The 288,358-nt window shown below is 37.4% G+C and overlaps 1 protein-coding gene and 2 pseudogenes across 4 annotated transcripts; 1 reads left to right on the top strand and 2 right to left on the bottom strand.

The window, feature by feature from the left end:
• Positions 1-65,654: 65,654 nt before the first annotated feature.
• Prdm5 (PR/SET domain 5) lies at positions 65,655-278,566 on the bottom strand. 4 transcript variants are annotated; one of them, XM_074041652.1, is made up of 17 exons: positions 278,220-278,566; positions 260,581-260,664; positions 212,441-212,563; positions 191,683-191,854; positions 189,007-189,181; positions 187,811-187,903; positions 187,414-187,535; positions 183,265-183,344; positions 177,427-177,511; positions 176,405-176,562; positions 156,873-156,966; positions 152,792-152,952; positions 143,290-143,383; positions 119,887-119,972; positions 105,406-105,516; positions 88,279-88,383; positions 65,655-68,970 (listed from the first exon to the last, which is right to left on the bottom strand). In XM_074041652.1, exons 1-17 carry the CDS (start codon positions 278,310-278,312, stop codon positions 68,806-68,808), a joined length of 2,001 nt encoding a protein of 666 aa, XP_073897753.1. In that variant the 5' UTR covers positions 278,313-278,566; the 3' UTR covers positions 65,655-68,805. The 4 variants fall into 4 exon arrangements, with proteins under 4 accessions (XP_073897753.1, XP_073897754.1, XP_073897755.1 ...); XM_074041653.1 differs by lacking the exon at positions 105,406-105,516 and having other exon boundaries at positions 278,220-278,565; XM_074041654.1 differs by lacking the exons at positions 105,406-105,516; positions 187,811-187,903 and having other exon boundaries at positions 278,220-278,565.
• Positions 133,753-133,837, bottom strand: LOC141411105 (U4 spliceosomal RNA; annotated as a pseudogene).
• On the top strand, positions 181,632-181,732 carry LOC141411208 (U6 spliceosomal RNA; annotated as a pseudogene).
• Positions 278,567-288,358: the final 9,792 nt, after the last annotated feature.

Here is a 288,358-nt window from a genome sequence, read left to right as displayed (position 1 = left end):
ACATACATTAACTCTCTCCATATATGACCACTCTATAAGATAAGAAATTATTTCTTCATTACACTGATGGAGAAACAGAGAAATAAAGCCATGTGGTCACAGGACTCAGCAATAGCAGAGCCAAGATGCATATTCAGGCACGGTGTGCTCTTAACCACCATATGAGGCTTCTCTTCCATTCACATCAATTTACCTAAATATCAATAGCTTCAGAGATTCTATTATTAAGATAACTATGATTGACAGTATAAAAGGCAGAGAGAGACAGAGAAAGAAACTCACTCATTGAGAAACTAATGGGAATAACACTTAACTCTGTGTTGCAGGCCTAAATGCTAGTTTACATGAGCCCAAATTTAGAATCATAGAATAAAGCTATATCTTCTAAAAATCAGATTATTCTGAGAGCTAACACAATCACGGTCTTTTACAAAGCATGCTATACATATGTACAATGTCTTGATCAAAGCCAATATCTAGTAAATGTGGGTGGAATGCCATATACAACAACAAAGTTGAGATTTTCTTCATTATACTTTGTAAGAAAGTAGTTCATATTTAATATTTAATTGAGGAAATAAAGTAAAAAAGGAATAAAATATTTAAATACATATTCAAAGGAACAATGAAAGTTATTTTACACTACATTTCCTAAAAACAAAATTGCTAATCCCCAGCACATCTTCAAAAAGTTAAACACATACAGACAAATTTGCATTGAAAGGGATAAACTCGTATGTTCTCCCTCATATGCAGACTTTAGATCTAGGGCAAATGCAGCAATGTGGTTGGACTTGGATCACATGACAAGGGGAGAGCACATATGAGAGATATAGGAATAGGTAGAAATCCTAAAACATGAAAGCGTTTGATGTTCCCCACTCCAGAGGAACTACTATAGAAACCTTAAAAGACAGTTTATCACTAGCAGGGGATCAGGAACCAGTGTAAAGATCTGTTAGAGATGAATCAACATGGGTTGTAACACATGGGTACATGAAACAATAGTAGGAATCTTTCTGTATAGCTATCCTTAACTCAACTAACAAAAACGCTTTGTCTTTCTTATTATGCTTATGTCTTTTCTTCAACAAAATCAGTCACAAGGGGAGAAAGGGACCTGCCTGAAACTGAGGAGGGGAGGGGGGGAATGGTCGGGAAGGGGAGCAGTGTGGAGAAATGACCCAAACAATGTATGCACATGTGAATAAATGAACTAAAATTTTTTTAAAATTAATTAATTAATTAAAAGAAAGGGATAAACTTGCAGTTTATTTTTCTAGACTAATTTCCTGTAGATTTTCCCATATGTCTTCTACTTATGCCATACCAAACAAGTTACTTTTTCTGAACTCCATATCCTGAAGTTCTTTGGAATGCCTTTGTACACCTTGGAATATCCTTCCCATTTTAAATTCCTGTTCATGCTTGAAGACAGTTTCTATGTCACCTTCTCAGACAAAACTTCCCAGTTTCTCTATCACATTAAGCTTGTATTATCATGCCATGTAATAATTATTGCTTTAAACACTTGGCTCTTACAGGACAGGCTATTCTTTGATTTACAAACCATGCCAATTGTTTATTTTCTAATTTCTTTATGTTGACCATACTATCTTTGGTTTATCTCTTCCTACATTAGAATTGTCTATTTAGTATTTTATTTTTTTTTTTTAATTTTTTTTTATTTTATTTTTTTTCATTTTTCTTTTATTATTCATATGTGCATACAAGGCTTGGTTCATTTCTCCCCCCTGCCCCCACCCCCTCCCTTACCACCCACTCCACCCCCTCCCTCTCCCCGCCCCCCAATACCCAGCAGAAACTATTTTGCCCTTATTTCTAATTTTGTTGTAGAGAGAGAATAAGCAATAATAGGAAGGAACAAGGGTTTTTGCTGGTTGAGATAAGGATAGCTATACAGGGCATTGACTCACATTGATTTCCTGTGCATGGGTGTTACCTTCTAGGTTAATTCTTTTTGATCTAATCTTTTCTCTGGTACCTGTTCCCCTTTTCCTATTGGCCTCAGTTGCTTTAAGGTATCTGCTTTAGTTTCTCTGCGTTAAGGGCAACAAATGCTAGCTAGTTTTTTAGGTGTCTTCTCTATCCTCACCCCTTCCTTGTGTGCTCTCGCTTTTATCATGTGCTCAAAGTCCAATCCCCTTGTTGTGTTTGCCCTTGATCTAATGTCCACATATGAAGGAGAACATACGACTTTTGGTCTATTGGGCCAGGCTAACCTCTCTCAGAATGATGTTCTCCAATTCCATCCATTTACCAGCGAATGATAACATTTTGTTCTTCTTCATGGCTGCATAAAATTCCATTGTGTATAGATACCACAGTTTCTTAATCCATTCGTCAGTGCTGGGGCATCTTGGCTGTTTCCATAACTTGGCTATTGTGAATAGTGCCGCAATAAACATGGATGTGCGGGTGCGTCTGGAGTAACAGTCTTTTGGGTATATCCCCAAGGGTGGTATTGCTGGATCATATGGTAGATCAATGTCTAGCTTTTTAAGTAGCCTCCAAATTTTTTTCCAGAGTGGTTGTACTAGTCTACATTCCCACCAACAGTGTAAGAGGGTTCCTTTTTCCCGGCATCCTCGCCAACACCTGTTGTTGGTGGTGTTGCTGATGATGGCTATTCTAACAGGGGTGAGGTGGAATCTTAGTGTGGTTTTAATTTGCATTTCCTTTATTGCTAGAGATGGTGAGCATTTTTTCATGTGTTTTCTGGCCATTTGAATTTCTTCTTTTGAGAAAGTTCTGTTTAGTTCACGTGCCCATTTCTTTATTGGTTCATTAGTTTTGGGAGAATTTAGTTTTTTAAGTTCCCTGTATATTCTGGTTATCAGTCCTTTGTCTGATGTATAGTTGGCAAATATTTTCTCCCACTCTGTGGGTGTTCTCTTCAGTTTAGAGACCATTTCTTTTGATGAACAGAGGCTTTTTAGTTTTATGAGGTGCCATTTATCTATGCTATCTCTTAGTTGCTGTGCTGCTGGGGTTTCATTGAGAAAGTTCTTACCTATACCTACTAACTCCAGAGTATTTCCTACTCTTTCTTGTATCAACTTAAGAGTTTGGGGTCTGATATTAAGATCCTTGATCCATTTTGAGTTAATCTTGGTATAGGGTGATATACATGGATCTAGTTTCAGTTTTTTGCACACTGCTAACCAGTTTTCCCAGCAGTTTTTGTTGAAGAGGCTGCTATTTCTCCATCGTATATTTTTAGCTCCTTTGTCAAAGACAAGTTGTTTGTAGTTGTGTGGCTTCATATCTGGGTCCTCTATTCTGTTCCACTGGTCTTCATGTCTGTTTTTGTGCCAGTACCATGCTGTTTTTATCGTTATTGCTTTGTAATAGAGTTTGAAGTCAGATATTGTGATACCTCCTGCATTGTTCTTTTGACTGAGTATTGCCTTGGCTATTCGTGGCCTCTTGTGTTTCCATATAAATTTAACAGTAGATTTTTCAATCTCTTTAATGAATGTCATTGGAATTTTGATGGGAATTGCATTAAACATGAAGATTACTATTGGGAGTATCGACATTTTTACTATGTTGATCCTACCAATCCATGAGCATGGGAGATCTCTCCACTTTCTATAGTCTTCCTCAATCTCTTTCTTCAGAAGTGTATAGTTTTCCTTGTAGAGGTCTTTCACATCTTTTGTTAGGTTTACACCTAGGTATTTGATTTTTTTTTTGAGGCTATTGTAAATGAAATTGTTTTCATACATTCTTTTTCTGTTTGCTCATTGTTAGTGTATAGAAATGCTAATGATTTTTCTATGTTGATTTTATATCCTGCTACCTTGCTATAGCTATTGATGATGTCTAGAAGCTTCTGAGTAGAGTTTTTTGGGTCTTTAAGGTATAGGATCATGTCGTCTGCAAATAGGGATATTTTGAAAGTTTCTTTACCTATGTGTATTCCTTTTATTCCTTCTTCTTGCCTAATTGCCTTGGCTAGGAATTCCAGTACTCTGTTGAATAGGAGTGGAGATAGTGGGCATCCTTGTCTGGTTCCTGATTTTAGAGGGAATGGTTTTAGTTTTTCTCCGTTAAGTATAATGCTGGCTGTAGTTTTGTCATATATAGCTTTTATAATGTTGAGGAACTTTCCTTCTATTCCTAGTTTTCTTAGAGCTTTTATCATGAAATGATGTTGGATCTCATCAAAGGCTTTTTCTGCATCTATTGAGATGACCAAGTGGTTTTTGTCGTTGCTTCTGTTAATGTGGTTTATTACGTTTATTGATTTTCATATGTTGAACCACCCCTGCATCCCTGGGATGAAGCCTATTTGGTCGTGGTGAATAATCTTTTTGATGTGTTGCTGAATTCGGTTTGCCATTATTTTGTTGAGGATTTTTGCATCAATGTTCATTAAAGAGATTAGCCTATAGTTGTCCTTTTTGGAGGTATCTTCTTTGCCTGGTTTTGGGATAAGTGTAATACTGGCTTCATAAAATGTGTTTGGCAATTTTCCTTCCCTTTCTATTTCGTGGAACAGTTTAAGGAGGGTTGGTATCAGTTCTTCTTTAAAGGTCTGATAGAATTCAGCAGAGAATCCATCAGGTCCTGGACTTTTCTTTTTGGGGAGACTCTTGATTGCTGCTTCAATTTCATTTTGTGTTATAGGTCTATTCAGGTGATTAATTTCCTCTTGGTTCAGTTTTGGATGATCATATGTATCTAGAAATCTGTCCATTTCTTTTAGATTTTCAAATTTATTTGAATATAGGTTCTCAAAGTAGTCTCTGATGATTTCCTGGACTTCCATGGTGTTTGATGTTATCTCCCCTTTTGCATTCTTAATTCTACTAATTTGGGTTTTCTCTCTCCTCATTTTAGTCAGGTTTGCCAGGGGTCTATCGATCTTGTTTATTTTTCAAAGAACCAACTTTTTGTTTCATTAATTCTTTGTATGATTTTTTTGGTTTCTATTTCATTGATTTCAGCTCTTATTTTTATTATTTCTCTCCTTTTATTTGTTTTGGGATTTGCTTGTTCTTGTTTTTCTAGGAGTTTGAGATGTATCATTAGGTCATTGATTTGGGATCTTTCAATCTTTTTAATATATGCACTCATGGCTATAAACTTTCCTCTCAAGACTGCCTTAGCTGTGTCCCATAGGTTCCGGTAGGTTGTGTTTTCATTTTCATTGACTTCCAGGAACTTTTTAATTTCCTCTTTTATTGCATCGATGATCCATTCTTCATTAAGTAATGAGTTATTTAGTTTCCAGCTGTTTGCATGTTTTTTGTCTTTACTTTTGTTGTTGAGTTCTACTTTTACTGCATTGTGGTCAGATAGTATGCACGGTATTATTTCTATTTTCTTATATTTGCTGAGGCTTGCTTTGTGCCCTAGGATATGATCTATTTTGGAGAAGGTTCCATGGGCTGCTGAGAAGAATGTATATTGTGTAGAGGTTGGATGAAATGTTCTGTAGTCATCTACTAGGTCCATTTGATCTATTGCATATTTTAGATCTTGGATTTCTTTATGGAGTTTTTGTTTGGATGACCTATCTATTGATGATAATGGAGTGTTAAAGTCTCCCACAACCACTGTGTTGGCGTTTATATATGCTTTTAGGTCTTTCAGGGTATGTTTGATGAAATTGGGTGCGTTGACATTGGGTGCGTACAGATTGATGATTATTATTTCCGTTTGGTCTATTTCCCCTTTTATTAGTATGGAATGTCCTTCTTTATCTCATTTGATCAATGTAGGTTTGAAGTCTACTTTGTCAGAGATAAGTATTGCTACTCCTGCCTGTTTTGGGGGGCCATTGACTTGGTAAATCTTCTTCCAGCCTTTCATCCTAAGCATATGCTTATTTCTGTCGGTGAGATGAGTCTCCTGTAAGCAACAAATTGTTGGATCTTCTTTTTTAATCCATTTTGTCAAACGGTGTCTTTTGATGGGTGAATTAAGTCCATTAACATCAAGCGTTAGTACTGATAGGTATGTGGTGATTCCTGCCATTTAGTTGTCTTAGTTGTTTGAAGGTTTGATTGTGTGTGCCTAACTTGATGTTACTCTCTACTGTCTTGCTTTTTCTTATCCTGTGGTTTGGTGCTGCCTGCCTTTTCATGGTTAAGTTGGGTGTCACTTTCTGTGTGCAGGATCCCTTGCAGAATCTTTTGTAATGGTGGCTAGGTGGTCACATATTGTTTTAGTTTCTGCTTATCATGGAAGACTTTTATTGCTCCATCTATTTTGAATGATAGCTTTGCTGGGTAGAGTATCCTAGGGTTGAAGTTATTTTCATTCAGTGCCCGGAAGATCTCGCCTCACACTCTTCTTGCTTTTAATGTTTCTGTTGAGAAGTCTGCTGTGATTTTGATGGGTTTACCTTTGTATGTTACTTGTTTTTTCTCTCTTACAGCCTTCAATATTCTTTCCCTAGTTTCTGAACTTGTTGTTTTAATGATGATATGTCGTGGAGTAGTTCTATTTTGATCTGGTCTGTTTGGTGTCCTGGAGGCCTCTTGCATCTGTATGGGAATATCTTTCTCTAGATTTGGGAAATTTTCCGTTATTATTTTGTTGAATATATTACGCATTCCCTTCGCTTGCACCTCTTCTCCTTCTTCGATGCCCATGATTCTCAAGTTTGGTCTTTTGATGGAGTCAGTGAGTTCTTGCATTTTCTTTTCACAGGTCTTGAGTTGTTTAATTAATAGTTCTTCGGTTTTTCCTTTAATTACCATTTCATCTTCAAGTTCTGAGATTCTGTCTTCTGTTTGTTCTATTCTGCTGGATTGGCCTTCCGTTTTGTTTTGCAGTTCTGTTTCGTTCTTTTTTCTGAGGTTTTCCATATCCTGGCAGTTTTCTTCTTTAATGTTGTCTATTTTTGTCCTGAGTTCATTTATCCTTTTATTCATTGTGTTCTCTCTTTCACTTTGGTGTTTATACAGTGCTTCTATGGTTTCCTTTATTTCTTCTTTTGCTTTTTCAAATTCTCTATTTTTATTGTCTTGGAATTTCTTGAGTGTCTCCTGTACATTTTGGTTGACCCTATCCAGTATCATCTCTATAAAATTCTCATTGAGTACTTGTAGTATGTCTTCTTTTAAATTATTCTTGTGGGCTTCATTGGGTCCTTTGGCATAGTTTATCTTCATTTTGTTGGAGTCTGGATCTGAGTTTCTGTTCTCTTCATTCCCCTCTGGTTCCTGTACTAATTTTTTGCTGTGGGGAAACTGGTTTCCCTGTTTTTTCTGTCTTCCCGTCATTGTCCTTGGTGTTGTTACTGTCCCTGTACTGTGTGCAATTAAGTATTTTCTGGCTTGTAATAATAACAATGGTAATATTTAGAATGGAAGGGTGAGCTGAGATGGAAAGCAAGAAGTTAAAGAAAAGGGGAAAACAAATATACAGACAAGAGGGAGAAAGCAGAACAAGGTATCAGACAAGAGAGTTTCAAAGGTATAAACAGGGAGTGTTAGTGTACTAATCGACAGTAAGCTGAACAGACATTAGAGAGACAGAGAGAGGATTGAAAATCAAAGATTAAAAAAATAAAAAATAAGTAAATGAAAGAAATATCTATATATAAAAATGAATTAAAATAAAATGGAAAATAGAAAATTAAAAAAAAAAAACAAAAAACTTCCAAGTTTATATGCAATGCAATTTCAGTCTTAATAATTTGGGTGTACGTCTCAATCTCCAGTCCTGGAGTTGGTGCCTCAGATGTTGTTCTGTAGTTGTCTCATCAAAGGGGATGCATAAAGTAGAACAAAACTACACGCTCACACACACACACACACACACACACACACACACACAAAAAGCCCCACCAAGTGTCCCAAGTTCAAATGCAATACAGTTTCAGTAAGTTTTTCGGCTTGCAGTTGTAATTCTGTTGTTCTCTCATCAAAGGTAGGGAGAAAAAGAAAAAAAAGCATCTGGAGACAGTTCTGAGAGTGGTATCTGCAACTGTGGCTTGCCTGCCTGCTGCTCTCAGCCTGTAGCTGGCAGCATTATTTATGCAGATCTCTGGGGTGAGCTAGCACTCACCTGGTCCCACAGGCTTTTTTGCTCAGAGTTCTCCTGTGCGGGAGCCTCTGCTACAGGCTTTCCCCTTTCCAAGCACTGGGAAAGGTGACACTGCCCCCACGTTGTCAGGCCTGTGTGTTTATTTACAATTCATGTGGGAGGTGGGTCTTCCCCCCTCTCCTCTGAAGTTTTCCTCCCACTGCCACTTTCACAAGCTTTCCTGCTCCTGCTTACTGGGCGGTGCTGCTGCTCCTGCCAGCCGCCTTGTTTATTTACAGTTCACATGGGAAGTGGGTTTTCCCTGCTCTCCTGTGGAGTTTTCCTCCCTCCTCCACTCTCACAAGCTCCCCCACTCCTGGTTGCTGGGTGCAGGCCCCGCTCCTGCCAGAGGCTCTCCGGCCCACCTGGCTTGTTTATTTACAGTCCCGGGAAGGATTCCCTTCCCCCAATCTTCAGTGCTCAGGGCGTCCCACCCTCTTTCCAGTGTTTCTTAACTGTTCTTATTGCTTATTACTCAGTTTCTCTTTTTTTTCCCAGGTGGAGGTCAGTCTGTCCAGGGGGCTATGCTGCTCTGGCCCAGGCTTGTCTGTGGGGGTACCACGGTACTGCGAAGCTCACCTGGTCCGCATCTTCCCAAGCCGTATGGGCGCCAGCCACTGGCGGCCCAGGAGGCCCTCCTCGTTTCTCCATTTAACATGAAGTGGAGATTCTCTGCACCAGCTCTAGCTGCCATCTTGGAATCCTCCAATTCTATTTAGTATTTTAAATTATTCTAAGTTTATCTTTAAGTGTTTTGAGAATATTTCAACATATGTTTTAGAAAACCTGCCTACATTGCATATATTTAGTGCTTTTTATTTACTTTCACTAATTATGTTAGCCTCTAGTCTTTTCTTACTGCAGATTTTATTTCTGATATTCCTACATTTAGTTCCCTAGAAATATTTCTCTGTCTCGTCCATCAGCCTTATCTTACTCATTCATTTAAGACTATGAAAAAAAAAAAGTAATGAGCAAATGATCCCTGCCTTTATAAACTTATGGTTTCATTCTTCAGTTTCTTTCATAGTACCCCATTCCATATCTCCTGTTATCCTATTAAGACTATTAAGCAGTTTCTCAACATTTTTCTTCTAGTTTTCATATTGAAAATTTTTCAGAAATATGACATTGTTCTGAATGTTCACAAAGAGACATTATTTACTTTATGCAGAAAATGTTCATAGCTCTTTTCAGCTGCTATGACTCTGCTGCCCTGAGTCAGAACCTGTGCTTTTCCTACTGCATGTCAGACACTATAAAGAGGCAAGAATCAGCAAGATGTGATGGTGAACATCTATAACCCAAGCTGTTTAAGAGACAGAGGTAGGAGAATTATAGTTTGAGACCCTCCCGGGCAAAGTTAGCAAGACCGTATCTCAAAACAAATTAAAAGCAAATGAGTCAAGTGGTAAAACACTTGTCTAACAAGCTTGAGGCCCAGAGTTCAATCCCCAGTACTGCCAAAAAAAAGGGAGCAGTATCTGGTAACATAAAATATCCACCCAGTCCATACACCTACAAAGACACTTCCTACAATCAACTACATAAAATAGCTGCTGCCAGATCCTTCTCTGCCTTATTACTTATCTCTCTCTTTGACTAGCAAGTGTCATTGATTATAGGAAAAAAGACAGAAATGTGGAACAGTGGGGTAGGATGAAGGAAGCCACACTAGCCACCTCAAGAAAGCAGTATGTAAACCTTAAACAGTATTTTTGACATTTCTGGATTGTATAATCTTTGTATTTCTGAGATGGAAGACCATCATTGAGAAAATGACAGGGCTTCCAGAATCTTTAAGTTAGCTTCTTTGTCTTCTGGAAGTATGTGTTCCATATAAAAACATTATCCTTGTGCCTATTCTTCCATTAAATTTGTTTTTAACAAACATTTTCAGATTCTGTCCATTGGTTAACTATTACTTTTAATGTTAATCATGAGTGATCATCTCACCATTTTCTGTATCTTAAGTTATTATAGTGGAAAATTAGAAGAGAGAACATTACAGCCTACAGGAGATATACTATTCAATAAATGGTATTGTAAATCTGGGAGCTCTACTTGGGTAATTCTGATTGGTTCTAACCAAAATAATAACTGCCAACACATTAGATGCACATAAAATTCAAGGACTAACCCTTAAAATAGCTTTTAATTACACCTAACAGCCAGGAAATCCCAGCACAGAATTTCCAACAGAGGTGTCTGCCCTGGGAAAAAAGCTCCCTGGCCATTTTTTTCTTTTCTTTCTCTCAATAAGCACAGGTAGAGCATCAATCAGAATCGAATTCTGTGACATCCTGGGCCCCTAACCTGTGGAAAACCTCCCTATACCTTGCCACACTGAACCCAGTCCAGTAAGTACCTACTTCAAGAAAAGCAGCACACCATTTCTCCCGACTGGCTATTTTCAAAGCTGCCTGTGTAAACCTGCAGACCAAAAAAGTGAACAACACACACCATGCATGACTCTCCTACCTACCCTCCAGGAACATAATCCAGCACAGCCCCTGGACAGATTGAAACCCCACTTCCCAACAAATCTGAAAAGCAAAAACAGGGAATTGTAACCTAACACCAACAGCAGAGGTGGGGATGAAAAAGTGCTCACTATTCCTGGCCATAAAGGAAATGGAAATCAAAACCACACTAAGATTCCACCTCACTCCTGTTAGAATAGCTACATCAAGAACACCAGCAAAAACAAATGTTGGCCAGGATGCAGAGGAAAAGGGAACCCTCATATACTGCTGGTGGGAATGTAAGCTAGTACAACCACTATTGAAACAATATGGAGGCTTCTTAAAAAACTAACATAGATCTTCCGTATGATCCAGCAGTATCAGTTCTAGGGATATACCTGAAGGAATGCAACTCAGGTTACTACAAAGGCACCTGTACACCCATGTTTATTGCAGTACTATTCACAATAGCCAAGCTATGGAAACAGCCAAAATGCCCCACTACGATGAATGGATTAAGAAAATGTGATATTTATACACAATGGAATTATACACAAAGAAGAATGAAATTTTGTCATTCGCAAGTAAATGGTTGGAACTGGAGAACATCATCTTAAGTGAAGTTAGTCAGGCTCAGAAGGCCAAGTCACATGTGCAGATTATAGACCTAAAACAAATCTAGTAATATTATTGGACATGGGTCACACACTAAAGGGGGACCACACACAGGAGATATAGGGAAAGGGAAGGAAACTAAAAATGTGAATGTGGTTGATATGCTCACTGTATGGGAGTGAATATAGTAATCTTAAACTGACAGAGGCCACTATGGGAAGGCGAGTAGGAAGTAGTGAAGAGGTCTGGTAAGATGAGCCAATATGGGTTGCAATACAGATATACATGGAAACAATACAAGGAATCTCTCTGTGCAGCTATCTTTATCTCAGACTAGCAAAAATGCTATGCTTTTCTTATTATCTTTTATGTTTTTTTCTTCTACAAAATTGGAGAACAAGAAGGCAGTACAGGTTCCACCTGGAAGTTGGGGGGGGGGAGGTAGCCCACATAATGTATACACATGTAAATAAATGTAAAAACAATACAATAAAATTAAAATAAATAAATAAAATACAAAAAAATAGTTTTTGTATAGCAAAAAAAAAAAACAGTAAATAACATGAAAAACATCCTAGTGAATAGAAGAAAATATTTTAAAATAGTATATCTGATAACATCCAAAATATATAAAGACCTCAGATGACCCAAGAGTAAAAAATGGGCAGTTTAACAATGGGCAAAGAACCTAAAGAAAACTTTTTCTGAAGAAGACATACAAATGGCCAACAGATATATGAAAAGCTGCTCAGATTCACTACCAATAGGAAAATGTAAATCAAATTGCAATGAAATATCACCTCACACCTATTATGTTGGCTCTAATTGAAAACTAAAAATTTAAGTCAAGGGAAATAAAAGCATTATTTCAAAGTAATATCTGCACAGTTTTTTCATTGAAGCATTGTTGAAAATAGTTAAGTACATGAAAATGTCACAAGGAAACTCCCTGTGTAGCTATTTTAAACAAACAAAAATGTCTTATTTGTTTGTTTGTTTGTTTGTTTTGGTGGTACTAGGGCTTGATCCCAGGGCATCATGCTTTCTTGACTTACTAACAGGTGCTCTACCACTTGAGCTACCCCACTAGCTCAAAGAAAAATGGGGTCATTTTTCTTTTACAAAATTGGAGAACAAGAGGGTGGAACAGGCCCTGCATGGGGGGGGGGGTGATACTAGTAGGAGAAGGGAAGGGGGAGGGAAAGGGTGTGAGAGGGTGAATAGAGTATGTAAATGGAAAAATGATGCCTGTTGAAACTATTCCAGAAAAGGGGGGAGGGGAGAATGGTGGAAGGGGTGAATTCAAATATGATACATTTGATACATTTTAAGAACTTTTATAAATGCCACAATGTATCCCCACCCAGCACAATAACACAAAAATAAAAGAATATCTTATCAAGAAAATAGTTAAGATATGTAAGCTATCTAAGTGCCCATTGAACGGTTAATAGAGTATGGTATGTATAATGAAAAGAAGGAAATCCTGCCTTTTGCAACCGTACTGATTAACCTAGACAACATAACCTAAGTGAAATCAGCCAGACACAGAAAGACAAAAACTGCATGATCTCATATATATGTATATAAATATATATAATCTAAAAAAGTGAATCTTGTAGAAACAGAATAGAAGGATGATTACCAGGAGATAAAGATATATGAAATTGGAGACATTGGTCAAACGGTATATGATGGCTATAGTTAGTATCAATGCTTGAAATTTACTAAGTAATTTTAAAGTATTTGTACCACCAAAATCAGATAATTACATGCAATGATTTATATGTAATGAGACTGATTGTGGCAATCATTTCCCAATGAATATATTTATCAAGACCAAATTGAATTTATTACTGGCAGGTGAGGTTGGCTTAATCAATGTAATACATTGCATTAACAGGATGAAAGATATACCTGTTTTTTCAACTGACAGAGAAAAAGCACTTGAAAATAATCTGAATTCTTTTCTTGATGAAAGCTGTTAATAGTCTAGGTACAGAAGGAAAGGTATGAAAGGCCATTTAAGAAAAACCCACAGCTAACATTATAATCAAAGGGAAAAACAAAGCTTTTCCACTAAGGGTCTGATTGGAAGGCAAAGATGCCCTCTTGACACTTCTATACAACTTTATACTGGAGGTAATAGCAAGAGCATATAGATAAGGAAAAGAAATAAAACACATTCAAAAATAAAATAAGGTAAAATTATAAAACATTCATGAAAAATTGAAGAAAACACAAATAAATGGAAAGATATCCCATGATCACTGGAAGATTTAGTATTGTCTAAATGCACATACTTCCCAAAGCAATATACAGATTCAATACACTATCAAATTCCCAATGGCATTTTTCATAGACATTGAGATAACAATCTTAAATTTTGTATGGAACAATTAAAGACCCCAAATAGACAAAATAATTCCAAGGAAAACAAAATAAACTGGAGACATCACACTTTCTGATTTAAAATTATATCACAAACCTACAGTGATCAAAACAATATGGTTCTGACATAAAAACAGACCCATAGACCAGGATAACAGAATATGATGGCCAGAAAGAAATCCAAACATATACAGTCGCCTAATGTTTGAAAAGGACACCTAGTATACTCAAAAAGGAAAAGACAATTTCTTCAATAAACAGTGATTGGAAATGAACTTTCACATGCAAAAGAATAAAACTGGATCCTCATCTTACACTATGTACAAAAATCAATGCACAATGGATAAAAGTTTTAATTGTAAGATCAGAGACCATACAAGTCTTAGAACAGAACATCAGGAGAAAGCTTGTGGGCACTGGCATTGGCCATGGGTTTTTGAATAATATACTATAAACTCAAACCGCAATAGCAAAAATAAGTTACTGGGATTACTCCAAACTCAAAAGCTTGAACACAACAAAGGAAATAGTCAACAAAATTAAATGACAGCCTACAAATTTGGGGAAAATTTTTTCAAATGACATGTGATAAGAGGTGATAGTCAAATTTATAAAGAATTGTACAACTCAATAGTGGAAAAACAACCTGATTAAAAATGTTCAGTCAGGTATTGTGATACCTCCAGCATTGCTGTTTTTGCTCAGTATTGCCTTGGCTTTTCGCAGTCTTTTGTATTTCCAAATGAATTTTAGGTTCATTTTCCAAACTCTGTGATTAATGTCATTAGAATTTTCATGAAGATTACATTGAACATGTAGAGCAGTTTTGGTAATATAGTCCTTTTCTCAATCTTGATTCTGTCAGTCCATGAGCACAGGAGATCTTTCCATCTTCTTTAGTCTTCTTTGATTTCTTTCTCTGATGGTTTATAGCTTTCCTTGTAGAGGTCTTTCACATTCTTTGTTAAGTTTATTCTTAGATTATTATTTTTGGGGGGCTATTATAAGTGGAATTCTTTTCTTATATTTTTTCTCAGTCTGTTCATTGTTGATGTATAGAAAGGCTACTGATGTTTGTAAATTTATTTTTTATCCTGCTACTTTGCTGAAGGTGTTTATGATGTCTAGGAATTTTTTATGGAGTTTTGGATCTTTTAGGTATAAGATCATGTCATCTGCAAATGGGGATAATTTACTACTTCCTTTCCAATATGTATTCCTTTTATTTCTTCTTCCTGTCTTATTGCTTTGGCTAGTAATTCCAAGACTATGTTGAGTAAATTAGTTAGTTTCAGGAGGACAAAGGCCCCATGTTTTCTCTCATATGGAAAATGGACTCAACACAAATGCAAGCATTATTATGAAAAACAGGTCACAGTTATGGGAGATCACATATGAAAGGGGGAGGGTAAAAGAAGTAAGTTAAGAAGGTGAATATGGTGGATGTACTCTCTATACAAGAATGAATATAGAATTTTTAAACTGGTTGAAACTAACATAAGAAAAGGACTAAGGTAGAAAAAAGAAAAATAGAGGTGATGAAGGAATTCGGGCTATAAAATATATATAAACATGGAAGTGCCACAAGGAATCTTAAATAAGCAAAAATGTCATTTTTTTACATATAAAATCAGACAACTGGAGGATATATATATATATATATATATATACACACACACACACATATAACATAGTATCCTATTATATGCCTTAAATATACACAATGAAATTTACTTAAAACAAAAGTAAAAGCAAAAAAGCTTAAATGTATCAAATTTTATCAATTATATGTCAATAAAGCTGAAAAATCAAATCACAACTTGGCTTAAATTATGAAACTAGAATTTTGCTGTCTATGACTTAGAAACATATAGAGTAGAGAAATGCAGGTGTCAAGAACTATGAAAGAATCATCAATACATTTTACCTTACTTGAAAGCTAACTGATTAGCCTGACACATACATGAATATAGATATGTGAGTCCTCAGTCAGAGACAAAGGAAAATTCATTAAAATTTTCTATTAGACAACAACAGAAATGGCCAGTGTTATCACTTTCTTCAGTGCTTCCATGAGTCTCATTTCCCAAAAAGCAGCCAACAAAGCTCAAGTGACTCCTGTAGGTACCCCAACCTTACTAAACCCTAATATTTATAGTGTACTAGCATTGAAATCAAGCCTATTTAGTCTTGTACCTTGAGAGAAAATACATATATCATTTATCAAAGATAGCAGGTTTGTCTGCACTTTGCTCTGACAGAAAATACTATTAACTTCAAAAACTGTGCACTATACAAGCATCCTTGAAGAGATAATCCAGAATAAAGGCTGTCATTGACTGAGTTTACAAGATGTACACACATATGAGAGCAAAATCATACACAGTACAAGGATGCTTTATTTTTAGAGGAACTTCCATACTGATTTCCATAGTGGCTGCACTAATTTAAATAAGCATCAACACTGTATAAGGGTTCCTTTTTTCCCCATCTTCACCAACATTTGTTGTGTTTTCTTGATGATTGCCATTCTGTGGGATGAGAGTGGAGTCTCAGTGTAGTTTGGATTTGCATTTTCTTGAAGGCTAAAGATGCTGGATGTCTTTTCATGTATTTATTGCCCATACACACTTCTTTTGAGAACTGTGTTCAGATCATTTGCCTGGTTACTGATTATATGATTTGTTCTCCCTATGTCTTACATTTTGAGTCTTTTATATGTTCTGGAGATTTATCCTTTGCTAAATGAAAAGCTGGCCAAGATTTCCCCTCATTTTGTAGGTTGTATCTTCACTCTGATAATTGTTTCCTTTGCTGTACAGAAGTTTTTAATTTGATGCAATCTCATTGGTCAATTCTTGATCTTATTTCCTGGGCAACTGGAGTCCTGTTTAGAAAGTTATTGCCTATGCCTATCTTCACTCTACTTTAGATATGTCTTCCCTCCCCATCAGCACTTCTTAAAATATATTCTTTATTCTCCTTTACAGAATTTATCGCCAACATATCACATAATATTTGATAACTTACCTATCTTCCATAATTAAAGCACAAGTTTATGCAAGCAGATACTTTCTCTACTTTTCTTTCTGAGTAGAATATCCTCCACACCTAAAACATCCCTGTCACTGGAAACTCAATAAATACAGTTTGCATGAGTGAACAAGGATGGATTGCTCTAGTGTCATCATTTAGATGTTGAATAAATGATTTCCTGTTTCTCCTACAATCATATTCCAAATGTTATTATTAATGTATATATTCCTAAATTGTTGTTTACTGATTGAAGAACTCATAGTTTATATTTACTATATATATATTCACTTGAGAATTTTCATTAATTAAATGTTTAATGAAGGAGCACATCATTTTAAAAATCAAATAGTGTTAAAAGGCAAATTGGTTCTTAATTCTGTAATAAAATAATGGGTTTGTTTGATTCTTTTTTGTTCTTGAATCTATTTTTCATTGTAAAAAAAAAAAAAAGAAAGAAAGAATTGCCAAAAGGGATTTATAGTCTCCAAATTGCAAAAAACCAGTATGTGCTGCCTCGAAGCAGGAGGACTCAAGCTGTTTTAATACTCATTATCTACACCCAGCTGCACTGCTTGCAGCTCCTCCTGAGGCTGACCTAGCTCTCTCAAGGTATTGCTCTGCTGCTGAAAGAGGACATGCCTCTTAGATTAGGCTGTAACGCAGTGGAAATAATCACCAACAGATGGTGATAATCTGTTACCAGTCTAATGGAGATCCCTGAAGATATGGCGGGAAATGAAGTTTTCACTGAAGGACGCTTGCTACTACATTCAAAGTGAATAAACAGAATATCTGGTACAGCTGGACGGGAAGCTGCTTCTGATTAGAGAGAAAGAATACATGGCCAGGTTAAGTTCCAGTGGCAGAAATCACTCTGCAACAATTTCTGTATCTAATCTTGACTTTTAGCCCTGTTGATTATTCAACCACTTGCCCACTACAACCTGAGAATTGGCTATACCTACTGACAGCTGTTGAGTCAAAGCACATAACACATATGGACATATAGCACCACGGGTCACAGAATTTGTGCTCTTTGGTTTTGGTTTTTAGACAAAAAGCAAGGGTCAAGACTACTCAAGATTTGTTTCTTTTCTCATCTTTATGAGAAAACTTGTATGTTATTAAAATACAGAATAGTTTTAAAGATAATTTTTCTTTGGGTGGTTTCTTCAAACTTAGCTTTTACCTGTTATGGACAATAATTAATGTCACTGTTCTAAACATCATGACCTAAGAAAGCTCTCTATAAACTTATAATTCAAAGAATGGTCCACAGACCAGTGTATCAGCATCATCTGTTAACTCATTAAAAGCACAGAAGCTCAATCGCTGGTCATGGTAGTTCATGGTAGTTCATGGTAATCCCAGCGCTCAAAGGCAGAGGCAAGAGAATTATAAACTCAAGGCCAGCCTGGGCTTCATACCAAGACTCTGTCTTTAAAAAAGCCCAAGTATTGGGAATGTAACTCAGTAGTACAGCACTTGCCTAGCTTGTATGAGCCTCTGGGTTCAAACCCTAGCACCACAAAAAAAGAAAAATCAAGCAAACAAATAATAACAACAAAAATAACCCACAGAATTTCAGTCCCAACAAAGACTAGCTGAATAGGAATCTGCATTTTATGAAGTCCCCATTTCATACAGAGGTACATTAATATTTGAGAAGCATGTCTCTAACTCTATAATATCTTTACATGGGCATTTCAATTACAAAGAGAATTATAAGACATAAGGTTGTAATAAAGAAATGATAAATTTAAAAGGCCAGGAAGATATGATGTTATTCCCCAAAACCAATCCTTGGGAAATTCTCCTGGTTTGTTTATCAGAATGACATCAATTTATTTATCAATATATGCATATCAATCCATATATTCTATGTTCAGACTGTCTGATAAACTCCAACATACACAAACAGCTACTTTTATGGTCAACTTCAGTGTGCTTAAAGTTGTGCATTTGTCATTCTTCCCCTACCCTCAACTTTTCTCCACTTGTCTTGGTGAATAACTTTACCACTAACAGCACCTGAACAAGAAAACAAGTTTTATCATGGGCTCTTTCTTCTCTCTAGCTTCTCTTGATTCTTACTATACTCTGTATTTTACTGTTGCTGCTTTAGTTCAGGCTCCCATATTTCTTACCTGACCTATTCCTATAAAATTTAACTGGCTAACATACATTAGCTTACCTCCCTCTGGTGAACTTTCTAAAACATAAATCTAATTCTGTTATTTGATTAAGCCATTAAAAACAAAACCTTAAGACTGCTTAGTACTTATAGGATGCAAGCCCCTAAATATTGACCTCAAACTACCTTTCCAAATTCATTTTTGGCCTATGGCTCTTGAATTCTTGACTTAACCTATGGAACTTCCTGCCCATCCCATGAATATGAGAAGCCCTTTTGCAGCTGAGTATTTGGAAATGCTTACCGATCTACTTAAATGACTTTCCTCATATTTTCTACATGACAAACTCCTATTTATACTTCAAGACTCAAATCCCTTCATGAAAATAAGGAACAAAATGGATGAACTTTCCCTATCACATATTTTGGTAGATTAGTTGAAATATACTATATACCCTCATTCTTTGCAATATGACATTTCAGATACTCTCATCAAGAAGCAGTGTCTATCCTTACCCCTTGAGCCTGGGCTGGATTTGTGACTTTCTTTGTAAACTAGAATACAGAAGAATTGCTATAAATGGCCCAAACAATGTATGTACATATGAATAAATGAATAAAAAAAAGAAGAATTGCAGTTTTGAATTGGTGTTATTTATATTAGGAGAAAAAGAAAAAAACTAGCAATTTTAGGAAAAACTATAAAGATTCAGAAGATAATATAGGAAAAAATCTTCCCAACCTAGAACTGGTTTTTTACACAAGACACAGAAAGCACTAGCCATAAGGAAAACTATTGATAAAATTATAACATTAAAAGTTAACATTTCAAGTTGTTAAAAGTATATTATAAAGCGAAGGAAAAGATTAGCCACAGAGAGCAAGAGGATATTTGCAATACACATAGCTTGCAAAGAATATTATTTGAAATAAATAAATTATCCTTACAAAGTAGTAAGAAAAAGACAAACAACACAATACAAAATCAAGGATAAAACTGGGTACACACTTGATAAAGATGAATTGACGTAGTGACCAGTAGACATATTAAAATGCTCTTCACGGACAGATGCATAGATACATGACATATACCAAAGTTAAGACAAAACCATATACACATAAAAAGAGGAAAGTGAAGGTATCTATATTTAACAGATAGGATTTTGCTGAACAACATGTTAGCAGCCCCCTTGCCTATCCCCCTTTTGAAAACTGTGAAAGCTGTTAAGGAATAACCACACCATACCTGCATGTCCTTAATGGAGAAATTACCCCAGCTTTTCAGCTTTTCTCTGATACTCATTAGTAGTTGACAATGAATTCGTGAATGGCCTCTCCTTGTAATGATTAGGAGTTAGAGGATAAAAGGAGACGAATTTTGACACTGAACTGGAAACTTTGCTAAGTCAGTCCTGTTATTAAAAAAAGTTATAGCAGCATCTGAAAGTCTCCTGTCAGTTTACTCTTAGTGGGACAGAGTCACTGCAATCTTAAAAGTAAGTCGTGGAAACTTTGACAGATTTATCTCCAACTACTCTGCTGCTTCCTGACCGACTCTTAAAGACCGGTGAGTCATACACTGACCCAACACTAACACTCAGAGGTTGTGTGTGTGCCAGGGGTCTGCACATAGGGCCAGATATCAGAAAGGTCAAATCTAAGCTAACCAGTTTCCACCTTCAGCCAACCGTAGTATTTACCCACAGATAGCCCATGGATAATTAGGTAATTAAACTCCAGGGTCACTGACACCAGTAGAGGTACAGTGCTAACCTCCCATACAGAAAACATTACGTAAGCTTCAGTATTTAAAAATAGCCTAAGCCAGAAAACAAACAATGACATAAAACACACTCCCATCCCTAACCAAAGTTTTAATACTATAAAAATAATCTGCTTTGCACTTTCAGTTTTCTATAATGAAAGCACTGGAATTCTAGACCAAAGTCTCGCCCACAAATCGATACTGATACGTCAATTACAAAACATGCAGAGATGGAAGGATGGGTCATTAATTGGTTCTTATTAAAGACACCAGTAGTAGTTTCAGACTGAATATTTTTGTATCTCCCCAAATTCATATGTTGGAGCCCACTAATGTTGTGATATTTGAAGATAGGGTCTGTGAAAGATAATCAAGTTTAAATGAGATGGTGAGGAAGGAGGCCATATGATATAGTAAGCATCCTTATAAAGAGAGGAGAGACCCAACCTTACTTTCTTGCTCCACTGTGTAAGGACACAGGAAGAGGCCCTCTCCAGAATGTGACCCTAGCTGGCACCCTGATCTCAGCCTCCAGAACAATGAGAAAAAAATTTCTGTTGTTTAAAGCCCCCAGTGGCAGTCCAAGCTGACTAAGACCAAGGTAGAAATATGTAATATTTCGTAAGCACTTGTGTATGTAAGCACTTGTGTATGCTTACAATTAATTTAATACATTTTTTCCCAAAAAATGGAAAGCCATTTTACTATTATAAGTGAGCCACCAAAAATATTTCAGCATATTATTTCTTGAGAATACATTTTCCTTTCCTCTGCAAGTAGGAAGCATTCTATTTAATGAAGAAGATGACTGTGTTCATAATTTTCTATCAACATATGGATTCTTCAGTATTGGTGATCTCTTGGTACTTATATTTTTGACAATGAAACTACATTGGTAAATATTTCTTCAGTGGTGAGGAAATACCTTTGGTAAGAGTGAATTTGTATAAAATATTACAAAAGTATAATATTTTCTAGTGGCTTAGGGATGATGGTAAATTATGTATCTACAAAAATCTTGAGATGATACTTTTTTCAAATAAATAACTTGGATTTTGTTATTCTTACCCTATGCCCAATGTAGTTTTTAAAGACACAAAGTTATGAACAAGGCAATATTAAGAGAGATTTGGTAATCTTTATTCATGTAAGGAAGCACATAATGTTGCATACATCAGTAATAATTAAACCCTGGGAATGACAATGACAGCCTTAACATTTGCTTTACAAGTGTGTTCCTTATTATACCATATCATTTAATACAGATATATTCATATCTTATGTGTATATCATTACCATATATTTTCTTCTGATGCTGAGAGAAGCCATTTTCTGCAAAAAATGCTATTGTTTTTGATATGCTAGTGGACGCTATCAGTAGACAAGTTTTGCAAAGCTGTTTGGAGATGTTTAAAAGTGGCCTACAGGATCAGGAGTAAATCTACAGATTCTTCCTTCTCTTTCCCAATGTTCAGGAGGAAATGTGGAAAAATTTCTTTTCAACCAAGGATGATATTAGGAGCAACAAATTTTAGTATATATGCATGTCAAAAGGAAAGAGAAAAATTTCACATTGACACTCTTCTATCTCTAAGAATTCTTGATTTTTAAAAATTTCAATAGTGATGTTAATAAGAAACATAACCTAAGAAAATGTGACTTTTGTCTGTGTGAAACATAGACATAGAGAAAGAGAAATAAATAAGTTGCATGTTCCCAATATGTTCAGAACAACTTCCAAAAATCTAGTTGACATAATTGTTCCTGGATGCAAATAATGACCATAAAATATTAGTTGCAAAGTATGCAGTACACATAGAATTTTTATAGCATTCAATATTTAATACCATGAATATTCGGTATTACAATATTTCAACAACAAATTGAATGAGACATTGCATTTTACAAACTTTCAACTATATGCTATTTCATTTCTCTAGTGGTTTTTAATTATTTACTTGTATGGGTGGAGAAAGAGTTGACTGAGAAAAATTTACCTTAGTGTGACTCCCTGGTTTATTTTCCATGTATTACTATATGTAAAAAAAAAAAAAACCTCCCAATTTAGTGGAGTAAAATGTCAACTTTATTGGGCTCCTAGATTCTTTAGGCACAGTTTGGATAGGACACCTGGGGCTGGCTTGCTTCTGCTTCACAAAATCTTGTGCTCATCCAGGAAGACTTGAAAGCTACGAGTGACTTTATGGCTAGAATCATGTGGAATTGTCTTTGCCTCCGTGTCGTGTGGTTGATGCTGCCTGTCAGCTGAGACTCCAGGTGGGCTGTCAGCTAAAACACTTACACATGACTTCTTCATGTGGTCTCCTTAACTGTCTAGTTTGGGCTTCCTCACACCATGGCAATAGAACTCTGAGAATGAAAGTCCAAAGAGAACCAGGCCAAAGCTGTGTCTTTTTTTTATATATATAGACTAGCATCAAAAGTAATATTGTGTTCAAAACATATTGCTCATTTATTTCATTTAATCCTTCTAAGAATATGCAGGGAAGTCAGATGTTGGCTGAGGATGAAGTTATTTGAATGCTTATTTGGGCTTGACATTCAATATGGCTTCCTCACTTAGCTGACAATTGGTACTAGCAGTCATCTCAGAGCTCAGGTGGGCTGTTAGCTGGTGCACCCAAGGGTGACCTTTTAAACATGGTAGTCATACATACATGAGAATACCTCAAAAAACTTGTGAAAACCGCATAATCTTTTCCAATTGTAGTAGGCTGAAATTTGGCCACGTACTAATCCCCATAATCTTAGAATACATTGACTTAATATGGCAAAATAAAATTTAAGGATATGATTAAATAAGGATCTTGACGTGGGTAGACTACTTTGGGTTATCCAGATGGGTGCTAAATGTAATGGCAAAGTTTCTTTTAAATTTTATTATTATTATGTTATTTAGGATTCATTAATAATAGTACGAGGGGATTTCAAGTGAAAATTCCATATATTCATACAGTGTATTTTGAGTAAGTTCACCCCTCTGTCATATTTCCTTAGCACTCCTCCTTCCTCCCTTCTTTTAAAAACGGTATGTGTTGGGTTTTTATGCTGTCTCCATTCATATAATAACATACCTTGCTCCTCTTCACACATACTGGTACCCTCTCCATTTCCCTCCCCCAGATGAACCCCCTACATAGTATCGCTTTTGCACTTAAGTCCCATTATTATTGTTATTTTTATCATTTTAAACCTAGATTACACATATGAGCAAAATAGGCTCTTAGAAGTAGGAGGCAAGAGGTGGAAGACAGAATAAGATAGGTTGAAGGTGGCAGAAATTGGAGTGATACACTTTAAACACTAAGAAAGGGACCATGAGTCAAGAAATATAGGTGACTAAATTCTGCAAAAGGCAGACACTTATACACCTCCAGAATTTCTAGAGAGAATACTAACCTGAGCCCAGGGAAGTTTCTGGGCTTTTGACCTCCTGACCTATAAGATAGTGAATGGTCCTGTTTTAAGCTACCAAGTTTGTGGTGATTTTTTCCAGCAGTACTGGGAAAGTAATACATCAATCTAGTATCAGAAATCATACAATGTCATTTTTCCTGACTCTATTAGTTATTAATGAATCAGAAGACTACAGTTTCAAGGGGAATAAATATAGATACTACCTGTTGGTGGGAGGAATACCCCAAAATTCGTAACTGTATTTACATTGAATTATTAAAAATAATAACAAGAACACAGACCTTAGACTGTCGACCTCATTGCCACCATACCACTGTTATTATAAATATTAATAATAAAACTATTAATTACATCATGAATAGCATGGACCTTCATCTATCAATATAATTATTGAATTAAGTCTCAGCACTATTTTTCTTTTTTTCAAATTTTTTATTAGGATATATTCATTGTAAGGGTGAGGTTCACTGTGACAATTCCAAAAAGGCTTATATTGTTAGATGGCTGCCACTGTCCTGCCCCCTCAACTTAAAACTATTGCAAGAGGTTTCTTTGTTCTATTTCATATAAGTATATGAAGTCCAGCAACTATATTCCTCACTTAATCATCTTCATTCATCCTATCCCCACTGTACCTTTTTTACAATTCTATCTTTAATTATTAATATCTAAGCCAATGTTCAAGGGGGGTTCTCAATGTATCCCACTGTGAATGTGCTTTACTTTGGTCCATTCAACCCCTTCCATTACTCTCCCTTACCCCTTAACCTCCCATCCCGATTTTATAGCGTTCAATACATATCCTTACATCCTCTACCTTCACATATGTTATGTTTTATGATATTGTTGATTTCTATCGTTCTCTTTTCTTTTCCCTCCTTCCCCATGTTTGTATACAATGATGCTTGTTTTTGTGTATGTTTATCTTTTCATCTATCTTCCACATGTGATAGAAAACATGACCTTGTCTTTCTGAGTTTGCCTTACATCACTTAATATGATGTCCTCCAATTGCATCCATTTACCATCAAACTATATGGGGACATTATTTCTTATAGATGAATAAAACTCCATTGTTTATATATACCACATTTTTTTTGAGTCATTCATCAGTTGTATGTCATCTGGGTTGTTTCCATAGCTTGGCTATTGTGAATAGTACTACAATGAACATCAGTGTACAGGTGTCTCTATTGTATCCTGACTTATGTTTCTTTGGGTAGATGTCCAGGAGCAGTATCACTGGATCATATGGCAATTTTATCTTTACCTTTTTGAGGAATCTCCATATTGCTTTCCATAATGGTTGTATTAATTTGCATTCCCACCAACAGGGTATAAATCATAAAGTCTTGGCAACATAGCAGGATACAAAATTAACATACAAACATAAGTAGCCTTTCTCTATATTAATAATGAACAGATTTAGAAAGAAATCAGGGAAACAATCCCATTTACAATAGCCTGAAAATAGTGTAATAAATTTAATGAAGAGAAACAAAGACCTTTTCAATGAATTTGAAAAAGGTATCAGAAGATGAAAAGATCTCTCACACCTGTGAATTGGTAGAATCAATATTGTAAAATTGGCCATACTACCACAAGCAATCTATATGTTCAATTCAATCCCTATCAAAATCCCAATGACATTCTTCACAGAGATAGAAAAAAAAAAATCACAAAAGACCTCGAGTAGCCAAAGCAATTCTGAGCAAAACCTCCAAAGCTGGAGCTATCACAATTCTCAGCTTCAAACTATACTATAGAGCCACAAAAATAAAAATAGCATGATATTGACACAAAACAGACATGAAGACCAATGGATTAGAATATAAGACGCAGACATAATTCCACACAGCTACAGATAACTGATCTTCAACAAAGGAACCCAAAACACATGAAGGAGAAAAGACAACCTCTTCAACAAATGTTGCTGAGAAAACTGCATATCCACATGCAGAAGATTGAAACTAGATCCCTGTCTTTCACCTTCTACCAAAATCAACTCAAAGTGGATCAAAGATGTTAATATAAGGCCTAAAACTCTGAAACAACCACAGGAAGTAGTAGGAAATATACACTGAAACATATAGGCATAAGGAACAACTTCCTAAATAGAACTCAAAAGGCTCAGTGTCTAAGAGAAAGAATGAACAAATGGGACTGCATCAAACTAAACAGCTTCTGCACAGCAAAAGAAACAGTCACTAGATTTAAGAGACTGTCCACAGAATGGAAGAAAATCTTTGCCAGCTGTTCATCCAATAAGGAACTAATATCCAGAATCTACAAGGAATTTTAAAAACCCAACCCCCAAAGACTCAACATCCCAATGAAGAAATGGGCATACGAATTAAACAGGGAATTCTCAAAGGAAGAGAAGAGATGCAAACCAAAACTATACTAAGATTTCATCTCACCCCAGTTAGAATGGCCATTTTCAAGGGCAAAAACAGTAACAAATGCTGGTGAGGGTATGGCAAAACAAGAACTCTTAAGCACCATTTTTCTGTTTCTCTGGGAAACAGAATACCTGGGAGTCTGCATAATCTTTCTAGAAAATAAAACTTTCTCCAATCTCAGTTTTCTCAACTATTTCTCAATAGTTACAGTAATTAGTAACTAAAAGTTTTGATGGACAAAATGAAGGGAATGTCACAAAAAGGAATATTCCTGAAAGGGAGTATTCCTAGGAGAGGGCTAGTACGCAGTTGATCAGATGTACATATCCACAGGAGAAATTAGAACTGCCAGTGATGCATAGAAATGAAAGTACCAGGTGTCATTTTCCTGTTTCCATATATAAACATGGTTATGTGTTGTGCTGATATTCACAGTGATAATATGGCAAAGGATGGACTGTTGATTCTAAAATTTTAGATCTGGAATTCCCAAACAGAGCCCTTTTAGAGGACTGCTCCTCCCATCAGCACAAGGAAGCATAAATGTGAGCCTAAATGAGACACACTAGCACCCTGCATTCTTGTCTCCCCTCAGCTTTGTCCTTTCAGTTTCTGGTCCTTCTGAGATCCGTTTTCCTTTACTCTTATATTTTACTTCAAGTTTCTACTCTTATGGTTATACTCAAGGCCACAACTCCAAACCACTTCAATTAAATTTTTTTCAATCTAATTTCACATTGGTTGGCCACAACTTATTTCATAGTTACTTACATAGATTCTCATATGATGACCATTTGCCTCATCATTTTTTCCTATGGTAAATCAACTGCCTTATGTCTTTACTTGTATCCTTATTCAGAATAGAGTCAATGGTCACTTGACACAATCATTGCAAGTACTCATAACTCTTGTTTCTCTCTCCTTCCAGAATACTGGCTTGCCAATGCTTCAGCACTGAAAGTTGTCAACATTCTGTCATTAGGTGGGAATATCTAGAGAAAGGGCACAGACAATCAGACCTTTTTCATTCCAAATCCATGATCACAAACTTCAAATTCATTCTTAGCACTATGTAGCATTCTGCTATGTTTCCTACCCTTGAAAGTGACTAATGAAAACCTTTTCTTCTCTCATTTCTAAGAGAAATTCTTACTTCTGGTCCCAGAATATGACATAGAATATAGAATAGATCAGACCCTCATCTACCTGTCACTCAAACTGCAATCTATGTGGGTATGGATGCGTGTTCACTTGTTCTCTTTTTTAATTTATTTTTATTATTGTTGTACTAGGGGTACATTGTGACATTTACAAAAGTTCATACAATATATCATAATTGATTTAATCCCCTCCATCATTCTCCCAAAATATATGATGGGAAAACTGGATATCTGGAGTAGAAAATTGAAAGTAGATCCATGTCTTTCAACCTGCATAAGTACCAACTCAAAGTGGATTAAAGCCCTTAATATAAGGCCTGAAGCTTTGAAGCTAGTGCAGGAAAGAGCAGGGTATACACTAGAATTAATAGGCATAGGCAAGGACTTCCTACATAGAACTCAAAAGGCTCAGCAAAAAAGAGAAATGATTGACAAACAGGACTACATGACATTAAAAAGCTTCTGCACACAAAAGACCCAGTCACCAAATTGAAGAGGCTGCCCACAGAATGGGAGAATATCTTTGCCATCTATACATCTGACAAGGGATTCATAACCAGTATAGGTGTAAGGAACTGCTGAACAGAGACTGCACCACACGTAGAAAAGAAAGATTTATTGGGGGCCAGACTGCCTTGCTGACTATTGGGTTCAGAGTGCAGCAGCTTGGCTGGAATAAGTAGGGGGCTTTGTAGGAGGGGAGACACCACAGGGGAGGGAGGGTGTTCCTCCCAGAGAACAGCTGGGCCACTGGCCTCCATTTGTCTGTGATCACTAGATAGAATGGGTCGATATGCATAGCTAGTTGAGAAGCAGGAAGTTCCTGTGGCTTTGCAAGCAGGGAAACAATCAGGGGAGTTTTCCAAGCAGTCATAAATCTGAATATGGGGGTGTGGTTTTGGTGTTAGCCTCGGGACTCCCCGCCCGCCCCAAGAATGCCAGGGACCTAACAATAGGGAGCTCAAAAAACTCAATTCCCCAAAAATCAATGACTCAATGTAGAAATGGGCAAATGAACTGAACAGAGCATTTTCGAAGGAAGAAGTTCAAATGACCAAAAAACACATGAAGAAATGTTCAACATCCCTGGCCATACAGGCAATGCAAATCAAAACCACATTAACATTCCACCTCATTCCTGTTAGAATGGCTACCGTCAAGAACACAATCAACAAGTGTTGTGGGAGGTGGTGGGGGAAGGAGCCCTCATTCACTGTTGGTGGGAATGCAAATTAGTACAAACAAGGATGTGGAGGTCAGGGGCAAGGAACCCTCATTCGTCTTCTTTATTCCTTCTATCAGAGACCAGGTCCTTTCTTCATTATAAAACTCTCCATAATATGTGTTCTAGAACCTGTCTTCCACACTTCTGTCTACAACACCTTTTGATCGACCTATATATCCCTTCCACCATCAGTCTCTTTATTAGTCTATACCCATCAATATGCAGACATTCTCTAATACTTGAGTGTAATACGGTGATTAGAGCTTGGGCTCTGGAGTCAGACTGCCTGGATTCAGATTTTGCATTCACCATCTGCTGGTGAATATATCTATACTTGTTCTTGTGTGGATTAAGAACTATTTATGTGAAGTTCGTGGTAGGAAAGATGTGGTTATTAGTTGTTACTAATGAATTTCTATTTCTAAAAAATTTGTCTCACTTGACCCCACAAATCATCCCAGCAACAGTCCTTTTTTTTTCTGCCCCTTTTCACTGCTAAACTTCCTCAAACAACCATCACCAAACATGGTTCTCCCATGCTCACTGGCCATACACCCATAAACCTACTCCAATTGCATTTCTATTCCCCACTACTTCGTGTAAATTTCTCATTTAGGGTCAAAAAAATTCTGTACTCTTTATGCTTAATTTAGCATGACAATGTTGGAACGAACCTTTGTTCACAGTGTACCTGACTTGGTTTGCAGGGCAGTGTACTCATTTGGTTTTCTTCCTACTACTCTAGCTGCTGTATCTTGGGATTTTTAAAACCTCCCCCTCTACCTAACTTCCTACTCTTACAAAATGAAATTCCTCTTCTGTATATTTTACGTTTTTGCAAGGATATCATTTCTAAACACCATTTATATGCCAATGACTTCCAAACTTATTTCTCTAGCCAAAATATTTCTTCTAAATGTTAGATCTACATATTCAACTATTTAGCAATTTAAATGCACATAGAAGTTATCATGTCCCCAATCTATTCTGTATCTATTCTCGTTCTGTTCTTTATCATGTTAATAAACCAATCACACAGCTGCCCAAACCAAAATGTCTCTCTTTCTCTCTCTCTGTTTCTCTCTCTCTCATATAAGAATTAGAGCCCTAGGTTAGTATTTGTGTGCATGTGGCTCATTGATGGGTTTCTCAAGAAAAGTGGAATGAAAGAAGCATGATTAGGCAGGACTATGACCACAGATGAAATCTCAGATGGAGTTTACTTCCAGTTTGATCCCATGGGAGCTCTGGAGTATAATGTGTTCTCCATATTTGCTCCTTCCTTTAATGAAGAAAGCTGGCCTTACTAACCCCTGTGTCAGCTGGTCACTGGTTTCTGGCTTCCCCACAGAAAGCAGGGGGCATTCACACTTCCCAGGAAAAGCACCTCCATTTGGCAGAAGATGACTCTTTGGCAAAGGAGTCAACTGTGAGCTTTTACCTGCCCCTTGAACGCAGCTGGCCCAATAAAGGGAAATCGGGCCAGATTGCAAACATGTGCCCCATAGCCCACCTTGCACAGCTCAGATCCATTTGCTCTTATCCCTTCTTCAGGACTCAGTTTCATCGCAAATTCAGACTACAGTTCCCACTGCAATTGGTGTGGAAGTTGTAGCTGTTTCTTGACATTTCCTTTCTCACCACCACACTCATTCTAGTTTCCTCTCCTTCCTAACTAGCACCTCTGCTTTTCTGGATGGTTCATCCAGTGGGGTAAACCACTGTGTGAGTCTGAGGTCACCATGTCCTCATTAAGCCATGATTGCTTTGCCTGTTCATTTTCAGTTAAAACTGAAAATGCATAATAAAAGTGAAAGACCCTCTGTGGAATATCTGAGTGCCAAACACACTCCTCTCTACCTTTATTATGTTGCAGCAGTCCTGCCCTTCAGCAATGATTAGGTAAAATTCCCTTGCTGAACTGTTTTAACTATTGACCCATGAAGATGGGATCTAAGCTTAAGAGACTATTACTATCATGTACCCTTGGTGTAGGCATCTCTCTTCTGGAAAGCTGAGTTTTTAGTTGCAAACATAAGAAGCACTAATTTTCCAAGTTGGTCACTGACAGCAGTTGTAAGTGAGTTCACTCCTACTGTCACTTCCTGGTTTCTGTGCTCCTGTGTTGTACCTGTTGGAGACAGAAAATCATGTAATGGTCAGTTTACGGACAATACTGCATCCTAAAGGAAAGCACCTAATTTCTGCATTGTGTCATCTCAGTGGCACCTTCAAGAGCTTGTCCTATTGTTCTTTTAGGTGGACAGCTACTGTCTAGTGTAGTAGGACCATGTTTGTGTTCGTACCACTTCATCTTCCTTGACTGAAGACTGTCACATAAGATTTCGTACTGGTAGCTCACTCTGTAAATCTTCATTGTTAGTTCTGGCTGAGGTATTATTGGTACAAAAGCAAACCCATATTTGGAATATACATCAATCCAAATTAGGATGAATAATCACCCCTTCCAAAATGGAAAGGTGCCTATGTACCCAGTTTGTCACCAAGGAGCTAATCACCCTGAGCAGTAATACTATTGCAGGGGTTCAGAGTTGTTTTCTGCAGCTGGCAGGTTTTGTAATCAGAGCAGCAGTAGCTAGATTGGTTGTGATGAAAACAGCCAGATCAGCCATGATAAAAGGGAGCCTAAACTGTTGGGTTCATGCATAAACTCTGTCCCTTTTACCCTTAATACTCTGTTTATAAGTTCACTGTGTAAGCACTAAGGTGTCTGAAGACATAGGTTGAGTGGCATATGCTGACAGAATAATCCATGGCTTGTTCATAGATCTTCTGCAGTGGGCATGAATATGCAAAAGAAATACCATCACATTTTGTGCCCTATTCCCTACAGACCTATAGAACTATAGGTCTACATGTCTCACCTGGAGACCTCTTTAGAGCCCATAGTCCAATATTGCCTATTCCAATATTTCCTTTTCCAGGCCATTGACAAACCAGTAAACTACCCTGAAGTCTATATGAGTTGGTATGTATGTCTATACCTACTCACTATCTACAAAAAAAAAAAAAGGAGTTTATTAGTCACACTGTCCAAAGTGCTGTGTTTGGGAGGTCTCCCTAGTCTTTCTTTGGCTAAGGCTGCAGAAGAGTAGCAAGGTATTTTTTACTTACCTCTATATATCAAGCTCACCATCTGTCAATCAAAATTGGATTTTTCCCTCTTTTAGCTAGTCATAGAGACAGTTTTGAGGTTCTAAGAATGAGTAAAGCAGAGGTCTTGGTGCAGCAATGGTGGGTGAAATGAATGTCCACCTCACCTCTCACACAGCTTATTTGTACCTCTTGCACCGGTTCCAGCCCAAGTCAGGCTCTCCCACTTTCACTATAAAATTAGTTGCTATAAGGCTCACCAGACCTGTGGAATGTCTTCAGCTCCTTGAACATAATGAATGCTGACAATACACATATCATTTAGTTATACATATGGAATAATGACTAATCTCTAAAAAGTAGTACATTGATTTTTTTGTTTATTCATTACTTTTATTGTTGTGCTTGGTGGGAGTACATTGTGGTGCTTGCAAAAGTTCTTACAATATATCAAATATATCATACTTGAATTCACCCCCTACATCATTCTCCTTTATCTTCTCCTTCCCCTATTCCTAGAACAGTTTCAATAGATATCATTTTTCCATTTACATACACATGTACACAGTATTTGCGCCATATTCATCCTTCCACACCCTTTCCCCACCACCCCACCTCCCACTGGTAACAAACCCACAGGCCCTCCTGTTCTCTGATTTTGTAAAAGAAAGAGCAAAAAATGACATTTTTGCTTGTTTAAGATACCTATACAAGGAGTACATTGAATTTTTGAAATTATTTCATTGATATTTCAATTATTGATTCCACAATAACATAGATAACATAAAGCTGGTGATATGTTAACATTATCAATATTAAATATTATGATATAAATAAACTATTGGCTAAAATATTAAATTCTGTCAGAAATGGAAATGCTGGCCCCGAAAGGAATGTAAGCTGTCTAGAGTTGTTTATACATTTTTATTTTCTTCAGGATTTGCAGATTACTGAGCATTTTTTTTTTTTATTTTAAGTCTTGGGAGTAGGTATTTTGATGTATGAATGGGTTCTTTCACCTTGCTTTGCTGCAAAACTAAATTCAGGGAAAAATCTGTGAATTATCACAATTATCCAATGAACTTCATTCCCATACACAGCTCAGTTAAATAATCTAAGTGACATCAACTACGTCAGATAACTGATTTGCTAATGATTACTGATGATGATTATGCTACTAACTAGCTACTGTAAAGATCTTAATGACCTTTTGAAAAACTATAGAATCCTGGAATTTCATTGCTAACAATAATTAATGGAATTTACTAATATATTTCTGCAAAGAAATGGAAGTTCAGAGATAGCAAATGAGTTGAGCAAGACTCTAAGCACAAGTAGCACCATGATTAATAAGGCTACAGACAAAAAAAAAGATTGAAAATGTAGCAGATATTAAATATAGAAACAAAGAAGGATAAGGAATTATTTTCCAAGTATATTAGGCTGTCCAATGAATGTAGAATCATTACTATTACCACACTTACTTTATACTGTACAAACCCAACGATGGTTATCACTATTTTTAAAATACCCCCTTTTATAAAGGAGTAAATGTGTTTTTCAAAATTTGGAACTCAGTCTCCTTGTAAAAAACAGAATAGGAAAAATTCAACCCAAATTCCTTAGCCAGGCACATGGAATGAAAACAGCAAAAGTTTTCACAGTCATTTTCTTCTTTTTTTTTTCTTTTATTCATATGTGCCTACAATGTTTGGGTTATTTCTCCCCCCTTCTCTCTGTCCCCTCCCTTATCTATCCTGCCCCCTCCTTCTTCCCCACTATCACAGTCATTTTCCATCCACTCATTGTTAGAACCCAATATCATTTTGGATCACATAGCATTATCTAGGTTGTTAGGTGGTTCAGTTTCCTTATACCTACCAGTTTGATAGCCAAACTGATTTGTTTTGTTTTACCTTCTAAAACTATATGAGATAGCTAAACATGGCCATTCAGGTTTTCCTTTTTATGCTGTTGGATTTTCAACAGATATCATTGGAGAAATCTATCTATAGAAAGCCAGGTAAAATTTCATTTTCCAAGAGCCAATCAATGTGTATGGAATTTGGTTTGGGATGAGAAACCATGCCACATCACCTTCAACAGTAGGACAGTAGATCTGCTTTTTACTCATCAGCAGTCTGTTCTCATTTAATGGAACTCTGCTCCAAGCTACTATGGAATGACAGTATGCTGCCCATTTTCTCACTTAGGCATCATTAATTGCATCACTCTACCAATTTGCATTACAGCAAGTACTTTCTCCGCTGGAATTTTATGCCTGAAGGTTTATATTAGTTTCTAAACTAATATATGTATATGTATCAGAAAATAAACTGCAAATGAGAAGAAAATAACAGAAAACAGCATATTCCCAATTTTAACAATTAGAAAATGAAATAAAATGTCTATTATATTAAATTAGAATGTTTCCTTTTGCAAGATTTCTAACATGTTAGACACTTTCCGTTGTTGTTACCCTGATAACTAAACTCGCTAATCCACATAGAGGGCACTGACACATTGCATATTATCAAATTTATTCTTCAAAGAAATTCCTTACAGGTCTGTGGGCATTGCACCTGCTTAGCAAATGTGAGGCTCCAAGTTCAAACCACATTGCCACTAAATAAATAAAATGTGTTTATTAATAAAATGAAAAAGAAATTTCTTAGGGAAGTTTGAAATTCCTTTGTGACCTCTCTCATTCATGAAGCTGAGTAGCAAAACCCAGACATAATCAACTTGCTTACTGTGTAGTCTAACTGTAAGATCTAGGCTGTGTGGCATGCTGTATCTGGATATAAGTTTAAAACTACTTAAAATAGATCTTTACTAGTAAGTGGGAGGTTAGGTAACTAGAACAGTGCTTATGTCTTAATTATTCTTTTGGATTGAAGCCCTTAAAGAAATAGTTATCAACTGACAGTTTACAAACTACATCTAATCTGTGGATGTGTTTCACTTAGGCCAAGAAGTGTTGCAAAATCTGTAAATTGGTGGGGAGTATTTTAAAATAAGAATATATATCAAATCTGAATTTCTGACTTCCCTTGAAAAAACACAAGATCTAGCTTTTAATACAGGAAATTACTTCAGAGAACTTCAACTTTTTATATGTACATTCATGAAAGAATGGGAAAAGATGTCAGATACTTAGTATTTTAGACTTTTGAGGTTGCAAGATGCCTGATTTTAATGTTCTGCATTATTTTTTCCTAAATGTACAGATCCAGCATGCATTGATCAGAAACTTGGACATGTTACAAGTTTTATACATACCTTACGAACTAGGATGGCCATATTCCAAACGATTAGTAACACTTGCTTCATATTAAAAAATATCTTATTCATCTAATAGTTGGAATATTTAAAGGTAATTCTAGAAAATAAAGTACTGTGACTTCACTTTTCTAAATAGTTCCATCAGGTGGCCATCTGTTCCATCAGAAATCAATATATTCTGTCTAATTTGCCTCTGTTATTCCCAGGGTCAGTTTCCTTCACCTTCAGTTAGTCTTAGTAGAGTGATATGCAATAGAGTCAAGTGTTATAGCTATTACCTCCATCCCCTGAGAAAGTCTGTTTCCTAAGGAGTAATGTAGGGCACATAATAGACCCCCAACATTCTCCAATTAAGATAAGTTGTATAAAGTCTGTTATATTTGAGATTCAGAATACCAGATTCCAATCTCCCTACAAAACAATGTATTGAATCTTAGAAGACATGTGTCATAACATCATTTTTATGACAATAATAAAATATTTCATATGCTTAGTAGAACTTGAAATGAAATGATGCATTTAAAAACAATCCCTCTCAACAACTCACCCCCACCAACACACACTACGTGTCACTATATCATATATGGACATGAAACAAAGGCACATAAAACCATGTATATGCTGGTTATATAAAAGTCAGACCTAGAAAGCTCAGAAAAGTTAGCAAGATAAAAAGGAGTGTAGGACAGGAGAAATATCTGAGTCAACAGAAAGGAAGATATGAAATTGGGATAATTACTTATATACTAATGAATATAAGCTAAATGATAAATATTTTAGTATTTACAATTTTATTATAATAAAATTCTACTTTATTCTCTATCCTTCCTACATGAGCCTTTGGGACATCATACAAAGCATGTTGAATTTTAGTTTATTTAGTTTATTTGTAACAATATTGGAAATTTAATTTCTCAAAACACAGCAAATTTGAAGAAGTGTGCACAAATCTACAGCTATCTTAAGTTATCATCAGTTACAAGATGATTGACTTTGGAAGAGACAGAATTATTTTATATTAAAATATAGTACAATTCTGATAATTTTTAGCATTTGATGTTTTGAAAAGTAAGGAAAAATAAACCTCAAAACAGTTACAAGTTTTTATTCAATTACCTAAAAAAATACTCATCCCAGAACATTCACTTGTATAAATTCCTCAAAATGGTGGACATGACACTATGCTGCATTTCACTTTGTTTCTCTTTGTTGTATGTTTTAGTATTCTAGCTGTTACTTGATTACCATTTTATGTTTTGCAAATTTTAAAGAACTATTTGTAATCTGTATTTCAAATATTCTCTTAAAGTCTAGAGAGTTATGTTTTAAAGAGTAATTATTCACCAAGCAATTGGTATTTTAACATTCATGTTTCTCTGTGGTAAATTCTTAAAGATGTATTTCTCTGACTCTCATTGTCGTTGTTGATAAATAGTTTGAATTTTTAGTTGAGTTATCCTACCTCACAGAAGTAGAGCTATCTTAAACAAAAATGTCAATTTTTTTTCTTTTTTACCAAATTGAAAAACAAGGGGGTTAGAACAGGTCCTGTCGGGGGTTTTGTAGTAGTGGGAGGAGAGAGGATGTGAGGAAAAAAGGATGTAGGAAGGTGAATATGGTGCAAATACTGTGTATACATGTATGTGAATGGGAAAAATGAGACCTGTTGCAACTTCTCCAGGAATGGGGGAGGAGGGATAAAGGAGATTGATGGAGGAGGTGAACTCAACTATGATATATTTGATATATTGTAAGAACATTTGTAAATGCCACAATGCACCCCCAGCACAACAATAAAAATTTTAAGAAACAAAAAATAAATGTTTTTGGAACCTAAAAAAACAAAATTTAAAAAAGAAATTATTTCCTTTTAAGAAATGTATTATCAATAATAACAATATCATTAAGTCAAGAAAGTAGTAAATTAGTGGCAAAGATGATCCTTTAAAAACTAAAATCATTTGTGATTTTTAAAAAGTCTTTCATACAGATCAGAACAAGTATGATGGTACCCATGATGACCTGTAGTTATGGAGAGAACAACGAACACTAGAAAAAGATTCTACAGAGACAAAATAAAAGGGAAAGTACACACTGTCTTTCTTAAATTGGGAGTAGAAGCCTATTTGCTGAATTCTTATCTTAAACTCATAATCCTAAGGCTTTTTAATAATACAAGTATAATAATAAATATAACTAATTGGATCTGAACATGTTAGACCATAATCACATTAAAGAATTAGTACAATTTTGAAGGAAAATGTGAGAGAATTGTTGAAAATAAATATGTGGAGGCAATTTAAAGGGAATATGTAAGTTTTATTAAGCCACATACTTATTTTACAAGGTGTAAATTATTCACCTTAACTTGTATTGAATTACTTCTGCATATTTTTGCTTGACATATTTTGTTAAATCAATGTGAGAGTCTCAAAATACATGGTCTCATTTCTGTGTCTGTTTTTATATTGACATATGTACTGATTATCTGACACTATAGACTGAACGTTTGTGTCCCTCTCAGAATTCATATGTTGAAAGCAAATACAAGCGATGTATTTGGAAGTGGGTGTTTCAGAGGTAAGTAGGTAACAGGGGTGTAACTTTCATGAATGAAAATAGTGGCCTTATAAAAGAGACCGCAGGACTGGGGATATGGCTCAGGAGTGGAATGCTTGCCCAGCTTGTGCAGGGCCCTGGGTTTCATCCCCAGTACCACAAAATAAAAAATAAATTTAAAAAGAGACCACAGAGAGGGCTCTTGCTCCTTCCCTCAGGTGAGACCACAGCAAGAAGATACCTGTTTATAAACCAAGAAGAGGGTCTTCACCAGACATTGCACTGGCCAGCACCTTGATTTTGGGATTTCCAAAACTGTGACAAATAAATTCCTTTTTTTTTTAAACTCACCAGGCTATAGTATTTTTGTTATAACATTTCAAATGAACTAAGAAATATGTGAAATAATTAGTAATAAAGACTAAGATATCTTTCAATGCTATTAGTTGCTGGGATCAATTGTAGAATTAGTGGCAAATTTCAGTTGTAATTATCATTTTCTCATTAACTATTGGTAGTCAATCATAAGATTCTGAGAAAACTCTTAATTCTGCTGCCACAGTCTCAAAATGATAATTAAGATGTTTATAGTTATTGATCAGTGTAATATTAATACCAAGAAGATACATTGAAGGTGGAGAGCAGATGAAATACTTGGCCCAGCATGGTAGTGCAAACCTGTAATCACAGCACTTGGGAGGCAGAGGCAAGAAGAGGCAGGAGGATCAGAGGTAGAGGCAGGAAAAGCATCACAAGTCCAAGGCCAGCTGGGCTACATAGTGAGACTCTACTCAAAAAGCATCTACGTATCCATCTATCCATCTATCTATCTCTCTATATGTGGGGGGGCAGGGTGTGTGTAAAAGATTACCCCACCAATTGTAACAGACTTACTTTCCATTACCTGTACAGTCTCTGCCTGCTTATCTGATCCCCATTTTCTTGAATACGAGGTCTTTGGGCTGGGGGTGTAGTGCAGTGGTAAAGCACTTGCCTAGCGTGTACAGGGTTCTGGGTTTGGACTCTCAGCACCACTCTCTCTTCAACAAGATTAGACATAAGGGCAAAATAGTTTCTGCCGGGTATTGGGGGGGGGGTGGTAAGGGAGGGGGTGGGGGCAGGGGGGAGAAATGACCCAAGCATTGTATGCACATATGAATCATAAAACAATAAAAATTAAAAGAAAGAAAGAAAAGAATGATCTGGTCGTGGTGGCACACACCAGTAATCAACAAGGCAAAGAGGATGAGGCAGGAGGATCACAAGCTCAAGGCCAGCCTGGGCTACACTTGCTGGGTGCTGCTGGCTAATGCCTGTAATCCTAGCTACTCAGGAGGCAGAGATCAGGAGGATTGTGGTTCACCAAACCCTATCTGGAAAAACTCTTCACAAAAAAGGTCTGGTGGAGTGACTCAAGGTAAAGGCCCTGAGTTCAAGCCCCAGTACCACAAAAAAAAATAGAAAGAAAAGAATGAGGTCCTTATTCCACATAACTGCTCCTTTTGTCCCCTTTATCTGGAATAGTGCCTTTGCTACAGTGGCTACTATCTGTTTAATGCTTAATCGGTTTAATGTTGGAGGCCTTATCTTTTATTTTCACAATTCTACCAGAGAGGTGTTATTTCCATTTTATAGATGAGAGGCTGCTTGTTTAATTAACTGACATCACTGAGCTTTCATTTTCTAGACTGAGAGCAAAATCATAATTTATTTACCCGATAAGTCATTTATATATTATATATGTGTGGCTCCACACATAATGTTATAATATTGCAACTCCAAGTCCCTGCCTATTCATACCATCTTATGAGGTCCTCCACAGATACGTCTTTCATGAACTATGTGCAAATATTCACAAAAAACATACTTTCTAGAATTGAAACTTTCTAGCAATTTTTCTATAGCACTCATAGGCCATTTACTGTATTCTGTCTTATAATATGATGCTTTGTTTTCAACTTTTTCCTTATATTAAAGGACAATGATGTGCCTATATCAATCTGCCATGGGCTGTTTGGGGAAAATGGACCACCCTACATGGGTTCAATGGGAAGCACTTTGGTAAGAAGAATTAGAGATTTGCTAAACTCAGGTACTGAAGGGCTGGAGAAGTGAAAGTTAGGTTGATCACTCTCAGCAAATTCAAAACATCAAGAGACCATGGAAAAGCCACCACCACTGACTTTAACTGTAGCATCAAAGTAGTCAATCCTCAGGAACACAGTGAAATGTCACATACTTACCTCAGCCACATGCCAAAGTCCATCTACTTGAAAATAGCAGCCACTTGGAAAATTATTGTCCACTCTTCTCATCAGCTCTTCAACCTCAAGTTTGTGCCTGTTATTATCAAAAACTCATGCAACCTGCTTTCTATGGAGTTTGGGAAATTAGTTCATACCCTACAGATTGTATACTCCCTTCATTATAAGGAGGGTTTAGAAAGATGAGGAATAAGTATCAAGACACAGTAACTGACCTACTTGCCATTTGAATTCTTAAATAACAAATAAGTTGTCTCAAAGTTTTGAAGGTTAAAAGTCTGAAATAAAGGTATTGGCAAGGGAATTGTGAGCAAGAAACTACTCCATGCTTTTCATCTTGCTTCTTGGGGTTTGCTGACCATCTTTTGCATTTGTCATCTTGTAGAAGCATCATCCTAATCTCTACTTTCATGTTTACACAGTATTCTCCGTGTGTGTGTGTGTGTGTGTGTGTGTATTCTAAATTCCTCCTTTTCACAAGGACACCAGTTGTATTGGATTAGAGCCTACCCTAATGATCTCATTTTAACTCGATTGCCTCTTATGTCCACATTTTTAAAGTACTGAGGGTTAGAGCTTCATCATACGGATTTTTCAGGGACACAATGTTGTATTAAAAATTACTCTAAAATTTTATTCTCATGGTTTCTGTGGGTAAAACATTTAAGAGCAATAGTTTTGGCTTGAGAGCTCTCATGAATTTGCAATGGGCATCAGTCAGGGCTGCAGTCATCTAAAGGCTTGACTGGAGCTGGAGAGTTGCCTTTCAGGTGACTCAGTCACATGGCTGTGTCACATCTCAGTTAATCTCTACCTAGAACCCTCCACAATTCAGTTTCAGTATCTTGACAATATTGTGGCTAACTTTCCCTCAGAGCTGAGTACCTAAGAGACCAAGATGGATGCTGCAATGCCCTTTATCAGTACCTCTTCTTGATTTTGAGTTGGCCTGGATGCTGTAGCTTCTTAACTTGTCTCTAGAGTTCTCACAAAGGTATTCTAGTCCACATATTGTTATTTTCACATTTCTGCGGAAATATGAGGGCCCAAAACCCCCAGTCCACCATCTTTCTGCCAGTGTCATTTTTGTTACCTTTAACTACAAAGTGTTCTTTGTAAGGCTTTACTAAATTGAATGTAACTTGTGGAGGCTCCTTGCCCTAAGAACGCTCATATATGATTATGTAAGGAAAATATAACCAGGAATCAGAATATCGCTGTCAAGTAAAACATTTAAAGTTTTTTATTGAAGAAAATATGAGCTCTGGTGGTGGTAGTCAGTCTTTATAGATGGTTTCGACTTGTAGTTAGTACTGTTGAATATTCCATTTGATGGGTTTTAGGAATAAGGCAAGAGACCAGAGCTAATATTTATGTTTTACATTATAAAGAAAATTACATTAATATTACTACCTGTGGGAGTTTGTGACCATGCTTAAGGAAGTGACAAGTACAAGCAGTGCAAGTTCTCCCCTTGATGGCATAAATACAGATAGTGTTCAACACTCACATTAAACCGTAATCCTTAGGATTACGTAATCCTAGGATATTTTTTCATGACTTTGGGCCATGGAGAAGTTTATATTTTAGTTTAAATGGCATATTATTGATTAAGTTCCTATTGTAAAGAAGTTTTATTACTTAACAGCTCCTCTACTGGAAAGTGAAAAATTAAATGTTTAACTTTTCAACTTATTTTCTTAATCACTCAAGGCAATACTTAAGTCCATAGTCTCTTGAGTCACATTGTGTCACTTGGGATAATGAGACATAATAGTCACATGGGCAATATAAAACCACAGTTAATCACTACTTGTAGTGAATATCATTAAAATATAAATACGGAGTGTTGGACACTCATCAACTATGTTTCTTTGCCCTGAGAGGATTCATGAAAAAAGTAGAGAAGTGAAAGCAGGATTAAATGAGGAATGAACTCAGAAAAGGAAATGAGAAAGAAGAAAGGGCAGGAAGCAGTGAAGCTAAGGAAGGAGGAAAAATAATGAAATAAATGAGATAAAAAGGAAAGAAAGAAGATGGAGCAAAATGATGTAGGAGTATCATGAAAATTCAGTTATAGCATCATCCATAAAAATTTCAGGATGTACAGAGCACTGGTCCATAATCTGCTGTGTTACAAAGAGCATAGGTCAGCAGATAGAATAATAGATAGTACCAGATTATTAATCATTATTCTAGATGTTTGCTTCTGAACATAGGCTTAATACCAGGTACTGAAACCTGCATGGATTTGCTTCTACAGAATTAAGAAGAAGAGAAAATATTCCCTATTTTGGTGCAGCTATATGAGTTTTAGGTGAAATAGGAGTCAGTACATTTGACAATAAACATTTTAAATATATATGTAGAAGTATTGTACAATGAGTAGGGTTTATCATTTATTTCTTTAGATATTTTACATTCATAATTAGGCAAAGTAAATCAAATGTCATGATATTCAGAATAAAATGATGGAATATGTTTTCATGTCACATAACATATATAGGGTATTATACTTCAGTTAATCAAAATCATGTTCCAAATAAGCCCACACTGACACGTTTGAATCATGTCTGTCACATTAATGCATTTTTAGAAAGCATGTTCATTAAGCTGTATCTAAACATATTTTTTCCACATGGGGATTTAAAACAAAATGCAAAGGATAATAATTGTGCAAACAAAGCCAAAATTTTGAAGTCTGTGTTGGGAAGACGCATGAAAAGTTTATATTCACCCAGCAAAGAGCCAAAATGGCTCTGCATTTGCAAGGAAAAGAAGAGACTGTGCTGATGAAATAAACCACATTACTTAGCGCTGTTTAGTTTATCCTGTAAATGTGGGCAGATAATGTGGGCTAGAAACATTATTTCATCCATGGGGCATATGGTAATTACATCCACATTAAAGCACTTCTGCTAATCACATGCACGCACACATCTTTGCTGCTGATGGGGTACATCTGACACCAAGGGGTCCTCACAGCTTTGGGCTCATCAGCACATTTCTCTCCATGCCTCTCCTACCTAGGGGGCTGCTGCAGCTCTTCTCAAATGACTTCTCCTCTCCCTGGCTCATTGCACAAAAGATTACAACGTAAACACGGCGCTGGAACAGAAGTTTACAGTTTCGGGAGAGGAAGTGAGTCTGGTAGATTTATCAACTATTGATTTCCATGAGCTTAGTCTGAAGTGGGCAGTCTGAGTATTGACCTGGCGTGGCCCGTGACATAAAATTCTTATAGATATAGAATTCTTGCCTGAAACTCAAACAAGAGGCATTGTGCCCCATGAGCTATCCCAAGTACCTTCTATGTGCTACTCTGTACATTGTTTTGAATGTGTTTTTTCCTTAAAACTTCACAAGAGTCCTATAAGAAATAAATAATTATCTGTACTTACAGATGAGAAAACAGGTTCAGAAGGAATAAGTTACTTGCTTAATATCAATATTCAAACCCTGGAAAATCTAAAACTTATGCTTCCTCCACTGAACTGAGTCACATTCAGAGGCCATAGAATTGAAAAAAATAATTATGCCCCAGATCATTCAATCCCCACCCTAATACGTAATTCAAGTCACAATGGTATTTTTAAAAATATCACAAAGCTACCATGTAGCTGAAATAAAAAATACCTCGCTGTAGATCTCTGTTTCTAAAGTCCTGGATAAATTCATCAAATGTGGGCTCTTTAAACTCTTATTTCCAATTTTTGGTCCTTTGTTGACTGATGCCCTGAGAGAAGACATGGCAGCCTGATGGGAAGTCTGGCATTGATTCTCCCATGTTGCTGCCTTAGAGGAAGATATCTTAATATGCTGTTTATAAGACAAATAATCCTGCGCCTCATATGCGCTCACCAGTGTTTTAGGCTTTTCCTGACTAAAGAGTCAAATGAAGCCCCACTTGCTGGCTTATTTTGCTGTTTGCCCAGATCCCTATGGGGCTTAAGAGATTAAGTCCTTGTGATATCCAGATTGTTGGTATTTAATGCTCCATTACTCAGCCTTCTGCAGGGGCCCAGAGTCAATTGCCAGAACAGTTCCCAGGGAGCGAGATACAAGTCCAGTCTTGATGCTCTCCAGCGCCAGTGTGTCAGGGTGACCCCTAAGTAGGAATCACATACTTTGCAGGAAAAGTGATGCAGAAAAGGCCAATCGTTAGACATGTCTTGGTGTTTTGTTTGGCCTTTAAAGGATTAAAGGCCAGATATTGTCACAGGCAATGCGCCATGTGTCCCTTTTCAACCCAAACAGTGGTAATGAATATTCTAGTGATTTTGGGAGACAAGTCACTTATGTTTCTGTGTGTGTTAAGAACAGGGGCAGTGACTCCTTGCTTTCCAGAGCATCATTTCACGGTTAGCAGCCTGAGAAGTGAAATCACATCTCTCTTCGGAGTAAAATACAGGTTGATGACTACCCAGCATAATAAAAACAAGTTCTCCCTCAGAGCTGAGACAGGCAGACTTACTGCATATTATAAAACATTTGGTTTCGTTAGGCTTGGGGTTCCTCTTTGATAATATATGTGCTGGTATTTGACCTGGCCTCCTTCACATTGTCCCATAGGATGTAAGGCTGAGGCATTAGAGCAAAAGTGGTGAGACTCTGGATATTGCTAGTGCAATAGTAACAAACTGTCTTTTGTCCCTGATGCAGGAGTTTTGGTCCTCTGCCAGCATCCATGAAACTGGCAGGCTAATTAGTACTTTGCAAATACAGCAAAATCTAAGGCTGTTCAAAAAAATATTTTTTTAAAATTCAGGGCTTCATGCTTCCTAGGCAGGTACTCTACCACTTAAGCCATTCTATCAGCCCCTGTTCAGATTTGTGTGTGTGTGCACAAGTGCATGCACATGACTGGGGAGTGTGCTCAGGGCCTCACACGCCTGTTCTCTAACACTTGAGCCAGACCTCCAGAGCTTTTGTTTTACCTTGTTTTCAAGACAGCGGTTCGCCAACGTTGCCTGGGCTGGCCTCAAGCCAGCATCCTCCTGTTACTGCCTCTCTGGTATCTGGGATTACAGCTGTGTTCCACCATTCTTGGCCCTTTAAAGTTATTGACATAATTTTCATTCCTTGACATTTTATAAGGGCTTGTATGTTATATGTTTAAATGTGTATGCATTTATCTATCTGTTGAGTTATCTGTATGAATATACAACATATCAATATTATTATGTATAAATGTATGTGCAGAAATCTTGTTTTTTAATTTGTAATATGACAATTTGATTTTCATGACTTAACAAAGTGCTTACTTTTGCATTAGCTATTTATAAAAACATAGTTGAAACTATACTCATTTTCTGTGGAAATGTGTTTATCTTTATAGGTACTCATATTACCAGTTATCACAACAGCATAACTAACCACTAAACTTCAAAGAGAAGGAAACAATTAACCTTCTTGTCAAAATTACACACCACACAGATGTCCTTTTAAATTTTTATTAGTCAATTCTTTACAATTTTAAGTCTGAGGCTTTTTTTCCCTTGCCTTAAAAATGATACAGTGTAAGGGTGGGAGTGGTACTACTAATAAATATAATCCCCATTGGTTTCAGAAAATTTGAAACCTTAACAAGGTTTTGTAGAATTAAATCATGGCCCATGTAGTAAGTACAGTGAGAGACAAAGTTTATTCCAATATTTTACCCAGCATCCAAATCCCCTCTACAAAATCACGGAATAGTCATCTCACAAATCCTCCAGTCATCTCTCCGAAAGAAAAACCAGATTCTGGAAGCATCTGTTCAAATAGTTGACAGACCAAATTCTTATGAATTCTTCATCATTTTGAAGGAATATTTGTCTCTCTAAATTTTGTACCTGAATTCTACTTCTGATGGAATCACATGTCTAATATATCCAATATCAGAGCTGATATTAATGGGTATAGTACTGATCACTTCATTGATGTGAGGACACAATGAGTTTTAGCACATAGAACGTACCCACAAAATAGAGGCTACAGCTGTCACCACTTCATGTCATCCTTGCAGGAGATAGCATTGCCATTTCCTAGTGATGACATTTGGGTGACAGTTGGATCTGGTATGCACCACTCTGCAGTCTTCCTCACTTCATTCCTCACCTACATGTGTCCAAGGTCACATTAACAGTCCTGGTTTCAATACTGAAACCAGGTTGCAGTTTGGGATTTGGTTTGGTTTTGAACACAAAATTTCTGCATGGACAATGAGCTCTTTCCTCTAGTCTTATAAGGATTAATAAGTTATTAAGACCTTCCACTTGTGAATGCCTTTGTTCACTATTACTCTTCCTTAGTTCCCTATACTGCATCCTAGGTTTCCAAGCTGAAAAAAAGGAAAAGCTTCATAGTTACTGATGTTAGCAATAACATTACTGAAAAACAGTACATCTCTAGAGTGCACCTCACTGGATACTGAGACTCACATTAATTCTTCATATTTGACTATGCTTTAAAATTTTATTTCAAATATGAAAAACCATATTTGAATGTGCCTTTGATCTTTGATATCATTTCGTGTAACATCAATCAACATTCATTCACAAAATATACACATATCATACCAGATCAATGTTATATATTCTAAAATTTATAAACCTGTAAATCTTAAAGGACTTGAATTTGCAGCATTAAAGTTTTAATTCATTAACTAACTACAGTTAATGATAATAGATGTAAATTCTGATTTCAAATAGTATTGATAATCTTAAATTGCTGTGACAATTATCTCAGATCTGATTAGATCCTTGCTGTTATCCTGTACTGAGGTTGACAGAACAATGACAGTAGGAATAGGGGCCAGCATTACGATTTTCCATGCTGACTCTTTTGCTTGTCTTGTTGATATGACTGTTAATCTATGATTTTTCTTACAGACACTTTTAAGGCTTGTGTTCATTTTATAAGATACAGGAATCATAACTAGAAAATAATCCATCTGTCAGCTTAACCATAATGCCTAGCAGTATAATCCAGGGAAATGAGGATGCTGCAGTCAATTCCTCCCTGTTGTGGAACTGTCACTTGTCATACTTAATGTGACATGTGACCTTTTGACATATGGACTGAATAAGGAAAATAGTGCCAATCACCTGAAAATTTATGAGGCTTGTTCTTTTTTGTTTTTTTTTTCTCATCATTTTTACGTTGTTTGTGCCACCCCCACCCTTTCCAGGCAGAACTTGTTCTGCCCTCTTGTCCTCTGATTTTGTTGAAGAGAAAGCATAGGATATCTCCTATGCTAAGAAAGACATCTCCTTTTTGCTAATTTGAGATAAAGATACCTATACAGAAAGATTCTAGTGTTTCTTCCATGCACTTGTGTATTGCAACCCACATTGGTTCATCTCTACCAGACCTCTTCACTACTTCCTGGTCCCCTTCCCATAGTGGCCTCTGCCAGTTTAAGATTACTTTACTTGCTTCTCTACAGTGAGCACATCAACCACATTCAAGTTTTAGGTTTCCTTTGCTTTCCCCATCCCTTCCATGCATGTTCTCCCCTTAGTGGGTGACCCATGTCCAATAATATTACTGCATTTGTTTTAGGTCTATAATCTGCATATGAGAGAGAACATGCAATTTTTGGCCTTCTGAGCCTGGCTAACTTTGCTTAAGATGATGTTTTCTAGTTCTATCCATTTACTTGAGAATGACAAAATTTCATTCTTTGTGGCTGAGTAAAATTCCATAGTATATAAATACCACATTTTCTTGATCCCTTTGTTAGTAGTGGGGCATCTTTGCTGTTTCCAAAGCTATTCCACATATTCTATTGTGAATAGCACTGCAATAAACATGGATGTGCAGGCGCTTTTGTAATAACTTGAGTCTCATTCCTTCGGGTATATCCCCAGGAGTGGTATTACTGGATCGTACGGCAGATCTATGTTTAGTTTTTTAAGGAGCCTCAGTATTGTTTTCCAAAGTGATTGTACTAGCTTACATTCCTACCAGCAGTGTATGAGGGTTCCTTTTTCTCCTGCATCCTCACCAACATATGTTGTTGGTGGTGTTCTTGATGCTAGCTATTCTAAGAGGGGTGAGATGGAATCTAGGTGTGGTTTTGATTTACATTTCCTTTATGGCCAGGGATGGTGAACGTTTTTCCATGTGTTTTTTGCCATTTGGATTTCTACCTTTGAAAAAGTTCTGTTTAGTTCAGTTGCCCACTTCTTTATTGGTTCTTTGATTTTTGGGGACTTTAGTTTTCTTGAGTTCCCTGTATATTTTGGCTATCAGTCCTTGTCTGATGTATAGCTAGCAAATATTTTCTCCCACTCTGTGGGTTGTCTCTTCAACTTAGAGACCATTTCTTTTTAATTTCATGTAGTCCCATTTGTCCACTCTTTCTCTTAGTTGCTGGGCTACTGCAGTTTTTATGGCTCAGAATAACTTGTGAATAGATATTATAATATTTTCTTCTTGCAATCTCAATCAATCATGTTTGTAAGTTTGTGTTCTAAAGATCTGTGATGCACCGTACTACATAAGGTATCTACTTTAATCAGGCATGGAACCTGGAAGTGTATTAAGCTATTTGTAGGCTCTTGCCCTTAACAAGAAGAGAAACGTTTGGCCCATGGTTATATAACCCATTGAGAAAGAGAACCAGCAAAGGGTAAGCATACAGCACTGCATTTTACCAAGACAAAAAACAAGTTTAGATGTTTCAAGCTAACAAAAATACCTCCCAGGGATCTGAATTATAGAGACCATCACTATTTACAAAATGCACCACAGATAACTTAGCATCTTGTACCTGGGAAACACTAGTTTCAGCAGATGACACAACCCTGCATAGTGAGAAGCCAGAAGATGGATGATTTCTGGTATCATGGTGTTGGATTTGTCCCCAAACTCTAACTTTATGAGGTACCCCTCTGAGCAGCAATTTATAACATGCATTAATTTAGTAGTGGCTGCACAAAAAAGAACAAAATTTCCCAGGGTGCTGAAGTTCCAGATTGTTTCTCAAACAGATACATCAATTATTGTCACAATATTTTTGGCAGCCGTGAACCATGATTAATTGGAGAGTTCTACATTTCTGTATATCTTATGTCACACACTTCTTTGCTTCCCATCTGTTTTATTCACAGTGTTGACCAACAAGTTCCACTTCTCATATCCTGTCAAAGCCATGGTAAATATCTCACTATGGGCTGGAACAGAACTATGAAGACAGTGGAAATAGTGACACATAGGCCAGTGTCAAAAATAAAGAAAAAGATTTGGTAAAGAGGCAAGCTTTGAAGCATGCAAAAAGGAGACTTAAGTCTTTCTCTTTGATAATTTGTAAACTGCAAAGAACTTCTGCTAGCGCTAACCAATTTACATAAAGATGTTCAGCCTCAAACCCTCAGGAATCAGACACATGCACAGTTTCACCTCCAATAGAAATTGACAACTGATTGGCCAAACAATGTAAACCAACTGCTAGAAATGCAAAATTGATACCTAGAGAATAATGGGAATTTGATCTTTCATGTGAAGTCTCTTAGGAGAATGGAACCTCTTCATTTTTAATTTTCCCCCTTTTTAAAACAAGAGAACAATCCCACATTATCGAACAGATGAGGTATGGAGAATTGCTGTCCATCTCAGGCTTTTTGAGGTTTCTGGCCACTTAATACTCTTAATGAACCTCCATCAAATATTTCCACAACTAAAATCCTTTCTAAGCCACCTAAATCCTTTTTGGAAAAGGGGAGGTTTATAAGTAATATATAAGGATGTTATGCTTTGCAGGCCTATCTCAATGCTTATTGTTGTCCAAATGTGGATCCAGAGCACTGGGGCCCTGAGCCCCGGGTATGTGGGTGTATGAGCTGATGCTGCAGCTAGATTTGGGGTTTTGCTAGATATTTGTGGGATTTTCAGAGTTGGGGATGTGGGGCATAAGATATAACAAATGTACTCCTTAAGGGTAAAACTTACTTCTCAGAATTGTGCATTTTATTTAATCAGATTTGGCATTTGTACTGTCACAAAAGGAATAAGGAAATTAGTCTTCAAAGTTTTTTAGGATTGGGAATAAGATGATCAAAATATATATAGTTAATGCAAGTTGATACAGTAGATTATTCAAGAGGGAATTTATTTGAACCATACTGTGGGCTTTTTTTTTAATGATTTTGACCGACTTTCTGCAGACTAGCAATTGCAAATGATTGTGGACTTATAACAGGAAAATACCAAAGACAAGCTCTAGATTACATGTGAGTAAATTAACTTCACTAAAAACCAGGAAATCAAATTTCATAATGCCCTACTTCTTAGTCTTAAGACATTTTATATTATTTTAAAATGTGTTGTCTTTAAGTGGAAGAAAGAAATGGTGTCTCTCTCCAGAGTAAAGTGCAGGTTTCCCTGCAGGGAATGATTTACCTGGACTTGTGGCTCAATAACAGCCATCAGCTTATACTTTATACAAAAGATAGGACTAGAGCACTTGAATATTAACTTGAATTTCCCAGAGAAAATAAATAAATGGTAAGTTGATATAAAGGATCTCACCCTTTCCTACTTTAGTCATATCCATTCCTATGGAAGTCAACTATGTTATGCCCAAAACATCAAAAATGATGGAAATACCACTGAAAAATGTAAAGGTCTTTGAGTTATTACATTTTGGGCAATCTCTGACAGTGACCTTTTCTATTGCTAATTCAGGTTAACTATATGACTAATAGAGTTACTTACATTTGTAAATAGCCATTTACACTTATGTCTGAACAGATACATAGTTTATACTTGAAGAATTAATGTGGACCAGAGTAAAATGGACTAATTTAACTTCCATTTCAGCTATCTCTTTGGTACACAGAAGTAAGAGGAAGAGAAGTATAAGCCCTAATGAGAATGATATGGTTTTTTCCAATTAAATATCACCCCTAGCTGGGAAGTAATTCAAACACCACACAACACAGTCCTACTGCGACAAGCAAAACTTCCAGGTCTGACAGAACATTCTGGATTTCTTGGCTTCTTAAAAGTATAGATTATCCACAAACTTCCAATTGTATTTATAAATATCTTTCAGATTAGTACATGCTAATTAAGTGACTATTATCCAAAAACTGTAAAACTCATCAAATGGAGTATCATAGAAGTTTATAATGTGTGTATAGTCAAACTGATGGTTTAGCTGGAACTATTGGAAAGATATGTGTTGAAGGTGGCTCTCTGAGAATGGGATTACAGATAGTTGTAATTGCTCAACTCATAAGCAAGATGGCTTTGGTAGGACTCAGTGCATTACATATTTTCTGAAATCTTGACTTTTGTGGGGGGGGTCATACTGGGGTTGCACTCTCGACTTCATGCTTGCCAGTCAGGTTCTCTACCATTTGAGCCATTCCACCAGCCTTACTAGTAGAAACTAGTGATTGCCTAAACAGCTTTTTCTCTTTGCTAATTAAATATTAAGTAAAAGATTTGACTTTAGTAATTATTAATGAGAAACAGTTAAGGACTCCTTTACATTTTATTTTCATTGTTTTAATATTTACTTTTTACTTTCTGAGACAGAGTCTTGCTCAATTTTGTCCCAAATGTGCAATTCTCCTGCCTCAGCTTCCTGGGTAGCTGGAGTTACCACTGTGCCCCACTTTAAACTATGCATAGTAAATTCTCCCTACTCAAATTTTCACAAGTTATAAAATCTACTGTCACATCACAGATGGAAAAAAATATTAAAACTAATTTAGGCCAACTTCTTTGGTTGGATTTTGAGTTATTTTAAAAGATACTCTTAAACCCCTCAGTCTCTGTTTGAACTATAGTGGTAAAATTCATATTGAGACTATCATAATTTTTCCAGTGCTAAGAGCCTAGGAATATGGTTAGAATTACTTAAAAACCTGTTAGGACATTTCTGTATAAGGCTTGTATATGGATACACACACACACACGTGCACAGCCAATGACATACTGCCAGACTGTAGGAAAATTATGCATTCACCTTTGTAAATTTTAAATAGAATAAAGTCTTACACATTCAGCTGAGAGTAGACATTTTGTAAATGAATAAGATATATTTGCTTATTTTATATATGTGTTTCTTCTCAACAATTTCAAAAAGACTCTATTGGTTTTCTCTTGGTGTGTAACATACTACCTAAAAAACAGAATGTTGAAAATGGTAATTATTTATTATTTCTCATGATTTTGTGGTTAGTCTGAGTTGGTTCTTCTGTTGGACTTGTAGAGGTTCAACCATGTGACTACAATCAGCTAAGTTGATTGGGTGTTGAACTCAGCAGAGATAGCTGGGTATCTCCACAGGAAGGCCAGACTCTTAGTTTATGATGGTAGGAGGGTTCTAAGAAGGCAAGCCCAAATGTGCAAGTGCTTATCAACTGTCTATTGATGATCCATGGATGAAAGCAAATCACATGGCCAAGACTAAAATCCTTCTGGGTGTGACATTCATATTTATTAAGGACATAGTTCTTAATCAAACACAAATCTAGATGCCGCCGTGAAGGCATCTTATAGATATGATTGATATCTATAATCCGTTGGCTTTAAGTAAAGTAGAGTACCTGTGATAACATCTGACTCTCATCCAGTTGGTTAAAACCTTAAAGTAAAATAGATCACCCAAAGAAGAAATTCTGCCTCATGACTGTGATATCAATTCCTTCATGAGTTTCTAGCCTTACAAGGCCCAGAATCACATAAGCCAATTGCTAAAATTGAGTTGCTCTGTATATATTATATTACCATGTTTTTTAAACCCTAATTGATACAGTAAGGAACTACACAAGGGAGTGAATACTGACAGACATGATACGTTGGGGTCATTCTTGTAACACTCTACCAAAATTTGTTTGGGTATCTTGTATTATTTTTTGTCTTCCAGGAAAGATTTTCAGATGGGATTAGATAGACAGTAGATGTTCTAGGGAAATTGCCTGTGAAAGATGAAAGATGGAGGTGAGGGAGCCAGAGAAGTAGGGGGAGAACCTTAAAACTTTGATCCAACTCTGACACATGTTGAAGTAAAAAGGAGGACTGAAAAGGAGGAATCTCAGACTGCAGGACAGTTCTAAGAAAGGATTCCTGGCCAGTGGGTAGGCTTTGAGTTAAAGTAGCCCATTAGGGCATCCCAAGGCTCACTGGATGGACCGCTATTAGGGTGCTTGCAGTTGGTATTAGAATCATTGCCTCTTAAGAAATCAGTGAAGAATTTAGAGGGGCCACAGATGAAGCTATAATTTGATTATGCTGTTGACAGTGGAAGCTCTGCGTATATATATTCGTGTTTGCTATAGTCCCCAGCAGTCCACCCTTTCATACTAAAAATATATTTACACTTGGTTAAGAACTCTGAAATCATATCGTCCAGGGCGTCAGGCTTAGAGTTAACCATGTCATGATCTGTATGGGGTCTGGGTGTGACTGACACTTCTCAGATATAGTTCCTCTTTATCCAGAGATCTTAATTTTAAAAAGTTATTTCTGCTCTTACTAACACAATATAAAATGGTAACATAGAGATAGACAACCATAATAAATACTTCCCTTCAAAAAGTAGAGGAATGGGGTTCTAGGGAGAATGGAGTGGAAGTATCTCCTACTGTATACAGCTATCCAACCTGCCAGAGTTGAGCAACTATTTTAGGAATTCAAAAAGTAGCTAATAGTGGGTACAGTGGGACAAAAGATTAGAATTCAAGTTTAAATAAATCAATGGTATGTATTCTGCTTTTCTTAATTCAGATATTTTCTGGCAATCTGGAAGTGGGCAATAGAGGGGACTAGTTTATTCACTAGTTTGAGTGCATAAAATAGGAAAAGGAATATAGAATACTCAGAAAGAGTATGGAGTCTTACTTTTTCTCCTCTATTCTCAAACATTCTAACTCTTAAGTAATCCTATGGTGCTAAACGCACAGGTAGAAAACAGGAGCCAAGGTGGAGGGAGCTGGAACTTCCTCCCTATTCAGCAGTGCTGCTATAGCAAAAGCATGGACCCAAGCCTCACTGCCTTTTTTTTCTGCCCTCTCACTACATGACCCTAAATGCATAAGAAGTTGTAGAAGTGCACAGCAGAGCAAGACACCAAAGCCCCAGATTTCTAGCTGGAATATCAAAGTGCAAAATTCATGTGTAATATAAAGTACTGGAAGATTGTGAAGAAAAAAGATCTCAGAACAGCAATTGCATAAAGTCACTTAAGAACTCCATGGCCCACCCTAAATTGTGCATACATATGTGTTATACAGCACTGTCCTCATCCATGATTGGCCACTGGGTGGCACATGTGTAGTGAAGATTCAAATATACTGCAAAGGATTCGAAAATTGAATTGGCACTGGAACTACAGCATGCAGAAGACTGGAACTTGTAACCTCAATCAGACCTATTCAGCTGTCTGCTGAAACAAAAATATCAATGTTCTCCACAGTATTTAAGTAAAACCCAGAATCTTATAACATAATATTCAAAATGACCAGGGTACAGTCCAAATCTTGTTATGAAACAAACAAGAACCAGGAAAATCTCATCTAACATGGGAAAGGCAAATGAGCTGACAACAATGTCAACAAGATGCAGACATTGGAATTATCTTACAGAAGCAATCATGAATAATCTTTAAATGAACAGAAAAATAGAAATTCTCTGCAAAGAAACAGAATATATAGAACTCAAAATACAAGACCAAAAAAGAGGAAACTGGATGAGCTCAGTAGTAGAAGGTTGATGAGAAAAAAATCAGTGAACTTGAAAACAGGTCTATAGAAATTACTCAATTTGAATATCAGAGAGAAAAAACGATTTTCAAAAATATTCATAGAGCTTCAGGGACCTATAGGAAAATCACAAGGGAAATAATTTTGGTGTCACTGTACTCTGATAAGGAAAGAAAAAGGAGTGCAGTGATGAAAAGTATTTGCATACACAATGACTAAAACCCCCCAAATTTGGCAAAAGAAACAAATTTACACATTAAAGAGTCATAGCAAACCTTTAATCTAAAGAAATTCACAGCCAGGCACATAGTAACCAAATTAATGATAACTAAAGAACTACAGAAAATATAGAAATCAGCTATCAAGAAATAACACATTATGAGGACCAGGGAAAATGATACAAATGAATACAGATTTCCTTATCAGAAACCAGGGAGGCTAGAACCAACATTTTTAAGGTGAGGAAAGAAATGTCGACCTGGATTTTCAAATCTATTGAAAACATTGTGCAGATTGAAAATATTGTGCAGGTATGACAAAGACATTTTATAAAACGAGAAAATTTGTTGCCAGCACACCTGCTTTAAAACATTTGCTAATAGAAGTTGTTTAGACTGGAGGGAAATGCCACAGAAAGGAAAGTTGGAGCCTCAGGAATGAAGGAGGAGAGCAGAAATGGTAACTACCTGAGAAAATGTAATAGACTTTTCTTCTCCACTTGAGCTCTTTAAAACATGTCTGATAGTTGAAAGCAAAAAATATAGCATTATCTGATGGGGTTTCCAACATATGCATATAGTATATGAAACAGCTAAAAAATGGAATAGTAAAGAAATGGGTCAGGTCTTTATATTCCACTTGGAAAGGAAAAACACTGATTTTATGTGGATGGTGAAAAGATAAGAATGTGTATGGTGATATCTAGGGAAACCAGCACTTATTATTCAAAGAGATATATTAAAATACACAGTAGATTAAAAATTATTAATAAAAATGTTTTAAAAGCCTAAAAGAAGGCAAGAAAAGAAAAAAACAAGATTAAGTACACGATGCAAATGGTCTAAATATAACAAGAGACAAAAAAGTCATAATTAACTTAAAACTATGAAGCAATGATAGGCTTCCTACATGAAACTGATTACAAATATAATGAAGATTAATAGTAAGGTAAGGGAAAAAGATTTTCTATTTATATACAAAATCTTTATATATGTATATAAAACTAACTAAAAGAAAGCTATAGTGACTAATTTAATATCAGCCAAAGTAGATTTCAAAAAATAAAAAATTACTGGGGATAAAAATCAAAATTATATATAGTAAAAATGCCAATTTACTGCAAACCATAACATTCCTAAATAAATGTGCTCCCCAAAACAGAACTTCAAAATACATAAAGCAAAACTGACAGAACTGAAAGACAATCTACAATAATATTTGGAAGTTTGACAATCCTCTCTCTGTAATAGAACCAGTATATGGAAAATTAGCCAGGCTATGAGGAATTTATACAGCACTCTACTCAGCAACACTATTCATAGCCTTTTCAAGTGTACATGAAACACTTTTCAAGTTAGACCATACCTTGGATTATAAAAAAATTACAAATTGTAAAAAATTGAACTCATAAAGTATTTCCTTTGGCCATACTGAATTAAACAAGAAATCAACAACAGAAAGAAAACAAGAAAATTATTAATTACTTGGAAATTAAATAGTATACTTCTAAATAATTCATTAACCCAAGAGTAAGTCTCCAAGGAAATAAATATTTTGAATTCAATAAAAACATAACATAGTAACATTTGTGGAATGCATCTATAGAATTATTCAAAGGGAAATAACATTAAAAGCTTATGTAGAAGAAAGTCTTAAGATCAGCAACTTAACCACGTGTTATAACAAAATTAAAAAAAGAATAAAATTTGCCTAATGAAAGTAGAAAGGAAATAATATAGATAAGAGCAGAACTCAATGAAGTAGAATAAAGAAAATCAACAAAGCAAAAGGCTGGTTCTTTGAAATGATAAAATTGATAATCCTCTAGCAAGATTGACAAAGAAAAAGAAGAGATACACCAGTGTCAGGATGAAGGAGAAGATACAATTACTTATCCATCCATCATCAAGACATTAAAATGATAATAAAAGAATACTCTCGACAACTGTGCACATTAACCTGACAACTTACACAAAACTGTCCAGTTGACCAATGACTGGAAAACCACCAACTACTGAAACTCACCCGAGATTAAACATGACCTAAATAGTTCTACAGGGAAAGACAACTGTACCTATTTGCAGACAACAAATAAGGAAGGATGAGAGGCACATAGCAGGCCCATAGAAATTTGGAAATCTGGTTAAGACATGTGTTGTCAGAGCTCAAATTAAGTCCAAAGAACTTTCTTTGAACACAGCCAATTCTGTTTGACAGGAGTGGTTCCTGCTTCATTGTCCTCTTCCTTGGTTCCCTTCTCACAGAGGTCTTTATTCTTTTTTATAAGAAATAGTCTCTTTGAGTGTCAGGTGTGGTGGCACATAGCAGAAATCCTATGCTACTCAGGAGACAGAGATCAGGAGAATTGCAGTTCAAGGGAATAAAGCTAGTGAGATCCTATCTCACCTGTGGAAGGTGTAGGTAGGAGGATCCTGGTCTGAGGCTGTCATGGGCAAAAACAGAAGACCCTACCTTCAAAACAGCAAAAGCAAAAAAGGGCTGGGGGCATGTCTCAAGTGTTAGAGCACCTGCCTAGCAAGCAAGAAGCCCTGAGTTCAAACCCTAGTACTGCACAAAACCAAAAACGCCTAATTGAAGCTTTAAATAGTTGAATAGTTTCTTCAGTCTTCTTTCTGCTCATGGAATGTTGGAGCCCAGATATTTTCTCATTTTGTACTGACTCAATCCCTGTTACACTATACTGATGCTCTTTGGGCATTTTATGAACTTAACTAGGGGCTTACTCCATGTTCCAAATGCTACTTCCATAATTCTTTTAAAAACAGATGTCTTTCTACTTAGCATGGAATGTCATTGACATTCCATTTTTGTCTAATTGGACTGCAGGTCTACCAGGCACCTCATACAATCTTCCTGAGGACTTAATAAATGCTTTCATAGACAACATTCCTCATTTGATTTTGCCTGATTCTTTCCTACTTTGAAAGTCTATTCACTAGAGATTGGAAATTTAAAGCCTTTTTATTTTCCTTAATCTAACAAGACTTTTGTCATCTTTATTCTAAATTTTGCTACCTGAGCTTTCCTTCCTGAGTTAATCTCCTCTTTCCTCTACTTTACCCTACACAGCTGAAAGAAGTCAATTATAGCTTCATCCTTTGTGGAGAGCAGAGTAAGAGAAGCCTATGAGAACATAAGCACAATTGTACTCAATGTTCTGTAGGCTGAGATTTGGCACAGCCCGAGCCACAGAAGAGAGCAAGAAGGTGAGATGCAGCTCAGCTTCTTTTCCTAAGTTGTTTAGAAGCAGGAGCACAGGTTTCTCCTGTTACAATGTCATGCCCCTCCCCAAGAACTGCTGCTCTACCTACTTGTTTACCACTGGGTATAAAAGACTCCCTGAAGGGCATGAGGCTTTTGGATGTGGGAGGCTTTTTGATGATGGAAGGCTTTTAGGTGAAGGGAGGCTTTTGGATGGGGGAGTTTTTTTTTTTAATGGGGGGGTTTTTGGTTGAAGGGAAATTGCTGGAGGGAGATTGCTGAAGGGAAAAGAAATGCTGAAGGGGAATTGCTAAAGAGGGGCCGCTGTTGTTTGTCTGCAAGTCTGAGGGCCAGAACTTTAAGAAAGCTAAAGAGAGAACATGGGACAGTACAAGTCTGCACTGAGAACTTTATACATGGGCTTTAGAAAAGCTAAGCTAAAGAAAAGCTAAAGAGAACAGGGGACAGTGCAAGTCTGAGGGCAAAGATGTTAAGAGAGACTATGCTAAAGAAAAGCTAAGAGAACACAGGGGACAGAGTGAGTCTAAGAGACTTTAAAGAATAGAAAAGCAAGCAAGGTTTAAAGCAAACAAGGTTAGAAGCAAGGTTTTAAAGAATTGTAAAACAGTAAGGCCTTAAAGAAAAGATAGAGAAAAGCAGCAGAATAAAGAGAAGAGATTAATAGAGATAAGAAGCAATGAGGCTGTTGTGCATCTCCACACGAGCACCCAACACATCTGGCCCCAACTTTCTGTCTGTCTATCATGTGTCCTTTCTGCATCTCCCGTTGACACCAGTTAGGCCCTGTTAGTTCCATTAGTAAGAGGAGCAAGAGAAAGCTCGCTCCAATCCTTCTCTGTGGAAAGCTCCTTAGCTAAACCTATAAGTTCAGAAGGTACATATTTTCTTTCATTGTACTGCAGGGTCAGTTATGCAAGTTGTTTCATGATGTTTGGCAACTGATACTTGTTGGATGGTTCCAAAGTCAATGGCATATATTGCAGGTTCTGTTAAAGTAGAACCCTTTTCTATGTACTACTCTATTACTTTGTAGCAACTCACCCCATAAATTCCATTAGTTGGGGGTTTCAAACAATAACTAATGAGTTACTTTTTTATGATTCTGTAGGTTGAGTGGGAGGTTGTTTAACTGTTCTTCCTCATTCATGTAACAGGAGCCTTGATTCATTGGAAGTCACTAATGTAACAATCTACAACCAGAATGTTGTATGGAGAAAGACCAGTTAATGTCAGACATTTCTGGTCTAGAAAATTCTCTCTCAAAATATATCACAGCAATTATTAAAAACAACAGAAACTTTAGGTGCATAGAAAATTAACATTTATCATTTTCATACAAGCAGGTTCTTTCATATCAGAGGTTTTAAAGCATCCAATATTTCTCTTCAGAGAAGATGAGATATTTTAATTGTTAAAACAACTCCTGTAAGATAATCAGATCCTTGCTGGCAAGGAAGAAAGACATATTCTGGCCAGTTGCATGAACCTATCTAATTGACAAGGAAAACAAATCCATCACTCCTAGAGCATCTAATGACAGCAAGACCAAAAAGAACATGAAAACCCAGGCTTTTCTACAGATACTAATGTTTCCTATTATTCAGAGCCCATAGAGGCCATCTAATCCAAATTTGAAGCTGTGGAAAAGACACTCATGTCTTTAAGATTCATGTTCTTTATCACCTTCTGATGAAGAGGTGTTCAGGTCCCATTAATCAAACACAGTGGGGCATTTCTCATTAATGCATTGCTTTTGTGCACATGGCAACAGTACTCGTGTGTACCATACTGTGCACTTAAATAAATTATTAATGACATTTATATATAATGCTTATTTTTAAAGGTGAAGAAAATTGAAATAATCAAAAGCATTTTTTTTTACTACTGCATTTCAGGATCCATATTTGCAATAATTTATAAACCCTACTAGTCTCAAATTATGAAATGTACTTAGTTTTAGGATATTTCACTACTGTCCTTTTCCTTAAGACAATCATTATTCCTGAACTAAAGAATCATTATAAGAATAAAAAGTATTTCTTTAAATACTTTTTAAATTTTCAAAGATATGAACTTGTTTTCTTATATTATTTTACATTATTTCCATTCAAAGTTCCACGAAAGGAATGAATTACAAATTTCTGTAATTGTGCCTTTTCATACAATGCATCTAAAATGAAAATATGAATTTGTGTTCATGTGTACACATTCATTTTAATTCACCCACAAACTAAATGATTGACATATTAAATGATAAATAGCCAGTTTTGTTACTTATAGCAGGATTTCATTTTGGTAGGTGCTATTGCACTTAAAATATGAACAACAGAGATTTTTTTCCCTTCTTTTGGACATTTGGACACTATTCTTTTTTTTTTTGAATGAGGAAGTATGTAGTTGAATAATTTTGATTGTAAAATCAAAATTATTGACTAAATTAACTTTTTGTTGTTGTTTTCGTATTCTAGGGATAAAACTCAGGGTCTACTGCATGCCAGGCATGTGCTCTATCACTAAGCTACATCTCCAGAGACAGATTAAGTTTTAAAATAAGAGCAAAATGTAAATTTGAGTACAAAAAAAAAAACCTAGGGAAGGGAAGGGAAAAAAATACCAGGTAGTCTATACATTAACAGTAATATCTTTTAGTGTTTGGGTTGAGTATCTTTATTATGTTTTAAATTAAATATTAATAAAATTAAATATGTAATAAATTAAATGTTCCAAATATAGTGCTTAAGAATTTTCAAAAACACTCCCAAGGTTGCTTCAAGATTTGAGCAGTAGTGTTAGGTATCCGAATAACATATATAGAATGACAAGGGAATTATTTGAAGGAAAACTAATGCTATAGCTTAGATCTTCAATGTCCCCAAAAGGTTCATGTATTGAAAGCTTGGTTCCCTTGCTCATGTTGGTATGGGAGGTGGTGGGACCATTAGGAGACAGGGGCCTAAAGAAAAAAGTTAGATCATTGGGAATGTGCCCTTGAAGGGGACATTGGGACTCAGACCCTTTCTTCTTCTCTCTTTTCAGCCCTTCATAAGATGAGTAGCTTTGTTCTACATGATGCATTCTACCGTGATGTCCTGCCTCAGCACAGACCCAAAAGCATGGGTTCAAACTTCTGAAATCATAAGACAAAACAAACTGTTCCTCTGTACAAGTTATTTATCTCAGTTATTTTGTAATATTAACAAAAAATTAACACTACAGCAATATTATTTCTTGAATTCTAGTTATGTTAGGTAACCTTTTCAGATAATTGTACAGTTCTTGACTTATTTCTCATAACAAATTTAACAAGTACATGGGTACCATTAAATACATTCATTGCTAAGGAAATTGACATCATTCAGCTAAAAAAATGATGTTACAGATCTATCCTTTTTACAAATTTGTGACCATTTTACTTTCTTTCTTTCATCCTCTTTCATAATTTCTTCCCCTTTCCTCTTTTCTTATTCCAAGTAGGAGAGAATTGCAGACTTATATAGCCTGAATATCAGCTAAAGTATATTTGTTAATTAAATTTTCAGTGATTTGATACACTGTACCTTTGCTGAAGTGTTTTTTCAGAAAGTATAAGAAAGCATTAAGCATACAGGATATTTTATACCTATAAGTGATTACCTTTTGTCTGAGTTTAAAATATGAAATTTGGTTATGTACTATTCATTTATAAGTTCTCGTGTATATGTGCATTTACAAAAAATATAGAAAACAAGACAAAATGTTATTTATAAGGAAGCAGATAACATATATATATACACATATATACATGTATATATGTATATACGAGATATGAAAATACACTATTCCAAAAAGAACATGAAAACCCAGGCTTTTATACAGACACTAATGTATCCTACTATTCAGAGACCACAGAAGCCATCTAATCCAAATTACATGGTAAAAATGTCTTATAGTGTTACAATATGCTTCTTAATATAAGTTAAAATTTCAGATAAGAATATGGCAATTTAAGAATTCAAATGTCTTCGAAGGCTGGTATGTTATAGGCAGATTCTGAGTCTGAATTTTGTATGAACATATGTATGTGTATATCTATATATACCCACATATACATATACACGAAATATATGAAAAAGGATGCTTAAACATCTGATATTTAGTATTCCTTTACAGGAATGGTTTATAACTTACTACTCTTTTACTTACCACTCTTTTACCAAAGTTGCTGAATTTGAGATGAGTGCTAACAGATTAACAGAAGCAATTTTGTGTGTGTGTGTGTGTGTGTTACTGGGGCTTGAACTAAGGGCCTACATCTTGAGCCACTCTGCCAGCCCTTTTTGTGAAGGTTTTTTTCAAGATAGGGTCTTGTGAACTATTGGCCTGGGCTGGCTTCAAACCATGATCCTTCTGATCTCTGCCTCCTGAGTAGCTAGGATTACAAGCATGAGCCACCAGCACCCAGCTTAGAGGCAGATTTTTAAAAGCTTATTTAAATATCAAATTAATAGTGTATTTTTTCTTTTCTGATTGAGAACTTTTTATTTATTCACTTAAAGGAACCCCTTTATAGTTTCTCTTGGGCACATCCAAATTGCCAGCATCACTGTTCATGCTGTTGGCCATTAAGAAAAAAATAAGGATTATTTGAACATGAGAATTGTGATAGTGCAACAATTTGATAACCAAGGTGACAGTAAGTGACTCATAGGTAGTATATACAGTGTGGATATGCTGGGTAGGGATGATTCACTTCCTAGGCACGATGTACCACAGTGGCATAAGATTTCGTCATGGTACTCAGAATAGCATGCAATTTAGAATGTGAAATTATCTCTGGAATTTCCACTTCACATTCTCTCCTTGGTTGACTATAGGTAGCTGAAACCGTGGAAAGGAAAACTACAAGGTGTAAGGTAGGGGTTCAACTTCATTCTTTTGCATATGGATACCTAGTTTTCCTAAAACCATTTATTTGAGAGATTATCTTTCCCCATTGTGTAGTCTTGCCACCCTTGTTGAAGATCTTCTAGCAACATTCACGAGGTTTACTTCTAGGTTGCCTATTCTGCTACATGTAAGTTTTTATGCCAATAAGATACTGCTTTAATTATGCAACTTTGTAATATGTTTTGAAACTATGAAGTATGAAGCTTCCAGCTTTGCTCTTTTTCAGGACTGTTTTGGCTTGTAAGACACAAAATTTGAGTTCCTCTTTTTGTCCGTTACTCTGTGTCCTCCATTCACTCCTTTCCAGGATTTGCAGTGAGCAACAAGCTACATACTCTTTACTGAACTATGAAACTAGGAATAATATCTAGCTTAGAAAACTATGAGAAAACAGGATTTCTCACTACAAAGTCAATTGGCTCAACTTGTATACTTAGTCTAGTGGTGAAACTGTAGACTACACCAAGGGCAGCCAACAGTTGAAACAGCACAGGAGACCCACTTGATGTGAGAAGAACAGGAACGGCTGAAAGTGACAGTGAGGGTTGCAGTTGACACATTTTATTTTCTGGACAAAACTGTGTACTATATTTGTCGGGTGGAAGATGAGCTGAAAACAGTTATTTGTGTGGTCAACCTCCTAATTAGAAGGTAAGGTCTAAGAGCTAGGGGTGCAGTTCAGAGATAGAGATAGAGCATTTGCCTAGCATGTGTGTGATTCTGGGTTCAATCTCTGGAACTGCAAAAGCAAAAATACCTCAACCAACCACACACACACACACACACACACACACACACACAGAAAGGTTTAGAGATGATTCTCTGAATTTCAATAAAACTAGACTTAAGATAAAAGTAATGATTAATTTCCCCCAAAATTAAGATTTTGGAATTCTTTACAGCTAATTAAATGTGGAACTGCTTCATCATCACCACAGACTTTATGGTCTTACTTAGTATAGGAATTATATAGTTTGCTTCTATCTCATAAAGGTTTATTTTAGCAATTCAGATGCTAACATTAACTTTAGAATAGAAAAAATATATATAGGTTTTGGGTCAATATACTTCTCTTTCTTCTAGGTTGCTTTACCAAATATCTTAATAGGGGATACATGATCTCAACAACTGATTCCAGTCGGATTTGTTCAGTTTTCAACTGATTTGCTTTCATTCATGTGATTGTGGAAGTTTGTTTTTCGTTTTGTTTTTTTTTTTTGACAGGGTCTCATTTTGTAGCCCAGGCTGCCTTAAACTCAAGGTCCTTCTGCCTTAGTTTCCTGAGCACTAGGATTACAGGTGTGGATCACCATACTCAGCTTTCTGGAACACTTTCAAAGAAAACTAAGGACATTTCATAATTCAAGACCAATAGGGATTATAGAGAAATTATTGCAAATACAGATCCTGAAATGCAGAAGTAAAAGAAAAAGTAATCCTGGAGTTATACAGAGGATGATCTTGGATTATGTCTACAATGCCAGGCTTTTGATCACATTGGTGATAATGAATTCCATACGTTAGGTGTAAAACAGCACATTTCTTTATTGAATACAGATTCTAACAGAAGGCCAATTAGGCACCCAAGTAAGACTACATGAGAAAGCCTACTGGAGTTGCTCTTCACCATAGACTTAGCAGCACTCAGCTCAGTGTCATCAGACAGAAAAAAATGAGAAATCTTAACATCATTTGTTTATTAAAAAACACATTTAAATTTTTCATATGATCACAGAAGAATGAACAAAAAAGGATATGTCACCCAAATATTAAGTAAAAGCTACCAGACAAATTAACTTTTAAGAAAAAAAATCATGTTAGAAAATTTCTTTAAAAATTCAAAATGTGAAGTGATGGAATAATTCAAGTATCCTTTGTGACCTGGGATTCCTTTCATTTTTATACTATCTTGGAGAGACAAATGGTTATTTTTAAAGTGTAATTAATTCCTAGCAAGTGTACAGTTTTTTGTATCAAGAACACAGATATTACATATGAATTCTTGCATTAACTAACAGTCAAGCTTTAGTAGTTCTATATTCTTTCCAAATTTTAAACACTATTGACATTATTTTAATTGTCAGGTTCTGAAATGTTATCATTCGCTGGTAAATGGATGGAATTGGAGAACATCATTCTGAGTGAGGTTAGCCTGGCTCAAAAAACCAAAAATCGTATCTTCTCCCTCATATGTGGACATTAGATCAAGGGCAAACACAACAAGAGGATTGGACTATGAGCACATGATAAAAGCGAGAGCACACAAGGGAGGGATGAGGATAGGTAAGACACCTAAAAAACTAGCTAGCATTTGTTGCCCTTAACGCAGAGAAACTAAAGCAGATACCTTAAAGCAACTGAGGCCACTAGGAAAAGGGGAACAGGTACTAGAGAAAAGGTTAGATCAAAAAGAATTAACCTAGAAGGTAACACCCACGCACAGGAAATCAATGTGAGTCAATGCCCTGTATAGCTATCCTTATCTCAACCAGCAAAAACCCTTGTTCCTTCCTATTATTGCTTATACTCTCTCTACAACAAAATTAGAAATAAGGGCAAAATAGTTTCTGCTGGGTATTGGGGGGGGAGAGGGAGGGGGTGGAGTGGGTGGTAAGGGAGGGGGTGGGGGCAGGGGGGAGAAATGAACCAAGCCTTGTATGCACCTATGAATAATAAAAGAAAAATGAAAAAAAAAATTGTCAGGTTCTTGTTGCTACAATCAAGGTGGTATGGGTACACTAAAATAATGAAATATTCTTTAAAAAAAATAGTAACTAAGACATTAGCCATAACTTTTATGGCCTTCAATTATATTTGTGAACATCTAGCTATTTTTGCTCAGAGATGCTGCTATATGTCAGGTTTCATTGATTCGCAGCAATGTTCCTTTTTATGTTGTTCTAGTCATGTCCAGGAATGAGATATGATGTATGAAAAATGCTCTCCCTTACTGCCCTGAGACCAAGTTGGCTCAGCTTTAGAGATACTTTCCAGATATAAAAATACTTAGATGTGCAAACTACAGAAGCATAAGGCCTTGGAGTTACGGCAATTACATTTTCTTCTCTCACCAAAAACAACTTTACAACATGTTTGTATTTTACTATACAACTGTGCTAGCTACGTTCTGTATTAAGTAAAATGCCAAGAAGAAGTCTGGTAGTAATTTAGGTACATTTATTGTAATTACGATAAAATAAAAATGCTATCGCACGAGTTCTGCTATTTACAAATGATCCATTTACATACATGCAAACTAACCTCAGTATTAATGGCAAAACCTTAGGGTTTTAAAGTGGCACATTACCTCCTGCCTACCCACCTCAAAATATTCCCAACCCCACAATGAGACTTCAAAAGCAGTATTTTGATTTGTGAAGAAAAAAATGAGTATTTCTAGTACCCATTTTCCTTCCCTTGTAGCTTTGGGAGAGTAGGAACACATGAAATCTAATGCACAAGCTAAGGCCATAAGACACTCTGGGACCCACATTCACATTTGGCCAGTGAAGTGGCTACAGTGAGTCAGAAGAGCTTTGTGCCAATTACTAAACTTTTGTATTAGCACTGTGTAAAAGTGACCCTCTTCAGACAGATACAGCCTTCAGGAGAGAGGGGAGGGGAGAAGAGGGGAGGAGAGGAAAGGAGAGGAGTGTGCTTTTAAATTGTCCATCAAGCTTAAAACCATTCTCATCTTTGTTTCATTGCTAAGCAACTTAAAAGTTAAGAGCACACAAATGCTAATATATCTGCAACTACTTATAAATAATTGCCTTTTGGATAAATGGTTACAGCATATAGAGTCTTCTAAGGAATTGTTTTGGGTTCAGTCCTTTGAACAGAGAGGATGGTGTGTCAGTAAGCACATCTGCCCCTTCTAAAGATCTCCTTCTCTCTCAGCCTGCAGTACAGCGAGGCCAGTGCCTCTCCCTTGGCAGCTTACTTCACAGCAGCATGGCGACACCAGGGTTTCCAGGGTAATTTCCTCATTTATCCTTCAACTCTCACTGAGATTACACAAAATTAGCATTTGGCTTCCTTCCAAGTATTACATTCATCACATATTCAGGATATGAAGCATCCCATATAGAGACTGCAGCATCCAAAGGAATAAGCATGGTGTATTTATACAATACACACTACCAATTTTATAGTTGTCCTTTTATATTCCAATGTTATTAAGCACACTATGATGAATGGAAAATGCTATAGATCTAAAAATACATTGTTGAAAGAAGGCTAAAATTGATTTTTATATAATACAATCTATAACTTCAAATAGAAAATGCTACACTTAAATATCTTCTAAATTAAATATCTTCTAAATTTTAATTCAAGGATTTATATTTTTAAAAGTTATGTATAGTTAGTTTCAAATTAGTATTTTTAATGCTTAGATTGAATCTATGTTTCTTTTTAAAACTGAAGTCAGGCAATAATATGATTTTAAAATGAGATTCCTGAAGTCAAAGAACTCTGTCTTCAGACAACCTTTCTCTTTAACCCATTGCAGTGAAGTAACTTCCTTAAAACACAGGCTACCTTTTGTTTGAGTAGTTTCTATTTAGAGAGGTGCATTTTATTTGGGCTTCATTGCATTTTTTTTCTGGCTTTTGGAATCCTGTAAGTTATTCTGACCTTATAGCAGGTTGTAGCATATTATCTGTCCAAATAAACTGTTCATTGTATGCTGCTGTCAAATATTTCACTGAAATATGATCTAAAGGGAGAGATTATGCTTTTGCTTAAAGTTCCCTTAAGTGTAACACTTGCCAGGTTTGTATTTTTTATTCTGTATTCCTAATTATGTGCTATGAGTGAGGATAATTCAAGTGTTTCAGAATCACCTACTGCCAAGGTTCTGGAAAATGTCTTCTGCAAAATGGAATGTTGATGCTTTGAGGACTGCATTATACCTGCATTGCATGCTCATTTTGCTTTTATGGAATAAGAAGGTAAAGGGTGATGCTTCTTGTAACTAATGTGGTAATGCCACACTACTGTCCTAACACTGTCAGCCAGCAAAGATAGAGAACCTTTTCTTTTTCTGTTTTTAGTTATGTATAATTGTATATTGTTAATTTATAAAAAATAACTAGCATAAACTAAGAAGGGGCAGCCTGATGAATAGTTAAGATTTTTTTGTGTGTGTATGTGTGTGTAATCTTATAAAAGTACTCTAGACCATGAATGTCTGTATTGAAATGAATGGAAATAACATTTCTTGAGAAGTCTCTAAAATGAACAATATTTTAATAGACACTTTATTTCTTAAATATCTCTTTATTTTAAGCTCATTTGTGGTAGGGAACTGTTAAATAAGATAAACTTTTGGTCTGTTTATTTATCCTGCTACCAAGCTTGAGACTGAAAACGCTCGTTCTTACTCCTATTTTCAAAGAAATAGTTGGTTATCTTGATTTCTGTCTTAGTAATAACCAGCTGCAATAACCACTATTTCACAGTGCGCATGCACACACACAAATACCCAAACGTGGACAAAGAATCACAATAAAATAAAAAGGCCTAAACTTCATTCCAGAGAGTTAGTCAAGAGCTGTGACTTCTTTCTCCATTTTATAAGACATTTTGCAGGGCTACAGAGTTCCACTTGTACAATTTCTTGGTAAAAATTAGGTTTTTTTTTGCATATGCAACTATAAACTCCAAAGGTAGACAAATAAGAACTATGGTACCAGTGAGTTACTTTTGGCTATTTCTGTGACAAGGATCAGGTGAGAAAAATCAAGGCTGCATCTTAAGAGCCCTTCTGAACGGCTTATCCTTTGCAGCTACGGCTAGCTGTCGGCGACGCCATGGATATTGTCCATATGCACTTTGAGGTAGTCATTCCTCGTAAACTTCTTATGGCAAAACTGGCATTCTGCCAGTGGGCGATTGGGGTTATGAGTCATCTTGTGTCGGATCAGCATTTTCTTCAGGCTGAAGGCCAAGTCACACACCTAGAAAAGACCCAACGATGCCAAGCACGTTATACCACGTATACAACGGAGACCTCTGACACACCAACTTACCACCTACATGCACCATGAAAACTCCTGCCTTCAAAGGTGTACTAACAGCCCAAGAACAAAAATTGCTCTCGAAATAAGTAGAATTAAACATCCAAACTAACAGGTGCAGAAATCAATGAACAGTTCCAAAGGGTTTCCTGTACCTGCCTTTGTTCTTCACCACAGTCACCCTCTTCCTCCCCCAGCTCTAGCCTTGAACAGCCCGAGAGACATGACTCCCTGGAAACATACCTTCCTTATCCTAACAGAGTCCATTTATAATGTTTAAAAGACTCTTAAGCAAAATGCCTTATGGTCCAGATGGCATCTCTCCGTATGGCATCCGTGGCACAAGACCTTTCTCACCAGTGATCTCTTCCATTCATTACCACTTGTGATGTCACTGGTTAACACCACTTTATGCATCATATGTGGAAATTTATGGCCACTATTTCATTTCCTTAGTTCTTATTATATATATTATTTAACTGAGGAAATCTCTGCCACAATGTCATCTGGCTCAACATCTATTAAACAGTGTGATAATTAAAATATTAAATTTACATAGAATCTGTAAGGCATAATCATTTAAGTTATAAAAGGAAATGAGATGGAATTCAAAGTCTGATGTTACAAAAATTCAAGTTACACAAAACTCTTTAAAAGCATATACAGCTCTGAAATAAGACATAAATAATGTGGAAACACCATGAAAAGCATAATGAATATACTGAGAAGTAAAATGGCTTGTAAAAATACTCTAAAGAAAGCTAGAATTCTGAATGAGGTGAAGCTGTGAAAATACACAAATAAAAAAGTGCTCTCTCCATGTGGGAAGGAGCATTTGCATTCATAGCAATAAGAAATTCAGAAAGGCATAAGCCCCTAATTTGGTAAGAAGGAGGAATAATCCAATAATAATACATTTTAATTTATACATAAATAATAGCATAGTGCAGCAGAAAGAAAACAAGCTTTATAATTAAATCACTTTTCAAGGAAGTTTGCCGACCTGCCATCCTCTTTGAATCCCTTTTCTCTGCTCAAATTTATTTTTTGTATAGTATGTGTCACTTTCTGATGCTCTACCATTTACTTACTAATTGTATCTTTTATTATGTGTCTCTACTCACTAGATGGCAGGGATGTCTCTGAGTCTTATTCACTCATGCATCCTAAGGGACAAGACAATGTCTACATTGCAGATAAGAAGGATGTGGTGAAGAAACAGCTTGAGTTTGATTTCTGACTCTTTCCCTTACTAAGAAATATAAATGGACAAAGTATTCTTCTTAACTTCAGCTCATGTGCCTGTAAAATGACAATAATGGTAGTTACCTCAGTTTCTATTAAGTAAGAGGGTCTATAAAAATTGGTGTTACCTAAAAAATTAACCAGCATTTGTTGCCCTCAACGTAGAGAAACTAAAGCAGATACCTTAAAAGCAACTGAGGCCAATAGGAGAAGGGGACCATGAACTAGAGAAAAGGTTAGATCAAAAAGAATTAACCTAGAAGTAACACACATGCACAGGAAATCAATGTGAGTCAACTCTCTGTATAGCTATCCTTACCTCTACCAGCAAAAACCCTTGTTCTTTCCTATTATTGCTTTTACTCTCTCTTCAACAAAATTAGAGATAAGGGCAAAATAGTTTCTGCAGGGTATCGAGGGGATGAGGGGGAAAAGGAGGGGGTGGAGTGGGTGGTAAGGGAGGGGGTGGGGGCAGGGGGGAGAAATAACCCAAGCATTGTATGCACATATGAATAATAAAATAATAAAAATTTAAAAAATTGGTGTTATATTGAGACAGTCAATAAATATTAGTGACTATCGTTCCTCTTTTATCTTCTCTAACAAGAAGTCTCATTGACAAATTGGAAATTACAGACTACTGTTAACAGCAGAGAGCCAAAAGTCACCAAAGGAGGATTTCAAAGAGAGCATAGCAATTCTAAAGAGTGGCAGGACCCTGGAATATATGAGAGATTTTGTAAGCAAATAGGATAATTCCCCAGAACAAACACAACACTTCCAATTAATCTCAGGAAACAACATGTCTTTTGGAATAGCTTATATGCATAAGCTTTGAAATCAAAATTAGAAATAGACTGTATACATTTTAAGCCACAGTAAAACAAAGCCAAGTTGCTGTAGTAAAAGTCAGGGGGGGAAAGGAAAGACCAGGAAACATGAAAGAGCATAAGATATGATGATTATAAAATCCATGAATTAAGTTATTAAGTATCCTTATTTAAAATCAAGACTGAAATTAGGGGAAAAAGCAAAATGCAAATACGTACCCTGTTAAGATGTACATTTCAAAAAAAATAACATACACACAAACACAATTTAAAGGGGGGGCTAGAATGTGCATAAGAGTGTACAGAAGATGCTCAAAAGTGTCTTAGACAGAGAGAGCCCTCCAAGAACCAGAAGTACCACCTGTACAAATATCTCCTACAAGATTTATATACAGGATGATTACATGGCATTATTTATAAAAGTGAACAATTACAAATTGCTTACTTACCCAAAATTAATGGATTTACTCATATTGATATGATCCGATAAGAAAATATTTTGATTGTTAAAAAAGATCATACTTTCAAAAATATTTAAAGACAAGAGAAAACATAAAAGGAAGAAAATAATAAGATCACTGCAATTTAGTCTACAATAATGAAATAAGGGCAATAATAATGTCAACAGATTAAAAGTATAACAGTTTAACAGTTACATTTCCTGGTTGGGAAACTAGGGATTATTTTATTTCTCCTCATTTGTTTCTGTATAGCTTCTTCTTCTTTCTTTAAGTTTTGGTGAGGATTTATTTTAGTATAAAGTATAGACAAGGGGTGTGGAAGAGAAAAAGAAAGAGAAATATTTCCAATCCCTAAGCAGGGATGGGAGCAAAGACTCATCCTCTTGTTTCTGGCATTAAAAAGTAAACTTTTATAGTCAGAAAGCAAATATTATTTTGGAATAAAAAATACAGGAAGCTGAATGGTGGCTCCATGTGGTCATCCTCCATGGAGCAGCAAGTCTACTCACCGTGGACTTGTGCTCTAAACTCTGAACAATTCTCTGGGGATTACTGATGACCTCCCCTTCACTAGACCCGATGGGCACTCCTGAGCCCTCATTTAACATAATTCTCAGCCTCTGGTGACAAGCGTAATGATCATCCCCCGCCTTTCTTTTTGTTTCCATTTTGACCTACTATCATTGTTTTCCTTCTAATTCACAGGCCCTTTTTCCCCTTCATACAGCAACTCCTCATCTTAACCCTGAAGTTTGGATCTCAGTGCTTGACCCTTGTCCTCTTCCCATTCACTAGATAATCTTAATCATACTTAGGTCTTTGTTATCACTTATTTGGGGATGACTTGCAAATATTATCTCTAATTCAGTCATGTCTCTGGTCTCGATAATGGAATATTTGACCGCCTACTCAGGTAACTTACTGGTACACCAAACTTAGTATGTTTAAAACAGAACTCAGAATCTTTGTTTCTCAAATATAATTCTTCAAAATGGTTTCTTCCCACTGGTTTGACCTACAAATCTGGCAGCCAATCCTGGCCCAAAGTCTTCCAACTCCCCATCTCATCAGTTACAGTTCCACCACTTCTTCCTTGTACACACTTCTCAAAGACAAGAAGATATCCATTTTGTCTCTATTTCCACTCCTACCAGATAATTGCTTAGACCACTGCTTCTCCATCACAAAGAAAATGTTTCCATGAATCTGTTATTTATATTTTTAAATATAACATATATACGCATTACACTATTTATACATTTTAAGAGGATGTGATAAAGAGTAATATTTTAGTGTTAAATTAAAAAATTATAGCTTCTTATTTTCAAGTAGGCAGTATTTTAACGTGTTATATATATATATATTTAGGGTCAAAATCACCTTTAATAAGAGATAAGGCAAATACATATTTTGAATGTCTCTGTCAGTTTTTGGGATTACTTCTTGTCATATGATGATATCAATATTGTATTTTATATCAAATTGCTGATGCCTAGTAGCATGAAATCTGCTGCTTTCTCTCACCGTATGTTTCTATTATTATTTTGAATTTGTGGTTTCTGTATTGGGCTTTTTCTGCTGAATTTGTAAAGCCCATTTGAAAACAGGTAACAGAATCACTATCTCTATTAACCAAAAACATGCAAATTGCATTTCTAATGATGTACTTAAAACAAACTAGTGGACCAGGACTGTTAGCCAATCATGACCCTATTGATAATGCTACCTTCTGATAACATGCATTACCGTACTTCAAGAGACTGACAACGCCAAGTGAGGACATGAAACTTAAGCACGCTTTTAAAGGTAATAAAGCCCAATTATGTTCTTATTTTTAAATACAAAATAAACAGGAAACAAAGTTGTAATCTGTCCTGTGCGTATCTCAATGGATATGACGTATGCCTCCTGGGATATCCATCTCCTCACCCTGGAAATTAAAGCCTGGGTTATTGTAGTAACCAACTTTATTCATTCTGTATGGGTGATACAACTTCCTCTCCCTGCAGGAAAAGTGGTTTTGTTTTTGTCTTTGTTTACTGTACTAAGGTGTGAAATTGGGGCCTCATACTTACTCTCCACTTGAGCCACACCACCCTGTAGGAAAGGTTTATGGGGAGTGTTTCACTGTCCTGGCAAGTGGAAATTGCTATTGGTGCTGTAAACAGGGACAGGAATACAGATACAACATGTGGGACACTCTCAGGAAACAATGAAAGTGCCCAATTGACATATACTACCGGAATCTTCTTGGATTCATCCTCCATCCTCCTCCAGGAGTATGAAGTTGCAGTCCATGCTCCAACAACAGTTTAAAGAATTAAAAAACATATAAATGTCATATTATTACCTAAAATTCCTATGTGGTTTCTTATTGCTTTTAGGGTAATCACTGAGCTTTGGACAAACTAAACAGCCTTCCTACAGTAGGCTCTTGGAGACACCACTGTCCTCCTTCCTCAACATTTTCTCACTTCTCTTTATCCAGCCTACTCTTATTTGTTCCTCAGGAAGTTTACAGGATCTGTCTGCCAGATGAAGTTCTCTGTTTTACGTTTCCTTTACCTTTCCTTCACAGTAGTCATCCTCAAGCCTAATTACTTACTTGCATGATTTTTTTTTTAATATGTCTTCTTACTAGACTAAGGAACCTGAGGGCAAGAGTTGAATTAAAGAAAGAAATGATAGATGAAAGGAAAGAAAGAAGGAAGGAGGGGTGGAAAGGAGAGAGGGAGAGAGGGAACAAAAGAATCCCTATAAGCAATATAAATATCCCCAAATACTATGGAAATTTGAGGAAGTTAAAGATGGTATCTATGAAGACTGCTTTCTTTTTTTGGCAGTAGTGGGGTTTGAACTCAATGTTTCTACCACTTGAACTACTGCTCCCAAGCCCATTTTTGCTTTAGTTATTTTTCATATAGGGTCTTGTGTTTTTGCCTAGGCTGCCTTAGACTGCGATCCTTGTATATATGCATGCCATGTAGCTGTGATCCAGGTGCGTACCACCACTACCAGCTTTGTTGCTTGAGATGGGGTCTCCTGCCTCAATTGCTGGCCTTGAAACTTGTCCCTTCTAATCTCTGCCTCCTGAGTAGCTGGGATTACAGGTGTGAGCCACCACACCTGCACTTATGGAAAGCATTTTAAATGAAAGAAATAGTGAATTGTTTTTATATCTTAAAGTCTATGACCATAAAGAAGACCAATTTAAAAATTATCTCTCACGCTCTATTTCTGTGGCCCTTTCTTAAACCTGATGTCAATGTGAACAACTGACCACAGATTCTTCCATGGTTTCCTATTGTAATCAAATTCACAATTAATTTGCTCCAATGGCTATAAGGCACCCAACTTTCTCTCCAGCTTTACCTGTGCCCTGCTCTTTGCCTCAATGACCTTTAGTTTTACTTATCTTCTAATTCCCTTATGCCTTTTCTTACCCATAGGTTCTGTCCATGCTATTCTTCCTGAGTTGCTCTTCTCTGCAGAGCTGACTCCTCATCAGACTCCTCATCTGATTTCTGGTAGAGATTTCTTTCCTAACTACTCTTTCATAGCCTGGTGTTTTTCCTTTCTCTTTTCTAGTTTTTATCATAAATTATGTCAGTATATATTCATGTCTATTGTTCAATGTTATACTTCATAAGACCACGAGTTCTATGAGGACAGGGCAGGCATCTTGTCCATTCTTCTATCCTGTTGTATGGCACAACTTTTACTAGGGGCCAAGAATTGCTCTTAGCAATTTCTGCACATTAACTCACACAATCCTCACAACCACCTTTTAAGGACATACTAGTTCTATTATTCGCCATTTTGCAGAAGGAAACAGAGACACAGAAGGTTAATCAGATGTCCAAGTTCACAGAACTAGGTCGTGATTCCCAGAATTTAAGCCCAGACAGTCTGAGCTTACTGTATATACCACCTCCCAAGGGCCAATTGTTACTGAAGGCTCATGCTTTAAACAGATATGTGAGCTGACTGTATTTTTCCCATTTGTCTAGCTGACACCATTAAAAAAATCCAAAAAAACAAAAATGACTTTGAAATTATAAAGAGGGTTTCCAGACAGTTCAGCTCACCAGTGTGGTAGGAAGGATACAAAGTGCAAGTCCATTTCCAAAGTCACCATAGGAAAATTATGGCAATGGTAAGCAGGAAAAAATGGAAAGGAAGTTGAGCAAGACACTGAAATCATTGATAATGACTGTGAATTAAGGAAGTCCTAGAAGCTACACACAGAAGATGAGATGGAGCATTACAACAGACTGCTGAATGAGAGCCAGAATGGAGGATTAAATATCAGAGGAGTATCTGACGTCACAGTTGTGAAACTGACTACATAAACATTAAAAGCTTTGTGTTCAAGAGCTTAAGTGTAGTCATCAAAGGACTCCAAGTGATGCTTTGTGTAAATCACCCCAATGCGAGGACATTTATCATCATTTTAAAATAGCAGCAAACAAGAAAAAGTTCAAAGAGCGCCACAGTTACACTTCCTTTTTTTTCTTTAGACTTGTGATTGACTTGTATTAATTCACATGCCAAGGAGTGGTAAAATCTTTATTCTTACTATTATTCCAGGCTGGAGGTAAGCTGAAACAAGATATTTAACAGAAAGGACCTTAAGAAATGGAATTAGAATTCTGTATAACCACTTTTGGTTAACAAGCACTTATATAATGTATCTACCACTTCAGTTAGGAATAAAATGAAAAAGGGCACACTTTTTTGCCTTTGTGCAGTCTGTAGTCTAAGGAGAAATATTTGTAATTCATGAACATAGTGCTAAGAGAGGTGCAGAGGCAAGTATAGTTGATGGTCTGAAGAGATGAAGATGAGCTTTAAGAAAGAAGTGGCACAAAACCTGGATCTGGAAGGAAGCATGGGGAGGGGTGGAGTGGGCCATCATGTCTTAGGATATGTGTTTGGAGGAGGGGGGAAGGTATTGCAAGAAGAGGGAAGAATATATGCAGAGGAACTGAGGGTATGAAAACATAGCTTATTTGGGGAAGTGAGAACAGTTCACCAAGGCTAAAGATTGAAAGTTATTAGAGAAATAACTTAAAAAAGAGTTAAGGCTAGAAATGAATTCTGGAGATCCTGATAATCATAAGAGAAAGTAGAAGTAGTTTTAAAAGGGTTGAAATTCATCAAAGGATTCTAGGTAGAAACTGAAACTGAAGTAATAATCGGCAAGCTAGAGAGTATGAAACTTGAGTTAGGGAAGCCAATAGCATTATTCTACTCCAAGCCAAAAGTAATCTGGATATGCGCTAAGTCAGTGGTTAATAATTCATTGTTTATTCATTCAAAATATTCCCTGAATATTTCTTATATGTGAGGCACTGTTGGAGGGTCAAAGATAGCCAAACACTTATTATCATGGAGCTTAGTAAATGAATAAATGTAATTATTTTAGGTAGATATAAGTACCACGAAGAGTAACATGGAGTGAGGGCTAAGAAGGTGATGGATCTACAAGAGAAAGTGATTTGAGCAGGAACCTGAAAGAAGTACATGAGCAGGCCATGAAGACACCCAAGGGCAAGATGTTCAGGCAGAGGAAACAGCAATGCAAAAACTCAGATGTAGGTGCACGCTCACTATGTGCAATGCACACTAAGAGGCCATGTGATCAGAGTGGGGGAGGGTGGTGATCATGTCAGAAAGGTTAGGGAGAGAGAGTAACAGGTACTGATCATGTGGGGCCTTTCAGACCTTGGTAGTAAAGCATTTGCTTTCTCAGTCACTGGAGCATTTGCAAAAGTGAGTATTATACCTATATATTATATATATGATCTATCTATCTATCTATCTATCTATCTATCTATCTATCTATCTATCTTTCATCTATCTGACTCAGATTCTGGATAGATCACTCTGTATGGCAAGTTCAGTACAAACTGCTAGAGGCAAAGATAGGAGAGAGAGTAGTTAAGAAGCAAGATTCTAGATGACAAAATGGTAGTTGTGGAGGTATGATAAATGTTTAAATTCTGAACTTATTTGGCAGTTAAGACTTGCCACTGGCTTGGATATAGGCTGTGAGAAAGAGTTATGAAAGTAGCAATGAAAATTTAAAGATGTTCATAGGTTTGAGAATTATATGAAGCTGTGCTGACAGTTAAGAGATTATTAGAGATTTAAAAAAGAAAAAAAAAAAAAGAAAAAGACACAGACCATGATAATTTTTCACTTTAGTAAGTAAGTGGACTTACTTACTAAAAAGCTAAGAAGCTTTCACTGAAAAGCACATAATTAGGTTTACATTGAAAAAGTTATTCTGGGACATGACTACCTACACTACAGAAATAAAAAGAGTAGTAAGAGAAAACTATGAACAATCACATGCCAATAAACTAGGTAACATAGATAAATTAGATATTCCTTGAAATAAAAGTTATGAAAATTGACTCAAGAAGAAATAGAAAAACTCAACAGATCTACAATGAATAAAGAGATAGAAGCAAAATTTAAAAATCCCAACAAAGAGGTCTTCACTGATAAATTTTATCAAATATTTAAAGAACTAACAACAATCTTCCTTTAACTTCAAGAAAGAAGGAAGAAGGGAGAAGGGAGGAAGGAGAAAAGAAAGAGGAAGAGAAGAGAGGGAGTGGGGAAGGAGAGGAAGAAGCACTTTGTAACTCATGTTGTGAGTTAGCGTTACCAAAGCCAGACAAAGATGTTATAGAGAAAGAAAAGTATAAATCAATATTCTTTATGAATCTAGACATAAATGTTCTCAAACAAACAAGGAAAAACAAGCTGAATCAAACTGATCCTAAACTATGACCAGTAGTATTTATTCCAGGATTGCAATAGTCATTCACATAAGAAAAATTTTAAAAAGTAATGAATTACATTAACAGAAGGAAGGTAAAAAATGTGGCCATATCAGTGAAAGCACAAAAAGCATTTGACAAATAAGCAAAATTTAAAAAGCAATGCATCACATTAACAGAACAAAGGTAACAAAATAAACTTGACCATATCAGAGAATGCTGAAAAGGCATTTCAAAAACCCAACACTATCTTGATTTAACAAACAAACTGCCAGTAAAAATAGGAAAGATACTATAATAAAGGACATTTATGAAAAACTCCTAACCTTACAACACCATATTCAATGGTGAATGATTGAAAAAGAATAGACTCCTACTTTATATCATAGTCAAAATTACTCAAAATAGAACTGAGACCTTAATATAAGAGCTAAAATGATAAGACTCTTACAAGAAAAAAATAGAAGGGCAAATTTTTATGACCTTGCCTTTGGTAACAGACTCTTAGATAAAACATGATCAATGTAAGAGAAAAAATTGTTAAATGGACTTTACCAACATTAAAAACTTTTGTGCATCAAAGAATATTTTCCAGAAAGGAAAAAGAATACCTACAGAATGGAAGAAAATATTGTGTATCATATATATGATAAAGGTCTAGTATCCAAAATTTATAAAGAACTTTTGCAACTCAGCCACAAAAGACAAATAGCACATTTATAAAATGTGCACTACTTCTCTAGAGAAGACATTACGAATGGCGAAGAAGCACGTGAACAGTTGCTCAACATCATTAGTCCTCAGGAGAATATAAACAAAACTCAAAATGAGATACTTCATACCCCATATCATGGCTATATTTTTAAAGATAAAACAAATAAACAAACAAAAACCAGGAAAACAAGGATTGGGAGAGGCTAGAATCCTCATACATTGCTGGTAGGAATATAAAATGGTTCAGCTTCAGCAGAAAACAGTATGGCAGTTCCTCAAAAAGTTAAACACAGAAACACTAAGCTGTCTCATCAATTCCATGTGTAGGCATGTACCCCAAAGAACTAAAAACAGAAACTCAAACAAATTCTTATACACCCAAGTTTTCCACAGTACTATTCACAATAGCCAAAGGTAAAAGCTATCCATATGTCTATAGATGGAAGATTTAGTTTGTTGTTCAGATAGGGTCTTATGCTTTTTGCATGACCTGACCTTGAACTATAATCCTATCTCTGCCTCCCAAGTAGCTAGGATTATAGGCATGAACCACCACACCTGGACCTTGAATGGTTACTTTTCTGTTATATAAATTTCACTTCCAATAAAAACCACCTTAGATTCTGAAGAGAGAAAGAAGGTAAGAGCATCAGGAATCATGAAATAGGTGGCAGAACATCAGGAAAGAACAGAGAAAACAGAAGCAACACAGAAAAGCAACAAGTAATTCCAGGCCCTCCTCAGCTCCTTGAGAGGGAAGAAGAAGCTGAAAACACCATCATAAGGTAAGCCAGACTATCCTGGAAACAGACTGGCAACTCTAAATTCAACTACGATATATTGTAAGAACTTCTGTAAACGTCTCATGTATCCCTAGTACAACAATATAATAATAATAATAATAATAATAATAATGATAATAAAGACAAGCTGTCATTTCTGGCAAGCCTTAAACCCAGTGGGGGAATCTGGTAGGGCAGTGACTACTAGTGTGGAAGGCTAGCCTTGGAGAAGAGACATTCTGTCCCTCGAAGCATGATAGTAAGGAGCCATTTTGAGACAGGGCTTATCTCTGGGGGCCTGAAAATAAGATACACTCATGGCCTAGAGTCTTGGGATACTCTACTACAGTTTCAGTATGGTCAAGGACAGGGAGAGGGTCTGATATGGTACTGTAGAGAAGATGAAGCAACGAGAGTTCCACTGGCAAGAGAGGGCATAGTGGTTGGAGGACCCACCTTTCCTGGTGAGGGCAGAGTCCCATTGCTCAGGCTTTTGGTGGAAACAAAACATCAAGCCTTTTGCTGGGTTAGTATTTAGCTTCCAGGGCTTGCCTCCTAGCTTTATGTGTTTGGCTAGTTGGGTCAAGAGCCTTGTGTCCGGATACTCTGATTCATGGGAAAACCATAGCCACCCCGTCTGAGGCAGGTAAATTGCACAGCAGTGCATGAAAGCATTGAGACCTGCTCCTGTGAACTGCATTCTAATGTGTGTTTGCTGATAGTCAGGGTTGAGGGTCCAGAGTCCAGAAACTCTGAATCACAAAACTTCCATAGCATCTTCTTTCCAACAGAGAGGTAAAATATTGTATCAGTTCTGTAAGCACTGAGACCATTAGATAGAGCAATAGGTTCCTCAGTTCTCCCACAACCACTGCAGAACTCAGGCTCTGTTTGTTCTCCAACTCTGATTCATTTGGTAGTCACTCTGAGGTTTGCAAACTTAGTAACTCTGGGCATACAAACTGGGAGGCACGTGGATCAAGTGGGATCCTGCCTGGCCCTCAAGCTATAGAGCATCCTGCAGATAATAGCAGCAAATAGTACACAAAGAAGGGAAGAGTCTATAGTGAAAGTAGCCCAGAAGCAGAAAACCACTCCTTCTTTAACACCCTCCATATAGTTCACCCTAATCTGAGCAGTGCTGGCGATCAGGTCTGGTGCCCTGAGGATATGAGCAAATACTTGGCTACTGAGACATACACTCCAATCTAATAGTCCCTCAACCTGGTCACCACACTGTCTTGCCTGAACATTAAGACAATTTCAAATGAATACTGTAGATGATTAAAATTTCTAGCTGGCAACTTATACATAAAATCCCAATGTAGAAGCTGAAAAACTAAAAAAAAAAAGAAAAGGCAACATACCTTCTCCAAAAGTCAACAATTCCATAACAAAGGACTTGAACAGCAATAAAGTGGATGCAAATTCAAATAATGAACTCAAAAGAACAATGCCAAGAATGATCCATGAAATTAAAGAGGACATATATAAGTACCAGATTGATGCCAAAGAGGAGATACAGATAGATAGATAGATAGATAGAGATATATCTACATCTATAACTAAATAAAATAAGAAGGAAAATGTAGGACATGAAAGAGGGATTCAACAGAGATACAGAAATCTGAAAAAAATATCAGATTGAAATGTTGGAATTAAAAAGTTCAATGACTCAAATAAAAATAAAAACTCAGTTAAAAACCTTGCTAAAAGAATGAACAAGTTGAAATGAGACTACCAGGGATCAAAGACAAAGTAGAGGAATGAGATCAATTAGACAAAGACACACACACACACACACAAACACACAAACCAATCAACCAAACAAAAACAAGAACAAAAAACTAACAAAATACAAATAGAACATGCAAGAACTCTGTGACAACATCAAAAGACCAAACCTACAAATCATAGGTACAGAAGAAGAAGGGGTAAAACCAAAGTCACAGATGACAGTGAACAACAAACAGACAAGATCAGAAAAAGAAACACCCTTAGGCATATTATATTCAAAAAACTAAATATAGAAAACAAGGAAATAATACTGAAAGCTACTAAGAGAGTAGCAACAAGTCACATATAAAGGGAAACTAATCAGAATTGTAGCACACTTTTTAAAACAGAAACTGAAAGGAAGGAGGGCATGGAATTATATATTCCAAACCCTAATAGAAAATAACTTTCACCCTAGATTAGTACATCTAGCAAAGCTGTATTTCATAAGTGATGGAAAAATAAAGACCTTCCATGATAAAGGAAAACTAAAAGAATTCATGACCACTAAACCAACACTGCAGAAGATACTTATGGAATCCTACACACAAACTTGACTACTTTTTACCTACAAGAAACACATCTCAAAGACAAACACTGGCTTAGGGTGAAAGAATGTGAAGAAAGTTTCCAAGTAAATGGACCCTAAAAACCAGGAAGAAGTAGTTTTACTCAGATCTGACAAAACAGACTACAAACCAAAATCAGTAAGAAGAGACAAAGAAGATCACTTCATATTAATGAAAGGAACGATTAATCAAGAGGGAATAACAATTGTTAACATATATGCACCAAATGGTGGGGCACCCAATTTCATTAAACAAGCACTACTAGACTTATAAGCACAGATAGGTTATCCAGAAGCTCCCCACCATACACACACACACAAAAAATCAATAAAGAAAATATAGAATTAAGCAACACTATAAACCAAATTGACTTAATAGAAATCAAAAGAATATTTTAACCAGTAGCTAAACAACATACATTCCTTTTAGCAACCCATGAAGCTTTCTCCAAGTTACATCACATTTTAGGACATAAAGTAAGTCTTAACAAATATGAGAAATAACCCCCTGTATTTTACCAGACCACAATTGAATAAAACTAGAAATCAAGAGCAAAAGAAACCTCACATAATATTCAAACAAAAGGAGGAACATTGTTGAAAGACCAATTGGTCACTGAAGAAATGGGAGGGGGTCAAAAACTTCTTAGAATCTATTGAAAATGAAAACACAACTTATGAAAACTTATGGAATACAGCAAAGGCAGTGCTAAAAGGAAAGTTTATAACTATGAGAGTCTACATAAAAAACAAAAGCAGACCTCAAATAAATAGCTCAATGATGTACCTCAAGCTTCATGAAAAACAAGAACAAGCAAAACTAAAATTACTATGTGGAAAGAAACAATAAAGATTAGGGCAGAAATTGATGAAAGGAGACAAAAAAAATACAAAGAATCAATGAAATTAAAAGTTGACTCTTTGAAAAGATAAATAAGATTGATATATCCTTAGCCAAAATAACCAAAAGAAGGAGGGAAAGACCCAAATTAATAAAAGTAGAGATGAAAAAGGGGTAACAAAACAAATACCAACGAAATCCAGAGAATCATTAGGGAATACTTTAAAAACTTAGACTGAAATAGACTGGAAAAGCTAGAAAAAAATGGATAAATTTCTGTATGCATTTGACCTAGCAAAATTGAACTGAGGGAATATAAAACACTTAAAAGACCTACACTAAGCAATGAGATTGAAGCAGTAATAGAGTCTCCAAACAAAGAAGAGTCCAGGACCATACGAACTCTAACAGACATTTAAAGAACTGACATCAACGCACCTCAAATCATACCATAAAATACAAAGAGAAGGGACAATGCCAAACTCATTCTATGAAGCCAGTATTGCCCTAATACCAAAACCTGTGGAGGATTCCCAGGTGAGCAGCCACACTGGTCCGGCAAGGAAAGAGTTAAGGCAATTGTATCTTGCCCTGGCTGAAAAGAAGTAGAGCAACCTGCTCACTTGTGATAAGGCCTTGCTCGCAATAGAGGGGATTGCATAAACACTGACCATTAGAGCCCACCTGGCGTCTGTGTTACCTCCTCAATTCTTGCTTGCGCACCTAGTAAACTTTTAAACCTGCTAAACTTCCTCTAAACAGAGTATTTAACTGCTGTTTATTACACATTAAAGTTGAACCTGATCTCTGAATCTGTTCCCTGAGTGTTTTCTCAGTCATCCTCCTCCCCACTGGGATAACAGAAACCCACCATACTGCTGCAGATCACTGCAACATACCAAAACCTGATGAGAATACAATGAAAAAGAGAATTATAGGTAAATATTTTGGATCGGTACAGATGTAAAAATTCTCAACAATACTTTTGCAAACTGAATTCAACAATACATTAAAAAGCATCATAGACCGTGATCAAGTGGGTTTCATTCCAAGGATGTAAGGATGGTTCAACATACGCATATCAATAAATGTAATACAGTACATAAACATCTTCAAGGATAAAAATCACAAGATTATCTCAATAGATGCAGAAAATGTTAACAAAATTCAACATTTGAAAGGATGAAACTTCTGAAGACACTAGGAACAGAAGGCATGTACCCTAATATAATAAAGGTGATATATGACAAACCAGTAGCCAGCATCATACTAAATGGAGAAAAACTGAAATCATTTTCTCTGAAGTAAGGAACAAGTCAAGCATAGCCCCTCTACACACTATTATTGAACACATCACTGGACTTATTAGCCAGAGCAATAAGGGAAGAGAAAAAATATAAAAGGGATTCAAATAGGGAAGAAACAAGTCAAATTATCCCTATTTGCAGATGATATGCTCCTGTACTTAACAGACCCTAATAATTCTACCAAAAAACTCCTAGAACTGATAAACACTTTCACTAATATAACAGTATATAAAAATCAACATACAAAAATCAGTAGCTTTTCTATGTATCAACAATGAGCAGGCTAAGAAAGAAATCAGGAAAACAATTCCATTTACAATGACTTCAAAAAACAAAATAAAACAAAACAAAGAAATCCTAGGAATAAACTTAACTAAGGCATTGAAAGATCTTTACAACGAAAACTATAAAACCTTGAAAAAATAAATTGAAAATGACACCAGAAAATGGAGATGCTTCCCATTTCATAGAATTAACATTAACTGGCACAATTAATACTGTGAAAATGACTATACTACTAAAAGCAATCTACAGATTCAATGCAATCCCCATCAACATCCCAATGCCATTCCTCACAGAAATAGAAAAAAAAATTAATCGTAAAATTCATATGGAAAAACAATAGCAAAATTAATCGTGAGTTAAAAGAGAAAGTCTGTGGGCATATTACAATACTGAAATTCTATACTACAGAACCAGAGTAATAAAAATAGTGTGGAACTTTAACAAAACAGAAATGAAAACCAATGAAACACAATAGAAGACTCAAACAAACACAAACAGCTATAGCCACCTGATTTTTGGCAAAGGAACCAAAAACATACACTGGATGAAAGAAAGCCTCTTTAACAAACGGTATCAGGAAAACTTGTTATCTACATGTAGAAGACTGAAGGTAGACCCCTATCTCTCATCCTGAACAAAAATCAACTCAAAAGTTATCAAAGGTCTTAAAAGTAAGATCTAAAACTTTGAAACTACTACAGGAAAACACTGGAAGATATAGACATTAGCTATTATTTTTTGAATAGGATCTGATTGCCTAGGAAATGAGAAAGAGAACTGACAAATGGTATTGCATAAAATCAAGAAGCTTCTCTTGCATCAAAGGAAACTATCAACACAATGGAGAAAGAACCCACAGAATGGGAGAAAACCTTTCCCAGCTATGCAACAGAAAAAGGAATAAAATCTAAAATACACAAAGATTAAAAAAAACTAAACACCAAAAAACAAATAATCCAATTAATAAATGATCAAATGAATTGAATACATAGTTTTCAGAAGTACAAATATCTAAAAAGTACATCAAGAAATGTTCTACATGCTTAGCCATAAAGGAAGTGCAAATCAAAACTACACTGAGATTCCATCTCACCCCAGTCAGAATGGCAATTTTCAAGAAAAACAAACAAATGCTAACAAGGATGCAAGCGAAAAAAGAACTCTCATACACTATTCATGGGAATGAAAACTAGTGCTCCCATTATGGAAATCAGTATGGAGCTTCCTCAAAAAACTAAAAACAGACCTACCTTATGACCTCACCATACCATTTGTGGGCATGTATCTGAAGGAGTGCAGTGAACATACAGGAGAAGTACTCATGTTTACTGCTGTACCATTCACAACAGCAAAGCTGCGCAATCAGTCTAGGTGTCAAGCACCAATGAATGAATGAAAAAAAATAAAATTATGTCATTTTCAGGAAAATGGATGGCACTAGAGATTGCCATGTTGAGCAAGATAAGCCAAGGTCAAAAAGTCTAATATTCTATGTTTTTGCTCATACACAGAATCTATAACTAAAATGATGATAATAATAATGATTATGGGATATAAGTGTAAAAGGGGGCTGTCTGGGGAGAGTGGGATTAGCAGGAAGGTGGAGGGAAAAAGGAGAGAGTATTGGGAGAGAGAAGAGGATTGAAGTATGTTGCATACATATACATATATTAAGTATATATATATATAAAGATAGTAACAACTGAATACTGTTTGAAAAGGGGGGAAGAAGGGGAGGTTAAAGGAATATACTGGAGGGGGTAAACCTGTTCAAAGAAAACTAGGAACCTACTGGTTTATTCCAATGAAATTCCCTTGTACTATTAATATATGCTAATAAAAAATCTATTAAACAATCACATTGGCAGGGTGATAAGATTAAAAACACACACTCTGGAGATTTGATGTAATAAATAAGAAAGGGCATCACCTGAGCTATGTGCTGGCAGCAGGAATGGAAGTAATAGATTTGGAAGAGTAGAAGTCCGGTGAACAGGTTAAGTGTGGACAAGATTTTGAAACATGGATAGTGCTGTACTGAGAAGGCTGCATATGAGGAAAGTTTAGCATGCACTTAGAAATTTGGATCTTTACTCAATAGACCAGTTTGGGCTATGATGGTAAGAGTACTGGATCCCATATAAGTAAATCAGACTGAAATAGAAAAAAATCATACTTATAATACTAGTTTTAAAAATTATGGTTCAATTTACCTAAGGAAATATTCAATAAAAATAATTTAGCACAGATATCCATATAGCACTAAGACACAATTTCAGGTTCATGTCAGTTATTTTTGCCCACATATGCAATTGAATCATTTAATTGGACTCTGCCTTTATGAAAATGTTTCCAACAAAAGCAGGAAGGAGTTAAACTAATTGAAATTATTAAGCTAGGATCATAGCTACAGTTCAGAATAGAGCTGAGGCATACAGTTCTTTCTCTACAAATGGCTCTTTCCTTAAAGAAGTACACTGTTGATAAAGGTACTTTTATGCACTGGCCCACTTGGAGTATATTGTTGCATTAGCCTTACCAACAAAGCTTCACATAAGGAAAAGCGTTTGTGAGTTTCCTTTCATAGGGACTGATCGCCCCATACTTTATCCATTGGATCACATGGAGGGAACTAAGTTCTTGAATTTCTTTCAGTACAGAGAATCTGTACTGTTTCACACATTACACTTTAATGTTTCTTATTCCACTGAGCTACATTAACATGTTTTTATATGTATGTGTCCAAAATAAGTATACTACTGCTTTCTGTAAAACCTATGTCAATTCTGCCATTATCAACCTCTTTTTTTTTCTTTTATTCATATGTGCATACAATGTTTGTTTCATTTCTCCTCCCTTCCCCCTGCCCCCTACCCTCCTCACTACCAGGCAGAAACTATTTTGCCCTTATCTCTGATTTTGTTGAAGAGAGAGTATAAGCAATAATAGGAAGAAACAAGGGTTTTTGCTAGTTGAGATAAGGATAGCCATACAGGGAGTTGACTTGCATTGCTTTCCTGTACATGTGTGTTACCTTCTAAATTAATTCTTCTCGAACTAACCTTTTATCAACCTCTTGCAGAAGAAAATAATACTGGTTGAGAAAGCACTTTTTCCCCTAAATTAGTCAATGCTCAGATTAAAATTACTAACTAGTATTTTCTCCTTTCAAAAATAATATAAACAGCTATCTCAAATAATTCCATTTTGATACAAATTTTTAAGAAGAAAATCTAAATAAAACATTATTTAACATAAAGGAGTTTATATATATATTGGGAATTCTCTGTTTGGATTTGACAAAATAAATAATATTGCAACTAGCCAAATCTTTAGTTTAACTGTCATTAAACTAAAAGCTGTCTTAAATCATTATGAATTTACACATGGAAGAACAACTCCATGGCATTAAAATAGTGTAGGAATGTCTTCAAGAAAATCAGAGTTTGTTTGCCTGTAAACAACTATGAGTACAATGACTACAATGTGATTACATGGATTATGCGATAAAAAGCTATAAAAAGCACAAGGCATTAACAGATACGGACTGAACAGACGACAGAATAAGCATAGCGATGCACACGCAAACACTTACTCCTTCGGTTATTGAAGGAAACTAGGGAAAGAAAAAAGAATCAAACTTACATCACACTGAAAAGGCTTTTCGCCAGTATGAGTCCTCTTGTGTTCATCAAGGCCCCGCTTCTGGCTGAAGGCCTTGCTGCACTCTGAGCACTTGTATGGCTTCTCCTGCAGGTCATAAGAAGAGACCACAAAGAATGTGAGTGAGTAAGTACATGAAGAATCCTCCTTGTTAAGGTGAGTGTTGGGGTGGAACACAGTTTAATCAAGGTCTACAGGGTGCTGCAGCTAATTCACATGGGTGACAGCAACTATTTTAAAATTTCAATGGAAACAGCAATAATCAACAACTGGAAACCACTAGCTAAAAGTAGTTCTCATTGGGTGTATAGGACTGTGATGCATTTCTTTCAATGATGTCACCATCTTTGCAGAGGTGGTCTCTGGGTTGGTGCTGTCATCTATTTAACCAGACTCTTAGTTATTTCTTTTGCCCTAAGAGTGCCATAAAAATTTACCGGGATAGTAAAGCCATCATTAACTAAGAAAGTTGAGGACCCCTAAGCTATATTATGCAAATAGTTTACTGAGTCAGAGGCATTCCTGGGAATGAAATCTTAAGAACCAGAATTTCAAAAGAAGTTTGGAAGCAAGTTTAAAAAGTTACTGCTCAACTTCAATTTCTGTATTTTCATTTCTATTTACCAACATGTTTTTCTTGGTTAGATGCTCTTTTAAAAATCAAAATTAATTTTCAAAAATAGGTAATTTATTGTTAGTCAAACTCTTAAGGAAAAGATGTATCTCAAAATGAAGGTGCAAAATGATCAAATTCCCTTAGCCATCTTTGACACTGGAAACTTAAGCTATCGACATCTTTTTAGTTTACACTGAATTGTGAAATAAATATTACTATTCTATTCAATACTTAGTGCAAGGAAGCTTGCAATGAGAATATTTTTCAAATATACCTTCAAAAATATTGTAATGAACACTTTTATAGATTGAGGCAATATAAATACATGTTTATTTTCATTTTATGTTAATTCATTATATTTGTTTGCTATTAAAAATGCAAAATTTATTCAGACTTACAAAACAGTGTGTAAATAATTAGACAGACATACTCATGCCCACCAGCTAGCTGAAGGCGTCAAACACTCCCAATGCAGCTGGATCTGCTGATCCATGCACTTTCCCATTCATTTTCACAGGGAAAGGACTCTAACGAATGCAGTTTATCTTTCCTTTGATTTTTCTCTTTACTTTTACCACATGTGTCTGAAGGATGCCTCAGCAAGATACAGTATTATTTTGCCTTCCAAAGATACAAAATGATTATAAAACTGTATGTGTTTTTGTGTTTATTTGAAATATACTGCATTTTTCTCAACATTATCTTTATGAGCTTCTTGTTCCTGTTTTAATTTTGTGAACACGTGTATAGCTCCTACTCACTCATTCTTAATGCCACACAGTACTTCATCCAATAGATATGTCCAGTGATGGACAGTTAAGCTTTTCCCAATTTTTCTTCCTTATAAATAATGTTGCTGTGAATAATTTTGCACATGACAAGTCAACATAGGTAAGGGCAATTTTCTAAGCGATAAATATCTAAAAGTAGGGGATTGAATTTCTAACTTTTCTAGGAATGGCCAAATAGGCCTACAAAATTAATAAACCATTTCACTCCAATATCCAGTGCATTCTTGTAATCCTTTATGTTACACATTGAGACTCTCATTAGATACATGAAAGTATCCAAATTTAAAACTACAAGTACTCATCAACTTACTATGGGACTACATTTCCAAAAACTCATCTTAAGTTTCATAACTTAAAAATGTATTTAATGCAGCTAGTCTACCATATATCAGAGTTCAACAACACAATATACCATGGAGTGTTGGTTGCTTGCCCTTGCGATCATGTGGTGACTGCAGCCACAGGAAGTTGCTGCTTACTGCCACTCTGGCAGCACTGAGGTAGCGTATCCTACCTACAGCACATGGTTAGTCCAGAAAAAGACTAAAATCCAGACTTTAAAGTAATGTTTCTGTTGAATGCATATAACTTTTTTACTATTACAAGGTCAAACAATCATTAAGTTGGGGACACTATATTATGTTCTTGGAAATTTAAAAAAACCAAGATAAATAGAAAATGAAATACTGCTATAAACTAACATGTGAAATAGGAACATTCTTTCTCTTCTCTACCTAGAATCATTTGAAGCCAGAATGTCCCTGGGATTTGGCCCTAAGAAAAGGGGGGAGAGATGGCTCAAACAATGTATGCACATATGACTAAATGAATAAAAAAATTTGGCAGAATTCACTCAAATGGCAGAATTTATAGGGCTCTATAAATTCGGCACCTAGGAGTATGGATAATAAAAATCATTTGTGCTGTTAATGTCCTTCCATACAAAAGAATAGCAGCTTTAAATATTATGGGATTTTCTGCCAACATAAACTTAGTTAATACATCTCAACATAACTTAAGAGGGGTCTGAGGAAACAAAGATATATTTTTGATGAATCATGAATGTGTCTGAGTGTGAAGTCCTCTGAAAAATAAATTTATTACAGGCTTCCTTAGTTTAGTGAGTCCATGCATGGACTGTTGGTGGTTTATTAATATGCAATAGGTATATAATTCAAAGATTTCCCCTGGTTACTATTAACATTAAACCACAAACAAAAACAGAAATATATAACAAATAAGCTCTTTCCCTGGTAGTAAAGGTCAAGGTAAAAGTATCAGAAAATCACAGAAGGATGCTTAATAAACGTTCTCTCATGGCAGTGATAATTTCATGGCTATGACAATCACAGGTTTGTTGATATAGGGTTCAACTTATGAACAAAACACTAGCTTTTCTGTTACCTCATGAGAGTATACATGCCTTTTCTCTACTTGTCTTGCTCAAAGCTGTAACAGAGCTACAGTGTCTGCACTTAATGAAATAACTTCCACTTGGGCAACTTGGGTATCAAATATGATTTAGAGAAGAAATTCACCAAGGAGAATCAGATATGGAAGTGAGTCTGTGCCTGTCTCAATCTCTCTCACTCTCTCTCTTTCTCATTCTCTCTCTCTCTCTCTCTCTCTCTCTCTCACACACACACACACACACACACACACACACACATACACACACACACAATCAGGTTATGATATAAAGGCTATCCTTTGTTCTAAATTAATTTCATTTGATTATTTTTCAAGTAATCTATAGCTATACATATTTATCCTATTACAGTTCAGAAAAATGATGGCATTTGCTAGATGATCATTTCTTATTTCTAAATTTAAAAGAAAATCTTAAAAATTCATGAAGCATGGACTTGCTGTAGCTTTCTTAGGTATGAAATTTCTAAATGAAAATATTTAAAAATTTTAAATTTATACATAAAAAAAGTCTTACTTATTTTCAATACGGAACATGGAGTATCTAAATGTAAGAAAGATTGAATGTCACCAGCTTGAGGCTCTTTCCAGCCTATACTGTGGCAAGGCTCATTTGTCAAACCTTCCTCAGACAAGGCACAGAGCAGCCTAAAGTCTGCGCTGAGGTCAAGTGTAGGTTTTCTCAACTTGGACACCACTGAAACAGGGACAGATAATTCTTTGTTGTAGAGACTGTTCTCTACACCGAACGGACATCAGCAGCACACTCTTCCTGACTTTACGCCCCATACCTTTTGTGACAATCAAAAATATCTCCTACAGACATTTATAAAAGTCTCCTGCAGGGAGGACAAAGTCACAGAACCATTGTATAGACAATGCTTCTCAAACTGTTTGTACTGAAATATGTTTTTCACAGTCTGGTGCTGAGTGAGACTTTCATGAAATATTAAAAAAATGAATAAATGGAAAAATTATCATGGCACCATCAAAATGTTATGATGTTCTAAACGTTCCTCACCATTTCTTTACTTGTCGCATATCAGAAACAAAGAATTTGCGAGCAGCTACTGGTTTGTGAGCCATATTTTGAATACTAGAGGTTGCCCATGATTCAATTTTATTATTACTTAGGAAAACAAATTCTACAATAGCCATATATGAAGGATACTTTTATCAAAATTATACTTAATACCTTTAATTAAATATTTTAATTTCACATATAAAAATTCAAGTTTTATGCCTGAGGGAGTAAAGATGTTGTGCATGAAAAAGAGTATGTATTTGACTTGGTTAAGGATACAGGGAGATTCATTTCTTTTCTATGTTTCTGTAGGTTTGAAATTTCCTTCTAGTAAGTTAAAAGATATTCTTTAAAAAACTTCTTTCATGTTATTCTAAAACTTAAAACATAGCCTTCCCTCTTTTTCTGAGGCCATGTTTTTCTCTACTTAGGGGAACCATTTTGGATATCAAGAAGATGGATTTTATAAACATGAAACCATCTCAGCTGCTCAGAGACTGCTCAGGGCTCTGGTGATGGGCCTATTGTTAGCCACAAAACTGCAGCCCAGTGAGCAGCAGATTTCCAAATCCCAGTTCCTCTCTCCCCTAGTCAGCATGCTTAGGGTGTTCACCCATGTCTGGAAGAAGGGGAGCCTGATATCTTGTATATGTAGATAGTTGTATGACTGGGCCTCACATAGTACTTTATATGACAGGTCCTCTAAGAATAAAAAGGGAGACACAGGTAACAACCTGCAGTGGCTCTGATTAGTGATCAGAGGTTAACCTTGACCTTTGCCCCTTGGTGTGGCAGTGACTGTGAAACCCACGTTATTTTCAGATTCCTCCATTGTCTTTAGTGAGACTGGCTTTGTGACTACTGGTAATATAAAACTTCAAATCTGCAACACCATTGGAGATGAGATTTAGAGGCAAGTTTGCCAGTGTGGCCCCACAGGTTCCTGTTACATACAGCTAAGGGGACAAATATACAGCCCACAGGACAACATGCCATATATCTAACAGCTTCTCTTAATGGTCCAGTTTCTGAAAGTGTGTGTGCCACCAGCTGCACATAATCAATGTGCACTAAGTTTCCCTCTAACAAGTGGCCTTGCCTAGGAAACTTTTACAGATGTTTATAGCTTTTGTGGCTTTTTAGTCACTGCCTTATTTTTATAACTGGTGTGATCTTTCAACATATGACAAAACATACCCATGAAATAGTAAACAATGAGCCTAAAAATTATAACTCTTGGGGAAGCCTTCGAAGCTAGGAGGAATATTTAAAGCAGGTTTCCATATAACATACCCATAATTGGTTTTGCATTGTAGCTAACAGAAAACATACTTTCTATAAACTAGGAGAATGAATTGTGTAATTCACATATAGAAAACTAAAAATAAGCACAGTAAACAAAACCTAATTTTTATATTAAAGTGTTGCACAGTCTTTAAATAGAAACAAGGAGGCACCTGGTCCCATCTTAATTAATCCTCTCTTAGCGCTCACAGAATAATGTGTGGAAGTAAAATGATTGGGCAGCCACAAAATTCTATCACTTTCATAAAACAAGCAAAGAATCATCCACACTAGCTCAAAACCTTCTTGTGTGGGGCTACAGGCATGACTCAAAAAAGTCCATGTGGAATAGTAAAAGAAAACTGACCAAACTAAACATCTCCTTCACCCTACCTTTCTAGCACAATGGATTTCAACCTGGCCTGTACATTCAGGTCACATGGTAATCTTTTTTAATAAACACTACTGCCTGAGGCCCCACACCCAGAAAGCCCAATTCAACTGATTTGGACAGGGCTAGGCACTGGCCCTTTAAAAGCTCCCAAGGTGCACCTACTGTGTAATGTGCAAGAACAGGTGAGAACTTACGATCTTTTCCACTATACTTTACGGTAACCACTGGAATCATAATAATGATAACAGAAGCAAGTGACAGTAACAACCTCTACTTTCCTCTTCCTACTGTTACTTGTACTCTTCTACCACCATCACTGCTATATTTGCAGTTGGACTGCTTGCTTTGTGCTAACTGGTAAAGTGCTTGACATTTTTAAAGACTTTTTTTCCTGTTTAATTGTTAAGTAATGCTGCAAATTTGCTATGGTTAGTCTCACTTTACAGATGAAGAAATATTAATTTAAAAATATGCATAAGAGTACACAATTGGGTGCACAGGGCAGAACTCAAAATAAGGTGTCTGACTCTAGCCCACTGTCTGGCATGACTGCTGGCTGCCCCTGCCCATTTTCTGTACCGATGGGCAGAACCCTGATTCTACTGGGGGATTAGGTACCTTGGAAGAAGAGGATGCTCCCCAGCCTAGCCAAGAGATGACCCTTGATCAGGCTAAATCTTGCCTGGATACTTGCCTACACATTGGAATCATCAGAAGAGACTTAAAAGATGCTGATGCATGTGCTGGCTCTACGCCCCTTCAGATGGTGACTTCACAGTCAAGGTGCAGCCTGGGCTTGGGCATTTTTAAGTATCCCTGGTGATTCTAATTTCTAATTTGTTTGGGAACTGATGAGCTAAGCAAGTGATGGCAATCCCACTCTTACAGTGAACGGTTTGGATTGAAGCATGAAACATGATTGTGATTCTGGAGGGAAGGTAAGTCTTTGGGGGATTCTGGAGAGATTTCTCATACCTGCAGATGCAGCTCATGTAAGGAGGTGTTACTTGAAGGGCCATAGCAATTTGCTGAGCCTGTGAGGAGCTTAGGACAGCAGGTTATATTTGAGGAACATGGGCCCATGGAGAACTTGTTGAGTCACAGCATTAACCAAGTACGAAATGGTCCTCCCTCTGAACTATCTGTATGTGACTTCATGAAGATCCTATCTTTTTTTTTTTAATTTTTATTTTATTTATATGTGCATACAATGTTTGGGTCATTTCTCCCCCCATCCCACCCCCTCTCTTACCTCCCAGCCCCTCCTTCTCCCCCCCACCCCCTCACTACCAGGCAGAAACTATTTTGCCCTTATCTCTAATTTTGTTGAAGAGAGAGTATAAGCAATAATAGGAAGGAACAAGGGTTTTTGCTGGTTGAGATAAGGATAGCTATACAGGGCATTGACTCACATTGATTTCCTGTGCGTGGGTGTTACCTTCTAGGTTAATTCTTTTTGATCTAACCTTTTCTCTAGTTCATGATCCCCTTTTCCTATTGGCCTCAGTTGCTTTTAAGGTATCTGCTTTAGTTTCTCTGCGTTAAGGGCAACAAATGCTAGCTAGTTTTTTAGGTGTCTTACCTATCCTCACCCCTCCCTTGTGTGCTCTCGCTTTTATCATGTGCTCAAAGTCCAATCCCCTTGTTGTGTTTACCCTTGATCTAATGTCCACATATGAGGGAGAACATATGATTTTTGGTCTTTTGGGCCAGGCTAACCTCACTCAGAATGATGTTCTCCAATTCCATCCATTTACCAGCGAATGGTAACATTTCGTTCTTCTTCATGGCTGCATAAAATTCCATTGTGTATAGATACCACATTTTCTTAATCCATTTGTCAGTAGTGGGGCATCTTGGCTGTTTCCATAACTTGGCTATTGTGAATAGTGCTGCAATAAACATGGGTGTGCAGGTGCCTCTGGAGTAACCTGTGTCACAGTCTTTTGGGTATATCCCCAAGAGTGGTATTGCTGGATCAAATGGTAGATCAATATTTAGCTTTTTAAGTAGCCTCCAAATTTGTTTCCAGAGTGGTTGTACTAGTTTACATTCTCACCAGCAGTGTAAGAGGGTTCTTTTTTTCCCGCATCCTTAAGGCTCTATTAGTTAGGGGCGAAACCATTCAACTGTTCATATCTTCATAATTGTCATGCAGTATTCTCATGTCTTTATTCTAATGACAAAGAACATTTCTGCTCAGATTGAATCATAGCCTTATGACAATGACAAAAAATTCCAAGTGTATGACTAGCTATTAAAAAGGATAATACACAACACAATTTAAGAACCCCAGCTCCAAAACTAGGAGTGTTATTGTGGACAGCAATATTTTCTTATACACATGAAGCAAGTTATAAAGGAAGCTGAAAATATATTTGCTCATGAGAATTCTGAGAACAGTACAGGACTTATACTTTGTAAAAAATGCCTTTAGTATGGAAGAAAAAGAATGGTGTTTGAGCGTTATTACTAAAATTAACTAAGGAGAATCTTCTCTCTCTGCACAAATGCTGTCTAGATTTGTTTTCATGAATATTTCAAAACACTAATCATATGGATAATGGAAAATTTTATCGTAAGGAAAAGTTATGCTCAACATCTTAAAATTATGACTCAAACTTTTAATATAAATGCAAATTATAAGGAAAACATAGAAAGGAATATATGGGAAATGAATATGATAAAAAAAACATATCTACACACACAGACAGGCTGATGTAGTTTCAAGACAAAAATACTTGAATTTCAAGTAACAGAATGGAAATAAACTATGGAAATAATAAATTATTGAGAGTCATAGGAATACAGGTTGCTGTTTGCCCTGTTCTCTTGTGTTTATCATTTGCTTATTTTATGGTAACATTTTGCTAGTGGAAATCAAAGTCTTAGACATTTAAAATAGTTTTTTTAATGTATGTTTCAGGTGCTTACTATACTAATGGGGCATCCTGACAAACTTTTTTCTTTGTCCATGTAGCACCAAAGGCAAACTTAGGCAGAAAAATATTAACCACTTCCTCTAAAAAAGGCCTTTCCTATATATGAACTTGGACTTTAAATTTACATGTCAATTAATTTAAGAGTTCCAAAACCTATTTACAAAGGATCTGAAAGCAAGTAAGATAAATGTCATGATTAGCTGATGTAAACTCATCAGCTAAAGTTTCCATTGAGTACTGAGCAAGATTTTGTATGAAGAAACATAAGAAGCACGAAAATGTTTAAGGTATGGTCCTTATCCTCAAGAAGAGGACAAAAATATGCAAAAAAAAAAGACATGGCAGATGAAGGAGATGAAGTCAAAGTGCACTTGTCCATCAACCACCAGGCTTTTCATGCTACACAATTTGGGGGTCATCATGTAAGGGCACAAAGACTGATGTGAAATAAGAACTTAACAGTCACAAACTCTTACATCAAAAGGAATATTCAACCAACCCCACAGAGGACTGAATTAATTCAAGTTGCTTACTTCCAAAAATAACAAGTATGCCTCTGACATATGTGATGGTGGCAAGTGTAATCCATCTTTGAATAAAACCATAAAGTTGTTAAAAGGTTATAGGAGAAAGACATTATGTAAATGCAAAGCCTTAAAAAAGGGATAACCAATTCTAAAGAAATAACATACTTATTCTATTACACAATTTTGAAAATAATAATAACACAGCAGAAAGGTGCTATCACACATGCAGCTAATTCACCCATGGCCAACAGGGTATTCCCTGCAGCCAAGTTCATGTCAACAGGTGCAATGAACCGATCAAGGAGCAGGCAGAAGTCAGAGGAAATCGTATCAATGTAAATTACATCTCTGAGTCAACATACTGTACAGATGGCAGGGAGCTAGTAGCATAAGTCTGCCCCTTTCAAGCCTCAAAAATGCTGAAAAAACAGCCTGTCTATTTGCACAGGTGAGGATTCCAGAGCTATCCTGGCAGAGATCTGGCTAGATTTGATTTTGTTCAAAAGTCCTAATATGTTTTGAAAACAGTCCATCTAAAAGGAAAAAGAAAAGAAGAAAAAGATAACCCAATAGGATTATTCTAATAAATGGAGAAAATTTTATTTTACAAATTTGAGTAAAATTTGTAAATCCAAAGGCAACTACAGAACATTTTTAAGTTTAGAAGGTTAGTATTTTCACTGTTTTTGTCCTTTTTGGCTGCCCATATTTTTGCTTGTTTGTTTTGCCTGTGAACAAATTTGAGCTCAATTTTCTTCACCAATCAGTGACTGTGGAAACTTTGTGCCATCTCTGATGATACTTCACAGAATCCACTAGACAAGTGTAGACGCCACACCTTTGCAATGTACCATTCCTACCTCCAAAATAAGATGACCAACTATCATCAACAGTAATCAGTAACTAAAAAAACAGGCAGATGTGCCTTTTTACTGCTAAAGGCTGTTTGGGGTTCTGTGTGCTCCTTAAGAAGAGAACTCTCATCAATTTAGTTCAAGAACCATGACAAGTGTGACTAAGCATCCCTATCCGCAAGGACTAGTCTGGCAGCATGTAGGCCCGACAGTCCTATACTCTGAGAAACTCCTCAGTTTGGAACAAACCAGGAGAGTTATGGTTACAGTAAGCTACTGCCAGGACAGCTTCTGTATTAAACAGCATCATGTGAAGTCAAGAATAACAGCCTATTGTAAAAACCCAGTTAGATACCAGCTAGGGACTGTATGCATCATCCCTATAAACTCACCCAGCTGTCACATGATAGGGTGACTACTAAAGATATCTGCTAGCACAATCTCCCTAACCCTATGCTCCAATCTCTCAGTCCAGGTAAAAACAGTCACAGTCTATAATGCCACTGGCAGAAGGAACTCAGTCACCAAGAAAAGTATTGATAAGATTTTCAGTTAGCCTTTTCCCCTAGGCAGACTACCCCCATTGGGAAGGGTGGCTTTATATCTCAGCTGGCACAGTCCCAGTGCTGGAGGTGCAGGGGAGAAGGGAGGATAGAGTCAGTGAGCACAGCAGCACTTCAGAGAGAAGTGTCAAGCTTTGGCTTGGGCCAAATAAAATGTGTTTCCCCACAAGAAGGTGTTTTTTTGTTTCTTTTGTTTTAAGGAAGAATATTTTAACAGAGCTTGGTATGAACCTTACAGACTATTCGAAATTGTTCAACTCATCCTCACAGAATATATTAGGTAAAAGAAAAGACTAAATTTAGCCAATTTGTTTTTACTAAACTCTAAGACATAGAGACCTTCATGCAATGACAGCTTTTAATTTTGTACCATTCCTTTGCACACAGGAATGATTTTCTTTTGTATTGGTCTTATATATTTGTTGCTTGGTTTGGGTATACCAGACCTTCAAAGAGAATGCTAACATGTAAGAAAACTGCTGGCATACCCCTCAAGTAATCTATTCTATCTCCTTTCATAATTGCAGTTCTGATGTTTTTCTACTAATGGCCAGGTATCCTCAAAGTTAAGTCAACACAAATAATACACTTGGAAGAAGATTCAGTTAACACAATTGTTTTGTACATAAAGGAACTAAGCCACCACGAAGCTCAAAAACTCAGAATTTAGTGAGCGCACATGATTCCCTTCTCTCAAATAAAGCACACAGCCAAACTGCAAAAGATCTCACTGCAGACAAGAATGGAAGGTCATACACTGGCTGTCTCCAGATACCAAATTGGGGCAGGTGAGTAGGGGAATTAGGCCATGGGGACTTTGTACATAGTATTGCATGAAAAGGAAGACATTTAGCATGCAGCAGCCCCAGAACTGGCAAAGACTCTTAACAGAACAGATGTTGGAGAACTCATTCATGTCTTGCCAATGGGGAAACAGAAATAGAATTTAATATTTTAAAAATTCAAAATTCAGTCACTGAGTCATATATTACTTGGTGATAAACTATCCCGCATGTTAAAGACTATATTCTAGGTGGAATGTTATTTTTTTGGCAGTGATGTGGTTTTCTGCTTACATGTTTAAAAACACATGTTAATTTTCATCCCTTCTCTCTATTGCCTCTACAAACCAATAAACAACCAATCCAAAGCAGACAGATACCTCTCATTCCAGCAAAATGTGAATTTAAACATCCACAGTGAACTAAGTACAATCATTCACTGAACAGAAGAAATAGCAACCAAGAAAGGTGTGGATATGTGTGTGTGTGTGTATGTAAGTGAGTATATAAACAGATATGCAAGACCATTATACAGGTGTGACTTAAATGCAACTCCAGAACTGCCCCACCAATATGCTGCTGAGATGTAGACTAGGATCCAGACTTGATGTTTGGGACTTGAGTCATGTTTACTGACATAGGCTATAGTTCTGGGTAGCCATTTTCTCAGAGACCCTCAAGGGTAGTTCTAAAGCTTCAGGATGTCTCAAATGTCTGCTACTTTGGTCTGAAGCAGAAAAGTATCACCAGTTTTCCATCATGGCAACAACTGACTCTTAGAGGAATGTTTTATGCCATTCACAATCTGCCCCAGCTCAACCACTAGCCCTGTGGTGAAAGGCTTCAGACAAGTCTCCAGAGTCTTTGCAGGCCCCACTCCTCCTGCTTGGTGATTTCCAGAACACCAAATCTCAAATCCAGAATCTATCCTACTCATCCAGCATCAAGGACACAGCAACAGACCACCATAATCACTGCACAGCAGAGTTTTATGTAAGGAAAGAAAAACCTTAGGAAAACAACCCATCTGTCTGATATGTTTTTATAGTATAAAAAAACAACATTTGGTGAAGAAAGTGTGTCTGGAAATTGTTCTCAACTCTGGCTCCCATTATCTCCATTTACAACCTTGAACATACCATGATGGAGGAAACTAAATTTTATACACACACACACACAACACACACACACCACACACATACACACATATTCTTTCTATTCTTTCCACAGTACTCAAAAATCCATAAAATAAAACACCAATTTCTTTTGTAAGTTAATGTCTGCTTTCATTTTCCCAAGGATATGACATCATGGAACTTGGTACACTGATTTATTTTGAACAAATTCTTACCTTTTGTTTTCCCAGCAAGCAAGATCTAACCTCCCAATAACTTGCCTGGAAAATTACTAGATGCATGGCATTAAACTTTTAATATTTATATTTAGTATTCTTTTACGTTTTTGGTGGTACTGGGGTTTGAACTCAGGGCCTCCCACTTGCTAGGCAGGTGGTCTACCACTTGAGCCATACCTCTAGCCTTTTTGCTTTAGTTGTTTTCCAGATAAGAGTCTCACATTTTTGCCCAGAGACAGACTTAGACTGCAATCCTCCTGCCTATGACTCCCACCTAGGTGGGATTACAGACCCAAACCATCACACCTGACTATTGGTTGAGTTGGGGTCTCACTAACGTTTTTGTCCAGGCTGGCCTTGAACCACAATCCTCCTCATCTCTTCCTCCTGAGTAGCTGGGATTACAGGTACGTCATCACATCCGGCCTCCAGATGTTCTTAGAGAAGAACTAAGTTTATAAAAAAGGGTGACATTCACATTGCAGATATACAATAATGGGGATATACACTAAATAAAAAAATATACACAAGAGAATGTGATTTGCCTGGAAAATATCCAAATGTATGATAAACAAATGTGACTTATAATTAGAAATGAAAGTAAGAAAAGAACTAATGGAAAAAGTACAATTTTCTAGGCAACATGTTAAAGTACTCCTCAGAAAGAGTGGAACTGAAGCCTCCTTAAAAGGTTTGGCTCTGGGATCCCAGCCAGAGGTGATCTTTCTCGGTAATGAAATGTGATTGGTACTGTGCACAGGATTAGGTCACTAACATGGAGAAGGACACAACCAGAGTCCCCTGTTTCTCAGGGCAACCAGATATTACCTCTGTGTGAATATGGCTTGAGTCAGTTAATAATAAATGACATTCATGTACTTAGAGTACTAAGTGCTTCTTTTCAAGTAAAAACAAGGATATTAAAGAATAATGCCTACTTCACAGAACAAAAGGAAATATCCATAACTGTAATTTAAACTGAAACCCAAATAAATGACCCCAACCATTAAGGTGTTTGTTTTCTTCAAGAATTTCACTAGATATGTAGAAACACCAAAATCAAAGCATTTAAAAAGGGTGGAAGCAGGAGGCAGGGGAGAGAAATGACTCAAACAATGTATGCACATGTGAATAAATGAATAATTTAAAAAAAGAAAGAAAACAAAAAAACAAAAAGCATTTTAAAAAAACTCCACAACCACCCTAAGAAGGAGGTACATGACTGAGAAGCCCAAGAGGTCTTCAAAGGTGATTAATCATAGGACCTAACCTCTGACTTTGGGGACCTACTAGGAGTCACTGCTAGCCCAGTTATCTTCCTGAAAAATATTATTCCAACCACAGCCAGCTTCAAAGATCCAAAACTCTTACTTCCAAAAATGCTGTTTTGATTTCCAAAGCTGCTGAGAAACTACAATATGAGGGATTTAGATATGTGGAGAGTAAATCTCTCTACATCAAAATCTCACTTACATAATGGACTGCAAGGAACCTGAAATATCCCTTAGCAGTGCTTTCAACATGTTAACAATATTTTACAGAAAATATTATAAAGGGCAAGTGAAAGGAAGATGCAAGAAGGGGGTCACAACTAAATAATTTCCTATGAGGAGCTCTCTATGGCAGTCACAGTGCTCTCCAGGAAGAAACCTTATAGCATGAACTCTGAGGACCATGTATGGGGGGGCCATCAGTGGATCCAAGAGATACTGAAGCAGCAATGAGCTATTACTGAACTGAATTGGAATTTGACACCAGGTCTGAAAGACTGGTTCATACACTGCGGAGCACAGTACCTTAGGACATCATGGTGGCTATATACACAGTAATAAAAATAAGCTCTTTATAGATAATGAGATCTAATTGCCAATCTTGCTGCTGCTCATTTCTAGTCATGTGACTCTGGACAAGTTACTCACTTCCTAAGCCTCACTTCCCTTGCTCATAACATGGGATATTATACCTATATCTTAGGAGTTTGGTTATCTTAATGCTTAGCACATAATAAGACCTCAATAAGGGTATTGCATGTGTTAAATTAATCTGCTTTTTAAAAAAAATTTTTATTCATTTACTCACATGTGCATACATTGTTTGGGCCATTGCTCCCCGCTGCTCCCTGTCCCCCTCTCTCCCAAATCCCCTCGCTTCCAGGCAGAACTTGTTCTGCCCTTTTCTCCAATTTTGTTGAAGAGAAGACAGAAGCAATAATAAGAGAGACAAAGCGTTTCTGCTAGTTGAGATAAGGATAGCTATACAGAGAGATTCCTAGCATTGCTTCCATGCACAAATATGTTTCAACCCAAGTTGATTCATCTCTACCTGACCTTTTCACTAGTTCCTGATTCCCTTTTCATATGGACCTCTGTATTACCTCTTCTGCAGTGGGGACATCAAAAACTTTCATGTTTTCGGTTTCTTACCTATCCCCTCACCTCCCGTATGTGCTCTCCCCTTAGTGTGTGACCCAAGTCCTACAACATTGCTATATTAGCCCTAAAGTCCGCATATGAGGGAGAACATATGATTTTTGGTCTTCTGAGACTGGCTGACCATGCTCAGAATGATGTTCTCCAGTTCCATGCATTTACTTGTGAATGATAAGATTTCATTCTTCTTCATGGCTAAGTAGAATTCCATTGTGTACAAGTGGTGGGGCATTTTGGCTGTTTCCATAACTTGGCTATTGTGAATAGTGCTGCAATAAACATGGGTGTGCAGGTGCCTCTGGAGTAACCTGTGTTGCTTTCCTTTGGGTATATCTCCAGGAGTGGGACTGCTGGATCATATGGCAGATCTATGTTTAGATTTTTAAGAAGTCTCCAAATTTTTTTCCAGAGTGGTTGCACTAGCTTGCATTCTCACCAGAAGTGTACGAGAGTTCCTTTTTTCCCACATCCTCACCAACACCTGTTGTTGGTGGTGTTTTTGATGATGGCTATTCTAACAGGGGTGAGGTGGAATCTTAGTGTGGTTTTGACTTGCACTTCCTTTATGGCCAGAGATGGTGAGCATTTTTTCATGTGTTTTTTGGTCATTTGAATTTCTTCCTTTGAGAAAGTTCTGTTTAGTTCAGTTGCCCATTTCTTTATTGGTTCATTGATTTTGGGAGAGTTTAGTTTTTTAAGTTCCCTGTATGTTCTGGTTATCAGTCCTTTGTCTGATGTACAGCTGGCTTTCGTCTGTTTATTATTATAACAAGCCTATGAATAATGTAATTCTGAATTAAAAAATATACAAGTTGTGAAAATATAACTAGGTAACTTCACAAAGAAAGAAAATTACATATGAATCTCAGAGTAGCATTTTTTCTTCAAATCCATTAATGGGGCTTTATATAAATAGTTCTTTATTTCAAGATATTTTTTCTTTTTTGTTGTATTGGGGGTTTGCACTCAGGGCCTTGCCTTTGAGCCGTGCCTCCAGCCCTTTTGTTCTAGTTACTTTTCAGATAGGTTCTCCTGCTTTTACCTGGATCACCCAAGGACCATGAGCCTCCTATCTCTGCCTTCCAAGTACCTAGGGTTACAGACGGGAGCACAGTATCTGGCCTAGTTCAAATGCTTACGATACTTAAGTAATTAGAACTCTATGAAGAGAATGCTAAATAAGCATGAAATTCTTTTTCAGAAAGAAAATGATATTAAAACTTGTAATACTTTTTAAAGAATAATAGCTTCATTTCTTTAAAAAATTAATTGTATATTACTTTTCTTAAAAAACAAAGAAAAACTCTCTTCAAAAATTTCAGACAGCATATACTTTCCTTTTAAATCTGAAGTATATTATTAAAATCTAAAGATAAAATAATGGTGGTAAAGCAGCAATCAGCCTAAATGCTAAATATTTATAGAGCTGTATTTTAGCTAAATCTGAAAACTGCTCTACATATATTCTTTGATGATACACTAACTTCCCAAAGGAGTTTGATACACATCCTTGAAACAACTATAGTAATTATTACCAACAGGGCTGCCTGAGGCAGGGAGATAAAGCTGTTCTCTGACAGCATGCTGCCTGGTCCTTACAAAGACAGGTTCAGACTGGATAAGGAGCTCCTGGAATTTCCTTAGCAGGAACCATGCGACTCACAGAGGGACCCATCCTAAAACATCACTGACTTACAATTGAATATTGACATTATGCTGTATGGTCAGTTCAAGAGATTCGTAATGAATTCCTGTGGAGCACTGAGCAGTCACCTAAGCCTTGTAGTTCCATTAGTGTGTAAAGGCGACAGTAACACCTGTGCAGGTCAGTGCAGTACAATATTCAACAGGTGGTGACAGTACAGGGTGACAAGTTATGAAAAGATCAATGGATTAATCCAACGGTTAGGTCAGAGCCTTCATGACCTTTTTTGTTTGCTCTGTTTTTAGTAGGCTTGGTGTTTGAACCCAGGGCTTTGTGCTTGCCAGGCAGGTACTCTACCACTTAAGCCACGCCCACCCCCACAACCCTTTGTAGTTTAGTTATTTTTGAATAGAGTCTTTGCTTTTAAGCTCAGGCCAGCCTGGACCAGAATCCTAGTATTTATGCTTCCCACGTACCTGGGATAACAGGTGTGCACCATCAGGCCCAGTTTTTTGCTGACTGAGATGGGGTCTTGATAAATTTTGCTCAGACTGGTCATGAACCAGGATCCTCCTGATTTTCACCTCCTGAGTAGTTAGGATTACAGCTGTGAGCCAAAGTGCCTGGCATTAGGCTTTATTTTTTTATTCTTAAGACTGAGTATATTATATAGTTCATATGACTTACTGGGAAGATTTCCTAATTAGACAACAGATACGTAAGTACTTTTCTCAATGTATATAATGCTCAAAAGTAGCTCTTCATTTATTCTAAAATGTACTTGCTTACATCTAATATTAAGTAATAGCATTATTTATATTTTTAGAAACTTCATCCTTTCCACATTAACAAAGATCTATTTAGAAGTTCTCCATTCTTGAGAGTAAAGATAGATAAGTTACAATAGTAATAACAAGTATCAGTTCTAAGAATTCTGTCCAGGTTGGGAGTGGTGGTACACCACTATAATCCCAGCTAAACTGTTGACACAAGTAGAAGGAATGCAGTCTGAGGTTGGCCCAGGGCAAAAAGCTTGAGGCCCTTTCTGAAAAATAACTAAAGAGCAAAACAAGGTTTGGGGCATGGTTCAAGTCATAGAAAGCACAAGGCCCTAAGTTGAAACCCCAGAACTGTCACAAAAACAATTCTATTAAAATAGAATTTATCTTTATTCTCAATAATTTCAAGAGACGTATTGCTTGCAAATAACTTTAGCCTCTGAGGTAGCAAAATGCAAAGTAATACAGCAGGTCAATTCATAGAAACAAAAATTTTTAAAAGAGGTAACAACTTTACATGAAATAGTCCTAAAATCCAAAATACGAAAACAACTAGAAAATGATATAGTATGCCCACTCTGACTTAATTAGTCAGTCTACCTTCATTTCAAGGATGATAATGTCATAAAAAAGAACTCAGAAAGAGAGAGAAATTTTCCTGATATACTAGCTTCACCAAGTCATTAACATATTTTCCCTTGAATTATCTCATTTTTAAATGAAAGGGTTGGATTAGCTGCTCTCTTGCATACTTTCTAGCCATTATAGTCCATGCCTCAAAACTGCACTAAAAATAAGTCACAAGCTATGAAGAAAAATTTAAAAGTTCTGTGCCCTGCTATGGTTCCAATCTGAAAACTCCAAAGGCAATGTTTTGAAGGCATAGTTGCCAGCCTGTGTGTAACTGGAGGTGGTGGGACCTTTGAGAAATGGTGCCTAGTGGGAATCATTCAGGACATGCCCTTGAAGGGAAAAACTGGGACCCTTGCCCCTCTTCTCTGTCTCTCTTTGTATCCTGGCTACCTTAATAAGCAGCTTTGCTCCATCAAGTATTCCCCACCGTGATGTTTTGCCTCTCCATGGGCCCAAGTGATGGTCCCAAAGTGATGGGGCCAAGAAGCATCTGAAACCATAAGCCAAAATAAGTTGTTTCACCTTTAAGTTGCTTACCTAAGGTATTTTGGTGCAGTGACAGTAAACTGACTAACATATAATCTTGTTCTTACAGGATTAATAACTAAAATGGAGTCTTAATTTTATTACTCTCAACCTGCAACACCATTTTAGTAATGTGAAAAAAATAATGTGATATAAAAATAAAAAGAAAAGTCAGTTTAAGGGATAGAACAGCCTAAACATATGTCTTCATTTCATAGACTTGTAATTCTAGTAAGCAGAGGAGTCCTCAGATTTTGCTTATTACTTCATTCCCTCATTGGGAACCAATAAAAATCTGTCTAGTAAACTTATTACCTACAGAATCAATCCTAAAGTCCTGTCTCAACACAGAAAATTCCTCGTGGTCTTGCCATCCTGCCTAGCCACAGCACGCTATACTCCTGTTCTCCTGAACATGCACCTGGAGCTCTCCGACACTGGCTTTCTCACCAGCCGTGAAGTACAGCCTCATGTCCTTGCATACAGCATGCAATTAATTTATGTCCTACCTCCTACAACACTCCCAGTAATGGTTCCATACCCTGGTGTGTGTGTGTGTGTGTGTGTGTGTGTGTGTGTGTGTGTGTGTGATGAGGAGCTATTGTAGGGTTAGTTTGGTTTGCTTGGTTTTATGTTTAGTGGCTGAGGCACATGATTTTTGTTGTACAGCCACACATGGGATGGATTAGCTCAGCATTTCTTAAATTGTGTTTTGTAAAACGTTAGTCCTAGCAAGCTTTTAGTCACACACACATACAATGCTGTAATTGCTGGGCAAATGCTAGTTAAACAAACAATGCCTCTACTGCTGGACTTCTCAGAACCTTTAATATGGTTGTACATATCATAGAACCCCAAGCTTAAGAAATAGCATGTGACTTTCTATAGAGATGGGAAAACACTTTCTTCCCTTGGCTTTTGTGCCACCTCTTTCCTGCTGGTTCTCTTTCAACTTCCTTGGCTCCTGCTCCTTACTTTTCTTTTGGAGAATCTCAGCTGCTCAGTCATTTTCTTTTCATTTCACGTAGATGTCTCCAGTGAGGTTTTTTACCCCTGAAGACTAAACTCTCTTCGGTTACCTGACACCTTTCCTGGCCTGTACCCTCCTCCCCTGCAGGGGAGGGGAATCCATATGCATTTCTACACCCTTGGGATATTCCCATCATGCTCCTTGTCTTGCTCCAATTGTTTCCTCCTTCAAATATGACATAGAAGCTGAGTCATTAAAATGGAGTTAGCAAACTGAGACTAACTGTGTGCTCATCAAAATCTTAAAGGAGTTACAACTGAAAACATACCACATTGGTCAAAGAAAAGTTTCTTTAATCAGGAGTTCTCTATGTTTACAATGACTGTTTGAAGTCATTGTTAAGCAAAGCTAAACAGAAACCATCACAAAGTTCCCTAAGACAAACTCTTTTGCTTTTAATTGTGAAGAAATTATGTGAGATAATCAAAGACCATGTGTCATCATAAATATTTCCAACTTACAACAAAAGGATCCGATTTTACTCCTACTGTTCAAAATAACAGCAATATATATCAGTTCACTAAATGCTCCACAAATAATCCCTTCAAATGAAATGCTATCTACAGTTTTCAATACTCATATGTTCAAATGCTCATAAGCCTATAAGCTCTACCAATAACCTCAGTTAAAATAGTGTGCCCATTCTTGCTGTACCCAACTGGGGATATGATGTTATTTACTTAAAATTCCTGGTCTCTTCTGAAATCTGGAGGGTGAAGATAAAACAGAAACTTTTGACTGTGGGCACAGGTGCTGACATTGTGGGAGAAAAGGGGATACACCATGAGGAGTCTAGGAAAAGACTCTATAGTTTCTCTAAAGATGGGATGCCTGCAAGTATTTTCTTGTATCGTTGCCACATAGCTGCCGAACTACAGAGGCAAGACAAACAAAAATTACCAGCAGTCTGAGGAGAATCCACTGGATCACTGAACACTGAGGATTTCCAGAGAAGAAAGTGATTTCTATGATTTGAGCCAAACTAGTGTTGATCGTGAAGTTGATACTGACCAGTGAACAGCCAAAATGAAAGGATTCAGCAGGACCTGAGAAGGCCCAAACTGATGCCACTGATCTTCTAGGTTTTCCTCTAGCATTCAAAGACCCTTTATCTAACCTCAGTTTACCCCACAAGCCTCTTTTTGCCCTTATATTCTCTATATGATATACTCCATGATCCCTTAATATGAAGTTACCTGAAACTCCCAGGCATTTTGCTTTACATATTCAACCATGCACATCTAATGCCTAACACAGTCCTGGCACATAGTAGGCTTAGTAAACAGGTGCAGAATAAATGAATTACCCTGCACCTGGGGATGTAGGAGGGCAGCCAGTGATCACAACCTCCTGGCCTTGGCAATGAAGAATGGGGCAATCGTAAGATGAACTTTCATTAGGATAATTAGAATAAAGTACTGGAGTTTGCAAATAATCTAATTCCTCTTGTTTTGTTTACAAATGAGACAGGTTTTTATCTTATGCCCGACTGACATCACTTTGCTTTCTTTCCATTGCAATGTGCTATCTTAAGGAGCAATGTGCCAAAGAAGAAGGTTGGAGCTCGAAGACTTGTCTAGGGACCATCTGAGTGAGCATCAGCCAGCTGATTCCAAACCAATTACTATTCAGAGAGCTCTGCAGCATGTGTGGAAATATGGGAATGCCACACTGTGTACCCCAATAATATTCATACTACATATTAAGCAAATAAAATCAAGGAAAACTCAGAATTTAACTTATATAAATTTTGGTACTATAGAAACAAATTTGCCATTTCACTTTGGATCAATGGATTAAATGATATTTAAGTATGGTAAGAAACTTAAGGTTCATACATTTCTGGATATCTGAAGCCTTTTATAGACTAATATATGCCTGCCTATCTATCTATCTATCCTACGAGGGTTTGAACTCAGGGCCTCACTACTCGAGCCACACTTCTAGCCCTCTTTGCTTCATGTTATTTTTCAGATAGAGTCATACACTTTTTACCTAGGCAGTCTCAGACCACAATGTTCCTACCTATGCCTGTGTAGCTGAAATTAAAGATCTGTATCACCATGCATGGTTTACTTATTGAGATGGAGTCTTGCTAACTTTTTTCTCAGGCTGGTCTTGAACCAAAATACTCACAAGTAGCTGGGATTACTGGCATGAGCCACTGCACCATCCTTCTTAGTATTACTTTTTTAAACAATATATAAAAAGCATACTTTCCCAATAATGAACTACATCTCCTATTGGCAAATGGGGATATTGTGATCCAACTGCAGTCTTCTACTGAGGAACATTTAGAAAGTGCTGACTTTAACACTCCATCCAAAAATGTGAATCACTTTGAAACACAGACACATATCATGTAAGTAAAAATGTGCTTTTTCAACAGTGTGTTCCAGTTATCTGTTACTGCATGACAAACTACCCCAGAATACACTATTATTTTGCTTACAATTTGATGTTTATTGTTGCTGTCTTCTTTACTTGTTTAATGAACTAAGTAACTTACTATCTCCTATCTTGTGGGTTGACGGGCTGTGCAATAGTCCTGGCTTGGTGTCTCTCACAGTTGCTGTCAGTGGCTGCTGTGAAGTCATCTGCAGGCTCAGCTACGCTACAGTCTGAAATGGCATTCTCAAATGGCTAGCAGTCTGATGTGGCAGTGATATGGAGGCCTGTTTGGACCCTCCGTGTTACTTAAAGACCCGATAACATGGCAGTTGTTCCCATAAGACCCAAGAAAAAGTAGCTCCTTATTGGCCCAGCCTCTGATAGAGTATCACTTTTGCTGCATTCTACTGTTCAAGCAAGTCATTGTGGCCAGCTCAGATTCAAGGAAAGAGACATCAGGACTCTCTATGTGAGAAGACAGAAAGATCAACATGTGTATACAGGAAGGGAAAAGCTTGATAGTATTATATTAAAAACTACCTTATCACATCATTATTCCAACTAATGTACATTATGTTTTAGATAGGTAACATTACCTTCCCTTCTCCCTAAAAAATTTATAGACATACTGAGTGAGAATGTAAGTACCATCCAAAAACTACAGAAAAATCATAGTTGATGCCGAGGGTTTATTCAATCTCTCACATTAATCTTATACCACTAAATATAGTGAAATGTGATTAAATTCCATCTCTAAGTCTTTTATCTTTTTTACCAATAATTCTGTCAAGAGAATAAAATCCAAATTTTCTTTTCAATTTCTACCTCTTACTCTCAAAGCCAATGGAAAGCCAAAGAAACAATCAACATATTCTAGAATGCCTGGCCAAGCAGTCCTTATTTTAGGAACATCATTTGACATACCAAAAAGTATTCCCAACTAGGGAATTTTACATGATTTTAAGAGAGTTGACTAGTTCATAAGAACAAGTTACACAGAAAATAAGAATCAAGGGACTCTTGCCAAGTGGGCTGATGACCATCAAAAAGAATTTTCACAAAGGAGAAAAAGAGAGAAAAGAGCTATTAGTTCCTGAAAAGGAACTTATTTTCAAATGGACTGATTTTCCTTATAAAAGAAAAGCAGCTTATGGTGATAGAATAAGAATGCTCAATTCATGCACGTACATAGTCTGAGCCAAATAAAATGCAATGGCATTTTAAAGTCATTTATCTTATATGATTCACTGGCAAAAGGCATGTAAAATTTCCCACAAAATATGTGGGTCCTAGAAATAATAAAAGATTTACTAATTACAAAACCAAATTAAAGATAGTTTCAAGTTGTGACAATAGGACATAGCCTCTTAAGTCTATAACAGAAAATGATGCAGTTTAGAATTTTTTTTAATTTAAATTTTTCTAAAATCATATATTTTAAAAAGTAAGTCAATACACTTGTTTTTATTTTTATCTACATTTAAAACAAGAAATGACTGAGTGTGCTTCTCGAGTACTTTATCTAGTACCCAGTGTCCTCTCCTCCCCTCCTTACTTTATCTCTAAATCTACTGACTGCTCTTTCTGTCTCTCTGTGGACCATCACAACACCCCAAAATATCCCTCCTAGGATTTTCTCTGTGACCCCTCGCTCTTCTCCACCTCTACGTATGATACAAGTCCAAACCTTGTCAACATTTATCTCAAAGGCTGCCCCGTATCTGTCTCTCCTTTCAAATCCCATGGCCACCTCATGTGCGTTCCCTTTCTAGCTCCACCAGTTTCAGTATGCCTCCTAACAGCATCCTCCTTCCTTTAGTCCTGTTCCTTCAATCCTTATGGAGAATGACTTCAGCACAACCTTGCTAAGACAAAAATCTGATCACATTACTGCTCTACTCAAAACTAGACTAATCACACTCAATAAAATATGTTTTCAGAATTCATACAAACTCCTAAGGCCCAGCTTATCTCCACTAAGGTCACACTTCAGCATGCATCCTCAGATTTGGTCACAGTGGACAGGACACCCTATTGCACTCTCTCACTTTGCTTTTCTCATGTCTGCCTAATACACTCTCCTCCATATTTCTCAAACATCAACTCAAGTATAACCTATCGCTCTAGAATTCCTACAGTCAACTCACTCTCCACCTATATGACTCAAGAAACTTGCTTCTGTGCCTGTCTTTTAAGTTCTTTATGTATGGCACAAAATGTGCTCATGAGAATTTCAAGCTGATTCTTGCCCTTAAAAGACTCCTGTCTGTTCTCAACCAAGGTTGTAGAAACCCTATGCCATATCCTGTGGTGAGAGAAATTCTTTTCCTTCCCTTAGCATCCACCACTGACTCCTCTTGCCCTAACATCTTCACTCATTGAATGAAGCCTTTCCTTTTTCCTTCAGCATCACACTTACACTGCACCCACATTAAACATTAGCTGGATGCTTTTTGTCATTTTTAAGTAGTTTTCAAAAAACCACAACTGTTACTATCAAAAGCCTCCAAGTAAAATCCAGCAGTGGGTGATGCATAGAAACTCTGAGCCAATCAATCCCAGTTTGGCACAAAGACCCAGGGTCTCACTGCATGGTGTCCAGAGAAAGCAGCACAAGGTACCACCAAAATCTGGCTTACCCAAAGATTAGTCAGGAATATTCATGAAAGAAAATCAACAAAACATAAAACATAAAAGGCTTGCAATTACTTTTAACCACTGGTAAATCCATTTTAATTTTGTAAGAACTAATCTGGCTCTTTCTATAAACAGGGCTGGAGAGACTAGAACCCTGAAACTTGTGTAAACGAATTGTACTTTAATGTGGTATTCAAAAGGCAGAGTTTCTGAGATAAAGATTAGTTGGTCCAGGTACTGTCCATGTTACAAATCTAAAATGATTATATAAGACAGGAAGCTTTCTATGATAAACTGTTAAAGAAACTACTTCTTTAGAACTTAATGTCTATAAAATGGATGAGTATATGACCCAACTCATGAAGAGTATTTTGGCTCAATGTGTTTAATACAATAACAATAAATTCTGTAATTTCCAGATGAGGCATAGTTTCTAAGTAGGTTAGTATAATGAGCTTAAGGAGCTGCAAAGAGTTAAAGCAACTAGCATTTATCTACCTCAAACATAATTTGGAGTGGCCAAGAAAACCTTTGAGACAAAATACAACAGGGATAAGGAGATGTGATGATTAATTTTAGGTGCCAACTTGACTGGATTAAGGAATACTTGGAACTGACAAGGCATTATTTTGGGGGCTTGTCAGTGAAGGTGTTTTCAAACCAGACTGGTGTTTGAGTCTGAGTAGAATGAATAGGAAAGGAAAGACCTGTTCTCCATGTGGGTAGCACTATACAATCAGCAGGGACCCCAAATACAACAAAAATGTCAGAGGAAAGGTAACGTTCTCTCTCTCTCACCCTCCAACCCTAGAACTAGCTAAAGCTATACTCTTTTCTCTTACCCTTGGACATCAGGCTTTCTGATGTCAGACTCTCTTTCAGTCCCAGGACTTACACTGGTGGCTCTCAGGCCACTCAACCCCCTCCATTATTCAGATCTTTGGCCTTTCATTTAGAGTTGCGCCACTGGTTTCCCTGGGCCTGAGGTCTTTGGCATTGGACTGAACTACCAGCATCCAGGGGGCCTGAAAACCTCAGGAAATATCACATCTCCTCTTCAAGTTTTTTTAAATCTTGGGTTGCTAATTAAGAAAATCTCCCAGAAAAGAGTAGTAGACTAACTCCCTCCAAAATGTTGTCTCCTGCATCATACAAGTAAAGAAAAGAGCCCGTGAGTGGGAAGAGGAAAGGGAAATCTAGAAAGACAGGAGAAATGGGTTAAAACAAAATAATAAATTTTTTTTTTAATAAAATCAAAAACAAAAAGAGAATACAAATTTCTTGAGGGACAGCTTGCCGAACCTGCCCAAAGCTCACCAGCTCTAACCTTTCTACACCTCGGAAAACTGAACCGCTTTAGAGGCCTGTTTTCTCTAAATAGGGTGCTTTCCTGACTACATGGAGGGACTACCTGGACATGGGATATAAGAATTTCTGTTCTTTGCAGCTCCCAAGCAGAAATTTAATGTGGAGCCATTGCAATGGAATAAGCTATCCCCAAAACTACAAAATCAATGACTAATTTTAAGCTGTGGAAAGCCACAAAGAAAACAATCTCCCACCCTAGCAATGACAAAAAGGCTGGATAACTTATAGCCATATTTTTTAAGTTAAGGTCATGAGACATTTTGTGAGCTAAGGCTACAACCAGGAGAACTGACTGCTAAAGAAACCCAGCACAGAAGTCTTTCACCCTCATCAGAGCAGAGGAGAGGCAACTGCCTCAAGTGGGCAGAATGAAGACAAGTGAAAGAAAATAAAAATTGGGGGGGGAGGAGACCAGTACTGGGATTTGAATTCTGGGACTTGTGCTGGCTAGGCAAGCAATCTCTCACTTGAGCCATGCCTCTCGCCTGTTTTGTTTATGCCATTTTTTCAGATAGGGTCTCACACTTTTTGTCAAGGAAGCCTTGGACTATGATACTCCTACCTATGTCTCCCACATGGCTGATAACATGCACCACCATGCCCAGCTTGTTTGTGGAACACAGAACTAGAAGAAACCCTTCTGTTTTCTGTCTCTGCATGTGTACAAGTAGAGATGAGACTTTCCAGGGAACTGCACAAGCTGCCCAGGCCACAGATCCTCCTCACACAGGAGACAAAGCCTCTGGGTGGGGTGGGAACACCTGCACGTCCCAAGTCTACCTGCTTTCAGCAGACAGATGCCATCTTCTGAGGTGGGATGGGAAAAGCTCAGCAGAAGCCAGCAAAGTTCTCTGCCTCTGAGGAGGAGGGTCAGAGTCCTGCCAAAAATGTGTCTCTGCCTTGACCTCCAGGAAGGCAGGAACCTGCTCTGCCCATGTCCCCATGAACTTGAGGATGTCTGCTGATCCTGGAGGAAGACCAGGATCTTCTCTTATGATCCAAATCACCCTAAATGATACAAAGTGAAGCTCAGATGCCACCGAGAAGGGCCAGAAAACCTACCCACTTTAAGCCTGTGATACACAATAGAACTTTCTGTGGTAAAAGAAAGAAATCCATACTGTCCAAGTTGATACCCACCAGCCACATGTGCCCACTGATCACCTATGACATGGACTAGTGAGGCTTAAAAAGTGAATTTTTGATGCTATTTAATTTCAGCTAATGAAAGTTAAATTTTAAATAGTCACATGAAGCTAGTGGCAAGAGCACCGCAGCTCAAGACCTTCAATGGAGTCAGTGGTGAAGGTCATTCAACCCCAGGGTAGAGGCAGGAATGCTGAGAAAGCCACAATGAAAGCTCAGATGCAGAGCCCCTACCTGACTCTCACACTAGAGCAGGACATCAAGAAAGCCCTCTGAGCACCCAAGTTTTCTATTAGTCACAAACACCAGCAGACTATTGCTAGTGGAGGGACAAAGGCAGAAAGAGGAAGAGAGAGACTCATTCTGTGGCAAAGGCAAGCAGCAAGGTCTTGCTAAAATATGATGGTGAAAAGAACACTTGAGAAAACACCACTTACCCTCAGCCTCAGGCAAGGAACATGGTAACTGCAGCCCACTACAGGAGGAGCTCAAAGTCTGTGGTAACCACAGCCAACATCAAGACCCAAGTCTCCTCAACGACTGTCTAGACTGCTTACCCTTCACATTAATGGCCTACCAGAAGAAGAGGCATAAATAGTATTTGTCCCATTCTCTACTATTATTTTATATACAATAATAGATATCGTGATACATAAAAAGCAAAGCTTCCCATGGAAGCTTGTGCCATGGGGTGGCACAAGCCTCTAATTCTAGCAACTTGGAAGGTAGAGATCAAGAGTATCATGATTCAAGGTGAGCCAGGCAAAATGTTCAAAAGACCCCATTGCAGCCAATGGAGTGGCTAGAGTGGCTCTCAAGTAGAGCACCTGCCTAGCAGGCCAAGTTCAACCCTCAGTAACACAAAAAGAAACCCCAAAACAAAAAAACTCCCAACAACCCCCACCCTTGATCAAGTAATAGAAGTCAATATAAATGAGATCCAAAGATGATCCATAGGCAAAACATTAGAGAAATTAAAATAACTACAATTAATATGTCAGAGGATCTGTGAAAAAGCTGAACCACATACATGAACAAATGGGAAATTTCAGCAGAAATATGAAGCTACTTTATTAAAAATGTAAAATTTTAAATATTAAAAATTTGTTTTCCAAACAGCAATGCTAGAAATGAAGAACACGCTATCAAAACTGGGCTCCTTAAGTAAGCAAACCAGGCACAAGAGAGGAAAGAGTCACTGAAACAGAAAATATGTCAACAGGTGTTAGACTCACAAAGACACAAAGAGAAAAACAACCGAGATTCAAAACAAAAAACAAACAAGATAAAGACAGACTAGAACAACCTGGACAGTAACAGTCTAGCACGAGTCAGTGGAATGAGAAAATATTTAGTGGAATAAAAGACAAAAAAGTGCAGTAAAAGTGGTTTAGATAAGAAATGTTCCCTAAAAAGACATGTGTTGAAGATTTGGCCTCCACATTGTGGCAATATTGAAGTGATTGGATCATGAGGGCACTAACCTCATGGATGGATTAATCCATTGATGAGTTCATGGCTGAATGGGACATTAGGGGATGGGGCATAACTGCAGGAAGTAGGTCACTGTGGGTGTGACTTTGTAGTGTCTATCTTGGATCCAGACCCTTCCTCTCTGTATCTCTGCTTCCTAGCTGCCATACTATGAGGTGAATTTTCTTGTCACGCCCTTTCACCATGATGTTCCTGCCCTGCCACAGGACTAAAAGCAATGGAACCAGCTAACGATGAACTGAAATTTCTGACAAAATGAGCCAAAATTAGTCTCCTTCCTGACTTCTTAAAAATCTAAGCATAGACCTGCCATATGATCCAGCAATCCCACTCCTGGGGATATACCCAAAGGAAAGCAACACAGGTTACTCCAGAGGCACCTGCACACCAATGTTTATTGCAGTGCTGTTCACAATAGCCAAGTTATGGAAACAACCAAGATGCCTCACTACAGATGAATGGATCAAGAAAATGTGGTACTTGTACACAATGGAATTTTACTCAGCCATGAAGAAAAATGAAATCTTATCATTTGCAGGTAAACGGATGGAACTGGAGAACATCATTCTGAGTGAGGACAGTCAGGCTCAGAAGACCAAAAATCGTATGTTCTCCTTCATATGCGGACTTTAGATCTAGGGCAAATGCAGCAATATTGTTGGACTTGGATCACAAGAAAAGGGGAGAGCACAAACGGGAGATATAGGAATAGGTAGAAAACCCAAAACATGAAAGCGTTTGATGTCCCCATTCCAGAAGAACTAATACAGAAAACTTAAAATGACAGGTTATTATGAGCAGGGGACCAGGAACCAACGTGAACATCAGTTAGAGTTGAATCAACATAGGTCGTAACACATGGGTAAACTAAAGCAATAGTAGGAATCTCTCTGTATAGCTATCCTTAACTCAACTAGCAAAAATGCTTTGTCTTCCTTATTATGCTTATGTCTTTTCTTCAACAAAATCAGTGATAAGGGCAGAACGGGACCTGCCTGGATCTGAGGGGGGAAGAGGGGATGTGTGGGGGATGGGGCAGAGTGGAGAAATGACCCAAACAATGTATGCATATGTGAATAAATGAACAACAAAATAAAATAAAATAAAAAAGTCTCCTTCCTTAAATTGCTTCCCTTTGGTACTTTACCACAGAAAACACTGACTAACTCAGCAGGTAAGGAAGAAGTTTCTGCAGCAAGACTAACGCTGTTACTTATTTGTGCCTTAGCTTCTCATTTTTTTCAAAAAAGATCACAATAATAGCTACCACACTGGGTTTTTATGAGGCTTAAATGAATTATAAATTAAGTTTGAAGGCCTTGAAATTATTATCAAGATGTATTATCTGGCATGTAATTATTGCTCTTTGTGTTTCTTTATACTTAACTATTTGTATTATTCTCCTTAATAACTTTGTATTAAGGCAAAGACCAAATTAAGCAAATTGGAAAAAACACATTTTCTTAAGAAAACCCAAACTTTTTTTTTCCCCCTGCAGTGATTTAAACAGCCTTTCCTGTCGTACAATCAGGTCTGTCTTCATAATAAGGTGAAACATATTTTGGTTAACAATACTAGTTTCTGTAAAGGAGAACAAGGACTCCTTTGCTTATATGTTGGCATCTTTTAAATAAATACATTGCTGACATTTTTGTGACAACTACTCACATATAACTTTGTGAACTAATTTAAAACTTATACCTCTATTATAATGCTCACTGTGAAATACTGCACATTTACAGTACACTATCATAAACAGCAATTTAAAACTGTAACAGTTTATTCAGTAAATGCTCCAATTTCTAGTATTCATATGATACGCATACTATTATAAAGCAGACAAGAGCTCTGCTGTGGACTTGCTTCAACGAGTGCAAAGTTTCCTCTCTTCCCTATTGCAAGGACAAAAAGATCATTTTCTTGACAGGACCTCAGAGGGTTCTTTAGTGCACTCTGAACTAAAGTGGAAGGCCACACTATTATTATCTTGAGAAAGATATTATTATTATTATTATGTGTTTTCTCTAACGTGTTTCTTTCATAGCTAAGGTAAAAAGCAAAATCCAAGAGAAGGGCAAATTAGCATTGGTCTTAAAGAGATAGAACATGTTTCTTAAGATGTGGAAGAACATATCCTTTATATACAGACCACAAGCACTTTTAAAAAGCCAAAGTAAAAAGAAACTATGTGAAAGAGGATGCAGTGAAAAAATGTATAGAGCAAAATCAAGAATAGGCATTTAAAACAACATAAAATATCCATGCGGAAATTCCATACAGAGTATCTAATTTTGCCCTAAACTGAATAGAGAGCTACGTACTGCATCTGGATGTGGATGAGCTGCAGTTTTTAAAAGTGTGTGAAACAGATGCTTCAGTCTGGAAAAGTCATATATAACAAAATGACAGTAGTCCAGTGAGAGATGTTGACAGTGGAGAAAGAAAGGGCACCCTCAGAAAAACAAAGAAACACAGCACTAGGTGTGCCCCACAATGCACCAGCTACACTTTTGTGAGTCCAAGCTCTCTCAATAATTTCAATCATTTGCAACATCTTTCTGGCAAATATACTTGCTTACAAGTATTACTTAGTAGTCAAATGCTGACAGACTTGCCTCTATTCAATAATATTCCTATTACTGATAAATATTCTAAGGAAAAAATCTTTAGATTTCCTAATAATAAAATGTTAAAATCTATTTATCTGGCAGTCTGTGTCATTGATAACTCCTTAAAACTGGTTTATAATTCCAAGAATCAGGACCCTCTTGGTGTTTGGAATTTTTTTTTATTGATTTGCCTTTTAAAGAACTTATCTTCGAATAACAATCATAAATATAAACATATCATTGCAGATACATCACTTTTATTTTCTCATGTAAAGTTGAATATATTTCTTTTTAAATAACTATGATTTTTATGATCAGTGTTAATGAGACAGAATACAATCTTACCCTGGTGTGAGTACGAATGTGCATCTTCAGTCCGTCATTTTTACTGAATCCTTTTTCACAGTAAGGACATTGATATGGACGCTCACCTATGAATAAAGGAAGCCTCTGTATCAGAAAAATGTAAAGTTGCAGAGCATGCTCTGTGCCTCCATTCCTCACTCACTCAGATCTTGGCCACCATACGCACCCTGCTTCAAGAAGGGGCTCCAGCCCAGGCACAACTGAAGAGACAAAACCACAGGGGTGTAAGGAACACATACAGAGGCCTTTGCCCCTGGGAGACAACACTGCCCAGAACACCTCCAATGCTCAAATAAACAAGTCACCAGCAGAAGGTTTGCTGCTTTTAATATCTGAACCCAATTAAATCTCCTAATTTTAAGATTTTACTAAAAAGTATTTTATATTAATCAAGTTTTTGTCACTGCACTACTCATTACAATGGCATTTATTTAACTGGTTCATTGATAAACTTTGTTTAAAATGGTTTCATATAAATGAATCTGTCTTAGAGCTATGAGTTTCAAGATAACTTCATAAAACTGATGTGTTAAACAGAACCATTGGTATTTAATTTAAACTATGTAACAATTGCTCTATATTTCAGCTATTATCAACTATTTCTCATCTACTGCTAAAATTTAGACAACAGCTAAGATGTATTTTAAGACAAGTAAACACACACAAACACATCACATTTTTTAAAACTTCTGAGATGATATAATGTAACAAAATTTAATATCAAAAAGGAATCTGAAGATGCACTCACAATAAGGCCTAGTTATTTAGAATAAAAAGTAGTTCAAAAATCACTAAATTTATTCTTTCATTGGCAATGGGCAAACATGGCAGGATACTAAACTTTGATAACATCCAAAAATCAATAAAATAAAATATTTCCTTCAGCAAATATAAACCTTTTGATCCTTCCTCCCCTTCAGAGCCAGGCCTGACTAACAGAGTCTGCTCTTTGTCTGTACGACTATGTCCCACAACATTCAACCAGGCATCACATGCATTATTCCATTGAAGCCTCTTCCTGGGTCCACCATGAGCTCCTTGTTGCTCAACCCAATGATTACATTTCAGGAAAGGCCTTTCCTAACCTCCTTCCTGTTTCTGACACTGTCTCATGGAATGGACAGCTACATTCCCGGGTCTCAAGGCCAACCTGTGGCTCTGACATGTGGCCTTATACTGATCACGAGATTAGCATTTTCAACAGTAGCACTGTGTGGAAACAACTACAATGGAGGCTGCAACAGAGTGGTATTTTCCAGTCTCTCCTCTTTGAAAGATTGTCCAGGACTCTCCCTTTCAACTGGACAAAATGGCACAAAATGGAAAGACATTAAAAACAATGTCAGCACAACAAGAACAGGTCTCTTTAATGAACTATCTAGACTTTCTCGCATAGTTCTATGTGAGAAAAATCAACCTTTAGAATTCTTCTCTCTAATAGTTATGACTGTAGGATCATGTAGATTTTCACAGTTGACAAAGGTTTATAACATCTAGGAAAATATAATCTAATTTTAAATATAAGTGGATATTATGTCCTTATCTTAATTCTAAGTTTCTGTTGAGCCCCAGGCTCTCTGTAGACCTATATGTCCAGCAGGTATCCTCATTTGGATATCTCACAAACAACTCAAATTCAGCATACATTATTCTACATTCATAGTCTTATCTTCTCATCTTGTGTGTTCTGTACATTCTGTCCTGATTAGTTGTAACAAATTCATTCAGTTTGGTGGGGAACATGATGGATTTAGCACTTTCATGCATCTCTAGGAGTCTGAAACAAAACATCAGGTATGTGGCTGCAGGAGAGGTAGGTGGTGTGGAAAGGCAAGGGAGGGAAACAATAAACAGAAACTAGGTGAAATCCAGAAATATTGAACTTTAGATCTGTAAAAGGAACAATGAAATGTAACATCAGGCAATAAGCAAAACAGTAGGGAAGAGGAAGAATTCCCCTCAGCCGGTCTTTAAGTAAAAGAGAAAAGGAAAGCCTCAGCAAGCTGTGCAAAAACGCAGTTTGAGATCTGTCATCTATGTAGCAAGCAGACGATGGAGTGGAGCTCCCTGCATTTTCTAGCTTGCTCGATGTGCCACAGTGAACAATCATCTTAAGAGAGTTCAAACAGTTAAACCTGTTTCTTGGTCAGAGAAAGCAGAAGCCTGCATTTTTATATCTCCAAGCCCAAAAGGCTAGCAAACAACCACCTGAGAATCAGTGTAAACCCAGGGAACTGGTTGTGACTTAGACTCAGATTTACAACAGAGGAAGTGTGAGTCGCTCTGCAGAGAAAAAAGGAAGACACTTACAACTTGGAACTGCGGTCCAATCTTTGGGCAGAGGAGGGGGGACTAGTTGTGTATGAATGAATGTGCAGGCTGGGACAGAGAATTGTGGGGCCAGTGCATACAGGATCACTCACTACCTGTGTCTCTCACTCACTAGTGCAGATTACTTTGAGCTGAGTCTTCTATACTCTCAGAGCCCCAGAGACCCCTGATGGAAATACAACCTGCTTGGACATTTATTATGCCCATGTGAATATTGGCAGACCACCTCTGGTGCAAGGGGACATCTGATCAGATAGCCTGAAGCTCAGCTAGCAAGAGCAGCTTGAGGAAAGCTCCTATACTTGCTGTGTTTCCAGGTCTGGATACAGCACAGGTCATTGTAGCCAGCACATTTGCAGGAAAGGAAGGGCAGGGTTCAGTCTGCAAGCAGCTCTTCCTAGTCTACCATGTTTGGACTTCAGAGAGAAAAGGATTCAATATACTCCTGTTCCCCATACCAAGTTAACTACAAAACAACTACCCAAAGGGTGCGGGGAACAATGCATCTATGTAATGTACCTACTCAGAAAGTAAGAAACACTGACTTTTTAAAAGTTGTTTTGCCTTGCCCTATATTAGTTTTATTGTATTTTCCCTATTAGTACTTATACACTCATGTTATATACTTTCCTTCTGTTTCTTATCTTGCTTCATGTCTCTTTTTTCCTTTCCCTGTGCCCCTTATTTTTATTATTCAATTGCTAATACTTTTTAAACTGCTAGATTATACTGTAAATATCAAACTACCTTTCTTTTCTATCTTTATGTGGGTTTAATCAATGTTTCCAGTTGTTTTGTAACTACACTTAAATATCTCATTTGTGAATTTTGCTGTTATTACTGCAGTCTGTTCGCTTCTCTGAGTGGGAGTGGGAACTGTGACTCAAAGAGAAGAGTGTCCACTAACAGGAACCCCACATATAAACATAACGGGTATCCATCCCAAAAGATGTGCAAATCACAATATAGAAACACAAAAAACTTTGAAGAAGCAAGAAAATATGACTCCCCCCAAAGTTTGTAATTCCTCACTAACTGAATTCAATAATACTGAAATGGTTGAAACGCTGGACAAAGAATTCAGAAGTATAGTTTTAAAAAATATCAATGACCTCAAAGAGGATTCAAGTTAGTAAATGAAGTGTGGAAGTCAATCCAACATTTGGATGAGAAACTCAATAACCTGGATGATAAATTTAGCAGAGACAGAGAATGTGAAAAAACCAGAAATTTTGGAAATGAAAAGCTCAATATATCAAATTTAAAGACTCAGTGGAAAGCACTGAAAGTGGATCAACCAGAATAAAAAAATATCAGGGACTGAAGAAAAGGTTGAAGAATTATTACACTGAGAGTAATAAGCACTGGAGGAGCAATCATGACCAAAATTTTCAAGAATTCTGGGACATAATCAAGAAACCAAACCTAATAATCCATGGGGTAGAAGAAGGAATGGAGATACAGACTAAAGGTATAGAAAAACTATTCAATGAAATTATAGCAGAAATATCCTCCAAATTTAGGGTAGCAAATTGGTATCTAAATATAAGAAGCATTTAGAATTCCAAATAGAGATGACAAGAAAAGAATCTTTTCCTATCACATTATAGTTAAAATGACAGTACAGAATAAAAAAAAATTAAAAGCTGTAAGAGTGCCAAGTTATTACAAAGGCAAACTCATCAGAGTTGCATCAGACCTCTCAACAAAAAACTTAAAATCCAGGAAAGCATGGATTAATGGATTTTAAGCCCTGAAAGTAAATAACTGCCAACCAAGGATACTATATTCAGGCAAAGCTAGCTCTAAAATTAGTGGAGAAATAAAGACCTTCCATGATAAGCACAAACAAAAGCAATTCATCAAGTCACCATTTCAGTAGATATTTTAAGGAATCTTACACACACATAAAGCAGACAATGACAGTCATGAGCTAAGGAAAGAATAGCTTTCAGAAGAAGAATAAACAAGTAACTCTACAACAAAATTAGAAATAAGGGCAAAATAGTTTCTGTGCTGGGTATTGAGGGGGTGGGGGGAGAGGGCGGAGTGGGTGGTAAGGGAGGGGGTGGGGGCAGGGGGAGAAATGAACCAAGCCTTGTATGCACATATGAATAATAAAAAAAAAGAATAAACAAGTAAGAAGTAGGAAATAAACTTGTTCAACTCAGCACACCAAGGAGCCTCTAAAATGAACAGGAGAGAAAGAAAAGAACAAAGAGTACTCAAATCAACTAAGAAAAAACCCAACAAAGGTACAGGAATTACACATATCTCTTCATACTAATCCTAAATATAAATGAACTTAACTCTAATAAAAGATATAGATTAGACATTTTTAAAAAATGAGAACCAACTATCATATGCAAGAAACACAACTCTATGAAAAAGACATGCACAGATTTAAAGTGAAGAGAAAGAAAATGATATACCAAGTAAATGGGCTCCAAAATCAGGCTGGAGTAGTTTACTTATTCCCGCAAAGTAGACAAGCTTCCATAAGAAAAGGACTAAGGTAGAAAAAAGAATAGAGATGAACCAAATTGGGCTATAATATATATACATATATATATATATATATATATATATATATATATATATATATATATATATATGTGCTATAAGAAACTCCCTGTGTAGCTATTTTAAACAAGCAAAAATGTCATTTTTTTTCTTTTACAAAATCAGAGAACAGGAGGGTGGAACAGGTCCTGCCTTGATACCAGTGGGAGCAGAGGTGGGGAAAGGGTATAGGAGGGTGAATATGGTGCAAATGCTGTGTAACATGTACACAAATGGAAAAATTCTATCTGCTGAAACTAATCCAGGAATGGGGGGAGGAGGGTATGAAGGAGAATGGTGGAGGGGGTGCATTCAAATATGATATATTTGATATATTGTAAGAACTTTTACAAATGCCACAATGTACCCCCACCCTGCACAATAATAAAAAAAAGTAAAAAGAAAAGAAACAAAATGAGTCAGAAGAGATAAAGAAAGTTACTACATACTTATAAAAGGAGCAATCCATCAAGAAAGTGTAATGATTATAAATATACATGTATTGAATGCAAGTGTACACAATTTCATATGGCAAACACTACAGACATTAAGGACAGACAGGTCCAGATGAAATAATAGTGTGAGATTTCCATAACCCACTCTCACCAATGGACAGGAAAATTAACAATGAAACTTCAGAGTTAACTGTACCATAAATCAAATGAACTTCACAGACATTTACAGAATATTTTATCCAAAAACTATGGAACACATTCTTTTCAGCAACCTATGGAACTTTCTCCAAAACAGAACATAGTTTGCCATGAAACAAGTGTTAAGTATAAAAGATGTAAATAATTTATCTTACAAGATCATAATGGAATAAAACTAGAAATTAACAACAACAGAAACTACAAAAATACACAAACAAATAGAGCTTACACTTTTGAATGATCAGAGGCTCACTGAAGAAATCAAGAGGGAAATTAAAAACTTCCTAGAATCAAATGAAAATGAAAACGCCACTTACCAGAATCTGAGCTACAGTGCAGGAAATTCTAAAAGGAAACTTTATAGCTATCAGTACCTAAATTACAAAATTGGAGAGATCTCAAATAAATAATTCAATAATGGAACTGGTAGTATTAGAAATGCAAGAATTAGCCAATTCAAAAATTAGAAGGAAAGAAATAATAAAGCTCAGAACTGAAATTTTAAAAAACAGAAAGAATAATGCAAACAATTAATAAAATGAAGAGTTGGTTCCTTGAAAGGAGAAGACAAACCCTTAAGCAAACGAACAAAAAGAAAAAAGACCAAACCAATAAAATTAGAGGTGAAAATTAGAAGTGAAAGGAGGGATATTACAACAGACACCACTGAAATCCAGAGGATCATTATGGAATATTTTGAAAAATTATTCTTCAATAAATTGGAAAACATAGAAGAAATGGATGAATTTCTAGACATCCACAATCTACCAAAATTAAACCAGGAAGAAAAATTTAAAAGCCTAAACAGAAGCATAATAAGCAATAATAAAAAGTCTCTGAAGAAAACCACAGGACAAGATGGCTTCATTGCTGAACTTTACCACACCTTTAGAGACGAACAACAATGCTCTCCAAGCTAGTCCATAAAATAGAAAGGGAAGGAATGCTACCAAACTCATTCTATGAAACCAGTATTACACTGATACCAAAACCAGATAAAGAAAGAACAACAGAGAAATAAACAAAAGACCAATTTCCCTGATGAATACAGAGGCCAAAACCCTTGCAAACCAAATTCAACAACGTGAAAAAGATAATACACTATGATCAAGTTGGTTTCATACCAGGAATTCAAGTATGGTTCAACATACACAAATTAATAAACATACTATAGCACATAAATAGACTCAAGGACAAAAGTCACATGATAATTTTAATAAATGTAGAAAAAGCCTTTGACAAAATCCAACACTTCTTCATGACAAAAGTTCTAAAGAAACTAGAAAAGAAGGCTCATACCACAACTTAATAAAGGCTATATAGGACAAAACTATATCCAACATTATACTGAATGGGGAAAAACTAACAGCATTTTCTCAAAAATCAGCAATGAGGCAGTGGTGTGCATTATTACCACTCTTATTCTAGTCTGTGCTTGAAATCTTAGAACAGTAAGAGAAAGAAATAAAAGATACAAATAGGAAAGGAAGAAGCCGAACTTTTCCTGTTTATAGACAATAATATCCTATACTTAAGAGACCCTAAGTTCCACCAGAAGTCTGTTAGATTTGATAAACACATTCTGCACAATAGAATACCAGTAGCTTTTCAATACTCCAACAATGAATTCACTGAAAAAGGAGTGAGGAAAACAATGCCATTCATAATAGCCTCAAAAAAATTATCCCTAGGCATAAACTTAATCAAATATGTTCAAGACTTCTATAATGAAAAGTACAAAGCACTTAAGAAAGAAACTGTAGAATACACCAGAAGATGGAAAGACCTCCAAAATTCATAGAGTGGTAGGATTCTGTGAAAATGGCTACATTACTGAAAGCAGTCTACAAATTCAACGCAATTCCATCAAAATTCCAATGACATTTTTTACAGAAATGGAAAAAAATCCAAAAATCAAATGGAAACACAAAAGATCCCAAATAACCAAAGCAGTCCTGAGCAATAATAGCAGTATAAAATACCTGACTTCAAACTCTACTACAGACATAGTAACAAAAACAGCATGATATTGCACAAAAACAAACATATAGACCAGTGGAATACTACAGTAGACCCAGAAATAAGTCCATGTACCACAGATACCTAATTCTTGACAAAGGTATCAAAAACATACAAGGGAGAAAAGATGGTCTCTTTAACAGGCATCTTGGATATCTACATGTAGAAGAATAAACTAGATCACTATCTGTCAACTTATACAAAAACCAATTGAAATAAATCAAAGACCTTTATGTAAGACCTGAAACTCTGATACTACTACAGGAAATCATAGCAGAAACACTTCAAGATATAAGGATCAGAAATGACATCTTGAATAGGACTTCAATACCTCAGGAAATAACAGCAATAATTGATTAATGGAATTGCATTAAATTACAAAGCTTCTGCACATCAAAGAAAATCAACACAGTAAAGAAAGCCTATAGAATTGAAGAAAATATTCATCAGTAAATTTATTCATCAATAAATGGAATCTACACTGAGATTCCATTTCCTATAATCAGAATGGCTATCAGCAAGAAAATAAAAACTACAAATGTTGGCAAAGATGAAGGGTTAGGAAGGAACTTTCATATACTGGTGGGTGGGAAGGCAAATTAGTGCCACCACTATGGAAATCAGTGTGGAGGGTTCTCAAAATACTAAAAATAGAATTATCATATGATCCAGCTATATACTTCTTGGTACATATACAATGGAGCTTTATGCCATCATAAAGAATGAAAATATGTCATTTGTAAGAAAATGGATGTAACTGAAGATGATCATGCTAAGTCAAATAAGCCAGTATCACAAAGAACAGTATGCATATTTTCTCTCATATGTGGAATCAGGATAGGGGGAAGACATGTAAAAGGGAACTAATGGGAGGAAAAGGAATAGGGAGGGGGAGTAAGAAAGGATAACAAGTGGGTGAATATAATCAAAGTACATAATATGTGTATATGGAAATGTCGAAGCCCATTACTTTGTGCAATTAATATATGCTAATAATAATGAAAATAAAAAAAGAAATTCATCCCATTATCAAAAAAGAAACTTGGTAATAAAATTGTAGTGCTTATGGGACTCATATCAAATGAGTAGATTTTAGCTAATACGCACACAAAAAAACAGGTAGCTATGTGAGATCATGGGCCTTAATTTGCTTCACAGTAGTAAACTTTATATTGTATGTGTCCCACATAAACATGGATGCTTTAAGTACACACAATAAAATTTATTGAAAAAAATAAAAACTTAGAAATCATCCAAGATACCCCCTTATTACTTCCTACGTTCAGTCTCTAAGTCATACTGATTTCATTCCTAACACCTCTAGAATGGTTCTTCGTGGTGATGATGACAAGAATAAAGACAATTATAATAGCAGCGTAATTAGCAACATCTGCAGCAGTAGTAGGGTGCAGCAAGGACTATCATTTATTGAGCTATTAATCATTTAAATTTAACCTTGCACACAAGAAGAGAAAGGACAGAACAAAAACACAGCAAAATACTAATGCTAATGGTGGTAACTACTACATCATGAAAATCCAGATAATTTCCTATTTACCTCTTCATGAAGGATGAAAAATAAATTTTTAGATTTTACTTTACTGATAATAAGGAATGTTCCTTTCTATTTAATACCAACTGAATTCATCAACAAATCAAGATTACAGGTAAAAAAAGCATGAAGAAAACAGTAAAATGGTCCACACTAACATAAAAATATTTGATAGTTTTTCTCAGAAATCAAAGGCAATTTAATATTCACAGCTATTTGCTTTGTATCACATAGTTTTATGTGTGGTCTTGCTTTACAAATACCTACAGAATAGGCACCAAACAAAAAAATCAAAGGCTTGAAGTCATCGGCTAAAAGATTATCTGTTAATTAAGCATAATAAAATATCAAAGTTACTATTTTTTCTTTCATTACAGGTAAAACTGATTAAGCAAGGAGCTATAAAGAGAACTAAAAATTTTTAGAAAAGGAAGCACAACAAATTCATTTCTTATTTTACCAAGTGTTGTAATGTAGTAATTTTCTCCATAGCCATGAATAGGCTAGTTTCTTTAAAGGCATTATCTTTTTCTTCCCTTAAAAAAATCTGATTGTTCTGGGTATGAATACTGCTTATTCTCTTTCTAGCTGTAATTCTGAAAAAGATATTTGACCCCATTGAAACTTCACAAAATGAAATAAACTATATGCCTATATAAAAGTATAAACTATATTTTTACACTGAATGAGATTAAAATCTACTGTTTTCTTTGAACACAGTAGAAAAGGGGTTATGATGGTAACTATAGAAGGCTGACTCCAAGTGGATTTTAAAGGTGCTACACAGTACATAGCCCACAAAGTTAATTCATTCATTTATTTTACAGACTTTTTTTGGAACATATCCATCTTTTAGCTGTCCTGGATTTCAGGAAAGCAGTTGCAAATAGATTAAATTATGTGAAAAAATCAAAGAAAAAAAAAAAAACAACCCTGGGATGGAGATGTAGGCAGGTGAAGAATTTCAGCTCATGTCATTAGGAAAGGCAAAATAATTGAATAAATGCAGTTCCTTGATGCATTTGATTCAATCGCATTTTGTAGTTCTTCATTTTTGAATCAGGAATATTTTAATTTTCTTAGCTTGAAATAAAGTGTCCTCAAGTTCTTGCTGCTGGCACACCTGAGATGGAAATAGTTTAAAAGTATTTGAATGGATGTTCATAAGGGGCCTCCCAAAGACAACTAGTAAAATGAACGGTATGAAATGAAGCATCTAGAAGCCTTATAGTGAACCCTGCCAAAGTCCAACCTAGCCCCAAACAAGTCATTGTGAGTCTCTGACAAAAAGTATTATGATAGCAACCACCCATCATTGGCAAGTATGGCTTAAAAACAACAGGAAGAGTCAGATCCTACTTTAACATATATTTCAGTTTAATATATGATTTTAAGATTCTAATTCATTGACATTGGTGTTGTCCTATGCAATATAATTTAATTAAAGAAATTAGAAGAAATCTAGCCCTCACCAAAGGACTAACAACATACTAGTATTAAAACGGCTCATCAAAAAATTTGTGAAAGGAACTTAGACTAGCAATGCACCGTAATGATAAAAGCATCCTAAAGTCATGAAATCTCTCAATATCCATGTACTATCACCTCAATGTCCAACATCTTGAGTAAAATCTTTCCAAAAGATCTATGTTTACAGGCCATGAAATTAATAAGGAATTCTTTCAAGGTACTGCAGTCTAGGTGTTCTTAAAATAGACCATGGATTTAATTCAAAGAAGTGAACTTGACCACTCTATCAAAAGGGTCTGCAGTAAAACTTTTGATCATATCACTAAATACATTTAATGAGTAGACTTTATTACTAAGTAATCAATCCTGAAGATTAAAAAGTATACAAAATGAGATTGATAATAAATTATTAATTTAAATATACTTAGCCAATGTGTTCTATTTTTAAGATTTTATAAACAAGTAGGACAGATTAATATTTAATTTATATATACAAGTTTTAAGAGGTCTGAGTAAAGTACAATTAGATCATTTTCAGATAGCATTGTAAACCAGATGTGGTGGTGCATGCCTGTAATCCCAGCAATCAGGAGGCGAAGACAAAAAGGATCTAGGGTTGTTGAGTTTGAGACCAGCCTAGGCTAGATAACAAGACCCTTCCTCAAAGAGTCAAGGGATGTTGTGCAGTGGCAAAACACTTGCCCAGCACGCACAAGGCTCTGAGTTTGAACCTCACCAATGGAAAAAAAAATTAAATAATTTTAACTTTTATTTTTACTTTGTCATTTAGTATGTTTCAAAACACCTACATACATTTCAAAGAACTCTCACATAGCTTCAAGGAGATGTTGAAAGCATACACACAGGGAAAAAAAAGGAGAAATTTAAAATAGAATAAAATCAAACTCACTCACTTTCCATGATTACAAATTAATTAAGGCTGAAAGATTAAATTAAGTAACACTTAAAGATATGTGACCTGTAATTTTACTTTTTACTTTGAGTTTCAAACAAAAATCATTTGGGGAGATAGCAACACTTTCAGCTGAAAAAACAAACTCAGAAGTTTATGTTTCATGAAGAAATAGTCTGAGATGTGGCTGAACTTTAAGACACATATAGTATAGGGGAACTCTACATTTATTTTCGGAGATATCAGAGAACTGGCCTATTTTGCTTTTGTGGACTAAAGAAACTACTATAAAACAGCAAACTAAATAATTACGAATAAAAATTAAATTAGGTGAAAGCTCTTTCCCAGTTCCACCACTCCAACCCCTTCAACTTACTGAACATCTAATAAATTAGAAATATACTACAAAGGGAAGTGAAATGCTACACTGACAAATGGGAGTAGCTCAAGTTCATTCTTGGCACCTTCCTGTGAACTGAAATACTTTTTTTTCCTCCCACAGCCAACAGAGCCATGAAACCTCACTGACCTTGCTGAACCCCACCTTCTTACTCTTAGAATGTTCCTATTAATCAAACCTGGAGGATTCTCATCTGATCTAAACAAGTTAAACCTGAGGACATCATCTTTTAAAGAAAGACAACAAAATCCTGAACTTAAAATTTTACTCTTTGAATGTTTACAAAGATACTCTACCTTTAAAAGTTTAAAGAGTTCACAATTGTAAGGAAATGGGCAATAAAATGTAAAAATCAAACAAGAGAACCTTTACTTCTCAAAATGCTTCTGCTTTATGAATTAAATCATGTCTTTTTTTTTAATGCATCCATTTCCTTAAATGATGCATTCTTGTTTTAAAGAATCTTCGGGATGCAGCATCCCTCCCTATTTGATCAAACTGAAAGTGAGGCTCATTGGAAAGAAGGAAGAAAAAGGACAGAACAAGTTCTCTCTTGTTCTAACAGTAACAAGGTGGGGTTCAGGGAGGTCAGTGGGGTTTCATTGCTCTTTTGGCTGTAGGAGGAAAATAAAAGAATCTCAATTCACAGGAAGGTGCCAAGAATGAACTTGAGCTACTCCCATTTGTCAGTGTAATACTATTTCAGATTATTAATCTGAAATAATAAAGAGCTTGATTGGTTGAGAGCAAAACAAAAACTGAATTTTACTAATGAAAAATAGAATATGACATAGAAAACAAAAAGAACAAGAATTAATGAATAATTTTAAACTATAATTAAGTAGGAAAAAAAAGTCAAATATCTTCTATTGAAGATGCTATTCTTTAGCCAACCAGGTACATAAATGACCCCTTCTAAGTTGTCAAAGGGAGCAAGATGCCCTCCTGGGGCCATGGATGTGAGTGCTGGAAAAAACCAAGAGAACTGCTTTACAAACAGCAGAATGAGCTGGGCAATGCAGATACTGCCAAGTTTTAAAGATTCTCAAGAGACAAAAACTCTTTCATCAATGTTCAACACTGCTACAATAAAGGGCAATTTAAGGTAATGATGGAACTGTTCTTAAATACTGATTTAAGTTTTATTGTTAGAAAGTCAGACTTTGGTGGGAAGATCACGAATCCTTTCCCCCAGTAGTTTTCATTTTGAGGAATTTTTACCATAAGTTTTATTTAATCTGATACTTACAAGCATTTGTGAACAGTGGTTGTGGAGTGATTTAGCAGTAAAACCTTAGGTGCCTGCACACAAAGGACCTTTGCTAAATAGTGTGGGCAAGGGAGAATCAAAAGTATGTAACTCTGAGAACCTAGAAATCATTTTCCCTTTAAAACGTGAGAAGCTATAAAACCTTCTGCAGCCCTGAAGAACAGTTCAAATTTGGAGAAAAACAACCCAAAGTTGTTCTTGGGAGGGAAAACTTGCACACCGTGGCAGAAAGCATACACTAGAAGAAATTAAATCTTCAGTTTTCCTACTCTAAACAAAATGGCAGTACAGTTCCTGTGCATGTTCTACTTAGCATGTGAAATGCCCTGGGTCCAATCACCAGCACACTCACAAAGTTGATGGCCCAAATTTAATAGAAGTATACTACTAATAATATCTAATGATTTATCAATAGATAAAGCTACTGAAATAGAGCTGATGAAAACTGTGGCCTAAAACATTTCCTTCCATATTTCAAGATCCCAATATATCAAAAACTGAAATAATAAAACCACAAGTTACACGAAAGGTAGTATATTTCACTAACCCATCATCTAATTGAGTCTCTGTGACAATATTATTAAGTCATTTGTTGATTCTTCAAAACAGTATATTCCAGAACATATGGCACTCTTTCATTGTTCTCTCTGTGCTTTCTATTCTATGACAAACTTTGATGTAAGCACTATAATTTTCAATTAGCAATAATCATGCCTCAGATAAACCTTATTGGCTATGATACTGTCACAAACACTCAAACTGCTTTTGCTGAAAAGCACTTACTCCTTACTTGGGCCCACAAATTAACTAAAAACAGGAGAAGCTTGGCATCCCTGCCTCCATTCTGTATCTGTCTTTGCTCTAAGTCATTCTCTTTGCAGTCACTTTGCAACCACCTTGAATTCCAGGAAAAACTGATAACATATTCATGGCAAGAGACAGAAACTACACCCAACAATAGATCTTTTTTTGGATGGGCCAGGCTCTAGATTAAAAGCTCCAGAACCTCTCTCATAACAAAAACTGAGATAATGACCAACCAGAATACACCTGTGACTGAACTATTTATGCATACCTTTTGTCCTCTGCCCCCAGTTCTTTTAAATCTATAGCTCATGTCTGTATCCTGAAGATGAGCTGAATGCTTACTCTGCCTCTTCCCACAGCATGTCCCAAGCCCTGTAATAAACCTCCTTTCTCTGTCTTTATCATGCCTCTTTATTTGGTGTTGAGGGGCAGGTGGCTGGACCTAGCATATGGAATCTCAGGAGTTGGGCCTTGGGTCTGAAACTCCGGTTTCAATACTGCCACCAAACAAAATTTAAGTACTAATCTTGTCTTTTAAAAAATTAGGGCCTTTGAACTGGAGCATGGCTCAAGTAGTAGAGTGCTGCCTCACCAGCAAGCATGAAGGCCTGAGTTCAAACCCCAGTACTGGAAAAAAAAAAAAAAAAAAAAAGGAAAACATGAAGCTCTTGAAGTATACTAAGGAAATTGTTTATGAAGATTCTACACTTAGCAATTATAATAATTCTTACATTATCTACAGGTAAGAGAACCTCTGGTTTGGCTTAATGTTACTCCTGAACCATTTAGAAAATAAATATAGCAGAAAAATTCCCTCAGTATATGGAGGTCTATAAAAATGTGGAATGCATGTTTAAACTTTCATTTGTGTTTGTAATCAATTACCTGTCTTTTTTATTTATTAATAATGTCATTATTGTCCTATAATTATTTACAGCTACTATTTTTATAATGGAGAACATTCTAAGAATGAAGTAATTCCTTTAGAAAAGTATTACAGAAAAAAATAACTACAAATGTAACCCAATTATAATGCACCAATCCTTTGTTTCAAAGCTGAACACAGGTATTTACCAAAAAAATTAAATGCTTCCAAACACAGTGATTTATTACTACATTCAAATAACAGTGTGCAAGTCAGTCTGGAACAGAAGGGATAACACAGCTGGTATCTGTTAACAAGGAAAGTTAGTTGGAACTCTAGGCAAGTAATTAACCTCCTGACCCAAAGCTTTAAAAACCCAAAAGCAGTTCCTAGAATTTCTTTCATAATTTATGAACTGATGGAATTCATGTCACAGTCTGTGATTCCCTTGCTGTGTGAACCCAGCTCTCACTGACCCCAAGAAGCTATAAACCCCTAAGAAAATGTGCTCTAACATTTCAGCTGACCTACACAGTGCCATCTCTATTGTTCAGCATAGGAAACTAGATGATAAATTACATAGCTGCCCACTAGAAGCAAAGCTAAAGGCTTGCCTTCACTGCATACGACAGCAGCATCCTGCACGTGCACCTTCACTCACCTACGGCCAGAGCCCGTTTGACAACAAAACCTCATCATGTCCTAGAGATGATCTACACCTGCTGTTAAAGTGTATGAAAAGACAGACATGATGACACTGCGAACAGAGGGCCAAACAACAGATGAAGTGACTATGAGTACCTGTGATTAAATACAGGCAGCCAATACTAAAACAAAGCACATAATTGAAAGTGACACCTCACACTGTGCTGGGTACTACACAAAGTTCTTCAAATATACCTTCATTTGTTTCTTAAAACAACACTATTGGGACTACTATTATCACTGTTTTTCATCTGAGAAAACTAAGATTTGAAGAGATAAAGCAAAGTTCATTCAGGAAGGAAATAAAATATAGTTTGAACCTCCAATCTGACTCCACGATCCGTACTCTAAATATAAACTACTTTTCAATAATAAATAAATAATAATATAATAATGATAAATAAGTAGAGCTGATTTTATGATTCTCAGTGGGAACCTAGCCACCTTTCAGAAGGATTAAACATGATATGATGAGAATTGGCTTCTTCAGAGGAATCTGAATGTCCTCTAAGCAGCACCACTGTAAGAAATAAACAGAAAGACAACACAAATCTGATTATCTTAAAATGAATACAAATCTTCCTGTTGAAACAACCAGACTCCAAGGAGATGGAATGATATCAAGTTATAAAGCTGGATGTTTAGGAACCAGTTTTCACTAGCAATGAGGTAGCATCTGCATTTGCTCAACTGTTGTAATTGCAGAAACACCCCACTAAACATGTAAATTTCAAACAGGAAATACTGAAAGGATAATACAATGAATACTATATATCTGTACTTAGGTTCAGTATTTGTTAACATTCAATCATATTTCCTTGCTTATTCTTGTTTTTCTTTTTTCAACATATATTTTTACATGTACTTCTTCTCCCTGGCCCATTTGAGAATAAGATGCAGAGATAGTTCACATAAATTTCTTTAACATGGATCTTCCAATAATAACAATTATTTGTATAATCATTATATAAGGCTAATTTTCCACTTTAAATGTATTATTACACAAGAAAATTACCATTACAGAAAAATTAGAAAACCCTAAGTTAAAACTGTCCATATTTACAGCATATACATATAGACAGTTAGTAATTTATGATATAATTTTTAAGACAATAATATACAAATGTTATTTTTACAAAAGTCTACCATTATTTTTATAACATCTTATTTCATTTCTCTTGTGTTAATACATTCTATAATAATCACTTCTGTCATAAGACCAACTTCTAGATACACCGTAATTTATTTAACCAGCCCCCTCAATGTTGGATATGTAGGCTTTTTTTCCAATATTTTGCTACTATAAACAGTTCTTCTAGGAACAGGACAATATTTTTTACATAAGAATCTTTATTGCCCATAATCTCTTTTAGAATTTAGGAATGAAACATACTGTAGATTTCTGCCTAATTCAAAACGTGGTACAAATTTTAAAAGCCAAGAACAAATTTTGACAGAACAAGGCAAACTAAACTTATGAAAGGTTATTTTGGAGACCACTATGATTTAATTTCAAGAAAAAAATTAATGGGACATACACAGTTCAGGATTCAAAATACAACCTAAATAATAAAATCAAAAATAATTTTTTTTCAATTGAGTTTTCCTTTAGATATTTATTTTAAAGAAGGCTGAACCCGGTGCTGGTGGCTCACGCCTGTAATCCTAGCTTCTCAGGAGGCAGTGATCAGGAGGATCGTGGTTCAAAGCCACGACCCTATCTCAAAAACACCCATCACAAAAAGGGCTGATGGGGTGGCTCAAGGTGAAATCAGGAGCATATCCATAAAAAATACATTAAGATTATAATTAAGCCAAACATGGTATTAAATTAATTCTTTATCAAGAGTCAACCAAGCTTATGTTAATAAGTTAAATTATGAAAATTTCAACGTGTTCAACAATTTAAGATTTTGATAAAATTAGAAGATAATGAAATTGACAATTATCAGTATTACTATAGAAAAAAAACCTAAGAAGAAAATAATTACAAAATTATACCATTCAGTCAAGTCTTTCCAGTCAATTATTAATGAACATACTTCATTTAACTTGCCATATGACAAAAGGACTTTAGAGACTAAGTTTATGACACTTAGGTGACCATCTACTATGAACCAACACTGTTTTACAGACATGATTTCATTTACTCTTCACAAAAAACCTATGAGTTAAAATGAGCTTAGAGAAGTTAAGTAATTTGTTCAAAAGTAAATAACTAGTAAATGACTAACCAATAGCCAGAATTGCTCCTGGCGCTCTCTAGTCTCTCAAGTAGTAACTTTCTGTCATGCAAAGCTGACTCCCATGGTGGAAGATGACAGAGTAGAAAACACACTGAAACTTGCCTCCACTGAGCAGGTGGTTGTTAGGTGGAGAAAGTCATTGAGTCTCACTGGGACTCAGAGAACCCTAAACCCTTATTAAATGATTTCAATTATCATCATATTTCAAATATCATAATATTGTAGCAAAGTTCAGTCTTTGCTATCTACCTGTAAATTTTAAAGTTCTAAAATGTAGCCAGTTGGCAAACCTCCTACTCATCAGATAGTTTTCTTAAAACCCAGATTCCAGCAAAGGCAATGACAGGGAACATTAACATGTTTCATCAAATGACAAAAGCTTAAGAATTTATTATCAAGAAAGCCACAACAACATTTGGAAGCACTAACAATCTGGTGAAAGAAATGGTTCCAGTGACATTGAATGGCCCCTGTGAGCTGGTAGTCATTTCCAAGAGTCACCACATTCTTCTCTACCTCTTCCCCAACCCCTCTTCTCTCTCTCCTTCTCTCTCTCTCTCTCTTTCTCTCTGTCACAAACACACACACACACACACACACACACACACACACACACACGCACGCACGCGCATTACTCTCTCTCTTTTTCTCGCACACACCCACAGGGATCTCCAAGACTCTGGCACAAGGTCTGCAAGGTCAAACTACTTTCATAAGACTAATATGTTACTTGCGTTTTCACCATGTTGACACTGACACTAATGAAAATAATATCATCATTTTCATAATAATAAAACATCTGGTGTCTTGGTATATATCAGCTCAATGGCCTCAAACTGTAATACTACTCATTATATTTGTCACAGTAGAAATAATTAACAGTTTCACCTCAGAATATCACTGATGAAATAAAAATTATTAATTTTATCAAGTCCTAATTCTTGAGTACTGTCTTTTTAATATTCTTGTGACAAAATGAAAATTAAGCTAAAAGTATTTGTACTACATACTAATGAATGTAGGTTGTATCTGTCAAGGAACATCATTTTTACATAAAGAAAACTATGGTTATTAAAGTTTGACTATTTGATGAACATTTATTTTTTTAATACAAAAGATGTGAGCCTGTCATTTCAGAAAAGGGAAGGGAGGAAGAGAGAGAGGGAGGGTGGGAGGGAGGAAAATATTTCTTATAAAATACAAGAATTAAAACAGGCAAGCAACATTTAGAACTTTAGTAAACTCATTATGTGCTACCACATTGAAGGCTTCTAAATACTCAGATGGTCTAATGAGATCAGTGCAGTGATATTAACAAATGTACAAGATTTGTATAACTCATTGAAACAATAAGTTCCGAATTACCCACGCATCATGTTACAGAATCATTCATGGGTAAACGATCATTCAAAGTGCAAGAGATCAAGTGGTTTTAATGTAACACAACAGGAAAAGAGACAATTTTAGGTCCCACACAACAACCAGCCTTTTAAAACACTACTAGTTTTTGAGTTTTATTGCAGTAACAAATAATACTCAAACTTATTTGACAAAGACTATCAAAATAATCTCCCCTTATAACTGCATCTTGTGTGAAGTAAGGAATTCTGCAACTAAAAGTACATATTGTAGAAGGATGAATGAGAACCCAACTGTCTCCTCTTAAACCAGACAGTAAAGATTTTCAGACAAGTAGAATGTCTCTATTGTCATTAAATGATTTCTGGTTTTGAAAATGCAGTATTTTTTATAAAAATATGTTAATATGTTAATAGGCTTGTTATCATTATTTTTTAAAATGTTTTATTAGTACATGATAGTCAAACAGGGGGTTTCATTGTGACATTTCCCTGGTTTGGTTCATCCCCCTTATTTTCCCCTTCTTAAAATGATTTCGACAGGTTTCAATGTTCCATATTCATACATATATAGAAGCATCTCAGCAATATTCACTCTCCTTAATCGTCTTCATTTACCTTCCTCTTCCTGCTACCCTCTCAACATGACTGGTTTTACATTCCTATACTTCATTGTTTCAGGTTCTGTTCATTGTTCAGGGGCTTTTGCCTTGGCATTTTAAATATATTGTACTTTAATAAGTCTAACCCCCTCTATTGCTCTTCCATATCTTCCCCCCACACCCTGTATTGCTTAACAGTGTTCGGTGTATTTCATTATGTTATGTCTTATTCCTACATAGATGTGATGAATTATTTTCAACAAAATAATAACTGTTTTTACATTTTCTAACATGATAAATAGCTTTAATTGCTAATATGGTAAACAGCTACAGATATAACCCAAATAAACAAAAATCGTCCAGGATGCTCAATTATTTTTAAGACTATAATGAGATGATAAGGCCACAATGGGTACACTGCTGATCACAGGGCTGTGCTCCAAAGGGTTGCTCCATCCTCACTCATTGTTCTGGCTACTTAACTGAATCCTCCCTAAATAATATATGCCTAAATACTTCCTGAAGAATAGGTCATGATCCTTTACCCATGTCATGTTGCAACACAACCATAAATTGCTAAATCTAACATTAAGAATAAAATCATGTGGCATAACAAAATTAAAAGAAGAGAAAAATGAATTTATGGAACTCAAAATAGTAAGAGATCTGCTGTCAGGAACAAAATAATTATAAGAGCCCATAAAGTCAGGTTGTAGCTTGGGAAAGTAAATGGATGTACATCCTTTAGGGAACAGGACAAAGCAAATAAAAGAAAAGCCAAATACCATTTGTCCACACAGGCAAGGAAATCCCTGCCAGCTGCTGTGAAAGCCCAGAAGCCAGCCACCAGCCAGATCTCTGCAGTCCCCAACACTGTTTGGCACCTAATACACTTATAACACAACCCAAGTCAGGCTGCCAGGAGATTATCACTGAAGAAACATGACATCAGAATAACCCAAAAAAGGGTTGTTTTATGAAATATGTAATATTTCACAAATGTGAAACCCAAAATATGACAGTGAAATGATTCTGGTTTTAAACAGAAAAATCTTGTTATAAGAAAGTAACTAAACAATTAATTATACCATTATTTATGTGGGAACACAGAAATACATATTTCCTCTTTTTCTCTCTCTACCCCCATAGAGGTATAAATATATACATACACACACAAATATATAGCATACATATACCTTATCAATCTGTCTACAGAAATGTATGTATAGGTTCACTGTGTCTCAGCATCTGTTTATTAAAACACGTGCAGTGGCTCATGGTGCCCCCACACAGCTGTCAGCATTTACATGACTTGTTCACTTAAGCGGCCACATTAATAGACCAGAACCTGACCAACATTTGGCACAAATTCAGACACATAATAAACAAATCACTCATAAAATGACTTGTATTTTAGAATAATCTTAGATTACACATGCTATGGAATTAATACAAAACAATAAACAAAAACATGTCATATATTTAACATTTTATCAGATAAAATTCTTGGCTCTCAAGAAATACTCTTACTTCAATTTTTAGATAATAATTAAAATTTCAGAAGCACTTGCTAGCTTAAGTGCTTTATTCTTTCCCAGTCCCCATTCTTCCTCTGAGTAAAATAAACTGAAGGATACAGAATTCTCAAGGAAACAATCATTTTTGAATAAGCAAGTGCTCTGCTTGATTGGGTTCATCTTTTCTATGTTGGAACCTAAGTCTTAATGCATTCTGGCCATGGTAAGTCCCTGCCTTCCAAACAAGATTCCATGACATCGTGATGTCTCAGGACATGATATGCAGATATCATACACTTTCCCTTTAAGCTACTTATCCTCTTCCCATGCACGAATTATATCACAAGCACACACATGCAGGCATGGAAACTGCTAAGCAAACATAAATTACATTTTCCATGTGGCCCAAAGACAGAATGACGGATGCAGAGTAGAAGGCTGTCGATTTCACAATTGCTCTTACCCCATCCCACTTCCACACAACACCAAATACACATAAGAGAGGGAGGTTCACTGGCCTCAGAGGCTATACTGCTAGACTGCCTGTGCTGGCCCCTGACTCCAGGAGTCTCTGTTTCATCTTAATCAATGATTTCCTTTTCTGTATAATTTGCACATGGCATAAGCATCCAAAGGCTCTATTTTAAGTACCTGTGTCCTCAACATGCCTCTCACTGCTTCTTTCTTTTGACTTCTCTTTTAATTCTGTTGCAATATGCTTCTGCACCACTCTTAGACTTTGTCCTGAAGGCCTTGCTTTCTGTAGATAAGTTTTAAGCAGAAAGATCTTCCTTTCCTTATTTTTTTTTGGTAATAGTACTGGAGTTTGAACGCAGGGCCTTATGCTTGCTAGGCAGGTGCTCTACCACTATAGCCATGCCCCCAACCCTTTCTTGCGTTAGTTATTTTTCACCTAGGGCCAACCTCAGACAATGATCCTCCTATCAATGTCTCCTGTGTACCTAGGACCATAGACACACAACTACATCCCACTTACTGATTGAGATGGGGTTGCACTAATTTTTCTTGGTGCTGGCCTTGAAAGGCAATCCTTCAGATCTCTATCTGCAGAGCATCTGGGATTACAGATGCAAGTCACCAAACCCAGCCCTTCCTTTCTTTAGGGCACCCAGTAATCCACAGCCATCATAGCTGTGGATTTGTCCTTGGTTATGTGTTTCACAAGTAGTTAAGTGGTTACTTTAAGATAACACATACTAAATTGACTTCATGTCTTTCAGCTTTAGTCCCCAAATTTCCAAAATAAAACCTCCACTGCTTGTCCCTTCATTCACTTACAGTGAATGATGTATTGATTCTTTGGTTGACTTAGACTAACGCTTCTTCATTCACAATGTACTAGACAGTATGCTAGTTTTGGGGATATAATAGTTGAAAACAAGAAAGTTTCATCTTGTGGCCCTTCAGTAGGAAGCTCCAGCTATATAATTCAGTTTTATAATTTACCACATTAATACAACCTGGCCACTGAAAAATATTTTTAGAAGAGCATAAAATCATCTAGGTATTAGAATTGGGAGTTTCTTATAAGTGTTTTACAAGTACTTATTTACATGACAAACAAAATCCAGACAAAGCTCATTCAAGAATATTCAATTGTTCATTCACCCTATACTAAGGCACATCCTCTTTTACTGGAGAAACTGCATAGGAAGTAGTAAGAGGAGAAGGGACCCTCTAGGAAGTAATCCATGGCAAACAGCCACATCAAACTCATGTCCAATAAACTCCTATGGCATTCGAGCAGCATTCTCAGGACTTTTTAAGGCTACGTTTGATACAGGAAAAGAATGAAGAGGAGGCCTTCACCCTTCTGTAAAAAGTTAAGCAGTTACTCCCTATTCTACCCATTTGAGTTCTATATACAGTAAATCACAGTTAATTCACAACCAAACATTTTGAAAAATATTTCCACTTGAGGTATCTTATTTAATTTGAAAAAATATAGTTATTCAAATTCTTCTAGAATAAATGCCAATACTTTAAGGAAGACTAGATCTTAATCTCGAAGTTATTTTCAATGGGGAATGTTCCCTGTCCTGAACAATGATTTCTCTTGGTTTCTTTCAACCCCAGGTGCACACTCCATACCTGTGTGGCTCCGGATGTGAACTCTTAGTGTCCCACTGCTGGCAAATTTCTGGCCACAGTATGGGCAGACTTTCTCCTTTTCTCCTGTATGTGTCTAAACAGAAAGGAATAAAAAGGATGAGGATGAATATAAAAAATTAGGTAAAGATGATTAAGTGCCTCTGACAACAGTAAATCCTTATTTTCCAGGATTATGTTTCATTAAAATGATTTAATATCACAATGAGACTTTAAACAATTTATCATGGGTATCCCATGGGTTGAAAAAACCCTTAGAAACATGCATTAGTGTTAATTTGAAAATAATTCTGTAGTTCACTTTTTAAGCCTTTCTGGAGTCCCTATCTAAAAGTGATTAAGTTATAGAAAACCACTATATGTAAACAAATCACACAATCTGAATGGGTCTACAGCTACCCCTCTACTTGCTGCCAAGAAACACTTCTTTTTAAGCATTTTCACATTCTTTTTGTGTATTTAACACTTGAAGATGGAATTAATCTCAATAAAGTCATCTGTTACTTACATTATGCTTCTCTGAACTGATTTTACTGCAAAGCAGAAAGGAAAATAAATCTGAATTGACCTTACAAATCAGCAGGTATTAATTGAGCAGTCAATCTGAAGCAGCATTTCTGTCCTCAACATCCTTTTAAACTAGACACAAAACAATAATATTGGAAAAGGTGTCATCAAAAGTGAATTTCATTAAGTATTTGAGAGTGATAGAACAATAAAGTCGCCATTTGTAAATCGGTGGCTATTTTATCCTCAGACCTCACTTGAGAAACTCCCAAGGACAGCTCCACCCTTAACAGAAATTCCCACGCTCTAAGACAGCCCCACCCCTAGCAGAGACTACCGCGCATGCGCTGACTTCCTTAACCTCCCCCTTCTACAAAAGCCATGCCTAGCCCAGAATCACCGCTGCGCCATCTTTTCCCCAGCCATCCATTCAACTTTGCTCTATGGATGTGAGACTTTTCTTGTGTGAACTTTCGTTGTGAGCAGCATTCTTCCTAACATTTGGTGCCGTGACTCAGATCAGGGTGCACTCCCAGCACTGACCTTGCACCCCTGGCCTCTGCCACTCCATCCCACTCTCTCTCTCTTTCCTCCCATTCCCTTCCTCCAGGACCAGAGCTGCTTTGCTGGAATCCCTGTTGCTAGAAAGTGCTGCTCCCTCACTAGCTCACAGGGAAGTTCCTCCACCCCAGCACGCACTTCGGCCAGTCTTCCCTCAAGGTCCTCTCTCAGTGACTCCTCTTCACACACAGAGCTGTGATCTCTTTCTCATTTCCTTGAAATCTTAGTGCTAGGTCTCGGCTCACTCCTGTCCCTGGGAACCGGGTTCCCCACTAGGGACTGTGGACCCCCATGGTGAAGATGTTCCCTCTGGGTGCTCCACATCTCTCTCTCTCCCCTGAGGACCTGATATTTTGGGGATACCTGCCACATCTCTCCTCAGGTCAGGCCTCACCATGAGAGTTGGACCATCCAAAATTCCTTCAGACTCCCCATTGGGATGTCTTCTGGCTAATCTTGGGCCCCTACGCCTCACAACTGATCTTAAGCCACAAAAGCTCATTTTTCTCTGTGATCAGGCATGGCCCCAGTACCCATTAGACAATGTCTCCAAATGGCCACATAATGGCACTTTCAATCCTAATATTTTAAGGGATTTATACAATTTCTGTGAGCATGCTGGTAAAAGAAGGAACTTCCCTACACCCAATCCTTTTCCTGTCTCCACACCAAACCCTCCCTCTGTACTTCCTGTTCCCCTGCACAGGTTCTGTTAGCCTCTAAACCAGCTTCTAAACGAACCAAATCCTCTCCCGAACCTCCTCCTTCCCCATGTAAGCAGACTTCTTACGCTGCTCAGGCTGCTTGTCTCTTCCTATCCTCCTGAGGGACTTTCCCATCATGGTGTCAAGCCACTCCTTGCCAACTTTGGTCTCAAGCAATTCCAGCTCTGGGAGAGCTCATGCTCCCTCCCTGTGGGCTGAGACCAAGCCCGGGATTTATTCAGGTATGCCTCATGCTACATCGGCGGAGTCCTGTTTGATTATGGCATCTGAAGACTGCTTCTCTCCCCCCCACAACCCGTCTAATGTCCCTTTTTCCTGAGACAGCGACTGGAGAGTGGAGGTTTCATGTTGCTGAAAGTGTTCCAGTACCAGTCAATGGGAGCGACCTAGAAACAAAGGTGATGGCTAATCCCTCAGACATGTGTCATGCCTCCAGGCTCTGCCTTCTCCTTCCTTACCTAAGATGTCAGGACACATTTTCTGCTTCCTCCATGGTCTCACCACGTGTCCTTTGTCTCTGTCTGTCTTCCCCTCTCTGGGCTTACTGGGACCCTCCATCCCATGAAAAACCTGTAGCATGGTACCTTATGACTTAAGTTATTCCAACTAGTTTACCAGGCCTCTCAGTGTAAAGTAACTTTAAATCGCTGCTAGGCAAAAGCACTTACAAAAAAAATTGTGGCTGCCATGCTAATGCCCTAACTCCAACCCCACAAGGGGAGGAGGGAAAGCAAATAGGTGCATTCCTGCACAGCAGGAATGCCTGCCATAGCTAAAAGAATCCATAGGCCAACCCAACACACATCCTAGGCCGCCAGCTGCACATGGGCTGCCACTTCCCCTAGAATAAAACATGCTCAGAGTACACAGGAAGGGGGGAGGGGTGACAGACTCACTTGTCCTGGGTGTTTGTGCAGGGGGTCGGTGCCTTGCACACGCCCTGCTCCTAGCCCCACCTCACACCTTGGGGCACCAGACCCAGCCCCTGTAAACCAATTGTTAGCTCAAAGTTATAGTCCCAGAAATCACAAAATGGACAGTATGGTACTGTTTTTGGCCTGGGATGCCCTCTGAATGCCCTTCTCTAACTTTAGAGACAATTTATTCCTTTGTTAAAAAGCCTCCTTTATTAAAGAGGCTGCCTGCTGTTAACTAAAAGGCAGGATCCTAAAGTTTTGCTCTTTCTAGATCAGATCGACACCTTCCAGTCTTCTGGCTTGTAGATGTTGGAAGATTTATACTGAGGCCTGGCCTCAGTATGCCTCGGGTGACCAAGAGAAGTGGCCTTCACAGGGTTCCTTAAATTACAAAAAAGTGAACTGAGGTCCCCTATACAAATTTCTTTCTTCTAAGTCACCCTAATATTCAGAACCTCCTAATGGGTGCTTCCCCATTCAAAAGTTAATGGTAAGAAGAGGGCAAGTCCCCCTCCAGTTATCAGATCTAAGGGAAATTTAAAAACATCTGGACAGCTATACTGATGCACCAGATCAATACAGTCAAGCCTTTATCTCGTGATCCAAACCTTTGAAATGACATGAAAGGATATATGCTTCTACTAGACCAGACTCTTTCCTCATTAGAAAAGCAATGGGTTCTGGCCCAGGCCTCTCAGGTTGGAAATGATTACCATTTACAATGAGCCCCAATACTCGTGGCACCTGGAAATGAGGGAATAAATGTGCCTACGTACAGGGGCACAGGCAGTCTCCTTGACAGATCCACACTAAAAGGGGCTGATGATATGGCTCAAGTACTGCTTTGCAGGCATAAAGTCCTGGATTCAAGTCCCAGTACAGCCAAAGGAAAGAGGAAAAACAAATTGGGGGCTAAGGATGTAGCTTAGTGGGAGAGCATCTGCCCAGCATGTGCAAAGCCATGGGTTCAATTCCCCAGCATTGCTAAATCAAAAAAAAAAAAAAATGGTAAGGAAGATAAGTGGCATTAATGTCACTTCAGCCATCTCATAGTGGAAGGAAGTAGTTTAACCTAGACCAGATCCCTCATTCTTCAAGTGAGGAAACTGAGGCCCAGAACAGTTCAGAGACCTGCTCTCCAGAGTGTCAGGTGTCAATGTGAAATAAAAACTTTGTTTTACAGCAACACCCTAAAAAAAAAAAAAAAAATCCCCTTACCTTTCTACAACATCTTAAGGAGACTATCAGAAAGCATACCACGATGGACCCAGAGTCACAGGTGAGAGAGGTTATCCTCAAAGATAAATTTCTAACAGTCAGCCCCAGACATTTGTAGAAAACTCAGTCTGTGGCTTAAGGAGAAAAGTCATTGGATCAACTAATACAACTAGCCATGTCTGTATACTAAGAGACATGACCTCATTGCTGCCCCCACCCGACTGGGAACTACATCTTGAGTTTGCTACCATGGTGGACAGGAGGGGCATTTCTGCAGAGAATGCTTAAGGGGGACAGCCAAGGAGACAACCCCACCCCCAACCAGGACCCTGCCCTCTCTGCAAAGATAACCACTGGAGGTCTAAGTGCCCCCCGTCTCCAGATGGAAGGCGAGATGCCACCTCCTATGGATTGATGGGTCCTGGCCTCCTGTCCACACTCCACTTCTTGGCATCGATGTTGAGGAGCCTCATGGTAGCCATTATGGCAGAAAAACAAAAGATCATTTTCCGGCTAGAAAGTGGAGCTCGTTTCTCTGTATTACCTTTCTCTCCCGGTCCCCAGTCCAATGACAAGGTTATCATTCGGGGCATATCTGGCCACCCCCTAGAGCGCTACTTTACCCAGCCTCTGGCCTGCTCTTGGGGAGACTTCCTCTTCTGTCACTCTTTCCTCATAGTACCTAAAACTCCAGTGTCCCTGCTGGGACAGGATTTACTATCTCAACTAAAAGCTCAAGTTCTCCTCCCCCCAGGCAGCTATCTCTGCTGCCCCCTTCTTCAGAAACAAAGAGATTCCACAGTGTGGACTAATGAGATGAGTGTAGGGTGAGCCAGGCTGGTCCTCCCTATTCAAATAAAACTCAAAAATCCCTCACAGTTTCCACACCCAAAACAATATCCCCTCAAGTCTAAGGAATGATGAGGCCTTATGCCTATCATAAGTTCCTTAAAAAAAAAGGGGGGGGCTACTAATTAGTCATTCCAGCTCATATAATAAATTTAAAATTCTTATAAAAGTTAATTTTAAAATACAAGTTACAAGTAAACAAGTAGAAAGGATATAGATAGGTAGTGAATGTATTTTTTGAGAAGTTAAAAAAAAAAAGGAATGTTTTTAGATGAGAAAGATTTTTTAAAGAAGGGTTTGTCCTAAAGATTGTTTCAAGTAGGAGGGATAAAGACAAGCCATCAAAGAGTTTAGTATGTTATATAAAGGTCTGAGTAAGTTTCAAAAGTGTGTAACAAAAAGTTTCAGTGTGTAATAAAGTTAAAGTTGAGTATAATCTAAGAGTTGCCTAAAAGATTTTTAGGGTCATGTCAAACTAAAATCAAATTCTCTATGTCTACAAAATAACAAGGTTATCTTAATATTGTTCTGCTCTGAGTAACATCCACAAAAAAATCATTACAGGGGAAGATTTTATCAAAAACATTATTTGTGTTTTCTGCTGATCTTGTCAAGCTTTAAGTACTACTAAATCAGAGTTCAATTACATATTTGCTTATGTGTCTTAAATGACCACCTTGTAACAGCGTTGTGTCTATACTTTAAATATGGTACAAACATTTACAAAGTTAAAAATGAGCTAGAGCTCTCTTTTATCCAAGAGTGTTACATTTAAATCCTGACAGCCCCTGCCTCCCACAGGTCACCTACCTAGGTGTGGCCTTAAAGAGACAGACTCACTCCCTGAGTCATGAGTGCATCAACCCAATCTTCTGTTTCCCTCCCCCCCCATACCATAAAACAGCTTACAGCTTTCTTGGGAGTTACAGGATTTTGCAAAATTCAGATCCCTAGGTATGCAGTCCCTTAGCAGACACCTTTTTATGTTCCTCCTAATATTCCTATGTGGGTCTTAAAAAATGTATGGCCACCCATTTCTCTTAGAAAATTTTCCTCCAAGAGACTCTGCTCCTCTGGTTGACTACCTGCCTTACCTTAACCTTCTCAGGGAACTTCTCATAGAGCATGCAGACCAAACCCTGCCCCACCCTATAACAATTTCTGTCAAACCAGGGGATGTTGTTCTCCTAAAGGATATTCTACCCTCTCCATTGGGACTTTGATGGACCAGCACTCATCAGGTCATTCTCATGACACCCACTGCTGTCAAGCTCAATGGGTTTCCCCAGTGGCGGCACCTCTCAAAGAACAGTTAAAATGGAGAAGGGAACTGGAGGACCCTTGAAATTGTCTAGGGAACAACATTTCACAGTGGTTCTCCTGGCCAATGCCCATCCTAATGCCTATGTTTCTTGCTCTCCTATTCTTAAGCTTCCTCCCTTGTATCATACTACATGTCTGCTATTGCTAATCAAAAGTTTAAGCAGTTGTACCTCCAGGGATATCAACCTACCAGGATGCAGGAGTCTGAGGATCTTGCCCCATACAGTGCCCCCTGCCAGAAGGAAGCAGCTAAGAGGCTGATGCTTCGTCCCAATTCCCAATCCTCAGCCCCTATTGACATCATTGTTAAAGAAATAAATGGGGGAATGATAGAACAATAATGTCGCCATTTATAAATCGACGGCCATTTTATCCTCAGACCTCATCTGAGAAACTCCCAAGGATAGCCCCGCCCTAACAGAAATTCCTCACTCTAAGACAGCCCCCCCCACCAGAGAGTACTGTGCATGAGCTAACTTCCTTAACCTCCCCCTTCTATAAAAGGCACGCCTGGCCCAGATTCATGGCTGCACCATCTTTTCCCCAGCCAGCCTTGCAGTTTGAGCCTGCCATTAAACTTTGCTCTATGGACGTGAGACTTTTTTCATGAGCTTTCTTTGTGAGTGGTGTTTTTCCTAACAAAGAGTTTAAAAAAACAGTGACCACTCCAGGACAAGGGGCAGATGTAGTGTTCTAAACTAGCTTACAGTCTTATCAGGAGAACAGGTTTTCTACTAACACCAAAATGATTATTTCAACAAATAAAGAGTCAGAGTTATGGGTCAACCTCCAGTTTCTCAAACTTAAGAGAAAGTAGGGAAAAACCAAAAGGGGATGACTAGGCAATTCCTTCAAGTATCTACGCATTCTCTATGAGCTGGGTTTCCATTATGACAGGATGCTCCCAGGGCCTGTGTCTGAATTTGTTCATATGCAAATTACTGCTGGTATTGTTATTTGAATTGCTGTGGACAAACAAAAAAGGGATAGAAGAGGGTTTTTAAAAATGAGCTAGAGAGAAGTACTTGAAGGAAACCCCCACTCCCACACCCCCTGCAGTTACCTTACCAACTGGCAACTTCAAAGACATTCACATAGCAACATGCTCTCATCTTCCACACTAAGTCCATAATTTATTTAAATATAATTAGTTGATAGCCATATTGTATTTAATTTGAAAATTAGTATATGTACATTATAATCTACATTTGGATGTGTACAACCATATTTGTGATTTTTGTAAGAGCTATATGAACTAAATACCTTAGGCAACATCACATAATTTAGTCCTACAGAATTTTTTTTCCCTTGAAAAGACTTATACTACACTCAAACTGGAGAAACATGTTCTAATCAACTGCTGCACTAGCTAGCCAATGACACTGTCTACAACATGCATCCCTGAGGCAGGACAGATAGAGGAGGAGATAGGGAAATTACATTTTAACAAGTATTTAAAGGGTCAGACTCTGACACTGGAACAGGAAGTAAATACTGAAGAGACACAGCAGCTAGCCTCCCCCCATCTCCTTTTAGATGCTAAGTTACTGGAACAAGGAGACAAAAAGGAGCTAACCGCTTCTGCTTTCCTGTTTGAAGTGTTAACAAGCTGCAAGGATCCTTGGGTGGGTGGAGAATAACCATGTCTAGCAAAGTAAAGATCTAAAGCACAGATACTGTCTGTGTTTTGGGTAGGTCAGGATGACCCCTTCCCATTTTAACAGCTCTCAGCCACCCAGGTCCATTATCTTTGACCATGCACATTCCCCTACTTCTCTAGTGTAAGACTAAGAGATGGGGCCACCATCTGGAGTCTTTATTCCTATTTCCTACATGGGGACAGGAAAGGTTTCTCTCTCTTTTTCTCCTCCCTCCTTTATCTTTACTTTACTCTGTTATACTAAAATAAATCCTTGCTACTTCTATCTTGTGAGACTCCTTGTTGTAAGACACCTTGAAATGCTTTTCATGTTTGTGGATCTCAAGGAACTGTGGTTTTTGCATGGAAACTAGAAGCTGTGAGAGCCCCCTCATCCATCCTCCAGTGATATCCCCTTTGAAGGACTGAAGGACAGACAGCGGGAAGTCCCAAAAGGGCGATAAGTGGTCAAGGAGACACTTCTCCTCCCTAGGAAATGCCTGTTTGCATCTGAAAGGCATCTCCACCCTCAGGCAATACAAATAGGCTATAAAACCCCACTCCCCACCCTGGCCCACGGGATCACCGGTTTCCGGGTCCCCCTGCATTCTCCAATATGCAGTCTTTCTCTTCTCTTCAACTAAATTCTCTGCAAATAAAATCTTTCCGACCTCTGCTGTTGGAGTCTGCCTGTGCTTTCATTCTCAGAGCAGGCTCAAGAACCCTGAGCATCTGAAATTCCTGCACATGTCATCCGTGCATCACCTTGATTCTGAACTTGGCAGGCACTTCACTTTCCATTTATACTACAAACTCTTAGACAAGAGTTATAAATCTTTACACCCCATTAAGAGGCTTTACTCTCCTGGTGCGTATTACATACAGTTCAATTTAAAGTAAAAGGAATGACATTTTAACACATAGCAGATCTATCTTCTTTTCACTCCCTTACAGAAGGGGCAAAATATGGCAATTGTTTCTTGATTATTGTAGTATTTTTTAGAAATTATATTTCTCTATTACTATAACAGATTATTACAAATAGGTACCATCTTTTTTCTGTAATATTGTAATAAAATCCACAGGATTACTTTTGCAGCTATCTAATTATTTCATTGTTCATTTATATAAATACATGTCAGTGTTAGAACTCATCTGAAGGCTGGTCTAGCGTGGTGCCACAGGACTGTAATCCCAGCTACCTAGGAAACAGAGTTCTGGAGGATCCCAGTCTGATGCCTGGACAAAAACTCATTGACTCTGTCCAAAAAATAACTAATGCCAAATGATTCAAGTGGTAGAGTACCTGCCTAGCCAATGTGTGAACACATGGTGCAGTCTGTGATCAGAAGACTTCTAAATTCTTTGTGTCCCACACGAATTATGGTGCACATAAACATGTCTATTAGCTATAAAAAAAATGAAGTTATTAAGGCACTATTTGTATCTTTTAAAGAAATAACCTACATTAATCAAAAAACTACAAAAATTGACAAGCTCTTATTCACTGAGTATTTTCTACAGCCTATGTATCAGTGTAGCTAAGCATTTTTGGAAAGGTTCTGCTTCATGAAAAAACTATGCTGTTCTGAAAAAAATGGAGTAAACGGGTATTTTCTGAAGAGATGATATATTTTTCAGTAAATATATTGATGAATCAATAAAAAACAATCATATAATAGATAACATATATGCCAGTATTCTTTCAACTGGTAATCTACTCAAACTCACAGATTTCTACTTACCTTTTTATGACTTCTAAGCACTGATGGTGTAACAAATGCCTTATTGCACAGCTCACATCTGTACTTCTTGTGTCTCTCATGGACCACCTGGACATGAACGTTTAATGTGTCCTTCCTTTTAAAGGTAGCATCACAGTGATGACACTTGAAAGTCCTCTCACCTTAGAAACAAAGAGTCAAGGAAGAGAAACACAGAATGCAATACCATGATCCTATTAACTCCCCCTCATCAAATTAACAAATTATCATAACCACAAAAGCTTATTTTTTCTCAAAAAAGCCCAGTTCCAAATTTGCTAATTCACTGCTGTTATGACCTGGGAAAGTCCTTTAACCTTCTAACATTCTCAATCTTCTCAAATGGAAAATGTGGGAACTGGATTAGTTTATTTTCTAACATTATTGTGAACATTTCTTAAAGTATGTGTATGTAGGCAGGCGCCAGTGTTTGAGATAAGTAGACTCTTGCAGTGACATAAGGCCTCTGTCATGACGAGCTGCCTTTGGAGCCCCTCCTAAACTCCCCAGAAATCCCACCATGGTCCCCGTGGCCCCCGGAAATAGACACAGGCAGAATAGGTCATAGGTGAACTGGGGGAAAGCCTCAAGGGCTTAACGATACATCAAAGTAGCCTGTCAATCTAGAGCAGGAGAGGGGAAGTATAGCACCTCATCTTCTCTTGGCACTATCTCAGAACCTGGACTTGAGGTGCTCCAACTTGACCCTTGAGCTACAGTGAAACAGTTTCCCAGACCCTCTGAGAGGCAGTCTAGGACAGGGGAATGCAGAATGGCAACCACTATCTTCTACCCTACAAGCCGTGGGGGAACATAAGGGTTTTCACCTCATTTTCTGGCCTAGGCCTAAGGGCGAAGATGCTCTCTGTGTAGCTTTCCTTAACACATTTGCCTGTTTTGATGATCTGGTTTAAATATAATTTGTTATACATGTGCATAATTAGAAGATAATGTTTTATAATAGAACATTATAAAACATGTATAGTGCATGATTACATGAGTAAAACTCCTGTTTGAGCACATTTCCCTTTATTAGGAAATAATTATATTAGCATAGGTTTATATCACATTGACTACAAAGTATAATATAGAAATACTAAATTTCTATGTCTATGAGGTTGAAACAAGATTATCTCATTTTCAACCAAAGTCTTTGAACTTCTTTCCATTTTTAACTAGCATTATTTTCAGAAACTGAAAGACCCCAGGATTCCTTCATGCTAAATTTAAGGAAGAAGGGAAGGAGGGAGGGAGAGAGGAGGAAGAAGGAAAAAGAAACAAGAAAATTACCTTCCTTTTATCTTTTCAAAGAGAATTCTGCTCTCTATTTAAAGACTTCTAGAGTACTATTGACATTTGATGCTGATAACAAAGCCACATCCAAAATACACGAACTAAACTATGAGGAAGCTGAGAGCTTTGCTTATTTGTTACCTGTGTTCATTTTTGTTACAGGACAATACTCCTGTAAACTACTTTTTGCTTATCTTTTTATATTTACTTAAACAATCCATTTGTACTATATGCATAAATAATGAGAATAGAAGAAAATATCAGTTGACATAGTATTATGTCATAGTATTATGAAGGTTAACAATATCAAATCTATTCAGGAACTGAAAAGCATTTTTTTTTAAATCCCTTTGAGATTGTTCCTTCCAAACATTTTCATAAAACTATCAGGTTAATTAGAATGTTGGTTCATATACAGTAACTTTATCAGCTAAATAGCAAGGAAATACTTACCTTCTTCTTTCATATTTTAATTTCAAATTTCTTTGTCTTAAATTTATCAGAATGTTTTAAATTATTTTTTTATTATTTTTACATTTATTATATGTGTATACATTATTTGGGCTACCTCCCTGCCCGTCCTGGGAAGAAACTCTTGTTCTCTGACTTCGTTGAAGAGAAAACATAAGAGATAAAAAGAAAAACACAGAGTTTTGGCTATAGTTTGCTATACAGAGAGATTCCTAGTGTTGTTACCATGCATATGTGTATTACACATTATTATAAAATTCTGACATGAAATTTTATCTGATTTCTTTGTCTTAAGCTGATAAGAATTTTTCCCTATTTGAATAGCAAGAAGCAAGCCAACAATAAGCTTATGTTTTCAGTGTAGAAAAGGAATATAGGAATAATTTTCAAAGTAATTAAGACAACTCATTGATATTCTGAGTCAGAATGTAGTGTAGATGTAAGTTTCTAATAAGAGCCTTCATATCTTAAAGTGAAATGGGTTTTTATTTTCAAATTGTGTGAGACAAGACCTAACATTTTATCTTCTCTACTTAAGCCATTTCTTATTGTCCCATTCTTCATGTTCACTGGTCTTCATTGATTCCTAACTTTACACTAAATAAATTATTTGGTCTCTCAATTAGTAACATTGATTTTCTTGGCCAAATACCATGGTAAGCTTCATCAAGCTTATCTCTGACTAATGTGCCAATCAACACTGTACTGTATTAAATGTGTGACCCACAGCACAGTCCATATGCAGTCACTTCAATACTGTCTCTCAACCTGGTGAGAACCAGTAAGCTGAAATCAAAAGCAGTGCATTCCTTCTGTCATGAATTCCTTGCTAATATACAAAATAAACTTTGTACAACTTTTTTCAGAAAAAAAAGTCCTGAGCATCAGGCCAAATTTAGCCATATAAATCTTACTAGGATGAATGAGGTTCACTTGTCTAAATCCCTATTCTAAAATCTTTTCATTGCAATAGGATGAAAACATTCTTGCTGTTGCACAACAAATTTTATTTCTTAAACTCACTCTTGTTCTTTATAAGGAAATGAAAGTTGGGGTAACAACTTCTCCAAAGCATAATACAGTCTTTTCCTATAGGAAGCATACTGCATTTCAACATAATCATTACCACTCAGAATTTATAAAAATCTTTAATGTCTTTTTTAGACACTTCAACTTTACCAGAGAAATTTCATCTAAGGTAGTGTTTTGCATGGCCATTTGTCAAGAGTGACTAACTGTCTTGCTTTCCTCAGAAATTTAATATTTAAACAGTAATAGAAACTTTACGTGTGTACAGAATTTTATGCTCACTGAACATCTCAAATTAAAAATATTTTAATTTTTGATACAATAGTGCAGAAAATCTCTAGCTACCTCAACATCTGAATGGAAAACTCTTTTTTTTTTTTTTTTTGCAGTACTGGGGCTTGAACTCAGAGCCTACACCTTGAGCCAGTCCATGAGCCCTTTTGTGTTAGCTATTTTCGAGACAGAGTCTTGAGATCTATTTGCCCGGGCTGGCTTTGAACCATGATCCCCCATCTCTGCTTCCTGAGTAGCTAGGATTACAGGCATGAGTCAGTGGCACCTGGCTGAGAACTCATTTTAAAACTCAGCTCAACAATAATACATTTCCTCTTCTCTATGAAGTGATATACTTCAGTCATGTTGCTATAAATTGTGTGGTATACTACAAATAGCGCTTAATACATCTATTAAGACATTTGTAGTGTGCTGTGTAGAACTTAATCCAACATTTTAAAAAATTTCTCTGCCAAGATAAGTAAGAAATTAGAGGCATGTTAAGTAGAAGCCTGGATGCTAATAGTCAGCATCCCAAATGCATCATGATGCTTCTCCAAGTTTCAGTATTCTCAATTCCTCTCCAAAAAAAGTGTTAAATTAGATGTGCAGTCTGTAAGCTAATAAAATCATTTCAGATAGCCCCATGGTTCACTGAGGTAGACATGTTTCCTTAATTATCCCAGGGAAAAGAGAACAAAAACATCTGTTTCAAAACAAAGCTCAAACATGCCTTACTGAATCTAGGGTATGTTTTCATATACAAACTACCAATACTGGGAAGAAAAAATACCTCACAGAAGAATTTTACTGTGGGAAAATAAAGTAACAATATAGGAAGAAAAGGTAAAAGGCAGAATGATCAATCCATTTTAATATTTAAAAGTTTATCTAACCACTCATAGATACACTTCTGGGATGACTAAAATTCCAAAGATTCTAAGAACAAAATGTGAGGTAATTCTATCTATTCTCAACCACCTGAACTGTAACTTACTGTTGTGTATCAGCAAGTGTCTTTGCAAAGAAAATGGAGTCCGGAATAAAGCTTTACACTCATCACATTGGAAAGGTCTCTCCTCAGAGTGTGTCTGCAGAGGAAAGACACTGAGTCAGAAGAGTGACAATCAACTCATCAAAACAGTCTTCTACCATATAAAGGTAAATACAAACATGATGCCTTTATAAGTTGCCTTTGATAGCCACACTGTCAAACTCTCACATTAATAAGAAAGTTGATAGCAAAAACCCTTGGTCCTTCCTATTATTGCTTATACTCTTTCTTCAACAAAATTAGAGATAAGGGCAAAACAGTTTCTGCCTGGTAGCCAGGGGGTGGAGGAGTTGAGGGAGGGGGCAGGGTAGATAAGGGAGGGGGCGGGAGAAGGGGGGAGAAATGACCCAAACATTGTATGCACATATGAATGAAAGAAAAAAAAATAAGAAAGTTGATAAATACCAAAGGAAATTGTTCTTCCTATCCGAATCTACTAATCTAAATACACAGTGACATTTCTCTGGATCAACTTGAAGAACAAAATGGTGTGCAACTCCTCTAAAAACTAAACCTCCTATAGTACTGTCCAGGTTTGAACTCTACTAAGACATTTCCAACATAGGTGAGGGAAACAGTCAAAAGATTTCTAGCCTTTTCCCTAAAACCTCACTGAATAATTTTAGTATTTTTTAGCCTAGCTCCTAAATTATACTATAAAGCATTTACTTATGGTATAATTAACCTAGGTAACATTAAAAAATATTTAATTTATGCCAAATGCTATGCTAAACATTTTACCAGAATTATTTCATTTAATGCCAGTAGTAACTCAGTGGATAAAATACAGATAAGAAAACTAAGGCTTGAAAAGTTTCAGTGACTTGTCAAAGGTCAAACAGCATAGATGCAGCAGACACTATTAAGCTCTTAGACACGTGACAAACAAAAATATATTAATATAAGTGAAACAAAGGCCAGCTACCAGCTAGATCTAGAACTGAAAAAACAAAACAGAAAATACAGGAAAAGGGTGTTCGATTCAACTGTTTTCAATTTTACATCAGTATAAGCCCATCTGGCACAAGTCAGTGAACACAATCTTATTCAACTGTGGATGGCAGGAATAAGGCTGACAAATGTGGAAAAACATCTACCAAAAACATGCTCATATACCAGAAAAAATATGAGCAAATTTTAAAGTAATGACTGAATGGGGAAATACTTCCTAAATATGAAAAAACTAGACACTGAGATTATAAAATAGATTTAAAACTTCTGCTTTGCAAGTGTGAAGCCCTGAGTCCATTCCCTAGTCCCACCAAAAAAACAAAAAACAAACAAACAAAAAAAAAAACTGCAAAGCAAAAATCTCTGGTGTCAAGCAAAGAAAGTATTTATAACATAAAACAAATATTTATATTTGTTTATATTAACATTGCTAATATTAAGAGGTATGGCACATTAACAAGAAAAGACAAAACTCCAAAAAGAAAATCAATAAAAGGACAGCCCTCCTAAAATTTCATTCATCATATCATTTTGTGCCAGGTCTATGCTATGTACTTCATGGTACTATTTACTACCTCCATTTCAGATGCTGTGATATAGCAGTGAACAAAAGAAGACAAAGTTCCTGCTGTGAAGGGGTTTTTTAATACTGGTAGAGAAAGAATAATAATAAGCAAATGATAAACTATTATATTGGGAAGTGATACACGCTATGAAGAAAAATAAAGAAGGAAAGGATGGACATTACTGTCCATGCTGTTTCACAGCATGGGCAGTAATTTTCAATGGTAAATCAAAGGAATTCTAAGGTGACATCTGAGGGAAGACCTAATGGCTATGATAGAACAAAGGTAGGTATTAGAGCAATCAATTCAGGAGCCACCAGGGAGACCAGTGTTATCAGGGCCACATGAGAGGCAATGGAGGAGGAGAGAAATTGGAAAACTAAGGGAAACAAATCATGACAGGCCAGGGTGGTGACTGCAGAATTTTGTCTTTTATTCTAAAAGAGATGTAAAAATCTCTAAAGCATTTGGAGATGAGTAGCATGTCTCACTTGACATATTGCAGGAGGCTATGACAACAATACTGAGAACAGATGTAGGGGAAAGGAGAGAAACCAGAGAAGCTGTAGCAATAAACCAAGCAAGAGGTAGTTATGTTGATACCTAGTAGTAGCTGCAAATGTGAAGAGAAGTAGTAGGATATCTTAAGAAAGTCAACAAGTTTTATGGAGGGACTTAAATATGAAGCATGAGACACACAAAGGATGAAGGGACCTTGACTTCAAGATTTGCAACTCTAGCAGTGCAGGGATGAATTGGCTATTAAGCAAATACATGAAAGCGCTGGTGTGAAACAAATATGGGGGGTAGATACGAGATTCAATTTGGATTACAAGGTATCTGGATTACATAGGTATTAATACTTAGTTCATGGATAAAATGCAAGAATGAAAATTTAAAAACAAACAGTATTGGTTATCTATCAGATTGTCAAACATGAATAAAATGGTTATCATTCAGTGCTGGGTAATAACAAAGCAATCCTGCATACTGTCCTGGGGAATGTCAATTGTCTGAGTGGCAGTGTTGCACCTGTTTCTAAACTACAGATGTGTAAACCCACTGACTAATTAATTGTATTTATAAAAATACATCCTACAAGTTTTTAAACAGAATTTTTTTAAAAGAGGAAAACTCCTAAATGACCATAAAAAAAAATGTAGTTAATTACAGTGGTTGTAGTAGTTACATATTTATTTTATTTGTAAGTAAAATCATCCATAACATATTCTGAGTGTCAAAAGTAGAAAGCAAAGCATGTATACAATACCATTTAAGCCATATATATTTACTCACATAGAATGGAATCTGGGAACATGTTCTACAAGACATTAAAGAGGGTTTTCATAGGAAAGAAGAGAGAGAGATTTGACACAATGTTTGCACTCTTTTCTATATCTTTCTTTGACGTTTGAACTTCCAACTAGGTGATACTATTATTAAAAAAAAACACCTAGTTTTGTTTTTAGAGCAATCAAATTGGAACACAGAATTTCTTTAATCTTCAAAAAAATACTATATCCTTGCCTCATTCATCCTTTTTCTTTTTCAAATCTAGAACAAAAACTTCTGTAATTCACGTATTGTCCTTAAGCCAGTTAGCATATTTTAGGTAGTAAACTACAAAAGAGGTACTAACACCACCATTCCATCTGAGTTAGGATGGCATGACTTGGGGAAAACTTCAGCAGAAAATCCATATGCTGAATCAATAGGAAAACCCTGAGAGGCCTTCTCATTTAAGAAAAGTGGTAGTAAAATGCTTGCATGTTATGGATACAGAATTTCTGTGTCTATGATATAGTTTACAAGTACCAGATGAAATTAAGCTTTTTAAAAGCTGCCTTATCCTTCAAATTTTCATCTCTAAAAGGTGCCAAACTTTTCAATGATTTATTAATCAAATGATCCTTGAGCTACAGAACAGCCCCTATCCAAATGCCAAGTCTGATGACACAATACCTGCCAATGTAACAAATAAACTACTCCATGAACAAGTACTGTGAAATATTATCTTCTCATATACTACTTCTTTTTCTACCCCAAGTATGATTACTGTTACAGATGTAGAAAACGTGGAAGAAAATGTGTTGCATTATTTATAGCAACCAAGTATCTCAAAAATGGAGATGTGGTTCAAGTGGTAGAGTGGCTGCTTTGCAAGGACAAAGTTCTGAGTTCAAACCCTAGTCCGTAAACAAACAAACAAAATGCTTCAGAAGACTTTCAGCATAATGTTTATAATGTATAACAAATTAGTGCAATTCTAGCCACAAGGAACAAATATTATTTTCATGACAGTAGAATAAAGTTTTCTTCTTCATCAAGGCCATTCACAATTAAAATTTATAACCTTCAATTTCAATATATATATATATATATATATATACTAAACAGTAACATAGTAACAGTATTTACTAGTAATGGTATTTTTTCTTTGAGTGCTATAAGATGCAGGAAAACTATCATAAAACCAAGAAAAATAACTAAACATAAATTAATTTTGAGTAAATATTCCAGAGAAATGCTTGTTAGAATTATTCTTTAAAAAGAAAGAGTTTTGATACTGAAGATTCAACCCTGCATATCATAAGCACATTATTATCCATCCTATTGGGCCATATAATAATCCTAAGGCTATAAATATGTGTACAATGTCTATGATTAAAATTTTACTGTCAACTTTATAACTGGCATCTTTAAAAGGCCTCCTCAGAAAAATGAATCAAAGTTAGTGATATACTGAAGAATTCAGTTCCTTTAAGTAGAGTAATGGTTTGCTCACTCTACCCAGAGAAGTATGATTTTGGTGATGTTCCCACAGAACTATGCTAAACCCAATCTCTCCACTGCTTGAAAGTCATAACTTCATTAGAACAAAGCCAGATTCCCATGGAGCCAGCTACTGAGTCCCCACAGAGTTAGCTATGCCCTAATCAGGGCAAAAGGAATTTGCTAAGAGAATGAATAACATACTTTCAGAAAAAAAGAACATAACATTTTAGATTCCTGCTCAAGAACTTTCTTTCTGCAACACTGCTAAGAAATAACATTGCACATCTCTAAAAAAGAATGCTTCTAACACACCACACTGCTTTGAACACAAACATCACCTCCCAGGCTGCCTGACTGGACCATTAATTGAAAAGTTTTGTCTCTTTACAATGGCCAGCATTTATTACAGCCAACCCAAATCCATCTGGAACAATGGTCTCTTCCACAATGAAGCTCTCTAAAAATATGGAAGCAGCAACCAACTCACTTCACAGAACTGTTCAGATAATAAACATCCTTAGCTACCACTCATGAAGATATAGTTCTCACAATCATTACAACTATCAAAGAGGAGAGTTTTCTGCATAAAAATAGACACCCTAATTTTAATAACTCATATGTTATAACTCATAGTTCCTCTAGCACAAGTGGATAATTTGTTTCCTTAGAAGAATGGCTAAGTACAATGGGTAATTTTTCATTGAGACTTGTGTGTTATCCATAGAGAAACAGGCAGATTCCTAAAATATAAACAGAAAAATAATGGAACGATTTCAGTACTATCCAAAATTTTACAGTTCTTGAAAAGGAAATAGTATCTAGATAATACAAATCCCTAGAATTTTTACAGATGCTAAAGTAATAATAGAATTCACAGTATCATGTGAATACTGGGTCAGGCAACAATAGAAAAGATTCTTGATCTCTCTCTCTCTCTCTCTCTGCTCTCTCTGTATGTTTGTGTGTAGCAATATATACGTGCTTGTGTGTGTGTGTGTGTGTGTAAACCACTACCCCAGTTATATGAAGTGTCAAAACTGCCAGAGGATACATTCCCAATGAAACCTTCATAAAAACTAGCAAGTCTATTTTTTCAGGGTAATATAGGTGTAAACTAAAATGAAAAGATTATAGTTTAAGTTGGGCATGGTGCTCGTTTAAGTTGGGCATGGTGCTCACACCTATAATCCTAGCTACCTGTGAGGCAGAACAGAGAGGATCACAGTTCCAGGGAGCCCAGGCAAAAAGTTCGTGAGACACCCCCCCCCCATCTCAACTAAGAAAAAGCTGGGTGTGGTGATATGCACCTGTCATCCCAGCTACATGTTGGTGTAATTAGGTGAACTGTGGTCTCGGTCAGTTGGGGCATAAATGCAAGACTCTTCAAAAAATACCTAAAATGAAAAGGGCTGAGCCACAGCTCAAATGGTAAAGCACCTGCCTGGCAAACACAAAGCCCTGAGTTCAAACCCCAATACAGCCCCCACCCCAAAAAAAACCAGAAAGGATTGGAGTTTAGAGTTAGTTACTTATTTTAAATATACAAATCCAAGATGAAATATTATATTTGAAGCCTATTTTCTATTGAAAATACTGTTTTCTGCGTATTTTACATACACAGTTCTCATTTGTACATTTCTCATCTTCATTGGTTTAGGTTTGTGATATTTTCTGGTATGATACACATTGGTATTATAACAAAGAGTATCTCTTTTTCAAAGATCTATTAATTTTCCATTGAACTTAGCTTCTAAAATCATACTGTCTACTCACTAAAGATTGTTTATGTCATTTACTATTGTAAATTATGCATTGAAGATTCACACTGGTATTCTGCTTGCCCTCATGTGCTAAAATTCCCCCATCTGCTACACAAAGTTTTTGCCCTCTCCATAAGCCACTAGCACATCTGGCTCTTGCTGACCCAAGGTTTTTCCCAGTCCTCTTTTATTTACAGTTCTTTTAATAGAAACCGTGGGCTGAGTTAACCACTTGGTAGAATTTCAGGTACAGCGAAACTGAAAATGGTACGAAAAGGATCTCTATGTTATGACTCAACAACATGTTTTAATACATGACATGTATTGATAGTGGAGAATTAATTTCCTCTGACTACAGAGGAAAATGAGACATGTTTTTGTTCTCTGCTTTTTCTACCAAAAAGAAAAAATACCAAAACATTTCTGAACTGAATCATCCACCAGAGCAAGTGTTTATATGAGGAATTTTTCTGAACAGGGGTTGTTTTTCAATATTGGCTATGGGTCTCCAGGAAGATGTAAAGGAAGCAGTGACTGGAAAGCCGCTTGTTAATATCAATCTGCCCAAAACACCATATAAGATAATTTTAAAACAGCAAAACTACAAAGGAGGCTTTGTCCAACAGAAACACATTATAAATCGCAATCATGAAAATAGTAAGATATTGCAAGAGAACAGAGATTAAGTAGAATAGAATGAAATACAAAAGTAGAATTATATTTTAGGGATTTTATAAATATCTCATTCGACACCTAAGAATAAAATAATAATAAAAAGGAAGCTAACATAACTTCAAAAAAATTGATGAATATTTGCATAATCTTGGAGGGAGTAAGGTTTCATAAGTGAGGGGAAAAAAAGTTATAAAGACTCAGAAGTCATAAAACTCATAACCTATCTAATATTTGACAAAATAAAAAAGTGACTTTTTTATTCAAAATATGCAAGTTGGTAGATGAGGGCAAGATTAGAAACAAAAATAGCAAGGATTAATATCCACAATATCTATAGAACTCCTAGAAATCAACAAGAAAGCAGCCAGGTAGTCCAAGAGAAAAGTGGGCAAAGAGCAAAACCAGGAATTTTTCAGAAGGAATATCAATAGAAAATAAATTTATTTTAAAAAGCACAATTTTACCCATCATTGCTAAAATACAATGAGAATCACTTTTCAATTCTCAAACTGAAGAAAAGACTAATAAAATCAGAAGTCAGTGATGGTAAAGATTATTGTCTACTTTCAAACACTAATAGAAAAAATAGAGCCTTTTCAGAATGCAGCTGGAGAAGAGCAATCAAAATGTAGAATAAATTAAATATTTAACCCACAAATTCAGTATGTAAGATCTACTCACAGAAATATTATTAGCACACTTAAAAAGTTCTATGCAAAAGGTTGTTCACTGCAGTACTGTTCATAGTAGCAATGGTTATAAAAAAATTGAGTAGTACAGGAATCAAGATAAAAATTTCCTCAAGTCCTATGTTACATCAAAGAACTAAGTTCTTAGGTGAAACATACATGTCAAGATAGCATTTACTTTTAAATATACTTCTCTCTCACATGGACAGTAGAAATCTTGTGCTTTTCTCTTACACAAACATCAGTATGAAATGTGAATGTTACTATTTTACTGGGGAGATGAAGAGCATACCATTTATGATCAAACATGTCATCTGAAAATTTCATAAATGAACTAGTATGCTGGAATTTCTTCTCAACCTCAGGCCACTGAGTGGCATCTCATTCTCTCTTTCTCATTCTAGGATCACCTTTCCCAGTTCTGATTCCCTACCTTCCTGACTGCCACCAAGCCACCACTGTGGACTAAATGTTTCTGTCTTGACAACAGTTCTACATTGAAATCCTAACCCCCATTTTGATGTTGTCAGGAGGTGGGGCCTTTGTGACATAACTAGATCATAAGGAGATACCTTCCTGAATGGGATTCAAGTCCTTATAAGAAGACACATTACAGCATGCGTTCCCTATCTCTCTGCCATGTGAGGACACAAGAAGATGGCCATGTACATACTAAAAGTGGGCCCTCATCGGACACCAGACGTGCCAGCACTTTGAACTATCTAGCCTCCAGAGCTATGAGAAAAACTGTTTCCTATTTAATCCACCCAGTCTACAATATTTTGCTATAGCAGTCCAGAATGACTAGGATACTCGCATTCTCATCGCTAAACTTTTATTCTCAAATTCACTATAAACTGTGACCTGAAGTATGTCACAGGCATTATATGCAGGATAAAAATTGTCTTTTATTCAGCCTACAAAATAATATCTAGTTATCAGTGTACAGTAGTATATGAGGCAGTAATTAGCAAATAGATTGTGAAAAGTGCAGTTTTTGGTATTTTGTGGACAGCCCAGAAGGACAACCACTGGATAGAAGACTGGAACTCTGAGGGAAGGAGAAGTTAGCAAGTGAAGATGATTATAACCAGTGCTCCTTAACTGACTAAGCATTCATTTGTAATTTAAGGATTTGTGTTAAGATGTCTACAAAAGAGGTAAAAAGACTCCCAAAAGGTTTTAATTAAATTAAAAAGCAAAGAAATGAAAACTTTCTCTCCTCCAATATTTCTTTGTGGCTATGAGAAGGTAAGGATATTAATAGATACTTGATCAGAAGGGTCAAGTGAGGAAAGCTAGGAAGGAAGTTTCTCTATTTGGGTCAGAGGATAAAACAACATCACTGTTTTGACAGTGGGCTGTGAGCCAAGTATTTATCTCAGAGTAAGGAAAGGGTTTAGAAAAACTGGATATTACACCAAGCGAAATAAGCCAGGCATAGGAGACAAATACTGCATGTTCTTATTTATATATGGAATCTAAAAGGGCAGACTTGTAAAGCAGACATTATAATGGTAGTTGCCAGGGAGTAGGAAATAGAAGTAAAGGGATGAAGGGAGAGGGAAACAGGGTGGTGTCAGGGAAAAGACACAAAGTTTTGGTTAGGCTGAATACATCATGAAGATGTAGAGTATACTATGGTGGGTATAATAATGATGTACTGTACACTTAAAAATTCCTGAGAACATATCTTTTTCATCTATTTATCTTAATAGGAAAAAATGTGTGTGTGTATATATATATATATTACAACATGTTTTAATATATTGCAGAGTGGCTACATCAAGCTAATTAAGACATCAACCATCTCACATACCACTATTTGTGATGAGAACATTTAAAATAAAAAGAATAGTTTTAAATGTTCTCACCACACCAAAAACAAAAAAACAGATAACTATGTCAGATGATAGATAAATTAATTTGCTTGACTCTGGTAATCATTTCACAATGTATGCATACATTAAAATACCACATTTAGTAACACAAATAAATATAATTTTTGTCAACTGTGCTATAATAATGAAAAAAAGAAATCTACAGAAAGTTTTTTAAGTGAATTGTACATTGTTATCTCATCAGCCACTTAAAAAGAATAACAATTTAAGCAGGATAAAGAGTTTGCCAGAGAGCCAGGCTGTAATCCTACCTACTCTGAGGGCAGAGATCAGGAGGATCATGGTTCGAAGCCAACCGGGGCAAATAGTTCCTGAGATGCTATCTTGAATAAACCCATCACAAAAAAGGACTGGTGGAGTGGCTCACAGTATAGGCCCTGAGTTCAAATCCAAGTACCACATAAAAATAAGAGTTTGCCATTAGAAAATGAGCTTCAGATAGCAATCTGCACTTACTTGTTGCTATGTCAGGTTCAATTCCTACATGTGCCTCATAGTGTGAACATCAGAACATTGTGACGATGCTTCCAGCACACAAAGACAGGTAATTTTGTACAATACAGCATCTTAAAATCAACAGACAGTCCTTCCCAACAGCATGCCTAAAGAATTGCAACCTATGCTAAAGGAAGGAAAGTGTAGATATGATACAATTATTGAGTGACTTATCTCTCAGTCTCCACTTGGCACTTTCTTAAGGTATTTTTAAGAGTATTTTTCACATTAATTTATACCATATATTTTAGTTTCACACCTAACTCACACACAAACACACACACCCAAGCACACAGAAGGGCCACAAAACCCAGCAGCCCCCACACCACTTCCCTCACTCACCCACCCACGTCCCACCTCCCTGTTTAGGGACACCCTAATCTACTCCCCAAATTTCCATAGCAAGCCTAACAAACGTTAACCACCCAACTCCCATTACTTATAGATATTACCACCAAGGGGTCTTCGATATAATATATAAACAACTGGTCAGGTATTGAACATGTGAATAAGTTATTGTTAAATTACACCTCCAGACCAGCACAGAAATAGCACACCAACTTAGCTAACAATCAGGACAGCCACAACACAAAAAATTACATCAAAGGAAAGAAAACAGGTAACTAAAACGACAAACTAACCTATCAAGAACATAGTTGCACAGTACCAAGTGGAGCAATGGGAAGAATAAGAAGGGACAGAAATCACTCTCCTCAAAAAAATAATTTTAATACAGGATTCAGAGGGAAATGAAGAAAATGGACACCCAGTCCCTGACCCCAACAAAACAGTGATAAACTACACTAAGGAACCAAGCAATGCCCACAAAAACATCTTCAAAGAAGAAATCTTGCAAGGAATCCCTGAGAATTTCATGGAGAACACAGTTAAGCAAAATGTACAAGATGCAGTCATGAAATTCTAAGACACAAAAAAGAAAGAATACCAGAAGACACATAAACAAGTAAATAAAATAAAAATAAATAAATTTCAAAATAAATAAATAAATAAAAAGACATAGGAGCCCTAAAAAACCACGAAAATGAAACAGAGAACACTATAAAAAGAGAGATAAATGAATTAAAGATGAAATAGACAATATTAAAGAGGAAGTGACCCAAAATATGGAAATCTCAGAAAAAAGAATCAAACAAACACAACACACACTGGAAGGCCACTCCAGCAGACTGGAACAAGCAGAAGGCAGAATCTCAGAACTTGAAGATAAAATAGAAGTTAAAGGAAATAATGAAGAACTGTTAGTCAAACAACTCAAGACTTGCAAAAGGAATATACAAGAACTCACTGACTCAATCAAAAGAACAAACCTGAGAATCATGGACATTGAAGAAGGAGAAGAGATCCAAGCAAAAAGGACTCATAATATAGTCAACAAAATAATAACAGAAAATTTCTCAAACCTAGGGAAACCAATATCCATTCAGGTACAGGAAGCCTCCAGAATACCAAACAGACCTGACCCCCACAACATATTATCATTAAAACAGCAAGCACAGAGAATAGAAAAAGAATATTGAACTCTGTAAGAGAGAAAAAGCAAATAACATACAAAGACAAAACCATCAAAATCACAGCAGACTTCTCAATGGAAACCTTAAAAGCAAGAAGGGCATGGACTGCGGTATTCTGGGGAATGAATGAAAATAACTTCAACCCTAGGATACTCTACCCAGCAAAACTACCATTCGAAATAGATGGAGCAATAAAAATCTCCCATGATAAGCAGAAACTAAAACAATATTATGACCACCAAGCCACCACAACAAAAGATTCTCCAAGGAATTCTGCACATAGAAAATGAAAGCAAACAAAACCACGAGAGGACAGGCAACCCAAACCACAGAAGAAAAGACAAGGAATCAGAAAGTAACATTAATAGAGCTGCACACAATCAAACCTTTAAACAACAAAAATAACTAAATGACAGGAATCACCACATTCCTATCAATATTAACACTGAATGTTAACGGACTTAACTCCTCCATCAAAAGACACCATCTGGTAAACCAAATTATAAGGGAGATCCAACAATTTGTTGTTTACAGGAGACCCATCTCATTGACAGAAACAAGCAATGGCATAGGGTGAAAGACTGGAAGAAGATTTATCAAGCCAATGACCCCCCCAAAACAGGCAGGAGTAGCAATACTTATCTTGGACAAAGTAGACTTCAAACTTACACTGATCAAACGAGATAAAGAAGGACACTTCATACTAATAAAAGGGGAAATACACTAAAAAGAAGTAACAATTATCAATCTATATGCACCCAACATCAGTACACCCAATTTCATCAAACATACTCTCAAGGACCTAAAAGTATATATAGATTCCAACACAGTGGTAGTGGGAGACTTTAATATCCCCTATCACCAACAGATAGGTCATCCAAACAAAAAATCAATACAGAAATTATAGAACTAAATCATACCACAGACAAAATGGACCTAGCTGATGTCTACAGAATATTTCATGCAACTTCTGCACAATATACATTCTTCTCAGCAGTCCATGGAACTTTCTCCAAAATTGATCATATCTTAGGGCACAAAGCAAGCCTCAGCAAATATAAGAAAATAGAAATAATCCCATGCTTTTTCTGACCACAATGCATTAAAACTAGAACTCAACAACAAAAACAACAGCAGAAAATACACAAACAACTGGAGCTGAACAACACATTACTCAATGATCAGTGGCCATCGATGAAATAAAAGAGGAAATTAAAAGGTTCCTGGAAGTTAATGAAAATGAAAACATGACCTACCAGAACTAAGAGACACAGCAAAGGCAGACCTAAGAGGAAATTTATAGCCATGAGTGCATATATTATAAAAACAGAAAGATCTCAAATAAATGACCTAGTGGTACATCTCAAATATCTAGAAAAACAAGAATAAGCAAAACCCAAAACAAACAGAGGGAAAGAAATAATAAAAATAAGGGCTGAAATTAATGAAATAGGGACCAAAAAAACCATACAAAGAATCAATGAAACAAAAAGTTGGTTCATTGAAAAACTAAACAAAATTGACAGACCCCTGGCAAATCTGACTAAAATGAGGAGGGAAAAAACACAAATCAGTAAAATCAGAAACACAAAATGGGAGATAACAATAAACATCAAGGAAATCCAGAGAATCATGAGAGACTACTTTGAGAACCTATATTCCAAAAAATTTGAAAATCTTAAAGAAATGGACAAATTCATAGATATTTATGACCATCCAAACCTGAACCAAGAGGATATTAACCTCTTAAAACAGATCTATAATACAAAATGAAATTGAAGCAGGAATAAACAGTCTCCCAAAAAAGAAAAGTCCAGGACCTGATGTATTCTCAGCTGAATTCTATCAGACCTTTAAAGAAGAACTAATACCAACTCTCCTTAAACTTTTCCACAAAATAGAAAGGGAAGGAATACTGCCTAATTCATTCTATGAAGCCAGTATTACACTCATCCTAAAACCAGACAAAGATACATCCAAAACGGAGAACTATAAGCCAATTTCCTTAATGAACATAGATGCAAAAATTCTCAAAAAAATAATGGCAAACCGAATCCAACAACATTGTCAGAAAGATCATTCACCACAACCAAGTCAGCTTCATCCCAAGGATGCAGGGAAGGTTCAACATACCCAAATCTATAAATGTAATGCAGCTCATTAATAGAGCAAGGACAAAAACCACTTGATCATCTCAATAGATGCAGAAAAAGCCTTTGATAAGATCCAACACTACTTCATGATAAAAGCTCTAAGAAAACTAGGAATAGAAGGAATGTACCTCAACATTGTAAAGGCTATATATGACAAACCTACAGACAACATCATACTTAAAGGAGAAAAGCTGAAATAATTTTCCCCAAAATCAGGAATGAGACAAGGGTGCCGACTCTCCCCACTCCTATTCAACATAGTCCCAGAATTCCTACCCAGAGAAATAAGGCAAGAAGAAGAAATAAAAGGAATACAAATAGGTAAACAAACAGTCAAAATATCCCTATTTGCAGACAACACGATCGTATATCTCAAAGACAAAAAAACTCTACCCAAAGACTCCTAGACACCATAAACAGCTTCAGCAATGTAGTAGGATACAAAATCAACACACAAAAATCATTAGCTTTTCTATACACCAACAATGAACAAATTGAGAAAGAATATTTGAAAACAATACCATTTACAATAGCATAAAAAAAATCAAATATATAGGAGTAAACTTAACAAAGTATGTGAATGACCTCTACAAGGAGAACTACAAACCTCTGAAGAAAGAGATCAAGGAAGACTACAGAAATTTGAAAGATCTCCCATGCTCATGGATTGGTAGAATCAACATAGTAAAAATGGCTATACTACCAAAAGCAATCTACATGTTCAATGCAATTCCCATCAAAGTCCCAATGACATTCATCACAGAGATTGAAAAATCTACCCTACATTTCACTTAGAAACACAGAGACTGTGAATAGCCAAGGCAATACTCAGCAAAAAGCAATGCTGGTAGTATCACAATATCCGACTTCAAGCTATATTACAAAGCAATAGCAATAAAAATAGCATGGTACTGGCACAAAAACAGATATGAAAACCAGTGGAACAGAATAGAGGACCCAGATATGAAGCCGCACAGCTATGCCCACCTTATTTTTGACATGACACCAAAAACATACGATGGAAAAAAGCCTCTTCAACAAATGTTACTGAAAAATGTGGTTATCTGCCTGAAGAAAACTGAAACTAGATCCATATCAATCACCCTGTACTAGTATCAACTCAAAATGGATCAAGGACCTTAATATCAGACCCCAAACTCTAAACCTAGTATAGAAAAGAGCAGGGAATACTCTAGAAGCAATAGGTATAGGCAAGAACTTCCTCAATAGAACCCCAGCAGCTCAGCAACTAAGAGAAAGGATGGACAAAAGGAGTACATGAAATTAAAAAGCTTCTGCACGACAAAAGAAATAGTCTCTAAACTGAAAAGACCACCCACAGAGTGTAAGAAAATATTTGCCAGCTATACATCAGACAAAGGACTGATAGCCAAAATATACAGGGAGCTCAAAAAAACTAAACTCCCCAAAAATCAATGAACCAATAAAGAAATGGCAACTGAACTAAACAGAACCTTTTCAAAGGAAAAAATCCAAATGGCAAAAAAAAAAAAAAAAAACACTTGAAAAAATGCTCACTATCTCTGGCCATAAAGGAAATGCAAATTAAAACCACACTAAAATTCCACATCACCCCCATTAGAATAGCTATCATCAAAAATACCACCAACAATAAATGTTGGCGAGGATGCTGGGGAAAAGGAACCCTCATATACTACTGGTGTGAATGTAAGCTGCTACAACCACTTTGGAAAACAATATGGAGGTTTCTTAAAAAACTAAACATAGATCTGCCATATGATCCAGTAATCCCACTTCTTAAGGATATACCCAAAGGAATATGACACAGGTTACTCCAGAGGCAACTGAACACCTATGTTTATTGCAGTGGTATTCACAATAGCCAAGTTATGGAAACAACTAAGATGCCTCACTACTGATGAATGGATTAAGAAAATGTGGTATTTATAAACAATGGAATTTTACTCAGCCATGAAGAAGAATGAAATATTGTCATTCACAAGTAAATGGATGGAACCGGAGAACATCATCTTAAGTGAAGTTAGCCAGGCTCAGAAGGCCAAAAATTGTATGTTCTCCCTCATATGCAGACTTTAGACCTAAAACAAATGCAGTAATATTATTGGACATGTATCACACACTAAGGGGAGAACACATATAAGAGGAACAGGGAAAGGAAGGAAACCCAAAACTTGAAAGTGTTTGATATGCCCACTGCAGAGGAGCTACTATAGTGATCTTGAACTGACAGAGTTCAAATGGGAAGGTGACAGGGAAGTAGTGAAGAGGTTTGGTAGAGATGAATCAATTCCTGTAGTAATACACATGTGCATGAAAGCAATGCTAGTAATCTCTGTATAGCTGTCCTTATCTCAAACAAGCAAAAACACTATGTCTTTCTTATTATTGCTTATGTCTTCTCTTCAACAAAATTGGAGAAAAGGGCAAAAGAGGTTCTGCCTTAAAGCGAGGGGGAAGGGGGAACAGAGAGAGGGGTGGGGGGAAGGGGTGAGAGATGACCCAAACAATGTATCCACATATGAATAAATGAAGAAATAAACCCAAAAAAAAGAATATTTTTCATGTTAAATTTATATCTTGTTTCACAACCTAACTCATGATCTTTTAAGATAGAAATTCATAATTTTCTTTAAGGTCTAAAAGAACTGCACAGAAGCAAAGTCTAAACTATATTGTCTTTCAAATTGCTGGACCATGACCAAGGAAATACTTTCTACATTGAAATCTAACACATACACACACACACACACACACACACACACACACACACACACACACATACACGCACACATACACGCACACAACTACACACATTACTTCATTAAATGACTTACATTTTCTATTTTAATTTTTAATGGCTATTCATGACCCAGTGAATTGACTTCAAATCCCACAAAGTGCTCACGGCCTAGAATACTTTGAATGTGAATGAATGAGACATTACTGTGAGAGCCCAATACAATTTTTCTTAAGTCGTGGCTACATTTCCACATAGTTTTCTGAAGTTCCAAACCTGTAAGGCTATATAAAGGGCCATGAAAAAAGGTCCTATATTTACGTAGATAGACAACTGTCCCCAAGGAGCTTGTCTATGACTTCCTCAGGGCAAAACTTCTCTGTATTCATCTCTATCATCAAGTAAACAGCTAGCTCCACAAGCCAAGATTGTTTGGTCAATATAAATAAACACCCTACAGGAGGGATGCACCATATCTACACCGTCTTCAAATTTTGCTTGGCAGAAGTTTGGTAGGGAACAAAATAGAGGATGATGATGAATTGATCAGGTTCTACTTCCTGGATTCTGAATATCTGTCCAATTGTGATTTAAATAATCAAAATATAACTGGATCCAGATAAGTGATTTTTATTTTAGTTAGAACATAAAATGCAACTCAGAATCAGATCCTAGCAATTGCAGAAAGGATGAGGAAGCAGAAAAACCAATTTTGACCTATGGATCCTCTATAACTGGCAAGATGATAAAATGAGTAACTAAGTTCTAAAAATAGAAGTCATTCCTCTAAAATTTCACCATATTCTGTCATAATCATAAGTGATAATATACCTTTTTTAAGAAAATATGACTGATAATGTTCCTTTTTTAAAGAGAAGAGGTGACTTCAAATAAGTATAATAAAAATGTTAAAAGCTAAAAATAAAAGAGGCTAATACTCAAAAAGCAACAAAAAAATTACTTACACAGCACTTGGGCATGCTACATGAAGATCAGATTTCTGATTTCCTTGGCATATCCTCATTTTGCAGTTTCCTAAGTAGCCATTAATGAATAATGATGGAAGGCTGATTCCACTTTTGTATGATTCTTGGAGAATATTTCATATATTTTCACATAACCATACTATATATACACTAGGATCGTAACACAGTAGGAAACACGTTTGTCTAAAACAGAAGGATTGATTGTGCTTTCCACTTTGGAAATTACAGACATCATCCTTCCCAAGACATCATTATTACTTTCATATGATTTATGACTGAGAAGTATGAGAGATGGTGCAAAGATCCTATGCCAAATTCCCATATGGAATATAACACAAGCCGAACTGTGAAAAACTCATAAATGTGGGTAGATCAGTTTCATCAAAGAAAGGAGCAAGAGAGTTATAGAGACCGAACAGGAAACTGGTCAGGTAATTTTTTTATAGTCATATAATTCCAAAGCAGCAGTAATGAATACAGACCTGCCTCTGAACATATAATGCTTGAGTTAAACATAAGGGTAGTAAGCCAGAAATTACACAGAGGTGATTTGAAACACTATCAATCAACCCCGTTTATTCCTTGGTAAATCTACCTTTTCTTTATCTTCTTGGAACAAATTTAAAATTGTTACCAAAATTTAATGATTTCAAAAGATAATGATGTCTCTGGAAAATTCCCAACAAAAACTGAAGTAACTACCATCGCCATGAAATACTATAATTTTTTTTTAAAAAGTAACAATTTATTTTAAGGGATTTTACACACATATTTTTATTTGTGTTTTATTTAACAGCATATTAAAACATATCGAACAAAACCAATAAGCAAGTATATTGTCAAATCACAAGTGTTTTGACATGTACTTCTAAAATACTGAATATTTTTAACATATTTTCTGGATTCAATTCAAATACTACTTACTATCTACACAAAATGGATTACATTCTAAAATGAACTAGAGTAAAGGAAAAGTGTAAGAAATGTAAACAAAACTCAACAGAAGAAACAAAGAGATTTGTAATTTCAAGAGAAAGGGTAAGTCAGCGAAGATGCAGGAAAAATGCATATGTTGAGTTGTTTTAGGTGTGCCTGATGCAAATAACAGAAGAACAGGCTGGAGGTTGAGGTCATGGTTTAGAGATCTCTGAGTAACAGGAAAAGGAGTATACATGATAATGTACATAAACACTGGAAATCCACTTGTCTAGCTGATAGCATTAGTGGAAGAAGTTAGATTTATTGGGTGCATGCTGTTGAAAGAAATATTAGAAGCCAGTCTTCAATCAATTCTCATTCTCTCCCTTTCCCCTCACCATCCCTCCCTCCCTCTCCCAGAATCTTTGTTCTACCATGTGCTCCCCACCTTGATGTTTTACCTTCACCTTGGGCCCAAAAACAGGGGAGCCAGGCCAGAGATGGTAGGTGGTGCACCCCTGTAATTCCAGCTACTGGTGAGGTAGACACAGAATTGCAGTGCAAGGCCAGTTCAGGTAAAAATTAGCAAGACCCTATTTCAAAAACAAGTCAGTGTGGTGGTGCATGCCTGTAACTCCATCTGCTCGGAAGACATAGATAGAAGGATTGTGGTCCAAGGCCAGCCCGAGCAAAAGCATGAGATCCTGTATAAAAAACAAGTGAAAGCAAAGAACTAAAAGGACTGAGGTTGTGGCTCAAGTGGTGAAGCATTTGCCTAGCAAGCACAAGGCTCTGACTTCAACTACCACAAAAAAAAAAAAAAAAAGGGGTCAACCAAATACCAACCATAGACTAAAATCTCTTCAACTGGGAGCCAAAAGAAAATCTTTCCTCCTCATAAATTGATTATTTCAGGTATTGTCACAGTGACTGAAAGCTAACTAATCCAGAAACCAAAGAAGTATTCAGGGAAACTGGCAGAAGACCCAGGAAAGTACACTACAAGGACAAAAACGATGAAGATAATTTCAGAAAAGTAACATGAACATGAAAAGAAGGAACAATTAGTACTTAACAATTAGTACAAGCTCATGGCCCTAAAAATTGATGAAAAAGCCAAGAGCTGTTGAATTGATTCAACAGCTCAATATGACACTTTGCTTTTGAGAACAGTTTAAACAGAAAATAGAATTCAGAAGAGACCAAACAGGGTTATTGTCAGAGCAAGTAGTTACAAAGAGGAAGCAAGATCTTCTCCAGTATCTGGAGTACCCCAGATACAAAAAAATTCTATCAGCAAATTAGTAACAAAAAGAATACTAATAAGCTTTTACCTTCTTGTGATTCTTGTAAACATTTCTGTGAGCAAATCCCTTTCCACAAAGCTTGCACTTGTAAGGTTTATCTTCACTGTGTATTACTTTGTGGGCACCCACTTGATCAAGTCTCTTGAAAGATTTATTACAGATCTCGCAATTATAAGGTCGTTTTTCTGTGAAAAATGAGTGGAGACAATCCCTTATCTATATAAAGGTAAAGGATAAAAAGGAAAACATCCTTACCTTAAATTAATTCTTTTGCATAAGCAAATTAAAGCATGATCATAAAAGCCCCCAAAAAAACTACCACTCTGAGTTCGATACGTGAATATTCACAACTGAATGTAAGCTTGTTCTTCTACAGACCTATTTTGAAAATTAAAGGTAGTTTTGCTAAAAAAAGAAAAAAAATTTAAATCCAAAGAAGAGCCAGGCGCCACACCAGTAACCATAGCTACTCAGGAGACAGAGATCAGGAGGATCTCAGTTTGAAGCCAACCCAGGCAAATAGTTCCATGAGACACTATCTCAAAAAACCCTTCACAAAAATAGGGGAGGTGGAGTGGCTCAAGATGAAGGTCCTGAGTTCAAGCCGTAGTACCACACACACACACAAAAAAAAAATTTAAGAAGAAATTCTATTTCCAGTTGAAAAATGTGCTGATATGTATGAATTTAAATCAGGGTCACAGACCTAAATGCTGAGAGGCCTGACAGTGATGGCGTTAAAGACAGAGCCACCTCCTGCTGGCCAATACAGGCCACATACAGCAAAACTTCCAACTTCCAATTCTCAGCAGGAAATAAACATTTAGACAGGTACATAAAACCCATATTTACAAAATATTCATGTAGTGCTGACAAGCACATTTTTAAAATGCTGTGTGATACAAAGAAAGCATACCTGAAAGCCAACAGTTTTTGATCTGATTTTAATTTACTGAAACACTTATATCTATCTCCAAATAATGCAGATTTTCAAAAACACTCTGACTTCTAGAAGTGATTTCAATATATATGAGCAAGTATAAGGTTACCTGAGTGGGTAATCATATGACGTTTTAGCTGATTAGCTGAAATAAATTTCTTCATACATTCTTGACAATCAAATATCTCATGAATCTGCAAAAGATTAAATTGACAGTTTAAATAAAATGCTAAAACCTAATAAATTGCACAGATCAAGTAAAAGCATAAATAAGTATAGGTGCCACTACAATGTCCAAAGTACTTATTCAGCCCTAATTTATTCATGCTATCCTATAAAATTGAAAATGAAATGAATGTATTATCTAGTAAAAGTATCACTAAAAGAAAATACAGCATTTGTGTTACTTAAGTGTATAATATAGCTAACCTATTTTTTAGTTACTGTAACTAAACTGTAAACTAAAAAGTAAAAGATATACCTAACTCTTGTTACACACAAATTTAGACATAGAAATATATTACCTGTAGATAATAATATTCCTTTTTTAGTAGCCAACAATACTTTAAATTTAAATATATGTCACACAAAGCCAAATAATAACTGCAGTGAAGGAGAGAGAGATGATTTTGAAGGTATTTAGTTCAAGGTAAAAGTTTCATGATAGGAGGAAAACAATAAAAAAAAATAGGGAGGAGTACATCAAAGGGTATAAAGCAGCAAGCATGTAGGATGGATGTGTATAAACATCTAATACAAGCATGAGGAATTTAGTCAATTCTACTGCATTGTCTTCAGGACTTTTTACTAAATGAGTAGATTATCCCTGCTCTGGCCATAACAGGAGAAGTAAATATGTGAGATTATATGTTAAATTGGTTCACTGTAACAACTATTTTACTATATATCTGTATCTCATAGCATCATGTAGTATACCTTAAATATAAGCAAATAAAATACATTTTAACAATAACAAATATAACAGACAACTAGCTAATGTAAAGTATACAACTGAATATTAGTTCTTTCCCTCCCCGACTCTACAGAGAAATTGAATAAGTAGAAACACAGTTTATTTTTTTTTCATTTTTCTTTTATTATTCATATGTGCATACAAGGCTTGGTTCATTTCTCCCCCCTGCCCCCACCCCCTCCCTTACCACCCACTCCGCCCCCTCCTTCTCCCCCCCCCCTCAATACCCAGCAGAAACTATTTTGCCCTTATTTCTAATTTTGTTGTAGAGAGAGTATAAGCAATAATAGGAAGGAACAAGGGTTTTTGCTGGTTGAGATAAGGATAGCTATACAGGGCAATGACTCACATTGATTTCCTGTGCGTGGGTGTTACCTTCTAGGTTAATTCTTTTTGATCTAACCTTTTCTCTAGTACCTGTTCCCCTTTTCCTATTGGCCTCAGTTGCTTTAAGGTATCTGCTTTAGTTTCTCTGCGTTAAGGGCAACAAATGCTAGCTAGTTTTTTAGGTGTCTTACCTATCCTCACCCCTCCCTTGTGTGCTCTCGCTTTTATCATGTGCTCATAGTCCAATCCCATTGTTGTGTTTGCCCTTGATCTAATGTCCACATATGAGGGAGAACATACGATTTTTGGTTTTTTGAGCCAGGCTAACCTCACTCAGAATGATGTTCTCCAATTCCATCCATTTACCAGCGAATGATAACATTTCGTTCTTCTTCATGGCTGCATAAAATTCCATTGTGTATAGATACCACATTTTCTTAATCCATTCGTCAGTGGTGGGGCATCTTGGCTGTTTCCATAACTTGGCTATTGTGAATAGTGCCGCAATAAACATGGATGTGCGGGCGCCTCTGGAGTAACAGTCTTTTGGGTATATCCCCAAGAGTGGTATTGCTGGATCAAATGGTAGATCGATGTCCAGCTTTTTAAGTAGCCTCCAAATTTTTTTCCAGAGTGGTTGTACTAGTCTACATTCCCACCAACAGTGTAAGAGGGTTTCTTTTTCCCCCGTATCCTCGCCAACACCTGTTGTTGGTGGTGTTGCTGATGATGGCTATTCTAACAGGGGTGAGGTGGAATCTTAGTGTGGTTTTAATTTGCATTTCCTTTATTGCTAGAGATGGTGAGCATTTTTTCATGTGTTTTCTGGCCATTTGAATTTCTTCTTTTGAGAAAGTTCTGTTTAGTTCACGTGCCCATTTCTTTATTGGTTCATTAGTTTTGGGAGGATTTAGTTTTTTAAGTTCCCTGTATATTCTGGTTATCAGTCCTTTGTCTGATGTATAGTTGGCAGATATTTTCTCCCACTCTGTGGGTGTTCTCTTCAGTTTAGAAGAAGCACAGTTTATTATTAGGAACAAGGTAAGAGTTCTAAAAGGAATGAATTGCATGAAGCCTTCTATCAGAACTGCTGATCACCCCACTGAACAAGAGTAATATGCTATTTTGCTGAAGACTGAACAGCAGTTTTGGTGGAATCAAGTTTTTGTTTCAACCTCATTAAAGGTATAACTCACAATACCACAGAAAAGCAAAGCCCCTTCTCCAAGAAGCCAATATTGTAGCTATCCTGCAGAGTAACTACAGACATCACAGAAAGATCAAGACCCTGACCTGGTACAGTACACAGTAATGAGTGGAGAATTGAGTGATCCCCGAATGGTTCCCTTCATCAAAGTAGCCATGGCAAGTTGGGCAGAAAGTGGGGGTAAGGCTGGAAGAGAAGAGAAGCAAGGCTAATCTATCTGAAGCCTTCAGCCCTGGTCTTATTCTCTACCCAAGTACATGGCAGATATAAAGTTGACAACCCTCCTTTGCGTCTATCAGGTCTGACTCTGGGTGAGCAAAAAACTCACCTGTGAAAATCAAGGAAGGAATTTAGCAGCATCTAAAGATGTCATTCACTAGAGTCTCACAGCTCCCTTTCTGAGATGCATTGGTTATTAAGTCCATAATCCCCTGGTTGCGCAGAAAGCAGTGTGAAGTCTGCACAACCACCTATACCAGCACTTAGAATTCAAGTGCCACAGAGCACAGAAGAAAAACTGCCCAGGCCAAGGCAAGAGAAAGGCAGCTTCATCCATCAAAGGTCTACCCAGTCGCTTCAGCTGAGCACTGATGTTTAAGGAGCAATTATACATGTTTAATGTTTATTAAAGGTATTATAGCACATTTATATTCTTAAACCCTGTATGTATACTGCATAATACATATAATTTTATAATGATAATAAGTTACTCTAAAATGATAAATCTTCTGAGGCATGTAGAAATAAAAGCTTTATTTTCATTTTTAATATTAAATGTTTATATATAAAATATTTAAAAATATTTATCCATTCACAAAATGGTAACCATCAAACAATATTGCAGAATACTCATTTACTTCCTAACAATTTCTGAAATAAAACATTTCAAAGTTGAATTGGTATTATTACTGAAATTATAAAAGGCAAAATTTATTGTACATGAAAGCATTTTTTGTATTAGATATCTTATTTATAGAGGAAAATTCAGGCAAAAGCCACCTTCAAAACTCCTAAGGAGTCTTAATAGAAAATAAGATTTAAAGTGAAAATGATAGGTAATACTATTTAATATACCTAATGCTAAAAACAAGTACTTTGCAAAATTTCCAGTTTTCCATATTGATTTGAAAGGTAGTATTGTAACATTTGAAATCGCAAAACAAATAATTCTCAATAAAGATTATAAAGTATCTTATTGCAATAGAGGATAGTAAGTGGTAATATAAAATACAATTCTGCAATTTAGTATTGCTACAAAGTACTATCTAATAGCAATGTAAAATACTGCAACTACACTCTATTAGACATTTAGACTTCCCAACTAAAATAACAGTCAAAACTGGAGTGGGAAAAAAAAAAACTGCGTATGTATTCAGAAAAGCTAAGTTTGAGAGGTTATCGTACAGTGGAAGAAAGGCTATATTTAGCTAAGAATTTATTAACATTTTGCACATGTTAATAACCTGAAGACATAGCTGTAGCTCTTGTATTCCCCTTAAAGATACTTCTTCAAGGGGAAAAAAGTTCTATATTTCCACTAAATGGAAAAAAGGACATTATTCAGAAATATGCTCCCTAACCAACTTTGCTAAAATATTCTTATTTGGCAAAATATGTTAACTTTCAACCTCAAAGATTTAAATAGAATTATGAAGAGAATGTTTTTAAAAATAAGCATTCCAACAGGTTTAATCATTTGTCACTACTAAGGTTCTGTTCCCCAAGCCATAAAAGTGAGGGGGAGGAAGGAAAAGAGACATAAAAAATGAAGGACCTATACCAGCATTCTGTGCAAAATTCTTTTAAAGTAATTTCAGCACATACACTAAAGTCTGTATGCTACTGAGAAGATTAACGTGGCACTTGCACAGGAACGACACACAAATTCACGAGACGCTTCACGTTTTCAATTAATAATAAAATGCCACTTAGAAATTGAAGAGGGGAGGGGTAGTAATTTCATGTCACTAAGAGAATAAACAAACAAAAAATTCTAATCAGTTCAGTGTCCATTTCAGAAATGAGAAAACAGGCAAACTGTTAAATGAAGGACTGCTGGCCAAGATCGGGGAAACCAGGTTTTCATTCCCGGTCCAGGGCTTATTTCATTATTTTTCCCTAAAAGGATCAAAATCACCACTATACAGCAAATAATGTTATTATCTCATATATCACATGATAAATCCACATACATGGTGGGAGCTACTGGAGTAAAATTCATATGAACTTTAAAATCCTGTCAAATGACTCTGTAGTCTATCTACCTACATTCAAAGATAAAATTCATTTTACAAAGCACAACAAAAGTCAAGTTTTACTTTCAATAGTACCACCTCCCCTTCTCTTAGGTATCAGCATTAAAATTTTTTAATATGCCTAGATATTCTAAAAAAACAGTATGTGAAATTAGGAAATAATTGAACTTTGTCAAAAACCGAAATTCTATTCTAGCTCTGTCTTATAAGTTTTATTAACTCAAGCAGAAAGTCCTCAGTTCAAACCCCAGTCCCATCAAAAAAAGATAAATGTAAATAAATAAATTCTATTAACTCATTGCTAATGTTGACAGAGTTAATAGTTCCTATTTATTTTTCAGATTTTTTTCACATCAAAATAACAACTTGTCATTTTTTTATAAATTTAAAACATTAAATTTATTTTCTCCTAATATAATCACTATTTCTACTAGCAAAACTTGGACATACAAACCTGTGAGTGGATGCTTTATTACATTAATGTTTATAAAAACAGAATAAAGTAAACCAGGCATGGTGGTATGTGTCTGTAATCCCAGCAACATGGAAGACAGAGATTGGGAGGATTACAGTGTAAGGCCAGTCTAGGCAAAAAATGAGCAAGATCCACCCCATCTTAACATGGAGGTGCTTGATTACGGTCCCAGATACACAGAAACTGTAAAAGGATCATGGTCCAAAGCTGGTCTCGGGAAGGGGGGAAGGCCACATCCAAAAAATAACTAAGAAAGGTAAAATCAACCTCAATAAAACATATTAACAATTCATAATATTATTACATTATTTTTTGCCTTTGAAAATAGTGCACTATTGTCTCTGTTGTGTCAGATTAAACTAAAATATACTTTTATTTATTTCCCAAAGGCCACTTCCCAGAACATTATAAATATACAAAAATGTATGTTTTTCTCATTTATCCATATTTCCTGTCAAAGCCTGAGAATAAGGAGGGATATTTTAAGTGAAGGATTCAGCTGGACATGACACTGGGCATTGAAGGGGTATTTCAAATAACAACTCGAAATACCCTTCTGCGGTTCACTTTTTTGCATATTGGTTTTGCACTGTAGGCTATGTTATCACTTAAGGACAAGGCTGTAGCTTAACAATATAAAAAACATGGCAAACACTATAAAAGCTAAAAGACCCTATATTATGATGAAAGTTAGTCTCCATCTTACTGACCTTTCTATGTTCCTGCAGGCTTGATGCTGAAGAACACTTTTTATTGCACACTGAACATATGAGCTTTTTCTTAGGATCTCCTAAAACAGAAATGAAATCTCAAAAATTAGTATTTTCATATGATATGCAATTCCATGTTCCTAATTTAGAATTCTATACTGTTCAGTGTTATGAATAAATCCATTAAACTCAGATAAAGAGAAGGTTGTATTTTAAATATGATCAGCATGATATACCACTTTCTACATATATAAAATTGGCTTTTCACTTTCCCATGTACTAACATAGTAATAAAGGAGAAAAGCACAAGCCAGGCATCAGTGGTTCACATCTGTAATCCTAGTTACTTGGGAGGCTGAGATCAGGAGGACCGTGGTTAGAGCCCAGGCCAAGCATATAGTTCACAAAACTCAATCTCCGAAATAAACACAGCAGCAGTAGAGCCCCTGCTTTGCAAGGATACAGCCCAAACCTCAGTCCCACCAGAAAGAAAGAGAGAGAGAAGCACCTATTTTCATAATAAATGAAATAAAAATTAACCAAATGTGTTTATAAAAGAAAAAACCTGCATTTGTTAATTCACAAATTTATTTTTACATTTCTTTTTCTATTCCAACAAAACATTTTATTTCATCAGATACATTTTATAAGATGGAACTCATAAATTATTCCTTCCCACATAGAATCTATGAGCACATGCTTTATCAAACTATGTCAAGAAATAAAATCAAGCATAATAAAACGTGACATTGGCAACTCGTACTATTATACAAATCAAAATAAAACCCAATTTTTTCATCTTGAAAAATAATTTTATTCATAGTTCATTTGATGTCTGAAACTTTACAGTGGAATCAGAAAAGACTCAAAACAGCTTTTTACATGTTATGCAACAATGTCATCTGCACCATCATAAATAACCACAGAATAACTTCTCCCCTTTTAACTGATTGATTTCAAATACACAGAAAGCACTACCAACCACTGGATACCCACCACCAGATACTAACAATGACTAATCTTCAACCATTCCTGCCCCAACCTCAACCATATATGTTCTCCCACTTCTCTACCACTCTGAAGCAAATCCAAAGCAAGTAAAACCAATATTACAATATGACTTTATCTTATTTAGGACTGTGCTTAGGAAAAGGAAACATACTTTAGAAAAAGAAAAATGTGAATTTTCATTTTTCTTTTCAAGTTACTAAGATATTCAAGGAAAGAGCACATCATTTAACTCGTTCTATCATGCTACATAATACAACTATGAAAATTTTCTTGATGTTTAACAAGTAAAATGGCTGCTAAAGGAGCTACTTTCTCAAATAAATACCTGACTGCATGCATTTGTTCACCAACGTGTGTGTGTACGTAATACATGAGGGCCAATAAGAAGTAATATTCCCCCTTTTTCATGTCCCATTTGTTGGGACTGCCCATCTTCTACCCATCTGCCCTATCCCACCCCTCACAGCAGCTGTTTCTTAAGACTAGGCCCTAGCTTCCCCAATAGTCAGAGGAGGAAAAGAGGAGAAAATCCATGTCTCCAACCACTGCTCTCACTTTACCCTTCTACTCCTACCACTACCCTTCCAGCCAGTACTACAGGCTATACACCAAACTCCCATCCCTACTCTCCAATCTTTTCTCTTCTCCTCACATCTTCTTTTCTTCTTCACTCTAGAACTAGAATCTTATTTCCTTTGAAAAGAAACACAGAAAAAATTTCATTCTGTGTTTCATTCATCTGAGAATACAGATAAATGTTCTCTCTCACAGATACATCTTTGTTAGTACCTACAGGATCTAAGCAAAAGTGAGAGATGGGAAGTGGGTTGAGGAACTCAGTACCTTCATTTCCTCTGGGGTAACCATGAAGGTTCTCACCACTCTACCCGCTTTGTTAGGTTCAAGAACAACAGCATGTACCCAAAGCCAAAACCAAAATTTTGGTTTTCCAATATGCAGGTAAAGCTAGTATTTGACTTTCACATTCAATTTTTAAAAATATTCAGCAGGACTAGAAATACAGATCAGTGGTATAGTACTTGCCAAGCATATGTGAGGCCCTAAGTGCCACCCTCAGCACCACCACCCAACCCACCCACTAAAAAAAAAAAAAACAGGAACAAATAATCAGTAGGTAAAAGGAATGCACACAATCATACGGGACACACAATTAATAAAGAATTTGAGTAACTACACATTGTGGAGTAAGTATGCTTTTAGGAGCTAGTCTAAGAACCCACCCATCATGTTATGTTTTCTATGCAAAAAAAAATGTAACCCATGTTTAAGTTCTCAGTTTCTCTTCTCTCAGCTTCTTCAATTTATATCACCTACCAAGGAAATCTGCCACCATAAGTAGGAACTGCGAGATCTCCTATTTCTTGAATACCTTTGACTTGCTATACTACAGAATTCTATAGTCATCTATTTGAATACTGCTTTCCTTGTTATTCTTACCATGGAATATTTTCTCCCCAAAATCTGTAGGACACAGAGAAAAGGAGAGAGGCAAGACACAGACTATAAATGAAAAACTGAAATCATGGACCAAACCCAGCAAAAGGTATGCACACTGGCCCTTAGCTAAAATACAGCGAGATTTCACATTTTATAGTCCCACAACACAGAAAAAATAATAATAAAACAAAATTTTTGCTTATGTATTATTTCCTACAAAATCACCATGCATTTCCAAATTCTACAATATCGTAGTGTCCAAGGCCAATTATAAGACGCCTCTTACACTTAAAGCTCAGTGTGAGGACCACGTGCCCAGTAACAAGAATGAAAATGTTTCCAGACTTGCAGGATACATCTGGTGTTTTACTTAGTTCAGCAAAGCTGACTTTAAAACTGACATGAAAGTTTTGTTACATTGACATTGCAGACAAAAATGGAGAAAATTAAGAACAGCATTTTAACCAGAACACCATTTTTTTCAAAAACAATGAAGTCTATCAAAAAGTTATGCTTGCCTTTTACAATCATAGGGAAGGCCCCAGCATACTTTCAATTTAGAAAAATGCTATTTTCTATGTATCAGCCATATGTTCTTCAAAAAGAAAAACAGAACACTGTAAAGTCCTACTGATGGAAACCAACCTGAACATGTAAAATTCTTCCTTCCACCACCCAGAACTTTTATGCATAGCTCACACTTCATGTGGAGCCCACACCAATGATGCCCAGGTGGAGCAGCAGCCATACTCTGACAGCCTCTATAGCCTTATGCTTCATTATGAAAGTCAATTCTTTGTGGACAAGAAGCAAGCCTAGGGTGTAGACACTGGGTATCACCACTCTTTTAATGTGTGAGAATAAATAGAAAAGAGAAACAAGTCCACTTTCCTCCATATCTACAGACACATTTTTACCCACTTCCCAGAAGCAAAGAGCAGAATCAAATGTGATTTTGAAATGAGAAATGTGTATGTATGAAGGACATATGGAGTTCCATGAACACCTTTAAGGAAAAGACACAGAGGAAGTAAGAAGTTACCCTATGACAAAACAACTACTGGTTCAACTCAGTGCAACAGAGTCATTCTCAAACCAAAATACATCTATTGACTGCCTACAAAGTGCTAAGAAGATAAAATCTAAGTGACCAAACAAACTTTTATATGTGTTTTGTTGTTTGGTCAGCAATTAGAAGAAATTCAAATACTATTTGCTTTATTAATCCAAATGTGTTCAATTCAGTGTCAAAATACAGTTAGGAATTTTCTCTAATATAAAAGAAACGCAAGCATTAAAAAATTGAATTGTACTGTAAAAATATTAAGGCCAAAGTACATCATTTAATAGTTTCGGTTATCAATTTCAACAATTTATGTAAGAAATTTCATATACTAAAACATGAAAATTATCAAAAAATAATAATTCTTCATGTATCTGAATATTGAGGACAACTAAATCTGCTTAGGTATACAATTATGATTTACTCTAAAAGGAGAAAATGACAACTGCTGCTGAAATCAACTTGAAAAACAGTGTTCAGGGAAAGAAAAAATTCTGCATCTGTATGAAGCACAAGGAGGAGTCAGACCAGCATCTCCTCAAGAGTGAGAACTAAAAACAGATCACTGTGGCCTGGGAAGAGGAAGCCCCATTAAAAATGACCTTCTAATGACTCACCAGAGTGGACATTTTCCTGGTGTCTTTTCAGGGCATCCTTGCTCTTCAGCCTCTTCCCACAGCTGTCAGCCTTACACACGAATCTGGCATCCCCCCGGCAAATTTCCTGGTGCTGCTCAAAACTACAAGACAAGCAGCAAAGGGCGTCGGGAAAAAGAAATGGAAAAGACATACCTACAAGATTCAAACATCACAGCAGGTTTTTTTGATACATGCTCCCTAGGACATGCTCCCTACAAGAGTTTCAGGGTCATTTCATGCATTACCTGTGGAGGTAAGAAAGAAAGCATTTAAATTCTTTCATTAGTATAATGCTGAATCACTAAGAAGTATGAAATTGTGCATGCAAAAAATGACCCACGATTATATAACAGTCATCATAACTTAGACACAAAACCTCAATGTTGAACTGAAGGAAGAACTGCAAAGAGAACACTGAAAACTTCGTGAAGAATCCTTCTGACTGTGTTTTGCTGTGCACTGAAGAACACTGAAAGGAAAGGAGAGGGAGAGGGGAGAAAAACAAAAACCAGAACTCTAAGACAAAACATATGAGAATATGCCAACTTCAAATAAAGTCATGTTCACAATCCCGCTTATGCCTTATTAAATTTCAATAGTACCTTATTTAACTATAAGCTCCAGCTCAGCAAGGGTATCTTTCATGTAGAATATTCAATGCCAAATGCAACAAAAGCCAACTAAAATGCTGTCTTAAAGTCTGTTTACTAAAAAATATATAGCCCTTGTTTGGCTTTTATTTAAAAAAAAAAAAAGAAAGAAAGAAAGAAACTAATTGAATTTCCAGGTGTTTAATCACTATTATTATAAAAGTTTCAAATTTTTAAATGTTTATTAAAATAGGAATTTTTACTCTCAAATTATAAGCAGCAAAAGCTGATATATATAATAAATGGAAACAAAAAAAGAACAAAAAATTTGTTAAAGATTTCTTACTCATATGTAAGGTGACAACCTGTTAAATATAAAAGTTTGTAATATCTGTATTTACTGTCTCACTTTTAATAATTCATGAACCTATAAAATAATTAAGTAAAATATCTTACTATAAATTGTTATGTAATGAATTGTTATTAATATAGCTTATTAAAATAATAAAGTAGCTCAGAGCGGTGTATGGCATCATTTAATTCATCATACTGTCATACCTAGTCATCTTTATATTATTCCTCCAAAATTTCTGTGCTTCTGAAAATGTCCATGTATTATTCCTACTCTGATCTCCATTTCTTAATTTTTTCTTTGATTGATTCCTGAGCCAAAATCAAATAAAGATATCTGAAACTTGATCTGTCACCTCAAAGTACTGGCTAATTCATGCATCTCAAGGTCAGATTAGTATTTATCAATTTCAAATTGATCTTTAGAGCCAAGTTATTAAACAAAGATTTACCTATAAACTTCATGATCAGAATTTTTCAAAAATCAGCATTCTATACTCAAAACAAGATGAGTTAATATGAATGAAGAATGCCTATTCTCCCCCACCCCACACACACAACTATGAATCAAGCCAAATGGAATAATTAAGTGTTAGCCTGTAATTTTAAAGGTATGCTTGGATATACGCACTGTCTTTGCAAAGCCTGCTTAACTGGGAATTTCTTCCCGCAGTTCTTGCACTTAAACTCTTTCTCCCCTGTGGGCTTCTGATGTAATGTCTGAAGATGCTCAGCAAGAATTTCCTCACTGGTAAAACTGGATTCACACTGGGGACAGGCATACTCATCTTCACAGCCAAGGTGATCTGCACATTGATAAGGAAGCCTATTTATAAGATGAAACTTCAAAGCCAGGAACTACTCCCCTGCCCTCATTTTAAAATCAAACTGGTTGTGTTTAATACATCAAACTCTTATTATCTCTACAAATATTAAGTGTTGGCCACAAAATAAAACAGGAAATGTTACTAGAGAGAAATTCATTATTTTTTAAATCATTTTACTAGTGCTTCACCAAATTAGTAAAAATCAATTTCAGTTTTTAATTTACCCTATAATTTTAACTTTTCAGATCAAAAGTTGTAACACAACAACTGAATTGCAAAACAAAACTTCTTCCTGAAATGGATCGTCATTAGTTCACTTCTTGCTTTACTAGGAGAAATCGCCACCTTGAATTAGCAAGGGGAATCTCGCACATATTTGAAAAAAGGCCACAAGTCATAAAACAATGCTGATTATAGCAAGTGTAGTCAGTGAGGCCCACTGTCCTAAATGGATTGACAGAACTCTGCCCAAACCTCTCATATGGTACTTAAATTACGTATTTTTCCTGATCATCAAATAAACTTGAAGTACAAAATATGAAGCAAATAAAAATCTCCAATAATCTCAACCTGAAGAGACAACTACTGTAATACATTTCCAAGCCTGACTTATCTTTTATGCAAACATATTTTAAGCACACTCTAGGACTAGCTGCATTTATGATCCCGCTTTATGTGCAATTTTACATATTGCTCTTTTTTTTTCATTTAACATCTTCTTAAATTAAAAAAAAATTAACCTTCAGGAAACACAATTTATTTAATCAAACTCTCCACTGCCATGTAGTTGAGTGTCTTCTTTTTTCTTTTGCTGGGGTTTTGTTTCTCTGCTTTTATAAATAAATGAGTTACTAAGAATTCTAAAATAAAAATAACACCCAAACAAGTACCTGCTTCTTACATTTATGGACATCTTTTTAAAGTTTCTACTCACAGATAATGAAAATTAAAATTTTGGTAATGAAAGCAGATACCAGGGAATTAAAAGGTAAGTAGGAAAACTTATTTTTAAATTAAAATAATGGACATAATAGTAACAAGCAAGCCCTAGCTGCAAAGAAGAAAAAAGTAAATTTTAAAAATCCATAATAATGCAGAAATAACTCCCATCACCCCAAATCTGATATTCTAAAGAGCATAATGTTTATTTAAAAAACAGAATAGACTAGGCCTGTCCTCCTCTTCCTCTTAAATAATCCAACTAAAATAAAGAAACAGAAGCATAAGCTGACAATGGGAAGAGAACACTCATACTTTCTAGCCAATGGCATATAACTAGAACAGAAAATGCCTATGAAGAGCATTACTACCACTGCAACTAATGAAACCGCATCATTTCTGAACTGGCTTTGCTCCACAAAATAGAAAAACACCATACAGTGAGAATCAGTCTGCTGTGGCCGGAATGTTTGTGAAAGAAACCTCACTCCCAATGGGACAATATCAAGAAGTTTGACTTTTTGGTGGTAATTAGGTCATGAGGCCTCTGCCATCAAGAATGGAATTACTGCCCTAGAAAGATGAACAAGGGAGTTTGTTATATCTTCTGTCTTTCAATCTGTGCCTATCATGTCAGGAAACAGCAAGAAAGTGCCACCTAAGAGGAACAGGCTCTGAGGCATATTCATAAATGTGTAGTGCCTCATCTTGGACATCCCAGGCCCTAGAACTATAAGCAATAAATTTCTGGGGTGGTTTTTATTATATAATTTTCTCAGTTCAGTCCAAATGGACTAAAACCCAACCTGTTACAAAATGTGATTATCTATATAACATCATCTGTATTTCCCTTAAATGTCCTTCAAGAGTAAAGAATAATAAAATAGAAATAAAGTCCAATAATAATTGATTATTCCACAGAGACTGATAAGTAACATCTATCTCCTAGACTGCAGAAGTGAATTAAATAGGTGTGATCTATTGTCATCACAAGTTTTTGGTCACCGAAGTAGGACAAACTAGCAATGATTTGAGAAGTTCTGGATTCCAAAGGATCTCAACCAAGATCAAAGCCAGGAATCAGTCCTCTAGGATCCAGCCGTATCCTTCTCAACATCTCACCTCTACACTCTCCTTTTCCCATACATAGATTTTTTAAAAAGTACACTCACAGTTAATGATTTGCCCAGTGTTTCAAGACTGATTAGCGATAGAACCAGGGCAAGAGTATGAAAATCCTCACTACTTGTGAGGAATTTAAATAGGAATTTAGGAGGTTCACAAACATTCTGACCTTGTCACCCTAAGAATGCATCCCAGCCCTTGACCTTGGTCATCCTAATAGGATGCATCTGTCACCTACTTCCAACATACTCTTCCTACTATTAAGAAGATGAGCATACAGGTAGATAACCTCAAGAGTAGTTTTGACAAAAACCCTATTTTGATTCCACCCTATTATAATGCAACATAATACAAACAGTTCAAAGTATATTTCTTCCACTTTTTTCCTCTCAGATCACCAATTAAAGATGCAATACCTTTTCTGTTAGCTGATGACTGTCCTTTAGAATTTTCAACTTCTCCTTTGACCACCGTTATAATCTGCTGGTCATCCTCATTGGCCTCCATATCACTGTCCAAGTAACCAATCAAAAGCTCTGTATCTGTTTCTATATCTTCAACTGCCAAGTAGAAAATGTTTTCTCCTTCCTGAAACAAAATTTTAAGAAAATCTTGAGCCATTCATTATTTTCTGGTGGCAATTAAGAAATAAAAAAACAAACACTTCATAATATGCTGAGTACCATGTCCCCATGAAGTTATATTGTATTTTCCATATCTCCATTTCATATGGACACTGAAAATGGAAGATGACAATAGTCTGTCACCTGGCAAGTAAAATACAAACAAAACAAACCAGAAGAACTGCAAGTAAATTGTGTCCCTCAGAATTTCGCAGAAGCTACACTAAATATAAGCAGAAAGCCTAGACATCTGGCACGTTCAAGGTACTGGCCAAGCCATCTTATGCAACCTACCTCTCTGGCCTTCCTAATCCCACTAAAATTACAGAAAAGAGAAGGAGAAACAAAAAAACAAGGACCACCAACAACATAATTTTTTTAAAGAAAATGCTGGAAGACAGAAATCAGACATGGTTGAAATAACAGACACAGAAGACGAATGCTGAAGAACCTGGAAATCCTAGGGAAACCTCACACTTGGAATCAACTGGTGCACATGCCTTTCTAGGCTTTGGGCCAATCACAAGGGAAGCCAGAACTGGGGCAGCACAGCTGGCTGACCCCAGAAGACAGCACCCACAATTGTTCTCTTTTACATAGTTGAGGAATTATTCTGGGTCAGTTCCTCGAAGCTCCAAGTGATAAAGAAATTGTAAAGATCACACAAATACTAAATCCTAGAACCAGACTAAAATGGTGCCACGACTGGCACCATAAGAAAAACTACAAAGGTTAAGTCATGAATATAAAAGAATTAATTAATTTATGTGGCTATAATTTCAATTTCACTGCATACTTTACAAATGATTCTAATACAATCAAATACAGTTAAGGTTAAAAGCTGAAGAGAATTTGGTCTCTTATAGTTTTTTTTATTCTTTTTATTTACTGCTCAGTAACATACAAATTTTTTTTTTCTCTTTTCCTTTGATCATACTCCAAACTTGGAGCCTATTTACTATGTGGCCTCAGTCTCATGTACAGGAGAAACTTCTATTCCACTGACTAGCTACAGCTGTCATTAATGTATTCCTAGAGTAGCTATTTAGATGTGGTATATTGTAAGAAGAAAGTTTAGTTAGGAGTCTAAAGATTACTCTTCTAGCTATGGTTTGTCACTTAGGCTGTATCACTTTGGGCAACAATCTTATCACCTGGAACTCCTATCTTATCTGTAAAATGATGAAGTTAAACTTTATTATCTCATCTTTTCTGAGACAGGTTCAGAAGTGAACCTTCACTTTCACAAGTGATATAAATTCATCTTTAGGACAGTCTAGTTAGTGAATCTAAAAAAAAAAAAAGTACATACATAGCATTCTCTCTCTCAGAACTTGCCCTCCTATAAAAAAGATCCATATGGAATTAAGAGAAATATATTAAACTAGGATGCAAATGAAAAGCTGGAATTCACAAACTTGTTAGGTTAAGAGGCCTCTCCTCTACATTACAGTCTTGTAAGCCATCATTTGATGTACTTTGGTTAGGACCAAATGAACTCAAGATGCCTTCCAGGCTAATTCTTTCTGATTCTATCCCTATTTACTCTTACATGTCTAGGAGATGAATCTACATTGCAAATTCCTTCCCTTCAACATCCTGTATTACTTATAAACCTCAACTTTCTCTGACAATTAGCTCATTGTCCCTTCTCAAGTACCATACCTCATTAGGATAAATTTCATGAACCCATGCATTGGGGGTTAGGAATAGCAACAGTAACTCTATCTTGTTTCACAAGGAAATACTAATCTCCACTGTGTGCAAATAAATATAACTCTAGAAAAGGCCATGAGTATTTTGGTATTTCAGCTGCATTTGTCTGAGTTAACTTGGTTTTTGTTTATTTGTTGGCAGGCTGCTGTCCACACGTGGACGATATAAGAGAAACCATGATTGTACAATTGGCACAGGCACAATTCATTGTATTGAAAAGGTAGTGAACTGTGAAAATCCACACTATCCAGCTACAATGACGAACGGGTAATCCAAGCAAAAGGAAGTCATCTTTGAAACAATTCTTGGACTTACAAATTAACAATTTAGGGGAAAAATTGGATTGCTATTCAATAGTTAATTGCAGTAAAAGACAAATGAAAACAAATGATTAAGGTGCAGAAAAGAAGAATGAAATAGTAAGAATTTTATGTTCAATATCCTTTCCCTAACTCTTCTTTACTAAAGCCCTGAATCAGTCTCAAACTGCATAGCAGTGTCATTTCTATAAAGCTCAATATACAAAGTTGGCAATCAAGAAAAAACCATTTCCACATAAAGTGTATCTATAATACTAATCTAACAATAAAACAAAAAAGTCCTTAAAATGGGACATAACTGTCATAGATGAAGCATTCTAATTTACTCACTCCCCTCCTGTACGAGGACTACATCAAGTTGCCACATGACTCTAAACTGCCTTTTCCTAACAGGTTTGACCAGGTGACAAGCACTGACCCAGGAAATGGGAATAGAAGCACAGTAAAGTTCACATGAAAGTTATAAAGGTCTTCACATGTTTTGACCACCGTTCTCTTTCTTTCCCACTGGGAAACACATGTCCCTGATAAAGACTGTTCCTTCAGACACCAGGTACAACTGAGCTGTGGGTAGTAGCATGGCTTCTAGCTAGCAGCCCATACTTGAGTTATCAAGTAATAAAACTTTGGCCAGATTTGGTAGTTCAGGTTTGTAATCCCATTTACTCAGGAGGCAGAGGTAGGAGAATCCTGAGTTCAGGCCAGCCTGGGAAAAGTTTCTGAGACCCTTCTTGAAAACGAGATAAATACATAAAATTGTTGTGATACAGCACTTGTCTAACTTCAATCCCCAGTACACCTTCCCCCCCCCACACACAAAATAAATAAAACTTCACTGCTATAAATTACTAAAATTTAGGGCTATTTGTTATAGTGATATTATTAGCCAAAGTGACTTATACAATAACTTAAATAGTATTTTCAAAAATTATTTTCTTTGAGAGCAAGAAGAAAATGACTTGAAATCAAGGAAAATAATGTGAGATACGAAAATGATAGATGTATTTAAAATAATGAACAGGGCAGAATATACCAATTTCATGTTTACATCACATCATTCAGGTCCTATAAAAAAAATGAACTTTCAAACAAAAGCAATTAAGATGTCCTTTTTTTAAAATCATAGCAAGAACGCAGTTTAATGTGATTCTGAAGAACAGGATACTGAATTAAACAAAATATCAAGTCTATAAATAAACAATGATAATTGCAAATCACTAACAAATATACATTATCTTTTCCTGAGATGTTCAAGAGGAGACAATAATGTTTGAAGCATCCCTGGAAACAAATCTGACAACATGGAGCAGAGTCAATGAAAGAGATGAGAAAAAGAAAGAGTTGCTACATAGAAAAGAAGTGATATTATCCTCTGAAACAGTGGCACTGCTCAGAAACACAACAAGAAACTATACTTCACCTTTTTTTTTTTACTTATAAGTAAGTTATCAATATTGACAGACTAAGAACTTTAAAATAAAATAATGCTACAGAGGATAAGGTAGCCATTTTATATGCAAGTGATTACAGGGCAGAATGTGTTCCCCTATAGATGCTTCCTTTTAATCAGAGGCTCTTTTAAGTGACCTCCACCATGTACTGGCTCCTCCAGGTGACTGACACCACCCACCCTAGTGGATGAATGATGCCTGAGGCAAAGTCCCCTCAGGCAGGAGGCTGTTCTCAGATTTGCCACATTCTATTCCCACTCCTGTGTTTGTTCCCATACTATTTACATAACACTGGGACAGGCTACTGTGATTATATAATTTAACTAAATTTTAAATAAACTCAAGCTCAGAGCAATAAAAACTTCTATTGTTTCTAAGGATTCTGAACTTTGGTTGCTTTGCCAAGAGTTTATTTATACTAGTTTAAAAATAGTAAGCTTACAGTATCCAAGTAGTTTTGAAAAAAATAAGGTACCAAATTCTAGAACCTAGACCCAGAACCAATTAGTGTCTTGACTCTGAAGTGTCTAGAACAGGACTTCATCCTCTTTTCCACAAGGGAGAAGTTAGCTATGTCCTGAACCAGGGCAAGTATCCCTACAGTGGGACTGGGATATTGCCCAAGGCAGACTTAGGGTAGAGGCAACAAAACCACTTCAATGTCCCTGAAAGACCACTCAGACACTTGGGTCAAGGCAACATTTACTCACACTTCAAATGCACACTTACAAGGTCCAAGAGAGAGTCACAGCACACAGTCAGTTGCCTCTAAGAGTACAGCAGCAGGTAAGGCTTCTGTTCCACAAGCAAGCCGCACCAAGCAATCAATTTGTTCAGGTTGAGATTGCCAGGAACTTGATCTGCTCAGGAGGGAGAGCTACTACACTACACGGCAAGACCTGTCTTACTCAGGAGGAAGAGATCCTCTGTCAAGGAGAGGCACATGCAGGAGAGAGTCCTGGAGTACGTTGCTCCTAAGCATTAGAAGACAGTGGAAAGCGCACTCTGCTGGGTCCTCAGCAGATGCCCTTTTTATATGTCTTTTAGTACTCTGGTGACTGGTTACACCCTTGGACGTAACCTGTGGGGGGGGGCGGTCTGTGGCAGGCCACTCTAGACATCATCACATCTTAGCATGAGTGTTGCCATATTGGGCATTTCTTGGCTGCATGCTTTATCAGTCCTGTCCATATAGATGGTGTCCTGTGTTGGCGGCAGCTGTTTAGTCCAAAGGACTGGTAGCTCACTAATTCTAAACTGCCTACACCCAAAGTACAGATATACTTTGCAGTTTGTTAAGTAAGACTTTATATTCTCTATAAGAAGGGTTTGGTACAAATCAAAACTTGGTGAGCACATGTATATTTATAAATGTTTAAATATTTAAGTTAAAATATTGAAAAGTTCATTCTCCAATTCCCTAACTAGGACCAACTTTTTACATTAACTATCCCGGTCTCATCAGGAAAGAAGTGTTTCAACAAAATAATCACAGAAGCATGTCTGAGCAGCAGGTCTCCCACGCATGCCCTTTAACCATCCATCCTATCTGAGTCTTTACCTCATGGATGTGTATTTATTTAGCTGAATCCTCAACCTGTTGCAAGCTCCACCAGGGAAGGGATATACCCTCAAATTATATATGTTATTGTTCTCAAAGTATTTACTATTCTACATTATATGAGAATTAACAAAACACACATCTCTCCTTACCCCCTGCCTCCTCTGTTTCCTTAAAACTATTAGCTCCCAAGGGCGGGCACTGTATCACGTTCATGATTGTGTAACTTTCTGTACCAGGGAGCAACACCTGCCTCACTGAAGACTATCAACAAAATATCTTCTGAAACGAACTAAGGATGAAAAAAAGCTTTGTCATTTCCTTTTTAATTAATAAGACAGTAAAGACAAGAATGTCATCAGAAAAGTAGCATGAGCTACAAAAAGGTTTGAAGATCATTTCCTATTCCTAAAAAATTCTTAAGAATTCAAAAGTTAGTCAATAGTTGAGGGCATTTTGGCTGTATAGAACCAAATGGGAAAGAGTGGCTTAGAGGATAGGTAGTGTCAAAAAAGCCATATATACATGGAAATGTCACAATGAAACTCCCTATATAGCTATCTTAAACAAACAAAAATGTCTTTTTTAAAAAACAGAAACCAAGGACGTAAAACAGATCCTGTCTAGGAGTTTGGTACCAGTTGGAGGGGAGGAGATATAAAGAAAGGGTGTAGAAGGGTGAATGTAGTAGAAATACATACTCATGTATAAAAATGGAAAATGAGACCTGTTAAAACTATTCCAGTAAGAACTTTTGTGTCACAAAGTACCCCCAATATAACGATAATTTAATAAAAAGAAAACAAAAGCCAAAGATCATTTCAAGATGGAGACAGTTGTCAACGACACCTAATGTTACTGAGGAGTCTAGTAAAAAGAGGTACAAAAAGCACACAGCAGTTTTCTGACAAGGAGAACACTGTGTCCTGAGCAAGAACCAGCAAAAGTCCAGAAGGAGGCAGAAGCCAGGTGAGTGCAAGTAGAGGCGTATGGTGGAGGTGAGAAAATGGAGAAAAAGCAAATAGAAACTTGAAGGAAGGAGAGAACAACTATCAATGAAGAGAAGGAGTAATCAAGAATCTGAGTGTTCATCAGGAGGCAAAATACAGGAGGGAGGCTTGTTCTTAAGGAAGAAGATGGACACTTCTCCACATTGGATGTAAGGAGAAAAGATGAGTACATTTATAAGGAACTGTGAATATTTGATGCCAGAAGTATTATTTATACTGCCTTTCTTACATTTTAAAATTTTAAGGTATTTCTAAACATTAAAACAGACTACTTATATTCTTTTATATCAATATAGAACCTCCAAACAACTGAATCACTGAACCCCCAAACAACTCCATCTCAAATGATTTCTAGCCTGACTTTTCCTGTAAGTCTTATAGTTATTTCACTAGCTTTTGGTGTTAAATTGGTTGTAAATACCACTCCAATTCATACATGATAGAGTGAATACTTTACATGTGTAAGGCCCCAGGTTCAATCCCACCACACATAAAAAAATGCATTGAAAGCATATATTCATCACTGCTCTAAAATACACGAGTATCCCTTCCTCTAAGTCTTTCACATAAAATCTGACTATTGTGGTCATCATTCTTCTCTACTAGGGAAATCTAAATACCAAAACTGCATGTCAGACTACCTAGAATGAAAGGCTTCCCCATGCCACGCTCTATAAACTTGGGTTCATTTTTTTATCTGTAAAATGGGGATACTATTAGTTTTGGGGGTGCTATTAGAACTAAATGAGACAATGTATATAAAGTGCTAAGCACAGTACCTATTATAAATATTCTTAGTAACTATTTTTTATTATCAATGCTATTATTATTAAACCTAATATAATAGAATATGTGCCACAGATTGTGACAGAGTAGAAACTTAAATGCTTTGAGGTTTTAGCTCACCCAGCTGTTAAATTCATTCTCTAGAGGTAACTTCCAGAACTATCTCTACCAACCAACCAGAAACATGCCCAGGAATTACCATGCCTGATTTTCAATCCAACACTAGATCTAAAGAAATTGGCTGCAAGAACTACCTCACTGTTACAAGGCTGGAGCAAGTCAAAATCCTAAGGAACATTTATTATTTCTAGAATCAAAAGCCCATACTATCTGGAATCAGTAGTTACAATATAGGTTTTAAAAAAAAAAAAACTTCATGCTAACATAGTTAAGATGGTATCCTAATTCTGTTCTGGACTCCACGAACAACTTACAGTGTAGCCTTGGAGAGCTTTCTGAACCAATCTCATACTGTTTTAATTTTTTTTAAACAATAATAGTAGTAAAGGAGTTTATTTGTCTCTGAGATGCCCCCAATGAGGCCAAAATGCAATAATGTGATAAGTTTTCATAATGGATCAAAGTGACACAGATTGAAATCTCATTTCAAAAGCATGAATAATCAGGTTTTTTCATGCATTTGTTCTGTTTTGTTTTTACATACTGATTAACCTTCTATCACAATTTCCCTGTGTATTTTAGACGATGTCAACAGTTTAAAAATCAAAAGTTTATTTCATAGCCACGTGCACAGTATGTCAAAGGATTATCATCTATCACATTTATACTATGACACATAACATGGAAATAGTTCTACGATGAATTAAAGAACACTACGCATACAGAAGTTTAATATAAACGTATATGCTCAATGACATACACTTTAAATTTGATAAGGGAAAAAACAACGTATATGAGAGCATGCTACATTCCAAAGTCTAGAAAAATAGGTATAGAATTAAGTCACTTAGGTAGAAAAGCTCTCAAAAGCCTAGCTGGCTTTATATACTATTGGTTGGAAAAGAGTATGATTAATTCTCAGCAAAAACAACCCTGCTCCTTTTTGTTCCTGCCTTCCTGCAAAACAAATAAAACAGACAGATGTGTAAGCTACCATAAAATACACAGCCATATCTCAAAGGATTTAATTAACCACAGAAAGAGAAACCAGGAAATGCTGCTGTTTGCATCTCTGACCATTGAGGTGAATTAAACAATATGATCATTAGATGCTAGTTTAAGAAATCATAGACACATTGGTCAGGTGAATACCCATTTAATTAAGCATAAGAGAGTAAATCAACCATAATAATGATCTATGTAATTTTCTATACTTCTGTTAGTCTACAAAGCTCCAGGTTTAAGGAAAGCCTTCACTCAAATCTCAAAACTCCTCTTCCATGAACTCTGTACCTTCCTGACACAGTAATGCACTAGAGCCAAACCTACAACTCAGCAAGAATCTTCCTTTCTCCTTCACCCAAGCTCTTTCTTAACTCATGTAAGATTTCTACAGATGACTCGGACACAATCAAGATGATTAAATTATGTTTTAGAGTACCTTTTTCCAAAGCTTTTATGACTCAGTAGACTTTTTGGAATCCTCAGAAAGTAATATGCTTGGTAGAATCTGGTATACCTTGGCTGTGCAAGTTACACTAACTGAGTGACATACAAATTACAAGAGAAATTATATGTCTTCTTTTGAATATTTCATCAATTCAATGATGAAATATAGAACTTTGTATTTCCCCTTGTATTATACACTAGTGGCTGAACCCTTTATGAGAAGCTATATTCGTGTACCAGAGAAAGTACAGTTTCTGAAAACAGAAAACTCCTCTAGGAAACTCAATGTTCATGATAAAGAACTAAAGGTGGCTAATTCTAATACTTTGTGTCATACCCATAAAATTCACTCCACTTTGCACTTTATTAACTACTTTAACAACAACCATTAAAAATACTCCAAAACTGACCAACTGTATATTAATTACAAAAAACAAAATAACCTCCCTCATGTTCACACACACAAAAAGACTTACTTGCCTGCTTAAAATGGGGTGCCCAAACTTTAATTTTAATGCCTGAAAACACACACATGCCAAAACATGCGCAGGCACACACACACACACACACACACACACACACACACACACATACACAGAGTTGTTAATTTAATCTCCTTGTCTGGTAAATGGGTATTCGTAATGTTTACTTCACTGCATACATAACAAATGCTTCTTCTTACTGTATTTTCTAGCAACTAAAAAATTTTAAATTTTCTTCTTAACTTAAACCTCCTGATGTAAATACAACTCCACTGTGTTTAATGCAGTGCTGGTTAACTCCCACATGCTAATCTCTCATGATTACATTTGTTAAGTATGATGTGAAAGCACCCTATTGCTATCCCATTAACCTTCACTGTTTTATTATCTATGTCTCAGTTTTCTGAGTTAGTCCAGACTAGACTCTCTGGTTATTAATCAACAGAGTGTCTGAATTAACGTTTCTGCTTGTCTGTGGTAATATTTGTAAAACAACTTTTGACATTAACAAGAGGTGCCTATATAGCTGTGTAGCAGTCTGGCTAAGAGCTAGAAGTACTTACACAGTAGACTGAAATGTGTACACACACACACAAGCATATACTCAGCAGTCCAGAGTAAAAATGTGACACTCTGCCAGACCAAATACTCACATACCCATAAACCATAGGCCAGAGTTCAAGTGCAAGCATTTGCTTTCTATTATTTTAAAGAAAACAGATGCAATCTTTTGCCAAATTGACAAGGCACGTTCACTAGTTATGCCGAATCAGGTCAGAGGCAAGGAAGCTGGAGAAGAAGACCAGTTCAGCAAGTCCTTGCTGAGGACCCACACTGTGCAGCGGTGCTGGGTGCACATTGGGAGACACACAGTGACACTGATGCTGCACTTGAGAAACTTGGCCTTGCACGTAGATACATCATTCATCTAAGTGAGACCATGGGTAGGTATTTGATAACTACTACAGAGCTCTTAAAAATATCTTACATTTTATTTAACATTTTAAAACAAGAGATAATAAAATTTAATATTAAATTAATAGTAATAGACTTAACATTAAATATGAGAGTTGGCACTTCTTCCCACAAAGAATAATTTCATAGAATATCCATTTTCCTTTTTTTATCAGAAACTCTAATTTTTTATCCTATTTCTCCTGTCCCCCCTCCTTTATTTTACAGTTTTTAGTGGATTTCATTATGCTATTTTCATATACACATACAGTACACTTCAATAATATTCACTCCCATTACCCTCTCCTTTCCCCTCACCACTCCTGCTATTCTCCCAAAGTGACTCTTTTACATTCATGTCTTTTTAAATTATTATTATGGTTATTAACACTATTTTAGGTCTAGATTCTGAATATGAGCAAAAACATGAGATGTTTGGCTTTTTGAGCTTGGCTTATCTTACTCAACATGATGATCTTCAATTCTATCAACTTTTAACAAACGATAGAATTTCTTCTTGATGGCTGAATACTACTAAATTGTGTATATATACTACATTTTTTAAATCCATTCCACTGGGCACCTAGGCTGATTCCACAGTTTGACTATTGTGAACAGAGATGCAATAAACATAGGTATGCAAGTATTACACTCTTATATCGATTTACACTCCTTCAGATAAATGTCCAAGAGTGGAAGAATTGTCGAACATTTCTTCATGTATTTATTACCATTTCTACTTATTCTTTCGGGAAATGTCTATTTAGTTCATTTGCCCACTTATTAACTGTATTATTTATTCTTTTGGTGTTTAATATTTTGAGGTCTTTACATATTCTGGATATTAATTCTTTGTCTGATGAATAGCTTGCAAAGATTTTCTCCCATTCCATAGGTTGTCTCTTTATTCTGGCAATTGTTTCCTTTGATGTGCTGAAGGTTTTTAATTCTATTTGTCAATTCTTGCTCTGTATTCTACTTCTTACTTTCATTATTACCAATCATATTACCAAAGGCTCCCAATTAGAAAACAAACATTCTTGAGCTGCTAACCCTCTTTCTAATTACTGTTACTGTGTTAGATTTTCCACCACTGTGGAAAATATCCGAGAAACAATTGAAGAAAAGAAAGATTTATTTTGGCCCACAGTTTCAGAGGTTTTGGTCCATTTCTGTGGGCCTGTGGGGAGGCAAAGAGCATCAAGAGAGAAAGGACATAGTGGAGCAACAAGGATGCTTACCAAATGACAGTCAGGAAGTAGATAGCATAGTGAGGGGCCAGGACCAAGATATCCTATTCAAAGACATAACCCAGCAACCCATTTCCTCCAACTAGCCCCACTTTCTATAGTTCCACTGCCTCCCAATAGTCTGTTCAAATTTTGAATCCATCTATAGATTAAACCATTAATTATGTCAGAGCCCTCATAATCTGATCATCCCTGGAAATGCCCTCATAGACATACCTAGAGTGTGTTTTACTAATCTCCTAGGTATCTCTAGATCCAATCAAGTTAACCATGGAGATTAACCACCACTGTCACAGAATTAGGAATTGATGGGTTACAAAAAATATGGAAAGCAAAGGAACCTTATACTTTTACAGCACAATTTCTTCATCATTACCTGCTGGCATCTAGTATTATCTATCTAGAAGAGAATCTGAGGGAAGTGCAATACAGTGCTTTCTATAACAAACAATCACCTAGCACAAAACTTGCTTCTTTTGAACAGCTGAAAAGTTCCTGGCACAAACAAATAATCATAATGATTTTAAATCTATCCCTAGGGTTGCCAAACCACGATTGCTAACAAAGGTCTCAGTATACAACACAATAAGACACCATCCCCGTAGGGCATTTCTTGTGTCTATAAACTCCTAGTTAACATTCCAAAGAGAAGACATGCCAGACAGCCACATACAACATCACAGTAAACAGTTCTTGAGTGCCCTGCGCATCTAACTGTGGGTGAACTCAGCAACAGTGGTGCAGGCTGCTAAGGTTGTGGTTAGGGACAGATCGCCAGGATTCAGTCATTGCACACAGCAGGTCACCTCTTGAATAGTGGATATTTATTGAGAAGTCTTCTATACATGAGAAACCAATAAGAAAAAAACAAATTTTTCTCTGCTTTACATAAAGCCAATACTATAAAGAACAAAGTCTTAAACTTGGCAGTGTAATAACAATGAAAATATTGGCTAATCTATATTGGCAGGTATTATCTCATTTAATTTAATCTTCACAAAAAAACCCAAGATGGGTATTATTACAATCAATTCATGAAGAGGAAAAGTTTTAAGATTGTTTTTACTGCTATGAAAGCAGGACAAGATCATAATTTTAGCCATTACATTTCCAATGTTTAGCACATAGCAGGTGCTGGGTACCTATCAGTTGAATGAATAAATGACCTGCTCTGCCAGGTCAGGTAAAGGCCAGGAATCTCCCTCAAGTCCTTCAGACAACAAAGCTCATGATGTCTCAACACCTAACACTGCCTTTCTTAATATTATCCAAACTGAGCTTGGTCTGTATTCCTTTCAATTCCGTATCAAATACTTGCTTTTCCCATCAACCTTACCCCATCCTCTGAAAGGTAGATTTTCCCCACTGACCTCCTGCAACAGTCAATGACTGAGGTTGAAAGTGGAATCTCTGGTCCTAGTCAAGTCTTCAGTGTCTTCAATCAAGTCTGTCTTGGGCAACGACTCAACTGCAACCTCATGACAGCCCCTGAGCCAGAACCCAGAATTACCCACCTCAACCGATCCTGAATTCCAATCCTTAGAAACCGCATGAAAAAAATACATTTATTGCCTTAAGGGGTTAAAATTTGGGGAAAATCTGTTATATAGCAATAAATACCTAACAAATATATACAGACAAGACAATTTAGATCAAAGTCATTCTAAACATAGCTCAAAAATCATGCTGTAAAAAAGTGATTCACAGAACCCTCATATTATCTGTGACATTGAGCGTTACTGCTGGGGGAGACATAGATCCTGGAAAGCAGGATGGATCTGTAGTGGAGGTGGAAGAGGAAACTACCTCAAGGGTTTCTGGGATCAGAAGCAGAAGAAGACCCACCTAATCAGCCCCACATCCAACCTAATGTGCTCCAACTCTGAAATTTTGTTAATTTCATGTAATGCTCACGTGAATACATATTAAACACATTAGTTTTTAGGTAAAATGAGCAGAGAGGAGATAAAAGAAATAGGGGGTGAGGGCAGACATTATATAAAGGAGAAGCAGATACAATGCTTTGCAATGAATTCTGAAGGATAGTTTGGGGATTTCAAAGATCAAGGAAATTATCAGCAGCTGCAAAGCTATGTAATATCAACATTAGAAACTTAAAAGATTTTTAAAACCTAAATTTGTTCCTTTATAAAATAATCTCAACTCTAAGGTATTAGAGCACAGGGATTACCAAAACATTGGTTCTTTGAAAAACTAAACAAGATCAATAGACCCCTGGCAAACCTAACTAAAATGAGGAGAGAAAAAACACAAATTAGTAAAATCAGGAATGCAAAAGGGGAGATAATAACGAATACCATGGAAGTCCAGGAAATCATCAGAGACTAATTTGAGAACCTATATTCTAATAAATATGAAAATCTTGAATAAATGGACAGATTTCTAGACACTTATGATCATCCAAAACTGAACCAAGAGGACATTAAACACTTGAATAGATCTGTAACACAGAATAAAATCGAAGCAGCAATCAAGAGTCTCCCAAAAAAGAAAAGTCCAGGACCAGATGGATTCCCTGCTGAATTCTATCAGACCTTTAAAGAACTAATACCAACCCTCCTTAAACTGTTCAACAAAATAGAAAGGGAAGGAAAACTGTCTAACACATTTTATGAAGCCAGTATTATACTTATCCCAAAACCATGCAAAGACACCCCAAAAAGGAGAACCATAGGCCAATCTCCTTAATGAACACTGATGCAAAAATCCTCAATAAAATAATGGTAAACCAAATTCAACAACACATCAAAAAGATCACTCATCACAACCAAGTAGACCTCATCTCAGGAATGCAAGGGTAGTTCAACATATGAAAATCAATAAATGTAATAAACATTAACAGAAGCAAAGACAAAAAACCACTTGATCATCTCAATAGATGCAGAAAAAGCCTTTGATAAGATCCAACACCATTTCATGATAAAAGCTCTAAGAAAACTAGGAATAGAAGGAAAGTACCTCAACATTATAAAAGCTATATATGACAAACCTACAGCCAACATGATACTTAACAGTGAAAAACTGAAACCATTCTCCCTAAAATCAGGAATGAGACAAGGATGCCCACTATCTCCCCTCCTATTCAACATAGTACTGGAATTCCTAGCCAGAGCAATTAGGCAAGAAGAAGGAATAAAAGGAATACAAATAGGTAAAGAAACTGTCAAAACATCCTTATTTGCAGATGATATGATCCTATACCTTAAAGACCCAAAAAACTCCACTCAAAAGCTCCTAGACACCATCAACAGCTATAGCAAGGTAGCAGGATATAAAATCAACATAGAAAAATCATTAGCATTTCTATATACTAATAATGAACAAACTGAGAAAGAACATATGAAAACAATACCATTTACAATAGCCTCAAAAAAAATCAAATACCTAGGAGTAAACTTAAAAAAGGATGTGACCTCTACAAGGAAAACTCAGTCAAAAGAACAATGCTGGAGGTATCAAGATACCTGACTTCAAACTATATTACAAAGTAATAACAATAAAAACAGTATGGTACTGGCACAAAAACAAACATGAAGACCACTGGAACAGAATAGAGGACCCGGATATGAAGCCACACAACTATAACCAACTTGTCTTTGACAAAGGCACTAAAAATATACGATGGAGAAAACACAGTCTCTTCAACAAAAACTACTGGGAAAACTGGTTAGCAGTCTGCAAAAAACTGAAACTAGATCCATGTTTATCACCCTATACCAATATTAACAACTCAAAATGGATCAAGGATCTCAATATCAGACCACAAACTCTAAAGTTGGTACAGGAAAGAGTAGGAAATACTCTGGAATTAATAGGTACAGGCAAAGACTTTCTCAGTGGAACCCCAGCAGCTCAGCAACTAAGAAATAGCATAGATAAATGGGACTTTATAAAACTAAAATGCTTCTGCTCAACAAAAGAAATGGTCTCTAAACTGAAAAGACCACTCACAGAGTGGGAGAAGGTATTTGCCAGCTACACATCAAAGGACTGACAACCAGAATATGTAGGGAACTCAAAAAACTAAATTCACCCAAAATTAATGAACCAATAAAGAAATGGGCAAGTGAACTAAACAGAACTTTCTCAAAAGAAGAAATTCAAATGGCCAGAAAACACATGAAAAAATGCTCACCATCTCTAGCAATAAAGGAAATGCAAATTAAAACCACGATAAGATTCCACCTCACCCCTGTTAGAATAGCCATCATCAGCAACACCACCAACAATAGGTGTTGGTGAGGATACGGGAGAAAGGAACCATTTTACACTGCTGGTTGGAATCTAAACTAGTACAACCACTCTGGAAAAAAATTTGGAGGCTTCTTAAAAATCTAAACATAGATCTGCCATATGATCCAGCAATACCACTCTTGGGGATATACCCAAAAGACTGTGACACAGGTTACTCCAGCGGCACCTGCACACCCATGTTTACTGTGGCACTATTCACAATAGCCAAGTTATGGAAACAGCCAAGATGCCCCACTACTGACGAATGGATTAAGAAAATGTGGTATTTATACGCAATGGAATTTTATGCAGCCATGAAGAAGAATGAAATATTATCATTTGCAGGTAAATGAATGGAACTGGAGAACATAATTCTGAGTGAGGTTAGCCTGGCCCAAAAGACCAAAAATCGTATGTTCTCCCTCACATGCAGACATTAGATCAAGGGCAAACACAATAAGGTGATTGGACTTTGATCACATGATAAAGTGAGAGCACACAAGGGAGGTATGAGGATAGGTAAGACACCCAAAAAACTAGATAGCATGTGTTGCCCTCAATGCAGAGAAACTAATGCAGATACTTTAAAGCAACTGAGGCCAATAGGAGAAGGGGACCAGGAACTAGAGTAAAGGTTAGTTTGAGTAGAATTAATTTAGAAGGTAACACACATGCACAGGAAAGCAATGCAAGTCAACTCCCTGTACAGCTATCCATATCTCAACTAGCAAAAACCCTTGTTCCTTCCTATTATTGCTTATATTCTCTCTTCAACAAAATTAAAGATAAGGGCAAAATAGTTTCTGCCTGGTAGCGAGGGGTGGGGGGGAGAGAGAGGGGGCAGGGGGGAAGGGGAAAGAAATGACCCAAACATTGTATGCACATATAAATAAAAGAATAAATAAATAAATAAATAAAAATAAAATCTAAATTTGTTCCTTTATATTAATCTCAACTCTAAGGTATTAGAGCATAGGGATTAAGGAGAGTGGGCAATGAATACAAAATAACTGGATTCCAATCTTAACTCAGTCACCCATTGGCTGTGTAGACACAGGCAAGGTACTTAGTCTCTCCTGTGTATCAGTATCCTTATATGTAAATAGGAAATAATACTTATAATACTTTCCTTATAGGGTGATAGAAAATATAAGATAAATAAAAACATATAACTGCTTACTGACACATAGTGAGCATTCAATGTATTAGCTGTCATCATCATCATTGCTAAGCATTAACATATATTTCATTTTTTCACTATGTATAACTTAAATGTTTCTACAAATTCCCTACAAATTATTTGTATTCCCTACAAATAATCTATAATCTAAATGAAAATATAAATTGTTAAGTAATAAAATCCTCTACTTCTGGCCACAAGTAGGACTAGTACTTGTGGACATACAAGAGCAAGTACTTGGAATTTTACTTTACTCCTATTAACTAAAAGAAAAATTCTGCATATTCACCATCTACAACATGATGTTCTGAAACACATATACACTGTGAATGGTTAAATTCAATTAATTAACAAATACACTACCTCACACTATTATTTTTTGTGCCAAGAACACTTAAAATCCACTCTCTTTAATTTTCTTAAATATAACATATCATTATTAATAGTTTTAACTGAGTAGTTTTGTATTTAAAAAGAATAAACAACTTTTTAAGCTCCTTCCAAAAAAAAACCTTCTAGTTCAATTTTTTTTCAAATACTACATACACAAGTTTTTCCTTTAGTGCAATAAAATTAACACTTAATAAGAATCACCACTTCTTTTAAGAATGCTTCAGATTCATGTTAAGCCAAATATTTCACATTTAGAAATTTCTAGCCATAGCTGGAACTTTTTCATAAGTCTAAACATAAAGTTCAACTGATTATATTGAAAGCATGAATGTGGCAAGAACAGTTTGCTTACTAGATCCTTCTTTGGTAATTCCAGATACTTAAATCATCATTTCCAAAGCAAATTTTCCAAAATAAAATATATTGCAAAACTAGAAATATAATCGAGTCTCCAAGAAGGAGTTCCAATTCTCTGCCAAAATAGACCTCAAATTCTTAATCCCTTGTCCAAAAAAATTGGAGCAAGTATTGACGTTTTCCACCAAGCAAGCCACATAGCCACAAATGTTTCTCATTTACTCCACTCCTAGGACATACAGCTGAAATAAAAAATTTCCTGAATACCCCAAATTTCAGATGCAACCTGGAATGCAAGTGATTCATAATGTAATGCAGGAAACATTACGATCTTATCTTACCAACTCAGTGTTTCTGGAATGCAATCCTCTAGGAGACCATCCCAATCAATTAGAAGGCTGACATTTCTTTCAGCCATGTGACCCAACTATTATACTCCTTGCCCCTAGCGTAGATATGATTTTGAGCCCTCAGCAATCTGCTACTCCAGCTACTGTTCAACTAAGAAAGAGGCTACCTCAAGGGAGCTAAGAAAGATCCCTATTGTATTCCATGACAAAAACCATGGTAATAGTGCACTCATTCAATTCCCTTAGGAAAGGGCAAAACAATGTTATAAGAGATTAAAGCAGGTGTCATTACTTCTGCACCAAAAGAGACTCACAGTGACCTCTGAGCACACTTAGATCCTAATTAAATTCTAGTGAAGTTGCACAGAACCTCTAGTCCGATTCTGATCCCACCCTCACCTTGCTCTCATTGTTAAGTCACTGATAATATCCTGTAGTGCCAAAATTGTCATCTTCTCCAAATTCTGATGCTCTTTCAAGGAAAGAAACAGAGTTTACATAGTGGAAGAAAAGTACTGCTGTGAATGCACCAAATGAACACAAAATCTGTGTATGCCTTAGAAAATGTGATTACTAAAAACAGCAATATGCAAGTGTATACAACATGATAAATTGCAGGGCATGGCAGAGTGGCAGATGTGGATGGTAAAAGATTAAGATAGGCAGGGGGGAAAAATGGCCCAAACAATGTATTCACATATGAATAAATGAATAACAAAAAAAAGATTAACAAAGTTTTCTATTAAGTAAAGGATCAGTATAAGCAAAACGTATAGCAAGGGGCACTCCAATCAAGGATTACCTGAGTGAATCTGAGGCAAAACTCAAAGATGAACACATAACACCTGAAAGTTGGAGCAAATGGAGAAAACTCCTGTTTCTACAGAAATAATAGCCAGTGAGAAAAAAATTTCTCAGGCAAAAGCTTAACATTGGGCTGGCAGAATGGCTCAAGCGGTAAGAGCACCTGCCTAGCAAGTGTGAGGCCCTGAGTTCAAACCCCAGTGCCACCCAAAAAAAAAAGAAAAAAAAAAGCTTAACATCATTATTCAAGCTTAAGAAGAGAATCTAGTTGTGTCTCTACAAACACGGTGAAGAAAAACCTACCAAAACATCAGGTTGGCTTAAAGTAAATTTCATGTTCCATAAGCAATTTTGATGAGTTAACATTTACAAAGAAACAATTAAACTGAGTCTATAAGTTAAATGTATGGCATAAATAAAGATTCTATGACATGAATTTGCTCAGGCAGTCATGACAAAATATAAATACATGTGAAAAAGAGAAAGCAATGATTCATAAAAATGAATCAGTTTAAATTTATAGTTGGATCATCTATGTGTCATGAATAATCTGAAAAGCAGCTTGAATATACCTTTGTCTAAAAAGATTCTAATTTCCATTAACTCAGCTGTTTCATAAGAGTAATATGGATACATACTCATGTATCCATAGAAAAATATACAGTAAACACATTGATTATCTAATATTTATTTGCACCGAAAAAAGTTGGCTAGAAAAAACAGAATGGTCTAGATGATGTTTTTGATTGCTTTAAAAATTAATTCTGTGCATTTTTCCTCTTGCCATTTTTTGACAAAATCAGCATACTCTTCAATAAATTACCAAACTAACAGTTTCTATAACCAAATGGCCACAGGTACATTAAGTTTCCAGAACAGTACACATGACAGTTATTCAAATATTCCTTTTACCTTTATTCTATTCCCCTTCCTTCTTGCTTCTGCTAATCATGGCTTTACTTCCTCTCCTGCAGTTTAGGATCCAGCAAGCTGAGCTTTTACATATGATGAGCTAATTCTCTATTACAATGTAATGTTTCCTTGCTCTCTTAAGTCATCTGATCAATGCCTTTTAATTACAGCCCAACTCTAAAAACTAAGCCTTTTTCTTTTCTTGCTTTAATTTCCATTGAAGGATCACCTAAGTTCAACTCATAATTCATATTTGAACCTAATGCTATGTGCAGCAATATACGAGGACACAGGGAAACAGAATTTAGCTAAGACACAGCTCCCACCTGTGACAGTTAACTTTGGGGGGCATGGAGTGATGGGTAGGTGGTTAAACATTATTCTTGGTTGTTTCTCTGAGAATGTCTTTGGATATAACATTTAAATCAGTGGACTCTAAACAAGTATATCGACCTCTATAATGTGAGTGGGCCTTGTTCAATCAATTCAAGGCCTGAATAGAACACAAGCCTGACCCTACTCCCTACCTCAGAAAGAGAGAATGCTGCCTAACAGCATTTGAACTGGAACATTTTCTCTTCCAGCCTCATGAGCTCTGAAGTGGACATTGCTGTTTTACAGGAGCTTCTGTTCTTTAGAGTCACATTGGAAGATCAGCTCTGCTAACTGTGGACTTGCTAATCTTTATGGTGATTAATCCTTATGGAGCCAATTCCTTTCAATAAATTCCACAGATATATACATAACTATATCCTACTAGTACTATATTTCTGAAGAGCCCTGACTAGTACACTGTCTTCCCGAGTCTCAAACTCTACTCTTAAGGTAAACTACACGAAGCCTTTCTCAAACAATAGCCAGGAGTAGAATACTGTCAGCCAAACTACCAAACCAAAATACTACCAAGAAACATTCACTGAATGAAATAAAAGTACTTTAAAGCAAAGTCTGCCAAGAATAATATCAAACTGAGTCATTTGCTCCCTCACAAGTTCTCACAAAGCAAGTGATCTGGTGTTAACCTTACAGCTCAGCTTGCCTTTCCTGCTTATGCTAACTAGATGAGATTTCGCTACTTTTATAAGCTAGTTAATGTTCTTTGAAGCAGGTCACTGGGAAATACATTTAAAATGGGGAACACAGTTATAAATTAATTCTTTCCCTTCACAGTGCATAGTACAAATCAAAGCAAATCAGCTCACTTGTATGGCAGCCAAGTTCTTCTGCTCCTGAGATGGCGCCTCATGAACAAAGCGAAGCCAGTTGGAGTGTCTTGGGTTGGTAGCATCTAAAATGTATAGAACTTCTCCCTTACTCCCACGAACCTGAAACACAAAAGGCTCCTTAGTCCACAGAAATCCATATTAACTTACCAAATACATCAAGGGTAGGACATGATACATTCTACATTTTTCAGTGTATACGGTCTTGTATTGACAGGTGTTGAATAGATGCTGGATTAAGAAGCAGTCTTCACTTACATATGCACAAACACAGCCTACTATTTCATCTGGCAGATGCCTCACCATTGTAATCAACGCTAAGAAACATCCTATGCTGACAGACATTTTCTGGTCAAAATTGTTTCTCTTTGTAGGTATATTTTAATATATTTGTTGCAATCACAATTGGTCAGAGGGTAACCACAATTGCAACCCTTCCTTTCTCCACAGAAGAAGGCAGAATTGCTTGGTTTCCAATTGAGGGGCTATAGCTGGAGCAACCCCCTCTATCTGCTTAAAAAAGAGAACTTGCTATTCCAACCAGTGGGAATTTGACAATCAACGGGACATAATGTCACATTGTTTTCTAGTGGATGAATAAAATAAAATCCATTTCCATTTCATCTTTTTTTGAAGAGGCTGGTGGTACTTGGGGTTGAACTCAGGGTCTCAGGCTTACTGGGCAGGTATTCTAACACTGGAACCACACCATCAGCCCTTTCACACTGGTTATTTTTGAGATAGGATCTCACTTTTTATGCCCAGAACAGTCTAGACAACAATCCTCATATTTGTGCTTTTCTGCATAATGGGAAGGATGGGCATGTGCCACCACACTCAGCCACTGGCTGAGATGGGTCTCCCAAACTTTTTGCCTAGGCTGAACCAACACTGTTATCCTCCTAATTTCTACCTCCTGAGTAGTTAGGATTACAGGCATGAGTTACCTCCACTGTATTCTTTCTTTGTTTTCCTTTTCTTTTCTTTCTTTCTTTTTTATTTTTATTTTGGCCTCAGGTCATAAGTCTTTGTTGGACAGATCTATTCCACTTTTAATTAAAGGGACGCGGGTAACTGACAAAAAAAATCAGGTGGTCCACTGGTCATTCTTAATATACACCAATCTCTATTCAACTCTCATTCCATGCTTATACTGAAAGGATGTGCCCTTTGCCCCAGCAGATCCCCATAGCAGAAATCAGTAAAGCCAGCACAGATGCCCCCTGCAGGATAAGATAAACAGGATGGGGGCAGGTGGAATGTGAGGAATGTGAGGAATGTGAGCAGATTGCGAAAGACGACTAGAAGTACGTACAAGATGTGCCCTGCCTGCTTGCTGCTTTGTTGATTGCATTCACGTGTGACTCTCTGTCTCTCGGAGGAATAGGATTCTCGGACCCTAACATTTGGAGGTCCCACCAAGATACCCTTTTTCGAGAAGGCAGACCATCCACAAGAAAGCAGAGGTGATTCCAAGTCCTAGGCATTGGGAGAGTCTGAGATTCTCATTTGGAGGGAACTAATTGATAGATGATTGTTCCCGTTTGGGCCGCGGCGGGGATTTGGCCAATCCCCGGGGAGAATCATTCTGGGAATCTCATTAAGGGGACCACGAGGTCCTGCTGGGAGACGCTTTCCTCTCATTTGGGCTCGAGCATTTCAGGAATCCTGGCGCCAGGTGAAGAACTAATTGAACTAGTCGACCGACCACCCGTCAAGTGGATGCCTTTCGGCGTGATATCCAAATTGGACGGTGAGGAGATTGAATGGGGTGCGCACCAGCGTGAGAGAAGGACCGGTCCAAGCAAGTGGTGGAGAGTGTTCTGTGTGTGTGGAGTTATTGTTGCTTTCACCCTTTTTGTTCTATCTCTCCTGGTGGTTGCTTCTCATCCCACAATGGGACAGGGACAAGCAACCCTAAAGTCTTTGATTCTCTCTCACTTTCCAGAAGTCAAAAAAAGGGCATTAAATGCAGGTCTGGTCATTAAGAAAGGTAAGTTCGACACCTTTTGTTCTGCAGAATGGCCCACCTTCGGAGTCGGATGGCCCATTCAAGGTTCCCTCTCCCTAGACCCGATCACTAAGGTCAAGGCTGTCGTTTTCCGACCAGGCAATCAAGGCCACCCAGATCAGGCCCCCTACATTTTGGTTTGGGAAGATTTAGCAGGGAACCCCCCCCTTGGTTAACAGCTTTTCTGACTCACCCCTCCAGTTCGGCTCCCGGGGCTAAAACCCCAGTCACGCCTGCCTTGGTCATAAAAGAGGAAGAGAAACCTCCCCTTCCCTCCCTGACCAGTCCTCAAAATAGGACACCCTCTTTACCACCCCCGGTCTTACCGGAGAGTTCCCCCCTTTACCCATCCCTCGTGGGGGTAGAGGAAGATCGGCCGCCCCCATACGTGACTCCCCCTGGTCAGGCCAGTGCTCTGGAGGAGGAAATTTCCTCATCCTCCTCAACAGGACCGATGGCCAGAGGAGGAATGGGTCGAAGACTCCGCCCCCGAGGGGTCCGGGAGAGGGAGGGAGAAGATGGGCCCTCCTCATCAACCCAAGGGGAGGAAACTGTCCCCACATTTCCAGTCCGGATGGTAGGCCAAGGGGGACCGGGAGGGGAGCAACAGTTTCAGTACTGGCCCTTCTCCTCCAGTGATCTATATAACTGGAGGACGCAGAACCCACCCTTTTCAGAAGACCCTAAGTGTCTCATAGATCTCCTGGAGTCCGTCATGCATACACACTGCCCCACATGGGACGACTGTCACCAGCTGCTCAATACTCTTTTTACGACGGAGGAGCGGGAGCGCATCCTCCACGAAGCTAGCAAGAACGTCTTGGGGGACAACGGGAGACCCACAACCCTCCAACCGGCCATAGAAGAGGCCTTCCCCCTACGCCGCCCTGATTGGGATTTCAGGACTGCAGAAGGTAGGGAGCGTCTCCGAATCTACTGCCAGACTCTTATGGCAGGTCTCCAAGCAGCCGCTAGGAGGCCCACCAACTTTGCAAAGGTAAAGGCAGTTGTCCAAGGGGAAAATGAAAGCCCGGCCAGTTTCTTAGAGCGCCTCTATGAGGCATACCGTCAGTACATCCCTATTGACCCCGAGGCGGAGATCCACCGGTCTGCTGTGGTATTCTCATTCATTAATCAGGCAGCTCCAGACATTAGGAGAAAACTCAATAAACAGGAAAACTTAGGGGAGATAACCATTAGGGAAATGTTACAGATAGCAGAGAAGGTCTTTACCACAAGGGAAACTCCAGCAGAAAGGGAGGAAAGGCGGAGAAAGGAAGACAGGGAGGCCCAGGAGAAATTGAGAAAGGAGGACAGGGAGTTCCAGGCTAAGGAGAACCGAAAGCAACAAAGAGAAATGGCCCATATTTTGCTAGCGGGTGTCCGGGACCAACCCAGGGAAGGGGGCCACACCAGGACCCTGGATAAGGAACACTGTTTTTACTGTAAGGAGACTGGGCATTGGAAGAGAGAGTGCCCTAAGTTAAAGGGAAGAAGAGGGTTTGGCAGGAGACCGGGAGGTAACAGGGAAAGGGAACAAGCAGTGGAGCAGGCCAGAGTCCTTCTAGCCGGAGAAGAGGACTGAGGGAGATGGGGCTCGGACCCCCTCCCCGAGTCTTGGGTAACTGTATATGTGGAGGGGAAGCTGATGGGGTTCATGGTGGATACCGGCGCCCAGTATTCGGTCTTAAACAAGGCATGTGGACCTTTGAACAAGGAACAAACAAGTGTTGTTCAGGGGGCCATGGGTACACAGTTATGCTCATGGACTACCAAAAGAAAGGTAGACTTAGGAAAACACCAGGTCACACACTCCTTCCTGGTCGTCCCTGAGAGCCCCGCTCCCTTGCTTGGATGAGACCTGCTCACCAAAGTAGGGGCCCGTATCTATTTTGAACCAGATGAAATAATTGTGATTATCGGGAGGGGAGCCCGATACATGTCCTGTCCCTATCATTGGCTGACGAATATTGACTGTTTGAGAGCCGATAGGAGCCAGGAGGGGACATAGCCCAATGGCTAAAAAGGTTTCCCACGGCCTGAGCAGAGACTGCGGGAATTGGCCTCGCCAAACACCTCCCTCCCGTAGTTATACAACTGAAGGCTTCCGCTCTTCCCATTTGGGTAAAACAGTATCCTATGCCCAAAGAGGCTCGAAGAGGCATAGCCCCTCATATCCGCAGGCTAATAAAGGAAGGAGTACTGCGGCCTTGTGGGTCCGCCTGGAATACTCCTCTGCTCCCCGTCTAAAAGCCGGGAAGCGGGGACTATAGGAATGTGCAAGACCTGCGAAAGGTAAATGAGCGGGCGGAGGACATTCATCCCACTGTACCGAATCCCTATACCTTGCTCAGTCACCTACCGCCCTCACAAGTATGGTATACAACCCTTGATTTGAAAGACGCTTTCTTCAGCATTCCATTGTCAGAAATCAGCCGGCCGCTATTTGCATTCGAATGGCAAGAGGATGGGGGCCAGACCGGACAGCTCACTTGGACCAGACTGCCACAAGGATTTAAAAATTCTCCCACCCTGTTTAACGAGGCCCTGAGCCAGGACCTGGAGCCCTTTTGCCGGAGTCACCCGCGAGTCACTCTACTACAGTACGTTGATGACTTACTGTTAGCGGCAGAAACCCGAGAGGAGTGCAGCAAGGCTACTGAACACCTGCTAACGGAGTTAGGTGAGCTGGGATATCGGGCGAGTGCCAAGAAGACCCACATCTGTGAAAGGTCAGTGACATATCTGGGTTATCAGATTGCAGATGGGGCAAGATGGCTGACTGATGCCATGAAACAGACTATTTTGACTATTCCACCCCCTACATCCACTAGGGGAGTGAGAGAGTTCCTGGGCTCCGCAGGGTTCTGTAGACTCTGGATTCCGGGATTTGCGGAGATAGCCAGACCCCTATATGAGGCCACCAAAGAGGCTCCGGATTGGAGGTGGGGAGAGGAACAACACAGGTCTTTGACCAGCTAAAGGCCACCCTTCTCCAGGCCTCTGCCTTGACCCTACCAGACCCCACAAAATCGTTCACTCTGTTTGTGGATGAAAAAAAAAGCGGGTAGCCAAAGGAGTCCTGGCCCAACAGTTAGGTCCCTAGAAGAGACCCATGGCATATCTTTCCAAGAAATTAGGCGCAGTAGCATCAGGATGGCCCCCCTGCCTCCACATCATAGCGGCCATTGCCATGTTAGTGAGAGAAGCAGACAAATTAACCTTTGGACAGGCCCTCCGGGTCACGGCCCCTCACCCGGTGGAGGGAGTCCTTAAACAACCCCCTGGGAAATGGATGATGAATGCCAGGCTCACCCACTACCAGGGGCTCTTGCTGGATTCCCCTCGGATCACCTTCACAGATCCCATAACTCTGAACCCTGCCACCCTGTTGCCCAACCCAGAACTACAGACACCTGTCCATGACTGCAAGGAGTTCCTCTCCGAAGTTACCCAGGTACGGGTTGACCTAAAGGACACCCCACTGTCCAGCTGTAAATTAAACTGGTACACTGATGGAAGCAGTTTTGTCCAAAATGGAGTCCGAAGGGCAGGGGCAGCAGTGGTCGACCAAGAAGGAAACATGGTATGGAGCAGCGCCCTCCCACCCGGAACTTCAGCCCAAAAGGCAGAATTAATTGCCTTAGCCAAGGCTCTGGAAAGGGCAGAAGGAAAACGAGTCAATATCTACACCGATAGCCGCTATGCTTTCGGTACCATCCACGTCCACGGAGCCATCTATCGCGAAAGGGGATTTCGCACAGCAGAAGGGAAAGGCTTAAAAAACCTGGCCGAAGTCCAGCGTCTATTAATAGCAGTGGAAAAACCAAAGGCAGTGGCAGTGATGTATGTCCCAGGCCATCAGTCTGCCAAGACTCCGGAAGCTGTCGGTAACAACAGGGCGGATCAAGAAGCTAGGAGAGCAGCAATGGTGAGTCCCTCCGTGGTCGTGGCTATAGATGTGCCTGTCTCCGAGCTCCCTTCGCTACCTCCCTGACCAGAGTACTCCTTGGAGGATTTCACTTGGATGAGAGCCCACTCCCTCACTAGAAAAAGGGAGGATGAATGGAGAAGCGACTTGGAAGGCAAGCTAATCCTGCCCGAGAAACTCGGCTGATTCCTGTTGGCTAACTTACATAAGTCCACCCACTTGGGGCGGAGAAAGTTGCTAGACTTGCTGACATCTGCACAACTCCGATTTCCGAACCAGACCGCGGCCGTCCGTCAAATTATGGAGGATTGTACTAGCTGTACAGCTATGAAACCAGGACAAAGGGAGGGGCACCACACAGGTATTCGGGAATGGGGGAGGGCCCCGGGAAGAAGCTGGGAAGTGGATTTTACCAAAGTAAAACCAGGGAAGTTTGGGTACAAATATTTGCTAGTGCTCATAGATACCTTTTCGGGCTGGGTGGAGGTATTTCCTACAAAGAGGGAGACGAGTCAGGTAGTGGCAAAAGCCTTACTAGAGGAAATCATACCCAGGTATGGGGTGCCTGAGGCAATTGGGTCACATAACGGTCCGGCTTTCGTTAGTAAAGTCCTGCAGGGACTAGCCCAGGCTATGGGGGCCAATTGGAAACTACATTGTGAATATAACCCCCAGAGCTCAGGGCAAGTAGAAAGGATGAATAGGACACTAAAGGAGACTTTAGCCAAATTGGCCCTGGAGACTGGCGGTGATTGGGTGACACTCCTTCCCTTGGCCATCTTCCGAGTCCGGAACTCCCCTTATGTCCATGGGCTAACCCCCTTTGAGATCCTGTATGGGGCTCCACCCCCCATCATTCAAAGGACCTTAAGCCGGGGACTAGGTGATCTGGCCCCAAATTACCTGACTATGCTACAGGCTCTAGCTAAGGTGCAACAACAAATATGGCCCTTAATTCAAGCGTACCATACTACTGAGAGGGTCCCGACTCCGGAACATGGCATAGTCCCAGGTGACATGGTATGGGTTAAAAGGCATCAGTCCAAAACCCTAGAGCCTAGATGGAAAGGACCTTATGTTGTACTGCTTACTACCCCCACCGCCCTCAAGGTCGATGGAATTGCACCATGGGTACACCACTCCCATGTGAGACGGGCACGTCCTCAGGAGGAGCAGGGAAATTGGACTGCACGACAGCATCCCAATCCACTCAAGCTCCGGCTGATATGGGATGCTCCGGAAAACGAAAACACCCCAGATGCTCCGCCGCCCTCCTAGAATGGGATCATCACCTGGGTCCACTACACCCACATCAGACCGGCAGACCCGGTAGCTGTGAAGGAAGACTTCCTGCCAACAAGAAGGGTGTCCCACCACAAGGACAATTCCTTCAAACTCAAACTTCAGCAAACTGGACCTCGGTAACCTTATTCCTTTTTCTAACCTTGTCCACCACTTGCTTGGGGCATACAAATCCACATCAACCTTTTAACCTGACCTGGATGATTGTAGATGTATCCACAGGAGACATTCTTAACCAGACCTCCAAGGTGACCCCTCCCAGCACCTGGTTCCCAGAATTATACTTTGACTTAAGGGCCTTATTCACTGGCAGGGGACAATGGGATTTGCGCCAAAGTTACTTCTATGTCTGCCCCTCTCCCCAACCCAACCACAGAAAAAAATGTGGAGGAATCGCAGACTATTATTGTAAGTCATGGGGTTGTGAGAGCTCAGGGGACATATGGTGGCCACCCCCCAAACAGGGGGACCTTATTCAGTTAAGTAGAGTCTCTCAATCTGGTATTACATACCACCAACCTAGACCTATAAATAAGGGATGCCCAACTCCCCCCAATTGTAATCCCATTATGATAAATTTCACTGATTTAGGAAAAAAGGCGACAAATTGGGAATTGGGTAAATCCTGGGGAGTCAGACTCTACAAAACAAATCATCCAGGAGCCCTTTTTACCTTGCAGCGTGTGCAACAACCAGTCTCTACTCTAACAATAGGACCTAATCTCGTGTTAAGGCCTAATCCTGTGTTAAAGCCAGAGTTGTCTGAGGCAAAATTGGTTCCATGCACAACTCCCCGGACAACCCAGAACACCACTCTCAATGACTCTCAGAGTCCGAAAGTGACACCCCCAGAACCCACAACCACCGTTCCCTTCACTGTACCACCTAGCCCCATGGAGACCTTGCTGTTTGCTACATTTGAGACCTTGAATAGGACAGCCCCTAATCTAACTGAGGCTTGCTGGCTTTGCTACAGCCCTTCGCCCCCTTTCTACGAGGCTATTGGAATCAATTCCTCTTTTGTAGTTAACACCACTACTCCAACGTGTTGGGAGGCCCGACCCGCCGGCCTGACCATGGCTCAGGTCAGTGGCCAAGGGGCTTGTGTAGGGCAGGTCCCAAAAGGAAATAAAAAATTGTGCACTACTATAATTGAGCACCCAAACTGGAATGCCTCCCATTGGATAACCCCGGCTGGAGGTGCCTGGTGGGCATGCTCGCTGAACGGGCTGAACCCCCACTTGGCTGGATCGGTCTTTAATGCCTCCCGGGAATTCTGCCTGATGGTGATAGTGGTGCCTAGAATCCTCTACCATCCAGCTGAATATCCCATTCTTTACTGGTCCGACCGCCCCCGGGCAAAAAGGGAGCCCATTACCACCCTAACCATCGCTACCCTATTTGGAATAGGCCTGGCAGGGGCGGGTACCGGCATAAGCCTCTCTGGCCACTCAGCACTCCAGCCTCACCTCCCTCAGGGCGGCCATCGATGAGGACCTAGACCGAATTGAAAAATCCATTAGCCACCTTGAAAAATCCCTAACTTCCCTATCCGAGGTAGTCCTCCAGAACCGGAGGGGACTGGACCTACTGTTCCTTAAGAATGGTGGCCTCTGTGCGGCTCTAGGGGAGGAATGTTGCTTTTACGCCGACCACACCAGGGTTGTTCGTGACTCTATGTCCAAACTTTGGGAAGGCCTAGAGCAACGAAAAAGGGAAAGAGAGGCCAGCGAAGGCTGGTTCAAATCTTGGTTCAACCAGTCCCCTTGGTTAGCTACCCTCCTGTCTGCACTAGCAGGGCCGATAGTAATCCTCCTGTTACTGGTCACCATAGGACCTTGTATTCTAAACCGACTTGTGACTTTCATCAAAAACCGAATTAACACTGTCCAACTTCTGGTCCTCCGCCAACAATACCAGGCTCTTCATCCCCTTGAGAATGATTCCTCAATATAGCCCAAAGAAAAGGGGGGAATGAAAGGATGTGCCCTTTGCCCCAGCAGATCCCCATAGCAGAAACCAGTAAAGCCAGCACAGGATGCCCCCTGCAGGATAAGATAAACAGGATGGGGGCAGGTGGAATGTGAGGAATGTGAGGAATGTGAGCCTGCTTGCTAAATGTAACCGTGTGCGCGAATACTGACCCTTGAATCTATAGGCTAAGAAGTAATGTACTCTTAAATGGATAGGCTGGAAATGTATGTGGTGTTAAAAACTCACTGGCTATGTACTGTGCGGGCTTTTGCTGTAACGGACGGTAGGGGCCTACATAAGATCTTCCCTAAAGAGGCTCGGGGTCTTGTCTGCCCAATCGGACCTGTGTGTCTGTGTGGGAGCTTGACCCTGGCTTGCCAGCTCAATAAACTCTGCTTTGTTGATTGCATTCACACGTGACTCTCTGTCTCTCGGAGGAATAGGATTCTCGGACCCTAACAATACACCATTGGAATCCAGCAGAGAAGGGGAAAGGAATGAGTGACTGTCATCGCCAACACAAAGTAACATAAAAACAAATTCATCATTGTGGACTTGAAGTAAGGAAAACCAAATTCCACTTTTCCAAATTTTTATTTTATAAGATAAAGTACAAGCAATCCAATAAATTATGTATTCTCATGATGCATTTTGACAATCATTCATTTGCTCAACAAAGAATTACTGAGTCCTTAGCTACTAAGGAGTAAAAATCTTTAGTGAACAAAAACAGGAAGTTCTATCTATGGTTGTCTACTTTTAAGTGCTGGGAGTTCTGGGGGACTTATCTGTCTTGTTCAATGTCACTAGACACATGTAAAAAAAATTTTCCTGAAAGAACTGTAATTTAAAATTATAACTATTGCTGAAATCCACACAATGTAAGTGTGGGATTTGTGAATAAACATCTCAGATTGAGAGGATAACACTACTTACAGAAACTAGCCCAGGGCCCTTCTTAGTCATACATTTGTTACCCATTACTAAGCACAATATATATCAGATATGTTTGACATTTGGACTTTCTCCTACAAGATGTGAAACATCATAAAGATTCCTCTGTTGCTTATTATAGTAAGCACATTTAGAGTTTTTACCAGGAGTGCTATTTGTTCTTTAGGTAGCTCAGATTTTTCCCAGGCCCTTTGATGCTAACTATGTTAGATTACTCAAAATTAGTAACTGATTTTCCTCTTGAATCCATTAGATATATATGCATTTTCTGAATGTTTCTTACCTTCTCACACAATATCCCATCTTATTTAACTTCATACTAAAATTCTTCTGAAACATGTCACTTTCAATACAAGCAAATTTATATTTACTGATTTACTATTGTTTATATTCTCTTAACAGAACTATGACAGCCAGCAATTTACTGTATGTTTCCTACATCTTCATATTGGAAAAAGAAAACTCTTTATTCACTAACAGAGTCACTCACTACCCATTCCGTTCCAAACACCCTTACTCAATTGACTTTTAAGTTTCTACAGTTTTGCTCTTTGTGGCCTGCCTATTTTTCCAGTTTCAAGTGCTAGTAATGTCTGTTCTATCATACCAGTCTCAGTACTTCCCTAAAGCTGTTAGATTACCTCCTTGAATGACTTTTACCTTCCTACCCTTACCATAGCATTCTCCTCACTGACACAATATCTAAATGAGATACCCAAAGATAATCTAAGCCATCCTTGCTCTTTCTAACACAAACACATCAGGATAACTCCATACAGGTAGCTATTATTAAAGTCTCCATTTAACTGTTTCAATTTCATGCCGAACCCTGAGGTAATAAATTGAACATTTTTAACATCTTATATGTAAAGAAGATTGAAAATTCCTTGTACTACCACATTCCAGCATCTCACTAGCTTTTGTAGTCAAAGTTCATATTTTTCCTCTCAAAATTAATCTTCTATATATCTTATTTTGCTTGAATTTTCATGGAAATGAAGAGTATTAGTCTTGTCTTACTTATGATCATTTTCTGCATACCTGGAGCCTAGAATAAAGTCAACATTCTCATCTTGTACCAAAAACCATCTCAATTTCAAAATCTGTTTCATTCGTACAGGCTTTCTATGCCAGTTACAAAAAAAAAGGCTAGCTGAAGTAGGAAAGGGAAAGAAGCTCTAATATAAAGAGAAAAAACAATTACAGTTCAAGATTCTTGGTTTTTCTCTGAGTTTGCCACTTTTACATTAAATGAAATTTACACCTGTGTAGGAACTTTGCCATTTCCAGCCTGTTTTACATATTGACACAACTTTTCAATTATCCAAGAGAAAAAAATGTACTGGTCCTTGCTACCAGAGATCTGTACCTTTTCCCAGACTTAAGATTAGCAGTACTAAATAGAAGTTACAGCTGATTTCATCTTCCAACCCAGATAAAGACAAAGGAAACCACAAAAAGATTCAGTTTAATTAGAGAAAGCTCTAACATGTAAGTGAAAAATATTGAATATAGGTAGTCAATATAAACCTTCTTTCCCTAAATTTCCATATTTTCTTTGTTAAATTGGGTCAACTCCAAGCAGAGAAGCTTGAATATTTGGATGGTTAATTCTCAAAGGAGAAGAGTCTAAACATAATTTAAATATGTTCAAAGGCCACAAGGATTTTTTTAACTCACTACATACATGCCATTAAAGGTTCAAAGGTAAAGCTCATCAGCCAAATTTGTCCTGCAAAGTGGCAAAATGCTAAAATTTAATTGCAGTGAAATATTATCAGTTTCTAAAAAGATGATAATAATATCACTAATTAGAAATTATGTTATATGATTTATTAAAGAAAATGTATTTCTCTTTCAATATGGATTTTCCCAAAATGTGGTTTTGAGCACTAAAGATTAGAGCATGGCTGTCTTCACAATAAATGCCACTCTTTTTTATTTAAATTTCAGGCATTTTTTTCCTGCAATTTTTAAAACTGAAGTAAGGCCATATGCCTTGCCTTCAGTGTTTAATTAGCCAAACTTCAAGATATCTTTAGGAGCAAAAAAAAAAAAAGTGTGCTGCAGCAGAGTAATCAGTTCTGACAGCACAGTGTTATCAGATTTAAACCAAAGAGAAATATACATTTGGAAATCAACAAGGATCATCAGTAGGAAACCAGTGATTTATTCTTTCTAAGTTAAAGGCATGTTTCCTTTTATCCTCCTGTTAAATATTCTGCATGAAGTTCTTTTCTCTGTGCTTATAAACACACACACACACACACACACACACACACACACACACACACACACACACACATCCCCACCCCCCACCATAGCTGATCTGCTTCTCTTTCCCTTTCTGACCCACAGATTCCACCTTCAGATGGGCAAGTGAAGCAGTGAACAGGCTTTTCATACATCCCTATCTCTTTACTGAGTAACATCTAGAATGTAATACATGCAAAGTTAGCATATAACTTAAAAGGACTGATAAAAAAAACTACAATCTTTTTCCTTTCTTTTTTTTGGGGGGGGGAGGGTGCTAATATTTAGTGCCCTAAATATTTCAAGCTGACCTTAGAAAAAAATTTTTACCCTGAGTGGTAAAAATGAAGGACTAGGAATCCAAAACCAAGGTTCATCCAAGGCTCTGACTTCATCACTTTGGGTAGACAACTTCCCTCACTGGGTTGAGCCGAGGTCTCCCATCTCCAACGTGAGAATGAACGTCTTACCTTGTGACCCCACAGAAACTGCAAACATTAAGGAGTAAGATGCACAACAGTCCTTCTATTTCCAAATCATAGGGCATTAGTAAAATGAGGACTTTGGGCCCATGGTGACCAGCAGATACCTTAAATAAAAACATTCTGCATTCAAGGGCACTGCTAGGAACATATGTACCATTTTTCTGCCATGCCAGCTTTTCAAGGAACAAACATGAAGGATAGCGTAACATTACCATCCAAGCCCAAGTACAGATCCAAACAGTTTCTGCTTGAATATGTGAAGTAAAAGTGGCACCATTATATGGTGGCAACAGGTCTAGATGTCATTTCAGCCATACTGACACTCCTTCTAGGGCAAACTGAAACATATGACTCCATGACCTCCTGCCATCCACGCCAGCTAGACTGCCTTCAAATTTCTGAAGGCAGAACTCCTTCCTTCTGTGTTTTCTCTTCTACAAATGATTGCTCCTTGTCTGACATAATTGTACATGTCCTCACTATGTTGTATGCCTATGTGGATGCGCGCTCATTTGTCAAGCCCTCTAACATGGGACAGAGCAGAGTACCCAAAGGCCATTATGCACCAGGATCTGGGCACACTGCTATTAACACAGCTTAAAAATCCTAAAAGATTTTAGGTTGCATATCTTATGTTTAGCTGAGGGGGGGGGTCTTTATATAATCAATTAACTTGTATCAGGAAATTCTCATGATACTGTCAAAGACAAGTTCAACTAAGGAATTTCATCAGGTTTATGTGGCTAGGCAAATCCTATTTGTGGGCAATGGACCATTCAGAGATAGGAAAGTTTTTATTTGGTATGGTCTCAAATATTTTATTTACTAATAGCTCAACTAATGTTTTGTTAGCCACCATTATCTTTATTCCTCTAAAAGTTCAAAAACATTTTATGATAGGTAATGAAAAAAATTTAGTGTAAAACATTTAAAAGCACTTGTCTTTCAGAGTACTTTTCAAATTGGGCAAATTTTTTTAAAAATGACATAAACTGAAAGACAGTGAAAACTGTATCATCTTTTCCATAGTAAGTTAAAAACAGTGCCTTCCTAGCATAACCACTATCCCTTTCCACCATTTACAAACATGTTCTGCTGATCAGAGGCCAGTGGCATTTTTGAACAGACAAGGTTTTTAATCACATTAAAAAGAAAGTGAATTTAGCTGACAATAGCTTATTGCAGCCACTTTTTTATAGAAGTTTTCAGTAAAGAACATGCTTCTAATTTGACTTGGTGGATTTTTGTTTGTTTGTCAATATTTTAAGAAAGGTGACTGCTCTTTACGTAAAGTGTTATGTTACCAAGGAATTGATAGCCCAAATTAATAAAGCCACCATGTCTTTTGACACTTTGGCAGCATCCAACTGAAATGATTCTGGTTAGTTTTATGAGCCTTAGTGCTTACCAATTTTTTAATGTAGGTTTGGAACTTGCACATTAGTCACCTTTTGGAGAATTTTCCCCCTGAAAATTAACAAGTGTATACAAAATGTTCCAAATAATAATAAGCAATTTTTGATAGTGAAATTCTAATCATCAAACACAAAAGAGTTGGTGGTCATGTAAAAAATGATGACAAAGTTCAAACTCCAAAGATCATAGTAGTAATAGTTTTTTTTTAAAGAACATGCTTTGTATCTAAAAACTGGCAAAGGTTATAGAAATACTAGAAAACAAAGAACATCAAGCAGTTCTCACCCAATTCTACTCTTGTAGTTAGTGTGTTTTCTCATCTTTCCTAAAAAATAGTTTTCTACAGTTATTAAAATTGAATTCACCCAATTATATTTTCTTCATTCACATCTTCATAATATATACACCTCAAAACAGAACAAATTAATGATCATAAAAAATGGCAATCAAATACTTACCAATTGCTAAGATAATTCTCATAACCATCCAATAATCATAGTTGAAAAATTCTATAAAGTAACACCCCTTATTGGTACACAACATTTACTGTACATAATTTTGTTAAAGACTTTTAAATGTGCCATCAAAAGCTACAGAAATTTTATAACAGCTCATTTACTTAATTCCTATTTTCAGCATTAATGAGGAAAGAGAAAACATAAGTTTATTAAAAACTTAGAAATCATTGTACTCATTAGTATAGATGTTTATATGAACCTCATTCACTTCAAAAAACATCTACTGCACATGGGTATCAAGTAACATAACAGATAGTGTCAGAGCGTGCAGGTAAGGTGAAATCTGAATGTCAGAGCAAAGACAGCACATCATGAAAAGCTCCCAATAGAAAAGGTATGACACCAGAGTAAAAATAGCAGGTTTGAGACTGTCATCCTTAACAAAGGCCTTATCATATGACTGGGCTTTGACCGGCATGTAGGAACTTGTCTGTGAGATCCCAGTCAGTAGTTAGTGGGTAAGAATGGCTTACTGTGGCTAGACTGTTTGCAGAAATAATGTGTCTTCCTTCTGGAAGTCTGGAATTTTGGTATGTGCTAGTCAGAAGGTGCTTAAGAGACCCCAATAAAAATCCTCGGTACTAAATTTCTAATGGGGTTCCCTATACAGAAACAACCTACATGTGTGGCTACATTTTTATTACTAGGCAAAAAGTACACTCTGTGTGACTCTCATGGTAGGGAAGAGAGTAGATGTTTGGTTTTTGGTTTTGTTTTTGTTTTTTCTTTTTCTGCTCAGCACACAGGTTTCTCCAGACTCTACTTGTTCCAGCTACAATTTAGCTGAACATCCTTACCATGTCACTATAATAAACCTTTGCCATAAGAACAACTAAGCTGAGTCCCATGAGTCTTTCTAGAGAATTCATGAATGTAGGGATAGTCCTAGGGACCTCCAACACACAAGATAAATTTAGTTTCAAGTCCTAAAAATGGAGCACAAATTTGCTAATAAAAGAGGCATAAGTTCACTTCAAGACAAGGAGTTTTATCATATAAATATTTTACTTCCACAAATGAAACTATTCCCACTCAACCAAAGGGAGGGAAATGAGAAAAATCAAAGAAGGAAAATAAATCTAAATAAAAAGACTATTACTTTTCATGACCTACAAACAAACCAACTCCATCTAGAATTCAAATAAAGAAGGATAATCAGGAATAATTTTAATTATAACAGATTACTGTTTTACCAACTGGTTTCAGAATGTAACTTCTGCACAAAAGATATAACTCTATTGTAAGAAAATTATGCCAATGAAACAATGGCAGAGCAGCCTGGTTATTTTGTGCAGAAGAGACATGATGAATGAGACTGGTAAATCTGGTTGGGAAGATGCATTCATAAAGGATGACAGGACTCAATTTTATTGATTTTTCAGCAGTAAAATCAGAGAAGTAACTGGAAATCAATGATTATGTCAATTAGAATGCTTTGTCATTTGCGTAACAGAAATTTTGGTAGTGAAAACTAGTTATGATTCACCAATGTAACGGTCAACTTACATTGTAACAATATCCTGCTACAGGAAGGAAGACTGGAAACTTGATCAATATCTTGATTCAACTATGACAAATAAAGTGGAATAGATGATAGATAATCAACAACTCAAATATGCAGGATGGATTGTGAGTGGAAGAAAAATTTTGTGAAAGGTAAAATGCTAAATCTTCCTTCCACGTATCTAACCCATCAGGTAGGTTCTCTAAGGATTCTTCCATCTCCAGGAGTGCCACAAACAGTGGGAAGATGTTGACAGCTCCTCACCTATAACTCACAGAAGGTCCTTAAGGTTTACCAGACATTGTCATTAAGAGTAATTTACAGGATACTCTCTATGTTAAGGACTGTTCAGAAAAAGAAGTTTCTTCAAGAAGTTGACCTCTACTTGCCCCTAAAAGGTTTAGATTTAGGTTCCTCACTCACAATCAACTAAAGCTCTTATTTGCTGTCAACCAAATGAGAACAAAAGGACCAACTCAGAGAAGAAGCCACAAATCCCATGATGTACACATTTCTGACAACAGCTCATTTCCTAATTCTGCCAAAAAGTACATGTTGGCAGGCAGGAGGATCCCTAGAACAGGCATAGCTTTCTGCTACAGATCAAGTTGTGTCTAGCAGTAAAAACTGTCATCCAAATCTAGGACACAAATATTCCTCTACACTCAATGCAGCGAATTTACTCATGGAACTCCTTTTCCTCATTCCCAACCTAGAAGGTCATGCATGTTTGCATTTGCCTGAGGCTAAATGACTATCAGCCCAGGTTACGGCCAGTTAGTGTTCATTGGCCCGCTAATGGCCAACAGTCTCAAACCTCTGAGAAGGGTAACCTGGATTGTAAATTACAGTTCCTGATCATCCCTTAGACCTGGATCCTCATCTACCCTGGAATTCAAATGTCACTCAAAAGTGGACTTGCCTCTGGCTCAGTTTCTCTGCCTCTTCCTGACCAAGAATATCCACCAGTACTTCCTAGGCCAGAATGTCCAGACCGATCCACTCTGTGCCTCCATCAGAGTTTCCTCAACTTTTCTTGTTAAGACGTCAAGCAAAGCTCTTGCTCTAGGGGCATGTTCTGACAATGTAAATATAAATAGCATTTTCATAACTGACTCATTCACACTGACTCAAAATCTGTTTTCAAAACCATCTTTCACACTGATGGCAAAGTTCTCTTTGTGACTGTCCTTCTCATACCAAAGCCTGTCTAAAGGACATCAATGACCTGCCAAAAGTCTGAGCTCCTCAGCATGACAAAAGAGGCTCTTCACATGCTGACTTGTTCTCTTAGCTGAGATCTTCTGACCCTTCTCCCACTTCACTGTAAGCAGGTACACACGCCAACACACCTGGTCCAGGACATCAAAAATACATACTCTCTGTCTAGAGCAGGGGATATGATCTGAAAAGGGCTCACATGAGTCGGATTCCACAATCATGAAAAGTTCCTTTTTCGCTCAATGTTATATTACTTGTAGTGAACACACACTTTGGATTTTATAAATCAAGTTCATTGTATGAAAATTGGAACATGAAAGGATCCTACTTTAAAGAACAAATAATAACACTAATAACAACTAATAGTTACTGTTTCTTACATGCCAGGCACTTCACTAAGCACCTCAATAAGTACTGTGTAATTTACTCCTCAAAAGAAACCTGAAGTGCTACATACTAACCATATTAAACAGGTGAGGAAAGTAAAGGCATGAACAAAATAAATACCTTGTCAAGGGTTTTATAGCTATTACTGGAGCAGGGGTTTGAACCAAGCCCATCTGATTCCAGAGCTAACTGTGCTACACTGCCTTACTATTCTTAAAACCTTGGTCACTAGTTGCCAACTGGTGAACAGAATCTTAAGAATGACTCCCCATGATCATCAATCTTGTATAATGCCCTCAAGTTTGAGTATGGGTGGAACAAGCAAGTATAATAAAATATGACTCCCATTATCACAATATAATGCAAAAGGGAGATTACATTTGGGAATCTGGACTAAGTAGCTATCACCAAAGCATAGTTTTCACTTGCTGGTGAGCAGAGAAGTCAGAGGGTACAAACATAGGACGGATTTGATGTGAGGGAGGTTCTCCACTGCTGAGAAGCAGAATATTACAAAGTGGCTTGTGAGCAACAAGAGATCTAGGGACTGAAAACAAATCTTTGGCAAATAGTGAGCAATAAAGCAAGAAACTTAGTCCCACAACCTCAAGAAACCAAATTCAGCCAGCAACCTGGAAGAGCTTGGAAGCAAACTGATCCTCAAGGCCTCCAGACAACACAGCCCTGCCAACACCATATCTGTTCTGGGAAGACCCATAAGCAGAAAACCCAGAAGTCAGATGACTTCTCCCCTATAGAACTATGACATAATAAAAACATATTAGTTCAAGTCACTAAATTTATGGTAATTTGAGAGGCAACAATAGAAAAACTAATATCCCACTCCCAAAACCAAAATCTCTATTTGCTTCCTATTGTTGCAAGATATTATCACCACAATAAGTTATTACCACAAGTAGCAGCTTAACATAACAGTCATTTCTTAGCTCATAGTCCTGCATATTAGAAGTCTGCATGGACTCTATGAAAGATTCTGCATCCAAGTTCATTCAGGACATTGGCTGAATTCCAGTTCTTTGAAACAGTAGGATTGAGGTTATCATTTTCTTTCATCTTTAATTTTAGTTGAGAAAATAAATGATGACTTGTAATCTCTAAATGTTACTATTTACATAAAAATAGTGGAAGTGTCTTTAAATATTAATATAAATATTATAATATAAAGAATTTAATTTTCTATGAAATGAAGGAAATAGGAGGGAAACAAGGAAGAGGGAGGGAATAAAGGGAATGTTACATACTTTGTATATATTTTCATTCTAACTCTTGGGATCTAATTCCTTCCTCTTATCATATTATAAGTTTACAAAGTTCCCTAAGAACATTTTCACTAGTATATATACTAATATAAAACTTGTGTAAAGATTTTAACACATATGGAAAACTACTGGCATAAGTATTTTTCTATTGCTTTTTTTACTCATAAAGGCATACTAAACCATTAAAAATAAGATGTAAAATACAATAAAGAAAACAAGTTGGGAAAAATTGATACTCAAAAGGTATTATGTAACTTTTAACTTCAGTTTCGGTTTTTAAAAGTGAGTTTAGAAACGTAAGACTTTCCCGGAGGGAGTGTTTTTAATTTTGCAGCAAATTACCCTTTAAAATAAGTCATCTAAAATTACAAAGTGACAAAAACATTTTCTTTGTCCAGAGCTATTACCTTTCATTGCAACTATTAGAACAAAAGTGGAAAAAAATAGTCCTGTGCACATACAAAAACTCTAATACTAAACTTGAATGACCAGCAAACTGTACCCATGACATCCTCTTCCCAAGTGTTCACTAGATGACATGGAAACAGCACTGGGTTTTTGCCAGTGAACTCCTGCAACACAGGACAACTTCCAAAAACAGATATTATCCTGTTCTCACGAGCATGGGAACTATTTTACTTTTATTAATAAATGGTCTCTTACTGACTCTAAAATCTACTGCTTGGTTCACATATTGTTAGTCTTACTATATCTTTAATAGTTCTTGTCCTACAGAAATTTCTATAGTTCTTGGACTTTTTAAATCTAAACAAAAGTTAGAATTGTTCCTCTACAGTGTCACAGTTCCTTAAGCAGATGTTTTCGAAAGCTGATTTTTCAAAACACTTATTTTAGAAAGGTAATATGGTACAAGAACTGTGCTTATGGAACATGTTTTGCACAATCAAGTGCATTCATAATTCTGCAACTAAATATATGACTAGTTACCCAAAGTAGGACAAAAACAAAACGCTACAAATCACCTCACAATAGTTCAAAGCAGGTTTTGCTGGTGAGCTAATTATAAAAAAACAATTTATTTTTCAGAGCTCATGTTATAATTCCAGATTTAAGGCATATGGACCTAAGGGTCAGAATGAGTAATTAGAGGAGCCACTGGAGTGGCTCCAGAGATGAGATAAAACTGATTAAGGTGATGCTCTGGCAATAACACTGAGGAAAAGTACAATGCCACAGAATTAAAGAAAAACATGTTAATCCACCTGGAACAGTAATCCTTAATGTACTGAGTCTGTACAAAGATGGGTAGTCAGTACTATAAGAACACTGCTCATCATAACTTCTAAAAAAACAGACTTTCTTCCTAGACAACTACCCCTATACTTTGGATGTGAAGCCCATAGACAAAAACAGGGACCCTCACGATGATAAATTCTATAGTCTCCTCTATGCTTAGGAATGCCTTCCTTTTCAGGTTGCCTGCAATCAGCATAATAATATTCAAATTGGAAACAACTTGCAAGTGTTGGGCAAATGTCAACAAGGCCCTCCTTTGGATTTTGAAATGTCTGAGATTTACAAAATACAAAACTAAAATCTTACATGCAGACGAGAGTATGTATAAATTTCAGTCTATCTCCAGGGGCTGACAGAAGGAAAAAAAATTTTTTTAAATGCTCATTAAATCAAAAGTTAAAAAGTAACAAATACACATTTTAAAATACTAATTACCTTGGACTCCCTAAAAATTCCTTGGAAAACAAAAGACCTTCCAAGTAGTCATTTATCATACAGTAAGAAAATTACAAGCAAAATCACTGAATAGAATTTATTCAAGTCCACGAACATTAATCGTCTTTATACAGAAAGAAAACAGAATTTCCCAGGTCACGTTTTATGCAAATTTCCACCCCTGCTTGATGGGTCTCTACTGTGTGCAAAGGGGGTATGTACATGTGTCTTTGACTTGCAGAAAATAACATACCTAACTTCAGAAAAAAAATTCATTAAGCCCACTTTATGATGATAATTATAAGTCAGAGCTACAATTTGTTACTCAACAAACTGAAAGTAAGTAACCTCACTATACTCATATACTCAGATTCAAGTAAATCAAAGTTGCTCTCAAAGTCAGCAACTGACCTGTTGTTCTCACATGTAATTTACTGCATGAAAACTACAAAAGGTCTGTACAAACATAAAAATGCCACCTACCTGGAGTACAAAGAGAGCTGTACTGTTACAACATTAACAAATCAACATAGGGTTGGCATGGGAAGACTAGCACAAATGCAAAATAATTAGAAAGACAAACACATTAAAAAAAAAAAAAACAAACATGCAAACTGAGTGGCTCAAGCCTATAATCCCAGCTCTGGGAAGGTAGAGATAGGAGGATCCCAATCTAAGTCCAGTTAGGGGAAAAAAAGGTTACCAAGACCCTATTTCAAAGAACAAGTTGGTTGGTGCTGTCAAAAAGTTGCATTCCCACCTACATGGAAGGCATGGATAGGAGGATCATAGTCCATGGCAGGCCCCAGGTGCCAGACCCTATCTGAAAAATAAGAAAGCAAAAACATGGGGAGTGTGGCTAAAGTGGTAGAGCACCTGCCTACCACTAAACTTAAAAAATTGTATTTACTCATGCTGAATTTCATCATATACGCAATTGTCCATCACAAAATGTGCATACTGATTAGGTAACTTAAATATTATCTATCCTGTACATCCATTAAGACAACTACTATTAAAAAGAACAGGAAGGAAAAGACAAGAGGGCAGACCAGAAGTATCAACTGTTTTGACTATGAATGAAACACATCAAAAGAGATTATGAAAAAGAGAGAGAAAGAGCATCAAGGATCAAGAAAGAAGGGGCAGAATAGCAGAAAAGCACAGAGAAACAGGGAAAACCAACAAACAGTTCCAAGCCTGTCCTGGGCTCCCTGGGAAGGAGAGAGGAAGCTGAAAACACCATCACAAGGTAAGCCAGATGACGATTCTAACTGCAAGACAATCCTACACCTCCCAAAAATCCTTAAACCCAGTGCAGGGACTTGAGGCAGTGACTGGTCTGGTATGCAAGGCTAACTTTGGTGAAGAAAGACATTCTGTCACTTCTCCTGCATTGAAGTGCATAGTTAGGTGCCATCTTGAAAGAGGGCTTACTGTTTGAGACTGAGATACTCAGGAGGGCTTGAAAACAAAAAGCAATCATGGCTCAGGGAGTCTTAGGGCACAGTGCTACAGTGTCTGGGTGGGAGACGGCCACAAGAGATGAGGAGAGGGAAAGGGTTTAACATGGTCCCCCAGAGAAGTTCAAACAGCAGGAAGCTCTGGTGGCAGTGAAGGGCATAGTGATAGAAGGATGTGGTGGTTGGAGATTCCAACTTCCCAGGCAAGGAATAAGTCCCATCTCTTGAGGTTCTGCCAGAAACAAAGCTTGGAGACTATGGCAGACTTAGTATTTGGCCTGCTTCCTGGCTGCACTGTGTTGACAACTAAGAGGGTCAGAGTTCAGATATCAGAACCCCAGAATCATGCGAAATCCACAGCCTCCTCTCTCCCACAGAAAGGTGAACTGTCTGGCAGGACCTGAAAGCACTAAAAGCTACCCACAGGAACCACATCTCTGTGTGTGTTTGCAGACAGACAGGACTGAGCGCCCAGAGTCCAGACCCTCTACATCACAAAACTTCCACAGCCTCCTACTCACCATAGGGAGATTTAATTCAAAGGGTCCATGAACATTGAGATCAGCAAGCAGAGTGACTAGGTCCTTCAGTTCTCTCCCAGCTAGTACAGAACTCAATGCTGTGTTTGCTACACCCCCTCACCGACACACACACACACACACACACACACACACACACACACGCAGAGTCTCTCTCTGGTGCACTTGGTAGTCACCCCAAGGCTTGGACACTTGCTGACCCTGGGGAACAAATGGGAGGGTATGTAGAACAAATGGGAACCTGCCCAGCCCACAGGTTATAGAGTTTCCTGGGGCCAATAGTGCCTCTCATTATACTAAGAAGGGAAGCTTCTACAGTGAACAGATCAGTAACTATTCTACAGAAGACTCCACCTAATCTTCCTGCATCTGAGTAGTATTAGGGATCAGACCCGGTACCCTCAACATGTGGGTGAATAGCAGAAGTAATCTTGAGCAAAAAGAGCAACAATGGAGGTATCATAATACTGGACTCCAAATCATACAACAGAGCCATAATAACATGAACAGCATGAAAATAGCACTAAACAAACACAAAGATCAGTAGAACAGAATAGAAGACCCAGAAATAAACCCTCACAGCCACGGCCATCCAATATTTGACAAGGAATATTTGCATTGGACGAAAGACAGCCCCTTCAACAAATGATGCTGGGAAAATTGTTTATCTTTATGTAGAAGACTGAAAACTAGACCCCTACCTCTCACTGTACAAAAATCTATTCAAAATATATTAAAGATCTTAAGGCAATATCTAAAACTTTGAAACTACTACAGGAAAACAAGGCAGGAAGATACAGGTAATTATTTTCTGAATAGGACTCTAATTTCCTAGGAGAGTAAGAACTGACAAATGGGATTATATCAAATTAAGAAACTTCTGCACGTCAAAAGAAATAACTACCAGAATCAAGATACAACCTACAGGATGAGAGAAAATCTTTACCAGTTATTCAATGGATAAAGGATTAATATCCAGACTATACAAAGAGCTTAAAAATTAAATAGCAAAAGAATATAATTAATAAATGAGCAAATGAATTCAACAGTTCTCAGAAGAAGTACAAATGGCTAATAAACACATGAAGAAATGTTCAACTTCCTTATCTATAAAGGAAATACAAATCAAAACTACACTGAGATTCCACCTCACCTCACACAGAATGGCAATCATGAAGAAAACAAACAATAACAAATGCTGATAAGGATGAGGGTAGAGGGAACCCTCATACATTGTTGGTGGGAATGTAAAGTAGTTCAACATCTATGGTAATTAGTATTGAGGTTCCTCAAAAAAATAAAACTGACCTGACCTACCTTATGACCCTGCTATATCACTCTTGTGGATATATCCAAAGGAGTGTAAATCAACATATAAGAGAGACACCTGCACACCCATGATAATCATACCACTATTCATAATAGCCAAGTTGTGAAATCAGCCAAAGTGCCCAACAGCTAGTAAATGGATAAAGAAAATGTGATGTGTATATATAAGCAATGGAGTATTACTTACCCATAAAGAAAGAAATTATGTCATTTGGTAGAAAATACATAGAACTGGAGATAGCCATGTTGAACAAGATAAGCCAAGCTCAAAAAGCAAAATATCATATATTGTCACTCCTATGTGAAATCTAGCCCTAAAATGGTAACAATAATAATAATAGGACATGAGAGCACAAGGAGACTGTCTGGGGGGGGGCGGGCAGCAGGAAAGAAGTTACAGGGTAAGAGTGAAGAGGACTGAAGTACAGTACACATATATGAAGACAGCATAATGAACCCCATCAAATACTATATGAAGGGGGGAGTGGAGATAGTGGGGTTAATGGAATACAATAACAGGAATGAACTTGTTCAAGACACTATACACATCTGTGGAATTATCACAATGAAACACTCTTGTACTAAAAATACACGCTAACAAAAATAAATGTATAGAAGCAAAAAATGAAAAGGAAATAGCAAGTGTTGCTGTTTAATGAGGACATGGAGAAATTGGAAACTTTGTGCACAGTAGAACTACATTGTGATCCAAGAACCCACTTCTGGGTACTAACCAGAAAAACTCTCAAACAGTTATTGCAGACCCATATTCACAACAGCACTATTCACAATGCTCAAAGTAGCAGCAACCCAAATTCCCATCGGCAGATGAATGTATAAAGAAAATGTAATATATGTATATACACACCCATTCAGCTTTAAAAAGGAATGAAACTCTGTGACATGCTACACCACCAATGAACCTTGAACACATGCTTAGTGACATAAGCCAATCATAAAGTGGACAAATATTGTATGATTCCACTTACTTAAAGTACCTAAGCCAGTGAAATTAATAGAATTGCAAAACAGGATGGTGAATGCTAAGGGATGAGGTCAGGGGAAAGGGGAAGATGACTAACATACATAGTTCCAGACTTTCACAATGCAAAAGCTCTGGAGATATGTTTCACACTAGTGTAAAGATATTTGACACTGAATACTTAAAATGTACACTGAAAATGGTACACAGTGGGGAAGTTCAGTGGTAGAACACACACCTAGCATTGGTGAGGCCTGCGTTGGAGCCTCTGAACCACAAAAAAAAAAAGTTAGTGTACACTTAAAATAGTAATTTTCAGAATGTTGTATGTTTTTTTAACCACAATTTTTAAAAAATAAAAAAATATTATCTATCCTCACCCTCACTCAGCTTATACAGACACCATGCTTAAGTCTGTATTCAATTTTCATTAATCTTTGATAAAAATGTTAAACAGGAAGAGCTAAGACAAAGAGCCTGCATTTTTATGTTTTGTTTTGCAGAATTGCAGTTTGAACTTAGGGTCTCACGCTTGCTAGGCAGGCACTTTAATGCTGCCAGAAAGCCCACATTTTAATTAAAATTCAATTAATTACTGTGGCTGTAAGTGGTCAAGCACTCATCAATCCTTCTAGTTACACACCACCCACCTCACATTTCTCCATCTCCCACAAGAAGTTATCACTATGCCCCTTGTCAAATGTTTCACTGAAATCAAAAGCTATTGTGTCTACTGGACTCTCCTGTGCTTAGCTAACCTTTAAAAGACCATGTCTGTCCTAATTCAAATTCTAAAAACAGGACAGTTAGAGATGAATCAACTTAGAATGTAACACATTTGTACATAGAAGCAATGCTAGGAATCTCTCTGTACAGCTGTCCTTATCTCAACTAGCAAAAACGCTTTGTCTTTCTTATTATTGTTTATGTCTTCTCATCAACAAAATTAGAGATAAGGGCAGAACAGGCTCTGCCTGGAAGCAAGGGGGTAGAGGGAAGATGGAGGGGGTGGGGGGCAGGGAGGAGAAATGGCCCAAACAATGTATACACATATGAATAAACAAATAAAAAAATTTAAAATAAAATAAAAATTCTATACACTACAAGCTTCTACTGTTTGCCACTGTCCTAAATCCTCTCAAACAATGGATTGCTATTTCACTCACTTTATAGTTATAAAAATTTACTAAATCAACTGTTCCCCACAAGAGAATTCATTTGCCCTCTTTGCCATGATTTCTCAAAAAATAATACAAAGTTTCTGCAGGAACAGCTCAAAGTATATATAATTTTTCTGGGACTGTAGCTACAAACTATTTTTCATGGGTGCTTTTTTCATTAGCTTCTCATGTATCTTGGGTTATACTTTCTAAAATGAAATGTTTATATAGTTTTAAGGTTACTTTCATCAAAGAAGATTTTCAGTCAGTTGTCAAAGGAATCAAAACCAGGGCCTCAAAAGTTCAACAGTAAAAAATTCTATTACTGGAACAGAAAATTGCTATATGAAATCCATAATAATGACTTTAATCCCAGATTAACAAAGCACAGAAAGTGAGAGTAGGAAGTAAAATGTTTTCTCTTTTCTTAATTGGATAGAACAGGGGTTAAATTAAATATGTAAAACTTAAAATGGGATTTCAGCTTCAGAATCACAAGAGAAGATTAAAGCAAATGAAACATCATCTTCCTTAACTCCCTTGGACTGGTTTCACTTCTCACATTACTGATGAAAACCAAATTATCATTTTTAAAATGAAAACTAAATCAAAGTCCATATGCTGTGTAGAAAAACCTATACACTGACATTAAAATCAAAATCTAAACAAGATTGGTTATTATTACCACTGTTATTTAACTGTTCTGAAAATCTTCTAACCGAGGTCAGAGAGGTATACAGTTGAGACTAAGTTCTCATCCAGCACTGACATGGTGGGTACAGTGAGGCTGCAGGTGTCTGTCTTTCTGAAGCACCTGAGCCTCTATCTAGCCCTGCCAGGATATATATGTACTTCCCAGGACTGAGACCACAGGCACTCCACTGCTCATGAAGCAAGCAGGGCCGTGCACGGAGAAGGCGGGGGAGGATCCTATCGTACGTGGTTCTCAGGCAGCAAGGCAACAGAGCACAGCACTGGACTAAAAACAAGCTTCTTTCTCTACCAGGCAGATGGGTCAATGTTCTCTAGCTCTGGATAAGATATTAGAGGTGGGCTTCCTGACCATGACCTAGGCATGTGGCCAATCTTTTGCACTTACTTATTAGCCAACCCACAGCTATGCAGACCACCTGGAAGTCAAGGCCTAGACGAGGCAAACACAGAAAACAGATTAAAATAAAGACAGGAAAAAAAATTTCCACTTGTGTGCCAACTCCAGTTGACTGGTGGTGTCTGCCTAGACTACTGTACTGATACTGAGAAGGAATATAAACTGCAAAGGACCTAGCAACCCCTGTGTATGGACCAGCAGGTTAATCAGGGAATGGGACAGAAGGTTCTTTCTAAGCCAGTGTCAACAAGTCAGGGCACTTCAAATACTGGTAGCACAGGGACAACCCTGAAGCTACCAGTTTACTTGTATCCAGGAAATAGAGCAGCTAGAAAGTCTGGTTCTAGGGGAGCAGATCAAGTTAGAATGAGAATTAACCAAGTCCATGAGAAAGCTGGTAGTACAGAAACGTGGAGCAAAAGTTAGATCTCAAAGGAAATGATGGGAATACGATTAATCAAAGGACAAGGGGAAGCAATGCAGTTAGTGACAGATTTAGTACAATAGTAGACAAGAAGCAAGATGTAAATGGTTGCGCATTTTGGTACTACTCCCTAAATAAGAAAATGTTTCAAAGTATTTCACTTCTGCAGAGAATGGCTGCTTAAGTGGCAAGTACCAGGTTGGAGTAAATAAGCAATTCAAACTAAATTGTTCCTAAAATATTACTTTATAAAGACAAAAAACTATCTGTATTTCAAGAGTGTATACAATTTATTCTGCTACAATGATTGTTTCAAAATGCCAACTGGGTCTACCATAACTAACGTATTATGGAGCAATTTGAGCATTACATAAATTCTGAATTTTATTATACCTGATTTTGTCTCTGGAAATACTAGGTGAATGCAGAAAACTACACACAGCTGAACTAAGCCATATAGAAATACACAAAACACTCTTCAAATATTTACCACGTTCCTCAACTCACCACATATGTTATGCAATGATCCTATTTACATCTGATGTTAAAATCCTCCATCCAGTTTCAGATAATCTTTCTTCCACCAATTCAAAAATTAAAATAAAAATCACAAGCTACACTGTTTCTGATGTTCACTCCCATAGGTAAACTTCGGGTCTTTCTAAAAGTTAACTGCCATATTTATTACAGAATTTATCATTTCATAGATCAAAAGCTATAAAAATATAAAAGCATGAAGATATTACAAAGCAAAAAAGCTGAAAACACTTTAAGTGAATTCCAGGTCTGTGTATATCCCAGATTTAGATTAAAATTTTATCAGTGTTGTATCTAATGAAAAATCCAAGGACACTACTTAGTAAAAGTCTAAGGAATCTCTGAGACATGTATCCAAAGTTTTAGAAAAGTAAAACCACCTTCATTTTCTATTGCTACAGGAACTAGGATATATATTCTTTATGTAACTTTAATGGAATACTGACAAAAATTTACAATGCCATGTAAGAACAGTCAAATTCAGAGGGATCCTTAAAAACAAAATAAAACAAACCCTTATAGTATAGTCTTTTGCAAAACTCAAAATAGTTGTGTCAGAAAAAGCTCATCTGAAAAATATCACAATTTATTTGCTATAAATAGAAAATGTATTTTTTCATGATATAAGAACCACCTAGCTGAAAAAATGACTCCAATGCTAACTTTGAGACAAGGTAGGTTCAACTAAACAGAGTTAAAAATCACAAGCTTAACAATATAAAAATATTCAGCTATATTTTTATAGCCTTGAATAAACAGAACTTTGTTCGTGAAACACAAGTGACCTTTACAAGTAGCAAATAATTTCCTCCTCAAAAACCCACATTTCTGACCATGGCTACATTTATATACCACATCACTCAAACTGGAATTCCAAGTGAATAACCAAGGTAACATTTGCTGTCCTTACTAGTCATTTATGTGGCCCACTACTGAGATAACCACACTATGTCCCTGGGTTAACATTGCAACTTATCAATTCAGTTGCTTTTCTACTCCTTGTACCAATTTTTAACTCCAGGATTTCAATTAAAATCCACTTCTCTTTAGAACAACTTCATTTACTACATAAAATGAAGTATGTAGAAATCTCTTCTTTCCTGGCCACACAACAAAGACAAAAAGTAATAAAATAAGGGGGGGTAATAAAGAATGGTTGAGAAGGTAAATTCGTATGTGATATATTTGATACACTGTTAAGAACCTATGTAAATGCCACAATGTACCCCCACCCATCACAACTATAAAGGGAAAAAAAAACATGAAATACAAAAAAAAATAATAAATTACAAAACTGACCTTGTTTTCAGACTGGATGTCAATGAATTCATTCAGACACATCTGAAAACTCAGTTAACTGTCCATAATGGTAACTAAATATTCCAGAAAGAATTAACACAATTTTTGAGCAGAAATTGTTAATGAAGTATATCAGGACTACAGAAGGTCTATCTTCTATACCTCTTCAACTCTGACCTTATTATACGTATAACACCCCCTTCTTCAAGAAATAAACTTCTTAAAGTTACCTTCTAATTAAAAGGCAATTTGCAAGAATTGTCTCAAATAATAATAATAATAAGCTCACTGACAAAGGAGCAAAAGCAATTCAACAGAAAAAGGATAGTTTTCTTATTAAATGATGCTGGAACTGAACATTAACATACAAAAACATATCTATCTATGCTACATCTATCCCTACTTACATCTTTCACAAAATTAACATTGCAAAATGAGCCATTTTATATGACCTTAATGTAACAATGCAGAACTATAAAACTAGTAGAAAATAACATAAGAGAAAATCTAGGTAACCTTGAATTTAGAGAGAACTTTTTAAATACAACACCAAAAGCACTTGTCCATGAGAGGTAAATTGATAAATTGGACTGTATTAAAACTAAAATCATCTGCTCCATGAAACATACTAGAAATAGAATAAAAAAGACAAGCCAGAGACTAATAGAAAATGTGTATTGATACCTAAAAGATACAAGAATTCTTATAACTCAAAGAAGATAACAGATATCTCAACCAAAAAAGACATACAGATGGCAAATAAGTTATCTATCTATGCAAATAAGGCTATGAAGAAATTTTCAGTATGGCATGTCATTAGGGAAATGCAAATTAAAGCAGTAAGATACAACTACATGTCTATGAGAACAGCCAAAATTTAAAACAATGACAATATCAAATGCTAACAGTAACTCACTGCAAAATAATACAGCCTACTTGAAAGACAGTTTGGCAATTTCTAACAAAAATTAAACATACTCTTACCATATGATACAGTGATCATGCTTCCAGAATTTATTCAAATAAGCTGATGAATATGTTCACACAAAAATCTGCCCATACTTGTTTATAGCAACTTTATTTATAATAGCCAAAATTTGAAAGAAAACAAGATGTTCTGGGTAAATACATAAAGAAAACCAAGCAAATATATAAACTGTATCCATACAATGGAATGAGCTATTAAACCTCAGAAAAACACAGAGGAAACTTAAATATCTGTATCTATAGGTATAGATTCTTAAATGAAAGAAAACATGCTGAAATGGCTACATACTTTACGATTCCAACTAAATGACATTCTTCAAAAGACAAAACTTGCCAAGCATGGTGAAGCACGCCTGTAAATCCCAACTTCTCAGGAGACAGAGGTGGAAGGAATGTGAGTTCCAGACCAGCTTAGACAAAGTTCGGGACACCACATTTCAAAAACAAATGCAAGCAGAAAGGCTGCGAGCATAGCTCAAGCGGTACAGTTGCATGCCTAGCATGTGCAAGGCCCTGAGTTCAATCCCTAGTACCACCAAAAAACTTTTTAATTAAAAAGTAAGAATCCCATGATAGAGCACTTGCCAGGAAAGTGTGAGGCCTTGAATTCAAACCACAGTACTGCAAAAAAAAAAGAAAAAAGAAAAAGAAAAGGGGAGGGGAGAGAAATGCACAAATACAGAGACAGTAAATATTAGTGATTGCCAGGAGCTAAAATGAGGGAGAGATGAATAGATCACAGCACAGGGGATTTAAGGAGTAGTGAAAACTATTCTGTACCGTATTTTAGCAGTGCACATATACCACGATACATTTGCCAGACCTCACAGGATAAAAACCACAAAGAGTGAACTTAATGTAAACCACAGACCTCAGTAATAATATATCATCAATACATTGATATGTAGGGGGACATAGGAGCTCTGCAATTTCTGCTTTTTTTCTGTAAACCTGAGGTACTCTAAAATGTAATTTGTTAATTAAAACATACCCAAAAACAGAAAAAAAAATAAGCTAAATCTAAGATTAAAGGCCAAATGTCATAACAATTCAAAAATTAAAATATATACAAACTAATCTATTAATATTCACTTTCTCCATAAATACAACCTAGGCTTCTCTCCAACTCTGCTAATGAGCCAATTCATGAGGAAAAACTCAAGCTACCCTTGACACCATCTTTGCCAACGCTGTTCGATAAGTATATAGTGCAAGCTCTGTGTAATGTTAATAGTAGTTACATAAGCAGAGTAAAAGAAACATGCAAAATTAATTTTAATAACAGATATTTAACCCAATATCATTATTTCAATATTTAGTCCATAGAAAAATTGAGATATTTTACATTCTTCCAAGTCTTTGAAATCTAGGTGTTTACTATGCTTATAGCACATACAATTCATACATTGGAATTCATAAATTACCATCAGAAATACTTCATCTTAGTTTAGATTTCATAAAATTCATATTTAAAAAATAGATTCAAGAAACCAAGCTATTCTAAAGATACTTAAAATTTTCCCCTAACTAAATCAACTACCAAAAAAAAAAAAAAATCATTGTCCTTTCATTCTTATGCACATTCACAAAACTGGATCATCTCTTTCTAGAAGAATTGATTTGACTTTGAAAAAATGCATTTTAATTTCAACACTGCATCTTAAGTAAAGTAAATTCATTAACTCTAGTACCAAGAAAGTGTTAATCAAATTAAATCCAAGGAAACTGCATAAACTGAAAAATAATTTTAAACTTATCATTATCAACAAAGCATTCATCAAATTTTTCTTGTTTTCATAACAAGTTTATATACTACTGTATACTATTACTAAAATCAACTATATATTTATTTATTTTGCTAAATGTATAAAAATATTACAGATTTTGTATTATTAAGTTTCAAAAGCAAGAAGGCCTGCATCAAATTGAGTACCTGAATAACAAGTGCAAGTCCCTGAGTTCAACCTCCAATATCACAAGAATTTTTTTTAAAGTTTCAACAACCACCTGGGTTAAAAGAATGTTTTTCCTTTAAATTTAGCTCATTTATATGCAGTGTGATACTCGTGAAAAGATATGATTTACACTAAGGATTTCTTTAGTTTGTTTGTTTTGTTTTGTTGACTTTGATTACTTGTTAAGCATTCCTATCTCAAGAAGATCCTTATAAAATTCTCCACAACTCAGCCATAAAGTACTGGCAAAGAGTATGATAAAAATTGTTCCCTATTGTTTTTATTACTTCCATACACTGACAATAATTAAAATCATTTGCACAGAAATGAATGAGTTTAACAACTAAATCCATGGCACTTTTCATAGAATCTACTTCAGAAAACTGAATGCAAAAATTTTCAATGAATATCATAAAGTGGAATTAAAATCAACATGGGAAACATCAGTCTTACATTTCCAAAATTCCATAAATTTGGATTTTTTTTTAACCTCTCACAGCCAGAACACCATCTTCTATGAAGAAACTAACCTGTAAACAATTTTTTAAAAAAATCTACACGATAAGTTCATTGATTTGGGCCATGAGTTAACATTTCTTTACAAATTCGTAGTAAAGAAGTTTGAAACTAACTGCATGGGACATATAAATTACGTGGTATCTCATCATCATATGACTCATCTAAAGTCAAAGAAGAGCACTTGAGAGTTTTCAAACGTTGACTCAATCCATCTTCTTTATGGTCAGCAAAGCCACGAAGTCTGTGGGCAATTATTTTATCTTTCACACTTTTCTCCATAATTTTCCAACAAAATTTCAATACCTGAAATATTTTATTTTATAATCACACCACTGTAAAAGGACTTTTTCTTTCAGCAAGAATCAAGCAAGCCAAAATGATACTCTCAGATCCTGCCAAAATCATACTTTAAAATACTTTATTGTGAACCCCTTGTGCATACATAAGGACCCCATCAAGCACCTTCCCAGGCACTTTCCCTTCCTCCCTTCTCCAGCACCTGCAGGAGCAGGCACCATGGGAAGGTCCCACAGCTGCACTGCTAATGAAGCTGCAATGAGAAGGACAGCAGCTGCACTGAGAGAGTATGTCCTGTCTCCAGCCAGCCCTTGAAACAGGAACCAAATGAAGGAGGCTATGGCACCTGTAAATGTAAGTGCCACTCTTTAATTGGAACTTCCACTTTAGGACCTATACATGACTTTTCACCTGTGATCTATTCTTTCAGTAGCTCTGAATTTGAGTTACAGAAAGATTTCTGAAGATTTTTATCAAATGATATTAGTGGACAGCTTGTTTTCTTTTACTAGTACAACAATAAAGCAATTGTTAGGCCAGAAACAAGGTGATATGGTGGAGAAATGGGCAGAAAAAAGCAGTTGATGCTTTAGTGAAAAAAAACTAGGCAAAAAACTTCATGTCAACCCACACCACAGTATGAGAGTGGAGCGTTCAGTCAGGCCTGCAGTATTAGTGCCTCTTCATAGTGAACTCTACCTACAACACAAACTTCTGTTTAAGAACCTGAACCACAAAAACTGCACAAGCTACAAAATGCTATTTGCAGATTCTTCCCACCAGTCTGGACTCCTTCTACCTTATCCAACAGCAACTGTCCCCTTTCCCTGCTGAGGCACATATCCCACCTCCCAGCATACCCTGCCAGAAACGCCATTCAGCTGCCATCCCATACACCAATCCCTGCCAATGTGCCCCTTGGCGATCATAAGATAAATCCCAGTCTAGGAATTCCTCTTATTATGCCCAGAACAGCCAGCACAAATGTTCAGCATGTTGCCTACAAAGAGCCCTCACGTTGATGTTCAGTGGTCTGCTGTGAAAGGAGCATGGTTCAGAAGCTTTTTGTGAATCTTCTACTAGGGTATTACTAGGTGGTTTCACAGATCCTACAAACAACGAAAGTAGATTCTGCTTGAGATTCACACCCTACAATACAACGGTAAGTCTCAAAAAAGATTAAAATGTAGTCCTGTCAAAGCATAAATCTATGGCCAGGTATGATGGTGCTCGTCAGGAGGGTGAGGCAGAAGGATTTCGAGTTTGAAGCCAGCCTGGACTACAGAGTGAGAACTTTTCTCAAAAAAAAAAAAAAAAAACTTAAGAAAATTCTTTCTAAAAATATGAAGACATTTTAACTGCTTCTGTTTTTTAAACTAGTTAAACTAAATTTTAAAACGAAATAAAATATTCAGTCCTCAGTAGTACTAGCTAGACTTCAAGTGCTTCTATGGTCACATGCACTCAGTTGCTACCACAGTGGACAGTGACCATTTGTACACTTAAGGTTAAATAGGTTTCTTTTACAGTGTTACTTCAGAAGAGATTGAAAGATTTGAATGCAAGTAAATTACTTAAATTTTCTCCTTTGGCTTTCTCTTTTCTTCAGCTCTCAATATAAACAGAATCATCCAGTATTACAGGGTTAGAAGGCACCCATAAAGTTCAGTCAGTCTCAGTGCCTGCTACCGTTGGCTGCTGAGTATTTAGCAAAGGCTTGAATGTTAAAGGCTGGGCTCCAGGGTGTTCTATTTGGAGGTTGAGGGATCATGATAAGGATGTGACCACTCATGCCCAAGTTTTCCTACAGTGATGTGATGCCACCTACCGCTGTCACCAGAGCCCAAACCCAAGTCCAATTTTGAACTCTGAAACTCCAAAAACTGTGAGCCAACTTTATAAAGCTAGTTGCCTCCAGTCTTTTGTTATAATAATACAAAGCTAATGAATACATCACCCCAGCACCACACTTTCTTAAAGCTGGTTTTCTTTTGTCTTGGTTTTTTTTTGTATATAGCTAAAAATCTAAAAACAGAGGAAATCTGATAACCACTAATTTGATGAAACTCTTTTATATTTACTTATGCAGTAAATACTAAAACTTATACCAATCCCTCAATTTCTGCATACTAAAAGGTTTTACCTCCAAAGACATACACATTCATCTTCAGAGAACTTTTTAAGGATCTGAAATACTTCCTCTGAAACTGGTCTTAAGGAATTAACTAATTTTTTTGTATTCCATGTTTGGAAAATAGCTTACATAAGTATGGCTCATCAAATAAAATTGTGTATGGTATATTAGTGGGTAGAAAAAACATTTTAAAATAACTTGATTAAGCCACTACTGAGGTAGGCAAAGTAGAAAAGTGGAAAGAACCTGGATGACATCATTAAGCTGATTAATCAACTATCCCTGCAGCCTGCTCAACAAATAATCATCTCCGTATCTGATATAATGTATGTTCTTATTATTTAAACACATTGTAGTAGGAGTTGCCATTATTTGCAACCATTTGAAAAAATTCTTAAGAATGCTATAAGCTGTGATGGCAGATGTACTCCAACAACACAGCAGATGGCTTGGTTTTTGTTTGTTTGTTTACTTGTTTTAATTAAACAACTTGGCCATGAATTCACAGCACTCTTTTAATCATACATGAAATTTGACAGAATGCCAGAAGTTCTAGGGGCCATCGTGTTAAGGCAAGCACAAAACAAATCTAAGACTTCCGGAAGACACATAACATTCACTTGCTTTGCTTTTCCCCTAACTACAGGACTAGTATCAGGAGAAATCCCATATGATATTTGTTTCAGCAGTTCCAGCATTCCACAAAGCTTCATAGGTGGCATTTTTCCACTATGTCTACACTAAGTAGTTCCATTTGGAACCTAAAACAAAATCTTATCGTCTGCAAAATAAAAACATTTGGTAAAGAGACTTCTTTGTTCCAAACACCTAAAAGGACTTCTATAAACAATAAAAAAAAATAAAAGATTTTAAACAATTGAAAACATTTTTTTCCAAAAATGAAAACACATTGGAAACCTGGTACTGAGTCGAGTTCCCAACAGGAGAACAACTATAATCACAAAATAACTGCAAAGAAAGAGAAAAACATGTAAACCAAATGTCCATTTTAACATCCAGCCAATCAGCTTCTTTAAAACCTTCATTTCAATCAAATCACCATCTTCATGTAAAAGAAAAGAAAAATTTCTACAAAGTAGGCAAACCCAGCCAGTAAAACATTAAGGGAATCAACAGTTTCTTTTTCATTACCTCCAAGTTACATACTTTCTAAGAATGCCAAACAGTAAAAAGTTTATGCATGTATTTAATATAGTCACTGAATATGAAATAAACGCTTATGCGATTTTTTTATGTTCATAATAAACTGTGCAAAGACCTGGAGAGTAAAGACAGTAAGACAATGCCCTCTCTGCAGGGCCCTGGAGGTAGGACATTCCATCCTCCCTCACTCTCATTTTCACTCTCCAGCTCCCCTAGCTCAGAAATGTCACCACTTCCCACCCTCGTACCAATCACACAAAAGTCATTCTTGATTGCGCTCTTTCAACACATAATCCATCAGCAAGTCCTATGGCTGTCAGTTAGCTGCAACTTACAACTAGAAGCCAGTCTCTTCTCACAATCTCTTTTTCTAAGACCCAAATTCAAATCACTGCTAGACTACAGCAACGGAATCAAAATAGATCCCCCTGCCTTTCTGTCCTTTGAGCAGTCCAAGACCATTGCCATCTATGCTGCCCTCTGGATTCTTAACCCAAGTCTTCTTCATTTGGCTGCCACTCTGTTTGGGTCTCGGCACACCCTGAGAGCAAGCTAAAGTAGAAACCTATTGCCATCCCATTATTCTTTCTCTTAAACTTCTTACTGAAATGAAACACAGTTACTGAAAGGTACAGAAACTTTTAAGCATATACCTCAATGAATTCTCATAAAATAAACACACCCATGTAACTGGCATAGATCAAGAAAGAGCGCTCCACAGGATAAGATGCAATGGTTCAAATCTATAATCCTTGCTGCCTACAAAATAGATATTGGGATGATAAAGGTTTGAGTCCAGCAGGGGAGAAAAAGTTATCCAGACTCCACCTCAATCAATAAACCAGGCATGATGGTATGTATCGATGACCCCAGCTATTTAAGAGGCTCTGTGTAGGTAGATCCCAGACCAGGTCAGCCATGGACAAAAATGTGAGGCCCTGTATGAAAAATAAAGCCAAAAATGGGCTGCAGGCATGGTTCAAGTAGTAGAGTACCTGCCTACCAAATAGGAAGCCCTAAGTTCAAAACCTAGTACTGCCAAAAAAAGAAACAAAAGAAAGAACACCCCAAAAGTCTTTCTGGGTCCCAACTTCCAATTGCTGCCCTCACAATGAGGTAGCCATAATCCTTATTTATAATTTCTTAGCTTAATTTTACCTGGTTTTGAACATACTCTAATAGTCCTTTGTTGCCAGCTTCTTTTGCTCTAGGCTACATTGGGGATATTCATTCATGTTGCTAAGCATAGTAGCAATATATTCACTATTATAAAAGCTTTGCAAAATCCCATTTTATGAGTATACCAAAATGAATTTGTCCATTTGCCTGTAGACAGGTATTTGGCTTCTTTCCTTTAGAACAGGATTCTTGCACAAGTCTTTAGTAAACATGCAAACAAATTTCCATTGGATATTTGACAAATGAGATTGCCCAGTCATATCATATGCATATATTCAGCTCTAGTTAATACCAGGAAATGGTTTTCCAAAGTGACTGTACCAATTTAAAAGCAAACACAGCAGCAATATATAAGATTTTCAGGTAATCCTTGCAAATATTTGACACTGGCTTTTTAATTTTAGTCATTCTGGTGGACGTGCTATGGCAATTCATGGCTTTGGTTTGCGTGTCCTAGATATTGAAGAATTCAACATCTTTTTATGTTTATCCCCATTTGGATTGGATATCTTCTCATGTGACATGCTTGTTCATGTGTTTTGACCATTTTTCTTTTCTTTCAAATCAATTTTTATAAGTTGCTAATATATTAAGGATACAAACTGTTTCTCAGATATGTGTATTTCTACTATCTTCTACTCTATTATTTCTTTTTCCTTCTCTTTATGGTATCTTCTTATGAACAGTTAGCAGTTTTAATACTCTTCAACATTTTTTCTTTTCCTTTTTTTTTCTTTTCCTTTTTTTTTTTTCTTTTTTTTCCCTTCCTCCCTTCCTCTCATTTCCTTCCTTCCACAGTCTATTTTGCCCAGGCTGACCTCACACTCACAACCCTCTCAATCCTCCTGCCTCAGCCTCCCAAGTAGGTGAGACCACAAGAGACACGCCATCAAAACCAGCTTACTGTTCTCCAACCTACCATTTTTTTTCCCTTTCAGCTTAGTGTTTATTATATCTTACTTAAGAAAAATCTACCTATCCTTGGTCATGAAGGAATCTCCTATGACATTTCTTTTAAAGGCTTACAGGTTTTTTTCTGACATTTACTATCATATTGCATCAATTTTTGTAAATGATGTGAATTAGGAATGAAAATATTATTCTTCCATAAGGATATCATTTTGACCAACAGAAGTATTAAAAATGTCATCCTTTTGCTAGTGTATTGTTAATTTAACCTTTGTCAAAAATAATGCATATTTGTCTATCTTTCGCCAAAAACACAGTACTAAACATACTATGCCTTAAATAAAGCATGGATATCTGTCCTCCAGGTTTACTATTTTATTTTACTTCAAGTCTACCTAGGCAATTCATAGCCCTTTGGATTTTCACATAAATTATGGAATCTGCTTCTACCCTCAACCCTACCACACCCCCATAACTGCTAGGATTTTTAATGAAATTCACCTTATGATAAATGAAATCTGTTGACTTTCGTTTTATAAGCAGCATATGGTTAATTTTGGTAAGTATATCATGTGCATTATTTGATCAACTGTCATTGCATACAGGGTCCTGCATCTGCCAGTCAGATCATGAGTATTAACTGCATTGATGAGAGTCTTCATAAATCTTTCCTGCTTACTCTGTCCACAACTGGGAAAAATGTGCTTAAATCTCCCATTAGGGGTATCCATTTCCACTGCTACTACTTTCAGTTTTTCCTTCCCAAACATATATACCTTCTACTGGACTGAGCTTCTTTCTTTCTAACAGTGTTTCTTCCTTAAAACCACTTTATAGAATAGTATAAAAGTGCATACTTTTATTTTCAGCTTTCTGTATCTTTATACTTTAAAATTCTGCTAAGAAGCATTAGGTTGTTTCTTTGATCATATTAGACTAAAGTACATATTTGACAAGCTATAATTCACCTGCATCTGTGCACTTGCATCAGAATCATTAGTGAACATATGAAGAAAGTCTGCAAGTTTTCATGCTACCTCTTCCAAGCAGCAGTATTTTATGTCTGACTTGAAGGTTTTCATCAAGTCCTTCCCAGATTCCCATTTGGTTTCAGTTACCCATTTAAATGAGATGAAATTAGAGAAAACTTAATTTTAAAATGAGGATCTTCAGCAAAATAGAAATCTATTCTATAATTATTCCATATCCTCAAATTCTGCCACTTCAATTATGAAGTGGCAGTATGACACTTTATTCTCATACCTAAGCAAGACAGGCATTTGCACATAGTTAACATACATTATCCCTGCACCAAGGATTCCAGAGTTCAATTAGGACATCTCTTGAATAGTTTGCAGAGTTATAACATTATCTGTTCTACCCTGGAAATTCTCTTACTGGCTTGTCCATAGTGTCTCTATTTCAATTCCATAAATTTAAATGCTTCCTGATTTTTCTGCCCCTTTAGAGAATCCAGAGTAAGAAAGTTTTCCTCTGGCTGATATTTATTAGTGGGCTTAGTTTTCTCATTTGAAGAACAGTGAAGACTTATGTTTAAGGCTAATGCTATATGAAGAACTTAAAGAACCAGTCACATGGCAAGCTAGTCACATTTGAAGAGTTGTGGAAAACCATGCCTTCCTTTCTTAATGATATTTTTGCTGCATACTGAATGCTAGAGTGACAGCTGTTTACTTTCGTCACATTAAAAATATCATTCAGTTGTCCATCTTTTACTTTTTCTGTTAAAAGTTAGTTGTCAGTCTTTCTGTTCCTTTCTTGAAGGTAATGTCTTTGTCGATGGTGGTAGGTTTGTTTGGTTTTTCTTAGCTGCTTTTATCATTGTCTTGCTTTTCAACAGTTTTACTAAGATGTACCTGTATGTGGTTTTCTTTATACTGCCAATGTTTGAAGTTCATAGAACTCCAACTTGTCAGGTAATGTTTCATACTAGTCCTGGGAAACTCTCAGTCATTATCTCATCAAATTTGCTTCTGCCCACTTTTTTCATTCCTCTCTTTCTAACATTAAAAGGCTCTAACAATTATATATATATATATCAGATATTTTCATTGTCTAACAACTATTTTTAGTCTCTGTGCTTCATTCTCAATATTTTCTATTGGTTTCTTTTCTTCTTCATTAATCCTGTCTTTTGCTATCATATTTACTAATTTAAACACTGAGTTCTTGATTTCAGTTATATTTTTTCTGCTCTAGAATATCCATTTTCCATTTACATAATCTCAATTGTTTTTGTAAAATCCTCCAGGTTCACCTGTTTCCCTCATCTTTTCTTTCACTTGATAGAATATATCCATCATGATTTACTACAAAGTCTTCCAATCAGTATTTGAATCATCCTTAAGTCAGTTTCACTGTCCAGTTTTTCTCTTTGTTTTACTCAAGGATCCTTTCTTAAGCATGTAGTCAGTTTTTATTAACTGCTAGACATAATATATTTAAAAATTTAGAAAATCCAGAAGTATTTCTCCAATTATATCCAGGAATGAGCTGATTCAAGGCTGGCTATACTTGTGGTAGGGCCCAATCTGCCTCAGTGGGCGCTAAAACCCAGTCCATGCAGCTCCAAAGCAGGTATGCACTAGGAGATGAGGCTGTAGAACACTCTGCTTTGCAGAAGTGCATGATTTAGACTTACAGACTTCCACCATGCAGTTCCATAATTCTGCAAATGTCCTGAGGAGTCAACAATGTTTTTAAGTCCCTCTGAATGTCTGATAGTGTCACTCCAGTCCCACAAGATTTCTAAAAGCTGTACCTTCTCACCAACAGTTAATCTTCTCCACAAGCTGAGCTCAGATTTTTAGGCTGTCAGAGGCAGCAGAAGTTAAAAGTCTGTCCACTTTCCCAACAGAAGAGACTCATCAGATTATTAATTCACCTCTCCAAAGTTTCCTCCATATAGCCTCTGTCACTCTAGTAGTCCTTTTTTTAAAAGCTGTTTAATACCCTTAAGCAAATCATTCTTCTGTTTAGTCTTATTCTGTTCTGTGTGATCATTAACATAAGTGCCATTTCTGTGTTCAAGTTCTTATCAGAAAGAAGTTTTTTTTTTTTTTTTTTTTGGCAGCACTGGGTTTTAAACTCAGGACCTCACTTCACGCTTGCAAGGCAGGTGCTCTTCCCCCTTGAGCCACTCTGTCAGCACTTTTTTGTGTTGGGTGTTTTTGACATGGGGTCTCAAACTATTTATCCAGGGCTGGCTTCTAACAGCGATCTTCCTGATTTCTGCCTCCTGAGTAGCGAGGATTGCAGGTGTGAGTTACCGGTGCCTGACGTTGCCCTATTTTCTTTATATCCTGTATCACTAAGCACCATTATATTAATTATTAAGGATGTTTTATTCTATTTTTCCTTATCAAATATAAGTCCCTGGGGAACAAGAGCTTTATTGCACCCTTAAGGCTCTGTAAGACTAAGGATGCTCCAACTTCTTCTTTCTGTTGTGCTTCACCCGCTGTGCCTTTTTTCTTTTCTGTGAAGAATTTCAAGCAAATTAATCATTTTTTAGTAAGAGAAAGAGAAATAATTCTACATGTTCTCAGTAAAGAACCTATATTCCCCCTTCACATATTTCCTTTCTTTTTCTCCCCGTGACAGAATAAATTAGAATAAATCTACTTCACAGCTCTTTCCTCAGCTGAGCATTGGGACCCTAACAGACACTGATCTGGACACTTCTTTTTGGTTACCATACTTCAAGAAAAAAAGCACAGTGATTTCCTCTCTGTGCCCAACCCACTGCCTTGTTAGGAAACTGGTCTACCATCAGACTAAAGTAGTATACAGGCTGCAGACTTCTCTACCATGTTCTCCTACCCTCCAATCCAGTTATGTCCAAATAAGTCTGAATCAAGCCACAGTCTCCATGCAGACAGCTGAAAAATATATTTGGACTCTACTCTACAACCCAACTGTTGCCCCAGGTGGTACTAAGATCAAGATTTAAAAACAGAGTTTGAAGTCCCCTTCTGGACTGGATTCTCAGTCACAGTCTCTAATCCAGCTTTAGAGTTATTACACACTCACTAATGAAGGAGATATTTTGGTCTTCATCTGGTTCCTAAGTGTTCTTCTCTGATAGAACCAATGAGAGAAGGTAGCTTTTAATTTAGGGACTATTCCCAGTGTGTAAGTGAAGTGGGGACTAGAAGTTGAAAGCGAAACCTTCCAAAAACATTCTGTATATATTTTAACTGATATAAAGATGTTTTTGCAGCCCATCAGTTATAGAAATGGCCCCAGCTCACCAGGTATATACAATTATTTTGAAATAATTTCTGAAACTACAGGAGATTTGGTACAAAGACACATGCAAACCTTATAACCTTACATTTAAGCAACTATATTTTGAAAACATGTTATTTACCTAGAGGTAGTAAGTCTTTTCTGCTGACAAAAATAAGTAAAATTAAGATCATTTTGACATGCTGTATTTTGTAATATACAGCTATCTAGTAAATTCTAATGACTAATTGCCTTGATAATTCTACTGGCTCACTCTTTGAAAAAAAAAAAGTTTTCCTCACTATTCCTCCAGAGAGTAGTTTTAGGAAAATAAATGAACGTAAAACTTTGTAAACATATTTGTCAGGTTTATGCAGGTAGACTGCTCTCAGGGTACTTTGTGTCCCACACTGTGTTTCATATGGAACCCTGACAACACCAGAGACCTTTACCAAAAGCAACGTTTCAGCTTTATTTATTTTGTTCTGTTCCTAACGGCCTTGTGTTGAGATAAACTCTTTTTTTTTTTCAGTATGAGTTACAGATAATAGCAAGAAAACAATCTGTACTCAAGTAAGAGAGATCTTTTTTTTTTCCTATAAAAATACCACCAAGAATCTGTATATTTCACTGAAATCTTCATTTTATAAGTGTTTCTTAGGGACTCTGCCAAGAGTCCTAACTAGCTGCATGGTTAAGAACGCCCGTCCACAGAAGGCCCACCTACTCTTACACAACTGTGACACAACGTCTGTCTCCTTGAATGTGCGGTCTCACCACGAACACCCACCGCATCCGTGAGCTTAAGACTAAGAGGCTGACCAGCCCAGCACGAGTGAGAGTGGTCGCATGTAGATGAAAGTTCAGGAGTGAATGACTCCCCTGGAAAAGTCAGCACAACATCAAGTGTTCACAGACCAGTTACTACACAAAACCTCCTGCAGCCAATGCTGGAGAACTACTTTGGAACCCAGAGCCGACAGCGCAGAGTATTTGCAGGATCCAGGCACTGTATGCCCATTTTAAAGATCACCTCAATAGCGGAGGGTGCGCATGAGGCGGGCAGGTGCAGCAGCAGCTGCCAACTGTCTGGCTCTGCAGGAGCCAGGTGCCTGGAGAAAAGGAACGGAGGCCTGGTTGCTTGTCAGGGTACATCCGAGCCCAAGTCAGAAAAGGGAGGATTGGAGCTTATTTACTGCTACATGCTAGGTACTGCTAAAAGCCTCCTGTGGCGGCTGGGTAACACACCTGTGTCACTCGATGGACCATGTGAGGAACACCGCAGGCGCATCTGAAGCGACACAGAGTGCGCCTCCCCTGCCTGGCGGGATCGGCTAAGCCCCGGACCACGTGGGTTCACCTGGGGTTGGGAGATCTGAGCTGCTCCAGAGACAAAGGCGCTGGAACCTGTTCCCTCGTGATCCGGCCAAGGGATGCAGGGCGGCTCAGGGGCCAGAAGCAAGAACAGAGCAGAGGCACAGTTTCACCTACCCTCCGCCCGTGGCCGAGACCTCCCTGTGCGTTCCTGTCCTGTGACCGCAGGAATTAAGTCCTGTTGGGACTTCTTCCAATCACTGTGCACAAATAATTTTGTTTTTGTTGGTTTGGATCTTGTAATAAAGGTGTCTGCATACCCTTAGAAATAACGACAATAATGGTCAGTGCAGGTAGCAAGAAAAATGTACAAGCTGTGTCTGCTTTTAGGTGCCAAGATGCAAAGATATGTACCCAGTGGCTGAAGAGGAGATACTTTTTAAATTCCTAAGCAAAATTATAGAAAGTGAATGATGTGGAGTATTAAAGTATTGTTGAGAGTTTTGGTAACAGTACATAAATGGACTTTGGTCATAAGGGTGAGTCTGAGAAAGTAGAGGGAGAAAAGAAAGGTATCTTAAACTCCAAATCACGTGGCAAAAAGAAGGCATAAGGACTTCTGACTGGAGGAAGAACAGAACACAATACTGACAACCAGATTGCCCTTAGGAAGCATTTAACTCACACTGGCTCCCAACCTCCAGCTACACAACTGGCCTATGGCCTGACAAACCCAGAATTTTTCTAATGTGCTTTATTTTAAAATAAAAAATTTGAGAGTATCAAGAAGCATTAAGGACAGACAAGACTCAATCTCTTCTGACACCATAGAGACTGAGGTTGTGTGAAAGCTCTGAAGCAAGGAGCAGAGTAAATTCTAAGCTGCACCTCTGGGAGAAGGAAGAGTTTGCAGCCAGTGGAGAGTATCAGAGGCCCCATTGGTCCTGAAATCCCTTCATGCACTGTCTCAAACTACCAGGTGGCTCACATATGCCAGCATGGTCAATCTTGCCTGGCACCTCCAAGTTCTTCAGTATGTAATAGCCACTCATGGGTTCTGCCCTATTTACCAGAATCACCAGTACCACAAGGAAGTGTAAACTTAAATGAGCAAGAGCTATGGTTGTTACTGTCTCACAGGCATCACGTGTAGATATTATCACCAGTACGTGGTCCATTTCCATAGCCACAACATTGGCAATTATTGGCTTGAGAAGGCTACCCATTTGGGAGCTGCATGGTGATGAAAAATGCAGTAAAAGGGCCCTGCGTCTTCAATAACCAGCCTCTATTGAAGGCTCATTATCTTCCTTTGAGAACACTCAAGGATTCTAGGAAAGGAACCAACAGTAGGTGCAGTAATTCCTTCTCAGTGCTCTTTATGAATTCTGGTACCTCTGATGCTAAAACTGAAAGTTGGAATCAGCTCACTCACTTAACATAATAAATGATAGGATAACGCCCAACAACTACATCTGCAGTTCAAAAGGAGTTCACTATTTTTTACATGCACCCCCCCCACACACACACACAAAGAGATATGCCACTGAGAAAGCACTTGTTTCCTTCCCCCACCAGCAACCCAACTGGGCAGAGCAGAGAAAAGTAGGTGACTAAGGGATTAAATGCAGCAAAGACCTTGGGAGAATGGAGCTGGCTTGAAGACGATAGACTTTTACCTTTTTATACTCTCTGAACTGTGTGACAAGGACAAATATTACTTGTTCAAAGCATGAACATAAAGTGTGAAGTAAAATAAAGATAGCAATCATTACATGAACTGAACATTACTTAAGTATAAAATTAATAGCTCTTTGAGTGGCAAAGTGAGAGGACTTGGGATGTTAATGTGTAAAAACAAAACATTGAAGCACCATAGAGACAACGTAAAACTAGATCCACTGCTCAACTGCCACCATACAACAGCACAAAACAGCCTCAATTTTCTTATCTATAAGTTTTCTTTTCAAAATAAAAATTATGTTATCTCTTTAGCAATGCCCCATAACCAGCTGTGCAAAACATTAACTTGGCCATCACACTGAAATTTTCAGACAATAAAATAAATATCAAAAGACATTAATAACCCATTAAATATTGTTATTTTTAACATTTATGTGACTTACTTGGGTTAGCTTTTGTCATATAATGTTTGATTTCTGAAAAACCTTCATATTAAAAAAATTAACTGCTGAGAAAATTATGGCCTTATAGAAAAATAGTGAAAGCCACTAAAAATATTTTTAGGTTCATAATTAAAACAGCATGTAAATTAAAGCAGTACTGATAACACTTTACACTTAAATTACAATGAAGACTATGTTAATTTCGATTTCCATCATGTGCACTATAGAAACCTTTCAGAGAACGCCTCAGACACCCTCACTCCTTACTCCCAGCAGGCTGAGTAACCAGGGATGAGCTTATAAATGTGCTTCTCTTGCAGACAACACACTATGATGATTTTATGTCAACTTCGCTAAGCTACAGCACTCATTTACTCAATCAAACATTCATCTAGGTGGTGTCGTATAGTTAGTTTGTAGATGCTATCATCTACACAATAGATTTGAAGTAAAGGAGATTATCCTCCATAATGTGTGTGACTCTCACCCAAATGCCTTAGGAGCAAAAACTGAGGTTTTTTAAAAACAGAAATTCTGCCTAAAAACTGCAGCATTAACTCCTGGGTTTCCAACCCGTGGGCTTGCTCTACAGATTTCAGACTTGCCATCCCACATCTGCTTTAGAGAATACCTTGAATTAAATCTCCTTTTACATGTATATGAGATACTAGTTCTTATATAACTAGTATATAAGATACTAGTTCTGCTTTTCCTAAGACCCTGACTGACACATACACAGAGAGACTCTCTATCTCTCATTCTCTGTGCAGCTTTTCTGATTTATAATCTCTGCCTCTTTCAGCTACACTGACAAACATCTCAGCCCTTACCTTTCTCATAGAAACCATCAAATAAAATTCCTTGGGCCAAGTTTTCCAAATTTTCCTTCAACAGTCTCAATACCTCTGCTTCCCCATTTTTATTCCTTAGTCCCTTTTTCTAATAACTAGAAAAGAGCAGCAACGAATGTAATTGGCAAATCTATTATGACAATTCTCATTATATACAGACATAAACCTGGATGATTAGATCCCTGCATCAGAGAAACTTTAGAGTGCAAAGGCTGTCCACAGTGCCATCGTTCTTTAACTGTATGTTTTTAAAGGTAAAATACATTTTAAGGTGGAATTTTTGGTCAAACATAAAATTTGGAATTGTTTTCATACAATTAGAGCTTCAGTGGGGAAATAAAGATTAAAGGAAAAGTATAATTTCATTTATAAAATTCAAATTCTAAATTCAGTGCATGTTTACTTTGAAATCTAAGCATCCTTATACCTGGAATACTTCCTTCTCAATGATGAACTATAAATCCCAGAGTTCTAAGAAAATTGTCTAGGAAAGTATTTCAGCAGTCTTAATTTTTTTAATATTGAACTTCAAAATTAAGACATTTCAATACTTAAATACTTAACTGGAGTCAGTATTGATTCACAACTCACATGGCCTTATAATTGCATTAAACAGTATAAAGAAAAGCACATGTTTAACATTTAACAGCCACATCCTCACCTCCCACATCAGCCTGTAATCCATATTTTCATCCAAGTCTTCAGGCATTCTCTTCTCCCCAGCAAAGGGTCCAAACTTTTCTCCCTGAGTAGCAATGATGACATTGAAAAAAGATTAGCACAATAATCAAGCTATTAAAATAAGGCGCTTTTTACCTTTTGGAATTTTTTTCTAAATCTTCATGCCCATGGTTGAGCCATTTTTAATATACTAACTTATTTACACACAAAAAATACTTACATATTTAAAATCCAATTTAATCTATTTGTAACCTAAAAGTCAGAATTCACAACACAGGAACCAACATGAAAGAGTTAAATTGCTTAACTTGGAAATTCCAACAGGGCACTGATCACAGTACTTCATATGTTTCCATCTTCCTCATAGCCTCTGGCAAGTGTCTCAAAATGAAAAACACTGAATTTTGCCTGCCTTGAAAGACAAGCCCACCAGGCAGAAAATCACCTGGTTTCTATAAAAATCATAAATTCATCTCTATTTTGCACAAGAAAGAGGCTTGCCATTCATAGAGGAAGACTATTCATAAATAAAGCTTAAACTTGCCTGCCAATCTTCCAAACAGTCTCAAAATGAAGCCACTGCACTAGAATCACCAGTGCTGCTGATTTCCCTGGGTGTGTAAACTCTGAGGCAGAGCCCCTAAATGTGTAAACCCTGAGCTTAGCAACCCCCACACAGTGTGTAAACCCCGGGACCTAGCCCCTGAATGTTTAAACCCTAGGTGGCTGGCCCCTACAGTCTTCCCTAGAAGGACTTGTGAAACCACATTCAATTGGCAAATGACACTTTTTCCTCTAAGGGGACCAAAGCAGAAATTGCAGGGACCCAGGGAGTGGGTCCTGTTTATGCACCCGTTGTGCAGAAATGTGTGCAGAGAGGGCAGAGGCATTCATGCCTTTGTGAGCTTCCTCCCAACCTGCCTTTGACTACTTTTCACAACAAGCCTTCCTTTTGAACAGAGATAGAGGAAGAAAACAGAATCTCCAGGGGAAGTTTTGATGAACACTGTTAGGAGAAAAATAACCACCAACGCAATGTTTTAAGGAACCTAAATTACTTAATGAACAACAGAAAACCCAATTCCTGGGAATAGTAAAAATTTAAAGCTTAAAGGAATTACAAATAGTAAACCCAGCCCCCCTCATGTTACAGATGAAGAAAAGAGAACCCACAAACAATGGTAGAAACAAAAAGACCATTTCTTTAGTGTTAACCTTAGGGGCAGAAAATACCTACAAAGATTTTTCAAATCAAACTGCAATTCTGAGTAATCCAAACACTGGCATACCAAGGAAACAGACAGCTGACTTTGTGTAACAATATAAAGATATGAATACAAGATTTAGCAAGCACATTTGAAAGCTGGAAGCCCACTCTGCCTCTTGATCCCCTCATGCCTCACAATCACATACAAAATCACACTCCAATACACAGAACAGCCCAAAGATACTTTCTTTAAAAAGCAAATCATTGCTGCCATTCATGGTGGCTGAAGCCTGTAACTCAGGCTGCTCTGGAAGCAGAGACAGAGGATAGTTCTATGCCAGAAAGGGCAAAAAGTTAGCAAGACTCCATTCTCAAAGAACAAGCCAGGTGTGGTGGCACACATGTAATCCTAGCTACACAGGAGGTAAAGGTAGGAAGATTTTGGTCCAAGGCTGGCTCTGGGCAAAAATTCACAAGACCCTACCTGAAAAATAACTTAAGTAAAAAGGGTTGGAGGTGTGGTTCAAGTGTCACAGCACAGAGTAGTGCACTGGATGGTGGCAGAGCCTTTAAGAGGAAAACCCCAGTGGGAGTCCTTCAAGTCCTGAATGAGGCATGCCTTTAAGACTCCATGACCTCCCTCTTTCTGTCTTTGCATTCTGTCACCCAGAGCACTCCTACCATGATGTGCCATCACAGTCCCAAAGCAACGGGGCCAACTGACCATGAATTAAAATCTCTAAAACTGGGAGTCAAATACAACTTTTCTTTTTATAAGCTGATTATCTCAGGTATTTGTTATAATCATGCAAAATTAATACATAAGGTTATTAAAAGACTGAAGGATTTGAAAATTCAAAACAAGAATCAGGACTCTGACTTTAAAGCTAAAGCTTTATTATTAACAGTGGACAATTGCTATCATATACTCAAATTATAATGAATAGTGACTTTCAATTTTTTTCCTCAACTGTTAGTAAAAAGTACATTTTGAAAGCCAAGTGTGATGGTTCACAACTGATATCCTAGTAGTCAGTAGTCAGGAGGGTGAGGCAGGAGGAGCTCGAGTTTGACACCAGCCTGGGTAACACAGTGAGACCCTGTTTCCAAAAGAGAAAAAGCATGCACACACACACACACACACACACACACACACACACACACACACGTGCACACGCATATGTATGTTTTATAGGAAGAGCATCTCAATCTAGCATTCATTTATATACAAAGAAACACATATAAAACTAAAACAAAAATTTATTTATACAATGTAACCCTTACTGTGCTCCCATTTTTTCTACTCTGCTTTACTTTACTTTTTAGGAGAAAAATGTAAGTTTTGACCCAATAAATTAATTGCATAACTCACCAATGTACTGAAATCCACTTTGAAAAACACTGACATAGAAACACAGATATCTGAAATAAATTTGTAAGTATTTTTAGTTCTCTGGCTTGATGAGAGTTCCTTCAAAGCACACTAGTGAGTGTGTCAGAATTGTTTGATCAATAAACTTGAGTTTCTGTGGCTGCAAGATTGTAAGAAGGTAAATGTCAACTCTCAGTTCCTCATACTACCTGTGAGAAACAATGCAGAGGCTTAAATAATTGACATTTGGCATTAGATGAAGATTCTATACTCACTAGATCCACTCTCACTACAAAGGCTTCCATAAGGATTTCAGCACCTGCTACCACCCCACTCTAATTCCATGCATTATTCTTTCTAATGTGCAAACAAAAGGTTCTTAAAATTATAATTTTATTTTTATTCACTAACCATTTCCTATGAAGATTTTAACTTAAGTACTGAGTTAGAATTAAGTGGAGCCTTCAGCTTCAGTGGGCTTCACATTTGCTTGAGTAGCACACTTACAAAAGGAAATCTGGGGACATATAAGCAACATAGAATAAATATGCAATTATTTGAAGCATATGAAATTCCCAATATCTGACCATTTTCAACCTAAAAAATGACAACTTTTCATATGACTCATTGTAAATTAATTACATGCATATGCATCAGTACATCAAATATCTAAGGTGAAGTTCTAATTTAATGATCTTGAAATCTTCAAAACTTCTGCCTGACCTCCTATCATCAGTGGTTTTACTTTTTGAAATAAAGCTGCTGAAGGTCCATTCTAGCAGTAAAAAAAAAAACTGTCATCGCTACCCACTGTCTTACCGTTCATTTGTGCCTACATTATTTCTTTGTGAGAACCTTCCTAAAAGTCTTTGCTTCTAACTACCTCAAAGATCACCATCTTGAATGCATACAAGGTGAGCATGAAGGCAGAACAACACCAACAACAAATGTGTGACAACACAGGACAGCCAGGAGGTGAACTGGAAAGGGCATGCCCACAGAAAAGGCTTTTTCACTCCAATAGAATGCTGATATGTCACAATGTGAGCCCAACAATGCCTGGTACCTGCAATATTTTTGGAGAAGCTGATAACTGAAATTTGAATGGAAAATCACTACTTGTTTATACTGGCAATGAATTCTAAACTCTATGCAGGTCAAGTACATGACCTCAAGACAAACTCACCTTGGATACACCAAACTGTTGGAATCAAAAACTGTTGGGAGTCAAACTTCTCAGGCTGATCATATGCTCAACCTACAATGGCACATCTTTTGTATTTATTCACACTGTTTCTGAACTGAGTAGATTATTCCATTAATCTGTCACCCACTGGACTCAAAAGTAACTTCAAATAAGCAAAAAAAAAAAAATGCATTACAACAAAAACATGGGCCATTTTCTGGCTGGTTAATATTACAAGTAAGAAGTGAAAAGCAAGATTCCTACAGATATGTCTTTAGGAGCTGAGAGGAACAGACTAGCCAAGGCCTCAAGAGATATGGATGCCAGTCCTCACTCTACTATTAATTATCAATGACATATTAGTTATAGTTTCCTCAGCAATTAAAAGGAGATTTGGGTTAGCTGATCCTAGATTTCTTCCAGCTCTAAATTTCCATTAGAAAGAACACCTTCCCCAGGTCAAATTTAGAACAATTTGGGAATTAAAGAGAACAAGAGTGTGACTGAATAAAACACATTAGTGAGTTATGGTTGTCAGAAAGAGAAAGAAAAAGAATTCTAAAAACACCTTGCTAACCATAATTAAAGGATAACATTAAAATTAGTAAAGGGAATGAATTACGCATTTTGTCCTGCCTTTCAATAGAGCCCTAATCAGGACAATCAGACACCAGCAATTGATGATGGAGTGCTTTACAGGGGAATGCTCACTTATACATGAAGGGCAATGTTTGAGTTAGCAAATCACCATTTGAAATCCCTGATAAAACTACTGATAGAGCAAGGATTATCAATGGATGCTAAAACCAGGGGGTAAAAGATTGATGGTGAAATCAACTCAGAGATTACTTGTTAAACACAAAAGGAAACAGTTCTTTTACAATAGAAAAATTACCTCAACCTAGCATTGGCATCACTGACAGTGGGAAAGTCAAACATTAACTGCCTCTTGCTACAATGCAGTACAATGCAATCCAGCATTACACTGTGATACACTTTTGCCAAAAATATTTACAAAACTTCCAAATTACAGGAAATACAGAAGATAGAAAACAAGTTAAATAAAGCACTGGGAAAACATCACATAAATACAGATGTGAGATATTCTACAAACACTGGTATTTAAAAAAAGGAGGGGAGGAAGAGAAGAAAGAGAGACAGCTAAAGAGTTTCAAAAGACATAATCAAATGCATTACGTGATCCTTGATCAGATCTTCATTCAAAAACAAGCATATATAAAAGGCAACTGGAGGCAATTGGAGTAATCTGAATATGAGCAGGCATTAGAAGATATTAAGAAATCATTATTTTTTTACTTAACATTAAAATGATACTGCTATTTAGGGGAATATCTTTATGCTACCTATAATTTACTTTGAAATGATTCAACAAGTAAATACATATAGAGAGATGAAATAAATTGTATTAAAGTAAACAAGTCTGAAATTGAATCATTTATATTTAAAATGATGGCAATTTTTCACAGAAGTCTAGATTCCCACCTACAACATAATCATGATTCACTGTTAAAATACTGTGTGTGTATGTATTCTTGCAATACTCTTGCCTCTTCAACAATATATAAAATGTGCTTCTAAAAAGTTCAATATGAAAAATACCCAATCTTCTTCCCTACTGTGAAAGTTAAGGCAGACTAGTTGCCTCCCTCTGTCCATTCTCCTTAGCATTACAACACTGGCCTTGTTAGGGATATTAACTTGGAAAACTAATGACCTCATCCTAAAGTATTTGCTGTTCTTCTGCAAAACCACTGCTACTGTTTCTGTGGGTAGCTGGACATCTGTGAGGCCTAGGTTTTGGCTGAGAACTGATGTGAGGCTAAGGAATAAATGGGAGCACAGAAAAGGAGCACAGCTGAGGAGTGGAAAGCAGAGAATCATGAAAAGAATCTGAAGATCAGTGATGGAGGAGGAAGGTCACAGCCCAGTCTTACCTGCCTTCAATGCCCAGAAAAGTAAAAGGAGATCAGGGGACTGACTGACAGAAATCAACAGTCTATCTGCCAAAGCAGGCCCATGGGTAGAGAGACCGTAGACCTCTGCCACCTGCAGGACTGACATGGCCAGGGAAATGGCCTATACAAAGTTGCCCGTCTGTCTGGGAAGGTCAGGCAGAAAAATGAGACCCAACTCAGCAAAATAAAACTTTGGGAGTAGACAGAGTACCTCACTTAAAGGCAATACCCAGGGGCTGGGATGTAGCTCAAGGGTTAAGTGCTTGCCTAGCATGCTCAAGGCCTTGGGTTTGAGTATAGTACAGCAACAATAAAAAATAAAGAAAGAAAGAATAAAATGGGAATACCTGAATAATTGCCAAGTGCGTTTAGGAAGATGCAAATACAGCACTCAGGAAAAGTACTTAAAAAAAATTAAAAAAAAAAAAAAACTTGATTTCTCAATTAATACCAACCCTCCTTAAACTGTTCCACAAAATAGAAAAAAAAGGAACACGGCCTAACTCATTTTATGATGCCAATATTACTCTCCTCCTAAAACCAGACAAAGACACCTCCAAAAAGGAGAACTACAGGCCAATTTCCCTAATGAACATCAATCCAAAAATCCTCAATAAAATAATGGCAAACCAAATCCAACAACACATCAGAAAGATCATCCACCATGACCAAGCTGGCTTCATCCCAGGGATGACATATGCAGATCTATAAATGCAATACAGCACATTAATAGAAGCAAAGACAAACACCACTTGATCATCTCAATAGATGCAGAAAAAGCCTTTGATAAGATCCAACACTACTTCATGATAAAAGCTCTAAGAAACCTCGGAACAGAAGGAAAGTACCTCAACATTATAAAATCTATATATGACAAACCTACAGCCAACAGCATCCTTAATGGTGAAAAACTGAAACCATTTCCCCTAAAATCAGGAATGAGACAAGAATGCCCACTCTCCCCACTCCTATTCAACATAGTACTGGAATTTCTAGCCAGAGCAATTAGGCAAGAAGAAGAAATAAAAGGAATACAAAAAGGTAAAGAAACTGTCACAATATCCTTATGTGCAGACGATATGATCCTTTATCTTAAAGACCCAAAAAACTCTTAGATACCATAAACAGCTACAGTAAGGTGGTAGGATACAAAATCAACGTACAAAAATCATTACCATTTCTATACACCAACAATGAACAAACTGAGAAGGAATATATGGAAACAATTCCATTCACAATAGCCTCAAAAACAAAAATCAAATACCTAGGAGTAAATTTAACAAAGGATGTGAATGACCCCTACAAGGAGAATTACAAACTCCTGAAGAAAGAAATCGGGGAAGAGTACAGAAGATGGAAAGATCTCCTGTGCTCATGGATCGGTAGAATCAATAATGTAAAAATGGCTATACTACCGAAAGCAATCTACATGTTTAATGCAATGCCCATCAAAATCCCAATGACATACATCACGCAGATTGAAAAATCTACCCGAAAGTTCATTTGCAAACACAAGAGACCATGAATAGCCAAGGCAATACTCAGCAAAAAGAGCAATGCTGGAGGTATCACAATACCAGACTTCAAACAGTATTACAAAGCAATAGCAATAAAAACAGCATGGTACTGGCACAAAAACAGACATGAAGACCAGTGGAACAGAACAGAAGACCCAGATATGAAGCCACACACTATACTCACCTCATTTTTGACAAAGGTGCCAAAAATATACGATGGAGAAAAGACAGCCTCTTCAACAAATGTTGCTGGGAAAAGTGGTTACCTGTCTGCAAGAAACTGAAACTAGATCCATGTCTGTCACCCTGTACTAGTATCAACTCGAAATGGATCAAGGACCTAAATATCAGACCTGAAACTCTGAAGTTACTTCAAGAAGGAGCAGGAAACACTCTGGAACAAATAGGTATAAGCAAAGACTTCCTCAATAGAACCCCAGCAGCCCAGCAACTAAGAGAAAGGATGAGTAAGTGGGACTTCAAAAAATTAAAAAGCTTCTGCACAACAAAAGAAATGGTCTCTAAAAGAGTCGGAGAAAACAGTTGCCAGCTATACATCAGTCAAGGGACTGATAACTAGACTATACAGGGAACTTAAGAAACTAAACTCTCTTAAAATCCATGATCCAATTAAGAAATGGGCAACTGAACTAAAAAGAACTTTTTCAAAAGAAGAAATTCAAATGGCCAAAAAACACATGAAAAAATGTTCACCATCTCTGGCCATAAAGGAAATGCAAATCAAAACCACACTAAGATTCCACCTCACCCCTGTTAGAATAGCCATCATCCAAAACATCACCAACAAGTGCTGGCGAAGATGTGGGAAAAAAAGGAACCCTAACCCACTGCTGGTGGGAATGCAAGCTGGTGCAACCACTCTGGAAAAAAATTTGGAGACTTCTTAAAAATCTAAACATAGATCTGCCATATGATCCAGCAATCCCACTCCTGGGGATATATCCAAAGGAATGCAACACAGGTTACTCCAAAGGTACCTGCACACCCATGTTTATTACAGCACTATTCACAATAGCAAAGTTATGGGAACAACCAAGATGCCCCACTACTGATGAATGGATCAAGAAAATGTGATACTTGTACACAATGGAATTTTACTCAGCCATGAAGAAAAATGAAATCTTATTATTTGCAGGTAAATGGATGGAACTGGAGAACATCATTCTGAGCGAGGTCAGCCAGGCTCAGAAGACCAAAAATCCTATGTTCTCCTTCATATGCGGACTTTAGATCTAGGGCAAATGCAGCAATGTGGTTGGACTTGGATCACAAGAAAAGAGGAGAGCACATACAGGAGATATAGGAATAGGTAGAAAACCCAAAACATGAAAGTGTTTGATGTCCCCACTCCAGAGGAACTAATACAGACACCTTAAAACGACAGGTTATCACTAGCAGGGGATCAGGAACTAACGAAAAGATCAGTTAGAGATGAATCAACATGGGTTGTAACACATAGGTACATGAGAGCAATAGTAGGAATCTTTCTGTATAGCTATCCTTAACTCAACTAGCAAAAACACTTTGTCTTTATTATTATGCTTATGTATTTTCTTCAACAAAATCAGTCACAAGGGCAGAAAGGGACCTGCCTGAAACTGAGGAGGGGAAGGGGAGAAAGGTGGGGGAGGAGGGCAGGGAGGAGAAATGACCCAAGCAATGTATGCACATGTGAATAAATGAACAAAAAAAATTTTTAAATATAAAAAATTTAAAAATTAAAAAAACATGATTTCTCAATTGCACATTTGTAGAAAATAAACTGAATTAGAAAAAGAGGCAAGAATTAAAGAAAAATATGGAAAAATAAAAATATCTGGAGCAGTGATACCATGTATACAAAAATATTGTTGCTGAGGACTGAAAAAAAATGGGTTGAGAGACAATGATTAGGCAGGAGATTTTCTGAAGTTGAAAATATCTGCTTCTGTAGATGAAATGCCTCACTCTAAGAACATTCTGATAAAATTCCTGAACTCTAAAAATAAAGAGAGAGATCTTACAAGAGTCTAAGCAGAAATTAGAGGCTATCTGTAAAGAGTCAGATAGTTTTTAACCTGAAAAACATTGGGAAAACATCCACTGCCTAAAAAAATAATAGTAATACGAGCTACTACATGACAGTACACACATGGTTTAATGAGAATAAGAACTTCAAAAGTCTGCTAATGAACCAGGAGAAAACACAGAAAATGGAAGATATATAACCAGTACATATACATACACAATTAAAGCTTAACCATAAATTGGATATGTGAAATACATAAGCCAAAAAACAACTCTTGAAACAACAAGCACATAGTTTTAAGTTACATGGCATTCACTGAAACACAGGGGATGCTGGGAAGGGAAGTAAAAGCTTTCTCAAAGGTGTATGGGGAGGGGCAGAAATAAAGGAGAGGGAAGAAGGAGAGAAATACAACATTTTGTGGAAATATGACTGATATCATCAGAAACAGGTTTTTCTGTAGAAGAAATTGCCGAACTCTAGCTATCAAATAATAAAATCATGTGCATCTATGAAAGGAGATAAACATGTAAACCATTAAAGAAAAAGAAAAGTGAACTAACAAAATACCAAAAGTAGAGAAAGGAATGACAGTGATTTGAACACACAGCAAAAATAAGTTACAAATATATAAGTCATGAGCATAAATGAATAAAATCAAGCTGTGTCAATAAATACACTAAATATAAAGGAGGGCAATTCTCCCATTAAAAGAAATACTGTGTTATAAAATTTAATCTAGCTACACATGATTACAAAAAGATAAAACAGAATGGTAAAATAAACTAAAATAGGTAGACAAAGACACACAAATCAAAGACAAGGTTACATTATACAGGATAAAGCACTGTAATACTGCGAAACCCTATTTATGAAAAAGATATAGCAGTGAGAATCCAGCAGCATAACAATATTAGAAATGGAAGAACTAGAGTAGAACTTTCCAAAACACCTCTTTCAAAGCTGGACAGATTGGCTAATTTTTTTTAAAAAAGGAAAACGTCACTTAATTTTAAAACTCTACCTAAAAGTTCAGTTTCCACCAAGGATTTAAAAATATTATGACTCATTCTAACAAGGAGAACAGAAAGATGAAACGTGAAATCATTTTTCTTGAGGAGAGCAATGGCTTACCCATGACAAGTCACTGAAGAAAGAGCTAACAGTAACCTTACAAGCAGGTAATGTCACCTAACATGTCAACAGCTTCGTAAAGGCAGCAAATGAGACAAGAAGAGATAGAACCACTACTAGCACCAGACTCAAGGAAAGTCCACTAGTACTCAGACACTTTTTCAAGGACCTCCCAAGAGAGGTTGGGAAACCCACAGGAAATGGAAAAAGACTCCCTCAGAGATACAGACATGTGGAGGGGAACAATGACTGCTATGATAATGGCATGACACCCCAAATTTCCTGCTCTGACCTTTCTCCTATATGAGAAAGCCTTTAGCCCACTGCAAGAAAAGCAGCAAACCATGTCACCCCAGGGCACAGGTAAAGACCCACTCTGCTGAGAGAAGTGCAATAAATTGTATGGGCCCAGAAACTTCGACTAACAAAAGAAGGGATAGGAAATGCTCTCTCGCAACAGATCAGCCACTAATACAAGGCAAAAATCTAGTTCCCCTGGGGAGGAGAGGCAGGGATGCTAAGAAAGCCCAGTTCCCAGAGCCCAGGCAGATACAGCCTATGCAGGAGGGAGGCTGGAACAAGACCACGTGAAACTCCCTCCCCTGGTCTCATCGTCAGCACCAAATCACAAGATGGAGAAATCTACTGGGGAAGAACAGGACCATGACAAGAGGACAAACAAAATCTAACAAAATGCATTCCTGACAGACCCACAACACAATATTCAAAGTCCTTCAGCATAAGGAATATGATACCAGACAGAAAACTTAGTTCAAAACAAGGAACTCAAGCAACAGGAAAAATCAGAGGTAAAAACAAAGATTATTTGTCTTCTTTTCACGCTAAAAGATAATTGATGGTCTAAAGGAAAAACTGTAAAGTTTTTAATACATAAGGTAGCATGAATGGCAATAATGAAAGATGGAAAGGAAGAAGAGAAAATATGTAATTTCATATTACTGCCTCTGATATGTTACCTTGTTGAACAGACACCTCAAAAACAATATGCCTTAAACTGGAGGTAATGCTGATCCACCTCCATCTAACTTCTCACACCTGCTCCCATCCACAATCTTCCTCTTCTGGTTACAGACTGGGGATTCAATCCTGCCAGTTCCTCAACCTAAAACCCTTGGAAAAGGTCTTAATCCTTCCTTTATCCCTCCTCTTCTTTCATACTCCATATCCAATCCCATCAGCATACTGTTACCCCGAACTTCAAAATACACTATCATGGCTGCCACCATCTTAGTCTAAGTCACATCACGTCACACAGATTACTGCAGTAGAATCCCAGTAAACTTCCCAGTTTTCACACTCCCCTGGGGCAGACTGTTCTCCACACAGCAGCCACAATAATCCTTGATAAATTTAGATCATTCCTTTGCTCAAAACCCTGTAGTGGCTGCACCCCTCAGCACTCAAATGAAAAATAGTCTACACTGGCCTGAAACGCCCTTCAAAACGTAGCTCTTCTCCAAGTATTCTTCACTTTGCTAACTCTCTGACCTCCCCCTAAGTACTAGGGTACTTGCCTTCTGACTCACTCTATTCCAGACACACTAGACTGGAATAGAGCAGGCAAACCACCGTCTTAAAGCCTCTGCACTAGTTGCTCCCTCCACCAGAATGCTCTTGCCCTAGAAGTATATTTGGCTAATTGTCTATCATCCTTCAAAGCATTGCCCAAATCTCACCTGTTTAGTGAGGATTAACTGAGCTACATAATTTACAACATCCCTCAGAAGTACACCCACACTTTTGGTGCCAAGTGAACCATATCCAGCCCTACTTTAATTTTTTTTCTATAGCACTTACCATATTTTAGCATAGAATAAAATTTGCCTACCAGATAACATTTTCTGTCACCTTTCACTAGAATGAAAGCAAGAGGCAGAATATTTTAACTATTGTATCCAAAAATGGTTAGAACAGGTCTGAACATATTACATGATAAAGATTTGCTGAATGGTTGTATAAAACACCACCTGAATAAATGAAAATTATGGCACATCTGCAGCATGGAATATACTCTGTCATTAAAAACAATAGAGTCAAAGTAGATAATTTAGATGAATTTCTACGAGCTACTGTTGAATGAAAAATACTAATGATTGAGTTTACCATTTTTATGAAATAATTTTTCAAGCACCTGAGTGTACTTTTTTGTCTGTATTTTTTATGATTATAGAAAAACTTACATGGGAAGTGCTTGGGACCACAAATGTTCTGGATTTGAGACTTTCCTTTTTTTTTTTTTTTTTAATTCTGGAATATTTAAGGTATCTTGGGGATGAGGCCAAGTTTAAACAAAATTCATTTATTAATTTTATTTTAAAAAATCATCAATGTACCTGCATTTCGACTATAACCCATCACATGAGGACAAGTGTGGAATTTCCACATGTAGTGTCATGTACACACTCAAAATAGTCCATGTTTTGCAACTTTTCAAATTTCAGATTTAGAGGCATGGCTCAAATGTTAGCATGCCTGCTTAGCAAGGCAAAACTCTGAACTCAAACCCCAGTACCAACCAAAAAAAAAGTCAAATTTGGTGTGCTCAACCTGTATGTGGAATGACCTGACTTAAAATTCTGTGGATCCATTCAATATTGATAAACCGTCCCTCACCAATAAAATGGGAATAACAGCCCTTTGTAGGCTCATGGCAGAGCTTAAATAAGAACTGAGTAAAGCATCCAGAAATGAAAAAAGTATCCAGTGTCTATTGTTCCTGTCACTCATCCTTCTGTCACTAGCCACTAGTACAGGGCCTAACAACTGCAATTGTTCCATAAATATTTATTGAATTAATTAACTGTAGCTGTTATCATCACAGAAACATAACAAAGTTTTGGAGAAAACATTACTTTAAGTGGATTAGTTATGTATTTTTTTCTAAATCTGTAACATAACAGGAAACACAAAGCCAAATTCAGTCACTATGATGAAATACTAATGTGTGAACACAGACAAGAGACAGCATACATGGCAGGCATTATGGAGATTATTTTTCCTCTGATTTTATTTCCAGATTAGTTATCATCAGTCACCAGGAACGTAAGTAAACATCCAATGGCAGAATTTTAGCCCTAGGATAAAAACTCATTGTTTCTTAAGAGTCACCTTCTAAACTGATGAACAAACTACTTTATTCTACAGAATCCAGTGCTGTATTTAACATTTATGCATGATTTTTCCTCTGTCTACTTTTACTTAGTTTTTAGGTTTTTTTTCTTCTCCATGTTTTTCTCTAACCTGAACAACTTCAACTTGCCTTTTTAAAAAAAAATCTTATTCTATTTTTACAAACTGAGAGGGAAGCCTTTATTTCAGGTATTTTTTACTTGGGATTTTTCCTCACCAGATCTCTCTAGTACAAATCATTCAGTGAGAACCAAAGTGTCTGCCTTGGTTTGAAATACAAGGAGGTTCTACTGTGAAAGGCAATGAGGACCTGAGAGGCAGCTGTTACTGGAGGATTCTGCAAATCTCTGGTTTCAGTGTCCTCACCTGTAAAACAAAGATGTGCTACTTCCACTACCGATGCTCTTTTAAACAGTATTATTTGAAACACCATCAGCACCTATTCTTTTCTACTCAGTTGCTCATGTACACACTTTGTAACCACTTACCCAGGTTTTACTGCATGAGTGCTAACCTTACAGACCCATGCCAGAATCAATACTGCAAACAAAGCAGAGTATTAATCAATCTGGTAGTTTTGCAAGGGGCACACCTTATTGAGACCAATATATGAGAAACAACTCACCCTAGTTCATTACTGTAAAACGTTCCAAATAACCTGAGCAAAAAAGAATTACACTTTAGAGCCATGGTAGGCTAATCCCCAGAATTTGTACGTTAGTTACCCTACACTGGAAAAGGTACTTTGCAAATGTGATTACATTAGGGATCTTGATATTATAATGGATGGTCTGAGCACACCCAATCACATGAGTCCTTGTAAGAGGGAGGCAGAAGGGTCACACTGTGACAACAAAAGAAGAGGCTGAAATGATGTGGGGCCATGAGCCAAGGAATATGAAAACCACAAAATGTCAAGGAAAAGAATTTCCTTTGCAATCTTCCCAAGAAACAAGCCATTTCTCCCTACCTATTTTAGATTTCTGAACTCTGGAACCAAAAGATAATAAATTCATGTTTTTTTAAGCCACAGTTTATGATGATTTATTACAAGAGTAACTGTCATAACTCAGTGCCATCAACAGCTCTTGCTCTAAAAACAGCTGTGGATAGGGTGTCTATGTAAGTTTGAACTAAGAACATGAATGTGTTCATGAAAAGGGCAAAGCAAGATATGAAGCTGCCTCAGGGTTCATAGTCTGAAGATATTATCAAGAGCTCATCAGGCAAAAAAAGCAGAGTTGGGGGGAAAGATGTCAGGAATACCCCAACAAGGTCAGTTCACTATAGCTAATGAATATTCGGTTAAGAAGGTATGGGCCTTAGCAATACTCTTTACTACTTTTACTGGAATTAGGGGACCTGAAATTTGCTGGAGACACATTTCATTTCATTTATGTTATTTCCTTTTTGCTTTACTTCAGCTTTCCTTTCAGTCTTTAGTTCTTTTTCAAAAGTCCCAAACTATTACCAAGTAGCTCTTATACAGTAAGGGTAAGTAAACAAGTTATAAAGTGCTTCTGGAAAGTAAAGTAACTGTATCTCTGACGGTCAGCTAAGGTTTTAGCACATTAAAGAAGAATGGATTGGAAAGGAGAGAAAAATGTTAAAAGGTTAGCATAAGGAAAACTGCCAAAATTCTGACCAGAATAATTGAACAAGTTTGTTATCTTTAAACTGGGGATAATAATTAATTGCTTAAGATTTATACGATGAAATGAGACATTTGCAAGAGCTTAGCAAACAGAAAACCCAGACTTCAAAATGTGTGCCTGTAGATGACTGACTGTTCAAGTGCCCAAAGACTCCGGTGTGTAAGGATGCCTCAATGGGAAAGTTTAAACTGCCTTGCTTGATCTGTCACCAGGTCTAGATCTTCAAGAACTACTTCACTTTTATTTCCGACAATTCTATCTACAAACCACTCAGATCCACCGAAACTGATGACAGCATAAGGATCAAACTCCCTAAAATCAAAATCAAAGGCCCAATACTTAAGTGTCACAATGGATATCCAAATTCTTACAAGACTTACCGCATTCAACTTCACATTGTCTATAGCAACACTGGTCAGACTGAATGGAAATTATTTACTTCTCTGTCTTCCTCAGCAGACTAAAAATACTAATTTTGTAATCCCACCACCTAATATAGTGCCTAGCAAAATCATTCCACATATATGGTATAACCTTGGGCATTTGAGATATATAGATCTCATATATATATATATAGCTGCAATCTGGATAGAAATCTCTTTTATACACTAAAGTTACACAAGCCAGGAAAAAAATAAATATCTGCTGATTCAATAGTAAAATGCTGTGCTAATATATGATACTTTCATAAGCTGTTTATTCTATGACTCAAATTAAGCACTTTCAAATAACCAAATGTATGAAAAGGTAGGCTGAAATGTTAAAAATACTAAAAGAAAGTATACTGGGCAATTTTTTCTAAAAATCGAAATGGTAATGTAAAACAAAAAATAGGGACTATGTAATAACTCTTATCTTTAAAGAATTGTCTTACTATTCATAATATTAAATGATTTTTAAAGACCTGTGTTTAATTTTTTAGGTAATTACATTTATGCCAGAGACCCATTTGGGAATTTTTCACTTTAGAAGAATGGAAATTCCGTTGAAGCAGAATTTCAACACTATACAAAAGTCATTTGATGGTTACATAGCTTTTATTAGAATAGAACTGATTTTCAACTTTAGCCATTTGGCAATGTCTTTTTCATACATCTCTAATTCTCCCAAATCGCCATTTGAGAAAGTTAATACTCGGTTTACTTTTTCAGATTTTGCCCTGGACATGCTGTGAATGGAGCACTGAGATTTACTAGTGGAGTCAGTCCCTCTTTAGATCACAGGCTGGGGGATGGGAGGTGTTTAGAGGTACCCATGGTACCCCGGGTCTCTGGGTGCATTCTCCGAAGAAAGTCTGGTTGATGTATCTAACCTGAACAAACCTGCTCTTGCCCAAACTTCCTATCTTCAAAATATATCCTAACAAAGGGGGGGGGGCGGGTGGCAAAGGACAGGCGAGTCTGGGAAGGTGGCAGGGATAAGGATTTCTAATGTCCATTGTCCTGTAAGGAACAACAGATGTTGTGGAAAGAACATGCACTTTTACACTCAGAAGCCTTAGATGGAAGCCTAATTCACTAACTGAGCACAAAATACGATGGCAGAATTTGTCTTCTCACTTCTTAACTTAGGCCTAAAAGTGATTTCAGTGAAGTTGTGTGCCGGTGAAGTCATCTAATGAATAAACTACCCAGTATGAGCCCTGGTACAAAGTATCTGCTCAGTAAACGACGGCTCTCATTTCCCTGGGAGCTTCACCAGGTCATAGTTCCAAATTTCCTATTTGCTGCAAGGCAACCACAGCACAAGTTGCGGTGTTGTGAGTTTGCAACTTTAAACCCAAAGATTTAGAATGTCCCAGTACTTTTTCTTCCTAGACCTCTGATTCAACATCCAGTATTTCATGGCCGTTCTCCTACGGACAGTGCGGTGTTTGTCATCCCTGAAATTTCTGAAAGAAAAACTCCAAAGTCAGAGAAAAAGGTGAGAGATTCAGACCCTGAAGGAGACGCTTCCCAGAAGCCACAGTGGAAGTTAGTCCTGACTGAGGTCCCAGGCCTGCATCGCAACCCCCTCCCCCATTCCCACAAGGAAGTGGGGAGTTCCGACCTCAGATTCATGTTGAAGGAGGAAGAGCGCAGAGGCTGCAGAGCGGCGCGCGTGCGTGCGTGGGGACACCACCACGCGCGCCCTAGCCAACGCAAGGACGCAGCCCACGCGGGGGCGAGCAAGAGGGAGGCTCAATGGGGCTCGCTTCCTGCAGGACAGGGAAAGACATCTTGCCGCTGGCTGGGAGGCCGGCGGCTGAGCGCGCCCGCGACACCTACGTGGCGCTGCTCTCACTTGGGAGACGCGGCTCCGGCCTTCCCGCCGGCCCGGCCCGTGCGAGGAGCCCCAGCCCGGTGGCTGCGCGCAGAGGAGCTGGGGCGCGCAGGCCGCCACAGGTCACCCACCTTTCGCACTCTGCGGGCGGTGTAGAGCCCCATCCCGTCCTGAACCCGGGAGGACTTCAAGGAGAACCTGTCCGGCACGTACATGCCCAGCATGTTCCGGTCGCCTCACTCAGTCCCGGCGCTTTGCGCCGGAGAAGAGACACATCGAAAATTGGGGTGCTGGGGTGGAGGGGAGAGGCCAGCGGGAAAAGAGGAAATGGACTTTTCCTCCCAGAATCCCCACCTCCCCGGAGATTCCAGGATTCCCCGCGGCTCAGCCCCTCCTCGGCCCTGGTCTGGCTCTGCCCGGAGCCTCCGCTGCCATTGCTGCCGCGGGGGCGCGGGGGGCGCGGGCCGGGCGCTGCGGCCGCACGCCGCTCGCTGATTGGCCCGAAGTTGGCGGAGCAGAGCGGAGCGGGCTGATCCCGAGCCGCGCAGCCGGAGGCGGCCGCTCCGCACCGGGCTGCGTGCGTTCCCGCCCGGGTCGGGCCCAGGCTTTCCCAACCTCGGCCCCCTGAGGGTGTTTGTCGCTCTCTCGCTGTCTGTGGGAGGTCGGCTTCTCTTTTCATGCAAATCGACGCGGCCTGACACTGCTGGGCACATCCTCCAAAACAACTGGAACCGAGCTAAACGCTGCCCGACAGCGGCAGAAGGATCCTGAAGGTCTTGGAAGTTGCGCGCCTCCCACGACGAAGTGCTACTGCTTCGGGTCTCTCGTGCTTGTTTGAGAGGTTGGAACTCAAAAGAGACGAAAAATTTATTAACATACAGAGAAGCGAGGTGCACGCAGCCTACAACTCATCAGTTTCAAGTTGAAAATTGTTCATAAGCAATTTAATACTTAAAGCCCCAGAATCTAGTGACCTCTGGAAAGTTTTTACGCTTCCCAAGACACACAAAGTCCTCCCTGTTTTAAAATCACCGGACTTGCGGACTTTCACACGTACCACTGTGGACATGGGGGAGCTAGAAGGGGAAATAAAGTTTGTAGATTGGGCGTTGAGCTCAGAAGGTGCTGTAAGAGCGCGTTTCATCCTTCAAGAGGAGCCCAGAGCTTTCTACTCGTTTCTCTAATAGTTTCTGTTCCAAGGTCTTTTCCTTGGAAATAATTAGATGTGCCCAGTTGATGTTTTTACTAACCATTGGAAACACAATTTTGACAAAATTAAAGACCACATACACCATTCTTCAAAATTTAAGAAAGCCTTGGAACCAACAGCTCCAGATAGATTTTTAAGATAGAAAACGGTTAAATAAATAGGGAGTAAGGGATGGAAGCATGTAAGAGCAGCATTTGAAGATTGCAAAGAATAGAATAAATGAATAAATAATTCTTAGAAGTTTAAGAGTAGCTTTGTCAGGGAAGGAAGGAAAAATGTCTTAATGACTGGACTTTTGATTGCTTTGACTTGCAATAGGTTATATCTAACTTCTATGGAGAAATGAATCAATAAATAAAACACAAAGTTTGGGGGGAATTTGAAGTGAGATAGCCTTGAAACATAGTAGTTGTTAAGTAAATAGTTCTTCAATGAAAATTCTGAGGCTGATTTTCAAACTAGTCTGTGATGAGTATACTCTGCTCTATGTTGTGCCTCACAAGAATTTGCACTAGTTAGGTTTTCCAGGGGTACTTTGAAACTAAGCCAGACCAGATCCATTGGGCCCAGCTGGAACTAGACCACAAGCTAAATGGTGGGGTCAGGCATTTTCCCCCAGAGAATTCAAAACATTGTCAGACATAGCCTTTCAAGGCCGTATTGGGTTCTCAGTGAAGTGTCACGACTCTGGGCACAAAAGTTTCCCCAGCCTTTGATCACTAGAGACAAAAAGGAAATTTTCGTTTTTTGCTTTGGCATACAAAATTTCTCTTTTAGTTGTGGACTGTGCTTCTCAGAACAAGATTGCCAGCTTGAGAATTCTCATCTCTGCATGTAGGCATTTTTACTAATTAGGAAACAGTAAAAATAAGTTTTAAAAGTAAACCTGAAACCAATAATCTTTTCGAATCTTTTATAAATCTTGGTTAAATTGTCTTACAATTGACACAAGCACTCAGTATATTTCATTTAAGCATGCAATGTTTTTATCTAGGTTAAGCGGAATGTTCTGAAGATCAACTAAATAAATCATGCGAGCCAACAATAAAAGGCTCTTCATAATAAGTTCCATTACAATACATAAAAAAAGGTTATGTATTTGCCAAATCAAAATGCACAATACTGACCGGAAATTTGATTTTGAAGTCTTTGAAAGATGGGAAATTAAAGTCTGCTTTATATCAAACGTGTAGATCCAGTCTTAAAAAGTAAATAAGGAAATTGAAAAGTTGATATTTAAAGTACTACCTGATTTACTTATTCTAAAAATACTGCACTGTCTTGACACAAGAGAGAAATGTTTCCAAACACATTTCTCCTGACTTTCAAATTTGCTTTCAGAGGATTTTTTCTTTTTAGTAGATTTGCCTAAATTGCTAGAGCTTGCTTTAGTTATTAAATTCAAACTTGTGTACTTATTCATACCATACAATTCTTTTGACTGTGTCTGTTATTAATGACTATTTCCAAGTGCCATGGTATTCTAAAAGCCTAATCATAAAAAAAAAACAACAAACAAAAAACACTGAGATTTATTTATTTATTAGTTTTCTGAGAAGTATTTTTAATGAATGAATATAAAACCAACTTTCCAGGGAAGAAAAGAATGAATGTTTGTTTGGTATTGTTGAGTCTGGAGACCTAAGGCAGATGAGTGATCCCCTCCTGGAGAGCACTATGTTTCCTGCATCCTGAGAAGGAGTTGTAAATCTGCGTTTCTGCATCCTGAAGAAAAGATACGGGGTCTGATAGATCTGCCACAGGGCTAATAGGCAAAATGCTCTCAATAGTGTTTCCCCTCTCCAATAGGGGGCAAAGCAAATCAGTTTACCTAAGAAAGCCCACAAGTCCATGGCCAGTGAGAAAAACCCACCTAACCCAGAGTTAAAACATCCATAAAAGCCCCAGCCTTTACCCGAGCAGGGAGCTACCGGTTTCCGGGCTCCACTCCACTGCTCTGGCTGTAGCCTTTGCTTTCTCTCTAACAAATCCCACTTTGTATACCAGCTTTGGCTCATCAATCGCTGCCTCACGAGCCAGTTCTCTGGCCTGTGAAGGCAAGGACCCTTGATACCAGTACAACACTTCAAACCAGCATGTAACTGTATGGCTGGAAAAAAGAAAGGAAGGAAGGGGAGAGAAGGGGAGGGAAAGAAAAGCCAGACACGATGGTACATGGCTGCAATCCCAACATTCAGGAGGCTGAGGCAGGAGGATCAGGAGTTCCAGGCCTGCCTGGAGGTCCTTTCAAAATACAAGCAAAAAGTCCAAAGTAGGGTTGTCAGATTCTCCCCTAAGCAATGATTCCACAATAGCAATAGCACTATGAAAGGATGATGTTGAAATCTGGACTGGTAGTGTAGCAGGGAGGGGGTGGCATAGCAGGGAGATAAAACTTAAAGAATCTAAATGTGAGGAAGGTCACTTAGCACTGGTGGGGTGAAGTAGCCAATAGACTTGCATGCAACCATATATGGGTTAAATCTTGTGTCTTGCTTCTGTAACCTGCTTGCAAGGAGTATATAAGATGAGATCTCTTTGTTCTTGGAGCTCAGACTTTGGACTTGAGTCCGTGCCGACACAATAAAACATTGCTTCCTGCTGTACTGCCTCAGAGTCCCATGTCTCTGTTCGAGATTCTGGCAACATTTTGGGGGCTCATGTCCGGTATTTGGAAGATGATGATTTTTCACCTTTCTTGTCACTGGGGTGCATCCCCTGGACACCGGGAGAAGTGATCCCACCAGGCACCAACGGACAGTTTGATCCGAGGAGGAACTTGGCCTCCTGGCAAGTTAGGGTGAGGGTCTTGGATGCACAACAGAACCCAGTGAGGCACAGGAACCAGCAAGGGGAGCATCACTCATCAAACTGGTAAGAACCCAGGTTCAAATATTAGGCTTGTGCCTAAGTGGCAGAAGAGGTACTTGATCACCTTCTGGGGTCATTCAAGTAACTTTGAGCAAAAGCAAAACCGTGACTCCTAGGTGCTGGGTGCAGGGCAGAAATATTGGATGCCTGTATGTGAACATATGTAAATGAGACATAGCTTGGCTACAAAGCGAGTGTGGAGTCATGATTGGTGGGTCAGTGGTGAACTCATATGGTCTAAGGTGAGCCCTAACAGGGCCTCTGGTGGGTGGTTTATACAGACTCATTTACAGCTAAGAGACGCATAAATCCCCACAAAGGGAGCAGCCAGAAATGGACGAAGTGAGTGGTGTTATTTGTTCTCACTTTTGTGTCAGAGAGAAGGACCCCTTACCTCCTCGTGCCATCCATTTCTGTCTCTGTCTTAACATCTGGTAGCGGGAGGACTGGGAGGAGGTCAGAGTAAAAACACCCCCCCTAGGGTGCATGCTTAAGAACGTTTAAAAGGGATTTAATGGAGATTACAGAGTCAACCTGACTTCCAGCAAACTCAAGACTTTCTGTGACATAGACTGGCCTGTTGTTGGTGTGGGATGGCCCTCAGATGGGTTATTAGACAAAGCCATAGTCAACAGAGTTTTTGAAGAGGTTATATGGGAGCCTGAACATCCAGATCAGTTTTCCTGTATTGATTGCTGGCAGGATGCAGTCCTCAGTTAGCCCACATGGCTAAGGCCCTGTCTAGAGGAAGCATGTAGCATCATGATAGCTAGGGTGGCTGCAGCCTCCAAGTGTAGGGAAAAACCTAAAAAGCTAGAAGGCACCCTAAGGGGGTGCCTATCCTGCTTGGCACCACTGTACCCACCTTTTCCACCATCTTCTGCCCCCTCACCTCCATCTTTGGAAGGGGAAGCAGCATCAGACAGGGATGCCCCAGAAGCAAATACACCTACAAGGCCAACTTCCTCAGGTCCCTTCAACCTCATCCTCACTCCGAGTCCGAAAGTCCTTATGCCGCAGCCCCCTGTGAGACTGGCCCTTACATTCAACCAGGAACATTTGAACAGCCCTAACATGGGCCTCACCTCCTCTTCAGGACCCATCACCTTGTAAATGTCCCTGAGGGAAACCCGAGGCCCAGTGTATTATGACCAGCATGGTCAGATACAAGGAGGAGGGCAGACATTCATCTACCAACCCTTTACCACCACAAACCTCCTAAACTGGAAACATCATACCCCCTCCTTCACAGAAAAACCTCAGGCTATGATTGATTTAATGCAGTGTATCATCCAAACTCATAAGTACACCTGGACAGACTGCTGACAGCTTTTTCTGACCCTATTTAATACTAAGGAGTGACACCCTGGAATACTCCCTTACTGCCTGTCCAAAAGCCAGGGACTGAGGACTTTGAGTCAGTTCAGGACCTCTGTGCAGTCAATTTGGCAACTGTTACTCTACACCCTGTTGTCCTAAACCCCTATACGCTCTTGGCCTTATACCAGCTGAGACAAAGTTCTTTACCTGCCTGGACCTTGAGGACACATTTTTCTGCATCCACCTGGCCAAGCAGATCCAACCTATCTTTGCCTTCCAATAGAAAAATCCCAATAATGGAGAAAAGGGGCAACTAATCTGGACTTGATTGCCACAAGGTCTCAAAAATTTGCCCACTATTATCAGAACTGCCTTGGCATCCAACCTCAAAGCCTTCTCAGCCAACCAGCAGGGCTGCACATACGTAAATGGCCTCCTGCTGGCTGGGCCAACTCAGGAGGACTGTATGGAAGGGACTTTCATCCTTCTTTCTCTTTTATGGGAGGTAGGATACAAAGTCTCAAGGAAAAAGGCCCAGATTTGCCAAAACACTGTTAAATACCTCAGCTTTCACCTGTCCCAGGGGCAATGCAGGCTCAGCCCTGAGAGGAGACAAGCTGTCTGTTCTATCCCAGCCCCTAAGTCCCACCAGCAAATCAGAAAGTTTTGGGGAGCTGCAGGTTTCTGCTGAATCTGGATCCCTAACTACTCCCTCTTGGCCAAACTCCTCTATGAAGCACAAAGTGGGGAGAACAGAACCCATAGCATGGGGAGAAGAAGAAGAGAAAGCCTTTAAAGAAATCAAGAGGGCACTCACAAATGCCCTGCTCTAGGCCTGCTGGATGTGATGAAGCCCTTTGTCATGTATGTCAATGAGCAAAAGGAGGCAACTATTGGGGTCCTGATGCAGCTATTAGGCTCCTGGCATTGTCTAGTGTCCTATTTATCAAAGCAACTTGATGCTGTTTCCTGAGACTGGCTGCCCCGCCTTGTGCACTCTGGCAGCCACTGCTGTCTTGGTGGCTAAAGCAGACAAAGTCACTTTAGGGCAAGAACTCACAGTCTGAGTTCCCCACTCTGTCTTGTCCCTTATGGAATATAAAGGAAATTATTGTCTAACAAACTCCCGAAGTATTCAGATACCAAAGCATGTTATATGAGAACCCATGCATCCATCTGGAGGTTGTTAAGACTTTAAACCCAGCTACCTTACTATCAGTTGATTCAGGCCCCCTGGAGCATGTTAGTTTGGATGTTATGGATGAGTTGTTTTCAAGATGGCCAGACTTAAATGATGAGCCTATCGGTCACTTGGACATTGAATATTGGCAGTAGGTTTGTCCAGGGTGGCACAGGCTTTGCTGGATATGCAGTAATGACCCTTGACACTGTCAATGAGGCATGTCCACTGCTGGTTGGGACCTCTGCACAAAAGGCTGAGCTCAGTGCTCTCATGCAGGCACTTCAGCTTGCTGCAGGAGTGCAGGTAAACATCTATACGGACTCTTAAGTATGCCTTTACTACTATTTATGTCCATGCAGCCTTATAAAAAGAAAGGGGGCTCATTAACTTGGAAGGAAAGAATGTTAAGTATGGAGAAATCTTGAAGTTGCTAGAAGCTGTATGGGCCCCTCAGTAGTTATGTACTGCGGAGGACACCAGAAGGGATAGACAACAACTGTCCAAGGAAACCGGAAAGCTGATAGGGAAGCCAAATGAGCAGCTCTCACAGAGGACAAACTTCAGCCTCACTGACAGCTGTCTTGTTCCTATGTCCTTTATCTGAATGGGACCAATGGTACACATCACAAGAACAAGCTTGGCTTAAAACTGAAAGAGGAAGTTTCCTGCAGGGTGGATGGTGGAAATTCACCAATGGCCACATCGTCATTCCTGAGTTGCTGGCACCTGCATTTGTCAAGCAGTTCCACAAAGGGACTCACTTGGGATGGACAGCTCTTGAGACCACCTTGACCCAGCATTTTTATGTCCCTAAGCTCTCCAGTATAAGCCAGGCAGTATGTGAAAGATGTAGTCTATGTGTCAAAAACAGGGGCCAAAAGTGCCACCTCAGGTGCAGACTGTTAGAGGGACTCCTTTTGAAAACCTGATTGTAGATTTCACTGAGATGCCACAGGTCAGAGAATGTTTGTCTGTACCTTTTCAGGATAGGTGGAAGCCTTCCCTACTTGAACTGAGGAAGCCTGGGAAGTGGCAAGATGCCTGTGAAAGAAGATCATCCCTTGGTTTGGAATACCTGTGTCTATTGGATCAGACAATGGGCCAGCTTTTGTGGCTGAGCTAGTGCAGTTGATGGCTAGGGGTAACTTGGAATCTGCACATGGCTTACAGACCTCAGAGCTCAGGGAAAGTAGAACATATGAATAAAACCCTAAAATTACAGTCGGGAAAACTGTGTCAGGAGACCCATCTGCAGTGGGATTAATTACTACCCATAGCATTACTGAGGATTAAGTCTAGTCCCATGAAGTGGACAGGGCTTTCACCTTTTCAAAAAGTCCTTTATGGACATGCACACCCCCTTTATCAAGGGTATACAGGGGGAAAAGAAATAGGTGACCTCACCTTGAGGCAACAGATGCAGGCCCTCAGGTTGACTCTCTCGAAGATCAATGACTGGGTCTGGGAGAGACTTCCTGTCAACCTGACAACTCCCACTCACCCTCACAGGCCAGGGGGTGCCATCTGGGTAAAAGAATGGAGAGTCCAACCATTAAAACCTCATTGGAGAGACCCTTTTGTTGTTATTTTGACTACTCCCACAGCAGCTAAAGTTGCAGAGATTGCTGCTTGGATCCACCACAGGAGAGTAAAGCCAGACTCTCTTGAATGGGAACACATCCTGACCCAGTCTCACCATACAAGATCACCTCCTGGAATTCCCACACCCTTCCCTGGCAGGACTCTGTTCCCCAGGAGACAGCAGGAGATCATGAACAACAGGACAACAGTCTGGAAGCTGACTATTCTATGCACGGTGGAAGCTCAGACATGGCATGCACCCCAGTTTTCCTCTACATGCTTGGGCTCTTACCTTTTGGGTTGGCCCTTGCAAGGTTTCCCCCATGTACTGAATGTTATAAGAGAGCCTTTGTTGGGACTTCTGCATAGCCATACTTTGTATCATACACTTGCTAACAGATCAGATGTTACATCAGCTCATATATGCCTCGGGTTTGTGAGGTTGCTGGTAGGCGATACTGGAGGTCCCAGAGGGAAACAATGCAGGCCACAATTGTCATGGAAAGTGGGGAGAATGGGTCTTCTGGGCTTTTTTGGGATATTGAGGAAACTCTGCTGGTGGGGGAGTCGAGGACCTAGCTTGGGAACAACTTGTTAGAGAGATGGCATACAAAGTATCAAAGGTACTCTCACCCAGACCAGGGCCAGCTGCCAATCAAAGTGCTGGGCCACTGTATAATAAAATCAGAAGTGAATTAGGCAGAGGACTAGACTTCCTAACAATAGGAAAAAAATCTTTTTGTAGACCTGGCAGAAAAGATTGCTAAAGAACTAAATGTCTCATACTTCCGGGTGTGCGGATGCACCCTCATGAGTGAGAAATGGACTTAGAAAGGGACCAGTTTAAATGCTTATCAACTTTTATTGTGGAATCAATCTATGACTAGACAAGAGAGTAACCAATCTCAGTCCTGGATTCTCACATCATAGGTAATTAGGGAAGAATGTATCAAAAGAACCAGGCCAGAATATAAGAAGTGAGAGGGGGAGACCCCCTGGAAGAGGGGACTCTCCTGGAATGGGACTAATCTAACCTGGCAGCCTGATAGGCCTACGTGGTATTGGACATTGTCCCCATTAGAAAATGGTTCCCAATGTCATGATTCTCCAGCCAATGACAGTTTCTCAAATTGTTCTATGACTGGTGAGGTGAATCCATTCTGAGGTGTCCCTGAGACTGGTAAATATTGAAACAACCTCAGCAATACTGACCCCGGGTGGTGGAGGGTACCTGATGGCTTATTTTGGATATGTGGGAAGCAAGCTTATACTGAACTCCCTAGGACTTGAAAGGGATGCTGTACTATAGGAATTATCCAGTCAGTGTTCTTCCTCTTGCCCCACCACCAAAGGAACAGCTGGGAGTTCCCCTTTTTGAGACTCTGGGGCCTAGAATAAAAAGGGACCTCGGGGTGGGAGAGCCAACAGAGATGGGGAGAAGATGAATGGCCTCCCCAGAGGATTATCGAGACCTATGGACCAGCCACTTGGGCACAGGATAGGAGTTGGGGTACTGGACTCCTATCTAGGTGCTCAACAGCATCATTAGGTTACACGCAGTTGTGGAAATTATTACCAACCAGACTACCTCTGCTCTAGAGCTACTGACCAAGTAATAGACCCAAATGTGAGCTGCTGTATATCAAAATTGCCTGGCCTTGGATTATCTTTTAGCTGAGAAGGAGGAGTATGTGGCAAGTTCAACCAATAAGATGCTGCCTCCACATAGATGACAATGGTCAAGCAGTAACGGAAATTGCCACTAATACTAGAAAGATGGCACATGTACCCATACAGGTGTGGAAAGGATGGGACCCAGATAGTCTGTTTGGCGGGTGGTTCTCTGCCCTGGGCGAACTCAAAACCCTAGTAGGAGCGGTGGGTTTAGTCTTGGGAGCATGTCTGATGTTACTCTATCTGATTTTCCTGGTATTGTGGTCTATCAGGACCACTATGGAGGCCACTATAGAAAGAAAAACAGTTGCCCATATAATGATGCTGTGGAAATATAAATCCCTAAAGCAGGATGATGCTCTTTGACGCTAGCTGGATCAGCGCATCAAGTGGGGAATAATATAGCAGGGAGGGGATGGCATAGCAGGGAG

The sequence above is a fragment of the Castor canadensis genome, chromosome 9 (genome assembly GCF_047511655.1).
Source record: "Castor canadensis chromosome 9, mCasCan1.hap1v2, whole genome shotgun sequence".
Lineage (NCBI taxonomy): Eukaryota > Metazoa > Chordata > Mammalia > Rodentia > Castoridae > Castor > Castor canadensis.
This window is presented reverse-complemented; position numbering and strand designations above follow the sequence as displayed.

Excerpts from the sequence above, each read along its gene's own strand:
- Prdm5 (XM_074041652.1), bottom strand. The coding sequence starts at position 278,312 with ATGCTGGGCATGTACGTGCCGGACAGGTTCTCCTTGAAGTCCTCCCGG. Across the intron at positions 187,904-189,006 it reads AAGCAGGCTTTGCAAAGACA|TGTTCTTCAGTGCACAGCAA; the intron begins GTGCGTATATCC and ends CTTTCCTTTCAG. Across the intron at positions 143,384-152,791 it reads TGCTTAGAAGTCATAAAAAG|ACACATACAGGAGAAAAGGA; the intron begins GTAAGTAGAAAT and ends CTTTCTGTTTAG.